Source organism: Coturnix japonica, unplaced genomic scaffold, assembly GCF_054131305.1.
Source record: "Coturnix japonica strain WE unplaced genomic scaffold, WE-NBRP24 Scf049, whole genome shotgun sequence".
Classification (NCBI taxonomy): Eukaryota; Metazoa; Chordata; class Aves; order Galliformes; family Phasianidae; genus Coturnix; species Coturnix japonica.
The window spans coordinates 746,224-996,123 of record NW_028188952.1 but is presented as its reverse complement, the minus strand read 5'-3'; the positions used below and the strand labels follow the sequence as shown (position 1 = coordinate 996,123).

The window sequence follows — 249,900 nt, the reverse complement described above, 5'->3', positions numbered from 1 at the left end:
AGGGTTTGATCCCAGCACTGAGCTGGGCAAAGCAAATAGATAGAGCTCCGTGCTCTGCTTCCACGCCAGCATTGCTCTGCAGCAGGCACAGATCAACCGAGTGGAAAACGATCCTCTGCTTTCCGCTGTCAGCGGCCGTGGCAGGGCGATTAGGTTCTCTATCTGCACTGCTCTAACCTCACTGCTTAAAATAGCGCTTCTCCCAGCGTGGCTGTGGCTGGCAGCGTAAATTGAGGTTCGTGTTCCTGTGTTAACATGGAAAGCAAAGGGAGAGGGGATTGCTCGGCCCCATCCCGACACCCAGGTTGGGGTTGGAGGCCCTGGGTTGCATCCCTGCAACCCCCACCTCCTCCTCCTGTACACACACACACACACACGGGGTTGAGCTGTTTGTTTTCTTTTCGTCCAAATTAACTTCCAACCTGATGCTAAAAACCTTCATTTGCACTTCAAAGCACTTTGCAGCAATCTGGGAGCATGAGCAGAGCCACAGCTGATGCTTGGGATTATCTCCAGGCCCCACTGATGGCGCAGCCCCCCTCCCTGCCCCCATTGCTCTGTGCCCACCCTTTTCTTTTGGCCTCCAAGCAGCTCCTGGACCCCTCAGAAGCTCAGAAGCCCCCAGCACCGTGCTCAGCTCAGCCTTTAGCCATGGGTCTGCTGCTCTATCAACCCCCCCCACCCACAAAGGACCCTCTGATGGATGGTGGGGGTCCGTCCATGTGCCAGCAGCCAAACTCCAAGTGACGTCTGCTGAATCACCACCATCCCAGCCATGATGCAGCTGCTCTATGCATAGCTCAGGGGGGGTCTGCATTGGGGTGTATGGCCGGACCTGCAGCATTGCCTGTATCAATTGCTCCTTATGGGGCAATGATGGGGGCATGGGATGGAGCCTCGATGGGGCTGCACGTGTCTATAGGGGCATCGCTTTGGCTAATGGAGAGGACCCCACTCCGTTACCCCGAGGGGCTGCCCCGGTTCCGCTCCCACCCGTTCAAAGGGGGGGGGGCGGTCGGGTTCGGATCGGAGCCGGATGGACGGACGGACTGGGCCGGGTCGGGGCGGTACCGGCTCGGCCCGGGGGGAGGGCGCTGGCTGCCGCCCGGTGCCCACGTGGTTTCTCGGTGTCTCCGGAACGGAAGAAACGGGCGGTCGGGGCCGGGACTGCGGCGGGGGCGGCGGGGAACCGGGGCGGGACCGACATCGGGACCGGGGGGGGGAAGGGAAAGGAAGGGAAGGAAGAGAAGGAGCCGCAGCCCGGCGGGCGCCGCAGCGCAGCGCATCCATCCCGGTACAGCGCATCATCCCGGTACAGCGCATCATCCCGGTACAGCGCCGGTGAGTGCGGGGCCCTGGGCCGGGGGCGGGCGATGCGGGATGGAACCGGGCTCCCCCCGCTGTTCCCGGCCTCCTCCGGCCCGTTCCTGCCGCCTTGTTCCCGTTCCTATTGCCGTTCCCGTTGCCGTTGCCGTCCCTCCCCCTGCCCGGCCCCCTCCCGTTCCATCCCCTTTTCCATCCCCGCCGCCATCCTCGCCCGCCTCCCCACCCCCGGCCCCGCTTTGTCCCCAGCTGCTCATCCCCGTCTCCATCCCCATATCCCCATCCCGGGCCCCGTTCCATCCCCCCCCCCACCCCTGCCCCGGTGCCGGGGGTCTCTGGGGGTCTCCTGGCCTCCATTGGCCTCGTGTGCACACACGTGTGCCCCGCAGCCTCGTGCCCCGCCCGCTGGAGCAGGGGGCAGCTCGCTGTGTGCATTGCACGCCCATTTGCACGTTGCTTTGTATCGCCGTGCCCGTTCACAACCCCCCCCCTTTGCACACCCACCCCCCTCGTGTTCACTTGGGGCCGTAGAACCTGCAACCCCCAGTGCAGTGGGCAGAGCTGAGCACTGGGCCCAGCACTGTCCCATCCCCATAACCACCCCCACTCCCCTGTTTCCCCTATTCCCATCCCCATCCCCATTCCCCCATCCTTATTCCCATCCCCATCCCAATACCCTCATTCCCCCCCCCAGCCCCATTTCCCATCTCTTTCCAGGAAGCTCTGACCGCTGGCAATAAGGAGGGAGCAACAACAGCAACGTGGAACCCCACAAACTCCCCCTGTGGCCCCCAGCCCCCAATGCCCGCTGTGCTGCCCCTATTGCCCCCCAGCCTCACTTGAGCCCCGGTGCTGTGCCGCAGCCCTGCCCAGCCTGCATCACCTCGCCCCGCTCACGGGGCCCACTGCAAGGCAAGTGATGGTCTGGGGGGGGGGGGTCCTGATGGGGGGGTCTGGGGGGAACAAGGGGCTCAGCATCCCATTGGGATCTTGACATAGGATGCCCCCATCCGGCCCTCCTGGGGTCTGGCTTTGAGGGAGCCCCATTTCTGTGCATGCCCCATGGGGAAGCGATGATGCCTGAGCTGGTATAGGGGGGGAGGGGGCTCTATCCCCTCCATCACTGTTTGAAGGGTCATTTAAAGCCCTGATGGTGATGTGGGACTGCAGTGCCGGGGCTCTGTCTGCATTTCATGCCCTTCATCCCATCAGAGGCTGCACAATCCCCCCCTGCGACCCCAGGAGCTGCGGTGTGGGATCATTCAATGTCCCCCCCTTGGTTCTGGGGGGGCTGAATGGCCGGGTTTGGCCTCAGTCTGTCCCCGCCGCACCCTGCAGCTCCGGCTTCTTGTTCCTTCCTGCTGCCATGAATTATTTGTGTGGCCACAGCTCCCGGATGAGGCCGGGACGGGCCGAGCTGCTGGCACACATCCTCCATCCCCGTGCTGGTTTATATAGGGCAGCACTGCTCCGTGTGTGTGGGAGGGTGGGAAGCAGCTCTCGTGCGTCGCAGGGTGAGAGTCGGCAGCACCAGCCTCTATTTCTGGCACTCAGCTCCTTGGGGGGCTTTGGGAAAGTCACCCCCCCCCTCTTGGGGATGCTCATTGCTGCCCCAGCTCCATGATAGCAGTGCTCTGCAGGCTGCTGGGACCCCTCTGCTCCCATTCATTGTGGCTGCTGCCCCCTCCCCGCTGCTTGGTGGCCCTGGGGGCATCATAGGGTCCATACCCCCCCCAATCTCACCGTGTCCCCCCAGACAGAACTTGCACTGCGCCATGGATTCCATGTTTGAGGACGACATCAGCATCCTGACACCGGAGGCTTTGGGGCCGGATGAAGACTGGCTGGACAGCCCCAACACCGACCTGTCGGGTGAGATGTGCTCAGCATCCCATTTTGCCCTTATCACCGCGTACGATGACATCAAGAACCGCCTGAGTGGGCTGGAGAGGGAGAACTCCACCCTCAAACGGCGCCTGAAGATGTATGAGGTCAAGGTGAGAGCTTTGGGGTGGGTATAAAGGGTGGGGGGGGGGTCTCAGGGCTGGGGTCCCACTGATGCTCTGTGCAGTGCCCGCTGCTCAGTGAGTTCGGTGAGGAGCACATCTTCTCCATCTATGAGGCCAAGGAGACGTCGCTGCTTAAGAGCGAGAAGGCGTCGCTGCAACAACAGCTCAACCAGTTCCAGCACGAGGTACGTGGTGGGGTTTGTAGGTATTGGGAGCTTTGGGGGTTACTTGGGTGGGTGTTGAGCCCCCCCTGCCATGTCCTATAGCTGGAGAAGAGCAAAGAGCGCGAGGAGCAGCTGGATGAGATGATCCAGGCCTATGAGAAGCTGTGCGTGGAGAAGGCAGACCTGGAGTCGGAGCTGGGAGAGATGGTGGGCACCATGGGGATGGCACTATGGGGGTGTCACTATGGGGGTGGCACTATGGGGATGGCACTATGGGGATGGCACTATGGGGCTGGCACTATGGGGGTGGCACTGTGGGGGTGGCACTATGGGGGTGGCACTATGGGGATGGCACTATGGGGATGACACTGTGGGGATGGCACTATGGGGATGGCACTATGGGGGTGGCACTGTGGGGGTGGCACTATGGGGGTGGCACTGTGGGGGTGGCACTGTGGGGATGGCACTATGGGATGGGGTACGGCACTATGGGGATGGCACTATGGGGGTGGCACTATGGGGATGGCACTATGGGGATGGCACTATGGGGGTGGCACTATGGGGGTGGCACTTCAGGGTCCCCATCCCCAGCTGGACAAATCCATTCCCATCCCAGTGAGCTGTGGCTATTGGTGTCACTGCTGTGGCTTATGGGGGCTGCATTGATACAGGGCTGGGAGCTGATGGGGTGCCCGTGTGGTTGTGGGGCTGTGTTGGGGTTTGCAGCCGTGCTTTGGGTTCTTATCCCTGCCATGCCCAGCAGTGCTCCCAGTTGCATGTCCACATCATAGCTTGGGTTCAGTGCATGCAATGCTCCACAAACCCCCACAGTGCTGCCCTGCCCTGGGGGCAGCATCCCACCTCCATCTGACGTGGGTCAGGATGAGGCAGGGGGGTCAATGGGGCTCATCTTTGTCTTGTCCCCCCCCCTCTGACAGCGGGCGCTGGTGGAGACTCACCTGAGCCGCATCCGCAGCCTGGAGCAGCAGCTGCGGCAGCGCGAGGCCAACGCATTCCCTGCACTCAGTGCTCCAATGCCCGGCCAGGAGGTGCCTTTCCTCTCCCTGCATCCCAACCCCGGCCTCAGCCACGGTGAGACACCCCCCTTATACTCTCCTTTAGCATCACTCCATGCTTTCAAGGCTGAGAAATGCTCTGTGCCCGCAGTGCTGGAGCGCCCGGGGGGGTGGCAGAGCAGAGGGTTGGAAGCTGAGCTGGAAGCAGCACGGCAGGACGCTCAGCGTGCACAGCACCGTGAGGAGCATCTGAAGGCTGAGTGTGAACGGCTGCAGCTGGAGCTGAAGCACCTGCAGGACAGCAGGCAGCAGGTAGGGACGTGTGGGCTGCGGCCCCATGGGGGGGAGTGGGGGGCAATGGGAGCTCACAGTGCACCCCCATCACATCCCCAGGAGCAGTCAGAGCGGGACATGGCCTGGGTGAAGAAAATGGGAGATGACCAGTAAGTGACTGAAGGGGGATGGGGAGGGATGGGATGGGATGGGATGGGATGGGGATGGGATGGGATGGGATGGGGATGGGATGGGATGGGATGGGATGGGATGGGATGGGATGGGATGGGATGGGATGGGGATGGGATGGGATGGGATGGGATGGGATGGGATGGGGTGGGATGGGATGGGGATGGGGTGGGATGGGATGGGATGGGATGGGATGGGATGGGATGGGATGGGATGGGATGGGATGGGATGGGATGGGATGGGATGGGATTGAATGGCATGGGATGGTATGGGATGAGGTGAGGTGATGGGGTGTAATGGGATGGGATGGGATGGGATGGGGATGGGATGGGATGGGATGGGATGGGATGGGATGGGATGGGATGGGATGGGATGGGATGGGATGGGATGGGATGGGATGGGATGGGATGGGATGGGATGGGGTGAGGTGATGGGGTGTAATGGGATGCATTAAGGTGGAATGGGATGGGATAGGATGGGATGGGATGGATTGGGATGGGATGAGGTGATAGGGTATAAAGGGATGGGATGGAATATAGTGGGATGAGGGGATGGGATGTAATGGGATGGGATGAAGTGATGGGGATGTAATGGGATGGGATGGAATATAATGGGATGAGATGATGGGATGGGATGAGGTGATGGGGTGTAATGGGATGGGATGAGGTGATGGGGTGTAATGGGATGGGATGGACTGTAATGGGATGAGATGATGGGATGCTAAGATGGGCTGCACTGTGATGGGGTAAATGGGGTGGGGTGGGATGAGATGGGGCACAACGATGATGGGATGGGATGCAATGCAATGGGATGGGATGGGTCGGGGCACTGCCCGCAGAGGGCGCTGCTACCGCACGTCAGCCCCATCAGCTCCATCCCTGTGCCATCTCGGGGCGCTGGGATGCGGGTGGGAGGGGGTCGGGGGGGGGGGGTCGGCTTTATTCCTGCTCCCCCTCCCCATCACCCCGGGTTGTGACGGATTCAGCCTCAGCACACATTGCATCTCCCCGGGCGCGTGGGGAGCTGTGGACAGATGAGAGCTGACGTTTGGGATGCGGGGTGGGAAGGTGCCGTATTTCCCCCCCCCATCACCCCCCATCCTTTTTCTCACCCCAATGGACGCCTTGCTTTCTCTCTGCTCTCTCTGATCCGCTCTGAGTTCCCCCCCCGAGCAGCCCCAGGCCTTCCCCATTCATTCACTTCAGGTTTGCAAAGCTCAGCCCCACCGTGCCCGCAGACCCCCCCCCCCATTTAAACCCCAACCCCCCCCCATACACCGCTCCATCTATCAGCCATTCTCTACTCAGGAAGGGGAAACTGAGGCACAACACCCTCCCATGGGCTGAGCCCCTTCCCCATCTCTGTGCTTTTGTCCTCCCCAGAGCTTTCTTTTCTTGTAAATAAGGCCCTTTTTGGTAACTGGCCCTTGCCCCTTTACAGCACTCAGGGCTCTCAGTGCCTTCCATCCCCGGGGGTGACTTCTCTTTCTTTCCTTCTCCAGATGACTCACCCTCCCTCTGTATAATGCAGCCACAAGGGCAGCAGGGTTGGGCTTTGACTCACCCCCACCCCCCCTTTCTCCACCTATTGTTGTGGGGGCTGCCCCCACCTGCTCCTTTTTTTGGGGCTGAAAAGCTCTTTTGGGCCAATTCCCAACGCAGCCCCTCACCTGCAGGGTCCCAATGGCACGTTATGATGTGGTTGGCATCTCCTTGCATGTCAACTGTGCTGTGGGGAGATACAACACAGGTGCCCCCCTCTGCAGCCCCCACCCCATTGATTGGGGTGCATCAATCCCTGCCCACCCCCATCTCAACACAGTCACCCCATTCCATCCCACCATGCCCCCCCTGCTGCTCCCAGCCCCCCCCCCATGCTGTGCCATTGCTCTGGGCTCACAAAGGACCCAGAGATGACCACAATGGGGTGGTCCTTTTTGGGTCCCTTTGGTGCTGCCAGGAGCCCTGTAGGATCGTGGCCCAGCAGCGGGTGCTCCCCGGTGCTTTCGGGGCTGTGGGCGGCTGTTTTGTTCTCACACCTTATCTGCAGTTACGTATCGAGTGCCACAATTTTATCCTGAAACAGCAATTTCTTTTTGGGGCTGGGTAGTGCAGGATGGGGTAAAGGTGGTGGTGGGGGGGGGGGTGAGATTGTACCAACCCTCTCCATAAACTCTTGGTTCCCAGATGGACCCACTGTGCTGCCCCACATCCCATTGCATTGCCCGCTGTGGGGTCGGTGTGGGGCTGGGGGCTGCTCCTCACCCCGCTCCCCCCCAGCCCTGCTCTGTGCTCCTCCACCCCAACGCTGTGGTTTTCACACTTCCTCCCTGCAATGCAGCGACTCTGGGGTGGCCCCGGGGTGCAGGGTGCTCCACTGGGCCAAAATCCAGCAGTGGGGGTTCAGCTCTCATCCTCCCCCCACTCCAACCCCGCTATGGGGTGCGGTGCCGTGAGGGGCTCTGTGGGTCACAGCTTTTGGTGCTGGCACTGATGGGTTGCAGTGTGTCAAACTGAGGCATGGGCTGACCCTGAGAAGATCGAGTGGGGATCTTCTCCCCCATCCATGGGGAGCTTTTCCTTTTCTTCTTCTTACCCTTTTCTTTCCTCTTTTTCCTCTCTCTTACCCTTTTTCCTTCCCCTTCCCTTTTCCCTTTCCTTTCTCCTTTTCTTTCCCCTTTCCTCTTCCTTTCCCCTTTTAACTCACTTCCCCTTTTCTTTCCCCTTTTCTTCTCTCCTTTTCCCTTTCCTTTCTCCTTCTCTTTCCTTTCCCCTTCCAGTTCACTTCCCTTCCCTTTTTCCTCTTACCTTTTCTCTTCCCCTCCCCTTCCTTTCCCCTTCCAACTTACTTCCCTTCCCCTTCCCTTTTCCCCTTCCTTTTCCCTTTCCTTTCCCCTTTTCCCTTTCCTTTTCCTTTTACCTTTCCCTTTCTCCTCTCCTTTTCCCTTTCCTTTCTCCTTCTATTTCCCCTTTCCTTTCCTCTTCTTTTCCTTTCCTCTTCCAATTCACTTCCCCTTTTCTCTTCCTCTCCCCTTCCCTTCCCTTTCCCCTTCCAACTCACTTCCCTTCCCCTTTCCTTTTCCTTTTCCCTTTTCCTTTCTCCTTTCCTTTTCCCTCTCCTTTCCCCTTTCCTTTCTCCTTCTATTTCCCCTTTCCTTTCCTCTTCCTTTCCCAATTCACTTCCCCTTTCCTTTCCCTTTTCTCTTCCTCTCCCCTTCCCTTCCCTTTCCCCTTCCAACTCACTTCCTTTCCCCTTCCCTTTTCTCTCCCCTTCTCCTTTCCCTTCTCCTTCCCTCCACATTCCCCCTTCTCTCCCTCTTTCCCTTCTCTCTTCCCCCCACCCCAACCTCACAGCCCAGCCATACGGGGCAGCCCTGTCGCCTGCAGTTACCCACAGCAGCTCCCATTCCCTGCGGTGTCACAGCAGCTCACGTCACCTTTGCTGGGCTCAGGGAGGCTGCCAGCCCCGCGGGTAGCACAGGAGATGGGTTCTCCATTCACATCACCACAAAGAATCTGGTTTTTATTTCACAGCGACACCCAAACTCGGCAGAGATCTGCTGACTTTAGCTGGGCCTTTGGAAAGCAGCCACGCGTTGCTCACAACTTCTCCTTCCCTATCACTTTTGGGAGGAGTTTGGGCTTGTTTAGTGCCATGCATTGACCCCCATAAGGTGACACTCCATCCTTAACACAGGGTGAACCTGGCACTGGCCTACACGGAGCTGACGGAGGAGCTGTGTCGCCTGCGGAACCTCAGCTCCCTGCAGAGCCAGATCCTGCGTGCGCTGCTGCAGGAGAAGAGCCTCAATGGTGGTAAGGAGGGACAAGGGGTTCATGGGGCTGGAAGAAACAGAGCTGGCTGCCCTCATCCTTGTGTTGGTGCAGAGCTGCATGCATCCATCCCATGAGCATCCCTGTAAGCATCCACCCTATGGGCCCCACTCTTTTGGGCTGCCATCCTATGGCTGTCTATCCCAGCAGCATCCCTCCTGCTTGGGTTCTATGAGCATCCATCCTTGAGAATAACATCCTATGGGCCCCCATCCTGTGGCCATCCCATAACCATCTAACCCATATGTATCCCCCATGGAGGTGCCATCCTATGGGCCCCCATCCCATAACCATCCATAACCATCTAACCCATATGTGTCCCTCCTTGAGAACACCATCCTATGGCCCCCATCCTATGGCCATCCCATAACCATCCCCCATATGTGTCCCCCCTGGAGGTGCCATCCTATGGGCCCCCATCCTATGGCCATCCCATAACCATCTAACCCATATAAGTCCCTCCTGGAGGTGCCATCCTATGGGTCCCCATCCCATAACCATCCATAACCATCTAACCCATATGTGTCCTGTGGCCATCCCATAACCATCTAACCCATATAAGTCCCTCCTGGAGGTGCCATCCTATGGGTCCCCATCCCATAACCATCCATAACCATCTAACCCATATGTGTCCTGTGGCCATCCCATAACCATCTAACCCATATGTGTCCCCCCTGGAGGTGCCATCCCACAGTCCCCCCTCTTACCACATCCCCCCCATGCCACCCAACACACACAGTACAATCACATCCCACCTAACCCAGCTATTTCCTATCCCCCCCCCCTATTCTCCCCGCAGGTCAGCGCCACTCTCCTCTCTCCCATTGCCATTCCCCAGCCCAGCAGCGTCGCTCTCCAGCCCCTCAATGCCCCTCACCCGCTCCTGGCCGCCCCCCAGCCCCTCAATGTCAATCCCCAGCCCTACAACGTCGCTCCCCAGCCCCTCAATGCCAATCTCCAGCCCAACAACGCCGTTCCCCCGCCCCAGGACCCTGCCAATCTCCAGCCCAACAACGCCGCTCCCCCGCTCCCCCCTCCAGCCCCACACCCGCCCCACAGCGCCGTTCCCCGGCCCCACCTCCGTGCCCATCCCCGGCATCGGCATCCCCTCATCGTCTGCCCGGCGAGAGGATGGAGCTGGGTTATTCCAAACCCTCCAGCCGTCACATCAAAGCCGGCTTCCAGGGTCGCCGCAGTTACTCGGAGGTGACCAACGTTGCCCCCTACCAACAGAGCCGTGCTCTCTGGCTTCAACCCGAAGCTTCCACCCTCCCCAAACACCGGCCTTATGGTGAGGTGTATCTGGGGGGGGCTGGGGCACCGCTGAGCTCCCGGGAACCGTTCGAGGAGCATTTGAGATTCGAGAAACAATCGTCGGATGAGGAGGATTGGGCGGATCCTGGACCCCCCAGCCCCGAGGCGGGGGCTGTTCGATGTGCGTCCTTTTGTGCTGGGTTCCCCATCCCCGACCGAACGGCTGCTGCATACAGCAGGGCTGAGCACGCCCAGTCCTGGCCCTCTATCAATGTGAGACCCCCAGGGTGCTGGGTGATGGGTGGGAGGTGGGGTGGGGGGGTCAGGGACCCCCTAAAAATGCAGCGTGACTCAGTTTATCCCATGGGTCCCCAGCCTGTTCCAAGCAAGGGAGAGGGAATGGGGGGGTGATGGGGACAAGGGGTGATGGGGGTGAGGGGGGTAAGGGGTGATGGGGGTGAGGGGTGATGGGGATAATGGGACGAGGGATGATGGGGGTGATGGGGTGATGGGGGTGAGGGGTGATGGGGTGATGGGGATGCAGGATGATGGGGGCGATAGGGGTGAGGGGGACAAGGGGTGATGGGGGCGATGGGGGTGATGGGGGCGATGGGGGTGATGGGGTGATGGGGGTGAGGGATGATGGGGATGCAGGATGATGGGGGTAAGGGGTGATGGAGACGAAGGGTGATGGGGTGATGGGGTTGAGGGGTGATAGGGTTGAGGGATGATGGGGGTGATGGGGATGCAGGATGGTGGGGGTGATGGGGTGATGGGGATAATGGGACGAGGGGTGATGGGGTGATGGGGGTGATGGGGATGCAGGATGATGGGGTTGAGGGATGATGGGGGTGGGCCTTGGCCCTGCAAGGTGGGCTCAGAGCATCCCCTGTGCCCACAGCTGCTGTTGGAGACGGTGGACTCGGAGATCCGGAGCTGCCCTCTGTGCCAGCTGGCCTTCCCCATCGGATACCCGGACGATGCTTTGATAAAACACATCGATTCACACCTGGAGAACAGCAAGATCTGAGGCTGATCCCCCCCCTACACACACACACACACACCCCCAAGCCAAGGGCTGCCCCCTGCTGCCTGGACTTTGGATGCTGCATGAGAACTGGTGGAGCAGCACAGCTCCCAGTTACCTCCGGGTGTGCAGCAGCTGTGGAAGGACCGAGCCCAGGGGGGGGCCTCAAACCCCCCTTGTGTAGGTGGGTTTCCCCTTGTGCCCCCCTTCTGCATCCCAAGCACAGCTGGATGCTTCACCCGGGATGCTCAGGGCTGGGGCCGGGACCCCCCCCCCTGCACCGTTGGGTTTCTCTGCTTGATCTCAGGGAGGATTTGAAGGGCTGGATCCTGGATCCGGCCCACAGGCAGCAGTGAGGAGGGGGCTGCCCTCCCTGGGCTCTGGGCTCACAGTTGGTTAAAGGGGGGGGGGGTTGGGCTGGTTGGAGGGGCAGCTGCTTGTTCTCGCTCCCCCCACCTCTTTCCCACTGATTCAAGCACCTTTCTGGTCTTTTACATGACAAACAACCCCCCCCCCCCAAAAATCCTCCCCATAACGATGCTGCTGAGAAACCAGACCCCATATGGCTGTGGCGCAGCATGGCCGTCCCACTCCGCTGCACCGAGCCCCGCAGCCATCACCCCACAACCCCCACAACCCCACAGCCCCACGTTTGAACTACCTCAAGGCCTCCGCACGGCCCCCAACAACGGGAGGGGGCACATGGCACCGTCGTCCCCCCCCATATCCCCCCTCCCAGCCCCATTGCTGCATGTCCCCCTGTGCCACACGCACCAACCCAGGGCACCCGGAGGGGCCGACCCCAATAAAACCCACACGCTGCTGGGTGCCAACTGCTGTCCCCTTTCTTCTAGGGGGGGGGGGTGGGATGCAATGTCCCTTTTGGAGGGTCTCAGTGCAGGGATTGGGGTTGTGGGGGGGCTTGTCCCACATCTGAGGGCTATGGGTGTGTTGTGAAGCCCCCCCCCCCAACCCTGAGCTGCTCACTGTGCTGAGCGTCAATGAGGTTTTTGGGGGTTGGGGGGGGTATCCAGCAGGACCCCAGAGTGAGCTGTGCCCCATTGCTGGGGGGTGGGGTGGGCGGAGGGGTGAGGAAACGGCCTGTACCCACTGATGGGAGCTCTATGGGGTGGGGGCAGAGCAGTGAGGTGTGAGGTGGGGGCACAGAGGAGGGGGATCCCTATGGCACAGCATTGGGGTGATGGATGGGTTCTCACCTCCTTGGCATCGCCAGCACTGAAGCTTCTCCCTCTATGTGTTTCTATAGGGCCTACAATAACCCCATATACACAGAGGGTAAAGGAGAGCCCTGGGGTGAGGGGGGGGAGGGGTCTTTAGGTCTTCACTGGGTGCCCCTCAGAGGAGCCAAACCACCCCAAATGTGTCTTATTTAGGGGCAAACCCTGCCCAGCATTAGAACTGCATTGAGTTCCTCATCCCCTCCCCGGGCGGTGCAGCGTACAGCTCTGGGGTTATGGGGTTATGGGGTGGGGGGGGGGGGAAAGGAGGAGGGTAAGGGGGGGGGACCCGCTCTGCTCCCCACCGCCCGGGGCCGCGGTGATGGTGTGAAGCAGATACGGCTGTGGGAGCGCAGCAGCTGAGCGCTGTTATCGCAGCCGATCTCTGCTCTGCTGCTGTTTGCTGGGGGGGGGGGGGGAGGGAAATATGGGGGGGAGAGGGGGGGGCAGAGACCTGGGATGGGGTTAAGGGAGCGGGATGGGATGTGGGGGGGGGGTCTTCATGCAGGGGTGGAGGGCTGAGCTCTTCATCTCTGAGCTGAACATCCCACACAGCGGCAGTGCCCAAAGCTCCATCAAAGCTTAGTGCTATGGGGGGGGGGATATGGGAGCAGAGGGGATGCCCCCCCCAAACAAACACCCCCCTCCCCCCAAACACCCCCCCATGTTCTCTCTTTTTGTGAAATCACGTGATAAATCTCCAGCCATTGCCGTTACTCATCCCATGGCTGCTGATTCAGCTGGGGGGGGGTTGGGGTGTTAAGGGTTGGGGACCCCCCACCCCATGGCGATGCTGCACCACATCCCCAAGCACCCACAGCTCCAATTAACCTGGAGTGTGCCATGAGACCCCCCCCCATCCCATCCACACCATAGGGTCCCATTCCTCAGCATCACCCTTCAGCCCCCCCCTCACCCACACACAACCCCCAGCACTACACCACCCCCCTTTGGACACCCCACATCTATTCATGGCCCTATACCATACCCTGTACCCCCCACCCTATGCCTCCCCCCCCCCACAATGGGTCACAGCTCTGCTTTTCCTATGAAACAACCTTTATTTTCCCATCAAAAACCCCCTCTTATTTTGGGCTGCCTGAAAGGTTTCTTTTTCCAACGGGCTTTTTGGGTTGTTTATGCTTTTTTGCTCAGCGTTTCTATTGCTAAGGGGAAAAAAATGAAGCAGCATTTCTCACTGCTTTGCTTTCCAACCCCTACAACCAGGGGCTGTGGCACATGGGTTCCCCATAGCCATAAAGGGTCACTGGGACCATTGGGAACCATTGGGACCATTGGGATCATTGGGACTCATAGGGGCCATTGGGAACCATAGGGACCCATAGGGGCAGTTGGGGTTATTGGGATTGTTGGGGCCATAGGGGACCATTGGGACCATAGGGTTGGCTGAGGCCATTGGGGCCATTTGGGATCATAGGGGTAGTTGGGGTTATTGGGATCATTGAGGCCATTGGGGACCATTCAGGTCATGGGGGCATTGGGACTATAGGGATGGTTGTGGCCATTGGAACCATCGGGAACCATTGGGACCATAGGGGCAGTTGGGGCTATTGGGATCAATGGGGCCATCGGGGACCATTGGGACCATAGGGATGGTTGAGGTCATTGGGACCATTGGGGACCATAGGGGCAGTTGGGGTTATTGGGATCATTGGGACCATAGGGGCAGTTGGGGTTATTGGGATCATTGGGACCATTGGGGACCATAGGGGCAGTTGGGGTTATTGGGATCACTGGGACCATATGGGGCCATGGGGGCCTGGCTCCATGCAGTCACAGCCCCACAGGGGATTCTCTCCCATCTACCAAAGTCTGAGCTGTCACTTTGCCACCTCCATTCAACCCTCCTGGTCTAACTGATCCCCTAAATGAATGGCTCCATGCACCCATGGGGTCCATATAACTCCATGGGGTCTGTACCCACACCGGTCCCCAAAACACCCTGAGCTCCCCTTACTCACCACAAGGGGCTGCAGCAGCAGCAGCCGGTACCGGGACCTCACTCCCCTCCTTTGGGTTTATAGGAAACGACTCTGCGAGGAAGCGCCCGGTTCTCCCTCGTGCTGAGCGTTTCTTTCCAGCCGTGGGCGCCGAAAGGGCCCCTCCGTGCTGCGGATCCGGTGTGAGTCAAAGCCGGAGCCCTGGGGTTTAACCACAAGCCCCAGAGCTGCTGTGTCACCGGGGAGCACCACCAGAGGCGTTTATAAGAAATGGGGGGGCTGCCCGGCCAGGGGGATGGGGACATGGGATGGGACAGTGGCTGCTGTGGGATCTCTGCCCACATCCTTCATCCCACTGCTATAGGAAACCTTTGGCCCCATAGGGCACAGCTCCCCACCCCCTGTAAAGCAATGGGGCTGCCAGGTATCTCAGTTCCTTTTGGGTGCCCACATCCCCCTGTGTGGGATCGGTGCTCACCCCCCCATACATTGTGTGGGTCCCCAGCTGTGTGTTCCCCTGCAGCTGCTGCCCACTGTCAGCTCTCTGCACCCTCCAGATGTGCCAACATCTGCCTGACCCACAGGTGTTCCTCCCACACACCCTCCCATCCCCATAGCCTTGAAATTGGGGGGGGTCTCCATTGCTTACCCCTGTGATCTCCATCCTGCACACTTGGCACAGGGACGAGGTGACACCCCCATAGCACAGAGCCAGCTCAGACCCCTTCCTCACCCCACACCCCCCTTTCACCACCACCCCACTCTTGGGATCCCCCTCTCCTCCCATCTCCCACCCCAGTGACCTCAGATAACGGTCTATGGGGTCCAAAGGGGGGGATATGGGAGATAAGAGGGCTGTTATGGTGTCTGTGGGGTGATTTGGGGGGTCTAAGTTGGGATATGGGGGGGGTTTATGGGGTCTAAAGGGTGGATATGGGGGGTCTGTGGGGTGATATGGGGATGTAAGCAGGGGAATGGGGGATATGGGGGAGATATGGGGTCTATAGGATGGTTTATAGGGGATATGGGGTGATATGGGGGGTCTGTGGGGTGATATGGGGTGGTTTATAGGGTCTAAGAGTTGATTAAGGGGGGTTTATGGGGGATTTGGGGGGGTTTATGGGGTCTATAGGGAGATATGGCGGGATATGGGGTCTAAAGTGGGTCTATGAGGGGATGTGGGGGGTCTATGGGGGGATATGGTGTCTAAAGGGGGGATATGGGGTGGTTTATAGGGGATATGGATGGGTTTGTGGGGTCTATGGTGTGATTTGGGGGGTCTAAGGAGCAGGGGGGGGGGACATCTCGGCTGCCATGTGCCCAGCGCCGTCATCGATGCTACGGAGAGACAAAGTGCCACCGGGTCCCCGGGGGGGGTCGGCAGCCGCCCGGCCCAACACAGGGCAGTGACGGCGCTGTGGGGCAGTGACGGCGCTGTGGGGCAGTGATGGAGCCAACACACCATGACAAGGCCTCGCACCCCCCCCCCACCAAGTCCAGCGCCTTTCCAAAGGCCGCCGGGGGGCAATTCACGGCTGTCACAGCTGATCTGTGTCCGGGGCAGCGTCTGCCTTTCGCTGTAAGTGGGGTTAAATTCGGGGTCACCCAGATTGAGCATTGAAAGGGGAGGGGTCTTTGAAGGCATCCCCCCCCCCCAACATCATCACTGTGTCCCCACTGTGTCCGGGCACCATAGTGGGAGGTGGGGGTGATGGAGGGGGATGGCATCCCCAGCTCCTTATAGGGACAGAGCAGGGATGGCCCCGTGGGGTCTCTCTATCCTCGAGGGGACACAGAGGACGTGGTGGCTGCCACATCATCGGCCTCCAGCCCCAAACCCATCACTGGGGGGGCACCATCAACACCACCAGCATCATCAACTCGCTGTGACCCTACAGGGTGGGTGCTGCCACCATCACCACGCAGCCACCCCGGGCAGGGCTCCATGCACTGCAGCAGGGCTCATTGATGCTCAGCATCCCCAAAATTCGGCCTTTTGGGGCCGAGAAAAGTGTCGTTCAGGGCTGAACCCACAGCAGAAACATCCAATATCGGGGCTGGGGGGGGGTTTGGGGTGTCCCCCCCTTCATCCCATTGCAGCAGATGCTGTTCTACCGGCAGCTGAAATGAAGCCGGCTGCTCTCCTTCCCCCTGACCTATTTTTAACATTTGATTGGATTCTCTTCCAGCTTTTCGGCCCCCGGTGAGGCCGCGGTGTCAGCCCAGCGTCACATCAGTGCAGCCGACACGGGCGTCATTTGTCACTTTACATTTCCCAAAGGCTTCAATAAACGGGTGCAGAGCTGGGCCGTGCCGGGCCGTGATAACGCTCAGCTGTCGGTGCCGCCATCCCGGCCCTTTCCTGTGCTCCGGGTATTGCGAGGGAGGGTCCCCGCGGGGGCCGGGACACCCGAGCACGGTCCCCATCCCCGAACTGCCGGCGTTGACTCCTCCACTTCCGACCCTCGTGGCCCTGATGGGTATTTTTAACGCCCGGCTTCTAGGTTAGGAACGTGGAGAGCCCCCTCCAGCCCCTCCCCAAATCCCCTTCTGTATCAGCTGGATGGGGTGGGTGGGAAGGGAGATGGGGGGTGGGAGGATGGGACCCTCATTGGGGGGGGAAGAGCTTGAGGTGGGGTTGAGATGGGATGGGATGGGATGGGATGGGATGGAATGGAATGGAATGGAATGGGATGGGATGGGATGGGATGGGATGGGATGGGATGGGATGGGATGGGATGGGATGGGATGGGATGGGATGGAATGGAATGGGATGGGATGGGATGGGATGGGATGGGATGGGATGGGATGGGATGGAATGGAATGGGATGGGATGGGATGGGATGGGATGGGATGGCATGGCATGGCATGGAATGGAATGGAATGGAATGGAATGGAATGGAATGGAATGGAATGGAATGGGATGGGATGGAATGGGATGGGATGGGATGGAATGGAATGGGATGGGATGGGATGGGATGGGATGGGATGGGATGGAATGGAATGGGATGGGATGGGATGGGATGGGATGGGATGGCATGGCATGGCATGGCATGGCATGGCATGGCATGGCATGGCATGGAGTGGGACAGCATGGGATGGCACAAGAGCCAATGAGACCCCATAGGATGGGGTGGGACCCAAAAGGAAAGGCTGGGATCCAATGGGATGGGATGGGATGAGAGCCAATAGGGCAGGATGGGAGCTCATAGGTTGGGATGGAATGAGGTGGGATGGGATATGACCCATTAGGGTAGAACAGACCCTGCAGGACGGCACATGAAGGAGCATCTCTGTCCCTTTGGGGTCCACCATTCCCATCCCTTCTCCAGGTCTCCATCAACCACAGCCCCACTCCGGAGGGGTCCAAACCTCCGTGTCCCGGTGTCACCCCCGCTACCAACCCCTCAGGACCCCGCAGCCATCAGCTCCTCCTCCGGCTCCATCACCGCTCTCAGCCCGGTCCCTCCTCACCGTGGAAGCGAACGATCTCAGCCCCCGCTCCCCTCCACATCCCCGGGCTGCCCCCCTTCCATCTTCCATCCCCTCGCTGTCAGGAGCCGCACGATGTTTCCCCCCCCCGCCCCGTGCGGTCAGCGCTCATCACGCCCCGACGAAGACGAAGGGCCGGGGGCTGCGCCCCGAGACCCCCAACATCACCGTCACGTTAAGCCGGACGGACAAGGGCTGCGGCCCCCGAGCGATCCGGAGGGAACCGAGGCTTTTCAGGGCTGATCTGAGTCCTGTGAAGTAAATCGGGTCCTACAGGAATCGGGCGAGGGGTCAGGGGGAGGAAGGGGGGGATGAAACGGACTCCCCCGGCCCAGCGGGGGGATGGCAATGCTGGGGGGGGGGGCAGAGCCTGCACACACCCGTCCTCGTGTGCACACACACACACACACACACACACACAGCAGCACCTGTGAGTGCCCATATACACACACAGCCCTGTGCACACCCATGCCAATACTCCACTCTTTGCACACGCAAACCTCTTGCACACCCAGCACACTCAGCCGTGCACACTCGATACCCTTTGCTCTTTGCACACCCGTGCACATGCTGACCTCTTGCACACCCAACAAGCACCCTGCCCCTTTGCACACTCACACTCACATACAGCCCTCTGCATGCCCAGAGCTGCTTGCACACCTTGCACACAGCCCAGCCCTGTGCTCCCCCTGCATGGGGCAGAGAGGAGGAAGAGGAGGAGGAGGAAGAAGAAGCAGATCTGGGTTGGGCTCCCAGGGGACATCAGGCCCCGTGTGGGTGCAGTGTGAGCCCCACAGCCACAAGCTGGGACTGTGCAGGGGTTAAAGGAGCGGGGTGAGCACCAGGAGGGTTTAGGATGGCACCAAGCAATGTTAATGACTTTTCTTCCTGTTCCTCTCCTTTTACACCGAGGGCAGCTCGGTAACCAGAGCCTGCTTCCTTCCCTGAGATTAAGGAGCCGTCTGTTTGTGTGTCCCCCCCCCTCCCAGCCCCCTTCCCACCCCCACAGCGGCTGCTGACTGCTCACACAGCACCCATGGGTGCTCAGCATCCCCCCCTCGCAGCCAGGATCCATCCAGAATGACCCCCCCCCCCCAAAGGGGCGCTCAGGAGAAGCCCTACAGTGCCATGTTGTCCCCATATCACCCCACCCCAGACTTTAGGGCTGACAAAGGGGGCACACAGCCATGACCAGGATGTGCCATAGTGGGGCTGAGACCCCCTAATCACCCCCCAGCCATATATCATCCCCATAGGGGGGAACACCCCCCAGCCGTGCCTTATGGGCATGGTTCACCCCTTATGGGGTGGTTATGGGGTGAGCCAGCACTGGGGGGAGGTTGGCATCTGGGGGGTGTGTGGGGTGGGGGTCCAGCAACTCTACTCTGCCCCCCAGGGCCTGGTATTGAGGTGACCATCCCAGCCTCACCTCGCTGCAGTTTGCATGGAGCCCTGAGCATCGCTTTGCCTTCGAGCAGCAGCAAGATGCAAATCCCTTTGGGGTTTGAAGGGGGGGGGGGACTATTTGTGTTTTTCCCTCTGACCAAATTTAGCCCCCCCCTAAAAGGGCGCCTGGTAAGTTTGCTTTCATTTTAATAATGAAAAGAGGAACAATGAGATGGGCTGAAAAATAACCCCCAAGTTTCCCCCCTGTGAGCAAATTCCTGGAGGATAAGTAAACCAAAACCCCAACAGAGGAGTGAGATGGGGTCTGGTCTATGGGGTTTGGGGGGGGCAGAGTGAGATGGGGTCTGGTCTATGGGGTTTGGGGGGGGACAGAGGGATAGAATGGCATGGAGACAGTGGGATGTGGGGACATGGAGATGGTCCCAGCTTGACACCGGGACATGGAGGGAGCTGGGTGTGGGGTACGAAGACAGCAGGGCATGGGGATAATGGGACATGGGGATGGTTGGGCATAGGGCAGTGGGATATGGGGACACTGGGACATGGAGATAGCATGGCATGGGGATAGTAGGACATGGGGACAGTGAGATATAGGGACAAGTGCCCTTCCAGTGCCTGCTGCCTGCAGGGGAAACTGAAGCTCAATGGTGGTAAGGGGGGATTTGTCCCCACAGGGCCCCTCCTCTCATGGGGACCCAAATCCTCCCACCCCACACAGCAAAGGGCCTCAGGCTGAGGACACCTTGAACATCCCCTGTCCCCAACCATCACAGGTGACAGCTCCCAGCTCTGCTCTCCTTCCTGACCCCATATGTGTCCCCATATGTGTCCCCCCCCCCCGTGCAGGGACACCGCTGGCACCGTCACCCTGCTGTGTGTCCCAGGGAGGGCAGCTCCCACCCGGTGTCACTTTACCATCAAGGGGGGGGGACTGAAGGACGGGACACAGAGCCATGTCCCCAAGGCCGTGCTCCTTCACCCCGCTGTGACCCCATAGCAGTGACATGGCCGCTCCATGGGGCTGATCCCACAGCGGGGGGTGCTGAGGATTTATCCTCTCCAGCCATGCTGCAATGGGAATGAATTAGCACATGGTGACGTCAGGGGACACATGTGTTGCAGCACTTTGTGGCCCCCCCTCACTAATGAGACCCCCCCAACCCCACACACTCCATCCATGCCCCTCGGCCTTTCTTATTTTCCTTCCTATAAACGCTTTCTGGAATTTTCCTCTTCTTATTCTCAATGGGGAACCCATTGCTCCGGGTGGGGGGCAGCTGTGACCCCACAGTTGGGGGTGCTCATGGTGGGGTGTGTGTATGTGGGGGGGGGTTGGGGGGCTGCTGCTGTGCTCTGCATGCACACAAAGCAGTGCCCCCCCACCCCATCCTGCTCCCCCCTATGGGTTAGGAGCCAGAAATATGTGGGGAGGGGGCAGGGGGAGGGAAGAGTAATGGGGGGGGTTTAGCATAGAGATGTGAGCTCGGGGACCCCACTGGGCACTGAAAGCCATCCCCAATGGCTGCTAAGCTGCCTGATGGGCAATACACAACCCCTCAATGAGACCCCCCCAGGTCCTCCATCAGAAGTGGCAGTGCTGGGACAGGGGGTCCCCTCCAGCCATGGCCCCCCACCCTACACATCCTTATGTCTCCATTCCCTCCTGCCTATAGCTGAGGCCTTTCATGGGGGAACCAAAGCCATCCCCATCCCATCCCCATCCCATCCCATCCCATCCCATCCCATCCCATCCCATCCCATCCCATCCCATCCCATCCCATCCCATCCCATCCCCATCCCATCCCATCCCATCCCTATCCCCATCCCATCCCCATCCCATCCCATCCCATCCCATCCCATCCCATCCCATCCCACCCCATCCCATCCCATCCCCATCCCAATCCTTGGGCTGTTTGGAGCCGGTTTGGATGTTTTAGAGGCAGGTGATGCAGTGTCCATCCCTCCCTGTGTCCTCCCACCCCCCACCTCCCCCTCCCCACCACTATGGGACCCCAGACCCTAAACTGGAGACATCCAGGCCAATGCTGGGGTCACTCTTCCCCCCTTGTGTGGGTCAGGAGTGGTGCATGTGGGGCGTCCCCACCCTCCTGCGGCGCTGCCCCACAGGGAATGGAAAGTATTGACTAGTGCTGAGCTGGGGAGCGGCCAAGGGAAGTGGCCCCCCCGGGGCAGTGATGCCTCCGTGATGGCTGCGGGGACACGGGGACTTCTCCAGGCCGGGTCAAGGGCGGGCAGTGGGGAGACCTAGATGTGGGGTGGGCACGGGAAGGGGCAGAGAATGGGCAGGACATGGGGTGGGACATGGGGTGCCCCTGTGGGGGGGGTAGGGGGTGGGTGGGAACCACAGGGGCTCGGTGCTGGGGGGGGGAGGGTTGTGTGTTGGGTTGTGTGTTGGGTTTTCCCTCTGCCCAGCACAGTCCGAGGGATGGAGATGGGGCTGATGGAGGTGGGAGAGCTGAGGGGGCACAAAGCAAACAAGGTGGGGGGGGGGGGCGGGCCCTGAGCCACCCCCAGGCCGTGCCCGTGGTGACAGCGGGGAAAGCCCGGCTAATTAAGGCTTAATTAATGGTGCAGGAAGGGAGGGCTGAGGGCGCGGTGCCCGCTCGCTCCTGCTCAACATCCCCATCCCCTCCCACGGCCTCGCGTGTCCCGGTCCCACATCAGCCCCTCCCCAAGTGTGTCCCCCCCCCCTTTCATTAACCCCCCCCTCGGTGGGGGCTGCGGGGCGGGGCGGGACTCGGTGCGGGCGGAGCTCCCGGAGCGGAGCCGCTCGGTTGGATAAAGCGGAGCGGGGCGGCGGGGATGGGGCAGGTGCGCTGAGTGCGGCGGTACCGGCAGCAACGGGGCAGGACGGGCAGCCCCCCACCCACCCCCACGAGCCGCCAACACCCCCCACCCCGTTCCCACCATCCGACGGCACTTTCAAGGGGTTTTCCGGCTGTTCGGGGTTTTCTTTTTGTTTTCTCTCCTCTCGGAGGGGGCTCGCTGCCCGCTATGGAGGGGGCGGTGGGCTCGGAGCACGGTGGGCGCCGTTAGACCGGACTCGGTCTCGGTGCACCGGAGCCCAATGAGCGGCTAAAGGGGGCCGGGCGCCCACCGCCCGTCCATGGGCGCGTTGGAGCCCCCCCGCTCCTCCCTCCCCATGCTGAGCGGCGCAGCCAAAGAACCTCCCCGGGACCCCCCCGGTTATTATAACGAAGCGGGGGCTCCGGAGCTCGCTTCACCCCCGTTGCCTTACGGAGCTCCAGCCGTAACGGGCGGCCGTTTCCTGGGGCCGTGCCCGACTTATCGGCCCCCTCCGCCCGCTCCGACCGCGGGGGGCACTTATGGGGCGGTGGGAGATGGTTACGTTGGAGCGGAGTTATACGAGGGGTCGTACGGTCCAGGAGGAGCCTCAACGTTGTGTCCCCGAGCCGGGCCGCTGTGTGCGCTGCCCGGGTACCGAGCGGCCGGGAAGGTGCAGGTGATGCTCAACAATTTCCCTCTATGGGCCAAATTCCACAAGCATCAGACCGAGATGATCATCACCAAGCAGGGAAGGTGAGCTTTGCGATGGGGGGTCGGGCAGGGAGTGAGGGGCACCCCATGAAGGGTGGGGGTGTGAAAACAGCTGTGTGTAAATGGGAGATAGAGAAATGGGGGGTGGGGGGGGGTTGATCAGGCTGAGCCCCCTCCTCTGTGTGCACACACCGTGTCACTTTAGGGGTGAGCAGATTGTTATAAAGAGAAATGGGATGAGTGTGCCCCACAGAGGTGGGGTTGGGGGGGGGGTGTTATTGGGGTGGGTCTGGAGCCCCCTCCCATTCCACCTGCGTGGTGCACAGAGGCTCAATGCTGTTGTTCCTATGCTGGTGGTGTTTGTTCTGCTCTGACCCACGGGCTCAGTGCTGCAACAAGTTGTGACAGTGAGGCCCCTGTGGGGCTGGGGGCTGCCAATGCCCCCCCCCTGCCCTATATGAGCACAGTGGGCGGGTGGCAGCCCCCTGCATAGGAAATACTTGCTCCCTTTGCAGAGGAGGCACAAACTTGCTGCCTCCACGTGCTGTTGGTGCGGGTGCATTTCAGTCCAAGGCTTCTGTCCCCTGTGTGTCCCACCTTGTTGCCCCCCACCCAGCACAGCTGCATCCCCCCCCACTGCAGCTGCTGTCGTGTCCCCCCCCCCAAGGGCTCGTTTTGCCCCCAGCCCCTTTTCCTTGCTGATCTCTGGGGCCGCTGGCAGCTCCTTTCTGCCACCCCCCCCCCAACTCTCCCTTCCCTCGGCCGAGACAGACGGTGTCACTTTGATGCTGAGCCCAACCTGCTTAATGTGTTGGAAGTCTAAACGCGTTAGGGCCGCTTGGTTTGCCACGCTCGTTCCCAGGCCTTTTATCCCCCCCCCCCCCCAACCAACCCCCCACTGGCTCGGGGCCGTTCAGCAGCCGACTGTCACTGCTGACAATGGGGGGGACGCATCCAACCCCTCTGGGCAGGGCATTGCTGGCCCCTTTGGGCTGCATTTATCACCCATGTCCTGGAGGGACCCGCTGAGCTTTAGGCTCTCCCCCCCTGTGCCCCCCATTGGGGTGGTGGGGCAGAGCCCCATCCCTGCTGTGTTGGAGCAGCTGCCGACCTGGTGCTGGGGGGTCCGACGCTCGTCTTGGCTTTACCACCAGATCCCAGCCTGGAACTGTGAGCTCTTATTCCATCTCCATCCCTTCTGTTTGCCCTGCAGAGGAGCTGGGGGGGGTCTGGGGGATGTTTGTTCTGTGCTGGGGGGGCAAACCCAGCCCTGGGGTGATGTTAAACCCAAAGGCAGCACACATCCGTTTCCCCAGACCCTGAGCTGCTTTTTGCAGAGATCTCAGTGCAAGGCCTGGCTGCAGGGCTGCTCAAACAGGAAAAACCCCAAAGCGGGGGCACAGAGGGGAGAGGTGTGAACTGGGGGTCCTCCCTTGTGGGGGCTGTGGTCCATAATAGGGGATTTAGGGGGAGAATTCAGCCCATCTCCTCACTGCCACCCATGGGTGCAACCACCTGCATCCCCATGGGTCGCTTTTGGAGGGGTGAGATCGGCTCTGTGTGCTGCAAGGACCTGTTTGTGCTTGGGAACATGATGGCGATGAAGGCAAAGCGCTGCTTTGGGGTGGGACGTGCTTTGGTTTTAGGGGAACACAGGGTTGGATCCCCTTCCTAAAGGGGTTTTAGGTGGGTTTGTCCGAGCTCCAGTTGATGCTGCCGTGCAGGTGGGGTGCAGGGTGAGCTGGGTTGGCTGTGCCATGGTATAAACACATTATGGGGGCTGGGATGGGGGTTATGGGGGCTGGGATGGGGGTTATGGGGGCTGGGATGGGGGTTATGGGGCTGTGGGGGCTGTGGGGCCTGTGCTTCTCCCCCACCCCAATGTGGTTCTTGTGGCCGCTCGCTGGGGCGCATTGGGTGGCTGTGGGGCGGTGAATGGGGCGGCTCAGGAAGCCGGCAGCCCCCACACATTGGGTTCAGCACAAAGGGGGCACGAGGTGCATTTCCCTTCTACCTGGAATCACCCCACAGCCCCCATCACCCCCTATATATCTCCATCCCATGCAGTCCGTGTATCCCCCTTACATCTATCCCCATCCCCTAGACGTGCAAAGCCGCTCCTGACCCCAACACCAGCGGGGCTGCTTGAGTTGAGGGCTCCATACAGGGACCCTTATGGGGTACCTGGGGACCGTGACCCCCCTCTGGAGCTCCAGCTCTGCAGCCTCAGGTCAGGCTGTTCCCCTCTATGGCACCTCCCAACCCGCAGCCTTTAGACCTGGGGGGAGCCGAGTTTTGCAGCCCCCAAAGCTCAGAGCCCCAAAAATAACCCCGTGCTGTGCGTGGTTTCGGGTCCTGCCGCCGCCCTCTGGTGCCTCGACCAAACCCTGCGGTTTTGCAGCGTTTGAAATCTCAAATCTCTCTTTGCTCCTCTCCCACCAGCGAGCAGGGAAAAAAAAAAAGGGCAGAAACCAGAAAAATGCTCTTTTTCTTGTCTTCCTTCCCCGCTCTTTGCAGCAACTTTAGGGGGGAGGGTTTGGTTTGACAGCCGCTGCTGCAGCACACATGGGCTGTAGGGGGGGGGGTGGTTCTCCAATGCAGGGCTGTGTATTGCGGGGGGTTTGGGGTGTGGGGGTGTTGGGCAGCGCAGCCCCCCCCGCTGCCTTTTGATGCGGTTGGGACTTTTATCGGGGCGGCCGCTGCTCAATGTGAGCAATGAAACCCCAAAGTGTGTGTGTGTGTGTGTGTGTGTGTGTGTGTGCGGTGGATGGGGCCGGGGCCACCCCATAGGGATTAAGTGGGGGCTCAGACCCTCTTCCCCCCCCCCTCCCCCGGCTCGGGGCCTCCCCGTGCTCTCGGGGGCAGCTGATGTGCGGCCCCGCGCTTCGAGCTGCTTTCTTTATCTTTTTCTTTTTCTTTTCTTCTTTTTCTCTTTCTTTTTCTTTTCCTCTCTCTCTCGCAAAGGCAATTTTGAGTCAGCAGCGCCCGGTGCGCGCTATTTCCATTGCTCCTCTCCGCTGCCCGAGCGGCGCTTCCTGCCGGGGCCGCCTTGAGCCCCGACGTGCATCGCTGCCAGCACCGGAGAACCCCCCCCTCCCCTTGAAGAGTGAAACCTCCCCCCGCTCTTGTGCTATGGGGCAGGATTGGGGTCCCGTAATGATTTGGGGGGGGGTCCCCGTGTCCATTTCCCCTCTTGCAGCGCTGGGCTTTGCGGATCCTTTCGGAGAAGAGCCGGGTTTTGCTTTATGAGAAACGCCGGCACCTCGAGGAAACTGGGGGTGGGAGGGGGGCAAACCCGGCTCTGCACACCCCCCCCGTGCCCCCTCCTGCATCGGCTGAGCCCAAGGATCGGCAATGAGAGGGCAAAATGCGAAGTGATACGACCCCCCCCTCAGCCCCCATTGAGCCTCGTGTTTGTCATCGGGGTCTCCGGAGCGGTGTGGGGTTATTGGGTGCTGTCTATGTAGCCTCCTTTGGGGGGGGGTCGGCCCTGCCCCACACAATGGTGATGCTGCTTGGGGCGGTGGGGCTGGCACAGGGGCCGCCTTCCAGCTCCATCCTCTGAACGCTGAAACTGCAGCGGGTGCCAAAATGTCCCTTTGAAGAGCCGAGCTCTGGGCGGGGGGGGGGACGGAAACCCAGTGCCCCCAGTGAGGGATAGAGCTGCCACTGAGACCCCAACCCCACAGCGAGGGGGAGCGGGGGGGCTGAGCTCCCACCTGGGACAGAGCTCCCACCTGGGGGCGTTGAGGTGTGTATATGGAGCGTTGCCTTTGGGGGGGGGTCGGGCAGGTGCAGCCCCACTCACAGGGTCCCCCCCGTCCGTCCCATCCCGTCCCCTTCCTGCCCTTGGCTCAGCCCGGAGTCCGGCCCGAAATAGAAGCGGTGTTGGTTTCCCGAACCGGAAGGTGCCCGGGGAGGGGGAGGAAGATGCCGAGGTTGGAGGGGGGGGGGGATATTCTGCCCCATAGAGCAGCCCCCAGCTGCCGGGGTCACTCACCCACCGGGCACTGCAGGGGGGGGGAAGGTGGCAGAGCCGGACCCTGCAGCCACACACTGGGGTGGGGGTAACTCTGTGTGTGTGTGTGTTCCCCCCCCCCATCCCATTCCAGGCGCATGTTCCCGTTCCTCAGCTTCAACCTGTCCGGACTCAACCCCGTGGCCCATTACAGTGTCTGCGTGGACGTGGTTCTGGTGGACCAGCACCATTGGCGTTACCAGGGCGGCAAGTGGGTGCAGTGTGGTAAAGCTGAGGGCAGCATGCCAGGTACAGGCCTGACCCCCCCCCATAGACCCCCACCCCAAATCCCCATAGGGAAGAACTTGGGCTCACCCCTTTGTGCTGACCCTCCTGCAGGGAACCGCCTCTACCTTCACCCCGACTCACCCAACACCGGCGCCCATTGGATGCGCCAGGAGGTTTCCTTTGGGAAGCTGAAGCTCACCAACAACAAGGGCGCATCCAACAACGTGGGGCAGGTAAAGACACCCCAGACCCCCTTTATCCCCCCCCCTCTGACCCCATAGTGTTGTGTTACACCTTAAACCCCCCCCATACCCACAGATGATCGTGCTGCAGTCGTTGCACAAGTACCAACCGCGGCTGCATGTGACGGAGGTGAAGGAGGGTGAGGGTGAAGCGGCGCAGCCCTCCCCGCACACACACACCTTCGCCTTCCCTGAGACTCAATTCATTGCTGTCACTGCTTACCAGAACGCTGATGTGAGTATGGGACCCCCCCCCAGCACCCTGGGACCCCATTAGGACCCCATTGATGTATCCTCGCATTACCCCAGAGGTCACAGCATCATGGACCCCCCCCCCGTGGCAGCCCCCTCCCCCTTCTAACACCCCTATTAGCAGCCCACTGTGTGCCCCCCCCCCAGCACCACATCCATCCCCAGCTCTCCCCCCCCCCCATATCCAAACCCCATGGGACCTGGGGGGCCCATTCATGGTGTAAGGGGTGAGGACAAGGGTGGGGGGCTGATGCTGGGAGCACAACACAGCAGCAGCTTCAGCCCCCCAATATCCCCCCCCTCATCCCTCCCTGTAGATCACTCAGCTCAAGATCGACCACAACCCCTTTGCCAAAGGCTTCAGGGACAACTTTGACTCGTGAGTACCCCAAAACCCCCCTACACCCCCATCCCCAGCCTTGGGGTGGAGCCCCCCATACACCCACCCACCTTATCCCCCCCCCAGGATGTACGGAGCCTCAGAGGGCGACCGCCTGACCCCCTCCCCACCGGATGGTCCCGGCTGCCCCCAGCTGCTGCCGAGCTCCCGTTTCCAGCCCTTCCTGCAGGATCAATACCCGCTGCCCCCAGGGCGTTTCTACAATGGGGAGCGGGGCCCCCCGCTGCCCCTGCCCCCCAAGGACCCCCCCCGATGGTACTTTGCCCCCCAGCAGCCGCCAACCACAGCGATGGATTACAGCAGCTACGAGGGGGGGTACGGAGGGGGCAAGCTGGTGCCCTATGGGGTGAAGCCCTTCGCCCTGCCCCCCACCGCCCACCCACCCCTGCCCTATTACCCTGAGGGGCCGGGGGCGTTTGGGGGGCCGGGGGGGGGCTGGGGGGGTGCAGGGCAGTACGCAACCAAGGGCAGCCCCGGGGGCCTGGGCTGGTACCGGGAGCCCCGTGAGGAGAAAGGCAAGGAGGAGGGCTGGCCCCCCGAGCCCCCCCCCATCAAACCGGGTGATGCTGCCGAGTCAGGGCTGTATGAGGGGGGGTGCAAGCGGCGTCGTGTGTCCCCCTACCCCTCCAGCACTGAGAGCTCACCCCCTGCCCGCAATGGGGACCTCTACGACAAGGAGCCGGGCACCGACAGCAGCTACTATGGCTTCTATGGGAACTGAGCTGTTGGGGGGGGGGCTTGGACCCCAGACCACCCCCTGGGGCTGGAGCTGAGCCCAGTGCAGGGCATCCCTGCCCTTCCTTCCTCTATTGAACATCCATATCCTGGGCAGGGAGGTGAGGGGGGGGGGTGTCTATAGCCAGACAATCAGCCCCTGGAGCCCCCCCAGTGGGGCCATGGGGGTGAGAGGGACGGGGCTTAAGAAGGGAAGGGAGGGAGTGGGGTTTTTTGTTCTCGGTGGTTATGGGGGGGGATCATGCTGAAGTATTTATTGAGCCCCACATGCCCGGTGCGGGGTGGGGGGGCAGCAGCATATCTTGCAATAAAGGGGACGCTGTGGGTGAGGCCTCTTTTCTGTTCTCTGTGGGTGGGTGGGGGGAAACTGAGGCATGGAAGGGGGGGGGACACAGGCACAGCAGGCTGGGGGTGGGTCCTGAACCCAGCAGGAAGGAAGAGCACCACAGCCCCCAGTGTCTCTGCAGCCTTTATTAGAGCAGGGCTGCTTGTGCAGCTGGGGGGGGGGGGGGGCTGCCCGCCTGCGGGCACCTCGGGACCCCCACCCCACCCAGGGGGAGGGGGGGCTTTCCCTGCTTCTTTTGGAATCACAGTTTTGTGCTGGGAGCTGCTGGGGCCGGGCACTGCCTGCCCACAGACAGCTGTGGAGGTGGGTGTGCTGGGGGGGGGGTCCTGCACCTCAGTACTTGGGGGGCAGGGGGGGGCTCAGCCCATGGGGGGGGCTGCTACCAGAGCACAGCACTGTCCAGGTGGGCAAAACCAGGGTCCAGACGCAGCTTCCAGTAGGTGTTATTGGTCACCCACGACTCCTTGCCACTGGCATCCATCATTCTCCTGTGGATGGGGAGGGGGTGAGGTGGGGGGTGTCACACCTCAGCTGTGCCCCCATTGCCCCCTCCCCACCCCGTTCCCTACCTGAAGAATCGTGCCTGGTGGGTGATGTTGTTCTCCTCCATCACGCGGCGTCTGTCCCGCTGCAGCTGCTCAATCTGCCGCTTCTGAGCCTCAGCGGCCGCCACGTTTCCCTCCTCCAGGTACCTGCAGGGGGGGGGGGGTGAGAGCTGTAAGGAGCCACCCCCCCCCCCCAATGTGGGCACACACCCCCCATCCATCCCCATCACTGCTCACCGCTGGTCCGGCCGCAGACGCGTGTCGGTGGAGGGCAGCACCCTGCGTAACTCAGGCGTCAGCTCGTTCAGCTCCAACGCGAACTGCGTGAAGCCGTAATTCCTCTCGTGCTCGGGGGGCATCGGGTCTGATATGGGAATTAGGGGGGGGGGTTATGTGCTCAGCACCCCCATAGCACTCTAAGCATCCCCCCCCCATACACACAGGGTGCTGCCCCGCTCCTTACTGGCTCTCCAGACGCATTGTCCTGGGGGTGGCCCTCGGAACAGCCCTTCGTGCCATTTCCCTGCCAGCCGCTCCACTACGGCCCCGCTGCGGCTCAGCACCGCGCCCTGAACCTCGTTGGCACCAGCGCCCCAATACCGAGCCTAGGGATGAATAGGGGAGGGGGAGATAGGGGGAGTTAGGGGGAGATAGAGGGAGATAGGGGGAGTTAGGGGGAGATAGAGGGAGATAGGGCGAGTTAGGGGGAGATAGAGGGAGATAGGGGGAGATAGGGGGTGATAGGGGGAGATAGGGGGGAGATAAGGGGGAGATAGGGGGAGATAGGGGGAGATAGAGGGAGATAGGGGGGAGATAAGGGGGAGATAAGGGGGAGATAGGGGGACATAGAGGGAGATAGGGGGAGATAGGGGAGGTGGGGAGGGGGTAAGGATGGGGTCGGAAGGGGTGGGGTTATGGGGCAGGGTCATTCATAAAGGGTCAGAAAGGGAGGGGTCAGTGAGAAGGAGCGGCGCCATTCAGAAAGGGCGTGGTCATTCATAAAGGGCGGGGCCATTCAAAAAAGGGTGTGGCACGCGTGGGAAAGGAGTGAAGCAAACGAGGGCCGCTGATTGGCTGGGAGGATCGGTGAGGGGGCGGGGCCAGAGAATTAATACAACGAAGGGACAATGCGGAGTGGGCGTGGCCTGAGTGAATGAATGGGGGCGTGATTTGAGTGAATGGGGCCGTGTCTCCGCCGTGTGCGTGGGTTACCTTGCAGAAGGTGATCTTGCAGTGGTAGGAGGGGTCACGCGTGTTCCGGATCAGCACCTCCCCGTAGTGTTCGATCCAACGAGGGCCGCTGAGAACGTTGTGGATGCAGGTGGTCACCTTGTTCCATTCAAAGTGGTCCCCGGACCTGAACATAGATGGCTCGGGTTAAAGGGGGGGGGGGTCGAGAGCAGAGGGCTGGAGGGGGCTGAGAGGTGTGGGGGGGGTTGGAGGTCCGGGGATGGGGCTGGAGTTACGGGGGGGTTGGAGGTTGGGGAGGGGCTGGAGGTGGGAAGGAGGGGGCTGGGGGGGGGGGGGGTTGGAGGTCGGGGGGGGTCGGAGGATGGAGGGGAAGGGGGCTGGAAGGGGGTGAGGGGCTGAAGGTGGGGGGGGGTTGGAGGTAGGAGGGGGGTTAGAGGTAGGGGGGGGGCTGAAGGTTTGGGGGGGGTGATGCTCACCTGGGCAGGTGGACGTTGACGGTGCCCACCGGGACGATCTCTAAGGATTTGCCCCAGAATTTGTTCTTCCATCTCATATCTGAGGGATGGCGGCAGCAGCAGGTGAGGATCCAGCCCGTTTGATGACCCCCATAAGTGCCCCCCCCGCCACCATCCCCACACTCACCTTGCCAGAAGATGAAGTTGTCAGACTCGGCATGGCAGGCGGAGATGGGGGGGTGATGGCTGACCTGGGGGAGGATGAAGGAGTCGCTGTTCCTCCACTCTCCCCCCCCTCTATGTCTCTCCCCCCCCTCTATGTCCCTCCCCTTCCCCCAGCCCCTCAGTACCTGCTCGCTGATGAAGCGGAACCCACGGTCGGGCCGCACGCACTCGTAGGTCTCACCCAGCACTGGGTTGAAGGGTTTGCTGCCCGCACGGTAGAAGGTGGAGGCGTAGGCAGACACAGCAAAAGCAGCCACATAGACCTGCACAGCCACACCTGGGTCACTGTGGTGGGGTGGGGGGGGGGCAGGCTCCCATTGGGGGCATCCCCTGACCCCACTGATACCCCTCTGTGTCCTCCCTTCTATATCCCCCCCAACCACCTCACATCTTCCCAACTCATGCTCCCCACATCCATGTCCTTCCATGCCACATCCCTCCATATCCCCTCAACCAATGTTCCCACACACAAATCTCCCCCAGACCCATGTCCCCCTATGTCCCCCCACCCTATATCCCTCTGTCCCCCCCTCCATCCCTCACCAGGCGCTGCCGGGGGTCCCGTGCTCGTGCAGCGCGGTCCAGCAGTGTGCTGTACTCCAGCTCCTCACACAGTCGTTGCAGGGTGTTCAGGGGCTCATTCAGCTGCACAGGCAGAGCCACACGGGACAGATCCTTGCCCACGCTGCTCCTTAGCAGCCCCCACAGACTCACATCCCCTGCTGGTGCAGGGGGGGCAGGCAGACGGCTCCGACGCTGCAATCCTGGCCCTGGCAGCTCCAGTTGGGGCAGCTCCACCAGCCCCCCCAGACTATCCATTCCTATGGGGGATGAGGATGTGAACTGGAGTGCCCCTGCCCCAGCACCCTGTCCCCACATCTATCTGTCCTATATACCTGTTTGTGGACGTCCAGGCCCCCCGGGCTCAGTCAGGTCCTCATCAATACTGTTGGTGGCCTCACTGATGCAGGACTCATCGTCTGACGCCTGGGGACGGGCACAGTCGGGTGGGCTGCGGGGGGGGGTGGGGGTCACCCAGCGGGGGGTTGGTGGGAAGGGCACCCCTGGAGGAGGTTGGTTGTGTGGGACAGGATTGGGGGATCCAACATGGGAATAGAATGGGGATGCGGGGATTGCAGGATGGGAGGGAAGGAGCCTGGTCCCACCACTATGCTCAGAGAGTGAGGAGCCCCCAAACACCTTGTTTTGGGGGACTGTGGGTAGCTGGAAGGGACGTAGGAACCAGGGGGGACATGGAAGCCTGGGCTGGCTGATGGAGAGGGATGGGGTGAGAGAACAGAGAGATGAACCAACGGGAGCAGCACCAGCTTGGGGGTCCCATTCAGCTCCGCAGAGCCCTCCCTGCCCACCCCCACCCCAAGATCCCCCACCTCATTCTCAGAGGAGCTGGCAGAGAGGAACACCTCACAGGCATCGAAGAACTCGGTGTGTGAGTCGGCCAGAGAAGCGATGCTGCGCTGCGAGCGCTGCTGCTCCCGGCCCTTGGCAGGCAGCACGTCGGGCTGTAGGGACAGCAGGGCTCAGCACCCACCCCATTACCCCCCCCAGCCCCATCCCCTGCCCCACATCACCTCATCAGGGAGTATTGAGGCAAAGGAGTCCATGGTGGTGTCAGAGGAAACTGAGAGCGAATGGAAGCGCTGCAGCCCGTCCCGTGACTCCAGGCCTGGCAGGGGGGTCTGCGGAGGGGAGGAGCTGAGCCAAATACCCCACAACATCCCCCCAGTCCCATGGAGGGGCTCAGGTATACACAGGGTCACTCAGACCCCCAGTATTTGGATGAAGCCACAATGACTTGCAGCATCCCCCCAGGACAGGGGACCTGTGCCCCCTGACACCAGCACAGCCCCCCCCCAGACCCACAGCCCCCCTCACCCCAGTGGGGCCGGCACTGCCTGGCCGTGGGGCTGAGCGCCGACGGTCCAATGCCCGCTGCATGTCCTCCAGGCGAGCCCTCTCAGCCGTCAGTGCTGTCACCACGCTGCTGAGCGAGCCATGCACTGCAGGGACAGGGGCGGGCAATGAGGTTGTGACCACCCCACGCTCCCCCCTGCTGGGGTTACCCCATTGTGTCCCACCTTTCTGTGCCAGCACCCAGAAGCTGCGCTGCAGCTGGCTGTACTCAGGAGGCAGAGTGAAGGGCAGCTGGCCCTGGTTGGGCTCCAGGTAGCGTGAGAGGTTGGGGACGGAGCCGTGCAGCCGCCCCACCTGGAGGGGACAGGGGGCTCAGCAAGAGATCCAGCCCTGGGTTTAGCACACACACAGCCTGCAGCCTCCTCACCCGTCCGATGGTGTCATCCTTGGCGAAGCTCTGAGTGCACCACATCCTGGTGGTCCTCCGACCCTTCTTGGGCCTCTCTGTGGCAGCTGAGGGCTGTGGGAGGAGGGATGGGTGGTGAGAGCGGGGCTGGGGGATGCGAGGATCGGCCCCACACTCTGGTTCTCACCTGGGTGTTGGAGATGAGGGGCGCAGAGGGGATACGGTGCAGGGACTCGAGGCTCTGCAGCATCTCCGTCAGCTCCCGCAGCTGAGCCTGGCAAGCTGACAGCTCTGAGTGGGAGCAGAGGTGCTTCAGTCAGGGATGGGGATGGAGATGATGGAGATGGGATGATGGGGATGATGGGGATGATGGAGCTCCTCCCTTTCCTGCTCACCGGCAGAGCAGCGCTCCAGCCCCTCGCTGTCCTTCAGCCACGCATCCACCTTGTCCCTGGAGCTGGAGAGGGTGGACAGGGCAGGGGCACTGCCCGAGGGCATGATCCGTGTCCATGGACCCTGAAGACAGACAGGACACCATCAGGAGCCCCATACCCAGACACGGTCCCACACGTCCACCCCGAGGTGCCACCGACCTGTGCTGTATTGGGGGTCCTCCTGGCTGGAGCGAGTGGGTCTGGTCTCTCCCCTTGATGATGGGAGCAGAGGCTGCTCACCCAGCTGGCAAAGAGCTCTGCAGATTTGATCTGTGGGACAGATGGTGGGTATGGGGGGGGCAGAAAGCCCAATCCCCCCCCAATCCCCCTCTAAGCCCCATTGGGTGCCCCCAGACCTTGAGGTGGTAGATGTTCTCCTCTGTATCCAGGTCCACCCTCTGCGCCTTCTTGTTGACAGACATGACAGACTGACGGACATCGATGGCACCGTGCAGCTTCCCCTTGAGGACCTGGGGAGCCCAGGGACCCCCGTCAAGGGGAAGACCCCCTTCTTCATGGGGAAATGGGGTCTCCCCCAAGCTGACCCCATGGGCAGCCCAGCCCCATACTCACATCCTGTCGCGTGGTGGCATATTTCAGGATGCCATTTTCCAGCACAAAGTACCTCTGGGGACAGACAGAGACAGAGGTGAAACCCCCTCAGCCCCCATTGCAGGGCTCCAAACCTGCCCCCAACACCCCGTTACCTTGTGCCAGCCCTTCAGGGGCCATTTCCTCTTCTTGAGCAGGTAGCCCTCCTGTCTCTCTGGCTCCCGACCTGGGCTGCCCCGTGTTCGTGGCTCCTCCACCACCTCCCAGCTCTCTGAGCCCTATAGGGACCAAGGTCAGACAGATAGCAGGGCATCTCCGTATCCCCCTGAGACCCCACAACACCCCCAAGTGAGGCTGGATCCAGTTAGGATCCCATTGACCCCCCCTGACCTGCTGGATGCTGCTGTGCTTGGAAGACACGGTGCTGTTGGAGCGTGACAGCGCCTTCCTGGGAGATGATGGATCCTTCTCGTGGCTGCCCATGGCCGGCAGGTCCACACTGAAGGGCCTGAGCTCAACTATCACGGGCCAGGAGGTGGGACACACTGTGGGGAGGAGGAGCCTGGTCAGGAACCCACTGTGGGGGCATCTCCATCCTTACCCAGCTGGGGACCCTTCTACCCATAGACTGAATGGCCCAAGGATGGGGGCAAAGCAGAACCCCCGCCCCGTGGGTGCCCATATCAGGGTGCCCACATCAGGGTGTCCATATCAGGGTGTCCATATCAGGGTGCCCATATCAGGGTGCCCATATTAAGGTGCCCATATCAGGGTGCCCATATTAGGGTGCCCATATCAGGGTGCCCACATCAGGGTGCCCACATCAGGGTGTCCATATCAGGGTGTCCATATCAGGGTGCCCATATCAGGGTGCCCATATCAGGGTGCCCATATTAGGGTGCCCATATCAGGGTGTCCATATCAGGGTGTCCATATCAGGGTGCCCATATTAGGGTGCCCACATCAGGGTGCCCACATCAGGGTGCCCATATCAGGGTGCCCATATCAGGGTGCCCATATCAGTGTGCCCACATCAGTGTGCCCACATCAGGGTGTCCATATTAGGGTTTCCATATCAGGGTGCCCATATTAGGGTGTCCATATTAGGGTGCCCATATCAGGGTGCCCATATCAGGGTGTCCATATCAGGGTGCCCATATCAGGGTGTCCATATCAGGGTGTCCATATCAGGGTGCCCATATCAGGGTGCCCATATCAGGGTGCCCACATCAGGGTGTCCATATCAGGGTGTCCATATCAGGGCGCCCATATCAGGGCGTCCATATCAGGGTGTCCATATCAGGGTGTCCATATCAGGGTGCCCATATTAGGGTGCCCATATCAGGGTGCCCACATCAGGGTGCCCATATTAGGGTGCCCATATCAGGGTGTCCATATCAGGGTGCCCATATTAGGGTGCCCATATCAGGGTGCCCACATCAGGGTGTCCATATCAGGGTGCCCATATGAGGGTGCCCATATGAGGGTGCCCATATCAGGGTGCCCACATCAGGGTGCCCATATCAGGGTGCCCATATCAAGGTGCCCATATCAGGGTGCCCATATCAAGGTGCCCATATCAGGGTGTCCATATCAGGGTGCCCACATCAGGGTGTCCATATCAGGGTGCCCATATCAGGGTGCCCATATCAAGGTGCCCTTATCAGGGTGCCCATATTAGGGTGCCCACATCAGGGTGCCCATATCAGGGTGCCCATATCAGGGTGCCCATATCAGGGTGCCTATATCAGGGTGTCCATATCAGGGTGTCCATATCAGGGTGCCCATATCAGGGTGCCTATATCAGGGTGTCCATATCAGGGTGTCCACATCAGGGTGCCCATATCAGGGTGTCCATATCAGGGTGCCCATATCAGGGTGTCGATATCAGGGTGCCCATATCAGGGTGCCCACATCAGGGTGCCCATATCAGGGTGCCCACATCAGGGTGCCCATATCAGGGTGCCCATATCAGGGTGCCCATATCAGGGTGCCCACATCAGGGCGTCCCCTGCCTCAGTTTCCCCCGGTGGGACGGAGGCTCCTCCCCTCCCTGCCCCGCCTTCACCTCTCCCATAACGTCGGGTCCATAGTCCGCTCCGCACCCCACGGGCTCGGTGCCACGGGGCAGCCCGGCGGGTCCCCCCCGTTCTCAACCCACCCCTCGCCCAGCCGACACCGAAAGCGGAGGGGATACTGGCTGACCGGGGGTCCTGGAGACCCCCCCCAACCCGTCCGCCCGTTTCCCATTGCCGGTGTCCCGGTTGTTCACCTGTACGGACGGAGGAGCCACGGCCGGGACCGGTCGCATCCCGCCCGGCGGCTGCAGGAAGCGGAACACGGAAGGAGGCGGAGGCACCGGGTCGCAGCCGCTCGGTTCTGCCCCCTGCACCGTGGAGGACCGACCGGAGCCGACAACGCCGCGATGCTGCGGCTCCAGCCCCCATAAAGGCTCCGTGTATCGGGAGCTCAGCCCTTCCCCTATAGGGAAAACGGGCTCAATAGAGAACGCGGCTGAGCCCCCCCCTGCTCCACCCCATACCCCGAGCTGCCCATTGCAGCGCCCCATAGAGCAGGGAAACCCAGCCGTGGCTTTGGGGTCTCCTTCCCACCCCAGTGCAGCTCTGCTTGGCTGAGCCTCAGCTGCAATGGAGAGTTGTATGGAGGAACCCCCCCCACACCCCAAATGATGAGCCAGGCTTTTGGGATCGCTACCACCACGCAACCAGCTTTAATGGGACAGCCAGCAGCTCAGCTCTATGCCTGCCATTAGGGAGAGCTGCAGCCCAGCCCTACACAGCACTGAGCATTGCATGTCCTCCATGCCAGCACTGCTGTGGGGTTCTGACCCCTCATCAGAACCAGAGCTTCCCTGAGCACATCCCATATGGGGTCACAGCTGGGCCGACCCCATATGCCACTGGTGCAGGGAGCAGAGCAAAGGGCTGAGCAAAGGGAACCTTTAAACCCTGCAGGTGACAGAGCCCAACTGGGGGCTGGGGATGAGCATCACTGTGTCCCTGTGCTCTGTGTAGGTTCTGTCCCTGCTGGGCTCCCTGTCTGACCCTGCAGCTGGTGGATGTGCCCAGCCAGCAGCGCTGAGAGGTGTGAGGCCGCGTGCTGCAGCATGGAGCACGTCTGGGAGGGCAGCAGTGCCAGGGTGCCCAATGTCTGCCCATGGGAGGCCTCCAGTGAAGGCAGCTTGGCAAAGTTCTCCACTCCCTGCCTGCTCAGGATGGTGTCGTCAATGCAGGCGCCTGGAATGGAAGAGAGAGGCAGGAACAGCTGAGGAGAAGCATCGAGCTGCGAGGATCAAAGTGTTTGTGCTGGAGCTCGAGGTGTTGAAGGATGCTGAGATGTCCACACAGAGCAGGGGGCAGCTCCAACCCCAGCAGCAGCAATCCCTGCTCCTCCACCCCCATCCATCCTCTCCTCACCCTTAGGGAACCAGCCCAGAATATCCCAGCATGTAGAAGGATCCCATAAGGATCCACACAGGAGCAGCCCAAAATCAAAGCACGTGGCTAATGGTGTCATCCAGCTGCTTCCTGAGCTCCATACCATGACTTGGGCAGCTCAGTCTGTGCCCATCACCCTCTATTGAAGATCATCACCCTGATATCCAACCTCTCCCCCCCCCCAGCTTCATGCAGGAGCCCTGTGCTGTCTCACCCAACAGGTTGATCTGTGGAACTCCCTTCAGGACCCTCAGCATCTCCTTGACTTTGGTTTCTGGGCTCACCAGGAGGATATTCCGGGTCACAAAGAGAGGGAGGAGGTTCTTATAGCGGGATTGGGACAACACAGGCCGGATGATCTATGAGAGGCAGCACTCAGTGATGGGGGAGGAGACATGGGGGCTGCAGCAGCCTGAGCCCTATGGCTCCCTTACACCCCCATACCTCATTCAGGACGAATTTGACCTCAATGTTATGCTTCCTCAGGTAGTGTCTCATCAGCACCATGTCCTCCCCGGGTAAATAGTTGTATTGACACACAGCGATCATCCTGTTATCTCGGAACGCCGCCTCCACCTGCCGCCTCAGCAGCCGGGCGTAACCGTATTCCTATAGGGAGGGAGGGGAGATGGGAGGGGGCAATGGGAGCACCAGGGCCCTGCTGCGGGGGGATGATGCTGGGCCTGCTCCGGGCCTCAGGCCTACACGGGGCCTACATAGGGCCTATGTGGGGCCTACATAGGGCCTATGTGGGGCCTACATAGGGCCTATATAGGGCCTATATGGGGCCTACACAGGGCCTATGTGAGGCCTACATAGGGCCTACACAGGGCCTATATAGGGCCTATGTGAGGCCTACATGGGGCCTACGCAGGGCCTATGTGGGGCCTGCATAGGGCCTATGTGAGGCCTACACAGGGCCTACGTGGGCCTATATAGGGCCTATGTGTGGCCTGCATAGGGCCTATATAGGGCCTGCACAGGGCCTATGTGTGGCCTGCACAGGGCCTATATAGGGCCTGTATGGGGCTTCTGTGAGGCCTGCATAGGGCCTATATAGGGCCTATGTGGGGCCTACATAAGGCCTACATGGGGCCTACACAGAGCCTATGTGGGGCCTATATAGGGCCTATGTGGGGCCTACACAGGGCCTATGTAGGGCCTGCATAGGGCTTATATAAGGCCTATATGGGACCTATGTGGGTCCTACATAGGGCCTATATGGGGCCTGCATAGGGCCTACACAGGGCCTATGTAGGACCTGCATAGAACCTATATAGGGCCTATATGGGGCCCACATTGGGCCTATGTGAGGCCTGCATAGGGCCTACACAGGGCCTATATAGAGCCTACACAGGGCCTATATAAGGCCTATATGGGGCCTATATGGGCCCGTCAGCCCCATGGCGGCCCAGCGTTACCTCCTCCTCCTCCTCCTCCTTCCCTTTAGGCGCCACACAGCGCTCAGGGACAACAGGCCGCGGTGCGATGTACTCGGTGACGGCCATCAGCTTCTGCCGCTGGAAATGCATGGCCTTCCAGTGCCGGGTGACCGCTTTGGAGCCGCACCGGATGAACTGAACGGAGGGCAGCCAACCTGTGGGGATAGAGCAGCTCTAAGAGGGATGGCGGACACGGAACCGAACCGAACCCGGCCCGGCTTCACACTCACCCCGCCGCCATGTTGCCGGGCTGCTCAGCGCCGCCATCTTTGCCGCGCAAGGCTTTGTGGGTAGGCCGAAGCACCGTCCCTTCCGGTGCGTCCCGTCTCCTAGCAACCAGAAGGCTGCGGCCTAGTCGTAGTGCTTTAGGCCTGGGCCTACTGCCCCCCAACCCGGTGTATCCACCCCACACCGGGCCCTGCCCACCCCGAGGCCCCTGTTCATTCTATTCCTGCTCCCCACCTCTTTCTGCCCCACATTTATATCCCTCTTATTGTTCCCTCTCTGTCTGGTACCCTTACCCTTCACAATATGTCCACCCCAGCCCTCCCCCATATCCCCCTACCCACACACAAGGACCCAAGGAAGGGGCAGGGGTCCTGTTCACCATCACCCACCACGGCTGGGGATGAGGAGGCTTTACATGGGGGTGAGTGCGCCATTGCGATGCCTGCTCCATAGGATACAATGGGTCGGATCCATCGCTGAGCCCATTTTCCATCAGGTTGTAAGGAAATATCCCTAGGGGTGACCCTCACTGATCGCTTTATGGCTGCACGGAACCTTCGTGGGCTGGGAGAGTCCATAAACCCAATGAGCTGGTGAGAAACCATAGGGAACCCAGCATGTTTTGGGGTGGGTGGGGACAACAGGCTCCAATATAATGTTTATAATGTTCCTTTAAGCAGCTCTGAGGAGTTTCCAGCCCTTCAAACCATCCACTTGGACCGGGAGGAGATCTGCACCATTGGGAGGCTTGGGATGCTGCCAGGGATTCACAGCCTCTATCTACAGCGGGTAAGAGCCTGGTTCTATAGGGAACAGCCTCCTTAGGGAGGGGGGGGGCATAAACACCCCCAGTTCTGCCCCCCAACACTATCAGAGAGACCTCGTTCCAGTGCTGCCTTCCTATGGCATAATATGAGTGAGGTTCTGGCTTTTCTAAACCCAACTGAGGAGCCTGGGCTCCCATTCAGCCCTCACACCTTCACCATAGAGCTCCTTGGTGGTGGTAACACTGCAGCACTCATGATTTTTCCATACAGTGTTTCGTTGTGTTTTGTGTCTTTTTTTCCCCCCCCAACAGAACCGAATTGAGAAGATAGAGAACCTGGATTGCTTTCCCAACCTGCAGTAAGTGCTATTAAAGGGATGCATGTGATCCAGGGAGCATTACAAGGCAACTTTGCATTGGTTTATCACAAGGGTTTGCCATCCCCAGACCAACAATGCTGCATGGCTGTCACCCTGCAGACCCCAGACCCTCCTAAGGGGGTCACAGCTCCTCCTGCCCTCCCTGTGCTCCCCCAGGTTCCTCTCACTGGCTGGAAACTGCATCCACAAGGTGGAGAACCTGCTGCCCCTGCAACACCTGCGTTTCTTGGACCTGTCTCAGAACCAGATCCAGACTCTGGATACAGGTGGGGTGATACCAGCAGAGCCTTGGCCCAGCAAAGCTCCAGCACAGCCATCCTGGGGCTGGGTGATGTGTCCCATAGCAGGGTGATGGGAGCCCCATAGATGGCTTTGAGACAGCCCTTCCCCTATCAGACCCCATGTATCTGCTTCAACAGAGCATGGAAGCAGCTCCTGGCAGCATTAGGGATCTCTTAGGATCTCTCCAACCCAGAAGCTGTTTCCTGCCCTTGCCAAGCAATGTTCACATAGGCTCACTCTGCTTTTAGGGACAGTCCTTTCCTAGGTGGATTTTGGCACAAAGAGAAGGGATGGAAGGGTATCTCCCTCTGCTCTTCTTAGTGTTTCTAGTGTTGAAAGGGAACAGTGACACGCTGGGAAGGGAAGAAGCCTCTTTTCTCACTATCAGATCGTACAGAATCCCGTGTCCCCTCCCTCCCTGCCTCAGTTTCCCCAGCTGTGAGCTGAGAAGCAGCTTCCCACGGCAGGGCTGTGGCCTCAGGGATGCATGGAAAGCATTGAGGTGGTGGCAGCACAGCAGGGTTTCAGCCCCTCTCATTGCCTTTCTTCCTTCCTTTCCTCTGTGCAGATGAGCTGCCCCGCAGCCTCCGCTTCCTGGACCTGACAGGAAACGAATGCACCCATCAACCCGGCTACAGGTGGGTTGGGGAACCCCATAATGGTGAGCAGAGGGGGGAGAGTGAGCCCCCAATACCCTGTGAGCTCAACTATTGCATTCAGCTCCTCAATAAGAGCCAGGAAATCTGAGTCTGCCGCCCCCTGGGTGGGTTTGAAGGGGGTTGAACTGATGCTGTTTAGTTTGTTTGCTGTTTGTTTGCTGCTTGCAGGGAGCTGGTGCTTGGAGCCCTGCCCCATCTCCTGCAGCTGGATGCCCAGCCCATCCATGGCTGCACGGATCCTGCCCCGGATGAGAAAGAGGAGGAGAAACATTGCTCTGGCAGTGAGGATAGTGATGATGAGTTGTTTGCTGAGCTGACAGCCCCATTCACCACAGGCAAAGGTGCCCAAACCAAACCAGGACACAATGCATGATTAAGGGGGGGGGTCTCCCTGTCCCCAAGCAGTGAGGAGCTCGGGTGGCTGTGCCAGGCTCTAATTCTTCCCCTTCTCCTTCCCACCATCCCTGGCAGATTTCTTCACAGACCTGCAGCAGGAATTGGCTGGGCACTCTCGGAGGAGGCAGGGGAAGGCCCTGGAGGAGCACCAGGCCCGTCTGCAGGAGCTGCAGGAGCACAGGGGTCTGCTGCTGCCCCCCATATCACTGGGCACAGAGAGCTGCCCACCCCCCAGCCCAGAAACCAACACAGCCCCCAACCCTGGGCGGTCTCAGCTCCATCCCCACGCAAAACCAAAGCGAAACCAGCAGCCAAAACCAGCTGCCAAACAGAGGCAGCCCCGACCCACAGCCCTGCAAAAGGAGCCTCGTAGCAAAGGGGCAGGGAAATAGGGGGCACCTCGGGGATGTGGCAGCAGCACAGTGTTGCACAGTTGGAATTAAAGCCTCTTTATTCTTACATCGATCTCTGTCTGCCACCCCCATGAGCACCAATTGATTGCTCAGGGCTGGAGGTGCTGGTGGAGCCGTTCCCTTCCACAGCTCCAGAATGAGAGGAGGAGAGGAACCACGGCAGGGCACTGGGAAGGGTTTCTGACCCATAGGTGGGAGCAGTGCTGTGGGGGCTGAGCTGGAGCCTGAGCTCAGCTCCTCCCCAATCCCAACATGGGGTTTATTTGTAAAACTTCATCTCTGCATCCACGCAGTCAAAGAAAAGCTCAGCCAACTCCTCCAGCCTTGGGGCCACGTTCCCTTCCAGCAGAGCATTCACTGCATCCAGGCCCTGCTTCTCCAGCTCCCGCAGGGTCTGAAGGAGCTTCTTGCCCTGCTCCTGTTGGGGTTGGGGACACAAAGGCTGAGGATGGGCACCTTTAGGACACCCCACTGCCACCCCATATTGCCATGGGACAGCACCAGGGCCATCAGGAAGGGCTGGGTGCTACCTGATCCTTCTCCATCAGCTCCAGCGCTGCCTGGTGCCGGCGATAGAGCTCGTGCCTCCGATCAACCGTGCTCTGGAATCGTGGCACCTTCTTAGCAGGGTCATTGCTGAAGGTGGGAGAGCAAACCTGCGGCGCAGGCTTAAGGCCGGGCACGAAGATGAAGGGCTTGAAGACAGACCTGGTGGAGAACAAGAGAGCTCAGCCCAGGGCAAGGCTCCATTCTGTGCCCATCAAACTCAGGTGCTCACCTGAGCTGCTTCCTCACCTGGAAGGGTCCGGAGTGGCCGTGAAGAAATGGATGCAGGGCAAGGCAGGGTCCTGGGGCAGTATGGACACCATGCTGCCTGCTGTGCGGAAACCCTCCGAGTCCACACAGATACCACTGGCCTTATCCCTCAGGATGGCCATGAACGTCTCTGCTGTGATGCGACCTGGTGGGCAAAGCAGATCCACGTCACCATGGAACAAGACGGGGGTCCCCATCCCCATCCATGTCCCCATCCCCATCCATGTCCCCATCCCCATCCATGTCCCCCCATCCCTGACCCCATCCCCATCCATGTCCCTCCATCCCCATCCATGTCCCCCCATCCCCATCCATGTCCCCCCATCCCCATCCATGTCCCCCCATCCCCATCCATGTCCCCATCCCCATCCATGTCCCTCTATCCCCATCCCTGTCCCCATCCCTGTCCCCATCCCCATCCATGTCCCCCCATCCCCATCCATGTCCCCCCATCCCCATCCATGTCCCCCCATCCCCATCCCTGACCCCATCCCTGTCCCCATCCCCATCCATGTCCCTCTATCCCCATCCCCATCCCCATCCATGTCCCCCCATCCCCATCCATGTCCCCATCCCCATCCATGTCCCCCCATCCCCATCCCTGACCCCATCCCTGTCCCCATCCCCATCCATGTCCCTCTATCCCCATCCCCATCCCCATCCCTGACCCCATCCCTGTCCCCATCCCCATCCATGTCCCCATCCCCATCCATGTCCCCATCCCCATCCCTGTCCCCATCCCCATCCATGTCCCCATCCCCATCCCTGTCCCCATCCCCATCCATGTCCCCATCCCCATCCCTGTCCCCATCCATGTCCCTCTATCCCCATCCCTGTCCCCATCCCCATCCATGTCCCCCCATCCCCATCCCCATCCCCACCTGCATGCAGTTGCAGCAGCTCCTTCCCAGCCCGATAGCGTGTTTTAGCAGCCTCCATTCGCGGTGGCTGCTTCTCCAAGGAGAAAACCTCAGCAAAGCTGAACTGTCCATCCCCATTCCACCAGCCCTGACTCCGTGCTCGCTGTCGCAGCTCTGGGTGCTCAGCTGTGATATCCGTCCCGATGCTGAGCTGGTTGGAGATATTACGGCTGCCCTCTGTGGAGCTCAGGGCACGTCAGACCCAAATGGGGAGTGGATGTGGGTCTCCATATTAACCTGTGAGCTCATAGGATCCCACCGCTGCCCCCCTCACCTCGGATCCGCTGTGCAGCCCAATAGCGGCCGGCTGTCTCCAGCACCCAGGCTTCGTGCCGGTCAGCCAGCAGGAAGGTGTTGTGATACACAAAGGGAATGGGCTCCTCCTTGCAGCTCCCCCCCTGCCCGTGCTGCTCCAGCAGTGCTGTCATCACCTCCAATGCTTCCTTAGCAGAGCCGCCCCTCTCCAAGCCCAACCTGCAGCACGGCAGCACCCGCTCGGCCCTATACACCCTATAGGATCTATGGGGTGACCTCAGGGATGCTCCTCACCTCACTAAGTCCATCCCCAGCAGCGCCTCGTCCTCCCCTATGGGCTCACGGGTCCACACGCCCTCATTGCCCACGCAGACCCCGTGCTCGTTGGCTCCCATCTCAGCACCCCACAGCCACGCGGGACGGCTCAGCACCACGGCGTGGGTCCGTTCCACTTGTTGTATCTCAATGTAGGTGCACTGCAATGGGGATGGGGGGGGTTAAGGGACCCGGTACGTTCATCACATCACACAGGGACATTGAGAACCGCCTCGATCACGTTCTCACCTGCACTTTGTCCCCGGGGCGGTGGATACCGGACGGGATATGGACGATTTCTTGCACTTCGTGCCGCGGCCGGTCGGCGTTTTTGCCGAATATCACGAACGGAGCCGCCGTGTGAGGGGGCAGCGCCACGAAACAGTCACACGATGAGGGGCCGGGGTCCTGCCCTGCCATCCTAAATAGGGGGGGGGGGCACCTTCCAACACCTCCTGCCTGGGAACCACAGCACTACACAGACCGGGACCCCCGCAGCGATAAGGAGCGGACCCCAATATTAACCCTGATACCGACCCCCAGACCCACTCGATCCCCGTTACCGGACTCTCCACCCCCCGGTTCTGCCGCTGTTTCCTCTTCGTCTCCTCCCCTCACCTCCCGGTTCCGCCCCCCTCATCCCCGCCCCGTCCCATCCCGTTCTGCCGACGGCGGCGCCCGGTGGCCGGAGGTCGCAGGGCGGTGGTACCGGTCCCCCCCCCCCATTACCCCCCATTACCCCTCGTTACCCCTCGTTCCCCCCCGTTCCCTCCCGTTCCGAGGTCGCCCAACGGATCGCGGTGCAGGATGAGACCCCGCCTAACGACCCCGTCAAATAAAGGATCCGGAGAACCGGGCCGTGGAAAAACGCTCTTTATTCCGGTACAAAACGAGCCCCAGCCCCGCAGCCTCCCCCAGCACGGAGCCCCCCATCGCTCCCCCCCCACCCCTCACCCCGCAGCTTCTCGGCCGCCCCCGGCCCCGGGCGGGGTTGGGCGGGGATCCCGGGGCCGGAGCTGCCGGTTCCTCCCCGCCCCGGGGCGGTGCTCGGAGGGGGGACGCGTTGCGGGGGCAGCTCGGGGCCGGCACCCCACGCCGCAGCCGGCCCGACAGGTTTCGACGGGCGGGGGCCGAGCTCCGGCCTCCCCACCCGGTGCCGCCGCCTCCCGTTGCCCCATCGCGGTGGGTTGGGGCCCATTTGATCCATTAAGATCCCCCCCCTCCTCCCACCGCAGTGGGGTAGAGTCGGGTTGGGGACCCCCAAATGGGGCCGGGGGGGGCACGGAGCCCAGCGAGACTTCACCTCGGGGAGGGCTCCAAAGGAAGGATGGGGGGGGGGGGGATACACAGCATAGGGAAGGGGTCGCCCCCTCCCCAGCATAAAAGGCTTCGGCTACATCTTCACCCGGAGCCGTCCACCCCGATAGGGTGGCAAAGCCTGGCTTCACCTTAATAAAATAATAATAATTAATAATATTAATTAATAATTAATAATAATAATTAATAATAAAACACTCGAAACCCGAAGATTCGCGGGGCGCCCTTTGGGCACGGACCCCGTTCGACTTCACCTCCACACCTTATTAATCCCCCCCCCACCCCCCCCCATCCCTCCCCCAGGACCCCCGGGGGTCTTTGAGCTCCATCCTCGCCCCCCACGGGACCCCAATCCACCCCTCCCCACATCCCAGACGGCTGAGACCCAGCGCTGTCTATGGGGCAGAGCCGGGGGTCCATGAGCCCACCTCACCCCCATTGCTGCCTTCCCTCCCCCATGTTCAGTGTCTCCTTCTTTATCCATGGGGCTCAGCCACAATATGAGGGGTGGGGGGGGGGGGAGGAAGGGGATAAGACCCAAAAGATTCACCCACGGGGTGGGCTACCGGGGGTGGGGGGTGGGGTGAAGGACGGACTAGGACAGCCCCGTGGGGAGGGGGGGACAGGTTGTTGGGGGGGGGGTCCCTGCTGAGAGATGCGGGGACTTGGGACGGCTATGGGGTCCCCGGGGGGTACAGGCAGCATGCATAGGGGGGACGGGCAGGAGGGGTCCCGAGGGGGGGGGCAGCATGCATAGGGGGGGAGCCCTGCAATAACAGGGTCCACGCCTTGGGACAGCCCAGGGACGGGCAGCATGCACGGGTTGGGGGGGGGTCGCGGGGTCCCCGGGGGTGGATCGGCCGCAAGAACCGGGATAAAGGGGGGGGGGGATGGGGTTGGATGGGGGGGGGGGGGGACGGGACCGTCGGGCGGAGGAATGCGGCCATCCCGGCTCCCCGGCGGTGGGTGTGGGAAAGCTGCAGGCGGGCGCTTGGGCAACCGGCAACCGAGAACCGCCCGACATCAAACCCCCCCCCTATATCCACCCCCCACATCTGAACTCACATTCAAGCAGGATTATTATTGCTTCCCCCCCCCCCTTTTTCTTCTTCTTTAGGGTTTTTTTGTTGGCTTCAATTTGGGGTCCCCCCCCCACAACCACCCCATTCATTTGGGCCAAATCGAAGCCAAAAAAAAAGGAAAAAGGAAAAAGAAAGAAAAGGAGGGATTTGCAGACCCCCCACCCCACCCCGAACCCCCAACAGGGTGGGCTATGAGACCCCCCAGCCCCACACAGCGCCATGAGTGGGGGGGAATTGAGGGGGGGGGGCTGAAACACAGCGGGGTCGTGGGGACCCCGGAGCTTTTTAGGGTGGGGGGTGCACGGGAGGGGCTGCAGCCCCGCTCCAGGTCGGAGGGTTCGGGGTTTTCTCTCTCTTTTCTCCTTCCGCCCCTTTCGGCCGGACGTGTTTGGGCAGCTCCGGCTTTTCGGTTCTCATTGATGTTCCTCCCGAGCCGCCTGCCAGCAGCTCCCAAAATACCATTGGGGAAACCGGAGTTATTATAGGGGGGGGGGGGGGGGCGAACGAAACCGCCCTCGGGCATCGCCGCTCCCATAGGGACACCGAGCGGCACCGAGCGGCACCGAACAGCAGCACCCAACCCCGGAGACCAGCCCCGAGGGTCGCCCCCCCCCCACAACCCTCGTCCCCCATCCTCACCCCCCGCTCAGTTTGTGGGGTTGGCCGTGCCCCCCTCGGGCTCCCGTTTGCCCCCTTTGCCCCCCGGCGGCTCGTTGTTCCCTTTGCCGTCGGTTTCTCCGCTCTCTTTGTTGCCGTCGTGGGTCTTCATGTGTTTCCCCAGGTGGTCGCTGCGCATAAAGACGCGGCCGCAGACGGGGCAGGTGAATTTCTTGGTGCCCGTGTGGGTCTGGAGGTGCCGTTGGAGCTCGTCGGATCGGGTGAATCTCTTCCCGCAGAACAACCAGTTGCAGACGAACGGCCGGTCCCCGCTGTGCCAACGCAGATGAGCTTTGAGGTGCGACGTCTTGGCATAAGCTTTGCCGCAGCCCGGGATGTGGCAGTTGTGAAGGTGTTTGCGCTTCGATCCCTCTGGGCACGGCCCCCCCCTCTCCGCTTCCTGGCAGTTGGGACATCGACACGCCGCCTGACCCCCCCCCCGAGGCACAGCCCGGCGACCCCCCCCCTTGGCCCGGCCGCCTCCCTCCGCTTCGGGTTGGGGGGGTCCCTCCAACGCCTTGGCTCCCTCTGGCCCCAATAGGTGCTGGGTGGGGGGCAGCAGGTGGGGGGGGGGAGCGCAGAGCTGCGCTTCGTTCCCTCCGTACCCCCCTAAAGGAGGTTGGAGGCCGGGGGGGGCGGGTACTTGGAGCCCCCCCTGAGTGTGGGGCAGCTCCATCCAACTGGCCCCGGCGTGGAGGTCCCACCAATTGACCCCCCCCTCATCTCCGGACGGAGCGGGGTGGGGGGGGCGAAACCAGGGCTCGTAGGGATGCGCCATGTCCGGGGGGGTCGCCTGCAGCAGTTTGGCGTAAGAACCGGGTGCGGCGGGGCCGTCGGGGGGCAGCTCTATCCGCGGGGGGCCATGGGGGTCGTAAGAGCCGGGAGCGGCGAAGGAGACGTCGGGACCCGGCAGCGGCAGCTCTGGGGGGGGAAGCGGAGAGGAGAAGTCGGAGCCCGGTGGGGGGGGTTGGAAGGGCTGCAAGGGCTGCAGGTCCAGGGGGGTCGGCGAGGAGCGGGGAGCGTCGGAGGATTGGTTCCCAAGAGAGCCGCAAACAGCCGTGAGCATTGCCGGGCGGCGGAGCGGGCGGGGGCGCAGACAGACCTGTAGGGCCGGGGGAAGGGGGGGCGGTGAGGGAGAGAAGAGCGGTGAGAAGAGAAGGAGACCCTGCCCCCATACACAGCCCGGCCCCGTGTGGGGCTGAATCCGATGGCCACCCCGATTCCCGTCCTTACACAGAGGGAAACTGAGGCAGGCGGTAGATCCCATGTGTTATGGCTGCCAGCCCCACTGATGCGGCGTCCCCGTCACCCCACTGAGGGCATTTCCCCACCGCGACCCCCGGTGTGACACCGGAAGGTACCGGGTACCAGCCCCCCCCCCTCGCCCCCCATGGACCCCACAGACCTGGTCCCAAAGCCGAGGAAACAACGGGGCTTTGCCTCCCGTCCCTGCGTCCCCCACACACAGCACTGCGGGTGCGTGCCCCAAATCCTGCCCCACCGCCTCCCCCTATAGCACATGGACACGGCACCATGCGCTGCTGTGGGGGCGGAACGCAGCCGGGGGGGTCACACAGCTCCGGATGGCAGCGGGACGGGGCAGGGAGCCCCGGGGCTCGGCCACCGGCAGAGCTTTGAAGCCGGGCTCGGAGCTGCTTTCGCCCCCGGCCACGCACCCGCAGCCCCCGGGCACCCACCGCTCCCCGCAGCGGGGCCGTGACTCACCGGAGCCGCACGGAACCCACGGGGGCCCGGCCCCACCCCGGTGTTGAAATCCACCTGCCGCCGCCACCGGCTCCCCTCCCCCTCACCCCACACCGGCACGGTGTCCTACCGGTGCCCAACACCCCCCTCAGCCCCTTCCCAACACCCCCAGGGCGATGGGAGCGGAGCCGCGGTGCCTCCCACCACCCCACTGCGGGATGGGGCCAACCCCCCAGCGATGCGCTGATGCTTTGGGGCCGTATTCCACAGCCTCCATCCTATGGGGCTCCGGCACCGGAGATCCCCGGCAGCCCCCAGCCCCATAGAGAAGCCGCTTCTCCCGGTTCTGGGGTGGGGACCCCACGGAGCGGGGCAGGAGCTGCCAGTGTCAAAGCCTCCCCATGCAATGGAGCCCATCTCCACCTGCTATAGGAGCCCAGAGCCCCCCAAGGGCTGGGGGTGCTGCTCCCCACCTCGGTTCTGCTCCATCCCATGGGGGAGGGTCGGTACCGATCGCCCCCAACACTCCTAGAACCGTCCCCACAACTTGGGGGGCGACAGGAGGGACTGAGAGCACAGCACAAAACCCCACGGCGCATCGCAATGTATGGGGCAGCCGCCCTACGCTGAGTGGGGCCACACGGAGCTGGGAACGGGGGGGGGGTCCGACAGCATGACCTCGGCCCCCCCCCCAGTGTCCAGAACCGAAGGGAGGGGTCGGGGGGCAGAAGGGAAGAAGGGTCCGTAACCGCAGAGCCCCCAGCCCCATCCCCAGCCCCGTCCCACCTCGCCCGGTCCCGGTGGCGTTTTTCCATGCTCAGATGACGGCAGAAGCCCCGGGGCCACCCGGGCGAGGTTCGGCGGCGACGCGGCGGCCGCTTCACCGCAGGGAAACTGAGGCAGCGGCGGATGATGCGCTGTGAGTCACGGGCCGGGCTGGGCACAACGACTCTGCCCGACTCTCAGCCGGTGCCGCGCCCCGACCCGAACCCGGCCGGGCTCCACGCGTGACGGTACCGCGGGTTCGGGGGATGCCGCGGGTTTGGAACCGATCCCGGGGTTGCGGGGGCGATGCCGCGGGTTGAGGCTCCGTGGAACGCAACGAAACTCCCCCGGGGAAGCGGCGGAGCGGGGCGGGGTGGAGCGGAGGGGGAACCCGGTTGGACCGAGAGATTCAGCCCCATGAATGGAAGCGGGTTGTAAATGGACCGCAATGGGAACGGAGGGAGGATCGGGAAGGGGGTCGGGTTAGAGAGCGGTCCCGTTCGCAAAGCGCTGTTACCGGGACCACCGGTGCCGTCGGGGCGCAATACGGTACGTACGGGTCTAAGGGCAGCAACGAGCTCCCGGCGGCTCCGTCCTCATCGGCGGGGGCGGGTGGGCGGCTCTGGCTCCCGAGGGACCCCCGAGGGACCCGCACGGTTCCCCAGGGACCGGGCACCCACTGGGCCGGGTGAGCAGGAATGGTGGGTCCCGGCCGAGCGCCGGCTCTTCCCTCCCTCCCTTCCCACCTTCCCAGCTCCACCCCTATACCTGGCCCAGGTGATTTTAACCCTTGGAGGCAGAGCCCGGCCCCGGTTGACAGAAGCCTCGTCCCCCAGTTTGGGATCAGGCTCATGAAAGAGGAGGGAGGGGACGGGAAGTTCGCAGCAGACACCGCAAAACAGGGGGGTAATTAAAAGAAGAAAGCAACAACCACCTCCTCCCTCCTGCGCCTGTGGCCTCCATCCTCCTTCCTCTGATGGCTCAGCCTGGACAGCCCCCACCCGTCACCCCTGCAGCCCCCCCCGGTGTATTAACGAGCCCCCCCCCCACGGGTGTCATCAGTGGGGTCGCAGTGCCCCCCGTTCATCCCTGTGCCGTGGGGTGGATGGGACGTGGCAGGTCAGAGTGGGGTCCTGATACCCCCCCGTGCCCTATATGCAGCCTAAAGAGGGGAGTGGGAGCCCATCCATACTCAAACTGAGGGGTCCGACCCTCCTGACCCCATAACAGTCCCTGATGGAGGCTGTGAGCCCGGGGACCCCGAGGGAGGGGGGGGGTTCCAGGTGGCATCATTACAATGGAGCTGCTCTATTGCTTGGGTGCCACGACCCCATTTCTACAGCCAACGACCCCATTATGGAGCAGGGCTGGCTGCTGGAGACCCTACATGGTTAGGTAGGTTTATCCCTATATGGATAACCCTCAGAGCCCCCCCCCCAGCCCTGCTGCCCATCACGGTGCGTGGGATCCCCGCAGCTCCCCCCGGTTGGGGCGGCGGATTCGGGAACTCCTTTGCCCTGGGGGAAACTCTCCTGGTTTTCATCATCGCGTGGGTCCCGGCGGAGCTTGTAGGGATGGGACGGAGCTGCCTCCACCGCTGAGGGTGGGGGGGGAGCGGGATGACCCCCCCCGGCATGGAGGGGATGGGCAGCAATGGGCAGCCCCCATATAGGACCCCCCATATAGGTCCCGATCCCAGCCCTGATCCTGGCTGCAGCATCCCAATGTGTGTGTGTGTGTGGGGGGGTGATGGGGATGCGGCCCCCCCCAACCTCCCCATTCCTTTGGGATCGGTGGAATGGGAACAGATCAGCCCCGATGAGGGGCTCCGGTCCCATTGATTGCTGTAGGGTTGCAACTCCTCACCCCATTCCCATGGATTCCCTATGGGACAGCAAGACAAGGGTGTGCTGCAGGGCAAGGCTCAGGTATGGTGTGACCCCCCCCCAGCTTGGGGGGCTGGGGAGGAATGGGGCTGGGGGCAGCAGCTGAGCAGGGCAGGGGTTGATGGAGTTTAGTTGGGACCCCCATTTAGTTGGGACCACCCATGGAAGGAATGAGTCTGCTGCAGGATGCGGGAAGTGAGGGGGGGGGGGGGTTCATCTCCTTGCCATGGAACGTCTGAAACCCCGAGCAGTGCCTTGAAATTACGGCTAATTACAGAGCCCATTTGCATAAATTACAAGGCAAGAGGAAAATGCCTCGAATCCCTCCATGGAGCTGCTCCAGCTGATGGGTGCTGTGACCCACACCCCCATAAAGGGCTCAGAAGGGGTTTGTGACCCCTAAATAACAGCTGGGGGGTGAGGGGTGGGTGGGTGATGAGGTGCAGCCCCATAAGGAGCGGGGGCAGCCCTGTGTGCAGCTGGAAATGGAAGGGTATGGAGGGATGGGGGAGGAGGAGATGTGTCCCCCAGCTCAGGGATGGGGGGTCATTTGGGGGGGGGGGTGGGAGATAGAGGAGGAGGGGGAGGCCCCTCCCAGCCCCAGGGCAGAGCACTTCAAAGGGCTCCCGGCTGTGGGGAACTGAGGGCAATTTCCTCTGCTGTCATAAAACAAATTGGGATCTGAGAGGGGAGCGGGGCTGGCGGGTGCTGTGTGTGTGTGTGTGTGTGTGTGCTCACAGCCATGTGTGCACGGTGATGTGGTGCACCCCTGTGTGCCTATGGCAGCGGGTGCTGAGCCAGCAGGTTATGGGGGATGGGGGGGGGTCGGGTAAGGGGGTGCCTTGGGGTGATTGGTCCCATCCCAGCCCATGGGGCTGCGCCGTCTGCATCGCCCCGGCCTCAGGGGAGTCCCCTGGGGGGGCTGTGGGGCCTCAGACGGGCGCCTGGATCGGCAGCCAGACGGGCCTGGGGGGGGCTGAGCTGTGGGGGATGGCAGAGCTCCAGGCATGAAGCTCTATGGACCTGTGGGGTGCTGGGTGAGCACAACACTATGGGTTGGCCTTGGTTCTGTGCACCCACAAACCCAGAGCTAAAGGGTCTGTCTGGGGGGACAACCCCACGGGACCCCCCAGCATCCCCATGCTGTCCCTATCCCCATACCTGGCACAGCCTCTAATAGACAGCACAGAGCCCATCCTTCCCCCACCCCACACATCTCCATGTGCCACCCTATGGGTCCCCATTTGGGCCCTATACAAAGCTATCTTTGGGATTATCACGATGTTCTCCTGCCATCCCTCTCCCCATGCTTGGCACAGCCTCTAATAGACAGCACAGACCCCATCCTCCCCCCACCCCACACATCTCCATGTGCTGCCCTATGGGTCCCCATTTGGGCCCTATGGGTCCCCATTTGGGCCCTACAACCCCACAGGACCCCTCAGCATCCCCATACCGTCCCTATCCCCATGCCGCCCCTATCCCCATACCTGGCACAGCCTCTAATAGACAGCACAGACCCCATCCTCCCCCCACCCCACACATCTCCATGTGCTGCCCTATGGGTCCCCATTTGGGCCCTATACAAAGCTATCTCTGGGATTATCACCACGTTCTCTTGTGCCAGGTCGCATCGTGCCCCGGGGCTGCATTTCTCACCTGAGCAGGAACTGCTGTCGGGATTCAACCTTTGCAGCACGATTCGGCCTCCCCTGCCCTGCCATGAGCTGACAGCCCGGGATGATGATTCAAACCTGGATTTTAATGAGCTTCATTTAATCTCTCTATAGATCTCTGCCCGCCCCGACCGTCACCACGCGAGGAAACCCTGCTGGCATCGAGATGGGGACACACACAGCCACAAAGTGGGGCTGATTATGGGGGTGGGGGGACACAACATCACACTGGGGATGTGGCTGCTCCTATTGGGTATGGATGCATTGGGGATCCAATGGTTCCATATGGAGATCCAATGGTTCCATATGGAGATCCAATGGTTCCATATGGGGACATGTGGATGTGCTGGAGACACACCATGTCCAGAGCCCCCCCCCCAGGACATGGGGAAGGGTTGGAGGGGAGGCAGGGCTGGCCCAGCCATGTAGGAACAGGTTTGGTTCATGGTGTGGATCAAAGGCAGCACAACAGGGCTGACGTCAGGGCCCCCAGGCAGCGGTGACGGCACCGTCCCTGTCCCCCAGGTTGGCTTTGCCACCCCCCCCCCCCCATTTCTGTAGGGGCTCTGCAAACTACCTGCTAATACTTCGAAGAAATCATTAAGGATGGTTTAATGATCTCAGCACAGATGGGCTGGCGGGCTGCTGGAGGTGCCCTAATTGCTTTAATTGCGTGTGGGCTCTGAGCAGCTGCCAGCAGCCCCAGGGGTGGGGATGGCTAGAGGGGCTGTGGAGCTGTGGGGCTATGGGGCTGTGGGGCTGGGGAGCTGTGGGGTTGTGGAGCTGTGGGGCTATGGAGCTGTGGGGCTGTGGAGCTGTGGGGCTATAGGGCTGTGGGGTTATGGAGCTGTGGGGCTGTGGAGCTGTGGGGTTGTGGAGCTGTGGGGCTGTGGAGCTGTGGGGTTATGGAGCTATGGGGTTGTGGAGCTGTGGGGCTGTGGAGCTGTGGGGCTGTGGAGCTGTGGGGCTGTGGAGCTGTGGGGCTGTGGAGCTGTGGGGTTGTGGAGCTGTGGGGTTGTGGAGCTGTGGGGTTATAGAGCTCTGGGGTTATGGAGCTGTGGAGCTGTGGGGCTGTGAGGCTGTGGGGCTATGGAGCTGTGGGGCTGTGGGATTATGGGGCTGTGGGGCTATGGGGCTGTGGGGCTAAGGAGCTGTGGGGCTATGGGGCTATGGGGCTGTGGGGCTGTGGGGCTGTGGGATGGGCTAAGAGCTGAGGGATCCCAGGAAACCTTCTCCCTTTACCATGCAAAATCCGCCCCCGTTTGCAGCCCACAGCGAGGACATCCCCAGCCCCGTGTCCCTGCTCGTATCCGGGCTGGGACTGGAGCCCAACGTTGGCGTCAGGGATTGAATGGGGAAACTGAGGCAGGGAGCAGCAGGATGGGACTTGTATGGGCAGGAGGGAGGGTGGGCAGCGGGGGCTGGGGTGGGCAATGGAGGGTGGGCTATGAAGGGTGGGCTATACAGGGTGGGCTATGAAGAGTGGGCTATACAGGGTGGGTAATGGAGGGTGGGCTATGGAGGGTGGGCAACACAGGGTGGGCTATACAGGGTGGGCTATGAAAGGTGGGCAATACAGTGTGGGCAATACAGTGTGGGCAATATAGGGTGGGCAATGCAGGGTGGGCTATTCAGGGTGGGCTATACAGGGTGGGCAATGCAGGATGGGCAATGCAGGGTAGGCTATACAGGGTGGGTAATACAGGGTGGGCTATGCAGGGTGGGTAGTGCAGGTTGGGCAGTGCAGGGTGGGCAATGGAGGGTGGGCTTTGAAAGGTTGGCAATACAGGGTGGGCTATGCAGGGTGGGCAATAGAGGGGGGGTAGTGCAGGGTGGTCAATGCAGGGTGGGCTATACAGGGTGGGCAATGGAGGGTGGGCTATGCAGGGTGGGTTATACAGGGGTGGGCAATGCAGGGTGGGCAATGCAAGGTGGGCTATGCAGGGTGGGCAATGCATTGTGAGCAATGCAGGCAGCTGCCCCTATTCCCCCCCGTCCCCATTGGTGTTAATGGAGCCATGGCAGCACTGGGGTCTCCTCCCTTATTGGGATGGGGCAGCTGTGTGTTCTGCTATGGGATCATATGGGATCAATGCTCTGCAATGGGGCTGATATGGGATGTGCCCCATTCGGATCCTCACCTCATTGTGTCTATGGGCCGCGCTGCTCCCAGGACCCCCAGGCTGGGTCGGTACCGGTACCGTGTGTGTGTGGGGGGGGTTCGGTGCCGGTGTGTGTAATTAACACGGGCCGCTAATTAGAAGGGAGGCGAGTTCCCACTAATGGAGGCCCCGCGGCCATAGACACCGCACTACAAAGCGCCGGGCAATTATATGGCTCCAGTTGTGGGGTGGGCCGGGCCTATGGGGGCAGAAGGGATCGGTTGGGACCCCCCCCACCCCATTATGGCCTATAGGGGAACCGGGACCCCCAACAACCGGGATTAACCCGGTAAGGCCTACACCGGACCACTAGGCCTACACCGGGCAGCCCCGCTCCTCCTGTTGGTCCATCGCCCTGTCAATCATACTGATGATAGCCAATCGTAAGGTCGCTTTCTAGCAGCTCCCGCCCAGAGGGAAGTCCGCCTCCTTGCCTCAAAGCTTGTCAATCAATCAGGGGATGGAGAGGAGTTACGCGCGCTCTCATTGGTCAGCTGAGATGGCAATCAGGAATCAGCCCTCCCATTGGATCTCGCCTTCCGTCCGTCATATTGTTAACCCGCTCCCATTGGTGGAGCGCTCACTCCATCATCGCTTCATCATTGCCAATCAAGATCCTCAACGCGGATTGGCCACGATGTTTACAAAGCAATCAGCGATTGGACAAGATGACATCGAGAGGGCGGGTCAAGCAGGGCGGTGCCCGGGCAGCTCTACCGGAGCAAGATGGCGCCGTGAGGGGGTCGGAGCCGCCGCCGCCGCCGCCCCGGCCGGTCTGTGCGGGTCAGGGGGGGGCTGGGAGCGATGGGGGCGGGGTTATGGGGGTTATGGGAGGGATGGAACCGGTACAGCCGGGATGGGAATGGGAGTGAGGCCTAGTCGGAACGGAACAGCCTGGAGAGGAGCGGGAGGGCGGCGCTTCCGGGGACTGAGTGAGGGGCGGGACTGGAACATCGTCCCGCCTCCATGGGGAGAACAGGCGATATATGGGGGGGGGTGTAGGGATAGATATGGAGATATAGGGATATATAGGGGTATATAGGGGTATATATGGAGATATAGGGAGATATAGGGATATATAGGGGGATATATGGGTATATATGGATATATATGGATATATATATGGATAGATATGGAGATATATGGAGATATAGGGATATATATGGAGATATATGGGTATATATGGATATATATATGGATAGATATGGATAGATATGGAGATATATGGATACATAGGGATAGATATGGATATATAGGGATAGATATGGATAGATATGGAGATATATGGGTATATATGGATATATATATGGGTATATATGGATAGATATGGATATATAGGGTTATATATGGGTAGATAGGGGTATATATGGATAGATATGGGTATATATGGGTATATATGGAGATATATGGAGATATATGGAGATATATGGAGATATATGGATATACATGGGTATATATGGAGATATATGGGTATATATGGATATATATGGGTATATATGGGTATATATGGGTATATATGGGTATATATGGGTATATATGGATATATATGGGTATATATGGATATATATGGGTTTATATGGGTTTATATGGGTATATATGGATATATATGGGTATACAGGGATATATAGGGATATATATGGATATATATATGGATATATATATGGATATACATATGGATTTATATGGAGATATATGGATTTATATAGATTTATATGGATATATATGGATATATATGGATTTATATGGATATATATGGATATATATGGATACATATGGAGGGGAGGGGGGTGTTAATGCGTGATGTGGGTTGGCCAGGCTGGGAACGTTGGGCTACAGGCCTTTATTAAAGCCAAACCCTGGCAGTGCTGCTCCATTTTGCTGCTGTTCAACATGGATTCTCGATGCTTCAGATCCACCCTCAGTGTCTGCATTGAGGGGCTGTGTGTGCTGAAGGGGCTGGGGTCGTTTATCCCCCTTTGGCTGGGCTTCCATTGGTGTCTATGAGTTCTGATGGCCCAGAAGGGCTGCAATGAGTCCATCCCATCTATAAACCCAGCATTGCATCCATCAGGAGGACAGGAGGAGGCAGATTGTGTGCCCTGCGTGCCTGCAAAGCGGAGCAAGCCCTTCCTCTATCAGAGCAGGGCTGTTACAGCGGCTAATTAAAGATAAGGCTGTCGCGATAAGGCTTGAAATCGTTATCTTCAACCACACGCAGCGTCCCCAGAGGGTGCAGGAGATGCTGGGTGACTGTACAGGTGCCAATGCAGACATGGCTGGGCTGTGTGTTGCTCAGTGTCCTGTTTGAGGCTTTGATGGGGATGTCAGGGTAGCAAACAGGGCCTGAAGTTCTCTATGGGATGTGAATATTGACTCTGAGCAAACAGCTTTATGATGCAGGTTGGTAAGGAGGAACACGTGGGCTGTGTGCTGTCAGTGGGTTGTATAAGGAAGAAACTTCTCCCCCCCCTCATCATCATCACCGGTGTTTATTTGTACAGACTAATGGCATCTCTCTGATGTCTCTCTCCGGCCAGCTCAGCTTGCTCTTATTTGTATTTAGGGCTGCTAATCCTCAGCAGTGCCCTAGTTCTGCAGGAAGGCGACGTGCAGCCCTTAGGGTGAGCTCTGGCTTTCCAGGAAGAAAGAACGAATCCATCTCTCTGCTTGTGAGCACCCAATGCCTCCCACCTTCATTGCAAACAGGGGCTGGAGTGTTGGGTTTCTCCCCCTTCTGTGTCTCTGCAATGGCTGATGTTCCTTGCAAGGTGCTCACTGTGCCATCCATTCAATCCCACTCGGCCCCACATCTCACTTGCAGGGGGTCCACCAGTACAGAGATGCCCTACATAAACCCCAAGCATTCCTATTCAGGTGGCCATAATTCCCTGCTCAAGTCAGGCCATCGTCAGCAATGGTAATAAAGGAAATTCAAGCTTGGACAAGTTTTCCCTGGCACCTTCTTTAAGCAAATAGTGTTGAGCTGTTGAATCAATTCAGTGGTTGTTGGATGGGGGCGAGTGGGAGATTTGCCAAAGGATGTTTTGTGGATGAAACCTTATTAACCTAGAAGAAAAGATGGAACAAATGGGGAGGATTTAGGTGTCTGTGCCCTCCTGGTTCTCCTATGGCTTTTTCTCCTGCTGCCAGCAGCTCTGCCGTTCCCCCAAACGACCTTTTAATTACATAATGACTTGCAAACATTCAGCACCAACAACATACCAAAATAATTAAAACAGTGTTTTTTATTCCAGCCTGGAATAAAATAAAAACATGAGCCTGGACCAAAACTTCATCCTTGGTCATTCCCAAAGGGAAAGCAAGTGGTGGGGAGACGGTGTGGGGTGGGGAGATGGTGTGGGGTGGGGGCTGGAAGCTGCCACCCCTATTGTGGGGTCTCATGTGGGGCTCTGCAGGGCAGTGGTGGACTCTGCTGTACAGCAGGACCATTGAGCTGTGTGTTATCAGCCCCTCAATGCAACCTCAATGCTCAGCAAAGGTCTATAGAAGGTGTGGGGAGAAAGCAGTGAGAGGGTGAGGCTTCTGCAGCCCCTTATCCAGCTCTGGCTGAAGTCACACGAGGTTCCACATCTTGAGTGATGCTGGGAGAGCCCCGAATATTAGTGCTCTCAGCTCTCACTGCTCACCTCACTCCTGTCTTTCTGCTTCCTCCCTGCAGATCGAGCGACAGCATGGCTGCGACTGCTGCCGTCAGCCCCAGTGAATACCTGCAACCGGCTGCCTCCACTGCCCAGGTGAGTGTGGGTGGTGTGAGCTGGACCAGGGGCTGTGCCCCAGGTGTGGGCCTGCAGGCAGCGTGCCCCATAGGAGGAGCTCTGCTTGCAAGACAGGCTGGGGAGCTGCATCCTGGACACGTTCCCAGCTCTGGCTCTCGCTCCTGGCAGTGCTGTCGCTCGTGGCTGTGCTGTGTTTTCCTTAAGGAGCTCTTGGGTCATGGTAGCAGCTGATTTCACAAGGTGGTCTTGGGATTAAGACCGCGTGAAACACTGCGGGGTGTGTGTAATGGGTGTGAGTAGCAGCAGACTCGAAGGGCGTCTGCTGCTTTATGGAGCTTGTAAGAGCATAGACATGGGATTAAAAGGCAGCCGGCATCCTGATGGCTAAAAGTAGTGCGACTGGGGTGAGCTAAAGGCACACGTGACACGGCTAATGAAGCAGCTCACTTAATAAGCAGTGTTTAATTGGCATGGGCTGAGTTACTTTCGATAGCATGTCCCCTTTCCCTGTCTGACTCAATCTCGATCCTGTTTGGCTTTAGACCCTGTCTCTTAACATACCTGTCTCCTTCCTGGTTCCCAGGACTCCCAGCCTTCTCCGCTCGCCCTCCTCGCAGCAACATGTAGCAAAATTGGTCCCCCAGCAGTGGAAGCCGCCGTGACTCCTCCTGCCCCTCCTCAGCCAACGCCTCGCAAACTTGTCCCCATCAAACCTGCTCCTCTCCCTCTGGGCTCTGGTAAGAACAGCTTTGGGATCCTGTCGTCGAAAGGGAATCTCTTCCAGATCCAAGGCTCCCAGGTTGGCACCTCCTACCCCGGGGGGCAGCTGGTTTTTGCCATTCAGAACCCAACTGTCGTCAGCAAAGGGACTCGTTCATCTGCAAACATTCAGTACCAGGCGGTGCCCCAGATCCAGGCTGCAGGGGGACAGGCCATCCAAGTCCAACCCAACCTCACCAACCAGATCCAAATTATTCCGGGCACAAATCAGGCCATCCTCACCCCATCTTCATCCTCTCACAAACCCGTGCCCATCAAACCAGCACCGGCACAAAAAAGTGGAGCTTCACCAGTGCAGGGCTCAAGCAACGTGGTCAAGTTAACCGGTGGCAGCAACGTGACTCTTACCCTGCCCATGAACAACCTGGTGAACACCACAGAGTCGAGCACGCAGGCTCAGGTCATTGCAGAAAGCCCCTCAAAACCTGGTAAAAAGACTCGAAAGAAAGCCATGTCACCCAGCCAACCCTCCACTGTGGCCGTGACCGAGCAGGTTGAGACCGTGTTGATAGAGACGACGGCAGAGAACATCATCCAGGCAGGGAACAACCTGCTGATCGTGCAGAGCCCGGGCTCTGGGCAGCCTGCCGTGGTGCAGCAGGTCCAGGTGGTGCAGCCCAAGCAGGAGTCTCAGGTGGTGCAGATCCCACAGCAGGCCCTACGTGTGGTCCAGGCCGCCTCAGCCACGCTCCCCACCGTCCCCCAGAAGTCCTCCCAGAACATCCAGATCCAGACGACAGAATCCACTCCTACGCAGGTACATCATCTGCTGTGACGTCCCTCTACCCTGGTTCTACTCCAAGCCCTTCCTTGGGCTTTAAAAAGCTGAAGAGTTTGGTCAGACACATCCCCAGATTGGCATCAGGTTCAGGCGTGGATTCTCTGATGCCCAAGTCAGGTTGGGAGTGCGGCCTCTCCCTCACTGGGGCTTTAATAAGCCTCTCCCTGGCTGCCTGCTTTCACAGGGCTATTAGGAGCAAAGCTCTGCTGTGCTTCCAGCTCAGGCTGGTGTCAAGGCCTGTCAGCAGCTTGGGGAGGCACAGGCTCACAGGGCTGTTGCTGGTGTTACCTTTGGAAGCCAGGCAAAGCCAAAGCAGCCCCCTGCTATTGTGCGAGACCAGGACCGGTCTGCAGGAGGCCCAGTGTGTCTTTAAGAGGCGTGGGCAGCTTTTCTATGTCCTCCTGCAGTCCCACATTTCATGATTCCCGAGCATCTCTCGCAGTGGACATTGCCCTTCAACCACTCTCATTCTTCTTCTCTCCCTCCCATCAGGTTTACTTCAAAACCCCATCGGGTGAACTGCAAACAGTGCTGCTCCAGGAAGCCCCGGCCGTGACGGTGGCTCCATCCAGCACCTCCTGCAGCAGCCCCGTGTCTCGTAACTCCAGCACAGTGACCAGCAGCAAGAAACCAACAACACGCAAGGAACGTCCGCTGCCAAAGATCGCACCCGCCGGAGGCGTCATCAGTTTGAGTGCAGCCCAGCTGGCGGCTGCAGCACAGGCCATGCAGACCATCAACATCAACGGGGTGCAGGTGCAGGGGGTGCCTGTCACCATCACCAATGCTGGAGGTGGGCTGCGTGCTGCGCCGCGCTGGGCAGGAGGGGGCAGATATGGAGGGCAGGCGGCCCCTTTAGCATTGCTCTTTGCAGCTGGGATGTGGCAGCTTTGTGAACAGAACCCTTGTATATCCCAGGTTGCTTGGTGTTAGATGTCAGCAGCTTCTCGAGCTCTCTTTGCTGCTCTGTGTGTTTCGTAGTTGTGGCTCTTTGGCTGCTCTGCTGGCTGCCTGTGTCATGGACAGCACTTAGCACAGCCCCGCAGTGTTGTTGCTGAGCTGCAGGACGTGGAATCACAGCACAGCTTGGGTTGAAGGGAACCTTAAAGATAATCAGTTCCAACTCCCCTGCTGTGGGTTGGTTGCCTCCCACCAGCTCAGGCTGCCTGGGCTTCTATCCAGCTTAGCTGCTCCCTCAGAGCCAACCCAGCTCATGTGGAACAAGCGTCTGTCTTAAACCAAAAAGAACCAGACACAGCCCCAGGCTTGTGAGCCACAGTGCACTTCAGTCTCCCATCTCTTCATGTCCCCATGGCAGCTCTGCCTTCCCTGTGCTGGCAAATCATCCCCAGCCCAGAGCTGGGAGCTGCAGGGAGCTGATGGGAGTCAGTTCTGAGGGAGGTTTATCTGCTTTGTGATCCAGAAAGACCTGCTGCCGTTCGGTGGTTTCTCTCCCAGCAAGAACCAGCAGCAGTCCAGGCTGGGTTTTGCACTCAGAAGCTGTTCTTTCTTGCATGATTAAACGATGTCAGCATAAAACATGGTCCCGGTGTGGTTTAGAACCTTGCAGTGGACAGCTGTCGTCACTGGGGTAGCTTTTAAGGGGGTTTTTAATTGCTGCTTTGTGATGAGTGTCAGGAGATGACACAGATATTGCTGCTGTCTGTGCTGTGCCACAATATCGGCCGGGCCGTAGGGGACCGGTAGGACCTGCCGGCTCCACAAAGCAAAGCCTGGTTTTCTTAAGGACGAGAAGGACCTGTGTGTATCTCCATGCTGTCAGAGAGCTGCCCTCACCTTTGGCTTAGCACTTCCCCTCCCATTGTTGCACTGCCACCTTCTCTCTGCCCACATCCCCTCTATGCAACGACCTGTTTGCTCATCCATCAGATCCCACTCATCCATCAGATCCTCCTCCTCCTCCTCCTCCTCCTCCTCCTCCTCTCTCCCTGCTGCCCCCAGTGCTTGCTGACGCTGACCCCATCTTCTTCTTTCCAGCCCCCCCATCCCGGCCACATCCCTGAGTTCCTGAGCGTGGATCAGCCTTTATAGGGTCTGGGGTAAGTCCCATATATTTTTTTTTTTTTTTTTTTTTTTTGGTCAATATATTGCACGTTTTTTCAAAGTTTCTTTTTTTGTTTCCCCCCCCTTTTTTTGCTCATTTCCTCCCCCCCCCCTCGAATTTACACCAAAAAAAAACTTTGAAAAACCGCACAGTATATTCAGAAAAAAAAAAAAAAAAAAAAAAAAAAAGGGACTTACTTACCAGCTCCATTTGGGGTCAGCATGGACAGTGGGATAGTGGATAGTGGATAGTGGATAGTGGGATAGTGGATAGTGGGATAGTGATGGGGCCGTGCTGCATGTGGGGTTGGGGTGCTGAGACATGGGGGGCCTGACTGGGGTCTGTCCCACCCCTCAGTGTGGTCAGCTGCCTCTGCAGGGCTTCATTGCACGCAGCATAGAGGCACATTCAGCCCCTTGGCTTTGCAGGGTATAACCTGACTCCCTATTTCCCCCCTCCAGGCCAACAGCAGCTGACGGTACAGAACGTCTCTGGTAATAATCTGACCATCAGCGGCCTGAGCCCGACTCAGATCCAGCTCCAGATGGAACAAGCTCTGTCTGGGGAGATGCAACCAGGTGAAAAGCGACGTCGGATGGCGTGTACCTGCCCCAACTGCAAGGATGGGGAAAAGAGGTGAGCAATGGGGCCAGCTCATGGCTGGACTCGGGGTATCGGTGCCTATTACGGGGCTGACACCTGCCCCATTGCATTCCCCCACCAGGCCGGGGGATCAGGGGAAGAAGAAGCACATCTGCCACATCCCCGAATGCGGACGGACCTTCCGCAAGACGTCCCTGCTTCGTGCCCACGTGCGCTTGCACACGGGTGAACGGCCTTTCGTCTGCAACTGGGTCTTTTGTGGGAAGCGTTTCACACGCAGCGACGAGCTGCAGCGACACGCACGCACACACACGGGTCTGTGGGCCGTCATGCATCCCCCTTTATCTCCCAGGGCTGTGGGGTGGGGATATGGGGTGTGGGGTGGGGATATGGGGTGTGGGGTGGGGATATGGGCTATGGGGTGGGGATATGGAGCTATGGGGTGGGGATATGGAGCTATGGGGTGGGGATATGGAGCTATGGGGTGGGGTTATGGGGCTATGGGGTGGGAAATATGGGGTGGGAAATATGGGGCTATGGGGTGGGGCTATGGGGTATGGGGTGGGGATATGGGGCTATGGGGTGGGGATATGGGGCTATGGGGTGGGGATATGGAGCTATGGGGTGGGGATATGGAGCTATGGGGTGGGGATATGGGGCTATGGGGTGGGGATATGGGGCTATGGGGCTATGGGGTGGGGATATGGGGCTATAGGGTGGGGATATGGGCTATGGAGTGGGGTTATGGGCTATGGGGTGGGGTTATGGGCTATGGGGTGGGGCTATGGGGCTATGGGGTGGGGATATGGGGCTATAGGGTGGGGATATGGGCTATAGGGTGGGAATATGGGCTGTGGGGTGGGAATATGGGCTGTGGGGTGGGGATATGGGGCTATAGGGTGGGGATATGGGGCTATAGCGTGGGAATATGGGGCTATAGGGTGGGAATATGGGCTATGGGGTGGGGCTATGGGCTATAGGGTGGGGATATGGGCTATGGGGTCGGGATATGGGCTATAGGGTGGGGATATGGGGCTATGGGGTGGGGCTATGGGGTGTGGGGTGGGAAATATGGGGCTCAATTCATAGTCCATACCCTATGATGCCACCCCTCAATTCATAGCCCTACAATGCCCCACCAAGGGCTGGGGTGGTCTCAGTCCACCTCCGGTTGCCCTTAGGATGGGGTATAGATATGGGGACTGCAATGCTGACAGGCTTTTTGCTGCCTTTGCTGAGCACAGGGCTGCAATATGGAGCTGGTTTGGGCATCACTAACATCCTTATGGTGTCCCTATGGCCGTGGCTGGGTGCTATAGGGACACAGCAGGTCTGTGGGTGTTATGGTGTCCCCCAGCTCAACCCAACCCTAATGGCTTTAGGGTTTAATGTTCCCCTTTACAGGCGACAAGAGATTCGAGTGCGCCCAGTGCCAGAAGCGCTTCATGCGGAGCGACCACCTGACAAAGCACTATAAAACCCACCTGATCACCAAGAACTTGTAGGGTTGGGATCCACGTCGTGATGAACAAACCCCTATAGGGGGGGTCACGGTGAGGGATCGCCAGGCACCGACCTGTCCCAGCACTCCAGTCTCCCCAGTCTGTCCTATGAGGGCAGCCAACCCTTTGGGGACGTCCTCTGCCACCGTGTGGGCTTCACATAGAGCAGCAGCCCTTGCAGAGGGGCCGACCCCATAGTGGAGCTGTGGGGCAGAGCACCCAGCGTAGCCCCCAGCACAGCGAGACACGCAGGGCTTGGCACAGCCAACAGCAGGGGCTGCACCCTCCGGTGCGAGGCGAACCGAAAACGCCTCCACAGCACATTCCTACTTTATATTTAAAAGCTATAAATAGTTATAAATATCTATATCAACCCCTTTGGAAGGTCCCTTGTTTTCTATGGAGATCCGTTGCCTTACGCTCCCAATGACGAACACTGTGTATGGCGAGTGCTTTTCTCCCCATCTTTATTTAATTACCCCCATCCTCAGGCCCTGCCCTCACCCTCTCCTATTTCTTTCCCCCCTTCTCTTCCCTTTTAGCCCCTTTTTCCCCCCATCTCTTCCCTTTCCCCCCCCTTTTCCCTCTTTATTTCCCTTCTCTCCCCTCTTTTCCTCCTTCTCTTCCATTTTCTCCCCTTTTCCCCCCCATTTTCTTCCATTTTCTCCCCCATTTTCTTCCATTTTCTCCCCATTTTCCTTCTTCTTTTCCCTTTTCTACCCCTTTTTCCCCCCTTCTGTTCCCTTCTCTCCTCCTTTTCCCCCTTCTCTTCCCTTTTCTCTCTCTTTTTTTGCCCTTTTCTTCCCTTTTCTCCCCCATTTCCCCCTTTCTCTTCCATTCTCTCCCCCTTTTCTCCCCTTTCTTCCCTCTTATCCCCCTTTTCCTCCATTTTCTTCCCTTTTCTCCCCTTATTTCTCCCCTTTAATTCCCTTTTCTCCCTCATTTTCCTTCTTCTCTTCCCTTTTCTCCCCCCTTTCCCCCATTTTCTTCCATTCTCTCCCCCCCTTTCCCCCTTTATTTCCCTTTTCTCCCCCATTTTCTGCCTTCTCTTCCCTTCTCTCCCTCTATTTTTGCTCTTTTCTCCCCCTTTTCCCTCTTTATTTCCCTTCTCTCCCCCTATTACCCCCTTTTCTTCCATTCTCTCCCCCTTTTCCCCCTTCTTTTCCCTTTTATCCCCGTTTTCCCCCCTTCTCTTCCCTTCTCTCCCCTCTTTTCCTCCTTCTATTCCATCTTTTCCCCCTTTCTCCCTCTTTTCTTCCCTTTTATCCCAATTTTCCCTCATTTTCTTCCCTTTTCTCCCTCTTTTTTACCCTTTTCTTCCCTTTTCTCCCATTTCCCCCCTTCTCTTCCATTCTCTCCCCCTTTTCCCCCTTTTTTTCCCTTTTATCCCCATTTCCCCCCCTTTCTTCCCTTTTCTCCCCTCTTTTCCTCCTTCTCTTCCATTTTCTCCCCCCTTTTCCCCCTTTACTTCCCTTCTCTCCCCCATTTCCCCCCTTCTCTTCGTTTTTATCCCTCTATTTCCGCATTTTCTTCCCTTTTCTCCCCCTTTTTCCCCTTTCTCTTCCCTCTTCAACCCTATTTCCCCCCTTTACTTCCCTTCTCTCCTCTTTTCCCCCCCTCTCTTCCCTTTTCTCCCCCCTTTTCCCCCTTTATTTCCCTTCTCTCCCCCATTTCCCCCTTTCTCTTCCCTTTGATCCCTCTATTTCCCCATTTTCTTCCATTTTCTCCCCCTTTTTCCCCCTTCTTTTCCCTTTTATCCCCATTTTCTCCCCCTCTCTTCCATTTTCTCCCCCTATTTCCCCCTTTTCTTCCCTTTTTTCCCCCTATTTCCCCATTTTCCCCCCTTTCCCCCCCTTTTCTCCCCATTTCTCCCCCCTCCATCCTCCCATTCCCATCAATGCAGTTTCCCATTCCTCCCTCCATCCTATTCCCCATTAACGCTCCGTTTCCCTTCCAATCCCAATCCCAATCCCAATCCTTTCCCCCATTCCCACATACATTGTACATTGTACCATACATTATATCGCTTTTTTGTGTTTAACGTGTTGAAAAAGAAGGATAAAAAAACCCAAAAAACCACACGGCGTGTTATTTTATCCCTATTCAATTCAAACAGACCCTCTTCATTTCCTACCTATCACCTCCCATATTGATTTACTCCCCCCCCAATTACCCCAATTACCCCCAGCCCCAATTAACCCCCCTTGTCCCTCAGTCCTCCCACCGCATGGGGGCGCTGTGAGCTGCCTGCCCCTTATAAAGGCTGCACGGTGGGCGGAGCCTCCCTCATCTCCTCATCCTATTGGCTGTCAGATGGAGCGTGTGGGCGGTGCTTTGGAAGCAAGCCTTCCTATTGGCTCACACCTCCATGTGGGCGGGGCGAGAGGGGTGGCGCGAAAGGTGGGGCGAGGTGGGCGGAGCCTGCTGCAGCACTGCTTCCTATTGGCTCACTGGTGGGCGTGCCCCCCATTGCGGCTTTCTATTGGCTGATCGGATAGATGGGCGGGGACATGCGCTGGTGGGCGGAGCCTGCTGCATGTCTACTTCCTATTGGTTCGCTGGTGGGCGTTGTCTCTCATCACGGCCTTCTATTGGCTGATTTTATAGATGGGCGGGGATATAGCGGACCGCGTGGTTCAGCGGCGCTATGGACCTGGGCCCGCTGCGGACGGGATACCGGGGGGACCAAGAGGTACCGGGGGTTATAACGGGATATAACGGGGTTATAACGGGGGTCTGGGCCTTGCTGACCCCCCCCGGTTCCTTCAGGCCTTCGAGGAGCGGCACCTGGTGTCACATCACCCCATAGAGCAATTCTCGGCCTGGTTCAAGGAGGCGGCTCAATGCCCGGCTATAGGGGAAGCCAACGCCGTGTGTTTGGCTACGTGTAGTAGGTCGGTACCGGGACCGGGACCGGGACCGAACCGGGTCGTACAGCCGGACATTGAGCCCCATGGTCCCGTTATAGGGATGGGAAGCCGTCGTGTCGCATGGTGCTGCTAAAGGGATTCGGACCCGACGGGTTTCGGTTCTTTACCAACCACCAGAGCCGCAAAGGGAAGGAGCTGGTGAGGAATGGGATTAAGGGGGGGGTCCCACAGGGTCCCATAGGGTCCATTAGGGTTCTATAGGGTCCCATTGGGTCCCACAGTGTCCTATAGGGTCCCATTGGGTCCCACAGGGTCCTATAGGGTCCCATTGGGTCCATTAGGGTTCTATAGGGTCCCATTGGGTCCCACAGGGTCCTATAGGGTCCTATAGGGTCCCATAGGGTCCTATAGGGTCCCATAGGGTCCCATTGGGTCCCATTGGGTCCCTTAGGGTCCTGTAGGGTCCCACAGGGTCCCATTGGGTCCCACAGGGTCCCATTGGGTTCCATTGGGTCCCTTAGGGTCCTGTAGGGTCCCATAGGATCCCACAGGGTCCTATAGGGTCCTATAGGGTCCCATTGGGTCCCACAGGGTCCCGTTGGGTCCCATAGGGTCCCTTAGGGCCGATCCCGGCTGCTGATGGATAATGGGGGGGGTCCCTTGGGGTCCCGGCTGCTCATGGACCCCCTTTAATCCCCCCCCCCAATTCGTTTATCCCCGGTTCAGGACTCCAACCCATTCGCTTCTATGGTGTTCTATTGGGAGCCGCTCCACCGGCAGGTGTGTGTGTGTGTGTGGGGGAACGAGAACACCCCCCCCCCCCCGTCCCCATAACTGGGCTCTATGGGGTTTGGGGGGCTGGGGGGGTTTCCTATGGGGTTTTTGGGGGGGTTCCTATGGGCTCTATGGGGTTTGAGGGGGTAACAAAAACCCCCTCCCCCCCATTCATAATTGGGCTCTATGGGGTTTGGGAGGGTTCCTTTAGGCTCTATGGGGTCTGGGGGTCTGGGGGGGTTCCTATGGGGTTTATGGGGGGTTTCCTATGGGCTCTATGGGGTTTGGGGTGGGGGGTTCTTCGGGTCTATGGGGTTTGGGGGGGTTCATATGGGGTTTGGGGAGGGTTCCTTTGGGCTCTATAGGGTTTCTTTGGGCTCTATGGGGGGGGGGGGGGGATTCCTATGGGGTTTGGAGGGGGTTCCTTTGGGCTCTATGGGGTTTGAGGGGGTAACAACAACCCCCCCCCCTATTCATAACTGGGCTCCTTTGGGCTCTATGGGGTTTGGGGGGGGGTTCCTTTGGACTCTATTGGGGGGGGGGGGGAAGGATTCCTATGGGGTCTGGGGGGTTTTCTATGGGCTCTATGGGGTTGGTGGGGGTTCCATATGGGGTTTGGGGGGAGGGGGGGGGGGGGTTGGGCTCTATGGGGTTCCTTTGGGCTCTATGGGGTGTGGAGGGGGTAACAACAACCCCCCCCCCCCCCGCCCACTAACTGGGCTCTATGGGGTCTATGTTTGTTATTAGATGACATTGAAAAGTCCTTTATAACCCACGAATCTGAACAGCACAGAGCCCACATTAACTATAGGATCTGTGTATTAAGGGCTTTGGGGGCTGCTGGGCCCCTGTTCCCCCTATTCCTACACAGGTGAGGATCGAGGGCTCAGTGACGCGGTTGTCAGAGGAGGAATCAGAGCGTTACTTCCATTCTCGCCCTAAAGGCAGCCAGATCGGGGCTGTCGTGAGCCAGCAGAGCACCGTGATCCCAGATAGAGACGTGAGCGGGAGCAGCACAGCCTCGCTATGATCCCACATTGATTTCAACACCTTGCCCCGCCCCATAGCCCCATATATCCACCCCATAGCCCCATATATCCACCCCATAGCCCGTATATCCACCCCATAGCCCCATATATCCACCCCATAGCCCCATATATCCACCCCATAGCCCCATATATCCACCCCATAGCCTGTATATCCACCCCATAGCCCCATATATCCACCCCATAGCCCCATATATCCACCCCATAGCCCGTATATCCCTGCCCCATAGCCCGTATATCCCCATCCCATAGCCCATATATCCACCCCATAGCCCCATATATCCACCCCATAGCCCCATATATCCACCCCATAGCCCATATATCCACCCCATAGCCTGTATATCCGCCCCGTAGCCCCACATCCCCCGCCCCATAGCCCCACATCCCCCACCCAATAGCCCGTATATCCACCCAATAGCCCGTATATCCACCCCATAGCCCATATATCCACCCCATAGCCCATATATCCACCCCATAGCCCGTATATCCACCCCATAGCCCCACATCCCCCCGCCCCCATAGCCCCACATCCCCTCCCCGTAGCCCCCTATCCCCGCCCCGTAGCCCCACATCCCCCGCCCCGTAGCCCCACATCCCCCGCCCCGTAGCCCCACATCCCCCACCCCATAGCCCTATTTCCCACCCCGTGGCCCCATAGCCCCCCAGCCCCACATCCCCTCCCCCCTACAGTGTCACTATGGGGCACATCCAGCTGATGTCCCCATAAGCTGCGTCCATATATCCCCCCCAAACCCCCCTATAAGTCCCTGCCATGTCCCCATAGCCCCATATCCCCACCCCATAGCCCGTATATCCACCCCATAGCCCCATATCCCCACCCCATAGCCCGTATATCCACCCCATAGCCCCACAGTCCCACAGCCCCACATCCCCATTTTCCCCTGCAGTATCTAAGGAGGAAGAACGCGGAGCTGGAGGAGAAATACAGGGACACAACGGTGCCAAAACCACCTTATTGGTGAGCCCCACTGATAAAGGAACCCCCACCCCATAAATCCCCCATAATAACCCCATAAATCCCCCATAATAACCCCATAAATCCCCCATAATAACCCCATAAATCCCCCATAATAACCCCTCTCACACCCCCTGCGTTGCTTTATAGGGGGGGTTACATCCTAAAGCCGGAGCTGATGGAGTTCTGGCAGGGTCAAACCAATCGCCTCCACGACCGCATCGTCTTTAGGCTCCTAAAGGACAACGCGGCCCCATTGGGACCAATGACGCATCGGGGTGAGGACGGGTGGGTGTTTGAACGTCTGGCCCCATAAAGCTCTAAAAACCCTAAAGCAGCTTTTCCTTGTCCCAACCCCCCCCTATGTGTCCCCTGTTGTGTCACCCCATCCCTAATGCTGCTTGGGGGGCTCGAATTCAACCCTAAAGGACCCACATCGTGTTGTGCTGGTCCTATAGAGCCCTTAGCACTGTGTGGGTCTGTAACCTTTGGGGCTGGTGTTAATGAATCCCATAAAGTGATTGTGGAAGCATTGAACCCCCTGCCCTATTGCTGAACCCCCCACCCTCATCCTGCCCTATAGCTGGGATCAATCGTGCTTTGTGTTTGAGCTGGAATGATTCAATAAGTCCTTTAATTGTGGCTCCATCCTTATGGGGTTATAGCACCCCAACCCCATATATACCAGCACCACTCCCTGTGTTCCTATACATGGAAGCAATAAAGTCATTGCAGAGCTGGGCTGTGCTTTGGGGTTAATATTTACCCAGCAGAGGGAGCTGCTGGTTCAGCTTTAGGGCCAAATCCCATTAAAACCAGGCCCTATAACCTTCACCCTTTAATGCTCCACTGGCTGTTGGGGCAGCAGGGGGGGTCTCCATATGGACCCCGTATGGTTCAGGTCTGTCTGAATCCTAATGCTGTGGGGCCAGAGCCTGGAACCCCATGGGGCTGAGCACAGATATGGGGTGTGGGGTGGGAAATATGGGGCTATGGGGTGGGTATAGGGGCTATGGGGTGGGGATATGGGGTGTGGGGTGGGGATATGGGGCTATGGGGTGGGTATAGGGGCTATGGGGTGGGGATACGGGGTGTGGGGTGGGGATATGGGCTATGGGGTGGGGATATGGGGTGTGGGGTGGGGATATGGGCTATGGGGTGGGGCTATGGGGTGTAGGTTGGGGATATGGGCTATAGGGTGGGGCTATGGGGCTATGGGGAGGGGATACAGAGCTATGGGGTGGGGATATGGGGTGTGGGGTGGGAAATATGGGGCTATGGGGTGGTTATAGGTGACAATTATGGCTGCTTCTACTCCCCACCCCATGTTTCTACCCTCCACCCCATAGATCCCCATAGATCTGGACCCCATACACTGCTATGATGGGTTTCTACCCCCATATCCCATATATCCCCATAGATCTGGACCCCATACACTGCTATGATGGGTTTCTACCCCCATATCCCATATATCCCCATAGATCTGGACCCCATACACTGCTATGATGGGTTTCTACCCCCACACCCCATATATCCCCATAGATCTGGACCCCATACACTGCTATGATGGGTTTCTACCCCCCACCCCATAGATCCCCATAGATCTGGACCCCATACAGAGCTGTAATGGGTGCCACCCCTTTCCCCCCCCTCCCTCCTTTGCCTTTAGGGCTGGATCCCTTTAGTGCTGCCAGCACAGGACAAAGGGCACCTTGTGATCCTACAAGTGCAAACAACGAGGGCGGGGGCTGTTATAGGAAACGTGGGACAAAGGTTTTGTGTTATGGGATCAGGGTTTGGGTCCCAATTCAGCTTTTATAGTGAGTTCCTGGTGAGTTCAGGTGTTCCCTATAGGGTGGGTGAGCTCCCACTGCAGCCATCATATGGGGGCTCCTCTTAGGGTCTGTCTGTCCTCATATCCCATATCCTCATATCCCATATCCCATATCCCATATCCCATATCCCATATCCCATATCCCATATCCTCATATCCTCATATCCCATATCCCATATCCCCATATCCCCATATCCCATATCCTCATATCCCATATCCCCATATCCCACATCCCATATCCCATATCCCATATCCTCATATCCCACATCCCATATCCTCATATCCCATATCCCATATCCCCATATCCCATATCCCGTATCCTCATATCCCATATCCCATATCCCACATCCCATATCCCATATCCCATATCCTCATATCCCATATCCCATATCCCCATATCCTCATATCCCATATCCTCATATCCCCACATCCCATATCCCACATCCCATATCCCACATCCCATATCCCATATCCCATATCCCCATATCCCATATCCCATATCCCCATATCCCATATCCCATATCCCACATCCCATATCCCCATATCCCATATCCCCATATCCCATATCCCCATATCCCATATCCCACATCCCATATCCCACATCCCATATCCCACATCCCATATCCCACATCCCATATCCCATATCCCATATCCCATATCCTCATATCCCCATATCCCATATCCTCATATCCCCATATCCCATATCCTCATATCCTCATATCCCATATCCCATATCCCACATCCCACATCCCATATCCCATATCCCATATCCCACATCCCATATCCCATATCCTCATATCCCATACCCCATACCCCCCATGGGATAACAGCCCATATTTAACCCTATATTTAATCCAGCAGTGCAAACATCAGCAGATCCTATTACAATTCTTCAGGCTTTTAGGGTTGAGCGGAGCTTTGTGCTGCTGTCGACCCTATAACACAAAGTATAGGGGATCCCATGGTCCCCATTGAGTCCTATTATAATTCTTCAGGCTTTTGGGGTTGAGCAGAGCTTTGTCTTGGTGTCGGCCCTATAACACAAAGTGAAGGGTCCCCATTGAGTCCTGGGCCGCCCCATAGCACAGCAAAGGGATGAGCCCTATTGGGGTTATACCCTGACCCCATTAATTCCCCTTTGGTCACCGAGTGCCCCTATTAGGGCTGAGTTAAATAGGAATCTTGCTTTGTCCTTAAATAAAGTCCTATATGAGGCCGGTTCCTTAACAAAGTGCCATCAGTTGTGGGGTTGGGGGGGGGGTGCAGCTCCTTCATATCAATGGGGCAGCACTTATGGGGCCAAATAGGGGCAGGACGGACCCAAATCACCCCATATCCCAACCTCATTTCTCATCCCTCCCGCTGTCCCCACACAACGCGGGGTTGTCAGCCAAAGTCGCTCTGATTTTCTTCTTCTCTTTAAACCTTCCGGAATTGGAAACTTTGACGTGTTTCCCTTTAGGGTTTTTCTCCATCATTTTCTCCAATCGAGCTGGAAAATCCTTTGTTCCTTTTGGGGTCGGATCTTCGGGGCCGTCGCTCGCGTGGATATCGGGGCTGTCGTACAGAACCTTGGGTGTGGATTGACGCTTCCTTAGGAAGGTCAGCTTCCACCAGCTGTGGGGCTCAGCCATCGCTATGGGGCAGGGAACAGGGAAATCCTATAAGGGGATGTGATGCCATAAACACAGTTTGATGGTGCCCCTCCCTGTTGTATTGCTATGGGGAGCCCCAAGGGGGAGGGGATCCCAACCTCACCCTTATATGGTGCCACCATTGACCCCATAGATTCAATACCCCCATAGATCCAATACCCCATAGATCCAATACCCCATAGACCCAATACCCCATAGATCTAATACCCCCATAGATCCAATACCCCATAGATCCAATACCCCCATAGACCCAATACCCCCATAGACCCAATACCCCCATAGATCCAATACCCCACAGATCCAATACCCCACAGATCCAATACCCCACAGATCCAATACCCCATAGATCCAATACCCCATAGATCCAATACCCCATAGATCCAATTCCCCACCCCACAACCATAGAGTTCCCCTCTCTATGGAGAGCCCCAATGGGGAGGGGGTTCCCAACCCCACCCTTGTATGGTGCCTCCATTGACCCCATAGATCCAATACCCCATAAATCCAATACCCCCATAGACCCAATACCCCATAGATCCAATACCCCATAGATCCAATACCCCATAGATCCTATACCCCATAGATCCTATACCCCATAGATCCAATACCCCATAGATCCTATACCCCATAGATCCAATACCCCATAGATCCAATACCCCACCCCACAACACAGCTCTGCCCCATAACACACCTCCACTCTCTCTATCAGCATAAAGGGAAAGGCCACCACATCCCATAGACCCCAGAAATAGGGGGGTCTATATCTTCCCCCATAGGAAGCCCCCCCCCAGCTTGGCTTGGATGTGACCACATTGGGGTCTGCAGCCACCCCACACCCCATATCCCCACCCCATAGCCCATATATCCACCCCATAGCCCATATATCCAACCCATAGCCCATATATCCACCCCATAGCCCATATTCCCACCCCATAGCCCATATCCCCACCCCATAGCCCCATATCCCCACCCCACACCCCATATCCTCACCCCACACCCCATATGATGCCCTACCTGAGTCTCCTGCCCCACACTGTGGCCTATGGGATAATATGGGATAATATGGGGCCTGGCCACCCGCTGCTGCCCCACTGATCCGAGTCAAGGTGAACCCGAGAGCAAAACCTGCTTGAGCAAATATGGGGCCGGGCCAAGAGCCAACATGAATATTCATAACAGGGAAGTGGTGGCTGAGGCCGGGGGGGGGGGGAATGGGGAGGATCCCCCCAACCCTATAACAGGTGGGGAGATACCCCATATAATAACCTATAACAGGTGGGGAGGTGACCCCATAATATCCCAATGGGGTCATGGTGGGATATGGGAGTGAAGTGAGGGGGGAAGGAGGAAGAATGGAGTGAGGTGAACAGAATGGGGATATATGAGCTATAGGGTGGGGCTATGGGGTGGATATACGGGCTATGGGGTGGGGATATGGGGTGTGAGGTGGGGATATGGGGCTGTGGGGTGGGGATATGGGCTATGGGATAGGGATATATGGTGTGGGGTGGGAAATATGAGGTTATGGGGTGGATATATGGGCTATGGGGTGGAGATATGGGGCTGTGGGGTGGGGATATGGGAATATGGGGTGGATATACGGGCTATGGGGTGGGGACATGGGGTGTAGGGTGGGAAATATGGGGCTAAAGGGTGGATATATGGGCTATGGGGTGGGGATATGGGGCTATGGGGTGGATATATGGGCTATGGGGTGGGGATATGGGGCTATGGGGTGGATATATGGGCTGTGGGGTGGGGATATGGGGCTGTGGGGTGGGGATATGGGCTATAGGGTGGGGATATGGGGTGTGGGGTGGATATATGGGCTATGGGGTAGGAATATGGGGTGTGGGGTGGGAAATATGGGGCTATAGAGTGGAGATATGGGGCTATGGGGTGGGGATATGGGGTTTGGGGTGGGGATATGGGCTATAGGGTGGGGATATGGGAATATGGGGTGGATATATGGGCTATGGGGTGGGGATATGGGCTATGGGGTGGGGATATGGGGTTTGGGGTGGATATACGGGCTATGGGGACATGGCAGGGCCTTATAGGGTGGTTGTGGGGGGGATATATGGCCGCAGCTCATGGGTTCATCAGCTGCCCGTGCCCCATAGGGGCGCTGTAGGGTCGCCATGTTGGCAATGGGGCGCTATGGGGCTGCGTTCAATGGGGTCAGCTCTAACGGGGACCCCAATGGGAAGCGGCTCAGCCCTCGCATTGCGCATGCGCAGCCCCCCCTTGTTTATCTGCTATGTTCCGCCCCCCTCCAGCTCTCTGCTCCCATTGGTTGAGCGCTGTCTCCTCTCCACCAATCGAAGGAGCGGCGCGTGGCATAGCCCTCCGTATGCGTCTTTCTGATTGGAAGCGGGGCGGGACTTACGAAGCACGGCTCATCTGGATTGGCTGCGCCGTAGCGTGCTCGGCGAGGATTGGCTGAGACAGGGGGCGGGGCTTGAAAAGCGGAAGCGGCGGCGAACGGCGCCCGGCGGGCGGGATGCAGGTGGGTAACGGGACCGGAGGTCAAAGGTCAGAGGTTAAATCCGGTCACACCGTTCCCTCTCCGTTTCCTTTAGGCCTCAACGGGGGATTATCGCCATGTGCCCATCGATATCCAGACCGGCAAACTGCTCGGTGAGCGGCCTACGCGGCCTACGCGGCCTACGCGGCCTACGCGGCCTACGCGGCCTACGCGGCCTACGCGGCCTACGCGGCCTACGCGGCCTACGCGGCCTACGCGGCCTACGCGGCCTACGCGGCCTACGCGGCCTACGCGGCCTACGCGGCCTACGCGGCCTACGCGGCCTACGCGGCCTACGCGGCCTACGCGGCCTACGCGGCCTACGCGGCCTACGCGGCCTACGCGGCCTACGCGGCCTACGCGGCCTACGCGGCCTACGCGGCCTACGCGGCCTACGCGGCCTACGCGGCCTACGCGGCCTACGCGGCCTACGCGGCCTACGCGGCCTACGCGGCCTACGCGGCCTACGCGGCCTACGCGGCCTACGCCTTCCCGTTATATCGCACCTATTCATCCCCCTCTCCTCCTCTCCCCCTATATTAGATTGGCTGGTGGACCGGCGCCATTGCGGCCTACGTTGGCAGGCTCAGCTGAGCACCGTCAGGAATAAGATAGAGGCTGCGTTGAGGGATATGCCCGAACATGAGGAGATCACACGGTTATTGGAGGGCACCGGTAAGGGAAACATGGACGACAGACCCCCCCCATACCCCTTATAACCCCCCCCCAACCCCATATAGCCCCCCATAACCCCCCTTACCCCATATAACCCCCCCTACCCTTTATAACCCCCCCATAACCCCTTACAACCCCCCCCCCATAATCCCTTATAACCCCCCCCTATAACCCTTTATAACCCCCCTATAACCCCATATAACCCCCCCATAATCCCATATAACCCCCCCTCTATAACCCCTTATAACCCCCCCCATAACCTCTTATAGCCCCGCTATAACCCCTTATAACCCCCCTTACCCCATATAACCCCCCCCATACCCCATATAACCCCCCCTGAACCCCCTTATAACCCCCCCTATAGCCCCCCGTATTACCCCTTATAGCCCCCCCTACCCCTTATAACCCCCCCACCTTGGCCATCAATCCAGCCCTATAACACCCCCGTCCCCCCTTTATTCCATGCGCAGCCATCCATTACTCTCATTGCCTTCGCATTGTGGACATCCTTAAGAGCACTGAGGCCTCCACTAAGAATCTCTTTGGGCGTTATTCATCCCAGCGCATGAAGGTGAGTTATATGGGTTATATGGGTTATATGGGTTATATGGGTTATATGGGTACCTGCATGTCTGTGTCACCCTGTTATGGGTTATATGGGTACCCAATGTCTGTGTTATCCTATATATATCTATATCCGTGTCTTCTCTTTGCTTCCCCATCTTCAGGACTGGCAGGAGATTGTGGCCCTCTATGAGAAGGACAACACCTATCTGGGTATGGCTGTAGGGTTTGCAGTACCCCATGGGGGTCCATAGGGGATCATTGCAGCTCCCCCATATCCTCACCCCATAGCCCTTATATCCCCCCCCCCATAGCCCTTATATCCCCCCCCCATAGCCCTTATATCCCCCCCCCATAGCCCTTATATCCCCCCCCCCCATAGCCCTTATATCCCCCCCCCATAGCCCTTATATCCACCCCGTAGCCCCATATCCCCACCCTGTAGCCCCATATCCCCACCCTGTAGCCCCATATCCCCACCCCGTAGCCCCATATCCCCACCCCGCAGCCCCATATCCCCACCCCGCAGCCCCATATCCCCACCCCCATAGCCCCATATCCCCACCCCGTAGCCCCATATCCCCACCCCGTAGCCCCATATCCCCACCCCGTAGCCCCATATCCCCACCCCGTAGCCCCATATCCCCACCCCGTAGCCCCATATCCCCACCCCGTAGCCCCATATCCCCACCCCGTAGCCCCATATCCCCACCCCCACAGCCCCATATCCCCACCCCACAGCCCCATATCCCCCCACCCCATAGTTTCCAGTGCCCCAGGGGGCCCATAATGAGCTGTGATGGTCCTTATGGCCCCCCATACCCCATAGCTGAGCTCGCTGCCCTCCTGGTAAGGAACGTGACGTATGAGATCCCTGCCCTACGGAAGCAGATCAGTCGTTGCCAACAGGCCCAGCAGGATCTGGCTCGACGTGAGGACGAATGTCAGCTGGCAGCTGCTGAGCTAAGGGAGCGTTTCTATGCCTCGTGCAAGCAATATGGCATCACTGTGAGTCCTCTGCTTGCTGTTATGGGACCCCCCAGCCCCCTATAACCTATATAACCCTATAACCCTATAACTGGCTGTGTGTTTCCCTGTTCTAATGTCTCCTTTCTTGCTCTGCAGGGTAATAACGTGCGCCAGGAGCTGCTGGCTTTGGTTCAGGACCTGCCCTCGCTGCTCTCTAAGGTTGGGGCAGGAGCTGGTGTCCTTTCTGAAGCCATTGAGCTCTATCAGGCCTGCGTGGAGTTTGTTTGCCACAGGTGGGTGTGTTGATGGCCATGGGGGTCTCCCAACAGCACCCTAATGGGGAGGGGGATATCACAGCACACAGAGAGGCTGTTGGTGTCCCTATGGCAGCTCGGAAGGGCCCGTGGTGCCCATGTTGAGGTACATGGGGAGCAAAGGCAACACAACAGTGTATGAATGGAGGACGGGCTTTGAACCAGCAAAGGTGGAACGGCCGGAGGTTCAGGTGGTGCCAGAGGAGCCAAAGGAGGACACGGTACGGAGCTGCAATGCTCGGGGCTGGGGGTGTTTGATGCAGGTGGAAGGGAACCCACGGCCTTTAGGTTTTAAAGATCCCATTTTGCCCCTTTTTTTGGTGCAGATCGACTGGGGAGACTTCACACTGGAGCCCATTGGTGATGCTGCAGGTGGGGAAGCTCAGGACAATGAGATCGACTGGGGCATCGTGGTGGAGCCCAGCCCTCAGGTGAGCACTGTCTGCCTGGCCTCACACCTGGGTTGGGGTCTTGAGGGTCTTGTCGGTTCCCTGCCATCAGCAGCCACCCTGTGTTTGACTGCAGGACGATGCCATTGACTGGGGTGACGGTGAAGGTGATGGGGCACAGATCACAGTGTTGGAGGATGGCTCTGAGGGTGAGCACAGTCACAAGGGGACACACCACACAGCTCCCTTCCCTGCTGACCCCACTGATCCCCCCACAGACCCCACAGCAGCTGCTCGTGGTTCTGATGCCCTGACACTGCTGGAGAATGCTGCCACACGGAACCAGTTCATCGATGAGCTCATGGAGGTGAGCAGCACCAGGATGGTTTGGGCACTCTCCCTATATAGGGTGGGTTCTGGCTGCCCCTACCCCACAGCATCCCTATCCCCACAGCATCCTCAGCCCCACAGCAACCTTATCCTCAGCCCCACAGCAACCTTATCCTTAGCCCCACAGCATCCTTATCCTTAGCCCCACAGCATCCTTATCCTTAGCCCCACAGCATCCTTATCCCTATCCCCACAGCATCCTTATCCCTATCCCCACAGCATCCTTATCCCTATCCCCACAGCATCCTTATCCTTGTCCCACAGCATCCTTATCCCTATCACCACAGCATCCTTATCCTTAGTCCCACAGCATCCTTATCTTCAGCCCCACAGCATCCTTATCTTCAGCCCCACAGCATCCTTATCCTTAGCCCCACAGCATCCTTATCCCTATCCCAACAGCATCCCTATCCCCACAGCATCCTCATCCCGACAGCATCCTCATCCCGACAGCATCCTCATCCCGACAGCATCCTCATCCCGACAGCATCCCTATCCCCACAGCATCCCTATCCCCACAGCATCCCTATCCCCACAGCATCCCTATCCCCACAGCATCCCTATCCCCACAGCATCCCTATCCCCACAGCATCCCTATCCCCACAGCATCCCTATCCCCACAGCATCCCTATCCCCACAGCATCCCTATCCCCACAGCATCCCTATCCCCACAGCATCCCTATCCCCACAGCATCCCCATCCCCACAGCATCCTTGTCCCCACAGCTGGAGCTGTTCCTGGCCCAACGCCTGGTGGAGATGGAGGAGGAGGCCGACGTTTTATCTGCCAGTCAATTCCAACTGGCCCCTGCCATCCTGCAGGGCCAGACCAGCAGCCGTGTGAGCACGATGCTGGCCAACACCAGGGAGCTGCTGGACCAGCTGAGCACCCGGCACATGCAGCATCTCTTCATCATCCTGGCCTCCCCCAGGTTCATTTATTTCACTGGGCAAACATGGGGGAGCTGGGGGGGCTGTTGGAGATGGGGATGAGCCTGGAGGTGAAGCAGGGGCTGCTCTCCCTTCTTGCAGGTACGTGGATCGTGTGAGCGAGATGCTGCAGCAGAAACTGAACCAAGCGGAGCTGCTGCTGGCCAAGAGGGAAACGCTGAGACAGAAACAACACGATGCTCTGACAGAGCAGGGGCTGCTGGAACCTAAATTGGACCAGCTGCAAGAGCGGACCCGGGAGCTGCAGCAGCTGGTGAGGGTCCATACAGGGCTGCCCCCTCCTCTCACTGTTTCTCCCCCTCCCCTTCACTTATTTCTCTTACAGATCGAAGCTGACATCTCCAAGCGTTACAACGGGCGCCCTGTGCACCTGATGGGGGTCTCACTATGAGCTGCAGCACCCACTGGGGGGGGTCCTGCCGCCCCCTCCCCAAATATATACGTGGTTTCCCATATAATAACGTGGTTTCAGCCTGGGGCTGGGCGCTGCTGAATAAAGCTGCAGCTGTTCCCCATACATCTGTTGTGTGCTGCATCCACACAGGGGCTCAGTGATGGGAGGAGCCCCCAGCGCCATGGCTGACCCCCCCCCCCCCACTTTTTCTACCCCCCCTTTTAGAGCTGGGGGTTGAGGGTGGGCAATTCGATTTTAATTTCATAGCAGAGCGGGTGATTCATGACTCGTTGTCGCCAGCGGTGACTCCTGTAATGACTTTCCATCACAATGAAAAGTGGACTGACACCGCTCATTATTCCTCCAGCTCGTTATGGCTGGGTGGGGGCTGGGGGGGGGGGGGGGCAACTCACCCCTATGGACAGTGAGCGATAGACCCCATTAATCACCACCACGACCCTCTGCCCTCAACCCCCCTCCGGCAGATGGGGATGGGGGGAAGGCAGAGCTTCGTCCCTTATCCCCATTGGGTTGCATAGGGCAGGGGGTGGCCGACCCCCCCCCCCAACACCTTGGGGACGGTCCTCCACACCCCATAACCACTCCCCCCCCCCATCTCATAGCAGCCTATTGGTCCCCGAGCCCTTTTTGGGTGGGGATCAATGGGGAGGGGGGGAGGTGACATGTAGAGCTCAAGGCTCCAGCTGGGGGGGGGGGGCTTTAATTCCCAATTCACCATCTGCTGAGCCCCCCCCCCCCCCAATTTGTGGCTCAGCTGTTGAAGGAGAGAATTAAAGCTCCCTTAGAACAATGTCCCCATCAGGGACGGATGTGACACCGCCATCGCTTTGTCCCCATGTCCCCCCACCCTAAAAGGGGGGAGGTGTTGTTCGGAGACCCCCCACCCCAAAAGGAGGGGGGGGGTTGTTCATAGACCCCCTGCAATACGCCGTGCTGCCGGCAGGGGGCGCTGCAGGACCGCGGATGGAGCCGGGGCTAAATGAGAAGGGGGCGTGGCCACTTACCATATAAGGAACGTATATAATGAGGGGGAGGAGATATGCAAAAATATGCAAAATTATGCAAATCACCCCAATTCACGGAGCAGCTATAGGGAGTCAGCGGTGAACCCCTATAGCCCCAATAGCTGTGGGCACCCATGGGTGGGGGGTCCAGGGTTCACAGAGCTCTAAGAGCCCACCCCAATGGGCTCAGCCTCTTTTGGGGCCCTTTAGGGGTCCTACGATGTCCCAGCTGCCTTGTGATATGATGATATGGGGGTCACGACCCTCTTATGCCTATATAGGGTGTTACAATGCTCTATATAGGGTGATATGATGGTGTGGGATGGTGACCTGTGAGCCCCAGCTGGAGGCACCTGGAGATGAACCTGAGCTGGTGCACAGGATTTAATTGGCACCGAGGCTTTAATTGATATAGGAGCTTTAATTAGGACGGAGCAGAGGGGGTTTGGGGGAGGCCCAGGGGCTCACAGTGAAGGACTGATGGATCCATTCGCCTCCATTAGTGCTTAAGGGCTCCCTGGATGTTATTAATGTTGGGTTGGAGCTGGTGAGGGGCTGCTGGGGGGGTGTGGGGGGGTATATCCCCATTGGGAGCCTTTGGCAGCTATAGGGTTTGCTGTAGGGCTGTGCCCTCCCTACCTGCCCCTATTACCTCATCACTTGTAGGTTGCAGCACAACGTGGGCTGGGGCCGCACCCCAATATCTGGAGGTGTTTGTTTGTAGGTTGTTTTGCAGATCAGTTTGGCTGGGACACAGTGAGTTTGTGCCATTGAAGCTGCTGGGATCCAGCATTACCTGGGCTCCATCCTGTGCTTTATGCTCCCAGGTAGGGGGTGCTCAGTAAATGGGGCCGGTCTTGGTGTGGGAGGGCTGGGCTGGTTTCTATTGACCCCCAGCTCTATTTGAGGGAACAGTGAGCTGTGAATGAGGGTCTTAGAAGGGCTTTAATACCAGCTCCATATTGACTTATTGATATAGGCTGGGGACCCTCCCTATGGCAGCAGGGCTTTGATACCAGCTCCCTATTAACTATATAGACTATATTACCTATATAGACTGGATATAGGCTATGGACCCCACCTATGACAGCAGGGCTTCAATACCAGTTCCCTATTGACTAATTGATGGATATAGACTGGGATTGATATAGGCTGGATATAGACTATGGACTCTCCCTATGGCAGCAGGGCCTTAATACCAGCTCCCTATTAACTATATAGACTATATTACCTATATAGACTGGATACAGGCTATGGACCCTCCCTATGGCAGCAGGGCTTTAATACCAGCCTCCTATTGACTTAATGATATAGGCTGGATATAGACTGGGATTGATATAGACTGGATATAGACTGGGGACCCTCCCTATGGCAGCAGGGCTTTAATACCAGCTCCATATTAACTATATAGACTACATTACCTATATAGACTGGATACAGGCTGGGGACCCTTCTTATGGCAGTGGGGCTTTAATATCAGCTCCATATTGACTTATTGATGGATATAGACTGGATATAGACCTTCCCTATGGCAGCAGGGCTTTAACACCAGCTCCCTATTGATGGCTATAGACTAGCGAGGCGCTAGGCCCGGCTCCGGCCTTCCGCCGGGATTGGTGCGCGCTGCTGTCAGTCAACATTCCCGACGGTTTTATTGGTAGTTGGAGCTGTCGTTCGGCTAGAGCCTCGCTCTCTATTGGATGATTAGCCCGTCATTCATCGACTCGGTGGGCGGGGGCGTTGTGCTGTTTCTCCTCACCTATTGGCTCTCCATGCTCATCTCTGCCTCCGATTGGCTCCCCCACCTGCCCATCCACCCGGCGACATAGGCGGGATCACCTCCACTATTCCACCTCCCATTGGCTCACCACTTCATCCCTCCTCCTAAAGTCGGCTGGCGATTGGCTGAGCCTCGGGGGGGGGCGGGATTAGTTGTGAGGGAAAGGAGGCGGCGGCGGCGGCGGCGGAGAGCGGGTAGAGGCGGGCGGGGCGGACAGGGCCGCGTCACTGGGCCTTAAGGATCCATAGGGCCTTAAAGGGCCATAAGGGGCCATAAAGGGCCATAAAGGGCCTTAAAGGGCCATAAAGGCCTTAAAGGGCCCCGGGGTGGGGTGGAGGGGGAGGCCTTAAGGCCCGGTGTGGCCTAAACCGGGGGGAGCCCCCACGGTGAGGCCTGAGGGCGGCGGGGAGTTGACGCAACGGCCTAAGAATAACGAGGGGTGGGACGGGGCCGGGCCCACAACGGGCGGGGCCTGAACATGGGGCCTTAAGGGAACAACACGGGGCGGTTTGAGCTGCGGTAAAAGGAACCGAGTCACAGCGGGACAAATTGGGATCGGAACCGGGATCGGAACCGGGAGAGACCGAGACGGACCGGAGCTGAATGTGGGAACAGCGGGCAGTAAGTGGGGGGGGGCGGTAATGGGATGGGGGGGGGATGTGTGTGTCTATGGGGGTATTGGATTGGGGTCATCCCATGTGTCTATAGGGATATTGGGATCAAAGCTGGGATCGTCCCATGTGTTATATGGGATATTGTATTGGGGTTGGAGCTGGGATTATCCCATGTGTCTATGGGATATTGTATTGGGATTGAAGCTGGGATCGTCCCATGTGTTATATGGGAATATTGTATTGGGATTGGAGCTGGGATCATCCTGTGTGTCTATGGGGATATTGGGATCAGAGCTGGAATCATCCCATGTGTTATATGGGAATATTGTATTGGGATCAGAGCTGGGATTGTCCCACGTATCTATGGGATTATTGTATTGGGATCATCCCATGTGTCTATGGGGATATTGTATTGGGATCTGGAGGGTTTAGAGCTGGAAAGGGAAGCTGGGATCGTCCCATGTGTCTATGGGGATATTGGGATCAAAGCTGGGATCGTCCCATGTGTTATATGGGAATATTGTATTGGGGTTGGAGCTGGGATCGTCCAATGTATCTATGGGATTATTGTATTGGGATCGGAGCTGGGATCATCCCATGTGTCTATAGGGATATTGTATTGGGATCTGGAGGGTTTGGAGCTGGAAAGGGAAGCTGGGATCGTCCCATGTGTTATATGGGATTATTGTATTGGGGTTGAAGCTGGGATTGTCCCATGTATCTATGGGATTATTGTATTGGGATCAGAGCTGGGATCATCCTGTGTGTCTATGGGATATTGTATTGGGATCTGGAGGGTTCGGAGCTGGAAAGGGAAGCTGGGATTGTCCCATGTATCTATGGGATTATTGTATTGGGATTGTCCCATGTGTCTATGGGATTATTGTATTGGGATTGTCCCATATGTCTATAGGGATATTGTATTGGGATCAGAGCTGGGATCGTCCCAGAGTTTGAAGCACTTTATTGCTTTGGACTCTTGAAACTTGTTGTGTTTTGCTTGTGATAAAGTCGGGCAGGGGGGAGGAAGGAAGCAGCCAAGAATACTCCCATTCTATAGGGAGCAGAATCCACCTGCTGCCTTTATATTCTCCTTTATTCCTTTATTCCTCACCTCCCACCTGTTTCCTCTCTCTTTCCCCCTCCAGAAATGCTTTCTCTGAAGAAATACTTCACCGAAGGCCTCATCCAACTCACCATCCTGCTCAGCCTCGTCGGTGTCCGTGTGGACGTGGACACGTACCTCAACTCCCAGCTCCCCCAGCTCCGTGAAATCATCCTCGGTCAAAGCTCTGCCTACACACAAACCCAATTTCACAACCTAAGAAACACTTTAGACGGGTACGGCATCCACCCAAAGAGCGTCGATTTGGACTATTACTTCACAACTCGAAGGCTGCTCAACCAGGTCAGGGCTCTGGACAGGTTTCAAGTACCTACAACTGAAGTCAACGCTTGGTTGGTTCATCGGGATCCTGAAGGTTCAGTATCAGGCTCCCAACCCAATGCTGGGATCACGCTCGATAACGGTGCTGGGCTGCAGGATGGAGCCGGGTCTGATGGTGCCGTGAGGGACAACGGGGCTGAGCAGGGATATGGGGAGGAGCTGGAGGATCTGGGAGCTGTGGCTGCCCCGGTGAATGGGGACCTGACTAAAGAGGTAAGTGGCTCCTTGTGTCTTGTGTTGGATTCTATGCTATCTATCAAATGGAGTGGTGTTTAATGTGAGCTGTGTGATATGGGCATGGCATGGGGTCGAAGCTTCTGAGCTCCTCATGGTGCTGCTTTTATTGCTGCTCTGCTATGGACCCCATAGATCCAATACCCCATAGATCCAATACCCCATAGATCCAATACCCCCACAGATCCAATACCCCCATAGATCCAATACCCCATAGATCCAATACCCCATAGATCCAATACCCCCATAGATCCAATACCCCATAGATCCAATACCCCCATAGATCCAATACCCCCATAGATCCAATACCCCCATAGATCCAATACCCCCATAGATCCAATACCCCATAGACCCAATACCCCACCCCACAACCATAGAGTTCCCATCTCTATGGTGAGCCCCAATGGGGAGGGGGTTCCCAACCTCACCCTAATATGGTGCCTCCATTGACCCCACAGATCCAATACCCCATAGATCCAATACCCCCATAGATCCAATACCCCATAGATCCAATACCCCCATAGATCCAATACCCCCATAGATCCAATACCCCATAGATCCAATACCCCCATAGATCCAATACCCCCATAGATCCAATACCCCATAGATCCAATACCCCCATAGATCCAATACCCCCATAGATCCAATACCCCATAGATCCAATACCCCATAGATCCTATACCCCATAGATCCTATACCCCATTTATTTGCTGTTTTCAGCCTAGAAAGTGATACTGAAAGCTGGGCCATGGGCTGGGGGTGGGCGTTACACACTGTGCCCATAACTTTGTGTTGTGAAATAGATCAAATAACGCTGGGATATAAACACATGCGTTGGGTAACAGCTTCATCCCATGTAGCAGGAGGGAGGTTGGGTTACTGGGCTCTGGAGCTGATCCAGCTTGAGACGTTTCTAGCTTGGTTTTCATCACACAGGGGCAGGGAGGAGGTGAAATAGAATGGGGTTTATTTATGTCTGTGTGTGTGGAACCTTTTAGATGCTGTGATGCCATCCAGCTCCTTGCCCTGCTGGGAGCTCCTCATTTTGGCTCTGCTTTGTGTTCAGCCTCAATATCTCCCCAGCCATGTGTGGGTTGGTTCTGTTGTGAGCAGTGGGGCTTGGATTCAGCTCATTGCTCCCATCTGTGGGTGCATCCAGCTTTGTCACATGGAAACCAATGGAGGAGAGCAGCTGAATGCATGCAAGGGGGGATGTGATGGTGGTGGGGTGTCTATTGGGCTCTATGGTGTTCTGTGGGTGGCTATGGGTTCTCTATGGGGTGCCTATGGAGCTCTATGGAGCTCTGTGGGGCGCTATGGGGTGCCTATGGAGCTCTATGGGGTGCCTATGGAGCTCTATGGAGCTCTGTGGGGCGCTATGGGGTGCCTATGGAGCTCTATGGGGTCTCCATGGGGCGCTATGGGGTGCCTATGGAGCTCTATGGGGTTCTATGGGGTGCCTATGGAGCTCTATTGACATTGACAAGTCTGGCTCTTGGCCTGAGAGTTAATTCCTCTGTGTGGAAGGAGGGAGGACTTTGACTCGCTTCCTGGAAGGCCACGTGTGGGGCTGCTCCCTTCCAGCCTCCCTATGGCCCTTGGGCTCTGCCCCATATCCGAGCCTGCTGCCCCATATACCAGCATGGTGGGCAGGAAACCCCATAGATCTGAAACCCCACTGATCTGAAACCCCATGGATCTGAAACCCCCATAGATCTGAACCCCCATAGATCTGAAACCCCCATGGATCTGAAACCCCATAGATCTATAGGGCTGCTGCTGCCCCACATCAGCTTCTTCATGGTGTCTTTGCCTTTGGACCCTTCACTTCCTGCTCATTACTGGGGCAGAATGGGGCACTATGGGGTGGCTATGGGGCACTATGGGGTGTCTGTGGTGTACTATGTGGTGCCTATTGGGCTCTATGGTGTTCTGTGGGTTCCTATGGGTTCTCTATGGGGCGCTATGGGGTCCCTATGGGGCACTATGGGTTGTCTATGAAGATCTATGGGTTGTCTATGGGGCTCTATGGGGTTCAGTGGCTCTCTATGGGGCACTATGTGCTGTCTATGCAGAACAGCTGTTTTCCTCCTTTAGGGGCCGCACACTCGGCTTTATATGGTTTTTTATATGGTTTTTATATGGTTTTTTCGCTCGATCCCACTGTTGTTTTCACACCCTTCAGGTTCTGCTGGGGCAGGACACGACCTTGTTGTGCTGCATATAGGGCTGCATATAGGGCTGCATATAGGGCTGTATATACGGTATATAGGGCTGTATATAGGGCTGCATATAGGGCTGTATATACGGTATATAGGGCTGTATATAGGGCTGTATATAGGGCTGTATATAGGGTCGCATATAGGGTCGCATATAGGGCTGTATATAGGGCTGTATATAGGGTGTGTATATAGGGTATATAGGGCTGTATATAGGACTGTATATAGGGTATATAGGGCTGTATATAGGGCTGTATATAGGGCTGTATATAGGGCTGTATATAGGGGCTGTATATAGGGTTGTATATAGGGCTGTATATAGGGTATATAGGGCTGTATATAGGGTATATAGGGCTGTATATAGGGCTGTATGTAGGGCTGTATGTAGGGCTGTATGTAGGGCTGTATGTAGGGCTGTATATAGGGCTGCATATAGGGCTGCATATAGGGTTGTATATAGGGCTGTATATAGGGTATATAGGGCTGTATATAGGGTATATAGGGCTGTATATAGGGCTGTATATAGGGCTGTATATAGGGTATATAGGGCTGTATATAGGGCTGTATATGGGGTATATAGGGCTGTACATAGGGCTGTACATAGGGCTGTATACAGGGTATATAGGGCTGTATATAGGGTATATAGGGCTGTATATAGGGCTATATATAGGGTTGTATATAGGGCTGTATATAGGGCTGTATATAGGGTTGCATATAGGGCTATATATAGGGCTGTATATAGGGCTGTATATGGGGTATATAGGGCTGTATATAGGGCTGTATATAGGGCTATATATAGGGCTGTATATAGGGCTGTATATGGGGTATATAGGGCTGTATATAGGGCTGTATATAGGGCTGTATACAGGGTATATAGGGTGTCTATATAGGGTGGGCTCCGTGCTGTTCCGCTCCGGTTCGGCCCAAGGTGACCGCAGGTCCCGCCCTTGAGGCCGATGCGATGGGAGGCGGATCGGAGGCGGCGGGGCCTCGTGTCTGCGGCAGGTCCTTGGGCTTTATAGGGGCGGCCCCAGGCGGTGCCGCAGCCGGGGGTGGTACCGGTGGGGCGGTACCGGTGGGCTGGTATCGATGGGGTGGTGCCGGTACCCGGTACCGGGGCGGCGGCGCTGCGCCACGGCGGGGGCGCGGCCCTGCGGGGATGGCGCGGAACTGTGTGTTCCTCGCACTCTGATTGGCGGAGAGATCAAGCGAGCGGCTAAGCTGATTGGTTGAAAACTCCGCGCGGGTAAAGGGAGGAGCGCGCGGTTAGGCGCGATCGCTGATTGGTCGGGAGAGGCGGAGAAGGCGGGATTTGGTGGCGCCGCATCCCGGTAGGGCGGGGTGGGGGGGCGGGAACCGGCGGCGCCGCAGCCAAAGGAACGGAGGGGGAGGGGAGGGGAGGGGGGACCGGGGCGGGGGCTGCAGCGGGGCCGGGGGCACCTGTGGCCGCTGAGGGAGGAGAAGCGGCGATGTGTGCTCGGCTCCGCTGCCCGGCCGGGCCCCCCCGCCAACACCGGCACCGCCACCCGCGGGGAACATGAGCGCGGAGCCGCGGCCCGGCCGGCAGCGGGGGCCATGAGAAAGGTACCGGGATTAAAGGGGGGGGGCGGTGCTGCAACGGGGCGGGGGAGGTTGGGATTGAAGGAGAAACACCGCGGGGTCCTATAGGGTCCTATAGGGCGGGGACCCCCCCCCCCCCCCGGGCACGATGGGGCTGGGCGGTGTCGAGCCGGTTCGTGTTGCATCAGGTGGGCGCCGATGCGGGGATTTGGGGTTTAATTCCTTTTTTTTTTCCCCCCATTTTAATTATAATTTATTTATTTATATCCCCCCCCCCACCCAACCCGGTGCACTCCTCCCCTTTATGCAAATAACCGGGATGGCACCACGGGCTGATGCAAGCTGCCCACGGCGCAAACCAGCACCGCGACATTGGCCCCATCCCCTCCTTACCCCCCCCCCCCCGCCATGGGGCGCCCGTCTGCACGGCCCTCCTGCAGAGCCGCCCCCCCCCAACGGGATGCGATCCACACCCCGCAGGAACAGAAGGAATGGTGGGGGGGGGGGGGATGAGGAGGGGGGTGGGAGGTTGGGCCCGAGGGGTCCGGAGCTGAATCTATTCTGTTTGTGTCTTTCAGGACATCGATTTGATTGACATCCTGTGGAGACAGGACATCGATCTGGGAGCCGGGAGAGAGATTTTTGACTACAGCCACCGACAGAAAGAAAACGAAGTGGACAAAGAACTGAACGATGGGAGGGAGAGAGGGGACGGCTGGAGGAACGCGGGGGGACAGGTCAGCAATAGGAACCTGCTAGTGGATGGAGAGACCGGGGAGAGCTTCCCTGCACAGGTAATGGAATAACATTGGCATTATATTGGTACCCAGCTCTCCTATAGCCAACACAAGGGTCCCCCCCCACCCTCCATCCCCATCCCCGATGCTGGGAGCACCTTGCAAAGCGTTGGGTGGGGCCTGCGGCTCTTTTGGATGCGCCGTAATGAAGCTGTGCTGATGGAGCTTGGTTTCATCGCCACCTCCCTAATCCCGAGGCTGCGGTCCTTGCCTTTCCCATCAGGTGCCTGGAGTGGAGGATCAGACGGCCCTGTCCCTGGAGGAGTGCCTTAGGCTGCTGGAGGCCACCTTCCCTTTTGGGGAGAGCTCGGAGGTGGGTGAGGATGGGGGTTGGTGCCCCTCGTACCCCTCATGGACAGCGCAGGGCTGGCAGTGAATCGGGTTAAGCTGTTTAAGGAGGATCCAGGCATCGTGCCTGCGAAAGTAGCGGCGGGGGGAGGGGGGAGGGTGTGGGGTGGTCACAATTAATTAAAGACTTCTGGCTCGGCTTCTAATTAGTTCCTAGCGAACTGCGGAGGAATAACTGCAACCGCTTTGCTCCGAACAAAGGAGAAGCGATTGCCGGCGTGGAGGTGGAAGGGCATCGGGGCTGGCTGCCTCCCTCCATCAGCTGGGGACTGACTGTGCCTCACGTGGTTCAGTTTCCAGCTGCAGATGTCTCCACCCTAAGCGAAGCTGTGCCCAGCGAGAGCCGGCCCGCGGGCATCCAGAGCAGCCTGCTGTCTCCTCTCCTCCCAGAGACCGAGTCGCCCTTCGATCTGGAGCAGCAGTGGCAGGATCTCATGTCTATCATGGAAATGCAGGTCAGGGCACCCTCGGGTGGCGGCTGCTGGTGCTGGAAGGGTGGGCAGTGGGAAGGGGGTTTTGCCATTCTAGGCACACGTTATCACTCAGCTGAGTTTAGAGGAGATCCAGTGGTCGATTCAAGCACCCAGATCCTGGAGAACGGCACTTGGAGGTTCGTAACAGCTTTGGTTTTATCGTAGTGTGGGGTGACATTGAGGGCCCGCGTGGATGTTGCTGGCAGCGTCTTCAACCTCCTCCAGCTGGTGGATGGTGCTGGGCTGGATGGAGATGAAGCTCCTTCCACAAGAGCTGGGAACGCCTTTGGTGTATCCTGGTGGTGAAGGGCAGGGCCTGAACGTGGGTGGATTTGCTGAGCTGCTTCGTGTCTCTTCCAGGCTATGGAAGTGAACAACACGACCGCTGAAACCCTTTACAACGGCACGAGCGGAGACCTGCTGACTTCTAACTACAACCTCGCCCCAAACACTCCCATCAATCAGAATGTCAGCCTGCATCAGGCCTCTCTGGGCAGCTGCTCACAGGACTTCTCCCTCTTCAGCTCTGAAATTGAAAGCCCTTCCATGGGTGGCAGCTCAACGCTGCTGCAGCTGGCGCCGGACAACTCCACCGGCCTCAACAGCACCTTCAGCTCCACCAACTTCAGTGGGATCTTCTTCCCCCCGCAGCTGAACAATACGGTCAATGAGACGACGGGCCCCGAGCTGCCGGACCCGCTGGGCGGCCTTCTTGACGAAGCCATGCTTGATGAGATCAGCTTGATGGATTTGGCCATCGAAGAAGGTTTCAACCCAGTGCAGGCCTCGCAGCTGGAAGAGGAGTTTGATTCTGACTCAGGTCTTTCTCTGGATTCTGGCCACAGTCCTGCTTCCCTTAGCAGCTCAGAAGCCTCTTCCTCTTCTTCCTCCTCTTCCTCTTCCTCCTCCTCCTCCTCTTCCTCTTCATTTTCCGAGGAAGGAGCTGTCGGTTACAGCTCAGACTCTGAGAACGTGGACTTTGAAGAAGCCGAAGGGGCTGTCGGGTACCAGCCTGAATACAGCAAGTTCTGCCGCATGAGCTACCAGGACCCGTCGCAGCTCCACTACTTGCCTTACCTGGAGCACGTGGGCCACAACCACACTTACAACATGGCACCGGGGACCCTGGATCCAGAGGAGCCCAAGCTGCCCAACGTGGGGAAGAAGAGCAACAAGGAGAAACCGTCTGAGTTCCTGGATAAGCAGATGAGCAGGGATGAACATCGAGCCAGAGCCATGAAAATCCCATTCACCAACGACAAGATCATCAACCTGCCCGTGGAGGAGTTCAATGAACTGCTCTCCAAGTACCAGCTCAGCGAGGCGCAGCTCAGCCTCATCCGAGACATCAGGAGACGAGGCAAGAACAAGATGGCTGCCCAGAACTGCCGCAAGAGGAAGCTGGACACCATCCTGAACCTGGAACGAGACGTGGAGGACTTACAGAGGGACAAGTCCAAACTGCTCAGGGAGAAGGTGGAGTTCCTCAAATCCATCCGCCAAATGAAGCAGAAGGTGCAGAACCTTTATCAGGAGGTTTTCGGCCGCCTGCGGGATGAGAACGGCCAACCCTACTCCCCCAGTCAATACGCCCTGCAGTACGCCAGCGACGGCAGCGTCATCTTGATACCTCGCACCTTGGCTGACCAACAGGCCAGGAGGCAGGAGAGGAAACAGAAAGACCGTAGGAAGTGAGGGGGAGGCGAGCGGGAGGAGTGGGAGAATCGCTCAAGGTAGAACTGGAGAAGGGCTGAGCCTGGAAGCGCTTAGAGGAACTTTGACGCCTTCTTATCCGATATATCTTCTGTAACGTGACTGCTGCCGGTCAGTGTACGGGACAGACTGCGGCCGAGCGCTCCCTATGGGGAGGGATGGGGAGGAGCAGACAGTGCATTGACGAGCCCAGCACCTTCCACAGCCTGGAATCCTTTGAGCGCAGGAAATGAGCTGGAATCACTGGTGGGGAGATGATGGAGGTGGAAAAAAAAACACAAAACTACTGTTAGGAACTGGCTTTAAATAAGAAAAAAGAGATTGAAGCGAATGAACTTTTAAAAACCGAGCGATAGGAGAGACGTTGTTCTGAACTTCCAAAGTTCTGTGATTTCAGGTAGTTGGTTTTTTTTTTGGGTTTATTTTTTCCTTTTTTTTTTAATTATTATTATTATTATTTTCTTTTTCCCCCTGAACCCCGTTTTGCCATCGGTGTGTGTGATTCAACCCCACTTAATTCCAGATTAACCATAGATCAGCCCAATGCACACATGGCAACACAAACCATGCAGCTCCCATTAACCCTTCCTGGTCTAAAGAAGCTTAAAGAGAAGGGGCTGTGCTGCCTCAATACATGGAGCTGAGCCCTGGGGAAGGGGAATAAAGGGGGATAAAGGGGGATTAAAGGGGGAGATCATAACTAGGAAGGGTTAATAGGAGCTTCCAGTGCTGTGCATCCCCACCACGCTCACAGAGCACACTGTCAAGGAGGGCACCCAGCATCCTGCACGCAGCCGCTGTCTTCTCCTACTGACTGGCTTTGGGGTGGGTGTGCAGCAGCAGGGACACTTCTAGAGCTAGAGACATCTGGTAGGATTCCTGTTAATAACCGTGCTTTGATTTCATTTCTTTTTAGGGTTTCAGCCCTTGTTTTTCCCTATTTTATAGGGTCTAGAGTGCTTGTGTTGAGTAAAAAGGGAGAAGCCCAAACGTTTCGAAGCTGCTAATTGTTCTCTTTGCCATAAAGATTCAGTGTAACCGTGTGATCACATTATAGGATTCTCTTCTGTCCCTAGGTGTTGGTCTGACTTCCTTTGTTTTAAGGAGGGGGGTGGGGGTAGTGCCTTGATCACTGTTGGTCTCCTCCATGGAGACGATCCTAGAAGCTGTATTTACAATATAGCACAGCTGGGAGTGACTTTACCAGCAACCCAATAGCTTAAAATGGCTTTCCAAGCCAGTCCTGTGCATGTGATACGGGCTGAGGGCGTAGCACTGAGGGGGGAAGGCACTGGGGTTCTGCATGGAACCCAGTGATACCAGGGATGGGGTGGGAGGGGGGGGGATGATGCTGCTGGGGGCTGCCAAGGAGGAGGTGATGGTGTGGGCACGTGAACAGGCTGGGGGGGGGGAAAGGAGCTGAACCTCGAGGTGTGGGGTGGGGAGAGCTGCCTTTGTGGGCTGCAAGGCAGCAGGGCTCTCCCTTAACCCCTCTACTGAGATCCAACAGCTTTACTTACACGTGAGACGAAGCACAAGTGATGGAGATGTGGGTGTCGGGGGGAGGTTGGAACGGAGCCCCGTGTGGATGGTTTAAATTATTTTCCTCTTAGAAACTTTTTTTTTTTATTATTATTATTTTTAAAATGATCTGTGACCTGTCAGGGAAAGAAGAGAGATTGTGTGAGCACAGGACAAAATAAAAAATAAAACAGCTTATTCACTGTACAAAGCCTTGGTTTCAATGATTTGCTTTTCATTTGCTGGTTTTAAGCTGAAAAGCTTCAATGTGGGGGCCCTTATCCACAGTGGTCCCAGCCTATGGGGGCCACACAAGGTGTTCCTTAAAGCATCAGTACTCACCCCATCATTGCCAGTAGCCATTTTTCCTCCCCCTTGGCCTCTAGTGGGGGCAGAGTTAATACAGAGCTGATCTTGTCTTCCCAAATCAATTATGAGGCAGCAATGGAGCCCAGCAATAAGAGGAGGCTTGGGCAGCAAGGTGCTGTGGGTCTCATCCTTATGGCCCAGCAGCAACACACCCATCAGTGCATTGTACCCATAAGGGAGGGGAGGCCCTGCATCCATTGGGGACTTCATGGCTGGGGGTGGGAGGGGGGAGCAGTATTATCATCCCTAAACCGACCCCTTATAACAGGAGGGGATGGGTTTGTCTCCCTTCTGCTGGGCACTAAGGGCCAGCACAGCTCAGGTGCTGAGCAGACCTTTCATTTCCCAAGGCAGGAAGCACTTACCCACCAACAGAGCCTCCTCCCTCTGATCTCAGCCTGAGCCCCAGCTTTGAGCACTGAACCCACCACCACAACCCCCCCCAGCTCCCAGCACATAGAGCTGAGCTCAGTATGATGCTCTGCCCCATCAGGAGCCCCACATCCCTCCAAGCTCCAGCAGCTTCCAGCCCCCCATGGCCATCAATCGGCCCAGAGCCTCTCCAAGGAGCTTCATCCTCCTTATGTCCAATTAAGTGGACGTTCCTCCTTCCAATTGCAGTGATTAACACTGGTTTAATTGCTGCTGCTGCTGCTGGCTACCGGCTCATGGAAGACATTTCAGCACGCTGCCAGTGCTGCGAATAGCCTGGATTTCAATGGGCTGCATAGTTTTACAGGCACTGGCAGAACAGCTGAACACCACCCAAAACCTCAGTGCTGCTCCCTGCTCCATCTCACACCCTGTGGGTGCTGGAAATTCTATGCCAGAAAACCCCAGTCAAACCTCAGCCCCTGCCAAGGGCTGCGCTATGGCACTGAGAGCCAGGGGGCCAAGCAGAGGGGGCACAGCTTTGCCTTCCTCTATGCTAAAGGCTGTGAGCTCTCATGTAAGGCCAAAGCAATAAAGCAACGCCATTCCCATCTCCAGCCACCAGAACGAGCGGCAGAGCTTTAAGAACAACATAAAAAACCCATTTGGAAACACAAAGCGACAACTCCTGGTTCACTTTCCCAATGAGAAGGGCAGGAAAAGCCACTTACCCACACACTGCAGGGTCCTGGCCAGGAACAGCATCAATCTCCATCCATCAAACAGGTCCCACATCACAGCTACGCCTCTCAGCCCCAAGGAGCATCCTCGACTCAGGCCTTTACCTTCAATCCTTCAGCTTCACTCCTTCAGCTTCAATCCTTCAGCTTCACTCCTTCAGCTTCAATCCTTCAGCTTCGATCCTCCTCCGCCGCGTCTCTCCTGCAGTCACAATGAATAAGACGCAGCCATCAGCTCCAGTCGCCACCTCGATGAGAGCTGGAGGCCACATCTAACCTGGTTACAGCACCACCAAGGGCTGGTTTTTTCCCCCTTCCTCACTGCTCTACACTGAGCTCACGCACAGAGAGATGGAGGAAGGGGGGAAAAGGGTTGAAAAAGAGAAAAAAAAAGAAAAAAAATCAAGATTATAAATCTAAAATTTTATTGAGAGACCCAAAAATAATAAACCAAACCAAAGCGGACAGAGCTTGGGATGAAGTTAAAATCCAAACACGTACTTTACATTTCAACAATGGTTTTTTTTCTTTCACAGGAACCTAAACACATGCTTTTTTTAAACAAAAAAATAAAGAACAACAAAGGTTTGTACAATGCAAATCTAAATACATACCGACCTACAAGGAAGTGCCAGGAGTCTGGCTGGGCTCATAATTCCAGACATTAAATAAGTCATTGTTTGTAATGAAATTGGGTTTGTAAGAATAAAAAGGTTCTGGGTTACTCATCTGACTCCGGCACCAATGTCTGACCCTCCTAAAGAAGAAAACAAAACCCAATTGCTTGTTATGGGAGAATATGGAATTCATTCTCTTTTTTGATTTTCTTTGTGCTGTTCGTTGTTTCCTCTCTCTCCCATGTGTGAAATGTGAAGGTTGCCCAGTGCTGCTGGCTGGACAGTCAAGTTAAGGTAGGAAAAGGAATCAATAGTCACAAGTCTTTTCCCCCCATCCCTATTTCCCTCCCCTCCATTTTGACAAATAGCACCTTGTGATGGAGAAGTAAAACAGAACAGGTACAAAGGCTTTCAAAGGGTTCAGATGCGTCCCCAGCCCACCCTCCCACATACAATGCGTGTGTCAGTAAGTGGCAGTTCTGCTTCAGGACAATACGAATCACAAGTTTGAATGTTCACAAGTCTCCCCCCCCCCCCCAACATCCCACCCCCCCCTCAATACAAACTGCTCTGAGGGTTTGGAGGAGCTCAGCTCCAAAGCTGCGGACATTCACAGCCTCATGTCAGCATCCCTGTCTGTCTCCTTAATTCTGGTCATCAATACTGGGCTCTTATTTTTGTCTGTTTGGTGAATTCAGGTTCTTAAAAAACAAATGACCTGTAAATGATCTGGAAACATCATCATCAGACCTCACCTCCCTCCCTCCCCTCAATAAAACAACAGACCAATTTCATCCCTCCCTTCCCCCCCCCCACCCCCCCCAAAGACCGATACACCAGTAACAGCAAAAGAAAAACAGAACAGAAATAAAACCAACAACAGAAAATAAAACAACCCCCCCCCCCCCCTCAAAAAACAAACAAACAAACAAACCTACACACATGCTACGCAGTAAAAATGCAGAGTTAACACTATTGGGAAGAAGGCTGTGGGTTGTTGAGATGGTCTTTGAAGAATGAGCAGTATCCATCTGCACTCCTTTACCCCAGCCCACCCATCACCAGTGACAGTCCTTCATGGAAGGGGTTTGGTTTCCTCTCCCACAAGCTGCCAAATGGACAGCCTGGAAATCCCATGGCCTCCCCCCCTACACCCCCATATCCCTCACCCTTCCCTCCCTCCCCCCACCCCTTCCCCAATGAGTGGGGCTGGTTTGAATCTGTACACAGCATGAAGCTGCATAAAGCAGTGGAGCAGCTGTAGGGCACAGAAACCATACTGGTCTCTTCAAAGGGCATCTTCTCCAGCCATCTCTACGCTCCCCATAGAGCAGAGCTGCGTTCTCCCCCCTCTTGCTCAAACCCACAGTTCAGATCTTTATACAAAGGCTGGCCAAGGTGGGTGCCAGGGTTTAGTTCTTGTCCTCTTTCTTGTCATCGTCCTCTGAGGGGTAGGAATGCCATGTCAACCTCTCCTCATAGAACGAGATGACCACCTGGGGGCACTTGATGTTGGCTTCCTTGGCGGGGACCAGGTCGGCCTCATCAGAGTTCTTCCTACAGGCCAGAGCAGAGGAGCAAATTAGGGGGGCTGCAGAGGGGAAGGCAGAAGAACTGGAGAGAATCGAGCAGTTGGAAAACCGAGGAGCCCTCAGGCCACTCAAAGAATCCAAAGCAAACCCTTCCTGAGTGGCTCTGGTGCAGAGAAGCAGCACGTGAGCCCTCAAAAGCAGACACAAATTCAGCTCCGTGTTGTCAGGCACGGGGACAGCAGCCAAATCAAAGCTGCAGCCCTTCCCCAGCTACTCCATACTTCAGACAGAGCAAGTGGCTCCTGCACCTTCATCACCTGCTTGGTTTGGCTCCCAGCTGCACCAGCGACAAGCCCTGCTCCACTACAGCTGAAAGGGACGTGGTCACAGCTCTCCTTGGGCTGCGGGCTTCTGAAGCTATGACTCAATGCCACAACGTCACACCCCTCTTTCTCCCCAAGCTCGCGCCTGCTGCAGGGGGGGCATCTTAAGAGCCACGCAATCCCAAGGGCCCTACCTGCTTCTTTCACATCCACGTTAGTCTCAGCGCAGAGAGGGTCACCTCAGGCAGCAGCGCCATCGTGAGAGATTTCGTGCCAGGTAGCAGGGACTCCCCAGGCGCAGGTCCTTCCCTCTCTGGCACAGAATAAGTGAAGAAATGACAGACACAAAGACACACTCACCACTTCATCAGGAACATGAGCTCCCCGCTGGAATCTGTGGCACCGATGATCCGCTCTGGTTCAAAGCCCCGGGCAAAACCTCGTGGTTTCTCCGACTGTAAGAGACAAGTTTCCACTTGTAGCATCAAATGATGATGCTCACAGCCCTGCTGCAGGACACACAGATACACTGAGGGCTGCTCAAAAAAGCCTCCATCCATCAGATGCTTGGACTGCAATGACAGCCCAGCAGGCTTGGGTGTGTACCCATGGCACAGAGGGGACCTGGAGCCCCAGGGCAGCCCAAAGCCACAAGCAGAGGATCCAATTCCCAAGGCACAGCTGCTCAAACTTTTGTGCTGGCTGAGATTCAGCAGCTCCCAGGATACAAACCAGGCTGCAGAGCCCTTTTTCCTTGTCCTTCTTCATCCTGAGACGGAGGATCTCTGCTCTGCCCTGCTCCCTCTCTTGGAGGCAGCAGGTGATCCCTGCAGCCCATTTTACCCCTTGCGGCCGCTAAAGAGAAGCTGTGGCTCCACACGTTTAGGTTCAAAGACTGACCTTTCAGTTTAGTGCTAAAACCGGCTCTAGATTCTCACAGAGGCCTGGCTCAGAGGAGCAGCTCGTGCCTCTTTCTGTAAAGCTGCAGCTTTTCTAAAGCATCCAGCTGTGCCTCACTGATCTGGAATGGTCTCCCCTCTGTGCAGAACCATTTGACCGAGGTTTCAGAGCACGGCTACTCCAGTTGCTGGACACTGTGCCAAATGCAGAGCTAGGGAGGTGAGTACACAAAGCCCACGCTGCCTCACCTCCTCCTTCTTCTTCTTTGGTTTGCTCTCCTCCCCTTTGTCCTCCGTGTCAGACTCTGCTTTGCGTTTGCTTCCCTCAGACTTCTCACTCTCATGTGCAGTTTTCTGGGATTGAAGGAACTCTGCAATGAGGTCTGGGCAGTCGAGGTTCTCCTCTGGCTCCCATGTGTTATCTTCACTGGAATCAAAACCAGCAGTTTAATTTACAGACAGGGACAGACACAAAGTCCTGACATCAGATCAAGTGGAGATTGCTGAGAGAAGCAGCACCATTCTGTGCCCTCACCCCACAAAACAGATAAGGGCAGCGATACCAGGACAAAGTTATTTCTCTTTCCAGGAAAGAAATGCATTTCATTTCGTCTACCTGCTTGCTGCATGCTCTGTTAAAGGGAAGGCAGCCTCAAATCTGACCTAAGTCTCCCCTCTTTTAGATTAAAGCCATTCCCCCTCAACCCATCACTATCAGAATGTGTAAAAACTCAGTTTCCCTCTTGCTTACTTACTCGGAGAAGCCTTTCCATTTCAGCAGATATTCCACTTTGCCCTTCACCACTCGTCGATCCAGGACCTTCTCCACCACATACTCCTCCTCCTCTTCCTCTAAGACCTCTTCTACTTTCTTCTTGTTCTGTTTTTTTCCCATTGTGCTGGCCAGTTTTTCAGCTTACGGGCGACGCTGCTGAAATGGGAAAGATCACACGTGTGTGTTAAGGTCAGGTTTGCCTTTGCCAGGCAGCAAAAGTAGATCCAGTACCCAGCTTTGCATCTGAGTACCCAGCACAGAAGGCTGTTGTAGAGGAAAGGCAGTTTTAAAGCAGGAAACACACAAATCCCTTCCACTCATCCCAGTCCTGAGCTGTGGAAACCATTTGCAAACCCACACAGCAGCGGGAGGGAGAAAGCAAAGTTAATAAACAGTTAATTCACACTAAACACAAGTGACAATCCCTGATCCTGAGCTCCCTATTTCCTTCTCTTTGGTGTTTTTACATACGTGTGCTCTAGGATATTCATCCTCCTTATCTCCAGGGCATACAAACAGCCTCAGAGCCACAAGCCCAGAGCACTGTAGGGTTTACAGGATGCTCAGACCCTGAAGAAAGGAATATGGGAGCGTTGTCCTCAGGTTCTAAGGCTGCCCTGATTCAGGCTGCCCAAAGGGCTGGGAGGTGCTGAGCTTTCCTACCTCACGTCACCAACACTGAGTCACTGGTTTTGTTACCAGGACCAAACCTCCTGGTCCTGGCTCTGTATCCTGAGAGCAGTGATTGCCACCCACCCACCCACCCACCCAGCTGAACAGCTGCCCAGAGCCTTGTTGGCTTCACTGCTTTGGTTCCAGTAAGAAATGTGTTTGCTGCCAAGCAAGATGAGCTGGTCAAACATTACCAGCCCAAAGGTTTCGTTTTTGCTGCTCAGGTGATTTCGAACGTTTCAGCTGACAAAAATCTACTTAGTTTATACAGCAAAACAAGAATCCCACAGATTTACACGAATGGGAGATGTCAGAGTTAGGAACAATCTCAGCTCTCAGCTGAGCAAGCTCCCTTTGCACAAGATGTTGCCGAGTTGATCAGCTGCCATTAAAGCTCTATTCAAAGGATAAGGCTCAAAAATGAGGCCCACAAAGCCCATAATATGAACGACTAGTTCACACCAGAAGCCCCAACTGAGAAGACAGGAGGGACACAGCTGAGGCCACACGCTCCAGACCACCCTGTCTGTGCTGCTGTCTCACAGACAGGCCCTAAGGGCAGCCAAGGAGCATGGAAAGTACAGAGAGAGAAAGCAGCACTTCTCTGTTTGGCACACACAGAGCTCCAATGTTTGGATTTTGGACCTTGCTGCTGCTCGGAGCACACACTGTGCTGGGCCAGGCGTGACAACAGCCCTCCTTCAGCACAGGGCTGTGTTGCTTTGAGTTTACCTGGTGGCTTTGGAAGAAGAGGGGTCAGCAGCAGAGCAGGCTGGAGATGGAGACAGGAAAAGAGCTGGTTGTGTTAGAGCTGCAGCATCCATCAGAGGAGACGAAGCCTCCTCTGAGAGCTGTGTGAAGCCATGAGGAGCTGCCCAGGCTGTAAAGCCCAACAGCTGGAGTGATGACAGGGATATTGGCACTGCAGGGGCACAGCTACCACAGGGCTCCTTTATTAAATATCACAGCACACCCAACCTCGAGAGGATACAGATTTCCTGCCCCATTCCTGTGTGTGTAGGGGGGGAAGTAAAAGCTGGAAACAGCTTGTTGAAACAACATCATGGAGCAGAAAGGCTTTTCCCTGCCCTGCTCCCAGGCTAAGGCACAGTCAGATATTCACTGGGTATTGACTGGATGCTGGGTGGAGGCGAGCCCAAGGCTGTGCAATGCAACAAGGCCGAGCTGCCAGCGCCTGCAGGAAGCCAGGCTCCAGTTTCACTCTGGAATTCCTTTGGCAGCTCCTTCCTCCCCTTCGCCCCCGCGGGGGAGGAGGATCCTCCACGCACTGAGGCACAACCTGGATGTGGAATAAAGGGCCCGTAGGGGTGAGATCTTGAGGTTCCCTGCTCCCAGATGGGATTTGTGCTCAGCTGCAGCCAAAGGGATCTCAGTCACATACACTGCAGTTGTTGCCTTGGATCCGGGGTTGCGGTGGTTCCCTGGATCAAAGTCTGGGGAGGAACCAGAGCTGGGAATGAGATGGGCAGCAATGGAAGAAGGATTAAAGCCACAGAGCAGTGCAAGCAATGCTATGCCACAGCTCCATCACTGTATTACAGGAAGGGCAGAGAAGATACAGATGCAAAGCAACTTGAAGAAAGCAGGCCAGGAACAGAACCCAGGGGGCCTGGTGGTGCTGGGGCTCAATGCAGCACAGAACATCTGCAGCCCCAGCACAGCAGCTGCTGCAGAGCCCGGCGTTGCAGAGGCTGGAGCTGCTGTGCAGGCCTTTCTCTGCACTGCAGTCAGGGAGGCTGGAGCACGACAAAGGGATTCGGGAGAGATCGAAGCCTTTGCAACGAGGGGATTTCAAACCCTGATAGAAAACAAACCACGCAGAGCACTGTTGGTTTGTGGTTGGAACACAGCAGAGGCAATGGACAACAGATCTGCTCACATCTATAGGATGTGATGCTGGATTATCCTGCCCTATGAGAGGTCTCATTAAGTAGCACGCGTTTCCTATGTTCGACTTCAATTTTCCTTCGCTTAACGGGTGAAAAAAGTTTGGTTTACACTGAAAAAAACCCATCCTGAGTCTAGAAACCCTGCCCTAAGTCCTTCTGTTTTCCATTAGCTGCTTCCTACCTAACGCTCAAGGCAAGGCTGAAATCCTTTGTGAAAAGGAAAGCAGAGCAGTGAGAGATTGAAAGAACGACTCCTTGGTCTGAAGCTAATAGGGAAAAGCATCTGACACACCTAAGGCACTTGAAAAGAATTCAAAGCCCAGTAAAAGGGCAGGGGGAAAAATAAAGAGAGGCCCAGCATGAAGGTGTGCACAAAAGGCTGCTTTATAGGGCCAGGAATAGCAGGCGGAGGAGCAACAGAGCTTGGGTTGATGGCATGGAGCAGCACAAAGCTCGGCTCACTGTGCTTCCTGGGGCAGTGGGGAATGGAATGGATGCTGCTGAGGGACAACTGCTGCCTTTCCAACGTGCCTCGTGTTCATCTCTTCAGTAGGAAGCTTAACAAAGGGAGAGCCAAGGAATAAAACGTGGACAGCCAGAGCTTGGGGCTGAATACAGCCCGGTTCCATGAGCTGCACCTTAAAGGCTGAACAGTTCAGCTTTGCTTTAATGAGTTCCAAACTTGAAACGTTTCCTCCCTTCTGCCTTGGCCCAGAGCTCTGCAAGGAACTTAAACACTCCAAGTTTATTCTGCACGTGTCGGGGGGAGGCAGAAGGCACCGATATGTTAAAGTGGGAAACAGAACATAAAACCTTTCAAGCTCCAGAACCTGAACGTGGCATAAAACACCCCATAGAAAGTACGAGTGAAAGCTTAAAGCTTCGAGAAGGGATGAAACTAAAGGAAAACCACAAGCTTTGAGCTCAGCCACACCAGTTAATTCACAATCAAGGAGACAACCTCTGGATTTAAAGATAAATACACACAGCTGGGGTGTTACAGAGCTTGAGCTCCAAACCCCATCCCATAGACAGGGGTTGTATGGCTTGGATGGCAAAGAGCTCGAGCTCCAAACCCCATCCTACAGACAGGGGTTGTATGGTAAGGCAGACAGACCTGAACTCCTTTAAACCAGCCAAAAGCTGATGGTGAGAACAGAGGGCTGCGTTCCTCCTTTGTGTAAATGGAGGAAAGCAAAGCATTACCACGATAGCCTCAGTTTTAGGGTGGGAGGTGAAGGCTTCAAGTGTCGGGTACCAGGAACAACTTCATCTCAGTAAGAGAAAGAGGGAGGTGGGAGTGTCACCAGCAGGGGAGGGATGTGGCACTGAGAGTCATTGGGACCTGAGGGGCTCATTTCCAACCTTAACCACTTTATGACCAGCTCACAGCTCCTCAATTCCATCCTCCCCTCCCCTATAATACACGGGGGATCCTCGCATTGCCTGAAGGCTCATAGAGACTCTTTGCCCTCTCAGCTTCATACCAACACCGAGTATAAAAGCTCAACTCCCACCCCAACCACAGCGGGGGGGGGGGGGGGGCACCACACCACCCCCCCCACAACACAGATCCTCCCCCCCCATATATATATATATATACACATATCCCCCCCCACACACAACATAGATCCTCCCCCCATATATATATATATACCCCCCCACAACATAGATTCCCCCCCCACACACACACAAACATAGACCCCCCCCACACACAACATAGCCCCCCCCCCACACATACAACATAGAACTCCCCCCCCCACAAAACATACATCCCCCCCCACAACACAGACCCCCATCCTCACCCCCCCCATATATATATATACATCCCCCTCCTCCGGGGGTCCGAACCCCCCCGTGCCCTTCAAGCCCCCCCCCCCATCCATCCCCCCCCAGTTTAAAGGCACGACCCCCCCCCCCATTAACCCCCTTTTAACCCCCCCCCCCATTTAAGCGCGGCCTACCCCGCTCCGTTCACTCTCCAGGCCCGGCTTTGTCCCCTCACGGCCCCGCCTCAGCCCTAACCCCCCCCCATCACCTCATACACACACACAACCGGTAACCGCGGCCTACACCGTCACACCGACCTTACACAGCCCCGCCAATGGATCCCAATAGAAGCGGCCTACAAGGGGCCGAGGCCTCGGGCCTGGCGCTCTCCGTCTGCCTCCGTCGAACAAAAGAGCCCGGCCAGCCTCAATACCCGCCGCTCTTCACCACGCATGCGCCGCGACCCGCACCCACCGCGGTGCACTGTGGGAGATGAAGTCCGTCTCTTCTTCATAAATACGCTGCCACGGGGTATGATGGGAGGTGTAGGCTGCCGGTACGAACTACAGTTCCCAGCGTGCCCCCGCGCGAGGCGGAAGAGGAAGTGCAGCCCGCGCTACTAGGCCGCCGCGCCGCCGTGCGGTTTAAAGGGGCCGCGTTCGGAGTGAGGAGGTGAGGGGGGTCTTAAAGGGGAGGGGGTGGGTTTGGTCCTAAATACGGGTTGTAATGCTGAGATCTGTATGGGGAGCAGGTAGGGGGGAGGGTGTATGGCTTCCTATGGGGGTATAGAGAGGGGGAGGCCTTCGGTTTGGTGTTGGAAGGCGGAATCCTACAGCAAGTCGAGACCCCTATGGGGAAATGAATGGGGGAATGGGGAGGGGGGGGAATATAGGGAGCCCCCATTGAGGGCCCTTAATTCGGATCTGAAGTTAAAGACCCCAAAAAGGATCTGTTATAAGTGCTTAGAGCCGCCCCAAAGCTGCTTTCTGCCTGTGGTTTATGGAGTGAAGGGCAATTAGCCCTAAATCAAGCTTAAATGGGATGGTTTGATGCTCGTTGTGAATGTGTGGCTGTGGGATATGTGTGCTTTCCAATGCTGAGCCAGGCCTGGGGCTGTGCTCCGTCCTGCTCTGCTCATTGGGGCAGCACTGGGATCTGTGGGGCTGTGGGACCCCTCCCAGGGCAGCCCCTTCCCCCCCCATCCTCATCCATCCCCCCATCTCCATCTATTCCACCCCATCCTCATCCATCCCCCCCCCATCCTCATCCATCCCCCCCCCATCCCCATCCATTCCCCCCCATCCCCATCTATTCCCCCCCATCCCCATCTATTCCCCCCCATCCTCATCTATTCCCCCCCATCCTCATCTATTCCCCCCCATCCCCATCCGTTCCCCCCCATCCCCATCTGTTCCCCCCCATCCCCATCTATTCCCCCCCATCCCCATCTATTCCCCCCCATCCTCATCCATCCCCCCCCATCCTCATCCATCCCCCCCCATCCCCATCCATCCCACCCCATCCCCATCCATTCCCCCCCATCCTCATCCATCCCACCCCATAGAGCAGCAGCCCCCCAGTCCTTTGTAATCAACCTCCCATAGCTGAGCAACCCAACCCCTCTGCTATCCTATGAGGGCTGTTTTCTCTCATCTCTGTTGTGTTTTTGCTGCCTGGGATTGCTGAGCACCCATTGCTCAGCCCTGCATGGTGACTGGTGGCACATTTGGCTCCTTTTCCTGCCCTCGGTCCCCAAAGGGGAGGATCACATGAGCTGAAATATGGTGGGGTTTTTTTGGTCTGTTCCCCTCACCCACTCGCTTACAGCTCAAATTGGAAACAGCAGCAGCAGCAGCAGCCTGACCCAGCCCCACTGAGAGCTGTCACTGTGAGATACCCCAGAGCTGCCTGCACTGGGCCTGGGGCTCTTTGCTTTGTGCCCTCAGCTTTTCTCTGCCGTCCATTTCCACCTCCTGTGCATTGGATCAGACCAGTGAGATCTTACAAACCGGTGGAGCCGGATTTTTTTCTGTAGCGTGGATGGTGCTTCACTCCTCCCCTTGTCCCAGCTAAAATTAGCTCAGCCTTCAGAAGAGCTTTGCTTCACAACCCAGCGGATAAATAAAGGCTGAGCTCGCAATGTTACCCAGCACTTGGCAGCTCCCATGGCCTAAAAGGCAAAGCTCCAGGAATAGGGAACAGGTGAAGGGTTGTTGTGCCTCTCTGCTCTGTGTCCCTCAGGAGCTGGGGCTGTGTCCTGAACCTCAGGTTCATCCCAGGGGCTCTAAATGCTTTGCACAATAAAACAGAGGTGAAACCAGGACACTTTGTCTGCCAGCTTTGCTATTCTGTGTGGTCCAGACCAGGGAGGGGACACTGAGATGGGTTGGTCTGTGCTGCTGTGGGGTGTGGGGACTGTGTGTCCTGTCTCTTCCTCGCAGTGCTGGCACCGTGTCTGTGCTATCGTTGCACAACAGGGATTAATGCAGGAGAATGCAATGGGGCAGCAAATCAGCTGGGGGCCCAGCAGAGCCTGAGGGATGTGGTGGAGATAGAGACAGGCAGCTCATGGCAGAACAAAATGGGAGAGCTGAGGGTATCATGGAGTGCTGGGGAGGGAGGGTGGTTGCAAGTGGTTGCAATGAAGGCACGACATCTAAACCAGAGGGGGAAATCGTGGTCTGGAGTTTGTTGCTTGTTCAGTTGAATTGTGAAAGAGCCCAAGAGGAGCGGCCTGGTTTGGGTCTGCTGCTAATGGGAGACGTGCTGGGGCAGCAGCAGGAGCTGGGCTGGTCTAAGGGAGGGGAGCAGGCTGCTCTAACAGTGGGAGGATGCTGGCTGGGGGGGGGGGTGGCTGCTTTGCTTGTGCTGGGCAGACAGGAGGGGGAGGCTGGTGAGAGGAGGAAGCTGTGATCAAAGCTGAGTTATCTCCTCACCACCTGAACTGGCTGCGCTGATGTTTCAGTGCAGAACTGCCCATGCGGCTTGGAGAGGGGCTGGGCTCTTCCATCCTTTTCTCTCCTATGGAGGTACAAGGAGAAGTCCCAGTTCTGGTCATGGAGCAGCCTCCAGCAGGAGCCTGATGGGGCTGTGTGGCCTATGGAGCATATGGGAGGTTAATGCTGCTTTGCTCTGTGCCCTGGGGACTGCTGGACTTGGTTGCATCCTCTTTATTTCATGGTGGCTAATGGATAGGATCAGCTGTGCCAGGACTTGGGGGTGTGATGAGGACGGGGGGGGGGGGATCCTGATTATCTCTTCCTACTGAATCCTTTTTCCTCTATGCAGATGTTTCCTTCTGGGCTCTGGCTCTAGGATGTTGGAGAGCCGAGAGGAGGTAAGGAGCCTATTGATGTGGTTTTATCTGTTCCTGGTTGGAGTGTGGCAATGCTGGAGCCCTGAGTGATGCATTGAGGGGTGAGAGGTGCTGAACACCAAACAGGGGGCAGAGCTGGGGGGTGGATGGGGATGAGGCTGGTTGTTCTGCACTGTGCTCAGGGCAATGTTTGTGCTCCAGGAGTTGACCACGGTGCGTGTTCAGGACCCTCGAGTGCAGAACGAAGGCTCCTGGAACTCCTATGTGGATTATAAGATCTTCCTCCACGTAAGTTGTGGTTGCTGGAAAGTGGGGAAACCACAAAGCTCACATCCCTCTTTGCCCCTCAGATGAGAGGGTTATATCTGTGTTCTCGTTTTCCTTATGCAGACCAACAGCAAGGCCTTCACAGCCAAGACCTCATGCGTGCGGCGCCGCTACCGTGAGTTCGTGTGGCTGAGGAAGCAGCTGCAGAAGAATGCTGGCTTGGTGTAAGCATGCCCTGAGCTCCTTGCTTTACCCCAGCAGCCAGACACCACAGCTCCATTGATTGCTCTGGGTGTCTTATGTGCTCACAGAGAAGGGTGGCTTCCTCCAGATGTGGATGGCACTGATGGGATCCAGCTGCTGCCAGATGTGGTGCCCCCAAACCTTCTTGCTCCATTGCTGGGGTGATTTGACCCTGAGCTGCTCCCTCTGCTCTTTTCTTTCAGGCCTGTCCCAGATCTGCCTGGGAAATCCACCTTCTTTGTGGGGAGCACGGATGAATTCATTGAGAAGAGGAGACAAGGGTTGCAGCAGTTCTTGGAAAAGTGAGTGAAGCTCCTTTGGATGCAGCACTTAGGAGATGCTGTTTGTGAGATGGATCTGCTGCTGGGCAGTGTGAGCTGTCTGGGCAGGGCTCAGAGTTCTCTGTGCTCCTGCACAACCTGCCTCAGCCCTTTCTCTTCATACACAGGGTTGTGCAGAACGTTGTCCTCCTCTCCGACAGCCGGCTGCACCTCTTCCTGCAGAGCCAGCTCTCTGTGCCCGACATAGAGGCATGTGTGCAAGGCCAAGGCTCGCAGACAGTGACAGAAGCCATCCTGCACTACGCCATGTCCAACTGTGGCTGGGTGCAGGAGGAGGAGAGTCGCCCTACGCTGCTGCCAGGAGGAGCTGTGCATGGCAGGTAATGCAGGCAGGGAAAGACCAACCACAGGGCACTGCAATGGGGTAGATCCCAGCTCTTTTGCTGTGCATAGAGCTGGTTGGAGCAGACCTGCTGCTGGCAGCACCCTGAGCCAGTTGGTGCCCTGCATTCCATTCAATGAATGGGAAGAAAGAAGCATCCAGAGTCCAGCAGTGTTTAAGATAGGGCTCTTTTTGCTTGAAGGAGAGGGTTTGTGGCAGCAACCAGAGCTAACAGGGCAGGTATGCAGGTTGTAGCTGTGTTTTCCTCGCTGCTACCAGCACCATCTGCCTCTTTAACTGGTGGTGCTGCCCTTGTGTACAACCACAAGCAGCCGCTGCAGTGGATGCCAAAGCTCTGACTGCTTTCTCTCTTTTCAGCTGTGCCAGCCTGGGGGCCACACAGGGGCTGAGCTGCCTGGAGAGCATCCCACACTGGACTGACTTTGGCATGGATGACACGCACTCGGACAGCCCGGATGAACCATCAGAGCCTTTGGGTGGACAGCAAGAGACTCAGTAAATGGTTACAGTGACCTCGCCTGCCTTGCCCAGGACCTGCAGCTCTGTCTGGAGCTGCTGCTGGTTGAGCCAGAGGGAAGCCAGGCTGGCAAGGCAGGGAATGGGGCTGTGCTGGGATCACAGCTTTCCCCTTAGCTCTGTGGTGTCCGGGGCTCGTGTGTTCTCTTCCTTGATGACTTTCAGCTGTCCTTGATGTCCCAGGCAGTGTGTTTTGTAGCTCTTCTCTTTGCAGAAGAGATCTAGTGGTTAGTGAAACCTGTGTTTGTTATCCCCGTGGCCTTTGCTCTCCAATTGGAGTAGTAGCAGGGCTTGGTTAGGTCACGATGCCAGCAAGGCCCCCATGTTCTCAGTGCATTCCCTGGGCACGGTGGGATGTGCTGGCTGTATTGTGTGCAGCCTCACACTTGGAATGGGAGCTGGTTGATGCCCATCAGATCCCTTTGGGTCAGCCCTTGTGCTTCCCCCTTTACATGGAGGCTGTGCTGGGACAAATAGAGATGGACCCCCCCCAACCTATTTATGCAGCCACCCCTTCCAGATGGGATCCTGCAGGAGAACAAACCTTTCTGCCCCTCAATAGCACAATGGGAGGAGAATGGGGGGCTCACAGCCAGGAGGGAGCTTGCTCAGATCAATGCAGCATTCAACTGCCTTGCAGTGGGTGCCTGGCAGTGCTTGGGGCCCTGGTTACTTTTGCTGCTGCTCCTGCACCTTTTCCTACACCCTGAGCACTGGTAGAGGCAGAGCTGACGTGCTCTGACTTGAAATAAAACCCAAGTAGAAGAGGTTTGTTTGCTGTTTGCTGCTGTCTGTCCTTGGCTGCGTGGGTGGAAGGAGCCAAACCAGAACCCAGGCCAAACTAATAGGAGATGGATGGCTGTAGGGAACGGAGCAGCTGATTGCAGCTCTCCCTGTAGGGCTGAACCTGCTGGGACGGCTCACCTAGAGGGAGAGGTGAGTTGGGGGGTGAGATCCATAGGGCTGGTTGTTTGCACACAGAGGGTTTGGGGTTTGCAGAGGTTGGAAAGCAGCAATGTCAATAGGAGTTCATGGTGAAGGCTGGCAGCTGCTGGTGCCATTGGCTGCATCTCTCCCCCCCCTTTTCTTTCATACATATTCATGTCTGCTCATAGCTCCGAATGGCTCAGCTGTGAGGCCAGCTGTGGCCATAGGCTGCACAGCATCCTGCAGCCATCGCTCCTTCAACCAGGGCTGAGAGCAGCTCTCAACCTACAACTACAGCCCTGCTCTGAGCATCCCTCACTCCACACCCTACCAGGATCTCACCCAGCCCTATGGTTTCCCTTTGGAGCTGATGGGGATTCAGCAGCTTTGCAAGCAGAGCTCCATTCCTCCCCCCTACCCCCCACCCCCCATAGGGTGCCCATCTTTCCCCCATGGGGGGGGGGTGCAGCTGCTGCCCCGGTGTTGGCAGCGTGTCAGAGGCAGGAGGGAATTATTTTTAGTGGTGTTGATCGACTGTGAAGCTGAATGGAAAACAGTGACTCATTCAGAGGCAGAACCATATTGGGGGGGGGGGGGTAGGGCAGGGGGGGGGCTGAGCCACCCCAGTGCTGCATGCACCCCCATTAGAACCCCATCCCATTGGTCTCCCCCATGCCCAGCTGAGCTTTAGGCATCCCAAACCCATCCCAAACCCATCCCAATAGCCCCAGGTCTGCACTATGAGCCCCCCCCCTTAATTCTGTGTCCCCCCCCCACCAACACAACGGTCTGTGCGCAAACCCAGAGCGCCACCTGGCGGCCCCGCGGCGCATTGCAGCTCGGAGGGGATAAATTGTGGGGGGTGGGTTTATTGCGGGTTGCCCACCCAAGATGGGGATGGAGCTGGTGGTACCCGAGGGTTGTGCAGGGTCCTGGGTAGAGGGTGGTGGCACACAGGGCTCTTCTTGTAACGGGTTCTCAAGGCTGGGAACGAGTCCTTTGTGGCATCGCAGGGTGGGAAAGGCGAGAGGCGACCTGGATTTGGGGGGGGGGGAGACACAAGGTGAGGGTGGGGGACTCAGCATAGGGCTGTGGGTTACAGGGAGGACACGAAGGTCTCCGTGCCCACAGGGTGGGCAGGTGGCTGCTGACCCCCTGCTGGCCCAGCCCCACTAGTGGGCTTTATTTCTCTGCCAAATGCCCCCGTATGGGCTGTGGGAGAACAGCCCGGTGCTGCTGTCAGCTCTGCTTGCAGCTGTCACATCCAGCTCTCGGGGTCTGACAGAGGCAGCTTTGGGTTTGGCACAGCTTTCCACCATAGAACTGAATGGAGCTGAAACCCAGACAGGGACACTGCACTGCACCCCATCTCTTGGGTCATCACATCAACCCCAGCCCTACAGATGGATCCTTAACCACAGCTGTGCTGGGCACGGTGCCATTTTCCCTTTACCCATCCCTATTTCCCAGCCCTACCACCTCCCTTCCATGTAAAACAGAAACCAGAAGATGGAGCCAAACTGTCCTAGGAGAGAAAAGAGGAGCAGCTCTGCTTTCCCAGCACAGACAACCCATGAAGGTTCCACCTCTCACCTGGGCACCACCATCCTCACAGCTCCTCCAGGTCATAGGCAGCAGCCAGGTAATCCTTAGGGACGATCCCGACGGTGCTATTGAGCTCCCCAACCCACCAGCCGTACATGTTGTACTCCTGGGGGGGGGGCACAGCATAAGGATTAATGCCAAGGCAGCGGGGCACAGCTCTGCTCCTTTCCTTTGGGTTCACATAGACCCAAATGGGGTCTTTCAACTCTTGAGTCCCATTTGGAGGCACTGCTGCCCTCCCACCCTTTGCTCCCTATGGGATGTGGGTCAGCACAGAGCGAGTACATCCCCTATTCCAACGCATCCCCTTCTCACTCTTTGCCACCTCCCTTTGCTCCCTATGGGATGTGGGTGAGCACAGAGTACATCCCTTATTCCAACGCATCCCCTTCTCACTCTTTGCCACCTCCCTTTGCTCCCTATGGGATGTGGGTGAGCACAGAGTACATCCCCTATTTCAACACATCCCCTTCTCACTCTTTGCCACCTCCCTTTGCTCCCTATGGGATGTGGGTCAGCACAAAGTGAGTACATCCCCTATTCCAACGCATCCCCTTCTCACTCTTTGCCACCTCCCTTTGCTCCCTATGGGATGTGGGTCAGCACAGAGTACATCCCCTATTCAAACACATCCAGGCAAGCAAGAAAAAACCCCCATCTCAAAACCAGAAGCAGAACCCCAGGCAGAGCAGCCCTAAAGCAAGCAGGAGATGCACCCTACAAGCAAAGGAGACCCCCTAAGCCCCCTCCCCAACCCTTATCTCTGCTACAGCCCAAACTATGAGGTATCCTAAAGCCTTCCCTGCTTTGATGAATTGCTGGCTTAGCCCACGATTGCTCACAATCAAAAAGGGAGGAAAAAAAAAAGAGAATGCAAATGAAAGGCAGCCGAGAACTCGCGGCACCGAGCGTTTTTATTTCACCGCTCGGTGCCAAAAAGAATTAAAACAACATTAAACTCCCAGCAATAACGTTTAAGTCCTCGTTTCCGAGTGCCAAATTGCACCGCTCTGGATCATACAGATGTTCGTTAATTATGCTAATTTTTATTAAACTATTAAAACGAGGAGTGCACTGGCACAGAGAGGCAGAGCCCAGTGCAGGGTGAACTCTGCCTCTCGTGCTTTTTGGATGGAGGGGGGGTGTTGAGTTTTGAGGGTGTTTGTACCTAATTACTCACTAATGGGGCCTCTGTGCTCAATACCTGCATGGAGTGGGTCGGGGGGGGGGGAGGGAAAAGTAATTGAGATGAGACTTTAAAGAAGGGACCTAAGCTGGAGGGTAATTGGTCTGGAGGGGTCAGTTGTGGGGTGGGGGAGTGGGGTGCTCTGTCCCATTGTGAGCTGGGAGTTGCACCTATGGGGCCCCAGCAGCACCTATGGGCCCCCCAGCAGCACCTATGGGCCCCCCAGCGGCACCTATGGGCCCCCAGCGGCACCTATGGGCCCCCCAGCGGCACCTATGGGCCCCCCAGCGGCACCTATGGGGCACCCAGCGGCACCTATGGGACCCCAGCGGCACCTATGGGGCACCCAGCGGCACCTATGGGGCACCCAGCGGCACCTATGGGGCTCCCAGCGGCACCTATGGGGCACCCAGCGGCACCTATGGGGCACCCAGTGGCACCTATGGGGCACCCAGCGGCACCTATGGGGCTCCCAGCGGCACCTATGGGGCACCCAGCGGCACCTATGGGGCACCCAGTGGCACCTATGGGGCACCCAGCGGCACCTATGGGCCCCCCTGCGGCACCTATGGGGCACCCAGCGGCACCTATGGGACCCCAGTGGCACCTATGGGGACCCCCAGCGGCACCTATGGGGACCCCCAGCGGCACCTATGGGCCCCCCAGCGGCACCTATGGGGCACCCAGCGGCATCTATGGGGACCCCCAGCGGCACCTATGGCTGCTAAGCTAAGGGCAAAAGAGGACAGAGGGGAATAGAAACAAGACAACCACCACAATTAAAACCCCAAACCAAACCCCAACCACAAACCCATTCACGAAGCCAGTTGAGCTGCTCCATTCTCTTTGGGGAGCTCAGTGTCCCATCCCACACCTCTCATCCTCCTTGCGGACACACTATGGGCTCTCAATGGGGATGAAACCCCATAGCAGCACTCCCAAGCCCTCCTTACCATTGCATTCCATTGCCAGCCCTCATAAACAACCCCTCTGAGCACCGGGAACGTCATTCATCACCTGGCTTTGCACAGAAGATCAATGATGCTTTGATGGATGCCGAAGGAAAAGCCAATCAGTCAGGGACTTATCGGTTTATGATTGCTCAGCCCCATTATTAGTGCTTGTGTGTCATACATTATTGTTAGGAAAATGGAGGAATCTAATTCATCGATGAGGTATGGCAGGAACTCGAGGGGTCGGCTGACAACAGGGAGTTTTATACCGGGTCAGTTCTACATCCATCCACCTTGAAAAGCAGCTCAGGGTTGTGACAAGCTCTGAAATTCAAGCTCTACCCACCCATAAGGTCCTACCTGTCCCCATGGAGCTGGTGGCAGTGAGGGATGCAGCTTGGAGCTCCTTTCTCCCTCCATGCAGAGCAGATTTCTCTATGGGGAGCAGCTCAGGTGCTGCTCATCACAACCTGGCACTGCCCCCTTTAACACATCGCTCTTTTTTTGCTCCTTTAAACCACTAATGATTCCCACTTGCTCCCAATGACTCAGCTCTCAGCTGTGGTATTAATGCAGCTGAGGCATTGCTCCTATCTCATCCCATGTGCTGTGCCTGTTCCATATCACCAGAGGGTGGATGTGGTGCCTGATCCCACTGGGGTCCTCGTGTCCACCCCATTGGGGTCCCTATATCTGTGGGGTTCCACGTGCCCTCCCCACTGGTGTTCCCATGTCCATCCCATCAGGGTCCGCACATTCATCCTATTGGGGTCCCCATGCCATTACACTGGGGTCAGTATACCCATCCCATCTGGGTCCCCATGTCATCCCATTGGGGTCCCCTTGTTACCCCATTGGAGTTCCCATGTCCATCCCATTGGGGTCCCCATATCTATCCCATTGGAGTCCCATGTCATCACACTGGGGTTTGCATATCCATCCCATTGAAGCCCCCATATCCATCCCATTGAAACCCCCATATCCATCCCATTGAAGCCCCCATATCCATCCCATTGAAACCCCCATATCCATCCCATCAGGGTCCCCATGGATGTCCATCCCATTGGGTTCCCCACATCCATCCCATTGGGGTCTGCATATCCATCCCATTGGAGCCCCCGTGTCCATCCCACGGGGGTCCCCATGTTATCTCCATCCCACTGGGGTCTGCATATCCATCCCATTGGGGTCCCCATACCATTCCATTGGGGGTTCTCCTTATCCATCCCATTCAGGTCTGCATATCCATCCCATTGGGGACCCCATGTCTATCCCATTGGAGCCCCCATATCCATCCTGTCGGGGTCCCCATGTCCATCCCATTGGGGTCCCCATGTCTATCCCATTGGAGCCCCCATATCCATCCTGTTGGGGTCCCCATGTCCATTCCATTGGAGCCCCCATATCTATCCCATTGGAGCCCCCATATCCATCCTGTTGGGGTCCCCATGTCCATCCCATTGGGGTCCCTATGTCTATCCCATTGGAGCCCCCATATCCATCCTGTTAGGGTCCCCATGTCCATCCCATTGGGGTCCCCATATCCATCCCATTGGAGCCCCCATATCCATCCTGTCGGGGTCCCCATGTCCATCCCATTGGGGTCCCCATGTCTATCCCATTGGAGCCCCCATATCCATCCTGTTGGGGTCCCCATGTCCATCCCATTGTCCATCCACCCCATCATGGTCCCAATACCATTCCACTGGGGGTTCTCCTTATCCATCCCATTGGGTAATCTACATATCCACCCCATCAACACCCCCACATCCACCCCATTATCCTCCCCATACCCCCCAACCCATGGGGGAAGCCTGAGTTGCCTGGAGAGCTGCTGGGGGGGGGATGGAGATGGAGATGTGAAGACTCCGTATTAATATTTATCCCATCAAGCAGCTCCGCCGTGCTCTGACCGCAGCACCAACCCTCAGGCACCGCAAACACAATCTGAAAACAATGTGACGGAAATGTTTAATCTGCTCAGCCCATCTGTGCTGCGTATTTTCTCCAGATCTCCCTGAGAGAGGCGCCTTCGAATCTCCACATTGCCTTTAATATTCTCCTAAATCACCTCCCCACCGCACTTCAAGGGCCATTGCTACAATATCACAGGTTCACCCAGAGTGCAAGGGAGGAAGGGAGGGGGTTGTAGGGGTTGTTGTAGGGATGGGGGGGTGTTGTGGGGAGGGGGGTGTTCCTTGGACAGGCATAGGGAGAGGAGAAAAGGAATAGGGGGTGAGGAATAGTGGGGGGGGGGATTGAAGTTATTGTGCTGTTGCTGGGGGGCGACCAATGTGGCTGTTCTAGAAGCAAAGCAGCTGGAATGGAGCTGAAATCTTTCCCGAGGAATTGTTTTGATGCATCTCTTTCCTCGTGCTGCCCGTGGTTGGAGATGGTACAGCTCCCCTGCAGGGCGCCATCCTGCTCTGAGCAGACATAAGGAGCTGAAAGGGGGGGGGGGGTTAAAGCAGCGTGGGGAGGGTCTGGGGCAGGGGTACAGCTGGTCCTGGGGGCTCCTGGCCCTGCTCCTTCCCCATCCCTATCCCTGTCCTTGTCTCTGTCCCCATTGCAGAGGACTCAACGCCCACAGCTGCCTTCGTCCCTATCCCTGTCACTGTTCCTTGTCCTCATCCTCATCCCTGTACCGTCCTCATCTTTGTCCTTGTCCCTGTTCTCATTCCAGTCTCCGTCCCCATCCCCATCCCTATTTCTATCCCTATCTGTATCCATATCCCTATTCCTACCCTTACCCCTACCTCTATCCCCTATCCCCGCCCCTATCCCTATCCCTACCCCATCCCTATCCCTATCCCTATCCCTATCCCTATCCCTATCCCTATCCCTACCCCTATCCCTACCCCATCCCTATCCCTATCCCTATCCCTATCCCTATCCCTATCCCTATCCCTATCCCTACCCCTATCCCTACCCCATCCCTATCCCTATCTCCTGTCCCCATCCCTGTCCTTATTCCTGCCTATCTCCACCCCTCTCCCCATCCCTATCCCTACCTCTATCCCTACCCCTATCTCCTGTCCCCATCCCTGTCCTTGTCTCCAGCCTTCTCCCCATCCCCATCCCCATCCCTCTCCCCATCCCCATCCCTCTACCTCTCCCATGTCCCCATCCCCATCCACCTCCATCCCCCTCCCCATCCCCATCCCACCCCCCCTTATTGCCATGGCAGCAGCATCGTTTCCTGCCCCCCGGGGCCGCAGCCGGATCCACCTGCTCCTCCCGACCCTCGCGGGGTCATCGTCAGGTCGCCAGAATAAATGAACGCGAGCACTAATGATGTGTTTGCTGGCTGTTTATGCTCTCTGTGTGTCAGGGGCACTCACATTTAGAGAGCTCATTATGGCTGCAATTAGACTGCACCACCGCTAGATATTTAACTCCTTTTTCTTTTAAATTAGCATTTTAATAACGTGCTTTGAGCAAGTGGGAGGGGGGGGGGGGGGGGAACAAAAAATGACCATTTTTCACGGACAAACTTCCCCAAGCTGGAGGTGGAAACTCTAATGGGGAAGTTAAACGGGAGCTACAACCGAACCCGGATCGCTCCCATCCCCGGTGCTGTGCAGGGAAGGGGAGGTTAAAGCAGGGGGGGGGGGATGGATGAAGCCCTTTTTATTTGCTTTCTCGCACACTCCATTGCCTACATTTGTTCTGCAGCCAATTATTTTCGCCTTTAAAGCCCGATGGAAGGGAAGCAGCCGGCTTCGCTTTCGGTTCTGCCCCTGACCTGTTAAAGAGGGGCTGGTGGTAATTGTGCACATGTGTGTATAGAGCCGAGCTGCGAGCAAAGGGATGGGGGGGTGAGCAAAGAGATGGGGGGGGGGATGCAGCCAAGCATGACCCCCACCCCCTCCCCACCCCCAAACCCCCACAGGGTCATGGTACAAATCCCCACTCCCCCCCAGCATTGAGATTTGGGGTTTATAGGGGAAAGATCATTGAGAGAGAATAGGGATGGGGAAAGGAAAGAACGGATCTGCCCGGGGTCTGAAGTGTGAACGTTATGTGCTGCATTCACTCAAGCTGCACCAGCTCATAAATACGGCACGGAGAGAGCTGTAATTTGGTGATAGCTACCCCAGGACATATCTAGATCCACTTCTGTTATTTTAATTAAATACTGCATTATGCTTTGTGACAACTCCAGCGCTATCGCCTAAATGAATTTGGAATGCAAGTCTTACTTAGCCATACCACTACTCCCCCCTATATCCCCATCAACACCCCCCTCCTCCCCTCCACCCCTCGGTGGTGCAAAGCAAAGGGCCATAAAAGCGACATGTTTGTTTGTTTGGAGCAGCTCGGAGGAGGGGAGGGAGATTTTGGTGCTTTGCTGGCTTTGAATTGCCCCATTTCTTTCCTTTTTGAACCATTCATTTGCTGCTGGCCCATTGAGGAGCACCAGGAGGTTCCTCCCTTTGGGATAGACACAGAGTTGGGTTCCTAAAGGGAGACTTATGGCAAAGGGAAACTTCCTCTTGGTACCCAGGATATAGGGATGTTAGAGGTGCCCAGTTCAGTTCCATCCACACCAAATCACCTCTAAATAAAAGCAGCCCCGTTTTGCAATAGAACTGCTTTCAATGCTACCACATCCATTGCTTTCAACGCTACCCACACCTCGTGCTTTGATCATTAGCATCATCTCTCCCTAATGAACAAAGCTCTGCCTGCTGCTCATCCACCTTAGCAAAGGCAATAGGGGTTGGTGGGGATGGTGGGGATGGCCATTGCCAAATCCATGCCAAATCCAGACCTTATTCTGCCTATATGCCAACACTTGGCCCTCATTTCCCCCCCGTCTCATCACTCCTTCCATTGCTGCTCCATCCCAAAGCATAGCACCCATCCACCCCACACAACAGGCACTGCCCATAGGGTACACTATAAGAAAAGCTTATGGCCACCCATTCCAAATGGGGCACTGTTATACAACCCCCCCTCCATCCCTATCACTAAATCTCTGCCTGATAACAGCACGGCTGACTCCAAAGGAACCTCTGCCTACAACGGTGGCTCCGGAAAATGGAAGCATTGTCACACTTAAAGACACAAATTTCCCCCGTAATATATTCGAATGGAAACCTCTGAATCCAATACTACATGGGCATATCTAATAAATTCACAATATTTCAGCCTCAACAGCCTACAACGGTTAGTTTTAAAGATTTATGCGGTAAAAAATTACTCGGTGATGAATATAGTTTATTCTGTGCGGTATTGGAGGGTATAAGGAATTAAAGTACTGTCTTTAACAGTGAATTTATTATTACCTCTGTCAAAGACGAAGTCTTTAACAGCGTTTATTATAAATTTCTGGGTATAATAAATGGTTGGAGTGAGGCTCGGAGCCCCACGGAGGGACCAGGTGCTGGGAGGGGGGTGTGATGTGTGCCCTATGCTGGGCATGGGGGGTGATGGGGGGCTTCTTGGGGGTCTCTGAGGGATGGGAACCCACTGTTAGTGTGGCCTCAGTGCCCAGGGGTTGGAGGGTATTAACAGCAGTGGGTGATAAGAGTGAGGGGTGGGTGACAACCTTAGTCAGTGGGTACCAGAAGCCATGAGTGGGGGGGATAACAGTGGTGGGTGGGTGACAGCAGCCATGGGTGGGGGGCAAAAGCCATTGGAGGATGATGATAGCGGTATGGGGGGGGCCAGCCTTGGTTTGTGGGTACCAGCCTTGGTCTATGGGTGCCAGCCTTGGTTTGTGGGTGCCAGCCTTGGTCTATGGGTGCCAGCCTTGGTGTGTGGGTGCCAGCCTTGGTCTGTGGGTGCCAGCCTTGGTTTGTGGGTGCCAGCCTTGGTCTGTGGGTGCCAGCCTTGGTCTATGGGTGCCAGCCTTGGTCTGTGGGTACCAGCCTTGGTTTGTGGGTACCAGCCTTGGTCTATGGGTGCCAGCCTTGGTTTGTGGGTACCAGCCTTGGTCTATGGGTGCCAGCCTTGGTTTGTGGGTGCCAGCCTTGGTCTGTGGGTGCCAGCCTTGGTTTGTGGGTGCCAGCCTTGGTTTGTGGGTGCCAGCCTTGGTCTATGGGTGCCAGCCTTGGTTTGTGGGTACCAGCCTTGGTCTATGGGTTCCATCACTGTACTGGGATATGAATCCCGACCAGCTCATCTCTCCAGCATCTCCACCACCCTTTGTCCTCACCCGTTCTGGGTGTCCCTCATTTATACAAATTACCTGGGAGGAATGAAGCTGCCAGGGGCTCGTTCTGGACGATTGGCTCCCGCCGGGGGCTCGGGGCCGGAGGGGAAGGGAGAGAGAGGGGGGGAATAAAGAGGGGGTGGGCAGCTTGGATGTGACCGACGTGTGACCGTTGCCTCCCGGCTGACCCCAGCCCGTCGCCCGCCGCCCCCCGTGCTGTGTCCCGGTCGCCCCCGCTAGGTGTCACCGCCATCCTTCGCTCGGGGCCCCGACCCTCCTTTCTACCCCCCTCTTCCTCCCTCCCCTTCCTCGCCTTCATTGAAAGCAATTGAGAGAATTAACTTATCCGCTTTTATGGCCCGCTTGTCACATCCAACTAAGCCCACTTAAAATAGGAAGTCTCGCTGCATTCGGATAATTATCATCACGTACAAATCATTCAGCCGAGGGATCCGGGTATCGGGGCTGTAGGAAGGGACACGGTGTTCTGCCCCCCCCTCAAACAACAAATGGGTGGAAGCATTTTGGGGTCTCAATGCAATGGGGTGATGGACTGCAGGGTGGGCTCTGAACCCCCAGTGCTGCAATAAACCTGAGCCTGATGGCACCAAGGGGGGTGAATGGGGAGGAGACCCACATCCCTGGGGTGCCAGCTGCATTGAAAGCAGTGTCTGATTGATGCTGCTGTGCCCACAGCCCAGTGCCCTGCACCCATGGGGTTATAGCTCAGCATAAGGACCTGGACATGATAGCAATGAGAGTCCCCCACAGCCATAAGCCCTACACTCCCTTCACCATACTCTCACCCAGCAAAGGGGTAAAGAAACAAACCCATCCCTGCCCAGCATAACGCAGCCCCCCCTGCTCACCCCACACCCTGCTGCTGTATCCCTGCCAGCTACTGATGTCCACTAACCCCCAAATCACTTCTTGTTTCTTTTTCCTCCCCCTCTGTTGCTGCTGGAAATGTCAGACAGGACCCGAGCAGCAGCCGGCGTGTGTTTCAAACACACCAGATGGATTTTTTATATGAGCTACTATTTCATGTTCGAGACAAGAGCGACCGGGCGCCGCTTGAAAACCAAAAAAAAACCTGCAGCCTTCCACGCTGCCGACTTTGCTTCTGTGAGATTAATTCTGCGAAATTAATTGGGACAAGATTGAAAAGGAAATTAAAATGCAGCTGAGTGAACAGCCTTTTCAAACACCTTATCCCCCCCCTCCTTCCTTCCTTGCTTGCCTGTTCCCCCCCCCCCCCAATATCACTTTGGTTCTGCTGCGGCCGCGAGCATCCGTCGCACACAAAGTAATTTACGGGGGGAAAGCTCTCAGGACCCATCGGTTCCGTGTGAGGAAGCCAGCACAAGAGTGGCAATCTGGAGGCACTGAAGAGAGAGAGAACCCTGCTGAGCATCCAAGCTGTGTCCCTATGATGGTAGGGCAGCATTGTGCCCCAATCCGGGCACTGGATGGGGATATGGGATGTTGGCCAGCTGCTGCAAGCCTAGAGATGGAGGGATGAGCCTGAGATGTGGGTTCAGGCCTGGAGCATGGCAGCCTCATCTTGCTGTTATAAAGCAGCAGGGGGGGGGAGGCAGAGGCAGTAAATGCTGCTGTAGGAAGAGCTTTGAGATCTACAGATGGGAAATTCTCAGCCTTCCAGAAACAGGCAGAAACACCAAGAATAAAAGCCAAAGAGTAAGAATAAAAGCTAAAGATGCAGCTGCCTTCATAGGGCTGAGACCAGGAGATGGCATCAGATCCACCAGCCCAACCAGTGCCATGTGGGTGCATGGAGGTGGGTGAGTGAACCCCAACCCTGGTTCATTGCCACTCACACAATGCAGCCATCCCAGCCTGGGCTGGTTGGGAGCAGCTGGGAGCCCTGCAGGGATATATGGGGCTGGAAGGGTCACAGCACAGCACAGCTCCCTGCCCTGCTCGTGCAAGAACTTGATGTATTCACCTGCGCGTGTCTGCAGGAGAGAGCTCAGCTCACACCCGGCTGAGCAACTCAATTACCCCTGTAATACCCGAGCAACAGCACGCACAGGCTCCATTACCATGAAGAAAATCTTGCTTTGGGGCATTTCAGATGCCACGTGTGAATGTAGGAGGCGGTGAGAGCTGCAAGCAAGAAGGGGTGACAGCGGGGACACGAGTTGGCTGTGGGGAGGGGGGAACTCATGGGGTTGGAGACCCATTTCTATGTGTATATGGGAACTGGACCCCAAAATCCCACTGTTAATGAGGATGGATCCCTGTGCTTTGAGTTTCCCTGCCCTCCCAGCTCCCCAGCAGCTCCCTTTGGGTTATAGGGCCCTACCTTGCTCAGGATGTATATTAGGTCTCCACGATGGAAGGAAAGCTCATTGGGGTGCTCACTGCTGCAGTCCCATATGCCCTGGTAGTAATTGCCATAATCCCTCCGGGAGCTTCCTGTAGAACAAAGGAGAGGTTCAGGGGGGTGGGGGATACCTGGGGTCACAGTGTGGGGCTGGAACCAGTCAGTATATGGGGGGAAGACAAGGAGGTGTTGGTGCCATTCTGCACAGTGGCCTCAGTCTTTGCCATCAGCTGGAAGGGACATCATGAACCAGCAGAGTCTTGTTTTCTCCTTTCTAAGGGGGGAGGTAAAAGGATTTCTGTGCTGGGAGCTGTGGGTTTGTGTTGGTGAAACTGCCAGCAAACTGCATGCCAAGGCTGGGGCTGCCCTTGGATAAATGCTGGATGGAAAATGGAGCAGCAGCATTTCCAATAGGAAACATTTCCATCTTTGCCATTTCAGAATGGCATTTCCCATCCAACACAGGCCACAGAGACCACAACCACTGTGAGAAGTGGGTCCTTGGAAAGGGGACAGAGAGCATCTCATCTGTGCAATGGGACCAGACCAGCCAACACTGTGCACCTGGAGATGCTGCCCTACTTTGCAGGCTGGGAAAGGGATTGATCCCAACACAGATCAATAAACACACCCCAAAATCACACTCCTGGTTTTCCAAGCACACCAAATGACCATTCAAACATGCAGGACATGTCCTGGTGGTGCAGCACCGATGTTAGGGTGGGAGATAGGGGGAAAGAGGGTGGAAATCCAGATGTCACAACACGGGCACCTCTGTAATGAGACCCCTGTGAATAATTAAACCCAATAAAACCACATTGTGAAGGGGTTGATTTGAGCACCGGGGTTGCACCAACTCACTGCTCTGCTCTGCCACGAGGCTGAGCTTGAGCCCAGAAAGCATAAATAGCAAATATCGAGCACATGGTGGAGGAAATGTTTCTAATATGGTATAAGGGAGAGAGTGATAAGGGTGCATCTGGAGTGCTGTGCCCGGATTTGATCACCTAAATATGAAAAAGGACATTACAGAGATGGATAATGGTGCAGCAGGGAGCAAGTGGAATGACTCAGGGACTTGGGGAACTTAAATAGAAAGGCATCCTTTGGAAAGTATTAAAGGGGGAGCACACAGTGGTGAGGAAAAGATTGGGAAGGGAATAGAAGGAGAAGGAGCTACTGAGTTATTTAAGCTTGTGCAAAGAGCAGGAAGCAGAGGTTATGAAGTGGAGGCAGAGGAAGTGATGGGGCACTGAGCAGGACAAAGCAGGCAGCAGCTCTGCAGCAGGCAGAGCATCATGTAAGTGCCACCAAAGGTCAGTGCAGCAGCGTGATGCAGAGAGCATCATACGGGATGGTGCTGCTGTGAGCGGTCCCGTGTTAAGCAGGAGTGATTATTTTCTCCACTGATGCCCAGTGGTCCAGCAAAAGGTCTCAGCCTTCGCTCCAGAACTGCTTTCCAAAGGTCAGCGCTGATTGCAATGCATGAAGATGCCTTTGTGATGAGAGCACAGTGAGCCACGGTGTTAAAAGTGAGATGTCTGTGCGAGCTGTTGAGCATCTCGTGTTCAAATTAAGATGGTTTGCAGAGTGGGGGGGTCCTGATCCATCCCAGCACTCTGAGATAAGGCCAGGAAAGGGAAGATGTCACTGCAGTGTCCCCATGGGACGGCAGCCATCCCAGGTGCCCTGCCTGCACATCTGAACCTGCGTTCAGGCCAGAGACACGATATGAGCGTGACTGATTTGCACTGATGTAAATGGGACGAGTTCCTCCTCCCACGTTTATGGGCCTCGGGGTCATGAAGGAAATCAGCCAAATGTGACAACTGCGTCACTGCCTTCCGCAGCCCGAGCAGCTCCAGGCAGGGCTGGGGGAGAAGCTGCTGCCCCAACCCCTCTGCTTTGGGCTCATGGCTTTGGCAGCCTGTTGATGCTGAAGCCTGATGACAACTGTCTGCAGCTCGGTGGCTTTCCCTGCTAGGTGAAACCTCCTGCCATGCTCAGTGCAGGAGACAGGCTTCAGGGCTCTGCTGTTTTTTACCGAGGGTAGAAGTTCTGCTCTCTCTGTATTTGATGGGTCAGGCTGCATGACAGGCACAGAAGGGACTGAGAAGCCCGAGCTTCTCATCTTGGTTGGAGCAACTCCTGGCTGGATTTGCTGGGCTGGTTTGGTTTTGTGGCATCTTTGCTGTTCTTAGATATGTGAAACAACAGCTTTCTATTCACCAAATGGGCATTTGGCTGCATGCTGCCAAGCCAGCTCTGTGCTCTGTGCTCTGTGCTGGATCACAGCACAGACATCCCACATTGAAGGCACTGGGGTTGGGGGCTCCTGGTGCTGTGAGACCATTTCCCACTTGAAATGGAGCCCAGCATTTCAGAGGCAGGAGCCTCACGTATTATTTAGCACAGAAACAGACACAGGACTTAAAGCAATTGCGAGCACACTGATAATGAAACCAGCCGTGATGCTGAGCAAAAATCCCAGCTGTCAGGAGGATGCTAACGAGTACAAATAGGGCATTAAAAAGGGTGCAGGGCTGGGATAGGGGTGAGCCAGCACCATCAGTGTGTGCCCTTGGGTCACCCTTAGCCCTCCAGCAATAGACACACTGCTCCTGCAAGGGAACCAAGGCAGCTCCTGTCCGAGATGCTGGGAGAGATGCAGAAGGTGAAGACAAATGTGTGTTTGCAGTGCATGTCCCTGGCTCCTTCTGCTTTCCTCAGCCCCGTGCCCAGGAGTCCCCAGGGATGCAGGTGTGACGATGGTGATGCAGTTTATAAAGATGAGGAGGTCGTTTTTCCAAGCTGGGGGTGCTGCTGTCATTGCCCACATGCTCCAGTGGTTGAATAAGTCACTGTGCTGGGGGTGGGGGTAGGTGGGAAACATGCAATGTGAGGACACAAGGCTTGCTGCTTTGCTCTGGTCCCTGCAGATAGAGAGGACTCAACCCTGCATTGAGCTGGGTATGTTGGGAAGCATGGGCTGTCTGATGAGCCCCTCCAACAGCTCTGAGTGTCTGAGCACCTCCAGGTTATCCACATCCCTTCCAGCCCCTTCCAGGCTGGGCCAGCAATATACAAGGCAGGAAGGTCCCAGCCCAGACACGAGCACTGCTTTCCTGTGCCGGGACAGAAGCGGTGATGGAAAGTGAAGCAGGTGGGACTGGGGAGGAAACAGACCTTCCGCTCCCATCCCATAGCGTAGATCCCAAAGGAAAAAGCAGGGGGGGGGATTTGTGAGCACATGGAGGTTCTTTGGGCTGCCCGCTATGGGCGGTGTTGGTTCCTGCAGTGGTGCTTTACATCCGTCCAGCTTCCCTTGCTTCCTCTGAGCCCTGACTCACGTCCTGCCTCATCTCCTGCCACGTCTGCCCCACCTCCTCTCAATGTGAGCTCCTCCATCAGCATCTCCAGATCCACTGACTGCTGCCTATATAGGGTTGGCCAATGTAGGGTGGGCTCTTACCGTGGTGCCATCCTCTGCCATCATCCTCACTGTCCTCGGGAGCATCAGGGTCCTTCTCTACAAGGGGAAAACAGAGAAGTCAGAGGGAGGGCTGTGAGTGCTATAGAACAGTGCCAGGCCATTGCTAGCACTGCACCAAACCCTCAGGCTCAGGCTATGAGAGCATCCGACTGTCAGCATAATAAATTCCTGGCTTAATTGTGAAGAGTGGAAGGGAGGAAGTGGCGGATAATATTTTAAACCGCGTTGCATCCGAATATGAATTGTTGTTAACTCTGGTTAAAAAAAAAAAAACAATAACAAAAAACAAATCACTTGTTATAGCCTCATAAATTTAAGCAGCACTTTGCCAAGTGCCCGATAGGAAGCAATGCTTTCCTGAGCAGAGCTCACAGCCTGGGGAAAACGAGATGGAGAGGAGAAATGCCAGGGTAGAAACACATGGGAGGATGGTGAACAGGAGCAGAAAGAAGAGAGGAAAGGAACCCACGCAGCAAAGGGCAGCCAGAGGCACAGCTGTACAGCATGGGGAAAGGAGGGAGAAATAAGGAGAATGATGCTGTTGGAAAGGTTAAGTGTGAGCTGGGGGGGAATGGGGACTATCAGAAACACGGCTCCACGTGTAAATAGGTTTAAATAAGACATAAGCCAACACAGGGTGCTCTGCTGATCCCACGTGGCCCAGCTGTAGGGCAGACATAGCACTGCTGTGTGGCACCTGGTGGGGATGTGGCCCCTCCATCTCCCCCCTGTTCAGCTCTGATCAATGTAAACCGGGTCAGAGCTGCGCTCTGAGTTACAAATTGGATCCCACGTTGGAGGGTCACCGCCGCTGCTCCCCCATTAGACGGGAAACGGCACCGAAGATCTTTTCTAAATAAATCAGACTTTATTGTAAAACTCGGCCACTGACGAGACGGAACCTCGTTAGCATTGATTTTGAAATAAATTATTGAAAGTGGCTTTTGCCTGCTCTTTGCATTTGTAAAGGAGGATGTAAATGCATCCACGTGCACCGCAACCCTCACATCTGGATTCCTTTATGCTTTAACCTACAGCCTCGAGGCTCCTGATCCACTCTTAGCATGGAGCCCCATTGAGCTCCCTGCCACTAAAAGCCCCATCCATCCCCCAGTGTTGGTGCTGCTGCATCCCTATGGGATGGGGCTGTGTTGTAGGGAGCTGATGTTACAGCTCTATTGGGTTCCCCCCACCTCCCATCCCCACTTCCAGCTCTGGAAACCCCTTCCTAGAGCCCTCTGTGCATCCAACCCATACAAACACTCTCCTTGGGAAGCAGGAAAAGGCACAGAGTGGAGGAAATACCTCTGTATTTCCATGAGCAAAACCACACTAAGTCTGCCAATACTGTGGCAGTGGCACCATGTCTTGCAGAGGTCCTGGGATGCCATTTTTCCCCCCCATATTTTAAAGGATGGGCCATGTTTCAATCAGAAATAAAGCCACAGAGCTCTTGCTGTTTGCATCACCCTCCTGGCTGAATGCTCTGCAGCTCACAGAGGGGTCAGTGGTGCTCTCAGACCTCTGTGCCTCAGTTTCCCCTTGTTTGGGAAGCCCCCTGCCTTGGTGATAACTGCTCTGTGCCATCTGCAAATGGGGCTTAGAGGAAGCTCCCAGGCTGTGCTCAGCCCCATGGTGGGTGATGGGCTGCAAAGCAGTGATGGATGGAGGCTTGGAGGGAGGAAGGCAGGAAATTGGTGTGGGATTTCTCAGCTAAACATAGCAAGGATGGCCCTGGTGAAGGCACTGAGCCTGGCATGCTGCTGAGCTGCATCTGCATGGATCTATATCTGTGCTCCAGCCCCAGTCCATGCAGACCCTGCTCTGTGCATGCAGTGAAGGTGGCTGTGGGGATGCAACAAGTTCCCCTTCATGTAGCAGCCCTTCGGCCTCCCCTGCAAGCTAAACTCTGCTTTATCAACTGGATGTTTGACTTTGGTCCAGATCTCGATTTTATCATGGCAAATCAGAAGGAAATGCAATAAAATACATCTCCTGGGGTCATGCATCTCTCTATGCCACCTCCTTGTTCAGAGCATCACAGCCCCAACCACACCATCCCTGGGGAATGCCTTTATACCATCCCTATGGGGCAGCCACCCTGGACTCTGCCCCCCTTCTCCCATCCACTGCAGACCCCATCCCATCCCTATGTATGGCCATTGCACCTCATGCCCCACCGCTGTGCCGGAGCAGCCCAGGCATTGGGCACATTCCTCAGAGGAGCTGTGTTTTAATGTAGCAATTTGATTCAATTTTCCACTCTATAAAATTACCCATCACTGCTCGTTGCTTCCTAACAGACACCTTCACTCTTAATTTAACAATCCTATCGAATTCTGCCAGGGAAATTGGAAAAATTTATCACCTGTGAAATTTTATTTTTCCTTGGTTGTATCTGTTTTTGTAAAACTTCATTAACGACGATGACTTGCTGAGGAAATTATCTCTTCATTTCCCCCCCCCCTCTTTCCCTTTCCCCCCCCCCCTTTATCTCTATCTCTCGATTGCACTCGGGACATGAAGGAGGGGGTTGAGCCCAGAGGAGCCCCCAGTTTGGATGGGGGGTGAGAGTTGCTCTGACTCTATTCACTCTGTGCCTGGTTCCTCACTGCTTCATTCCTGCCCCTGCTCATCATCTCTGTCCTTACACCCTAAAGGAGCTGAGCATTGGGAATAGGGCAAAAATACCCCCCCTCCCTGCATTGCCAATGCCTTAGGCCAAGCAGAAGGCTGCAAGAGGGATGGGAAATGACCATGGGATGTAGGCACTGCAGCCTCGAGCCTCTGCTCCATGTCCTAACAGCTTGAGCCTCCAAAGCCCTGCAGTGCAGGTGGGTATTTAACCATATTCAAAGGGTACAAATGACTCCAGTGGCAAATCTGCAGCTCTTGATGCACTCTGCATCTCAGAGCAGGGGTAATAGAAGGGGCCGTATCAAGGTCAGCACAATGCAGGCTCATGCCAGGGTCACCATCAGCCCCTATGGAACAAATCTCACATCTGATATCAGCTCTGTAGCTGCTGCTGGCAGCCATAGGGCAGTGAGGTGACACCCGGAGGAAGAGAGAGCTGCAGCCCAAAGAGCTGATGATATAAGCAGGGAAGGAGAAGGTCAGGAAGGAAAGATGAAGGTAGACAGGAGCTGAGGCTGCTCGGGGTTGGCAGCTCTGCTCCCAGCAGCTGGCTGGATATCACTTGCCAAGCAGCAATAGCACAGCAAGGACCTTGGGCACCAGCATCCTTTCTCATGCACTTATATATATATATTTAATCACTACAAATACAAAGCTCTGAAATAAACAAGAAATAAAGACCTATTTTGCACCTCTGAATGCAGACAGAGAGCAGCTTAACCCCGGGGGGGATGTGGTGCAGTGTTGGGCAGTGCCAACCTCAGCATAGAACAGTGTGTGTTTCAATCAGGTTCAGGTGACCCCCATGACCAAACCCTGGGGCACATCACGTTGTGATTTCTGCTTTAACAGTGAGAAATGTTGCAGATCACGTCAACCTCTCAGGCTGTTTCTGTGCCAAGAAGATTTGCTCCTGGCTCCTCTCACAGCATCCACAGCCCTGCTGCCTCCAGGCCTCCTGCTCTGCTACTGAGCGAGCTCTGGTCTTTAATGCAGTTATTTTATCATCTCTTGGAAGCCCAGTAATCATGTTACAGCCACGACTGCATGCCCAGAAGGGAGCGTTTTCATCATCTAACTCTGATTTCACAGGTAACGCAGCCCAGTCTGAGCTGCCTCACTTGAATTTACAAAACCCCCATCTCTCCACAGCAGAAGGGATTTGCTCTTGTAGTCCATCAGGTCTGAACAAAGAAACTGAGCTGCTCCTTTGAGTTATAGGCCTATTAAACTCAGCAGAGCCTGAGATGTTCATTCCCATCACAATGTGTTCCTTGGCCAAGGTCTCCTGCCATGTTTGCAGGGTTAAAGTTAGGGCACGGCTTGGGTTTGAACCTCCTTATTTTGTCGCTTACCTGGAAAAACCTCGTAGATGTCGTCTTCTTCCATCCCATCATCTTGATTCAGGGTAGTGTTATGAGATGCCGTGGTCATGGAGTCAGAACTGCCCACGTCATTGTAGAGCTCTTCCTCCTCTTCATCGTATGGGATAGTGAGGGAACTCAGATCTGCTGGGAGAGAGCAAAGGGTGATGGAGAGAGGGCTCTGTCCCTGTATGGTTTAGCAGCAGAGGAGGAGGAAGGAGGGCTCCTAATTCCCCTCTGAGCTCTGCTGTGACCCCAGTGGGGTCCTGGGGAGGAGCACAGACCCACAGGGAAAGGCTGCATTGACCCAATGAACACAACAGGTTGGTTTGGGCCAAGCTGCCAGACTCACCCTTCAGGAGGAACTGGATCTGATCCACCCAATCTTCGGCCTCTGCTGGACTCGGGGCTGTGAACTGGAGAGAGGTTCATCTGTTACCATCCTGTTTCTTGAATGCATGAAGAGGATGAAGATTTGGAACTAAAACAAGGGATGGAGTGAACTGCCATCATCTGTCCTGTGGGCTTTGGGGAAGCCATTTCACTTCTTTATCTCCCCATTCCAAACAGGGAAGCAGAAGCGGAACAAAGCCAGACTATCCCAAAGGAAGGCTGTCAAGCCTAATTCATTAAAAGAATTCAGATGTAAACCACAATCCCTACTGAATAGACAACACTTGACTGTGAACCAAGGCTCTAGATCCAAAGCCTCCCTTAATCTCTGCAAGGCTCTCACACACACTTTGTGGATCGGATCAGGTTTTCAGAACCCAATGTTCTCATTGAACCCTTCTGCCCTTCGAGCACAAGGAGAGCCCAGGGGTCACCCCTGTACCAAGGGAAGGTACATGTGAAGGTAGATGGGTGAGATGGAGAAGCACCAGCACCTCCTGCAGAGCTTGTTATTATTATTATTATTATTATTATGGTCCTTTTCAACCCAGGCCATTCTATGATTCTTGTTTTATTGATCTGGAGGTTTTGGAGACTCACAGCCTCCCCAAGCCTGCAGGTCCACCCTGTGCCTTGCATAAGGCATCATTGAGCTCCTGTGCTGAGGTCAAACAGCACAAAGGCTCCTCTTCTTCCCCCAGCTCCTACCTCGTAGGTGCGTTTCCCAGGGCAGACTAATTCAAAACAGCATCTTCTACGTGAGTCTTTGCGGAGATGGAAAGCCAGCCGGGCACTATAGTGCTCAATGGAGAAGGTGCCTTTAGGCTGCTTGCCTGGGAGAAGAGAAATGAAGAAACCTGGAGTTTATAGCTTCTACCAGACCCTCGTGGGTGGGGGCAGATGTCTGCTGTCTACATAGGGAAATAGAGCTCTATGGTGTATGACTGGGAGATAATCTGAGCATCCTTTCCCCCCCACCCTGGAAATCTAAAGAGAACATTATAAAATCTTCATAAAGACACAGTAAAGAGGATGCAATTTTAAGCCTCCAGAGACTGCAAACAGCCACTGAAAGGTTGCCGGGGTCATGGGGTTGTATGAGATGAGCTGCTTGTAATGAAGCAGAGACCACAGTGTGCTTGGGGAAATATGATAGCAACGACTCTTCTGCTGGTAAGGAATTAGTGGGCTGGTGTACAGGAAGAAATGCTTAGTGGGACCTGGGAGGATTGGCCTATGGATGCTGTAGATGCACACACACGGCCCCAACAGCCAGGCTGGAGAGAGAGAACATCACTGCCATCGTTTGAGGGCACGTTTATTTACCCCAGCTGGATACCCAGCTCATTATTTCCTTATGAATCTTCTTGAGTAAGTGTGGGAGTGTGATTCAGGCAGCTGCTCTTAACTTCTTTTATTTGGATGAAGCCAAGCCCCATGAAATACATTCAGTCCATCAGGAACAGGTTTGCTTTACCCCGTTGCCTTCTGGAGACCATTTGGAAGCTGACAGCTGCCCACCTCCCACCAAAACAAGGGAGCATCAGCTCTTGTATTCGAGCTCATGTGCAAACCTTTGCAAACAGCACCTCCAAAAGAAAAGGAAAAAAGGAGAAGAAAAAAGATTCAGCTCCATCCCCACAGGCTGCTGGAGTTTGATGCAGAGCAGTCACTGCAATGATTCTGGATGGGCAGAACGGAGTAAGGAAGGCCATATATCTCATCGTGCTGGACCCTGCTGGAGATATTAGCTGTCTGTTTGTATGTACCTGATGGAGCACGACTGCAAAATATTTATATACGCTGACATGTGGATTATATACAGCCACTTAGGGGGGCTGAAACCCAGCTGATGGCTAATGGAAAACTTGGTGCGTCATTTCATTTACATGCAGCTCTGTCCCTGCCTTTCTCTTCTATTGCTCCCTACCTACAAAGACGTTGGGGGACTGGAAATGAAACAAAAGCAAGCTGAGATACACCTTCATCTGTGTAAGATCCAAAAGCTGCATGTTTTTCCTTGATAGGGAGTTACAGCCATCCTCTCATTTATCTCATGCCTAAGAAAAGACAGTGGGGGTGCAGCAGGACCCCTTCAGTGCTTCTGGAAAATACAGCCCACGTCTTGGTTTTATCAGAGATGAAGGTGTATTGCCTCCTATTTACACTCATTGCCTCATTTGCCTTTGGGATGGAGCATCCCAGGGGGCTCTTGGGGACCATATACCCTTAAAGGCCATCCCTTTCCAAAGGAGGACATTTCCAGTGCTCTTCAGCCAAAATCAATTCCTAAAACTCCATCAGGGAACAAAATGGACCATGGTCTATGCTTTTTTCTTGCCAGTTATCTATGGCCAGAGCTCTCATCACCTCTTTCCCAGCCCTATCTGCACCCTCAGCCACTTGCCCATTGTTTGGGCAATGGAGTTGGATGCCTCACCACTTACTTTTCTCATTGGCATAGTAGTAAAAGGTCTTTCTGTTGAGGACACACCACCTCTTCTGCCACTCCGACCCAAAAAAGCTGTGGTCTAGAAAGAGAAAACACAACACAGGAATAAACACATCCATTCAGATTTAATCTTAGTGCAGTCAGATGATCTACAGAGGAGAATAAAGAAGGGCTGTGCTCTCCCTTTACAGATGGTACATTAAGAAAGGTCTGAATGTCTGCATGTGGTTCCCGAAACCACTGCAAATAAGGAGATATTTTCCTGCTTGTTCTTCATCTGGCATTTTTCATTCTTGGTGCTGCTTCAATGATGACCTGAGTGTGCTGAGCTCTTCAGGATGGCTGTGAATCCCAGCAGCTTGTCCATCCAAAGCCTTCCCCCATCATCTCACTCACCACCTTCCTTCACCTCGTCAGATAGGATAAAAGCCAGCCCAAATGGAGCCTCCCAGCTACAACACACTCAAGCCTCACCTCTGGATCTCTTCTCCAGATATCCTTGCTTCAGAATGTTCCCTGTATCTTCAACAGGCCTCAATGTGATGTCCTCCATTCCTGCAGGCATCAAAGCAAAGTCTGGTCATTCCCAATCTATGCAGTGCAACCCATGTACACACACACACATAGATAGAGAGGAAGAGATCCCTCCAAGACCTTCCAAGATCCCTCCAAGACCTTCCAAGATCCCTCCAAGACCTTCCAAGCTGTTCAGCACCCTTGGGTAGATACCACACTGCCTAGAGGGGTCCTCCAAATGTTCATCCCAGTGCTGCCTGCAAGCTCCATCCCTTCTCCCTCCAAAGGACTCACATTGAATGCACATATTATAACCAGTGGGTTTGGGGTTCAGCCCTCTGCCCAGGGCACTAGTGGTCAGGGAGCAGAGAGCAGGAGGGAAATCCAGACCTTCATACAAATACTCTTATGTTTCTTACGAGAGAAACAAACACGGGTATCAAACAGGACCTAAATTCACTCTCAGGGTTCAGGCTGGGCTGCATTAAGAACCAGGAGGTTGTTCCTAAGGTGACAGGGCAGATTAACAGCACTTGCCACGTCCCCAAGCTCTGTGTTGGAGCTTGGTGACCAACCCCAAAGGGGGGTCACCTGTCCCCATGTGCTGGTATCCCTCAACTAAGGTGGGTGAATGCACCCATGCAGGGAGCAAACCTGCTCAGCCTTCTCCCTATAGCAGCACTGGCAGATAAAGCACATTTCCTTCTCCAAGCCGAGCCTCGACCCCTTCAGCTAATGCAAATCTGAATGTCATTTTATGGGACGTTTATAATGATGAAAACGGGACGGTGCTGCCGGATGCACAGGGAGACCCTGCGAGTATGAATATTACATTAATGTGCCCAACTCCAGCTCGCCGATCCCGCTGGCAGGAGCATAAAAAATGCTTGAGTGAAACTTTTATTTAGACGTTAAGATTCCAGGCCCCAGCGGGGTGACAGAGGCAGCCCTGGCGAGATCCCATCAGCGCCAGCGTTCGAATTGAATTACCCAAGGGGGGAGGGAAGGAAGGCAGGAGCTGCGAGTGCTGCTTCGCTTATTTAATTTCATTTACTTTCACTACATTATCAGCATGAGGTTTCCCTCTGCCCCCGCTCCCCAAGACTGAAAGGAATCGCCGGCTGCTCGTCGTGCTGCAGCCCCACAGCCCTATTTTGCTTGGGCAGATCCCCTGTGCCATGTATTGGGGATCCAGTTTGGAACCCCAATGCAAAGTGCAGCTTGGCTTTGCTCAGCATCACAGCAGCATCACCCCAAAACACTGCCCAGGATCCAGCAAAAGACGCAGCTCTGCAGCTTTCCCAACGGGAGAATCAGAGCAAATGGAGGCACACACTCCTTCTTTAAATACTCAGTGGCTACTCAGACAAGCAAATACAATTAGGGAGGGTTTGGAAGGGTTGATTCAATTGCACAAAGCTCTGGAAATGTGAAGTTGTGCAGAACATGACACGATCAGCACAGCCTCCCTGATGCAGCCCTGGCAGTGCAGAGCCAGGAGGATTAAATCTGAGGGGAGCTGGGAGCCATAGGGGTGTCCCTTTCCCTCCCTGGACCCCCCCAGCTGGCCCATAACAGCAATCCAGATGGCTTCTGCTAGCAACAAATGGCTGAATTAACTCGCAAAGAGCATCTCTGGGGTTTTAGTTCTTTAAAGTGTCCTAATGGACACCTGGAAAACCAGGGGGGGGGGGGGCAGGTGAAACCACAGCCCCAGGGAGATCTCAGGCAGAGGGGCCATTTGCTTGGGTGGCCTCATTAGATCCTCCACCTCAGGGCACACAGCTTGCAGGTAAACCCAAGCTCCCATCCCCATCTCTTCCATCCTCAAACAGCCATCCACCATTTATAAAGACAAAAAGCCTTAAATCCATCACAGAGATCCAGCTGTGCCCTCCCAGACACACAGCCCCTCTTGCATTTACATGGATCCCTTCCATCTCTACCCCTGCCTCAGCCCACCCAGCCCAGCAGAAGGAGCAAAGGAACCCTGGGACGCCCGCTGAGCACCGTGGCCATTCCAACCCATCCTCACCATGTCCTCAAAGCCCTCTGTGTTCCAACACTCAGCCCTCTGCTCTCTGAGTCATGCACACCAGCTGCACCAAATGTCACAGCAGCTGCAGCCAAAGCAGCCCGGGGGCTGCGCTCGTGCCCACACTGTCACATTAACTGAGTGTTCAAAGGGATGGAGCACGGTGGCTTCCAGCTAATTCTCAACCCTTCAGCTTATTCACTAAGCTCAAATGTGCCAAGAGCAGATTCTCCTCCCGGGGACTTCATTGGGAACACCCAAATACATTGCAAACCCGGAGTGTGATTTCCCTAAGCTCTCAGCGGTGGCTGCGCTCTTTTTTTTTGTTTTTCCATTGAAGCTAATGAGGATAAAAACAAGCAGAAACAGACAAACAACCCCTCCTGTCGCCTTCAAAGAGAGCTGAAGGGTTTTGCAAGTCCCACTGGTCACTGAGGCCACAACCAATGGGTCCACGATGGCCAGGGCTGAGTGGTGGCATGCAAGGCTTTGGTCCAAGGGGAATTACAACCCTACAGAAGCGAGCATCATTTGTAAGGATGGGAATGAGATGAGTGACTGCATCCAAGAAAATGGGGGATTAAATGATTGCCAGCATGGACGGCATGAAGTAGACCCTGTGCCAGATGGGTTTTATTGTGTTGAGCAGGAAAATAAGCAAGCAGATGAAGAAAAGGTGGGGGAGAAGGTCTAGTTGGGCTTCAGCTTGACTTCTCAGAAGGCAAAACTCAGTGTAGGCATCCACCTTGGGATGACTGCCAAGACTGAAAGGTAGTCAGCAAGCAGGAGGCAGTCAGAAATCAATAGAAATCATTGAGAGGAAACGATGAGCTGATGAAATGATGGTGTCAGAAGGGCTTCCCGGGCTCAGCAGCCCAACGTTGCCCCAAGGAATCCCAGGGATGCCCAAAGAGCCCCTTGGAGAGCTGAAATCCCAGTGCTTCCTTTGGACAGACCCCCACGGGGCACTACTCAATGTCCTCTTGTAGCAGCCAGCACAGAGCAGTATTGAAGGCAAGAAGCAACATTAAGCAGCCCCCAGCAGCTACGGGGGGGGGGGCTTTGACAAGTGCTGACAGCCAGGAATGAACACAAAATCCATGGAGGTCACTCAAGAAAACAGCACTTCTCACCTGAGGTTGAATGGTGCCCAATCAACTACGCACTTATTGGATCTCATCTAACGACCAAACAGAAAGAAATAGAGGTGTACAGATGGACCGTTGTGAGGTGCCAAGTGAAATGTTGGGTACGTTGCTGTTTTGCCAAGGGGAGTCCATGAATGTGGTTTGTATGATTGATAAGCAACCGAGAGGAGAGACAGGAGATGGCAAAGAGCTGAATGCAGGTTGGGCCCAGGAGGGTGGAAAAAAAACCTTCCAACTTCAGAGGTGTTTTTAATATGGTCTGGAAAATTCAACGCGGGGTTTGAAGTTGAACCAACTTTGCCAAGGGAATAGGAAAACAAAAGAGGGAATTCAAAGAGGAGGCAGAGCCTTTGGCCCCAAAAGTTTCCATCCAAATGGCGAAGTCTCTAATTGCAAAATAAAACCCACTGAATCTCCATATCTATTTGCACAGCTCATTAGCCAAGGGCTTGCACTCAGCAAAGAGGGAGGGAAAAAGAAAAGAAACAACCCTTCAGCACCAAGAGCATTTGGGGAGCTGCCATGGAAACCATCCCTTCACTAAGGGATGACTTGCAGACTTGCTCTCAGTTGGGTCTGTCCATCCATCCATCCATGGATGCAAGTTCTGAAAGCCCTTCAACCCCCCCCCAAAACCCCCTTAATCCCCCCCAAAAACAAGCAGCGTGTTAGATACATAAATATATAACCTATGTAACTCATTCCCCTGTTATTTCTCTCCCCCAAACATAACATTATGTCAGACATTCGACCTGCTGTGCTACCGGGACAACATGATTTACAACGTGAAAAGGGAAAACCTAAATCATCACGTAATGAAAACATTAAAGTTAATGCATCACAAGTGAGGAATTTATTACCATTAACTCCAATAAACAGTTATAAACCACCCGTCCTTTCCTGTCCACGCACGGGGACGCGGGCGAAGGGACTTCATTAAGCTCAACTTTCTTTTCTTCTTCACCAGACCGCTCATGTGTGCCCCCAATTGGCCACCATTTATTGTTAACTGGACTGCCTCATTTTCCGGGCACTGGAGAAGGTTTGAAGGCCTCATCCATTTCTTTCCACGGGTGGCTCGGCTCAGACAGATGGAATAGGAAAGTTCACGAGACGTGCAGCTCGATGAGTTTATTTAAACGTTGCTGAAATATATGCTTGACAAAAGCCAACTTCTAGCCCCGGCCCTGTACGTCGTTACTCAAAGAGGCTGATGGATAAGTAATAACATATGGGCACGCTGTGTGGTTACACCGGATCCCAGCTTACCCTCAGGGTGCATTTGGCCAAATATTTGCTTCTCACTGATGTTACCCCACCACCTTAGAAACCTAAACCCGTTATCCGAGGCCGTCCCAGGGCAATGGGGTTGGCTTTGCTCTGCATGCGACCGTCTGGTTCGGTTCTGTGCCTTTCAAGAGGGCTGCGGGGCTGCTGGGATGGGAGCAATAGGGATGCAATAACACGCCGCCTGCTCGCTGCATCCCACCTCCATCCTGACTGCACTGCTGACATCAAAACGCCACTGGGTTCAACGGGAGCTGTGGGGATGATCCATGGAGAGAGCCCGTGCACAGGGCTGCCAATGAGAGAATCATAGACTGGCTTGGCTTGGAAAGGACCTTACAACCCATCCAGTTCCAGCCCCTGCTATGGGCTTTGTGCCCCCCATGGTCCCACTCAGCCTGGCCTTGGGCACCTTTAGGGATGGAGCATCCACAGCTTTCTTGGATCATTTATTACAGTGGTTCACCACCCTAAGTACAATATGAGAACAGTAGAGAAGTGGTAAAAGAAGACTTCTCTAGACAGGACATGGTGCTCCTGCAGTGCACAAAATCCTGATCCCATGTGGGACAGGGGGCACCAGGACCCCTCTGTGGGATGGGATGTGCTGGTTGAGCACAGAGCTGCACCCTATAGGTGACCACACACACCTTGGGAGGGTTTGGAGTCATTTCTCCTCTCTTTGGCCATGCACTGAGTTAAAATCAAAGCAATGGAGCCCTATGGGTTGGGTCCAAGCCCAGATATCCCTCTCACCTGGTGTCCCCAGCATGCAAGTTCTGCTATAAACCAATATAGGACAATTCCATGCAGGCAAATGGGATTTTAATGTCTACAGCCTCGTCGAGGCAGCACAATGAGCAGACACCTGTTGGCTACAGCCCATCTCGTAGCTCCAGCCTTTTACTCCTATAACAATTCCGTCCCACATCATCGTCAGCCTTGACACAAACGGTCCCTATAGATCATGGTGGCAAATGGAGAGGATTTAAGGAGAGGGGAGGGTTGGGACCAAAAATATAAGAGGTAAAACAAACGACATGCAATTCTTCAAGCGGAAACAATGGCAATATGAAGATATATAGGTGTCAGCCATTCTGTAGGAGGCAGGAGGCTGTGCTCCTTTACCTCTTACCGTGTCACTCTCGTGACCTCTACCATTTGAAATGCTTTGATTCTACCTTGCCCAGGGGATCTCTGAGCGCTGGGGAAGAGATGAGGAATGCCCGTGCCTGACCTCACCTCCACATCGTCCAACGACTGATGGCATCAATCAGTTTTTCCCCTCCGCAGACCCGAGTGTCAAAAAGCCACGTGAGAAGGCTGGAAATATTAAATGATTTCCCTGCGGGTTTTCATTGTTCTTTGCTTTCTCTCCTGTAACTGCAGGGCTGTGTTTCACACCAAGAACAACTTCTCCCCTGAGACCCCACTGTGTGTGCACAGAGAGGGGTGGGATGAATGGGGAAGGGGGGGGTCTGCTTTGCCTGCTCCAAACACACAGCCTCAATCTCCCCCTTCCATCCCATCTTTAGCCCATATTTATTCCCCCCCCCCCCCCACCTCCATTTCCTACTTCAGAGTAATTGTTTGAAAAGTCAAATCAACAGGTCGTCAAATGATAAAAGCCCATTCCCTGGTAAATCCCCCCCTTGGGTTCACTTCTCCACTCGTTTTACACTGATAAAATACCCCTGCCTTCCCTGGAGCCCCGTTGATTTACATCACATACCTTGGATTAGGAAAGAAACGTTGATTTTCTGATATCAACACAACATGAATCTAGACACACCCAGCCCAGCTCTGCTAGGAAAATAAATCAGGAGCAGAGCCAGGAACAGCTTATATACGAGTAATAGAGCTTCAACTACACCATACTGATACGGTAAGAGCGATCCAACCTCCTTAATGCAGATAGTTATATCCAAATAAAGGTGCTTTATGTCGGTATAAATTATTCCCTTCCCATTTAGGGATGCCTTTCTACAAAATGAATGTGCTGGAGCAGCTGCCAATCTGGAAGCAGCGGTGTTGCTCAGGAGGAACAAACTCAGGCAAAGCTCACATCATCACAGCTCCTCGTCCATGGCTCAGTGGGGTCCCATCCTCACCCTCATCCTCATCCTCATCCTCATCCTCATCCTCATCCTCATCCTCATCCTCATCCTCATCCTCATCCTCATCCTCACTCCTTCATTCTCACTCTTGCCCTCATCCTCACCATCTTCATCCCCATCCTCACCTTCATCCTCACTCTCACTCTCATCCTCATCCTCCTCATCCTCACCCCTTCACCCTCACTCTTACCCTCATCCTCACCATCCTCACCCTTATCCTCATCCCCACCTTCATCTTCACCCTAATCCCCATCCTCACCTTCATCCTCACCCTCATCTTCATCCTAACCCTCATCCTCACCCTCTCATCCTCACCATCCTCATCCTCACCCTCACCCTCACCCTCACCCTCACCCTCACCCTCACCCTCACCCTCATCCTCACCCTCATCCTCATCATCCTCACCCTCACCCCCATCCTCACCTTCATCCTCACTCTCACTCTCATCCTCATCCTCCTCATCCTCACTCTTACCCTCATCCTCACCATCCTCACCCTTATCCTCATCTCTACCTTCATCTTCACCCCCATCCTCATCCTAATCCTCACCATCCTCACCCTCATCCCCATCCTCACCTTCATCCTCATCCTCACCCTGATCCTCATCCTCACCTTCATCCCCATCCTCACCTTCATCCTCACTCTCACTCTCATCCTCATCCTCACCCCTTCACCCTCACTCTTACCCTCATCCTCACCATCCTCACCCTTATCCTCATCTTCACCTTCATCTTCACCCTCATCCTCATCCTAATCCTCACCATCCTCACCCTCATCCCCATCCTCACCTTCATCCTCATCCTCACCCTCATCTTCATCCTAACCCTCATCCTCAACCTCTCATCCTCACCATCCTCATCCTCACCCTCATCCTCACCCTCACCTTCATCCTCACCATCCTCACCTTCATCCTCACTCTCACTCCCACCCTCATCCTCCTCATCCTCACCCCTTCATCCTCACTCTTACCCTCATCCTCACCATCCTCACCCTCATCTCCATCCTCACCTTCATCCTCACCCTCACCCCCATCCTCACCCTTACTCTCATCCTCACCCTCATCATCCTCATCCTCACCCTCCTGTTGCCCACTGTCCCATAGGAACAGAGCTGAGAGACAGGGATGGGGGCACAGGGAGCGGCCACCAACGAAGGGAGAGAAAAACAGCAGAGCTGCCAAACGCATTTCAGATCGTACTTAACCTCAGGATGATTTCTGCACAAATATGACTCAGCAAAGGCAATTTATACTGACAGAAGCCTTTGTACCACATGCTTTTTTGCAGCCCTGAGTGCCTTACGCTGGCTGTTAATATCTTGTCTATCTGCAGCCACAATTGGCTCCATGTGTGGCTGAGGGACGGGATGGAAAGTGGAGCTTGGAGGTGTGAGGCTGAGGTCTATGGGGAAGGGCTTGGTGGCACTGAAGCTCCCCTCCTAGTTGATGCTTTGGGGCTCTTTATAAGAGGCAAACCCTGCGAACATAGGAGTGATTCCTATAGGATAGGAAAATAGGAGGGATAACCCAACAAATACAGGCATCACATCTACCAGCCCCAATTCTCCTCTTCCAAATGGGGACAGAAACAGGCACCCCAACCCTCATCCTCCAGCCTACAGCCCCAGGCACAGCTCAGCCCTTCATGGGCAGCGTCTGGAGCTCATTAAGAGGATCTGCATTGGGACAAAGATGTTTCCTTTTACAGCTTCAAGCTCCTGTGGTTGGGAACCCGAGTGATGAAAGCTACATTCAGGGTGGTGGCAGTTCCAGAACCAGATCCCTGAGTGGGTTGGTTAAACTCCAAGTGATTTAAATGGCCAATTTTAATGACGATCTAAATCATCGAGCGAGACGTCTTGATTGAAATCATCCATTTTAATGTTGTTTTGCATTCATACTTTCTTATTCCCTTTCCTAAGGAGAGCTGGTAACCATTAAAGCGTGTTGATAAAAGTTAGCTTTTATGGTAAATTTAACATTTCTTTTAGCTAACCAGCAGAAATATGTCGGCCATTATGGAGCTTAACAAACATTTATTTGGGTACTTACATTTGGTATTATGGCACCAAACGGTGATGGATGTGGGTTTTTAAGACGTGATTTTGATCTTTTACTCACAGCTTAATGCCAATTGGGGTGAAACTGACACAAAAAAGGTATAAAATTGATATTTCTATGGGTCAAATAAACTTACTCTCGAATTGATGGGTTCCTAAGGGCAGATATGTAAATCCCTGTATTAAAATGTTCTCAGTGTTGTCAGACCTGGTTTAGGACTATGGGGACTCTCCTTGGTTTGGGGTTTTGGCTTTAAAAGCTTTCATTTATGGGGAATGTAGTTTGATTGCAGCCACAGCCACTCGTGTTTGTTCTTCAGTAGCCTTGGCAGGGATGCTGCAGTGCTGGTATGGGCCAGGGCAGCTTGGTTGGGATGGGATGATGGGTTAATGGGACTGTGGGATGATGATGGGTTGATGAGACTATAGGACAATGGGATGATGGGTTAATGGGACTGTGGGATGAGGATGGGTTGATGGGTTGATGGGACCATGGGACAATGGGATGATGAGAGGATGGGAGGATGGGACATTGGGTTGATGGAACCATGGGAAGATGGGATGATGGGACAGTGGGATGATGAGAGGATGGGACTGTGGGATGATGATGGGTTGATGGGACATTGGGTTGATGGGACCATGGGACAATGGGATGATGATGGGAGGGTGGGAGGATGGGACAATGCAATGATGAGGCGATGGGACAATGGGATAATAAGAGGATGGGATGATGAAAGAATGGGCTAACAGGACAATGGGTTGATGGGATAGAGCTGGGATAGGACTGGGTTCCAAGGGGGATACATCTATGGCAATGATCCAGCAGTTGGGATAGTAGAAGACCCCAGAACAGCCCTGGAAGTAACAGAGCCCTTCCTCCATCCTCCCCAAAGAAGGAGAGCACAAACCCTGCAGGACTTGGGGCCAAGAAGCAGCTCATCACAGTGATTGTAACCCAGGATTTCACACCTCCTTTTTCTCAATCCCAATGACCAGCACTGCTATTACATCAACCCACCAGTCTCCCTTCACCTCCCCTTTGTGCTTCTCCCCCTTCCAGCTCCTTTCCGGGGCCTGGCACCCAGAAGTGAGGCTGACACACACACAGTCTATTCCTGTGAGTCCTCCCTGTGCCCTCGACCCTCATCTTGCTTGTGTCTGGGCATGGAGCCATGTGGGATTGGGAAACAAGGAAGCATCCCTGCTAACAGCGGCTGGTCAGGGATGTGGGAGGAGGCTCCGGTGTTGGGTGATAGGGGGCAATTAGATGAAAGTATCTTCCATTAGTGAAGAGTGAGAGTTTGCTAAGCGTGGTATCTGTTAGCCTGGAGTCATAACAAACCCATAGATAAATGAAGTGCCGGTTACCTCCTTCAGACAAGAAAGAAAAGGAAGGGGAAAAAAGGAGCAAGCTGCTTCCTTTTGGAAAGGCTCTGGGCTCCTGAGACCCCTGCCTTAAAACACAGCTGGGATTCAAGCCTCAGGAAAGCAGCCCTATGGACCAAGCTCTAACAAACAGGAATATTTAACCCCCTAAAAATTAAGGATGTGTGCATGGAGAGCATCATCATCATCATCACAGCCTTCCCATTGGGAGGCCATAGCAAGTCTGTGGCCTTCAGCTTCATTTCCCCACCTTAAATTGCACACAGTTCCTATAAGCCACGGTCCCATAGTGGGAACACTGCTGGGGTTTGCTGTGCTGCTGTGGGGATGCTGAAGATGTGGGGCCAATTCTCTGCAGTGGGGCAAAGCAGGGAGGAAACTCAATGCTTCCCAAGCACCAGAGAGCTGGAGAACAGGAGGATGGCTCCGTGCTGAGCCAGTTCTGTGCTCCCTTAATGCTCTGCAGCCCCTGGGTAGAGCTGAGAGCAAGCAACACCAACTCTGCTCCTCTGCTACCCCAATGGGAAGCGGAGATGAAACTTGGCCACTGCTTTCCTTGTTCCAGATAAGAAAATCATTTGTCACCATGGGATGGGGGGTGGGTTAGGGTGTAGGGGGGGGGTTGGGGGTGGGTTTTTATCAGGGAAGTGTCAGTCTGTCCACACGACCTGGAGAACAAATGTGTGTTTTATCACCCTCCCCACTCAAACCCATTGAACACCTGCAGCAGGCGTTGAGCCCCGGCTGCTCTTACCCAGCCACCCGACGGAGGGAGAAAAGTCAGAGTGATGGATTTGCCCATCTTAATTAATGTAAACAAACAAAAGAGGAACATCAAATAATGCCCTTGACAGCCTGAAAACGGAGCCGGGAGTGCAGAGAGAGCTTTATAAAAGAAGGTCTTTTGATGTGCGGGGCCGAGGGATCAAGGTTTGTAAATAGCAGCAGCTCCGTATCAGAGCTTATCCAAATATTTTCACTTCCCATCACAAGTTGAGAGCCAAGGGTTGATGTTTTGGACTCTTCAACTTTCAGCTTTCACCCCGGAATGAGAGAGAAGAGGAGGGGGGTCACCCCCTCATGTGCTGCCCAGTGGGGATATGGGGATCCTCAGGGCAATGGGGGAACATTGGGGATGCTGAGCTGCCTGCTGTGCCCTCGTTGGCCTTGTCCTCCTGCCAGACATGAGCGGAGGGTTCAAGAGCTGGAAGGGGGGGAGATGAGGCATCACATAGAGATGTATAAACAGGATTAGCACGGCTGTGATGTGGGAAGTGATCCTCCCACTTCGTATTGGGAGGGCTCCTGCAGCCCAACCACGCGTCCCCACTGGGCTAAGTGTGGGGCAGCCCCACTGTGGGGTCCCAGCTGTTGGGGGGCAGAGAGGAGCATCCCTACATAGGGAAAGTGGGGAGGGGGACAGGAGGAAACCCTTCTTTAATTCCAAGCAGGAAAATGAGGGAGAAAAGGAAGAGGAAAGAACGCTCTGTGCCATAAATATCCCGTGGATTCCCATCTTGACATCCAGGGTTACAATTTGGGTCTTTAAAAACACATAGGATGAAAATCAAGTGCTTCCATCACCTTCTCTGGCATATTTACGGTCTCCGGGAAGGGCTTCCAGACGGAAACCCAGCTTTAAATTATAAAGACCCCGGCAAAGGTCAGCGGGGGGGGGGGGGGGGGGAAGAACCTCATTGCTGTAATGCAGGGGGGCACAGAGCCGACCCCGACCCCAGGGCACTGCCCGGCAATGGGCTGGGGTGGGCAGGGGGGTGTCATTGAGAGGTTCGGCCACAAGGCAGCAGCAGAAGCCCAGGATTGGAGCTCAGTGTTATTCAGTCCCTGCGTAGTGAGCAGCTGGGATTTAAGATGGGCCGGTCTGCAGCTCTTGGGGTTAATCATCACCGGAGATGATGCCCACCATACAGCACTGCACCCAGCAGGCTGCAATGAACCCAATCTTTGCCCTATTGGTGCCACCAGAGCCACCCTCACACCCTGCATGCAGTGCCCATGCAGTGCTCAGCATCTCCATCCCTTCCTCTATTTCTCCCTCATTCACTTTTCTTCTCCAAAGTGCTGAGCGAGGCACTGCCTGGCTGACATTATTTATCCAAAAGGTGGGAGATGAGAGAGAGAAGATGCTCTGATTATAAATATTATTGGTAAAAGGAAGGGAAAAATCAAATATCGATCGCCTCGGTTGGGTCCCACAACTGGAAAGTGACAGGGCTGCATAAAGAATGCCAGCTCCAAAAGTGAAGCTGCTTCTTATTACAGCTCGGATGCCCACCAAGTGATAAATCCAGGCTGCTGTGGATCAGGGGTTTGTTATAAAAGGCATCAAATGCTGTTAATCTGATACGGCCTTGCTACAAATCCAGGCTGGCTCAGGAGCTCAGAGCCCATGGGTGACATTCAGACCTCTAGGTAAAGGGGTCTGATGAGAGATTGAAATCCAAGCTATGAGAATGGGGAGGAAAAGGCAAATTCAGAGCAGGTTCTGATCTCCTTTAATACACAGCTCGAAACTCAGAGGGGAATATCAGGGCTGGGTTCTTCAATCCCAATTCCCAGCATAGAAACAAGGCTGCAAATGTTTAGGCAAAGGTGAAAGAGACGTTGAGACCCTGGAAACGTCTCACATCAAATCAAAACACTGAGCTTAATGGTTCCCGGTTACCTCAGAGACCAATAAAAGCCCCAAAACCGGTTATGAGGCTGTGATCTGAGGTTAGAGGAAAAGCTGGCAGAGTGCTGACTGATTGGAGACTTATTGGAAATAAATAAAAAGGTTGCATTAAAACCTAACAGAAGGTCACAGCGTGAGTGTATCTCATGCGAGGTGACTGCCCTCATTTACCCATACCAGGGTACCCCCCCCTCCCTGCCCCATAGGGATGGGGCTGCTGCTTTCAGGTCTCATTTGTGCAAGGGAGGTTTATATCAAAGCAATTCTTGTTGTTTTTACACTGCAAATATTGCTCTGCATCCCCTCCCCTGCTTTAGGTCACTTCACTTTGGGTGCAAAAAGGGCTTATGTAACCTTATGTGCCATCACCCTGTGCTTCTCCCTTCACATCCCTGTGTGTTCTCAGCTTTCCTTTTACCCCTCTGCACAAAGAATAACCATCCAAAGCAGCACTGCAGCCCAACTGGGAGCTCCTGCCAACACTGCAGCTCCCAACCAGTTGGGTCACATAAAGCCTTCATCATCTGCCCCATCGTCTAATAAATCTGAAAGCAAGATCTATTAACTCCGTAACCTCAGCCCTTCTGAACCCAGGAGAGCTGCCCTATGGGGACGCAGCATCTTTTTTATCATCCCAGCACAGAAAGTTTGCAGCGTTATTGAAACCATCCCATTAAACCCATCCCAGTTCTGTGCTGGGATGGCTTCAGCAACGCTGCAAACTTTCTATTCCAGGATGGGAAGCATCGCTGTGTCTCTAAAGCCCCTCGTATGGTATCGAGGGGAAGGAAAGGAACATCGTGAAGAATTTGTAACCGTGCATGTAGAGATGACATTTATAGGGCTTCTCAAATTGGAAACTGTGCGTTTTATTGCACTCTCTGTCAAAAAAAATGCAGTTCCATCAGAGGTTGGAACGACAAGGGAAACAACCAATCAATATCTGGGCCTCTAATATCTGGGCTGAAGGAAAAAAAAAATAAAATCATTATCCTGTTCCTTTTATTATGGCGTTACGTTTGAAATATGATAGTTAAAGGTTGTTTCCATTACCTAGCCAATTTTTAAGGGGTGTTTCCCTTCCCCTCCACCATTCAGCTCCCTTTGGGCTGAAGATCCTAACAAGTCTCTTGAGAGGGGGGGATATGGAACCCAGCTGCCCCCAGCCATGCAGTGAGGAGCCTCACAGCCTGCCTGGGATCTCAGCTGCTTCTAAAGGCACTATAAGGGTGGAGGGAACCTGGAGCCAAGTGATGCCAGGTGAGGCAGATCTCTGCCAGCACTGAACCAAATCAGCTGCTTCCTTCATCTATCCCAGCTGTAGGAGCAAAGGAAAGACCTTGCCCATCAACTGGGGGCTTCAACCCAAAGAGTTTACCTGCCCATACCCTGCAGTGCTCTTAGGGATGTACCTGGGTAAAACTCAGCCTCAAACTCAGCAGCTCACAGGGAGATGCCCTGCTTTAAACCTACAGTTAAGGTTTAAGGCAGGGTTAAAGACAGGTTAAACCTGTGTTGATATTGTGGTTTTTTTTCTCTCTTTGGGGTTAATTTGGAGAGATAGACAGAGGGTTGTACTGGAGTTCTGGGTTTGTGTTTGGAGGATTATTGATGAAGTTTTGTATTACCCAAGCTAAAAGCCCCGTGCTGCTGCTTCTCTCTTCCAGACTGTCTCCCTTCAGTCCCACAGAGCACTAAGTGGGGCCTTAATGAACCAGAGAAAGGTTATCAGGACCTGCGTGAGGCTCAACCGTCTGCTGCAGTGAAAACCAGGAGACGCCGCAGATAAGAGTTCAAAGCAAAGCAGCCACGGGGCAGAGCTGGATGGTGTTGGTTGCCGCCAGCCCTGCTGTGCCCAGGGAGCTGCTTCCCAGCAATAGGAAGGAGGAGGAGGAGGATGGCAGCCTTCTTCCTCCAACCATTGATGTGCCAAGGCTGGGTACTGGTAGCCAAAGGGGTTTCCAGCTATGGGATGCTGCTGTTTATAAAGCATGCAAGTATTTCTTGCCATCACACCACAGCAAGGTTGGCCACAGGGGCTGCCCTGTGATGAGACCCTGGGAGCAGCACTATCAGATGGAGGGACACAGATTCCTCCAGTCTTATTGTGCATCACTTACAGTGTTTTGTTTCAGGCTTTAGCAACTGAAGTGGGGGAAGAGAGCTTGCCAGAGCATCAGCACCAGGAAACAACTCTGAGTGAGCACAAAAGGCATTGGAAGCCATGCACCCCCAGTGAGGCCATGCAGGATGTACGTAGCACCAAACTCATGGAGCTCAGCAAAAACTGAAGCCAAAAGCTCACAGAATGGAACCAGAAACGCCACCGAGTCTCTGTCTGCTCTGCTACAGGCAGCTTCCTCTTTCAGAGGTCCAAAGCACGCTGCTGTGAGACTCATCCATCAGAGGGACGTTTAAGAGACTCTGCTGGCTCTATATACACTGCTGATAGGGGCACAGGGGTAGTGTCTTTGTGACAAGGCATCTAGCTGCACAAGGAGCAAATCCTGGGAGGGTCTGCATGCTGCTGGGGGATCCTGGGCCATCACAGGCTCCTGACAAGCAATGAGCAGACATCTAACCATTACCGAAAGCTGCAAGGAATAATTACTGCTAAGCAGGGAGGAGGGGAAAGGTTCCCAGAAAGCATCTTGTGTTTTAGCCTCCCTGGGCTGCAATAACCACCAGGGTTAGCTGACACCTGCTTGTTTCTTGCCTCCTTCTGAAGCAGCCATGCAACGTGGATCATCAAGATAGTGATGCTGTGACAGAGCCATCCCCACAGCTGTCACTTCTCCCCTATGGGCAGCTCAGAGATACATGTCCCCCCCTTCAATCCCAGCTCAGCCTCTCAGAGGAATGGGATCACAGCACACGGGTCCCTCGGTGCCACGGTTCTGACACACTGGAGTTGTTTCAATGGGACACCCTGGAAGGTGGTGCTAACCTTTATAGGATTTGTGGTTGAAGAGCGAGGAGAGTTGGGAGAGACGGGGCAGGGAGCGAACGTGAAGAAAAGACAGATCAATCCCAACGATTCATCATGCCAAGAGCTGTCTAAATAATCAAAGGCATCAGCCAGGTTGATGTATAGCTGATGTCACCGAGAGAGACCCTTAACAAGGCAGCCAGTACAACAGCTGCTGGTCAGGGAGTGTCTTAGCACACGCCAGGCTGGGGCATGAGAACACAGCCCATCCATCACTGACCCACCTTAATGGCCAACCTTATTAGTAACCATTCGCTGGGGCTGACAGCTCGTGGCAGCACAGGAGCCACCCTCATGCTCCCCAAAACATGCAGCCCCCCCCCTTACCCCCAGCAGGAGAGGAGGACAGAGTAGGCACCACAAGGGATGGTTCCAGTGCACCCAAAAGCTCTGGGTCCATCCTTAATACTCTTGGCTTGCAGTGCCAGCCCCAATGTGTGCTGTGTCTCCCTGCACACCCAGCACTGCCCAGCTCTTGCATTGGGTTTGCAGTTAAAACCTCAACACCAGAAGGGCTTCCTCCAGGCTCTGCCCTCCCGCTGGCCCACTGAGGGCTGAGGCATAGTGACATTCACATGCTGGAGTCCCCAGATCCTGCTACAAACCCTATGCTGAGCAATCAGTGATGCCATGGAATTGAGCTGAATGGGGATGGGGGTCACAGTGTGGGTGGGATCAGACCCAACAGCCCCAGGTCAGTGGTACCATGCTCTGCTGAAGCTGATTTACCAGCAGATGGCACTGCCCTATTCCACCTTGCAGGACTCCAGCATCCAGGAGTGGATGCATCTCAGGGTGGATATTGGTCACTTTGTGCACACACACGTGCAAAAATCAGGCAAAACTCCCCCATTTTTCCTCTTCTGAGGCAACAAGAAGCATTGATACCTGTATGCATGAATGCAAGTGGCACTCATGGAACTCCAGCACCTAAAAGCTGCTGCCAACAGAGGGGACGTTGCTCCTGTGACCCATAGCAGCAGCACAGCAGGCAGATGGGTGCAGCCCAAACTCCCTTCATCCTGCCAGGCCCCAAATCCAGATCCCATTGGATTAACTGGAGTCCAGTTGATTGCTGCTGTTTCAATAGCTTGTTCAGCCATCGATTGCCGTCATGTCACCGGGAGAAAAGGATTAATAATCGGGTGCTCAGGTTGGCTCAATACTGCTGATAGAGCCTGACAAAACACCGTTAGGAGCACTCCCACTGGAACACTATCTATGTACAAAAGCTGCAAGAAACATCATTCAGGGTTTCACGGAATAATGATTAACTCCAGATCTTCAGCCTGGAAAATCCAACAAATAGTTTCTATTATTTCCAGATAAATTCTCACTCTTTTTCTCTTTACTTTGGTGCTGTTGCAAGCACACAAACCTTTCCATTGAAACCCACTAGGGGAGATGTATCTTTTCCCATCTCTGCCCCTTTTTAGCCCCCCTCTAATCCATCCCAGAGGAAGCAGAGTCCTTTCTAAGCCTCATGTATCTCCTGACCCTCAGCTGAGAGCTCTCCTATGGCAGCACCCAGCAGTGCAGGGCACCTTGAGCACATCCCTTCAACCACATCACCCATAGCAATGCCAGGGAGCAGCATCCCATTTACTACCCAGGGAGGAGAGGGTACCCCTGCCTCAACTCCAAACCCGCTGCCATCTCATGGTTGTTGGCCATCAGGATGGATATAGAATGGGTGACAGCAGAGATGGTTCCTCAGCTGGGAGGGCAGGAGATGCCAAGCACAGATCTGGTCACCTCCCTCCAAATAAAAGGAGGAAGGGATTGGGGCAGTAAATCCCATCCCGGTGCACATCAGCCTGGCAGTAAATCGGAATCCTCTCCGTGCCCTCTTTATTATCACATTCACAGCATGAAGTTATGAGCTTCTTCACAGCTCCTGCTATAAAAATGTGATGGATGGCGGGGGAACCTCAGGGAGTTAATCTATTCTCCCATTAAATTTTACTTTAATTGGTCTTTGAGTCAATCAGAAACTCACTAGACAGTGAATTAAGAAAAGGGGGGAAAAAAAGAAGAATGAAACGGGGTGGGGGAAGTAAAAGGAGGTGGTTTTTTTGTGTTACTATATTATAAGGCTGGATTAGCCTTCCATTGGAAAGCAAAATATTGGCAGGTCATACAGGGAGTTCTGCATAGAGAACTACAGAGGGAAAGAGAGAGAAGTAATGCAAACGTATCCCAAATGGCAGAGGGACACTATATTGATATATTTATATCTCACTATAGTGAGAGCTGGTCAGTAGCAACAGGGAAGGAGCAGCCAGCCCTGTGCCAATGGCAGGGATATGAAAGGGGAGGATGGAAAGCAGAGCAAAATAGAAGGTGGAACACAAGGCTGCCATGCTCAGAAAGCACCGTGCTGGGGCTGACATCCCAAGTTTATGCCCTGGAATATATGATAATAAGGTTTTATGGGAGTGAGCCCTGGGGACAGGCATCGTGTCCGTAAACAACAGACTTGAGGGAAAAGCTGAGGTTTGAGTAATGTGTTCAACCTTCACTTATGGTAATATACACATCCATGAGTCTACATGCATATAGAGAGATGCACGTGAATATATATGCATACACAGGTATATGCACGTATGTATACACACACAATGGGCAGCAAAGTGTAGGAAATGGGCAGGGTTTGCAATGGGGTTGGATACTTCTGCCTCTGTGAGCCCAGTGGAGGGAGCAGAGAAAGGGAAAGAGCAGGTAAGGCTGGCTGGGACTCTTGCAATGCTCAGAGCTGACACTTTAGCATCAGACTCAGGGTAAGAGCAGCCCCATCCAGGCTGTTTGGGGAGCCCTGCATGTAGTGCAGAGCTCAGTGCCTGGCTTCAGACTTGGCTTCTGCAGGGGGAATCCCTGGATGAACGTGCCAACGGCCAGGAGAATTTGGCCCTGTGGAGGCAATTAGTTTCCCTAACGGCCCAGCCACCCATTCATCACCTTCACTTTGCACTTCATGCAGTTTATAATAAATCAATGGGCGAAGCCAAACTCAGTGCTTGGAAGCGCTTGGGTTCCCCGTTCCAGGTTTCCAGGGCAGTCTCAGCAAAGGCACCCATTTACAATGAAGGCAATTTGTAGTGCAAAACATTGAGAGGATGAACTCAAAGATGTGATGGCCAATGGGGGATGATTCATGTCCAGCACTGGGTTTACCTATCCATGTAGTGACCCTCCAAGGCACACCCAGCATCTGTCCCTATACCCAGGATGTCCTTATGCGGCCCTATTGCCTGGTGTTCCAATGACCCCAAAGCACAGCTCTGAGCCCATTCAGATCTCCCTGCTTGGATATCTTCTCATCCCTTGCAAAAGTTAAAGGCTGAACACAAGCAGAGCTGCTTGGTGCTGCCCCATCTCCTGCCCTGGGCATCAGCAGAGCTGAGGAGCTCACACCGTCAATCAGTGCCGGAGTAGAAATGTTTGGAGAGTGTAATTCTGCTGGAGGAGAATGGACTTCCTGAGCACATGGGCCTAAACTGCAGAGAAACAGAGCCCTAAATCTCTGGCTGTAGATTTACTGCCTCCATTCTCTTTCTTTACTGCAAATACAATCCGGCAGTAATGGTCTAACACAGGAACACCATCACCAACTGGCTGATGGCTCACATAAAAGCAATGTCAACCAAAAACTATGAGTTTATAAAAGGGAACAAACCCTCAACAGTGACAAGAACATGAAACCCATTAACAATTTAAACACTCTCCATTTTTTATTCCCCCACCTTGAAGCTATTACGGCTGATAGAAGGCTTCACAGCTGAGTTAACCACTTCAAGGGAGGGCTGTGCATGCACACACACACACACACCAGGGGGGGGTTTGCTGGGGCTGTAAGGTGGAGTTGGTACAGAGGGATAGAGACACAATCTACTCCCATTGCTTGTTTTAGAAGAGCCCCAATGTTTGGGGTGCAGTGTGAAACACCAACCAATGCCATGCAGCACCCCAGTGTCCCTACATAGAGCTCCCAGCAATGCACTGCAAAGCTCCCAGCTCTCTGCTGACCCTGCAAACACCATTTTACTGCTCTAACTATCAATTTTCACCAGCTGCAAAGCAGGGATAACACCAGTTAACCTCTACTGCAAAGTGCTTGATATTCTTCAATGGAAGTTGCTCTCTCCTAACGGGAAAGCGCCGTAATTTTTCCTTGTTATTAAGGAATCTAACATAGGGGCAGATCAGCACGCAGCTTCATTTAGACCCTTGCATGCCTAAAGAGCAGCAGCCCCAAGCAAGGTGCAGTGCTGGCTGTGCAGAGGATGGTGTTGATCACTCAACCAATGGATGGGGGATGAAGTGAGCAGTGCTCAGCCTTACCATGGCCACCAAACCCCATAGAAAATCAGTCCAAACACCAACTGCTGCCGCATCAGCCAGAAGCCAAGTTTTTCTGACCCAACACCTACAGAATGACATTGTTCTGCTCCTGGTTTATCTGTGATATCAGTGCTAATGAGTCTGGGCCATGCCTTGTGCTAATCAACCCAACAGGGGAACAGAAGGTTCAACCCTTCATGCCACCATCCAGGGCTGTGGGTGTGGGTCATACCCAGGACCCCCCCATACCCTGGAGCCCTCCCATCCTTCCAGGACCACCAGGGAGAACCTGAAACCAGACCCTGCTCCCCAGATGGAAGGAAGTGATACTGGAGGCTCCTGCCATAAAGCCGGTCCCGTCGTGCTGAAACACCGGCAGATGGGGCCATAAACGCTTCCTCCTCCCCTCTCTAACAGCCACCAAGGCTTCAGATTCATCTTTATCTCACTGTCAGGCTGTAAATGCCTCTCGCTCCGTCTCTCGCAGCTGAGGTTCACTTCATGCTGAGGTTCACTTTACCCAACAGCAGAGGTGAAAGGAGAGGGGAAGGATGGAATTCAAATGGGATCTGCCTGCAAAGAGGAGGGGAAGCTCGGCTGTCTCATACACACCAAGTCCCCCCACATGGTGCCTATGGGATGGAGGTAGCACCAGGATGACCCCCAGCATCTCCAATGGGATCAGAACCTCCACAGATCCGTGCACCCCCAGCTCTATTAGCATATGTAAATCAACGTGGCAAGGATTAATGCAGCCTCTTGTTTACCTGAGCCGGTACGGGTTAGATATTTACACGAATAGAGGGAACATCTGCAGCTTCATTAGGCAAGATAAAAGTTAAGGACTATAAACCTTTATGCCTCCAGTCGTAAAGCAGGAAAGGGTCAGGAGGGATTTTCTAAAGGCAGCCACGTTATTCCATCACTGCCCATCATGGGGTCTTCCTGTCACTCTCCAAAGCAGCTGCTGCCAGATGAGGTGGGTTGGTGGAGCCCACCCTTCCATGGGCTTTAACTTACAATGCAATGGCACTCGAGGACCTTAAGCAAGATTGGGCTTTGCTGTACTGCTGACCATAGAGACAGAGAGCCCCTGTTTTGATGCCCTGCTACCCCGCAGCTTTGCACTGGAAATGCTCTGTAATCCAGGCTCCCTTGAGAAGAATGGGGAGAACCTTTTTGACCTCATTTTTTTCCACTTCTTTGAAGACCTTGGCATTACTGGGAGCACACCAAGCACTTTCTGCCTTGCAGTGTTCAACACTGGACCAGAAATGACACAATAAAAGGAAAGGAACCTGAGCAGCACAGGGATACGTTCAGCCTCCCCCATCCCCATAGTAAGAGAGGACTGCTGTCCCTTGCCATGCTTGTTGCAGGGAGGCAATCCTGCTGCAATTGGATGTAAGACACCATGCCACAGAGCAAAGAAAGCAGTGAGAACTCCCTAACTAATAATAACAGAGACAGGCTGATGTTAATTAGGACAAGCAGACTCCTGCTCCACCAGCTCACTAAAAGTGGCTTCAGAATGGATGCCCTGGGCTGATTTATTCCATGCATCCCAACCTTTGGCTTTAGGAACACTGTATTGGAGGTATCCTGGTTAAACTCTATAGGATCCCCCCCCCAAGTCCTAACATGGGATGCTCAGCACCAGCACAGCATCACGGCTTTAACCAATGCTGCCCATTCTATGCTGCCATTTCCCCATGGTTCTGAGCATCCCTTCCCAGTGTGAGCTGCAAACACAGCACACACACACACACAGAGCCAGGCCTTGTTCCCCTTGAATGTTTAATAAAGATGTTTTTTAAAGGAACAATGCCCGTACGGAGGAATTTATTCTCATCTTTTTAATTGTGGGAGCCTGTTCTACGTTTCTCTTTTCCAGGATTAACAGCTAGAGCCCAAGCTCTCCATTTTCCAAGCCTTCTAATTCTACTAAACATCCGCTACCCTGAAAGGACTCCACAGAATCCCATAAAACATTATTTATCTGTGTGCGTTAGCTGCACGATACTGTAATTTCCAGAATAAATGCTGGGTGTAAATTGTTGTTTATGTTGGAGTCTGACTGTCTTTACGAGAAACAAAGTGAAAACTGAATCTTCACAGCTTTATTTCTTCCGCTGAAACCTCTTCTGCAGAAGGAGGAATGCCTGGTGGAGCGCCTTAATGGATGGCTGTAAAGATTGTTGGGTTAAAACAAAGTACAGGGAATCACCTCCATCCCCCCCCCCCCCCTTTTTTTTACTGCCAAATCCTCAGCTGGTGTAAATTGGTGTAGCTCCAGTGACTTTGGTTCATCTGGCCCACGAGTGTCATTTAAATCAAGCTAAATTAAAGTGAAAGCAGCGCCGTTCGCGTGGTTCTAATTAAAGGCTCATCAATGCTTCTATATGGAGCGCTGTTGGTTCCAGGCATGGCAGCACAAAGTGCTTCCCATCCTGGCCAGCATAGACCCCCATGAGTCCCTTCTCAAACATCCCCAGCTCTCCCCTCCATGTGGGCTCCTTGGGCTGAGCCCAAAGGCCATAGAACAGCCATGGGAATGTCTCCATGGTGGGACTCAACCCCACTGTTGATGAGACCATCCTGGTTGGAACCAAGGCCTGGAATCACCCCATGGCACCTCAGGATGCCCAGCAGGGTCCCCATGAGCACCAACCCCCCCATGAGCACCAACCCCCCCATGAACACCAAACCCCCCCCACTCTGCTCTGGGGCTGCTCTGGGACTTGGGGTCTTGGCCCAGGCTCTGTTAGAGGGCTGATGCTGGGAGCTGACAATGAGCCACGTAAGGAGACCCTGGGGGGGTCCCACTCTAATGGCTGCTTTACTCAACCCCTCTGAATGGGATGTGCTTGCCCAGTGGACACAGCAAACCCAAGTGGGATGTGGTTTGGATGGGGTGGGAGAGGTGACCCCTCTGTGTGTTGGGATGCAGCCAGTGGTGGTCCTGCCCACATCTCCCCCTTGGCACCAACCCCTCGTGCTCACAGCAGGAGCATCTCCTCCAGGCATCATTAACCCGAGAAAAACCATAGAACCATAAAACCATCCAGGCTGTAAAAAGCCTCCAAGACCCCCAAGACTGAGCCCAACCCACCCCACTCTGCCCACTAACCACATCCCTCAGTGCAACATATCCAAGGATGGGGCTTCCCCTGCTTCCCTGCTCCAAATGCAGCCCATATCTCCACCCCAGAGGGACAGAGGGACAGTGACCCCAAGGCCACCATCCTTTGCCATGCTTGGATGCCACCAAACGCTGCCATCATCCCAATGGGAGCAGCAGAGAGGAGTTGAGGGAAACTTTTGATGGAGAGCTCTGGCAGTCCCATCGTCGGGAAGCAAGAAAGGTCAGAGAGTGGAAAAAATAATAAGAAAATATAACTGCTTTCTTATGAGGAAAATATTATGAGTTCTTCCCCTTTTTCAGCTTTTATGGAAGGAGATTCTGCCAGTTCCCTCAGAAAAAAAGAAGAAAAAGTAGTTTTAAAATGAGATTATGCACCTTCAGGGTGCCATTAGGAAGTTTTACTGTACTGAGATGACATGAAAGCTCTGGAATTAATATCCCTGAGATGCTTCAAACCTGCAATAGCAATTATTGTACTACGTGTCCCTGGATAAATAATAGGGCCATTCAGCTAATTAGCTTCAATGATTTCAGCTCCCTGTAAATTCTCTCTCACTCGGCTATAAAAATAACACGAGGCAAACTTTTGGTAACAGAAACTTCTTTCGGGGTAAAATATATATAAATATATATATATATATATAAAATAAAGTGAATCGAGGGGGTTCCCCCAGCTCTTAATTCATTGCTGTTGCTGTGGCAGCGCTGCGATTCCAAGGGCTGGAAATATTAATAGGCTGTAATAGCAAATAGAAAAGGAGAGCCGTTATTAATTGCCATTTACTGGTAATAAACCTATCGCACCAATTTCTGCCCGTGCACACGTGCAACCCCATTAATTTCGCTGGGGCTGCACGTGTTAATTGAGAGCAGAATTTGGTCCGTTGGTTGTAATTAATTAATGGAGTTTTCAGTATGGTTTGCTTGCTTTAGATCTTTATTGTTATTATTATTCTTTACTTTATGCTTTCCCGTTTCTCTCTGTTGGACTCATGCAACAGGCAGCCCCAATCTGCTTTATCCTACAGCAATGCAGGGCATTGCCATTGAGGCTCTGTCCCCAAATGCTTTGGGGTGACCCACGGCTCCCAATGGGCAGCCCCAATATGCCAAGTGCTGACAAATCCCCATTGATTGTGATAACAAAGCAAACCTATAAGGCCAAACCTTCACGCAGATTGCCATAGCCCAGGTTCATATGAAGGAAGGTGACCGTGGCCACCCGCTGCCTTCAACACGAAGGTCCTTGGTGGTAAAATTCACACCATTCACAGCCACCAAACCCCACATTATCCCTTACAGAACCACCCCACTGTTATCCCAGAGCTCACCCATCCCTTTCTATTAGCTCCCCATCCCTGTGCTGCCTTCCAATGCGCTCCCACTTCCCACAGGAGCCACACATGCAGCTGATGAGAAACCCAGGCACCTCACTGCCAAGGATGGGAAATCATAACCTTTGCTTTGGGAAATTTATTTCAGCCCATATTTCTCCATATAACCGACTGTATAAATGAAATGGGGGCTGACACTGCTATATTTCCTAACTAGCTGCCATCTCCCTGCAGCACTCAGGGACTGTCAGAGTTGTTTTGTTTTTTTTTCCCCTGAGGTTTTCCCTGTTTGTTTTATGTATTTTGGGGGGAAGCAGAGGGGTGGGTGATGGTTTCATATGGTACAGAATGGCTGCAGGAGAAAGTATGAGATAGAAGTGGGACTATGTTGTTCCTTTTCCCTTCCTTTCCTTTCTCTTTCTTTCTCTTTCTTCCCTTTTCCTTCCCTTCCCTTCCCTTCCCTTCCCTTCCCTTCCCTTCCCTTCCCTTCCCTTCCCTTCCCTTCCCTTCCCTTCCCTTCCCTTCCCTTCCCTTCCCTTCCCTTCCCTTCCCTTCCCTTCCCTTCCCTTCCCTTCCCTTCCCTTCCCTTCCCTTCCCTTCCCTTCTTCCCTTCCGCCTTCCCTTTTCCCTTCCCCTTCCCCTTCCCCTTCCCCTTCCCCTTCCCCTTCCCCTTCCCCTTCCCCTTTCCCTTCCCCTTCCCCTTCCCCTTCCCCTTCCCCTTCCCCTTCCCCTTCCCCTTTCCCCTTTCCCCTTCCCTTTCCCTACCCCTACCCCTACCCCTACCCCTACCCCTACCCCTACCCCTACCCCTACCCCTACCCCTACCCCTACCCCTACCTCTATCCCTATCCCTATCCCTATCCCTATCCCTATCCCTATCCCTATCCCTATCCCTATCCCTATCCCTATCCCTATCCCTATCCCTATCCCCTTCCCTATCCCTTCCCTTTCCCCTTCCATCCCCTCCCCTCCTCACAGACAAGCAAACACAAACCCCACAAGGCTGAAGCCACACACTGAGTTTCTCCCCTCTGGGCACCATATAATACCACAGATCAGGAATGATCCCAAAGACTATGAGCACAGCAGAGCTGCTCTGTTCCCCTCCAATTCAGTTCCAAAGGGATCACTCAGCTGCTGTGCTCTCCCTGTGCTCATAGACCGACCCATAGGGATGCAGCTGAAGGCACAGCCGTGGGGCAGAGCTCCCTGTGCATTGGGAGCGTGAGAAAGGAGCTGGCTGTGCACCGAGAGGCAAAGAGCTGCAGAACGTGACAGATTTCACCCCTAATTCCTCAAGGGTTTAAGTTTGTCACTCTCGGGGTTAAACTGCTCTCAGGATCTGTTATGTTATATGGATACAGCTCTGAAAAAGCAGGACGGGCTGAAACGCCTCGTGTTGACCCATCCCTGTACCCGTGGCCTTAATCTAAACTTCCCTGCATCTCATTCTATGAGTAATTATACACACAGGAGGGCAGCACATCAGCTGGTGTAAACTGGCTGCTCTCCATCCAAGTGAATGGGGAATGGGCCAGGATGCAGCTCCCACACACAGCACGGTGCCATGTGGGCACACGGATCCCACAGCACAAGGGTGGGTTTTAACAAGATAACACCACTGTCACCTCGTAAAAAACCAGCTGAAAATACAACTGCAAACCCAACAATCTGAGCGTTGCTTTGCACTTCTGCTCATTGCTTTCTTTGAGATACATATGGGCAGCTCTGGTCCCAAGCAACCTCCTCCTTGTTTCCCCATATCCCCTTTCAGCCTCAATTTCTCACTCCATTCTGATGCACAAATGGATCAGACAACCCCTCTGCCCCCCAAACTGTGCTGTGATCCCCAGCATCTTCCCCCATATCAAACTGTTTTCCCCCATACCAAACTGTTGGGCCCTCTCCTCTCCTCTCCTCTCCTCTCCTCTCCTCTCCTCTCCTCTCCTCTCCTCTCCTCTCCTCTCCTCTCCTCTCCTCTCCTCTCCTCTCCTCTCCTCTCCTCTCCTCTCCTCTCCTCTCCTCTCCTCTCCTCTCCTCTCCTCTCCTCTCCTCTCCTCTCCTCTCCTCTCCTCTCCTCTCCTCTCCTCTCCTCTCCTCTCCTCTCCTCTCCTCTCCTCTCCTCTCCTCTCCTCTCCTCTCCTCCAGCATCACTCTGGATCCCCACAGTGCAAAGGGGACCCAGTTGTGGGGTGAGCAAAGGGGAAGAGCTTCTGCATCCCTCTCTGCTCCACCTGCAGTCTGGCTGCCAGGCTCAGAGCACCGCACACAGCTCATCTCACCAATCAATTTTTACAGCTGGAGAGGATAATAATGGTAATATCGGTATCAAAAAAACCCCGCAATGACCCATAACAGTAACATATTACAGCTCCCTTTAAATAACCCTGCTGGCTGCAGGTTCTTTGTCTCTCTGGCAGCAGACAAACGGAGGGGCTGGCATCATCCCCATGTCCCTAAGATGGGTAATGCACAGGGATGGGGCACAGGGAGCATCCCATAGCAGCTCCATCTCCACCTGGGATCAGTAGGGCTGAGCTTCACTTCTGCTCCCATACAGCGAGCAGTGGAGATGCACCCGGCCCCAGCTGGAAGGCAATGAAGCACAGCACACATCTCCATTTCCAGCACCCCCCCCCCAACCATATGCTGCAGCAGGAGAACCTGAAGATGGAGAGCTTTACGGGAACACTGAGCACCAAAACACAGCGCTTTCCCCCCAGAGCCAACAGCCATTCGCTGTGTTTTATTGTTACCATAGGAAGCAAAGTTCTCACTTGCCATCTGCAAGGCAAAAAGTTAAGGCACAGAACCCCCCCCTACACACACACACTCCCCAGAGCTGTGGGTGGGATGTGGGGCTCGTTTAGTAGGAGGATCTAATACCCCCATGGATGGAGCAATGAGATGGAGCATCTTTCAGGTGTTTGGTACCATGAAGAGCTATGTAAGACTTAGGTTCCTTGGGTTTAGGGAAGAAAACTGAAGTCCCTGCTGCCTTCTTTGCACAGCATTAATTCAAAGCCCTCATCTGCTCCTATCTCCAGCAAAAAGAGCTCCTCAAACTTGTATTCCAAGCACAACAAAGCACCTTTATGCCATAAGGAGCATCTCATAAGGATAAGCAGGACCTTGTGGCATCCCCAAGCACATCATTACCCACCTCCAAGTCCCCCCATTGTGTTCCAACCCCTCCCAAAGCACTTTTGCCTTCCATACCAACACCTCCATTCCATCCCAAAGAGCCTTTCTTTTAATCAAAGCCAAAAGATTTAACCCCAAAAACAGGTTCTATTTTTCACATTAAAAAAGGGTCATTTTGCAAATGCCCCCCCCAGAACCAGCACAAAAGATCCATCCCTGAATGCCACCATCACAAAAGAGCTTATTTAGCTTCCATATAAACCCTGGGATGGAACGACAAACACTTCTGTCACTGTTGCACGGCTCTGATTACCGCATTACGCTGCCTAACGGCCTTCCCCAGCATCATCACTAATGGCTTTTATAACATGCTTTATAACAGGTTATTAAGGAATATGGCTATAGCTGGTAATCGCTGGATAATATGAATAAAGCATTTAAGCAACGGCCCCTTCATTTAAGCTGTTAACTGGGGGAACTGCCGCAGTATAAATAACAGAGCCAGGGGGGCTCCCATTGGGGGCACGTTTCTGCTTTTCTCCCTTTATTTTATGAGGGTAAAACCCCTTTATCCACCATGAATCCCCTTTACCCATCATTATACCCCTTTACCCATCACTATATCCCTATACTCATCATTATAGCCCTTTACCCATCATTATAGCCCTTTACCCATCACTATATCCCTATACCCATCATTATACCCCTTTATCCACCACTATATCCCTATACTCATCATTATAGCCCTTTACCCATCAGTACAGCCCTATACTCATCATTATATCCCTATACTCATCATTATACCCCTTTAAACATCACTATATCCCTATACTCATCATTATAGCCCTTTACCCATCACTATATCCCTTTACCCATCACTATATCCCTATACTCATCATTATAGCCCTTTACCCATCACTATATCCCTTTACCCATCACTATATCCCTATACTCATCATTATACCCCTTTTACCCATCATTATAGCCCTTTACCCATCGTTATACCCCGTTACCCATCATTATACCCCTTTACCCATCATTATACCCCTTTACCCATCACTATATCCCTATACTCATCATTAGAGCCCTTTACCCATCACTATATCCCTACACTCATCATTATACCCCTTTACCCATCATTATACCCCATTACCCATCATTATATGCCTTTACCCATCACTATACCCCATTATCACCGACCCCCCCCCAGGACCATCTTCCTTCCATTTCTTCTATACAACATGCCCTAAGTTTAGAACCTAAAAGCGATGCCAACCATTTCTCCCCCTCTGCCACCTCCCCCGTTCAACCCAACGGCAACATCCCCATTGACGTCAATGGGAGTGACTGCAGGGTGCAATGCGGCTTCCGGCCACCAGGGGGCAGTAGCGGCTTTTTCCTCGCGTCAATTCGCTTATGGGCGCGGTGGGGGCGTGACCTTAATAATGTGGGCGGGACTAATCGGAAAGTGGGCGTGGCTTAGAGCAAGGGGGCGTGGCTTAGAGCTGCCCATTCATTGCCATGTATTGATGCATGGGAAGCAAAATAGACTTGGGGAGGGGGGGTTTATGGGGTGGGGGTGTAATATGGGATGTGCTTTGAGCCTGTTTGGCTGCTGGGTGCTCAACTCTCTTCCCTTTGGGTAATATTTGCGAAAGGGCCCACGATGGTTCAATGTGAAATGATTCATGGGTGGCTAAATGGATAAATAAATAAATGTAAAGCATTACAGCCCTGCTCTTTGTAATTAATATCAATTGAATTAATCACCCCGAGCTCAATGAAACCTTAGTTAACAAACATTGTGCCATCCCCCTATTCCCACCCCCTTTTCCAGACCAAAACGTAACGTTCCCAATATTGGCCATGCAGCTGACAACAATAAATCCTCTTAAATTTGCCTTCCAAGGTCAGCCAGTGCGGGAGATGCATGTATATGATTTTCTAGTTTACCTGCTAAGGAGAAGAGGGGTCAGTAAATTATCCTCCCGCTTCAGCCTAATTGAATAGACCAGTGGACGTGGGGCTGGAACGCAGAGGGAGCGTGAGGACACACTTGACAACATCTATCTGTCACCGAGGACGAGGGGAGACAGGTAAATGGACTGAGAGAGGGGAAGATATAGCACGCGGATAATAACCGCCATGTGACTGGGAAGAACAAGTGTTCAAGGAAGAATAACAGAGCCACCTCCATTATCTGCAAAGCGACTCCGCTCGTTTGTTTAATTAGTGGAACCCGCAGCTGACAAGGGAGGGGAAGATTGAAGGCTGGCTGGGAGACTCGTTATGGATTCTCATTGTGAAATGGGTGGCGAGAGTTTGGAAGCAAAGCCAAGGGTGTTGCTTTGGCTTTGTCAAATGGGCCAAGAGTGACAGGTTGATGTTTAGGAGACAAATGGATCCCCACTGTAAATCCATGACTGCAGCCAAAAGCAGCAACCCAGGGATTACACAGTGTTTGCTCCTGTATGGGGCTTTCATGCATAGGTTGTGAGGTTCTTTATATGAGAAGGTTTAATGGCGTTCATCCTGTTTCCCGGATAGAGAAAGCAAAGCAAAGTCATTTGCTCAAAATTACTCAGTTGAGACTGAGAACCAATTGCTGCACCTTCTGCTCATGAGCCTGAACCAGAGGATGAGCAGCAGTGGGGAATGGAGGGGGGATGAGGGCTGGGAGCTGCCTCTGATGCTACCATTCCAATACATGCTATGCCAGAGCTTAGTTGTGCAGTTGGGCTGCAGGGATGGAGGAGAAGGATGAAATTGATGGAGCACTAAGATGGTTTTCTGCAACAGATGCCCTCGGGTTGGGAGTTTTCCCTTCTGTTTAGTGGCTCCTGTCAGAGAACATCAAAACACCTTAAAGTTCCATATGGGAAAAGGATGAGGAATGCTGAAGGATCAATCAATGAGAGAATCAAGAGGAGACCAAGTTTTCCATTCTCAAACTCAACAGCAGAATTCAAACAGAAAGCAGCAATCTTTGTAATCCAGCCATAGAAAACACATCTACCCGTGGTACAACACTGCAATGGAGCCCATAACCTTCCCATCTTTTGCCCTGTCATTAAGAGCAGGGTGGAAAATAAGGCATTCAACAACGTTTTGAGGAACAGCTGCTTATGTATCTTCTATTGCCCAGCACCTTTGTGCCCTTCCCAAAAGGGCACGGAGCCATCAGAGAGAACTGAAGACAAAGTGCAGCCTTGAATGGACGGCGACGTTCTGCAGTCATTGTCATTTTAAACACCAGGATGAGAAAATTGCTGATGGGAGAACAGGACGTTCTGGCATTTATAAAGTGATGGAGATGGCAGAATTCAGCCTGGAAGTTTAACAGTATTCTTTAAATGAGAGGAAAGGTCTTATCATGGAGCTGGGTGGAGGACACCCCAGCATCAGCCCTTTAAGCACCCACAAAGGGACATATGTAATGCACCAGAAGAGACAAAGCATCACTATTGGGACTTTCTTGTATGTAATCTCAGTGTAGTCAGTCATTCCGTTTTAATCATAATGCGATGCCTTTTACAAGAGGGGGTCGTGCTGGATTCTAATCCATTCTGTAATTAAGCATAAATTGTAGAGAATTGATTGAACGCGGTGATGAACTCACAGTTTACTCAGTCCTTTCCCTGCCAAAGGGTGTCCCTGTGCAATGAACAGGCTTAGGGGGGCTGCCCAAAGGATGGAGCACACCCAACCTCTGGCACGTGGTCTTATCTGGGAAGCAATGGAAGGACTGAAACAGCAACGCCACAGAGATAAGCTGAAGATGGAGGAGGGCTTTCGGAGGAAATATTTAAGAGCAGAGAGAAATAATGATCTGATTTAGAAGTGAGCAGGAAAGGGAGGCTTTGACCCCTAAGAGGAAGACCTTGTGAGGTGCCTGGAAGAGACTGTCGGAACCTGAGTGTTATCTTTAGCTTTGATTTGGGGCATATTCCAACTCCTACGGTTCTATCTCATCCAGCACCTGGAAATAGGGCAGAGCAGAGCCCTGTTTCTCCCCCATTTGACAATGGAGCATTTTCACTCTCCTTTACCCAGAGCAGAGCAGGGGGGAAGTCTCTCTTCCCATACAAATACTTGCTTTGCAGCAGACAGACACTCGCTGCAGCCTTTCCCATGCTCACCAATCCAGCCCAGCATCCATTCATCAGCGTGAGCTCCGGGGAGATTTCATTTTCTTCCTTTCTTTCTAAAGCAAAGATGAACACTTCATGTGCTTCAGACACCCCAACGGCAGACTCCACTCAAACACAGTTGCTAAGGAGAAAAACCTCCTTCTTCCCATTCCCCCCCCTCCTAAAAACAACCATTAAAACCAATGGCAGGTATTGCCACGTCGAGAGGCAGTGAACTCAACACAGCCAACCCTCGGCCCTGCAGCCCAGGGAACAGGCTGGGATTCTTTGCTTTTGACCGCCCGATGACCTCGAGGGATGCCGGCCTGATGGACATTGGGACCATTAGCCTTTTTAACACACATTCTTTTCCTGTAATGCAGACATTGCTCTGCTGGTTCGCACCCTCTCAACCAGCCATGACCCTGCCCGCTGGGTTATAGGCTTAGGGCCAGGGGGATGGGGTCCATTCGGGGCAGCATTTGCCTTTCACAAAGCCCCAGGACCCACAGCATTCCCCATAGCCTGAGAACAGCATTGCCTGCCCTATGAGGACCACGCAGGGCTCTGTGCTCTCATCCCTTATGGTTCTGATTGGGAATGGCTGTGCTGCTCTGGGCTCTTTGCTCAGACCACATGAAATCCCCATTCCTTTTATTTGCCCTCCCTTTCTTTTGCTGAGGCATAATTTTTGGTCTTATTATTGCAAGCAAAATGAGGCAAGAGCGAACGAGCCCTGCTGCTAATAGACCAGAACAACCTATTAATCCAGAGCAAAATTAAGCAGCGCAAAGGTTAGGGAAACGAGAGCCTCGATGTTTTTTAACCTCATACTCAAGGCCTGATCTGATGGCGATGGCTTTTCTACTGACTTTAATGAGCCCCAGGCCAGGAGGTGCAGTGCAGCTGAAGGTCTGGCTTTGCCCACAGGCTATCTGCCTCCCCAGAAGCCAAATTCCATTGATATCTCTGTTTCTCTTGCACCCATGCATAGGTTTTGCTATAAGACTGAGCACCCAGTTTGGCCAACCGAAGAATGTGGATAATAATTAATCCCTCTCCCGCTGAGTTTATCACAAAAACCATCTATGAAGTGATCCGGGACAACCAGATGGAAGAGAGCAAACCCCACCAATGGCTACAAATGCACTATTCTTACAGACATCCCCTCTACCTGAACCAATGGCTTAAAACGTTCTGCTGGCAAAATCATTGCAACCCAACAAAGTCTGCTTTGAGGTTGAAGGGACAGATTGGGGTGGGAGAGGGAATTCCTGCCCCAAACAGAGGATTCGTTCCAGCTAAAAATAACACAAATAAATAAATACAGATGCCAAACCCACAACAGGGTGGTGATGGTGGTGGTGGGGTGTTAAAACAAAGCTTTTCATCCCTCTTTTTTTCAGCAGCTCCATCACTGAGCCCCAGCACGTTTTAATTCCCCTCTTGGGATGGTCGATGAGCTGCATTGAGCTGAGCAAGGAAACATCTGTTGGGCTTCCCATAAGTTGGCAATGGGTGCAGCCACTTCCAGCCCTGCAGCCCCTTAGCAAGCAGCAGTGTGGGGTCACAGCCCCCATCAGTGCTGCAGCTCTGAGCCCAGAGCATGGGATGTATCTGCAATGCAAACACTCAACCTCGAGGAATGGAAAGGTGAGAAGCAACAGTGGCTGTAAATGAGCATGTATTGTGTCCAATGCTCCTCCAAGGTAACCTTCCCACTGCTGGTTTCTTGGGTGATCCCAGAGTCCCATCTGCCCATAGACAAAGTCCTACGGCATGCGGAAAATGCATCTGGCCTGGCTCCAGGATGCCTCCTGCAAGACCCGGCCCATCTGCATCTTCTCTTCTTTATCCAAGCTTGCTCTGTGGCATATTTCCCCCCTTTTCCCTCTGTACGAGCTCAAAACATTAACCCTTTCTGCCCAGGCATGGGAATAAATGTAGGCAAAATGAAGGCGGCACGAAAGCAAGTTTAGAGATTGACTGACTTCAGCCTACACAAATCCACAACAGCTCCAACGACTTAAACTAAATGATCCCCTGAATTTACTTGGCAGCGGGTAAGAAAATAACCCAGCATTTCTGCTTTGGTGGAAGCTCCAGTTGCTTCGATTCCTTTGGGGAACCTTCTTGACAATGAATTGGTGTCTGCAGGGCTGTGGAGCACAACCACGAGTCAAACACGTGCAGATGTGGAAGGGAAAATGCTCCATCTTGGGAACAGCTGAGGGCACGGGACCTCAGGGTGCAGGAAAGCTCTTATTGGTGTTAATAGGGCCAGGATGAAGGAACCCAAGCTGCCTGGGAATGAGGATCCACAGCCCATGGGCACCTTAGGGAAATCCAAGCTATCATTAACAAATTAAACCCGAGCTTCAGGCTAGAACACATAATAACCTGTGAATTAACTCCATTGCATTCAGAGGATTAACGTTGTGCCAAGAGCTGATAATTAAAAGAGTCCCGATAAAAGCTCTGCCAAAAATTAATTAATATAGAGAAAAACAACAACTCGACATCAGATCTGGAGCTCTGATACATCCGCTCACACAGCCCAACCAACACCTCTTCTATGGGCATCACCAACTACAGGAGTATTGGTTGGCTTCCAAAATCAAAGCATCTCTACCCCATGCTGTAAACCTGGAGCTGCTCTTCTCACCCTCTGCCCTTTGCTAACAACGTGTTGCTCCCATCCAGTTGCTTTATCTCTTGCAATCAGGAGGGAAGAAGAAGCAAGAAGAAAAAAGGCAGCCATTAGAAAGACTCGTTAGGGACCTGGTCTAAAATCAATTTTAATTAGAAACACACCGCTCTCATGTTGAACGTGGTTGGTTTGAGCGCTGCTGCTGGCCAGACGCTCTGACCACCATTTCCATACAGGGGAACAAGCTCTGCCCCCCATGGATCCAAACTATGGGGCTGGGACCCACCACCAGTGGTTATAAATGACCATAGGGTTCAAATGATCCCACTGCCCAGCAATGGGATTTGTTTGCTTTGGATGAGGGGGTATATGGGGTGAGAAGGTGCAGATGTAGGGGGGAAGAAATAAACCATACAGAACGATGTGGTTTTATGAGCACTGCTGTGACCCAGAGTCAGTTGGTCACATGCAGCCGGTGCCCATTACCAAATCAATAAGCATTAAATCAACCTCATTTTCTACTATTTAAATTAACTATAACTGTTTTAATTGCAGATTCATAGCCTGCAAACTGCTTATTACGCTTTACATTATGGCTGAGATTTGCTTGCACGTTACAGACCATTGAGAGCACTCTGCAAAGCCGTCGCCTCCCCCCCACCCCTATTAAAGCAGAGGGAAGAGAGAAACAGAGGGAAGGGATGGGAATGGGATAAAGGAGCTTAGCACTATAGGGGTGCCCTGGGAGAGGAGGGGGGGACAGCATTAGGACTGGGTCCTGTGAGTCCAGCATGGCTCCAGGTTCTGGTAATGCCCTTGTTGAGGTCTTTCTTATGTCACTCCCTGGTTTCCACATTGCTTTGCAGCAAAGCATAGACTTGCTTGGTTTAAGAAATAAACCCCATCCTGCAGTTAAAGTGGGGGAGGAAGGGGAGCTTTTAAAGTGATCTTTGATAGTTTGCATCTTTCCTAGAGAGATCTCACAGTTCTTTTTGGTGCAGGACGTCACTGTGGCATTTTGGCCTCCTGTTGTTTTTGCCTTCTTCCCATGTGGTTCCTGAGACAAGGAATAGCCTGTAGGTAAACGGGAGTCTGCTAATTTTTTATGGATGTCAGTCTCTTGACATCAGTGTGAGACAGACTGGTCCCTGGGTCAGTGGCAGTGACCCCAGCAGCACTAAAACATGCACAGAGTAAACACTCGAGGGTGGGCAGTGAGGGGTCTCCCCGCAGCGGGTCTGCCCTGCTCTGGCTCCTCCCATGCTCCCCAGCACAGAGTGGGTCCCTCTGTCCCTATGTAGGAGTGGGGACACTCTTATGGGCCACCCTACAGCTCTGGGAGCTCCAAGCTCAGCCTGATGGACCTGGCGATGCAGCAGAATGTGATGCGTGCTTTTCTACCCCAGCAATCCAAGGGGAAACTTTGCCATCTGACTTCTCACCTGCTCATTTCTATATGTCAGCAAAGTGAGCAGATAACGACACATCCACCATCTCTACAACAGCCCCGTCCCTGTCTCACACCAACCCCAGGCTCTGCAGCTCCTGGCTTAGGGCTGCACCCAGCCACAGGCTCCCTAATAAGGTTTTATCAGCATTGCCAGACCTCTTTTTTTCTTTCCCTTTCTCTTTTAGCCAGGCAAGGGCACCCAGGGCAAGATCAAACGCTCAGTATTTACATGCAGGCTGCCCTGTGCAGTGAGGGCTGTTTACAGGATCTTGCTTCAATCTCTTGGGTCTGAACAAGAAATTGAATTCTGGGCTCCCAGATTTTCTATCTGCACAGCTGGCTCCGTAACAGGAATTCTGCATGCACGCTGGGTATAAGCCGGGACTACTTTAACATCTAATTTCAGCACAGCAAGAATTAGCTCATCCATAAATGACAGCAGGCCTGCAGCTCCTCTGTCCTCTCAAATGCCCAAAGCACAGATTAGCGATAAAAATATCTGATTTTCTAGATGCTGTACTTGATAATAAGCTACTGAATTCCCCTGGATGGATTCCTTAAACGCTCCCTTTCACTCCACAACCTGTGCTCCGAGCAAATCCTGGTTTCTAAGGCTATGCCAATAGACACCCCACGCTGTGCCTCCCCCTGACCCCAAGACTGGGCTCCATTGGGATGGTCAAGAGGGATCAAGGAGCAAACCAACATCAGCATTCTCAGCCATGGCTCAATGTTACTGCTTTGAGCACTGCAGCCATTGGTGTCTCTTCCTTCTGGCCCCCAGTCAGTGCCTGGTGCTGTCACCCCATTGCTGTCACCCCCATGACCCCCAGAATTTGGGTGAGATTTGCCCTTGGCCTCCTTCCCCCGAGCTGAGGGACTCCTCCAGAGCAAAAGGAATGAGAAAGACTGAGTAAGTAAATAATCATTGTGGGGTTTGGAGGGCAAGGGGACACATAAACATGCTGATATTTCTACATGAGGTGTTCCTGTCCTACTATCTAAGTAGGTGAGGAGCATGGAGATGACACCATGGCTACAAACAACCCTTCTCTCCCACCACCCAGCTTTGCTCCATGATTGTCCTTATACTCAGGTCCAATAGAGGGGCTCCACCAGCTGGGCTGCCCCATGGGCTCAATAGGAGACATCCCAGTGTGTGCAAGGAGGGAATGCTCATCTCCCATGCTCCCAGCCATGATGAGTAACACACGAGACCCCAGAGGGAGGAGAGAAAAATGAGGGGATGCTCAGAGCATTAATAGAGAGCCAAAGGTCCCCGCCCAGGTAGGAGAAAATGTGCAATAAAATCAGCCGATTTGGCTTAACAGGTAATTACAGAGTTAATAAAACCAGGCTCCTTGACACCGTAGGTCCTAACGACGCAGCCCATGTCATGGGCAGTAAGTGACTTTTTACTTTGCTGATCATTGATCCAGCAGACAGTAACAGCCCCGAATTGGATCGATGCAGCTGTCGCACGCCGGCATTGGGGCCGTGCTGGCAAAGGGCGTGAAATTTCACATGAAGAAGTTTCCTGCTCTTGCACTGTGACCTGGTTGGAAATGAAACATCTGGCCATTTGCCTCTCCTGCTTTTAATACAGAGATTAATCCGTGCTAGGAGCTGTTTGCCTGAAAACTCCGTTTTATTTAAAGGAAAAAAAGCAGCATTGAGTCTTATTGTAAAGGGGGAGGGGGGCTTTTTGTGTTTGTAAAGCTTGATTTTCATAAAGCAAAGCTCTGGAGTTTAGGAGAAAAGGAATGTAATGTGTAAGTCAATTTGAGGGCTACAGCCAGAGATATTTGCTACCCGTCCTTCTGACTCCCAACCAACACTTACTAGTTTTCCACTTGGAAACAAAACCTGAACGTTTTGGCCAGAAAGGAGCGTTATTATGGTGATGGAAGGAGGGTTTTTATGGTGTTTGTTGCACAGTGACCCCTCAACCCCATCCCCAACCCAAACCCAAACCCCAGCCCCAACCCCATCACCATCCCCAACCCCCATCCCCATGCAGCTCTAACCCCATCCTTTAGAACCCCTTCAGAACAACTTCTGTTCCATTTGGCTGAAATCAGCTTCCAGACCCAGAGAAAAACAAATATTCCAATGGCAGCTCGCTGGCATTTTGAAGCAGGGAAAGGGGTGCAGCTGCCATTGCCTAGGTTTGATCTCTCCAGGTACAAACACCTGCAGGGCAGTGACCCCAAAGCCCTGGTGTCCCCCCCCAGCTGTGGGCACAATGGGGACAGGAATGTCACCCTGTGCTGCCCCAGGTTCCACCTGCCCCAAGCACAGCACACCTGTGGCTCTCAGCCCTTGCAGTTGGTATGAGCTGCAGGAACAAAGAAAGAAGCTGGTTTAATATTTAACAGTGCCAGCGGGGCATCTTTAAACATTACACCATTTATTACAGGTTGCTTTTTAGATTTACTCCAGCTCCGAGAAAGTTTCCACTAAACCACTCACCCATGCTCTGCCCGAGCGTGTGTTTTGTGTTGCTGGGAGGAAAGCAATCCATCAGGAGCTGGAATTTGGCACGGCCCCATATGAGCAGCTCAGAGCTGAAGGGTGGGAGTGCAGACTGCAGGGCCTGGGGTGGGGGGAGTGAGGCTGAGCCCCCCACTCTGACACTGAGACCCCCAAACCTTGCACGCATCACTGGTACAAAGAGAAAGGCTTGTAAGGTATATAGGCAAAAATGGGGGAGGAAATAGCCCTGACTTTTGGGGTGTCAGCCCCACACAGGACATTGAGAGATGGAGTTTAACACACGTGCCATCGTGCCCATCCTCAAGGATGGGATGTACAAGGAGTTGTTAACTGGGACCCAAACCCAGCATTGATGCACCACGGTCTAAATGCAAAACTGCAGCCTGGAACTTTCTTGGACTGTAAGAAAATTATCACAGCAGCCTTTGCAGAAGGAGAGCACGTCTGCTTAATAAACATACCTGGAGCAGACACATCTACGTGGCATCCCAGCCAACTATTCCTATGCCTGGCTGGGCACTGCAGCCCTGCAAGAAGCAGATATACCCAGATACCCACACACACACTGCAGGAGGCAAGAGGAACTTCAAACCATCCAGTTGCTTCTTTACAAGCATCCCCACTTTAACTAAATATTTGCCCTGTGTTTATACAGAGTGAGCTCCATGGCCTTTTATAGAGCTGAACCAGCAGCAGCCCTCACTGTTCACCTACAGATCCCTGGGATCCACAGCAGAAATGCAGTAATGATCCTGCCCTCATTTTACTGATGAGGGGAAGGCAATGAGTGCTTGTTCAAAAACAATGCAGAAGATCCATCTCAATCCTCTTTTTCTTCCTTCTTCCCCCCCCAAAAAGGATATAAAGGGATGATAAAGCACAACTCGAATACCAAAAAGCAATCGAAGCCAAACTGTTATCTGTTGGTGCTGCAGATTCCAGCCAGACCTGGGCACGCTGCAGTCTGACACTGAGGGCTGTGCAATGCAGGCATCCACTCCTGGCTACAACAGACCTGGAGGATTTATTCCCTTTAGCACTGAGCCCCTTTTGGAGCCAAGGAACACCTGCAGTCTGTACTCACACAACCCGTGCTTCGTAAGAACTAAAAGAGTGACAACAAATGCAATATCGGGCACTGCACAAAAGGATGCTTCATCTCCAGAGCCCTTCAAATGCCTTCTACAAACTCCCATCTATAAATAATACCCGCACTGAAGTGGAGGTCCCTGCAGAGCAGGTCCCCATCCCGCAGTGTGCTTTATGCAAGACGCTGTCGGCGTTGGGAGGAGATTGTATTTTAAAGCAAGAGATAATGAACCTCATTTTGCAGGTGGGAGGATGAGGAGGGGGGTGGGTGGAGATCATTGGTGCTATGCAGAACTCAGAGCATCCTCGGGGTTTTGTCTGCTTCTAAACCTCCTTGGTGCATTGAGGTGCTGCCAGGACCCTGCAGAGACCCCCGGAGCTCTGAAGGGTTGAGCAGCATTTCTGCACCCAGCAGCGTTGTTGCTGCAGCCCCACTCAATGCAGCTGAGCACAGCAAGGCCCTGGGGCATCTCCGAGAATAATTGGAGGTGAGGAAGGAATAAAAACAGCGGAGCTTTTAAAAGTATACATGAAATATTTAAAAAAAAAGAAAGGCAAAAAAAAAAAGGAGATAAATTATAGATGGGTATACAATGCCCAGAGATGCCTCGATTTATACGGTGCCGTATCCTGAGAGCAGCACAGCTCCAGGCAACAGAAACGAGGAGTCGAAGTGAACAGCGGTGCTCAAAGTGACATCTTTGAATGGGGGGGAATGGAGACGCCCCTGGGGCACCGTGTAGAAATGATTGCCGAGCGGCAAAACAACAATGTAAGTTAATTTCGATGAAATTAACAGTAGTTTCCTTCCCTTTGAGCACAAGGAGAGGTGTAATCAGAGAGAGGAGTGGGGGGGGGGAGAGAGGCTACAGAGAGGTGGAATAGCACAGATGCTTCGGAGGGTCTGAAAACCACAGCAAACTATTCCAGCATCGTGGGATGCTGGTTTCTTTATACAAAACAGAAGCAAAAAGGCTGCCTGGGTGAAGGCTCTGCATCTCCTCTGCAAGCTTTAGAAGTGAAGTTTGCTTCTTATTTGAGTGTTTTTCTCTTCCTCGGGGCCCAAAGGTGCTCTGCATGGAGTGGGGTCTCGTGCATCAAACCCATCTTTGGTCCAGAAAGGGATTTTTTGCAAGCAGCATCTCCTGCTGTGATTTATTGGACTGGGATGACAGCAATTAGTACACACTCCTAAAGGGAACCCAGTTCAGATCTGCTTTGGGATGGCACAGCTCTGTGCTGCTCAGGGTTACACAGCCCACAGTCCCCATCCCTACAGCAGCAAAGGACCTTTGTGGAGGGGGTGACTGCAAGCCTTGAAATAGAAAACCCCTGTTCAGAAAGTGCTTACACACACGGTTAAGCCCCGCTGACATAATTTGTTAAGTGAAAGCTGTTTTAAGCATATGCTTAAATGTTGTGCTGCAATTGAGGGCACGGAGCTCAGAGCCGGCGTTGGTTGGCCGCAGTGGCTCAGCAGAGCTATTTAAGTAGGGGAAAGTGGGAAAGTGCCTGAGAATGAAAACACTGCACTGATACAAACCGTTTTCTGCTGTAAACTTTAGGAGGAACTCAATCCTGCAGTGGAAATCTCCCAGAGAGATGACCATGGAGATCCGAGGTCTCATTCCCTAAAGCCAAGACCCTCCTGCTTGTTTCGCAGCACCCAGCCCCTCTCAGCTGCCCCACTGAAGCCCACCTCATTCCTATGCTTTGTGCTTTCAGGTGGGTCCCAGCACTCTGCCTCAGTTTCCCCCCACCCCAAAAGGAAGCACAGGTGGAAGTGAGAACCCCAACCCTGCAGCTAAGAATGGCGCTGCTGCAAACCCTCCTTTAAAGGCAAGGAGAGATGAAATATCCCCTAGAGATAACAAAACAAAAGGGGAAACACTTAGAAATCCAAAACGAAGACCCAAAGCCTCGTCCTCCTGCCCAAATTCAGTTATACAAGAGGTGGATGAGGTAACAGGCATCCCAAGCATTGGTAATGCCATGCATAGAACTGTGCCTGCTCCCTCTGGGCACAACAGCTCCCAAGCCCATTTCAGCTGGTGTAAATTGCCCAAACCCCATAATGAAGTTATGACAATTTGCAACAGCTGACGATCTGTTGGTCTAATGAAGAGAAACACTGGGAGGAGGGAAGGAATTAGTTTTAAGTAAGAGCTCGTTGCAGAGCACACGCAAACAGCTTTAAGAGATCCCTAAGAAGCGTTACATAAGGATAAAGGAAGAAGCCCGACCACATCCCATCCTCAGCAGTGGGATTTTTCTTCTCCCTTTAGCTGAAGGATGGGATTCAATAAAAGCTTCTCATGCACACGGTGTGGGGGTAGGGGGGTTCGGGGGGGGGGAGGAATGATCCGCAAGTAAGCAGAGATGTAAACAATATTCCAAAAGGGGTTTTGCTATTCTGCTGGGCTGTTTTTTTTCCTGTTTCCCTCCAACAGGAAAGCCAGCCCTGCTGGGCCATATGTCACTGCTGACAGTCCCTTCCATCAGCAAACAATGGCCCTCGCACTGACCAGGGTCAGCGGCACGCGGGCGCGCTCCCAGCGCTGCGATATCGGCACAAAACATTCGTCTCCAGCTCCGATTTTCTTCCTGTGATTCTCTCCCTCCTCTCAAACGCTGCAGGGCTGAGGAACGAGGGCGAGAAGTGACCTCACTGCCATGGCCCAAACAAAGGGTGCGGGTGTGGAGTTGCCATTGGGATCCAACCCCGCTCTCGTTCCCTGTTGACCCATGGAGAAGCTGTTGGGAAAGCGGCTCCGTCCCTGTAAGCTGGGATATGGGAATAAAACACACCGCCTCCGTATGCTGTCTGTCCCATGTGGCAGCCCCATCCCTGCCACAAGTGTCCCAAGGATGGTTGGGATGGATGGATAGAGCAGTGTGGGGTTATGGATGCAGGAGAGATGGGGCACAGCAGAGCAGCTCAGCGCTGCAACGCTGCACCAGGAGGTGCAGAGCTGTGAGCAGTCCGATGTCAGAGACCCGAACAAAACCTTCTGGGGGGCACAGATAACAGCCAGGAGAAGGAGAAAATAAAGGATGAAGGGAAATAAAAAGGAACTGCTTTGCAATCCTTGGGAAGTGCTGCCCGTCTTAAAATGCCAGGGAAGAAAAGATAATGAGCAATGCTGAAATGTATTGTAGGATGCAGAAGGCGGAAAGAATGTAGGATACAGAACATGGAGTGCTGAATACTGAATGTAAAATGCAGAGTATAGAATGTGGAAAACAATATATGGAATACAGAATGTAGAATATAGAGAATATAGAATATATGGAATGTGGAATGTAGAATATATAGAATATATACTCTATATAGAATATATGGAATGTAGAATGTAGGATATAGACTATATTGAATATACAAAATAGAATATATAGGATATAGAATATGGAGGATATAGAATGTAGAATGTATAGAATATATAACAGAATATAGAATATATGTAGAGTATAGAATATGTAACATAGAATATAGAATATATAGAATATAGAATATATAGAACATGGAATATATAGAATATAGAATATGGAATATATAGAATATAGAATACAGAATACAGAATATATACAATATGGAATATAGGATATAGGGTATAGGATATAGGATATAGAATATAGAAGCCCTGCAATGCAAAGTCCAACTTGACCACTTCAATCCTATTCAATGCTAATGTTAACAGAACCTCCTGATTTGAAGTCCCCATTTCATTTTTGGCTTATTAAGTTTCATTAATGTTCGTTTCTTGGTATGTGTGCATTTATTTATTAATTTATTTTGGAATGGAAGGAAGGGGGGGGGGAAAAAAGAAGAAATGAAGCCAAAATGGCTTTTGAAATATCTGTCACTGTAGATGTGTGCAACAAAACCAGGCAGCACTGAATCCTGCCTGGAAGTTTTGCTATGGACCCTTTGCAGCAGAGAGATATGAAAAAATATATTAAAAAACAACACAGAAAAAGGAAAATGCCCCTATTTAGGTGACTCTTGATGTTTTTACCCCCCCAAAATAAAGGGGGGGATGTGAGGGCTGCAGAGCCAACACCTGAGTGCTGCTAAGAGCGACGGTGCCGGAGGTGGCTCCGTGGCTGTTTACTCCGAGTGCCATCTGGCTGTATAGATATAATAACAATTATTCCATCGAGGTATGCAGCTCTCTAAATCATATTAATACACAATGATTCCGCCGGTCTTATAGGACGAGCTGTTTCTGCGTGCTCCCATTTAACCCGGGTAATGCGCTAAAAACAAGCCTGCCTCATCATTAAGAATTGATTTTTTATTTATGGCAGCGTCGCTTGCAATCCCATGATATCCCTTTGTAATTTGGGAGAACGGGGGGCTGCATCCCGGCGTTCATCTCGTTTTATGGCACATCTTATATAAAACACAACAAAAAAAAACCAAAAAAAAACCAAGGCATCTTGCTGCATTTGGATATTTACGCTGTGATTTGTGCCCTCGCGCCGCGGATGCCGCTTCGCCGCGCTGCCGCGGAGGGTCTAATATACTTCATTAGCTGTATTACATCAGATAAGGGTTTTATTCCTTTAAATTATTTAACCTTGGTAGAGCCCGCTGGGACCGCATAAATTACAGCCCCGCTAATGAAAATCATTCGTTAGGCGATTCAAAAAGACAACGGGAAAAGGATTAAATACCTCCCGACATCAACTGCTTTCCGTGCTGGAAATCAAAGGTACCCCCCTCATTCAGAGCGATCAACAGCTTCCTCACATCAGCACCAAAACACCTGGGGCAGCAAAGCCACATTTTTACCTTATTTCCTCCCTCCCCTCCCAATTTCTGCTGCCTTTGGAAGGGGCTCAGCCGATTAAACACCATTTTATCATCGTCGGCATGGGCAGAATTGAGCTCCTAATTACACCAATAGACCTCAAACGCTTTCACCTGGCCCTCCCTAAAGTCAAAACACGCAGAGCAGCGATGGGAAGGAGCAAAGTGGGGCTCACCCCAGGGACCCCATTGCCCCCCCAGCACAGCACTGGGGCTGCGTGGACCGACCCAAACCCATCCCCTTCCCATCGAGCTGTTATCTGAGCGTTAAGTAATCAACCCAGCACATTTAATTTAGATTCTCCCCCACTAAGTATCTCACGGGGGACATCTTTAATAACACCTTCCGCCATCCATATCACTATTATGGTAAATGTTGCTGCATTAATTTCATGTTGCTTGCTTTTTTTTCTCTTTTGCCCAGCTTTTGCATGTGGAACCCATTGCTGAGGGGGTGGGTTGGGTCAGGCCCCCATATCATGAGGTTTTGGGTTAGCTGTGCCATGGCACCCTGCTTTTTGGGCACAGTGATCCCCAAAGGAGCCTTGACCATCCTCCTCCCCACTTCCCAAGCTTCAGAAAGCCCAGCAAAACCAACCCAAGGGGATGGTGAAATGAACCACATCTTGAAGCAAAACCACATCACCAAAACAGGGATGGATGGACACAGCTTTGGGGCTCCAGAATGGTTTGGTGCCACTGTATAGCACCCACTCAGCTCTACCCAAAGAACAGTCAGGGCTGTGGGCTGCTCTCCTGAGCTTTGCTCCAATGCAGAGTAACTCAACCAGAATAAATCAGAACCCGTGGATACTTTTGGCTGCAGAAGCAGCTGAAACCCCCCCAACCTGTGTCTACAGTCATCCTCTCACCATCCATAGGATCGCACACAGTGACCCCGATAAAACCCCACCTTTAAAGCAGTGATTTAAGAACGGCAGTTCCATTTCCCAGCTCCTGCAGATATAAAATCAGAACCCAACTGAAGCCGAATGCGTTTTCCCTGCTTTAATTACTGCGCCTTAGTTTGTCTCAAAGCTCTCTTCTTTTATTTTTGCCTTTAAACCTGTAAAATATACCCAGCGTGGAGTTAGTTTTACCGTTCAGCTGATAAACCATGAAAAACATGGGGTTTGCAATGAAACTGCTGACAGCAACAGTAAAGACAGAGCGCTGCCATTGGGCGCTGCTGCAATTTGCCTTCTATGGCCGTCTCTGAAACAAAAAAAAAGCTCCACATGCAGCATGCAAAGAAGTTACAAGTGTGTGTGTGTGTTAAGGGCTCGGGGAGGGGGGGGGGGCTGAGCACATACGAGACGAGGAGGGCGGGTGGTCGTGGCAATGGGAGTGGGGAGAGCTGCAGATCAATCATTTATAATTAACAAAAATCCGATTGGTGCTTTAAATAGAGATCAATGTGTTGCAGGCTGAGTGGATTGCGAGGATGTATTCACCTTCTCGTAACTCTCCTAGCAAGCTGTCACACCTACAGAATCACCATTTGTTTTGTTAACAAAGCTTCAGGGGGCGCCAGGCTCTCATTGAAATTTCATTAATCTAATGGAGTAAAGTCCTATAGAAAAAAATCAAATTCTCGTTGGGCGAGATGGTACCTGGGAAAGATAACCTCTGTTTGAACTCCCCGACTCTGATCGCTCTGCTATTAGTCTGAGGAAATAGACAGCAACTAGGATGATTACAGCCACCGGCCTCAACATTTTTCCCCCCCCCCTCCCTCCCTTTCTCTAACCATCACCACCATCCCCTTTCCCAAGGAGCAATTTCAAATGCCAGCACCGGAGTGGCTACATGCAGTGCAGAGGGGCTGGGGCAATATGAAGCTGGGAGGGTGGGGGGCACAGGGCACAGCATGACAAGCACATGCAGGGTGGGCTCCTTCCTGAAGGCATCCAGAGCCACAGCAGTATGGGGAGGATGCTGTTGAGTCCTGGAGCTGCACAGTGTGCTGCCCAGTATGTTCTACCCATCCCACAGTGCCTTGATTGAGTAATAGAATGGCTTAAGGTTGGAAGGAACCCTAAAGTTCCAATCCCCATCATTGCTATGGAAAAAAAAAACCCACACAGCAAACAAAGCCCCAACACACAGTTCTCTCTATGGAAACCCATTCCTCAACACTTCAGACCTTGCTAGATGTTTTCAAGGAAAAGCCTTGGGAAATATCTACCTTTGCCAGACGTTTCCCAGGGCAAACATTTCCGCTGCTGCCGGACACATGACCTTTAGGGACAGGGCAAGTAGCTCTTGCTAATGTTTTGAAGATGTTGCATTTGGAATATTCCAGGAATCCCAACAACTGGAGTAACACAATCGCAGGAGAATCTCAACTTTCAGTTCACACTCCTCCCAAATTCCTCGTCCTCTTGTTTGTGGGAAAGGACAGGAAACTTGAATCCAAGAGAGGAAAGGAGCATTACAAAAATACTCCCACGGTTTTCTGAATGCTTGGGATTGCTGCTGGAGCCAGGTCTGCAGAACTAGACACTGCTTGGAAACGGATGGCTGCAGAGGTGCTACCGAGCACAGACACACATATAATGTTAAATCCCGCTAAGCAAACAGCAGTCGGGTTCACAAATTCTCTTCAGTGCACTCAAAAAGTGAACCAGCCGTTCCTCTTTTCTCACATCACTCATCCAGGTGGCTTATAAAGTCCAGCTGCAGTTTTTATTCTGGAGGGCTCCCATAATCCAACCACGCCACTCGACGTGCCATCTGTGGCACGCGGTGCTGAGCCCTTGGCCAACTGTCAACATGCAAATAATACAGTAAAAATCAGGCCATTCTTTCAAATTAAAGCACTCCGGTGATAAATACAACTTGAAACGGATCGGATACGGAAACGGATACCTGAAAAATCTCATCTGTATGAGCATAAATTTAACTGCATCGGATAAAGCGGTCGTGTCACTTTACCCACCCATCAGTAGACGCAGCCATTAAATAAATAAATAAACAAATAATTGTGTATTTCCTTTCTGTTTACAATCTAAATATATGGCGCACTCCATCTGAAACTGTTGTCAGTCCTTACGGGAAGCTGAGCGAGCCCCACTCTTCTGGGAAGGGCTCCTGTTCCCTCTCGTCAAGGGTTGTCTTCCCAACTCCCATTGCATCCAAATGCCTTGAAGCAATCACCTTCAGCCCCCATAGCAGGCTGGAAACCCACCCACAACCCGAGGGAAAACTTTGGGTTCTTTGTGGCTCCTTCAGAAACATGTGGGCTTTGAGAGCTGAGTGCCAGGTTTGGGTTGGAGCATCCTGAGAAGATCTCTGGTGCCATGGAAGCATCCATCTTTGGATGAGATATGATGGCCTCAAGTTGCACCAGGGGAGGTTCAGGTTAGATATTAGGAAACCCTTCTTGTTATGGAGGCACTGGCACAGGCTGCACAGGGAGGTGGGAGAGTCACCATCCCTTGGGGGGTGTTCAAGGAACACTGAGGGACATGGCCAGTGGGCACAGTGGGGGTGGGCTGGGGTTGGACTTGGGGGTCTCAGAGGTCTTCTCCAGCCTTAATGATTCTATGATTCTACCATCTCCTACAACCAACCTCGCTGAGCCCACCCCACCTTTGGATGGTTGAGCTGCAGCTCATGGTGGGCACCCAATGCCCTCCTGCTCTTGGTAGGTAGGAGCAAAGCACACCAAGTCCCCAGCCCACGGTGCTGTGACAGCACAAGGGGACAACATGAAAAAGTGAATGGGAAATATTGATGGGGAGAGCTGGGGGGGGGGAGGCAGCAGGGGGGCTGAACTGGGGGCACCGTGGGAACAGCAGATGTGGGATGGGGGTGATGGGACACCATGGGAGGGGGAAGGCGAGGTGAGCTGAGCCAGCAGAAAATGATGCTGCAACCGGAGCCGGTGTCTGCTGGGGAACAGAAGGAGCCTGACGGAGATGGGAGGCAGGCAGGGATTCAAGGAGAGGGCAACATTGAAGGAAGACAAGAGGCGATTATGGCTTTGGCAACACACGCGTTCCTCTCTCCCTGATGTCCCCACCTGGCACAGCTCTGTGCGCTGATGGATATTTTTCCTGTGTGTGCCCTGCATGCCCAAAGTGCTTCCCTTTCCCAGGAGCCTCAGTTTCCTCCATGCTGGGGATCCACCTGTGGCATCAGCTGCCTGTCCTCCATCTCTTATCTCTGTTAATTCGCTTCAAGATACGCACTGGAAGTGATTTTACCTTTCGGAGCCAAAAGGGATGAAGGACAAGCAGCAGTGGGAGAGAAGCTAAGCACAGCACCAAGACTCTTCAAAAAGGAATATATATATATAAAGTTAAATAAAGAAAAAGAAACCTTTGTTTAAAGCACAACACCTTTCTGGGCATCTGTCTCCTAGCAGAGAGAGAGCAAGACTGTGAGTGAGAGAGATGTGCACACACACACACACACACACACACCCAATTGCAAACACACACACACACACACGCAGATGAGCCTTCAGGGAATTGTATGAACTTTTGAACCAGAGATGCAGAGACAGAGCCTACCCTGTTCCCACTTTAATAAACAATTTTTTTTTTTTCCTTCAATTAATTAAGGTTTGGAAAGAGAAAAAAAAAAATGGCAGAAGAGAAGTAATTTAGCATGCAGCGCGTACTTTACAGATGGATCCTACCTTTGGATGCTTATTAAATCTATGCATGATTGCGCTAGAGAAAATTAATCGCATTGTTTTTCACTATTCAGAGGGGTTTGCAAACAGCAAAGAAAATGATGCAGAGCTCTGGTTCCCCCACCCCCTCCCCACTCCCCCCATTCACACAGTAACAATAAGGACAGAAACCTAATTCACGTCGCTCCCTCACCCGCATGGTGCCAGGATGAGCGCTCTGTGCTGGGGATGGCAGAGCTTCTATTCGAGTAGGACTCACTGCATAAACCCACCAGCATGTCAATGTTTATTTCCAACACTCAAAAAGACCTCAACCTGAATTTCTCACTTTAGGACCTCTGAAGTATTCAGCTAAAGAGTGTGGGGTTTTGTTCGGATGCTGACAGGGAGAGAGAGTGGATGGGCTGCGATAGAACTACTGTATTTTGGCTTGTTGAGTAATCCTCAAATCCCCAGTCCTTTGGTGATAAAATATATTCAAAAGTATGCAAGATATTGACAGAACTACCCATGGAGACACGAGAGATCTGCATATCAGCAGCCTTAATAAAAGATGCTCACATTCTGTCCTTTCCTCCCTCTGTAATGGCACTCAGTTGGCAACCCAACTCAAACCAACCAAGCCAAACCAAATCTAACCCAAATAAACCCAACCAAAGCCAACCCAACCCATCCAACCTTACCAAACCCAACCCAACTCAACCCAACCCAACTCAACCCAACTCAACTCAACCCAACCAAGCCAAACCAACCAAGCCAAACCAAACCCAAATCAATCAAGACTCAACTTGCAAAGACCAAAGCAACCAAACACAACCCAGCCACACCAAACCAAACCCAACTCAACCAAGCCTTACACTCAGCCTGCAAGGACAACACGTTTCTAAAGGAGCCAAAAGAATCACTGTGTTTTTCCTCAGGGTTCCTTGCTAAACCCTTCCACACATATGGGTTGCATAAGAAAATGAACCCAGATCATCCCTTGGGCTGGGCTAAAATTGAGGAGAATTATAGAAACTAATCACTTAGAAATCTGACATTAGGAACAATCGCATGGAGAAGAGCTCCTTAACCAATGCAACAAAGGAGCATCAGAAAACACCCCAGTCTTAACATTCCCACCACCACCTGTAATTTCATGCTGTAGTTTGCAAAGAAGAAACCTTGCCTCTCATTGCTCAAACAGGATGAAGAAAGAGATGGAAGCTAAGATTCACAGGGCATTATTGCCTACTCGCAACAGCATTGCTAACAGCGTGTTCCAGACATGTGTGCAGCTAAGATGAAAGCAGAAAAAAGGATTATTTTTTGGTATGAAGGATCTGCAAAGGGAGTTTTTTGCACAAAACACTCCCGACGTTTTACAACCCACATCTCAGCCCGCTTTACAATAGCATCCTGAAATAGTTATGCCCTTATTACGGCATTTCAGTGCATTAAAAATACATTGGGCAAAGCAAATAACTTTAAAAAACAAATTTCCACCAATGTGGAGCTATAACATTAATTGCAGGGCTGTTTACATGTCTGCTGCTTCCCTCTCAGCTATTGCTATCGCATCTCCAGCTGTAAAGGTAAAGGACAAAACAAACATCCATGGGTTCTGGCTTCCTCCTGCCAGCAGCTCACGCAGCTCTCAGAGCTCTCACATCGCTACCCATTTTCTTGCATTGCATTTCCCTTACAGAAACCCTGATGTCCTTCAGTGTGTGCCTTCCTGTGCACATTTGTGCTTTCCTGAGTGCCAGCTTGGTTTATCACCGATGTAACAGGACAGAGCACTGCAGATCTGCGAGTGTTTCCACTTCGTTATACTCAAAGCTTCATCTCCTTTTGCAGAGATGCAAACCCCGACTCGACCAACCCCATGCAGCAATGGACATCAGCACAGAACCATCATCTCCCCCTGTGCTCGCTGCATAAAAACAGCCTTAGTCACACAGATTGCAGCTGATTTGCCAAAGTTCTGTTACATTACGGTTACAGCTCTCTGCCCATTAACTCATAATAATAGGGCTATAACAACAATTTTTAAGAACAAGACAATGAAGTCATACTGATAAAATAGGCCATAAACAGGGATCTATCGCCTGCTTATTGCTTTGTAACGATGAAATACAACTTACCCTCAGTTACACGGAAACCGGAATTATTTTAAGTCGCATCTATTAAATAAATTATCTCTTAAGTTCTGTTGTCTGGGAGACACCACACATCAGCAAACCCTCATCGTTTGGCCCAGGTGGGGAATGGGAGTAATAAAGAACCACACACGCTGCAGATGCACACTCTGCTCCTTACTTCCCAGTCTGGAACCTCCTGAACCTGTTGGTCCTATTCCCTCCATCATGGACACAGATCCCACACATGGAGTCTTGTAGGATCGGGCCACATCTTTGGGGCCAGCAGCAGCCACAGAAGCACAACTTCTGCAAGCTCAGCTCTCTGCAGCTGGGATGGGATGGACATACACCCTAAGGCCTTTGGCCAAAGAGATAATACTGCTCCCATTCCTATTTCCATTGTTTAGAGCAAGTGAGTATTTTCACAGCTGTTCTGGGGTCTCTGGAACTCGCAGTCAGGCCCTTTGGACACTGAAAGTCAGGAAAGCAATTAAGCACATGCTTATGTGTGGTGCTGATGACAAATCATTTTCTGTTCTGGAGCTTAGAGAGAGACTGCCTGATTGTTTGCAAGAGAACTTCCAACAGCAAACGCTGCACTTCTGAAGTAGAGAAAAGCTTCTGGGATGAAAGCTGAGCAGGGGCTCACCAGAAGGGAGGATGGAAATGGATGAGCTCTCAGGAACTGGTCTCCAACCCCACTGCACAAGACCCAGTTCTGGCTTTGCAGATGCCCTTCACCCACATTTGGCCTCATGGAGCAGGAAGACTTTCCCTTTCCTACAGAGCATGAAGCAGAGAAGTGGCACGAAGGTGAATTACCCAAAGGGACCCATGGGGAGGATGAGCAGAGCCCTGTGCCCGCTGCCACCCCATTTAACCTGGAGCAGCTGGCCATGCCTGCACGCTGCCATGTGCTTTCCTGCACACAACCTGCATTATTACATGCACCCATATTGCAATAAATCCATTGTGCAGAGTGCAAGTGCACAACACCAGCTCGAGTGCACGAGCAGCAGTGGGAGTTATTCTTGTGTGCAGAACACGTGCAACAGAGCAAGCTGCTCGGCAGCTGCACGCGTTGCTAGTTGCCCCTTCCTATGGGAAGGAGCTGTGCAGCACCATGGAGATGCTAGGAAATTTTTACGAGATGAATTTGGTGTTTGTTAGGCATAAAGCTCAGGATGTGCTGTGGGAGGTGGGTGGCACCAAGGGGAGGTGGGGGGGACAGCCCTGGGCCTTTGCTGCAGAGCTCAGGATGCCAATGAAGAGGTAGAATTCTCTTTGCCCTTCTGGTTGAGCTCTGAGGAAGGCTGTAACAAAGCTTGCTGCCATCGAGACTATATGGAGTCTGTATTTTGGCATAAGCCAGGTACAGCAGACATAACCATCCCCACTTTGTATCAAAATACAGCTTGGATTAAGAGGGACCTCAAGCATCACTTACCATATGCCACAAAGCACTTCTGCTACACGACCCACGGGGAAACTGAGGCACCAGCAGGAAGAGAGAAGGACACCCAGCCCCATTCTCACAGTCCTTGCTCAGAAGTTCAAGCAGAGAGCTGAGAATTGGGGGGCAAAACTTCCCTTCTGTGCCAGACGATGCCCAGGATGCGCTGCCCAACACTCCCCAATTTATCTGAGGTTTTTCGGGGCTGGGGGAAAAGGAGGGGGGGGATGCAGGAGGCCTGGACTGTCTTTCGGGGTTGCCATGGCTGCAAGGTCATCCCTCCAGACTTGGCTCTACCAGCAGAGTTCAGACGGGTCAGCGTGTGACCGGCTCAAACCTTGAGGTTAAAAGTTCAAGCGGTGACGGAAAAACCAATATGTCCACGCAGAGTATGCCGTACAATTTATTTCAATTTACATCAAGCCATGCATATAAAATTTAGATAAATTCTATTCAGATCTGATGTTGCCTGACACACAATGTATGCAAACAGATGTCTTTGGGGCTTTCGCTCAGCTTTGGGGAGGAGACGGGGTGCTAAGTTAATACGTATTAATAGCAAATATAAACTTGGGGGGGGGGGGGGGGGGAGGCTTTTGTTTTACATAAAAACAGGATGGAGATTTTAGGTTTCTAAATGCCCGATTCCCTTCGCCAGCTCTTAATTTTGATCCTCCCTTTGTCATTTGCCGAGCTCTCTCGATCCACGCGGTGTCATATTAGGAAAGATAATGAGTATTTACAACTGCAGCCCTGCTTGTCACCGCACTTATAGCCTCTATTTATACCCCGTGCCACTTTCTCCAGATTCCTGGTGACTGATGGCTTTGATTTATATTTGAACACGGTCGCCCCCCCCCCCCTTCCTTTGCTCTCCTCTCCTCTGGTCCCCACCTCCGGGTGGCTGCGGAGCAGCCCCATGGCCACGAGATGGCTCCTGGAGCCCTTCTGCAGCCGGGCTGGAGCTGGGGGGGTCCAACCCACCCCATCCCACCACCACCACCCCCCTCTCACTTTAAGGGCTTGCCAGCTGCTGCTCTGGGGTCGGGAATGAGGGTGGGAGGAAGAAAAAGATGGAAGAGAATTCAAATATATATATATTATAGATGCGCGTAGATAGATATTGATTGCATATGGAGAAAGATAGATAAAGACATTATACATAAATATATGCATATTTATATATACATACATATATATATATACACACACATACATATATATACCTATATGTAAAACCAGGGCATGCAAAATGCTGGAGAAAACAAGGGTTTCCCATCTCTCCATGGCAGAAACCCATCCCTGTGCCGTCCAGCTCACCTGGGTGGATTTTGGGGACCAGCAACAAAAAGAGATGCCCATCCCCACAGGCTGCAGCTTTTAGTGCGGGCAGCCACGGGGTGAGGCTGAAATAATAACAGTGTTCTGAAGATGCACTGCAGGCTATTAGAGAAAATTAGCCAGACCGGTTCTCTAAGTCACTTAACGAGATACAGTCGCACTTGAAGGGGTGCTGCAGAAGCTGGCAATAAGGAGCTGCATGCAGTGCTTCTTCCAAAGGGCACTCGGCTTCAACGGGCACTCCTGCAATGAGCAGAGCCTTCCAGCTTCGCAAACACTGATATAACAAAATAAAACAGCCCTGGAAAAGCTCCTTTATTCCAGGAAAAGGCAGCAATGATAGAAATCAACTCGCTTGCAAAAGTTGCCTTGTTTTGTTGGGTTTCTTTTAAACAGATTTGCTCTCGTGGTGGGGGTAAAAAATGAGCAATGATTTTCTAACAGCCACCTTTTACCTCCCTCAGCTTTTCTTCCCCCAAAAAATAATGGGGAGAGGGGGATGAAATAAAATCATTTACAAATTCTTTCGTTCCTCCCATAAATTTGATGGCGCCGCGTTCTGCTTAACGCAAACCGAGCAGAATTTCATACATCAGAATATAAATCCAATTCTCTTTACCTGCCAGGATCTCCTCAAGAGAGCAATTTCAAGGTCACAAAAAATGGGCCAAATCCTGAAGCCTTTTATTTGGTTTGATTTTAGTAATTATTCGGACTTAAGGGAGAGTTCTGCCCGTGACCGTGGCCCATCCAAGTAAGACCTAAGTGATGGTTTAATAAAGATTTGGTGTATTAAGGTGTGGATTTCGGGTCAGGTGGCAATCGCCGATCCGAGAGCACATGGGGATGTTTGTGTTACAAATAGACCTGCAAAACCTTCCGCCCGTTCCCAGCAGTTCCTTATTCCGGGATGGGAAATTAATGGCCTCCCCACTTTTCAATGAGTAAAAACGAGGGAATAAAACCATTTCAGAAGCCCTCAATTTCTCGATACGTACAAAGTGCCTTATTTTCATCATCCCTGTCACTTATGACAAGTGCCGACTGGACAAATACCAGCTCCAGCTCCGGCCATTCATTTCTATCCGCGATGATTTGAGCACGGAGGCTCAACTGCCTAATAATATATATGAGCTCCACTGTTGTTTTGTTGGTTTTTGTGGTTTATTTTTTGCCTACGGAAGGACCAATAAACTACAAAAACAAGGCAGGAAGATTTCACGACGCTTTGCAGCGCTTACAGCTATCGCGTCGCCGGCTCCAGATCTGCAAATAATGGACTTTTCAGCCTTTAGAAGGCACAAAAAAAAACCCAAAACAAGCAAAAAAAAAAAAAAGAGTGGGGAAAAAGCCTCTGGCCGCTCAGCCTACCTCCCCTGGATGCGTGGCCACTTGCTGCAAGCAATAAGATTTACAGCAGCAAGCCACCTTTGCTGTAGTTGCGGTGACCGTTTCTTTTCTATCAGTTCCAGCCCGCAGCTCCCAGCACCCCTCCAAAGAACAGATGTCCCGGAGAAGTGCAACCATTCATCCTAACAGCAGTTTGGGGGGCCAGTCCCGCAGGAGAAAGCTCTGCCATTGCCATGAGAAATCGACTTTTGTGATGAGCAGGAGAATAATATAGGAGCGGAGCGTTGCTGGGAGCAAAAGGCGCTAATTTGCTGCACCGCTGTACGGGGATGGGGAGAGGGAGGTGGGAGGAAGAAGGGATGGGATGGAGGGCTAAAATCCCACCGTTGCAGGAGCAGTGCTCAGAACCTGCTGCCCGTTCTTCATCAGCATGAAAAATGACAACTGTAACCAGATTTTTTCCTCCGTCGCCGGCGTAAATGTGCGATTACAGCTGTTCATATTTTCACTCTAATGAAGGGTTGTACATTTAAATGGTTAAGATTTATTGTATATTGTGCACTGCCTCCGTACGTGCAAAATTGTTAGCCGATGCTTAAAATGCCGCTTGTTTATTCCGGCATCAATTATCATTTCTCTCAATCATAAATCAAACCCATTCGGGCACTGACGGGTCTCTGGTTCTCCCAGAAAAAAAAAAAAAAGAAAAAAAAAAAAAAGCAGCAAAACCTCAAAAACACAAAAGTGAGGGGAGGGGATGCGGAGGAAAACATCACAACGAGGACAAGCAGGAGAAAATGAGAGAACACCCATTGGGAACGGCACCCATCATCCCACAGCAGCCCGGAGCCGACCTCGCTGGGTTTTTTGCCGTGAGTCTGGGTTCATAAACAGGTGAAATGATGGAGCTCATTGCAACGAACATCAACACTGAAACTAAATAACCGCGTTGCCAGCGCGGTCCCCGCTGTAAGACGGATGGTAAACTTGACCTGCCGCTGGTACTATCCGAGTGCCATTTTTTATCGCCCTTGGCCGCCCCCCCGGCTGGGCGCATGGTGTAAATGCCTCTGCGTGGTCAGGTCAGGCCCGGGCCCGGGTGAAACTCCGTTCACATTTGCATACAGGCGGGCTTGCACAATGAAGGCCCATCTGTTCCCGTCACCGAGTACAAATCGAGTGTCACCCAACTCGCTGCAAACGACAGCCGCGCGGCCATTAGATGGAGGAACGCTTAGCTCAGGTTACGGATATGGAACTGCTGATTTGGGTTTAAATACCTGATAACTGAAGACTTTTTATTACACACGAACAAAGAGTGAACCTTGAACCCATCCCCACAGCACCCTGCTCACAGCGGACCCCCAACCCGACACCCCGCGCCCTCCGTCAGCCGCACAAAGCCGCTGTGCATTTATCCAGGCCAAAAATAAAAAGACCTAAACCGAGATTTAAAATGCCATGAAACAGATTCGTAACCACAACCCACAGTACAGAATCTATACGGCAGATAGGATGGGTGCAACCGGAACGGGGTGGGGGGGAGAGGAACCGTGGTGTAAACAGGAGGCGAACTCTGAACTCTGCGTACCCTCAGAGGTCATTAATATTGTCGCAGTGTTGTTTCTTGAATCCCCACTAAATTTGGCTGGGGTAGAAATATTTGCAGCTTGGGTTCAGCGGAGGTGAGGCTGCACCCTTGCTCACCCCTTTGGATGGCACTGAGTAGGACCCCATATCACCATATGCAGGGCCATCCCCAGGTCAGCATCAGCCCCAAGAAGAACCCAAGGCCATGGGCAATGCAGCCCAATGTCAGTGTCATGAAACACTTTGGGGTTACCTCCTATATCTACTCAATTTATAGCGGGCTCATGAGGTTTGCTTTGGTGCTTTCTCCTTTCCAGTAGGGCAGCACTAAACCCTACAGGTGACTTTTAAATGAAGTCAGAAGACCCAGGGCTGTGCTCAGAACAAGGCTCCAGCCCCATGATAAGAGAATGAGGAAGAAAAGCAGCCAGTCTCAATGCCTGCACAGGATCAGCACAGTCATTACCAGCAACACTGCCTCCCTTGCTTGATAGACAAGGGGTCAAACACCCCACACCCCTCTGAAGAGCCACCTCTGAGCATCAGTTGCAAACTCTGGACCCAAATCTCAGAGCTAAGCAATGGGACCCCCCAACTGCAACCAATACAGCAGTGCAAGAAATGGGGCCAACCCCCCCAGAGCCAACATAGTCAGATCTGGTGGCACAGTCACAACTTCCAAGGTCACACAGTGATGCTGCACGACCTCACATGTGTATCACCCAGCTCTCCTTTCTACACTCACGTGCACAGCTTCAGAGCAGCCCCTCGCAGGGGGAGCACCAGCTGTGTTTTCTTATGCCCTCTTCTACCAGGTCCAAGACCATCCAAGCTCTCCCTCGTGCTATGGGATCCACTCTCCAGCCAACTCAGCTGTTCATTTACTGGGATGAAAACACACTTTGCAGCAGTACGAGCAGGAAAAAAAGCTTTTCTTCCACCACAGACCTTTACGGGAAGCTGAAATCCCATCAATTGAAGCCCCCCAACACTGGGAAGCTTTCCCCACCCTTCCAGACTTGCCCTGGCAGCTGCTTTTCCCTCTCTTGTAAAAGTTCCCTTAAACAAAGTGGGGATTTGCATATCACAGCAGAACCCCTTCTTGGGATGTCCCCAATTTGCATTCGAGGTGGCTGCGTGCAGCAGGGACAAATAAACCAAGGAGAAAAAGAAAAGAAAACATTACACAAGGTTTTACCCTTCTGTTGGCTCCTAAAGAAAGAAAGCCCCATTAAAGAGCTGTCACTTGTTTTAATTCCAGTTTTCCTACAGGGATATGATCCCATTCCCTTCTCCAAAAGATAAAGCAACTCGTCTGATAGAAATATTGGCTGCTTGGTGTGCGTGGGTCTTTTTTTTTTCCCCCCCCTCTTTCTTTTTTTTTTTCCTCTTTTTTTCTTGTTAGGAGTGAACAGGAACTGAACCTTGAACTTCATTTACCCTTTGAACTCGTTACCTTTAAACAAAATTCCCCATGCTTTCCCTCTTCAAACAAATTTCATCACAATTACAGTCCCTTCCACTTCGCTTAAAGATATATAATCATTGACTTGACCTAATTACCTGGTGCAGGCCTTTCTCTACAAGGTGAAAGCCATATTGGTGTGAACAGAAGCTGACCCCTGTATTCTCGATACCCCAATTTTATTCTAATTATTGTATAGAAGGTTTTCCATCTTCCTCTGTCCTCCTATTCCCTCCCCCCAGATGCTATTTTGTCGCTGGTGTGTTCAGCGATGCCCTTTGGGTTTCGAGCTGCCTGGAGACAGGCTGCAAAATCCATCTCGTGAAAAGAACAGGGGGTTTTCAAGCCTCCCCGGTTCAATAGGGATCCAAGAGACTGAGGTCTACAAAAGAAGGGTGAACAGCATCTCACATGCAGCCCTGACCCCCACGCAGGCTGCACCCCACACTGCAGCCCCATCCAAGGAGTCTGGGATGTTTGAATTAAAAGCTTTACCACAGCAGGGAACCCAAATTCTGACATGGAGATTGAAGCCAATGCCTCCTGGAACTCCGGCGTGGAAGACAAAAGCACTGAGCATTGGGCACTGGGTTGTCCCACTGTCCCTTGTCCCCATCAAGGAGCAAGTCAAGGTCATCCAGCTGCCAAAAATGGTGGTCCTCAGACAGATGATAGCTCAGATTCAGTAGAGCCCATATGGCAAATCCGGGTCTCATGTGCACATCACGGCTGTTTTCTCAACCCTCAGTTCAGCCTCTCAAACTGTGTTTCCTCCAGCATTGGGTACGTTGGAGGCAAATCACTCCACACTGTAACCACATCTCCATTATCCCATCCTGCCTCTTTGCCTATTTGAACTGCGAGCTCTTCAAAGCTATAAATTGGTGCTAAAGAGCTTTGACACTGTGGTAGTACCACAAAACACCATTGGAACAATTAAATTATCTTGCAGGAGAGTAGGACAAGGCTGTTGTGTCTTCTTCTATAATGCTGAGGTTTGCTGCGGTTCTCCACCTTATTCTCCACCTTATCTAAGATGCCTTTCATCCCATTAAGAATAAAACTAAGTTGCAATGAGAGGAACTTCCCACCTCTATCCTGATAATTTCTGATAGCATTCACAGACAAATAGAGGCTTGAATTGACCTTGCAATTCAAGATGCTTTCTCTTATTCTTTAAAACCAACAAGAAAAATCTAACAAACCCAGCTCCGACATTAATAAAGAGTCGCCGCGATTGACAAGCGGGGTCACTGAGAAATGGCACCTCCCTAACCTTTGCATTTGTCTTGGGTAATTGAAAAATAATTAGCAATTGCAAAAGGGTTCAATACCTAAGAGTAAACAAAGGGAAAAGGGTTACCCTAAGTCACGGTCCCATGGCCCGGGGCAGAGTGGTTTCTCATCCGCAAGGTGAGCATCCCCCCCTGACAAATGAGCCAAGGGCAGACAGGAAGCCAGGGGGAGGGCAGGTGCCTGGGGTCACCCGGAGCTGCTCTGTGCATTCACATCCCTTCCTGCTCTCTCCAGTTTGATCAGCATCCTAACACAAAAGGAGAAGCGGAGACAGAAGGAGCCAACGCCAAAGAGCGCAGATAGGTGGTGCGCAAAGCCCGGCTCTGTGTCAGAGGTAGTGCAGCCATTTGTTATGGTCTCTTGGCGAGAAAGGCCATGCTCAGATGCCCTGGAGCTCCACTGTAATAAATAGACAGTGAAGATTAAAGGAGCAAATCCTACCACCTGCCCCAAGCCTGAACCCACAGATTTAGCATACTGGGGTACCCAAGAGGGATGGAGGCTTTGTAGGCGACAGAGCTATAGCCATTTTATGGCATTTCTACAACCTCGGGGCTTGTGCGTGTGCCCCTCGCTCCCCTGCTGCTACATGAACCCGGGGCTGAGCAGGAGGACCAGGGGGAGGGGAGCACAGCACCGTCCCGATCCTGGTCATGGGATCAAACCCAGGAGCCAGAACCCAGCCGCCATGCTCTGCACTATTGTCCGCCTCTTCCCAGAGTTCTTTGATCAGCAGCAAGTTTGCATATCAAAGCAAAGAAGCAAAAGCGAATATTCAAATACTGATACTGTCTGGCCTTCCTTTCCCTTGGCAGGGCTGGCGAGGGATCATTCAAATTGCATTTGAAAAGGTACCAAAAACATCCTCAATTCCAAATAAGATGCATTTCCCCCCCCTCCAAAATTAATTGATGCATCCAGTCAAGCAGAGCTAGCAGACCCAGAAAGGCACTCAAAGCAGATGTAGAATTTCCACTTAACAGTTGGAAATAAAGCACCTTTAAATCAACCTTGACAGAAAGCAAACTGGAAACCCATCTTAAGAGGAGTGTCACCACCCCGATGTCCACTAGATGACTAATGTGGCAAAATGTTGGCAGCAAAGAATTCTCACCCACTTGGGAGATGCCATTACAACTCAAGGGAGCAGAAGTCATGCACTTCTCCAATAGAGATTGCTCAGGTAAGCAGCAGCTTTCCTACATCAGCAGTAGGACGTGGGTGCGAGCACAGAACAGGATGGAAAGATATACCCTATGTGAGGGTTTTATACTTTATACTTCCTTCCCACCAATCTCCATCTGCATGAAGTCTTTGAGGAATGACAGCAAGAGTTCCTGAGCATAACAAAACCGTCGGCCACCCCTTTTAATCACAGCAGATAGATAAGAGGAGAGGGCAATAATCCCAGGTAGCCCCCAAGTTTAAAAGCAAACCACCAAGGTGAAGCTGAAAAACGCTCTCACAAATCTCACATCACGCTCATAAAATAACAGGCCGGATTAAAAACCAAACAGGGAGTCAATTACTTTATGAGCACCTAAGGCAATAATTGCCTTCGTGGCAACAAGCAACCTTTGGGTCTGCAAAGAGGGAATGACCTCAGGCACATACGGTCAGCCTTCCTGATCGAGACATGAAATTAGCAGACGAAGGGTGATGTGGAAGATGCAATATATCTGGAGACTTTACTGAGCGTTTGATGCTGTGCCACAGCAAATCTCACTGAGAAAAAAAAAACCACAACCAAAGAAATTAATTTCCCCTCCGCTCGGATAGAAGCAATCGTCACAGGCTGAAAATTGGCCCAAGGGCCACAGACAAAAGCTGCTGATAAATGGCTTTGTGTCACGTGGGGGAGAAGCGTCTGTGTTGGGGTACTGCAGGGTATCGGTCCCCATTTTATCTAAGGCAAGTAAACAGTCCATTAATTCAATGAGCAGGAAGATACTAAATTAGGTGGTAATGCAAATATCAAGTGAAAGCAGAGGAAATAATAGTAGGGGACATTGAGAGGTTAGGAATACAGATAGAACAATAAAACAAGGTTCCAGCCACTACAGAATAAACCAGGGTAACAAAAAAAGAAGGTAATTCACCACACATTCAGCACTGGAGAAGGTTCTGTTTTACCACTGGGGGCATCAGGCTCTGTCCTTGGCTGTGCATCCCCCCAAAAGAGGTGAGAAAATGGGTCTGAGTTGAGGTTAGCAGCCAGCACACCTTGGGCCAGAGGTATATTAAAATCCAAATCTCAAAGCTCGTGGCACATCAGTTTTGTAACCCCCTCCCCACCAAGAAACACGCACGGCACTGATATTTAAGGGTGGATATACCCAGAGAGCAATTCTTAGTTAAGGCTTATGGAGGCAAGAGTTAGGGTAGACGTGAAAGCTTCACTGACCCAAAGATCGCTCCTTCAGATGCCCACAACAGAGTTCTGTCCTTTTGGGTAACTAAGAGTAGGTAAAGCAGAGGGATGAGCAATGAGAGGTGGACAGCACAACCCTATATCCCAACATTGACCCCACCAACCTGAACGCTCCAAATCTTCAAGGAAACATCACCCCTATCACGCACGTCTCCCCACACACCCCATGAATCAGGTGGTTATCAGGGGAGGGAGAGAGCACTCCCAGGATCTGGAAGGAGTTCAGAGAGCATTGGGAGCTTCACTCCACTAAATTTAGTCCTCCCCTGGATGTTGGGACTTCTCTGCCCATCTACCAGTCTTCCCTAGGCATCTCCTATGGGAGCATTAGGTCGCTTCGGCACTGAATGCCTTTGCCCCAGGTACTATCTATTTAAAATGAAAATAAACTTCTCATTTCTTCCCCCAGATTCCATTATTTTATCATGCTTTGATCCTTTGCAGAGCATTGGCAGACCATCTATACGTACAGCAGATGGCCAAGCTTCATTACTATATACAAAACAGCTCTTTGGCCAGAGAATCCACACAAGGTGCTGGGTGCTCCCAGGAACAAAGATGCCATTCCTAACCTGGGTCAAGTGGGCTGTGCACAAGGGAATTGTGCCCTTCCACTCTGATGGCTGAATCTCACTGCAAAACCACTTGAATGCTCATTGGGAGAGCATTGGGTCACCTTTGGGTTTGTCTGGGTGAGGAAGTCAAGGTTTCTTTCTCCAAAGGCCACCCCAAGTGCTATGGAAGTGCCACACTGAGGGTAACTTGGTTAAACACAAAGCCCCGGGCAATGGGAGGAATTGATCCATCTGCCTGAATGTTGGTGCAAGCACATAGTGAGGGTGGAGAGAGGAACAGCAGCAATTCACCCATTTCCAACAGCGGCTCCCACTTAAACCTTACGAGCGCGGGGAGAAAAAATAGTGGCGAAGCTTTGTAACCAAATAAAGAGAGCTGCGAGCTCAATAACAGGCATTATCCCATGGCCAAGATTTTGTTATTGTTGAGTACTGATTCCTTTATCTCTCGGAGACAATCAACCTTCAGCCAGAGGAGTCTAACCTTAAAACCCCATAACTCAATTTTACATAGCGTTAAAGTTTGGGGGGACATTTGTCAGTGCCGGAGCTGATACAATCAGTCTGGAAGACCCTTGAACAAAGAGCAGTGGGTGAAGAGCGTGTCACCTCAGCACACATTCGTTTCCTTGATGAACAAGGAGCTATTAGTTGGCGAGAAGGCATTATCAGGTTGAAGGATGGCGCTGATTGTTTCGGCTGCTCTTCCCACGGCGCTGGCTTAGAGCTGCTGGTCTCAGTGTCTGCTCGGCACCCTATAGTGCCCCAATGCATGCAGGTTGATACCCATCAGCACAGCCTAAGAATCATCATGGACACAACGTCCCTTTCAGCTCGCTCAGAGGATTCAGCTTGGTTCAAGAAGCTCTTCAACGCTGGATGCCTTCAACAGAGCTACTCTAAATGATGCATGTGCATCAACACAGCAATGCCCTCCTGCAAAATGATAGTGCCAACCACCAGCAGAGCCACTCTGCTAATGGAACCCCAACATCAGGTCCGGCTGCTCCAAGGAAAAGCCAGTTGGGTGAAGCTTTGCTTCATCCCTTATACTGCAAAGAGAAATGAAAGAAATAAAGGAAAAGGGAAAGAAAACAAAAAGGCTTTTTCCTCCTTTGCCACCCTCCACCCGGCCCTTAAAATGTTCTGCTTTGGGATTTATTATAAGCAGACTTTAATTTAAATTCTCCAGGACGGTGGCTTTATTTTTTGCACGCAGTGATGTTCAGCACTACATCACCTGAGTCATAATTTAATGCGTTCCCTGTGGCTCGCATTGAACCAAATATTCACGTCCGTGTTTAAGTCACAATGAAGTCAGCAGTAGCTGAGCGGGTGTTAATGTGTGGATATAAAGCAAGGGCTTTTATTGCTGTCCAGACCATTTCTCTCAGCTGGGAATTTCGTACTTCAGGACTCGTTAGTGAGCTGAGATTGATCCTGCAATGTACCATCATAGCTCCCACGAGCAGTTCCACCCAGGTGAGCACGCAATACCTAACCTTATCTATGGGATGAGGCTGTTTTATCCCATCCATGTAGCAGGAAAGCCCACGTTCTGCTGGCCTATGAGTCTACTTGTCCCATGCACAAAGGGAAGTTCACCCTGGTTTCAAACAAACCAACTTGCCATTAGGAAGAGCCCTGTTCGCTCCCCCTTATAACTATGTCATCAGCTCAAAACTCCAGCAAGCAAAGTATCAAAACCAACATAACCTGAAACCCACTCATAATTATCTCAACTTGAGCATCTCTGACCCTTTTTCCTTTTGTAGTACATGGGCTCACAGTGGGATGCTCTGCCCCCAAAGCAATGCAGGAAGCCAAAATAGCTTTCTTTAAGAATAAACAGGGCAGGAGATGTGATGAAGTTCCACCCTGACACTTTGTTAATGTTACATTTCTTGCCTATCGATCCCTTCGCTGGGGAGAATATAGAGCCACAAAACGCCTCAGATTTACATCCTCATGAATAAAAAAAGGGCCTTTAGGAGGCGGGTGTGCGACCCACACCTCCATAATTCACATGGGTCTGACACAGGGATGCTCAGTTTGCTATAAGAGAAGGCTAAGACCACTCCAGGACCTCACTGAACCCCATAGAAATAACCCATAGGTGGAGGACTCAATGCTCACCTATGCTCTATTAAGCATCTTACCAAAAGAAATCCCCTTAAGACCTCATTGTTAAGGGCTGTCCCTCCAGGTATGCAAAGCACATCTATCCATTCGACCCCATGCTTATGAAACGAGCAGAAAAAACAACCAACTTTAATTATGCTTTCTCCTGTTGGCAAAGAGTGGAGAAGTAAGAAGTGAGGGTTTCTGCTTTGGTGAGGCTGCATTAATAAGTTATTAGTGCTGAGGTCTGCGTAACTTGAGTTATAACTCTGGTCTGAGGTGCCACAGACCCACACGGCTGAGATTTTACACCACATTTCATAACATTTTTGGGTAGTTTAAGAGCTCTCACAGTAAGGAATCACTGCAGAATCTCAGCTTAGAAACCAAACAAACATCACAGTGGTTAAGGCAAAAACCCCTTCCAAGCCACAAACCAAGGCATGGAACACCCGATGGTAAAGACAATAACAGACATCTTGTATTGCATAAAAGCAGCTCTGAGGTTTACAGCCCTCAGCTGCGAATAGCCACCAGGCCCTCACATCCCATTCAGCAGCAGCAGCCCCCCCTTTTAACCTCCAGACCCCCTGAGCACAAACTCCCATCCAGACCTGCAGGCAGCCCTGGTACAGAATTGATGTCCTGCTAAACAGTGACCCAGATGTGCTTTAAGCCCCAGCTCTATGGGATGATGCCCAAGGAATAGAGCCACAAGGGACGTCCGTCAGACCATTCCCAAAGCATTTCTTGTGCTGTTTCATCAAGTACATCAACAGCAAGTTTAGAACAACGCAAGAAAGGACATGTCTGGACATTGGGGAGACAGAGATAATTGCTTCTAATGGGATTTTAAAAGAACACAAGAAAATATAATGCTTTCAACCTGTAAAAGGCACTCGACATTCCGGGTTTGATCTCTTATTGAGGCTGCAGACACTCAGGTTCTTAGTCTGCATTTTATTTCATGCACTTTCAAAAGGAAATCAGACCCAAACTTCAGCAGCTTTGGGACCGGCAGCTCACAGGGCTGCAGCCTGCACCCTGAACCTGCTGCCCACACACACAGCCACTCCGTGCCTCCCCAACACCGCAGTTTGGGGAAGAATAAACCATAATTCCCACTTTGGCTCTAGCAAAAAGCAAAACTCTGCTGTTATTGAGCCAACCCAAGGGTGTCGCTCAGCCCACGCCGTGCTGCCAAAGCCCCGCTGCTCTCACACCCGCTGCCAGCAAGAAGAAATACGCACAACAACCTGTTTTATTTGCTCTTTTTCTTTCTTTCAGCCGCTTATTTCATGGTCAAGGTTCAAATGAAAACCCAAAGAACAGCATCGCGATCGGCTCCCGAACGGGCTGCACTTCCCCTCCGCGCCACCAGGGGGCGCTGCGGAACTCCGCCAGACGGCAGCGAGCGCTATGCATATGGGGTGGGTGGCAGACCCCCATGGTTGGGATCGCTGTCCCAATAGAGCCCCCAATAGAAGCACGTAGGAAAAACGAGGGGGAATTAAAAGCAGAAGGTGTAGCTTCACGCTCACAGATTGTCTGGAAGCCGGGGAGCACGCACGGTTCAGAGCCAATGCTTGGGGAGAGAATGGTTCGATGCTCCGCATCAAGGGAATATGGGATGCCCGAAGGTAAACGCTTGGGTTGTGCAGGGGATTTGCTTGGAGGCCAATAGGGACAAGGCAGCAGCTTCCCAAAGAGCTTTACAACCTCATCCCATGAGCTTCCATGCTGGCTTGCCAAGCCCTTCTTGCAGAGAGCACACAAAACTCACCGCAGGATTTTCCCCTACCCTGTCATGTCCAAACAGGAGCAAATTGAGGCTCTCCAAGATGCAAGCAGGTTTAAGAAGTAAATCAGAGTCTCATCACCTCCTAATCCCAACCTTCAGTATCACACTTCCATTTTTCCTTGTCTCCATCCCCCCCCAAGCCACTGGGGCGCAGTGATGGACCATCTCACCCTGCACAGCTATTAAGACAGAAGCCATTTTTAGCAGGTCTTTATGAAGCAAAGGGGCGTCTTTGCCAAATTGATTTGATCTTCAGAGCTTCGGCATTGAAATAACACACGGGAAAAGTGGATGAGCTGCATGTCTGCCCACAGACACGATGGAAAAACCTTGCAAGTCAGAGCTGAGATTTCTTACCATGGAGACTATGCCTAACAGAACCCGTACAGCACACTCCTGTCACTGTGAGTTATGCTCCCTTCCTAACATATACCTCTGTTACACCAATATATGGTTGCTCCTCTCGTGGTGACACCAGCAATACAGCCACCAGGCATGGGGCTGCAGTGACCACAACCCCCAGCTCCATGTGATGCTCTGACATGGGGGTGAATCATTTGGCTGCTGCCTCGGTGTCCCTCCAGTAAGACATCACTGGCTTTGTTATGATAGGAGCAGTGCTGCTAAAGAGCCAAGGGGAAGAAAAAGAACAAACAAACAAACCAAACCCTATAAAGCAATATCTAAAAGTGCTCAATGTTAAAGCTGCAGCCTCTCCAGCCCTTTAGGAAGTGATACCTTCCGCACAGGAAAACTAAATCACACAACACTGGCAACACTTAGCAATCTATCCATTTAAAAGAAAGTCTTTTCTGCAAAGTCTTTCGCGGTCTGAGCAGAGTACATTACGTGGGAAGTGTCTCATCAGAAATACTGATCATTATGGCAGTACTTTGTGCTTCTACAGAGCTTTGCAGCCTCCCAGCACTGTACAAACATTAGCTTCTTAATCACTCATTAGGGACAATCCTACAGAGCAGGGCCATGCCTCATTGAGTAAAGTCATCCCCAACTCACACAGCCCCTCTTGCTCCCTCCAGAGACAACTTGAAAGGATCTCTGATTCCCAACACGAGTTCAGAGCAGGGAAGGAGAAGTCTGTGCGGAATGAAAGTGAACAGTGTTGGCTTCACCATCCCCAAACTCCCCTGCAAAAGCAGCAAAGAGCATCAGCCCAGCCAGAGGGATCCGTTTCCACTGAAGCCTTGGATTAATAACATTGGGGACTTCATAGAATAGCTTGGGTTGGAATGGGCCATAAAGATCATCTAGAATTCAGCTTTTCTTTTCCTTCAGCTCTCCCGTTCCAGACTGCCAACAGTCTGAATCCAATCAGCCAAAACTGTCCGACTTCCATCCACAATGAACACACTCAAAGCCCATCATTTGCAGACATCCAATGCTCTTATCAATTCCCAAGAGCCAACACCTCATTACAATATAACCACTCTCAAATCCAGCTTCTTCCCCCCTTTCTTTTTTATTGCATGCCGTTTTTTTCTTTCCCTGTGTTATCCATCTCCCGGCCATTCACCCCCAACTTGGGCAGCCTTCCATTGAGCCTGGCATTTCATCTGTGTCTGAACATCTCCAGTGGTGCCAAGTGTTTGCATATCTCACAAGTGTTATGTCAAACTCTGCCCCTTCGGGCTGCCAAAAACCACTGCTCAAAGTTAGCAAAGCAAATACCTTCTCAGACAAGCTTAATAAACATGCCAGGAGAAAGCCTAGGCTTCATGAAGACGATGCTCACCTGATGAGGCCAAACTCGAGGTCCTCAGCACCCTTTCATGTCCCAATTAACCCAACGTTCATTATCCCTATCGCACACTCTCCATCTGCACGTTGCATTGACTCATCGTTTCTGATGCCTTCAAAGAGCTGAACCCAAATTCCACACCTCTTTTCCCAACTATCAGACCAACCTTATCTCTAATCAGTCTCAATGAAGCCATTTTTAATAGCATGAATCAATACCTGTGACAGATAAGCCTGGTGCTCTTTACAGCGCAAGGAAACTAAATTTGGTGCCCATCAGCTCTTATGGCCTCATCCCAAATAAATCCTCATTGCTTTGTGCTCTTGACTGATGACTACCAGCCCACTAATGAGAGTGGGAGTGGATGTGAGAGAATACATCGAGCAGGAAGAGGTGGAGAAGAATAGGGAAAGAAGCAGAGAAAATGAAAGGGCAAAAGGATGAGGAGTGGGGAGTAAGAAAGCATTGGGGAAAGTGCACAGGAAGTGAAAAGAGGAGGAGGAAACAAGATCTGTGGGAAGGAGGAGATTGAGAACCTGAGACTGAAGCAGTCGAGCCTTCACTAGGGCCCACAGATAACCCCAGAGGAGATAGAACTGTCTCCACAATGAAGGCTCCAATTTCAATAGCACAGCGCAAATCCATCACCCCTAAACCAGTGCTCATAAGCTCAAACATGGCAGCAACTCTTTGCCCCAGGAAAACTCTGTCTGGCATTGAATGCTCTTTAATATACCCTTGGCCTCAGAGTACAAGCTCACCTCCCTTGCTCGGCTGGGTGCAATTCTTTGCTATTGGGAGGACAGAGCTCCAAACAAGAAGGTCCCCAAAAAGGCTTTCCAACCAGATCATTTAGATTAGCCTAATTTTCATAACACAGAAGGAGAGAAGCTATGGGAAGACAACGTGACCCCTCTGAAGCATAAGGATGAGCACCAAGCACTCAACCCCTCCAGCGTTATGAGATGAGATACGAGCCACACCATTCCCATCTTCTATACATGACTTTGAAAGGCCAGCGGTGACTTACCATCATCCTGCAGGTCCGATGGCAGCGGGACATCAGATGTCACAGAAGGGGCCAGACTCCAGCTCTGATTGTCATCTGAACTGTCCTGCCCAAAGCCAGCATCGTGCTGAGTCTCTCCTAGAAAGAGAGCAGAGCTTCATTTTAATGAAGACATTGCCATATCTAAAGCTTATCTCCCACACTGAGAAGGTGTTTCTTCCCTTTTCCAACCTTCCACTGAGGTTCTCTACAAAACCCAAACTGGCTTTGGTGGGTCATAAGGTTGGATGAATCATTTAGGGTCAAGGCAGTGTATTTCTACTGCAACGGCACCCATGTTATGTATATACAGAGGGCTCACAAGGAGGAGGCTGGAAGTCTGAGCTCTGACACTTTGGCCCCAAGGCCTGTTCCATTCAATGCTCTTGCACTCAGCATCCATCTGTAAGAAGGAGATCATAGAATCCTATGGCCTTCTCCTCTAGAACAAGGAATCCTATATTGCTTCCGACACTGGGTTTTATGCAGAAAGCACAATAGGAAAAGATGTTAACATAAAACTTTAATGCAAGCGGAGCACACGTAGGCTGCATGGAGGAGAAAAGGCTGCTTGGCTCAAACAAAGCAAAAAAGCCATCTTTCAACCTTCTTTTTTTTCTCTTCCTGAATACACACAGCCCAGACTGCTGATAACGGAGGTAAAGACAGCTGGCTCCTCATTCAGCACACAACAAACAGCACCAAAGGTGGGTTTGCAGCTGATGTTAATTGCGTTCAAACAGGAACGAATCTAAGTTCCAAACAAGGTTTATCTTTGCAAACACAGAAACTGTGCCCCGTGGTTTGAATCGAGCACTGATGAAAGGGTAACGAAGAGCTGGAATGGGAGGTTCTCCTCCTCCCACCACCAAGAAATGCATTGAGGAAGCAGCACTCTTTCCAACTCTTATTTACTTCCATCAGCCATCCCAGCTGCTTTTGGAAAGTGCATCATTCAGCATCTGCATTACCAACCTCTTCTCATGCCATGAAGAAAGCTGCAGGTCCCCCAACCCTGCAATTCCTGCTGCACCATCACACCAAAGTGGAAGACATTCTGCAGTGATCTTCCATCCTTGCATTCGAATGAGCATCCTTCCTATGTGCCATGCTGTAGTGTTGTATGCTTGATTATTTGCAGCATGTGAGCCCATTCAGCCTTAATATCTTAAAAAGAACCAATGCAAACTGCCAGGCTCCTCAAGCCAGCACCGAGGTAACAGGTGTTCCCCTATAACGAGATACAGGTGCAGCATTATTGTGATAATGAGCAAACTGTTTATGGTTGCTGAATAGCAGCCCATCTCACTGGGGAGGAGCAGCTCATGCATTGAAGTGTGGCTGCAGCACATTGCTTGGTGCAAGGATCCAGGCAGCAAAGTTACTTGCAAGAATAAGCTGCATCTGCTCTTCCTTGCAGCAGGTTCACACATTGGGCTTCCACACATTGCATTAACCCATTCAAGAATGCAGAGGCTGCAGAATATACAGACAAAGCCGTGCCAGGCCCAGCAGGGCTCCAGCCCATGAGCTACTGCAACAACAAAGGCATATTCTGTTTGGTTTAGCTTTAGGAATATTTTTAAACTGCTTTAGAGCTGCAACACCAAAGATCAACAAATGCTCTGCAGGCAGCGAGTTGCAAAGGAAAGGAAAGAGGGTTGGTTTTACAAACTCCTGTGCTTTCATCTCCCTTTTCCATTAAGTTTATGGAGCAGCAACAGCTACTTGAGTCCAAGCAGAAAGCAAAGAACCAACCACTTGTCAGGGGCCAAGCTATTGTTTTAAACAGAGGAAAAACTCATTAGCTTTTAATGAAAACGTGGGGAATAAAAACCAAATAGCACACAACTCCAGCAAATAATTACCCTGCACCTGACGCAGAGCTGCTCTATCTTCCTACTCAGGTCCTCAGTAACTCCACTCAACTCATCGTGCTTTGGAGCATGAACAACTGCAAGACTGACTTCAAGGGGGAAGAGTGAGAGGTTCCTTGGGCTTATGCTTCATCTTGGGGTCTCTTGGCACTGCTTGGCTACACCTGAGTGTGCTCAGTGCCTTCTCTTGTGTTGTGATTGTCGTGGCATAGGGAAGATAGGAAAGGTGGGAAGAGGAAAGGGGGAAAGGAAAGAAAGCCATCTTTCAGCTGCCTGATGTACTCTGTGGCAACAGGTTCTTGCACAGCAGCAGAAAGAGAGGCTTGAAGGCACTGTGTGTAATTAACACAGACCCACTGCTTCATGTGGATGGGCAAAGTGCAGGGGGGCATATCATGTCCCCAGGGTTGGGGTACCAGGCCTAGGAATCCACACTAAGCAGGGCATGGTGGTTGGTGACCCCACACATAGCATGGAGGTTGAAACTGGATGGTCATCATGGTTCTTTTCAACCCAGACCATTCTATGATCCTTTAAGCTGTACTTTGTCCATCGTATATGTTCAAACAGTGAATGAAAGCATGGCAACAGACAGAAAGAATGAGGACTTCAATAGGCAGAAGGGGCTGCTGTGTAGAAAGGGGAGCATCTCCAGGAGCTTGTTAAGGGAACTGCAATTAAACTCACTTGGCACGTAGCAAAGGCCTTCAGGTACCCAGAGTTTCATTAAGCATCTTTTTAGAGCACGAGGAAAATCAATACAGAGCGGGTTCCATTTACACTTTATGATAAGGCATTTCGTGCCAAAGCGGAAGGAAAATCCCCAACTCCACTTAATATTCGAGGAAACAAAGTTCCTGCTTTAAAGTAACGACTCTTCGGCATCACCCTACAAAATAAAGGCCTCTGATCCAACTCCCATCTCGACGCTGTTAATATCTCCACGTTTTCAGGGACTCATTTAGCAGGGCTGTATTATCAATACTATGGTTTCATAGTGCTGAAATTACAGAGGATCACATGGAAACACATCAGCAGCGATGCACCCACACAGTAAGTACTGCTCACACGCAGCTCTATTACAGTTTAGCTTTTGCAGCGTAGTTAAAGCTCCGTCAACGTTGCTATTATAAATTACGCACCTTTTAAAACACATTTATGTGCCAGGAAACGTACGAGGTTTGCTTTTTTTTGAATGCCTTCAAGGCTTCATCAGCTCCTAAGCACCCATATGGATTTGTGTGATTTGTCCCTGTGATTAATACACCAACAGCTGAGGGGTTTGGGGAAGCACTGAGTTTCTGCACTCGGATCCTAAGTTCCTTTTAGTAACACTGCATACATCTGAGTGTTCAACAGGGCTTGTTGCCCATTGAGATGCACACACACGTCCTTCCTTTCCTCCCCATCCATCCCAACAACAGCAGTCGTCACAAACCACATAGGAAAGAACCCTTATGGACAGATCTCAAAGTGTTTATCCCACTTCAATGCTATCTTAGGGGCAGGGATATAAACTATGTGCAGGAAAAACTCGCTGTTTATGCTGTGTTCTCTGAGCAGGACAGGTTGACTTCATTGCAATAGGGTCAAAAGCAAAGCATAGGACCTCCATTCAACCACAAGGAGCCCATTTATCCTTAGTTTCCTAACGTTGACCCAAATGGGTCTTGGCCAGCTGACACACGAATCCAACCCAAGGCTAATTTCTCACCCTCGATATCCACTTTTATTTTGCCTTGTTATTAATTGCATGTAGTAAAGCAAATTAATGGGCCACTAAAACTGCCAAAACCAACAAGGGGAAGGAGCTCTCGCACTCATCTCTCCTGCCTGCAGTAACGCGGTTCGGCCAGCAGGGGGGGCTGCAGCGCGCAGCATCGCTCTGGGTGAGCAAACCCAGCCGTGCAGCTTTAAGGTCCTTAAAGGGAGATAAACAGGCAGCTTTGCAGCTGGGGAGCAAAACCTGCTCCTATCAAAGCCCTACAAAGAGCCTGAGGCTTTTATAGTGCTGAAACCTGTGTAAGTTTCGGCTTACTTCGGTTACTCTGAGAGAATAAGCCTGAAGAAGGCTGGAAAGCTCGGGGTTAAACTGTTTTCTCTCCCTGTTATGTAGCAAAGAAGCCTCGTGATGATATGAGATAGAAGATAATCGGGATGTCATTGAGTCACATGCAAATACTAAAGGCTCTCCCATCACTGATTATGGATCTACTTCTATAATAACCCCAAAAAACACCTACTCTCATACCAAAAACTCCCCTATGCATGTGATATTCAAGAAGCCTGCAGCTTGCAAGCCTTGCCTAGAAGAACACTTCAGCAGGGCTGCCCTATGAGAGCACAAAGCTCTTACTTAGCAAACTTCAGCTTGTGGTAAACTTGGAGTCCCACAGAACCCCCCCAAACCCAGGGAGATGCAAAATCTGCTGAGCTCACACTGTAACTTTGCCATGACTCCTCATTGAGTCACATGCAAATCCTAAAAGCTCTCCCATCGCTGATTATGGATCTACTTCTATAATAACCCCAAAAAACACACCTACCCCCATACCAAAAAACACCCCCAGCCAGCCCCTCTTCAGCTGAGCTCTCCTCTTTGCTTTTCCCTTCCCCTCCTTTTCTCAACATGCATTTGCTCTCTCCCTCCCCCTCTGACTTCCTCCCTCTCTTGCAGCCCTTGGCACCCTTTCAGTTAAGGCGCTGTATATTCCACCTCTTAAGTGGGCAGCAGCTACACAGAACAGCTGCTGACAGGGGAAGCACAGCACATCTCAGCCTGGTTAGGAACAAGCCTGAAACCCAGAGCAGCAGCAGATTCCCATGGGATGTAAACAAATAAACAAGATTTAGTCTTTCTTTGATGACCTGGTAACACACCAGCAAAATATAAAGCCTATCCAATGGGGGCAAAACCAGCTAAAAGCTCCCTGTAATGTCTGGGCATAAATAAATTTGTGCTTGTGAGGCTCTTTGAAGAGGCAAAGCTGTCACTTAATGGGGATGCTGAGGAACAGGAAGATCACAAAGCTGCGCTTTGGTTCATCTCCTGAGTTAGCAGCTCTGCTAAGGATGCAGCAAAACAGCAGCTGAGAAGCTGGGCCATGCACTTGTGCACTGCAATAATTCATAGAGCAGCTCTGCAAACACAGTTTGGTACCTACAAAGGTGCCTCAATGGTAGCAGAGAGGAGTAGCTTTGAGTAATGCCTGTTGCAGCTTCTGGAGGGTCAGCCTGTGTTTGTTTCCGAGCAAACAGGGAAGAAGTGGAATAAACCCATGAGGGAGCTGGAGTTTAGCAAACATATTCCAATGGCAAGACACAAGGAGGCTGTCTTGCCCGTATCTGCAGCAATTTTGGGCTGTTGGGAAAATAGGAGTATGAACAGAGAGTGCAAAGACAAGAGCTGGGAGCACACAGTGGGTGATGGGCACTCCAGGGAATGGGGGAGATGCTCATTTGTAATAGGGCAGAGGGTGATTTTCCAGTTGTGCTTCAGGATGGAGTCTCACTAAAGGGCAGAATTACTGCTCTATAAAGCAACGCAGCACTGGAAACATGGTAGGGAAGGTGCTTCAAAACTCTGGCTTTGGACAGGCTGGAGGGTCAGTAGATCAGACACAAAAAGCAGAGGTACCAAAGCTACACATCTCTTGGCTTTTTCTACCCATGGACATCAATAGGAGCACCCATGTGCCCAAGTTTGCTCCTAGACTCATTGCTCACCTCCAAAATACATTCATAAGGTAACAGCATCATTTATAAGCCCATATAAAAGCAACACCATGCAACTGCTTAGAGTCTATAGGACTATGAAATGAGAGACTCGGATGCTAGAAGCACTCTCTTTATAGACTAGTTTACCCAGGTTATAATGCCCATAGAGAGGAGAACCCCATGCTTGGAGCTGCAGGAAGCAAAGCTCAGTTGCTGACAAAGGGAGCTGTCAGAAGTGTTGATGTTAAAGCTTTTCTTTTTTTAACTCCAAGAACATGTGCCTTTGTGTATATTCTATTTGCCATTAATTAACTCTGTCCCACACACCACCCAAACACATCCAGGACTTCAGAAGGCATTCGAACCCAAGTTTTGTGTTTTCTTTTTGTCTCTCCGTGTTATGACATCTCGAGGATTGGAGCTGGCACTCGTGTTTATAAAGCAGGGGAATTCCACGCATGGTGATAGGATGGATATTTTAACAATATGGTACAAATATTGTCAATTTGCTATTTTTTCCCCTTGCCTTTTCCAACACATCATCAATCTAGAGCGGGTTTCTGTGCTTGAACCCTGCTTACCACTGAGCTGGAGACTCTTGGCGTGGATGCAAAGAGGCTTTTTTATAAATAAAACTTAAGAAAATCACCATGCACTCCATTAATTCAGGAACACTCCGCCTCGGCTTCAAAGGGGGATCTTTACAGTAAAGATGGTGTTTTTGCTGCTTTAATGATTTGCTACTTGTACTTGTCATAACTACACGAACCAAGTATGCAATAGCAGGGAGCAGCGGTTCCGTCTCCCATCCAGCTCTGCTTCAGTTTGATTCAATACATTTGAGGTTGCCTAGAGGAAAGCTACTTCATAAATCTGATACTTAAGGCCATTGTAAAATGCCAGTTAAGAAAGGAAACTGCATGCGTGCCTCGGCTCTCCTTATCTCATGCACTGCTGTGGCATCCAGCTCTTCTAACAGCGAGTGACCCATGAAGCTCTGTGCATCTGAGCCAAGGCAAGCAAGGCCAACAGAGGTAAAACAATACATACTCCATCTAAATATATATATATACACACCATGAGAGAAGGGACCTAGGGCTTTCCACAGATACTTAAGCCTGTTGCAGAACATGAAGGCTCCTGATTTTTAAGGAGCAATTCAATGCTAAGCTCCATTCCAGCAAAGCCAAACTTCAGCCCCATTGCAGAGCTCTCTTATTTAGCCACAAGAACCTCTCTCCTTTCCTAACCCTTCTTTTGCAGTGCTCCCCACTTCTCCTCAATGAACCATCTCCTCTTGCCTGTAGTTTCCCCCTCCCTCCATGAATCCCAATGCATTGCAGTACCCCGGAATGGCCTGGTGCTGCTCCCTCACACCGCTCCTTTCTGCTCAAAGCTGATGCAGAACGTTTCCCCTGCACTCAATTCTGAATTGAGAAGCACAACCTGAAGGAGAAGCAAAGCAGATCCAGGCCCCGAGTTGACTTTCTTGGCCATTACCAGAACCTAACACAGTGGGAAAGCTGCAACCATTGAGGTTTTGCTCTTAAGATGAGCATCCCAAACCTTCTAAGCATCAGCCCTTCCTTCCCCCCCAGCCTCCACTGACCTGTTATCTTTGTCACCTGCTTTGCCTTTTAAAAGGCACAAGCCTCACAGTCAATCTCCAGCTCTCCCCCACCCAGCACACACACACTAAGTCCCATCACCACCTCTCCTCCTCCCACAGCTTCATTCCCTGCAGCCAAGGCAACATCCCTGCCCACGTTTTGCTCTATACAAGGATATATACAGGATAGCTTTGGATCTCCAAAATGGCACTGGGATGAGTTCAGTTTGCAACGCACCTCAAGACCCAAATGCTCACACAGCATAACTCCATACAGCCCTGCCATGAGCTGCATTTACAAATCAACTCTCCAGCTCCACCAACCAACCCTCCTAACATTATTTAGGCTTCCAGCTCCATAAAGGAACACGATATTTCAAACAGAACAAAAGCAGATCCCTCCCTCCACCTTCTGAATCGAACTTTCCAAATTAAGAAAGAAAAATCAACCCACACGACTAATTTTGAGCCCTTTTATGTGTTCTAATCCTTCCTCACTTTTTTTCCCCCCCTTTAATTTTGAGCACAGCTGTCTGTTGTACTTTCTCAAATGATGCCAGATGCTGGGTTCATCAACCGAACGCATGAAAACAATGGTTTGAAAGCAATTAGAAGCACCGAGGCTGCACTGAGGCTCATATTAAAATGTGATAACACTGTTCTAAAGGGAATTGCAGCGCTGCTGCATTTCTGACATTTCTGTGTTGCCAGATAGGCAGGATGTGCTGGAAGTGGGCCCTGATCAAGGAGGTAACGTACTGGAATTTATTCCTGGAGTAAATGAAGGATTAACCAATTCAGAAATGCTCACAGGGGTTTTTATTACAGCCCCAGCTCCCATCTCATTTGAGAGCTGGCAGATCCTTGTTTGTGCTCACCTACTGCACTCATTGCTTGCAGCGAGCCCACCAAACCACATGCCTTTGCCATAGCTTGGCTGTACCCTAATGTCCCCAATTGGGAATTACAGCTCAACTACACCAATCCCATACAGAGTCAAAGGAGCTCAAAGTCAACCCTGAGGAAATATATATCCATCAGCTGCCCTGGATGCGCAGAAGTACTCATTGACACTGCTGGTGACCTGCAGGTACCCTACAAAGCCTAAATTTCCTGGCAAAAGCCATTTCCTGGGCTTGTCCAAGATATTCACATCCCATAGAGTGGTTGGGTTGGAAGCGACCATAACCCCACACCATTGGCAGGGCAACCTTCCATTGGATCCATCACTCAAAGCCCCATCCATTTACTCACTCTTCTACCCAAAAGGAATACCAACTCTGGCTGCTGCCATAGCCCTTAACACAGCTTTGCACCCCTCCATCCCTAAGAGCTGCCCCACACACAGCTCTAAGTTCATTTTAAGCTCCTCATCAGCTCTGCAAAGAAATCAGCACACAACCAGCCCTCCCCTGCTCCCCAACAGTGAGAATCCCCCCTCCTTCCCACCAGCTTGTACTCACCTCGGGGCAGAAACTCCAAGTGGTACCTACAAGACAAAAAATACATCAATAAATGAAAGAAACGAGCATAAGCATATATGATTTTTGCAATGACTTTTGTTTTTTCCAGCCTGATGAATAAGTGACAGATGGGAGAATCATACCAGACGTGCTGCCAGTGAATGGTCTAAATGTATTTTGTGCAAGAAACAAACAGAGGTAACAAGTCCTACTGATGCTAGATGGACTTGGGACATCCCTGATACTTAAAAACCCCCTTTTGCTAACCAGATCCCCTCCAATGCAAGAGCTTCGAAGGCTCTCAACTTCTTCCTCTTATTTCAGGTCTCTTTCTCAATACAGACTGGTTTATGTGTCCATTCCCTTCACAGCCTCGACTGTAAAGAGCTGCTGTCCTGCAGCTCTTCTGAGAGCAGGTCACGTTAAGAACTCAACAACATGCTTGAACATACTGAGATGGCCCTGATCAGCCTTTGCATCTCTGTGCCTTCCAGTTTCGTTCTCATTTTCCTCCCATCCCAGCTCTCTGCTTCTTTGGCCACCTCCATCTAGCAAAGGCACCATCCTCATTTAGAAGCATAGGAAGATCACTGACCCAGAACTGCAAGAACCTCCCTGCAGAGCCATGAATACGAAAACCCACATTACCAAATCCATGCTTCCCAATTCTCCTGCACTAATATCTCAAAGCCTGGAGTTTCTAGTTCAGAAGGCCAGGACAAACATCCACTATAGGGATGGCCATGATGGAAAGAAATCCTCCATGATTTCTCTCTCACAACACTTCTGAGAATGCCTTTGGTTATAGCATGAATCATTTTAATATGGAAACAGCATAGGCATAGTTTGGAAACTGATCAAGGAGTTGGGAAAAACCACAAAGTGACCCATTCACAAGCAAAATGCATAACAAAGGGTTGGTCTATAGGCATCAGTGGCAAGAATCCAGTCTGTAAAAATCCAATCAATTTGTTTACTCATTAAAAGCTTTCATGAAGAAAATGATTTAATACAAACATTCGAGCTACTGACACAGATTAATTAGAAAACAACAACAGAATTCTGATTAAGGGCATAATATTTATTTGTCTCGTTTTCTTTTGGACAAGAAGGAAAAGAAAATACATGCAGCCAAGGGATTTTTCTGGGAGAACAGGCTCCTGTGGTGATAAATAACAGCTAAATACATTGGAAGGAGCCATAGCAGCAGTTAGAAAGGGCTGCACATATCCCTTGATCCTTGGGTGCTCTTGACAGCAGTCCCCTATTAATACCAACTCTTTCCTATGCATCCTATGGCAGCTGCACCTCCTCTTTCCATCCCATAACACACCTAAGGTCAGAGGAACAGTCAAAGCAGCTCCATGCCTTTATTCCCCTACTCTACAACATGCAGAGCTCCAAAGTCCTCATCCTTCCTCCTCACCCCAACCCCATCCATCCCCAAACCTGAACAGATTCTGATCCCGAGACAAGGACAGAGAAATCACTTCTCGTTTGGTGAACTTTTGTCTCCTGTGCTTGAGAGACTGTCCTAATCTCCCCTGAACATGTTTTAGTGATAACATTTACTGCACTAGGACCAAAATGATTTTCTGTCACTTCTCATTCCAGTTCAATAAAAGTATAAGAGCTTTGTTTCTAACCTCTGTCATTTTTAATACAGTAAAATGGTTTAAAAAAATGTTAAATTGAGTTCCATTTCCTACCGGGCCAGCAAGCCCACGTTAGTTTCACTCTGATCAAATCAAAGAGGGGGGGGGGGGGGACAAAAATATACCAAAAAAGATGCATTGCTTTTGGTTATTTATTTTACTGAGGCATAAGGAAACGGTCAAAATTCTTATCTCATCGGATCAGGATGAGTCTTTCATCTCCTGCTTTGATCATTTTCGCTCTGGAAAGGCTGAAGAAGAGAATGAAAGAGTTTTAAGATTGAATCAGGAGCGAGGAGAAGATGTTCTTATGGAAGATGAAAGTGAGGATTGAATTCCTTCACCTGCCACATGAAGACCTGGAGCCTGCAGGGCACCCACTGAGGGTGGCACAGCGTTTCCAGTTTGCTCACTGAAGTTACTTAAATACAAACATTCTTCCCCTCAGACCCTCTGTGTGTATTGAAGGTTGCATCAGAGGGAAGGTTGAGCTTTGGTATGTGCTCTTCCCACTCTCTTTCTCCATCCAACAGCTACAAGAGGAATCCCTTAAGAAGGGCAGCACTCAAAGCATAGGAAATAGCACAAAAAAGACAAAAGTTTGCGCTCAGACCTTGAAGAAGTGGAGAGGGAGGGAACACCTCCTGCCATATGATTAACCTCCAGCAAAACCAACTCAAAGGAAACCCATGGAGAATTTTGATGCGATAAGTAGAGCAAGGAGCTAACCCAGAGATATCCAGTTTCCATCACGAAGCCAAAGAATGAGCTCTGTGCTGCCAGGACTTGAACAACAGCCATCCTACAAGCATTTCCCCCCACATAGTTTGCAGTGAACCACCCACCTCTCTCACCTCATCGGTGCATATTTTGGGGCCAGACAGGAATTGGTTCCATTGGAAACACGAAACGTTGCTCATGCAAGAAAACATGAGTATGAGAAAGTGTCACTTGTCTGGAAGGGTTTATGTGCTTTGCTCCCAAAAAACATGCACATCCAGGCCCTAATTCATCAGTCTCGGAGCAGCTGTGTCTCCAATGGGCCCCAGTCAAACTCAACTGTATAAACAGACCTCAGAGGGTGAACGGTGACAATGAAAAGAAAGTGGTTTTGTCACATTGCAGAGGGAAACTGAGTCACAGAGTTAGGCAGAATGCCTCCTTCCAAAGGAGAACCTTCCACTGCCTCCCATAGAGAGGGGATAAGGCTTTACCTTCAGGAAAGCAGCCGTGCTGAGCTCTTGCACTCACAAACCATTGCCTGGATACAGTGATGCTGCTGGGACCGACTGATCTGGGATCAGCAGGAGCCAAACTCCAGGCAGGAAAGTCACCGAGTCCATCAGTGGCACAGAAATGCAATTAAGACACACGACAACACCCAGCCTTCATCCCACAGGGTGAGCTGGCTGATCAATGTGCACCCCTTTGCCACATCCCAATGCTGATGGATTCAAAGCAGACCCATTTGGGGTTGGAAGCAAAATGGTTTTCTGAGATCTTACGGTCTGTATTACGCCAGGGGTCAAAATTGATGGATATAATGGTCTCCTTGCAGCTTTAGCATCTATAGAGCCTAAACCCCACTTTCCTCTCAGGCTCCATTTCAGCAGGAACCACGCAATATAGTCAGGTTTCAATCAAATTTCCGGCATTTTCTTGTCCAATTAAGAACACTCACATCACCACAGCTGTTAAATTAGATATACCAAGACAGTCTAATTCGTTTGGTGCACAATTTTCGCTGCTTTTTAAATGTTTGCAAGAAAAGAATAGAAAAAAAAAACAAATGAAAAAGTAATCAATGCTGTACGAGATTTCAAGAACAGGAAAATAAAGAGGGTTGGGGAGCTCACCATTAGCACAGCCTTGTTACAAACCAGTTCAATGCATTTCCTAGCTAAATGCTCCAGAAGCAGCAGCAGATAGGCAGAGAATCTGGTTACACAGTCTCAATCATTTACAGTCCTCGGGTTTCAGATTAACAATGCATTCACCAGGAAATGGACGGTGAAATAAGGGGTAATTTTATCAGCTGATATGGAAGTGATGGGAATTACTGAAAGGAGCCAAAGCCAAACGGCACCAAACTGCATTACTGGCTGAGTGAGGGGCTGCGTTCACCCCAGGTATAAAAGCAGGTAGAATGTGATAACAGCTGAATTGAATTTGGCCAAGTGAATGCAAAGAATTCCTTCCTCATCACTCTCCAAAGGAAGGAGGGGGGGAAAAATCTCCTACTGAGATTACAGAATAAATTCAGAACATCTTAACTCCACTGGACCTTAATAAGAAGTCACTACTCCATTGGAGTGCTGGTAACAGAAGGAATGCCTCTCTGCTCACACCCTTGGCCTAATGAAGGACAACATGGTGGGACTGCAGACCAGCCCCAGCGTTAATGTGTTCAATTATCCACCCTATAAGGTCACATTCTTAAGCTCTTTTCATCTTGGTATTGCACATTATTCAGCATAATGAGCTACAGGCAGTGAATTTACACTAATGAAGCAAAACTACCCCCCAAAATCAGTTTTTCTTTAATTTCCAATCTCCAAACTTCTACAGTAGAGTTGAAAACGAAGCAATAGATGGCAGTTAATACACTCGAGATGACTACAACAGGCCAATTACTCTGCTTGATGCAAAGTTTTGGATGCATTTCCATTTGTGAACCATTTACGGCCCCATAGCAGCATCTGATGTATAATGCAGTATTGCAGCATCAAGTTCAACCCCAGGATCCGTGTCAAGCAGCAACAGTTCATCTGCACTTGTAAACCAGTATAACCAGCAGCTCACTGATGCAACAGCACACATACCATACATTGGTATGTGAGATTCACAGCACAACCCAAGGATCCTCACACCACACTGGGTTTATCCTTATGCTTCCACTTGCAGACAGAGCTTCAGGGCCTACTCTGGATTTCCCAGTGGGTCTATATGAGAAACAGCATTAATTAAGCCCTTTTTATCTCTGCTTTGGCATAGGACAGGTCTGCCTTGAAGGAGCCAGGCTTGATGATCCTTATGGGTCCCTCCCAACTTGGGATTCTCCTTTTAGCACTACTACAAGGGGGGAAAAAATACTAACAGTTTGTATCCATCAGTGCAAATTGGCCTTCCAAGAGGGAGTTTAAACAACTCTCTGCCTCCACAGAGATGGAGGAAGTATTTATCTCCATATCCATATGTCAATCCCATTCTCCCCATCTCACCCCCTGCCATCCTAGCTGCTCTAGAAGGGCCTAAATGCTGAGGTGAGGTCATTTAACAGCAAGATGACATCTTTTTTGCTTGCTGCTCTTGCCAAAGGACAAGAACAGGTCTGTGATCCCGAGCAGAGCCATGTATCTGATTCATTCCAGGTGTTGGACATCTGCTGCTCGCTCTGCAGCTGCCTTTGCTAAGACATAAGAAACAGCAGCAATCTTCCTAAGGAACAGCTTGAAACAAACCCTCAGCACCAACCGACCTAAAACAGAAGCAACTGACAAGCTCTGGGGTTTCTGGAAGGTGAGTACAACCCCAGCCTGGCACACAGCATCCTCCCCCTGCCCTCCCTTAAACCAAAGCTGCTTTATCAGCAAGTTCTATGCATCACACTTTGCTTTTCCATGCAGCACCAGAGCAGCATCTTCAGCTGTTGGTCAAGGTGTTGATGTTGCTGTCACCGTCCTGTTGGGGACCACACCTCCAGCTTCTCTCTATGGCTTGTCTAATGGATGCAGTTGGGGAAAGCAATAAAGAGACTATCAACACCCAAAAGGGGGGAAAAAGGATGTATATACCGCCAGGTTTTGTATATGAAATCAGAAAACAGAACAGGGTCCAAGTTTGCAAAGAGAGGGGGAAACCAAAAGAAAACACCACATTTTTTCAATGCGGTGACACACTTTAAATAACCAAATGGTTTCTGAAAGTAAAACAGCACAGGGACTCGTAACTCAGCTGCATGGTGACAGCCTTCCCACAAGCACTATGGCAGTGCCTCTAACACAGCTCCTTGAGCAGAAATACCCTTGACTGCCTCAATATATATACATATATAAGCTGCAAATATAATCCAGCCCCTACCTACCGCACTCCTCCTGGCAAGAGGGGAACAATATATCCTCCCAGGTAGTGTGTGGAGACAGAGCTCCAGCACTTGTTCCTATTACAGCCATCAGGGCCCTCCTGGCGGGGGCTCTTATGAGGCCATGGGGAGAGCTGCCATACAAAGACCTGAAGTTACAGGAACACTTATGAGAGTGGCTCAGGATAATCAGCTGAGATGAAGCTCTTCCCTTTCAGAGACCGTGTGTCTCTCCCTGGTAGTTCAGCAGTTTACTTATGTCCATGATGAACCCAAACAATGAAACCCTATACTGTGTTATACAGCGCTTCCTGAGCATGACTGCTGCTGATTTCCTGAGCAGAAGCCACGAAGCCACAGGAAGCCCCAAAGGGACAGACCTGTGCACCCCACCAGGAGCAGAGCTTGCTCAGAACCTTTCAGATAAAAAGAGAGTCATCATTACAGTCATCTCCCACCACAAACCATTGCGTTAATGGCTCAGGGCAGCATTTGTACACTGCTCTTCTCACCATTTCCAAATGCCACCAAGCAATAAAACACAAGGAGGAAATCAGCAGTGCCCTGTGCTCTTTGCTATGGGTCTCACTTCCACCTCCACATTTACTGGCAATCTGTTTCAATAAGCAGCAGGGCTGGGGCCCATATCTTAACCTGAACATCCAGGACTTCACACATTGATCAGGTTCCATGGTACTGGTTGTAAAATTCATTCAAGACAGACCTAGTGCTGGATCATACAAGGATATATCACTCCTAAGCTCTCAAGACCATTGGGAATAAATATAAGCTTGACTTAATGTCTGAATACTTCAGGTTCATAGTCCTGTTTACTTCACTCCTTCCAACCCAAAGTTGCTACCTGGCAATGTCTCAGAAGCCACATCAGCCCTCTGCACCCACCCACACCAAAAGGTTCCTCCCCAGCTCTACAAGACACTGCCAGATGCACCTTTCCTCCCTTAGATACATCACAGCCCCATTTCCAAAGGCTTCCATCTTCTGCATCCCGTTTGTTTCAATTATTCAGGGCAACCCAGGCTGATAATTACACAGTCCCGTGTTGCTGAGTAAAACTGATGCATAATTAGCCAGCAGGAAAGATCGATTAAGATACAGCAGGGCATCTTGCAAAGTTCTTCAGTGGGACTGCAGGGAATAGGATCTGGCTGTGCCCTTCCAAAGGATAAAACTCTCTACATCTCAGGGACTTGACAGCAGTTTTATTTCAATGGGATGCTTCCATCACTCAGCCACCCTGAGTTTTATTGTCAGGTCTTAACTTCAAATGACACAACTCATATCTTTTAACTAGAACACTAACAACAAGCTATACATCACATTTCCAGCCAGAAATATAATGCAGCTGAGGCTCCAAGTTGCATTTAAGCCTCCAGCAACATGCTTTCTGTTTTATGTTCCTTGATTCTCCCCTAGCACCGCAACACAACCTTTGTCTGCTTTGCTCTTGAATCCAAGTGACGCAGCTCCCATCCTCATTCAAGACCTGAACAAGGCTGAGGTCAGCAGATTTGGGAACACAGTTCAGAGGTTTAACATAGGAAGTCATCTTCTCTCCTTTTTCTTGTGCCAGATTACATGCAATGTGTGTTTGGGCTCAGGAGCCACACGTGGAATGGATACTTTCAGCAGCAAGCCAGCAGTGTGAGCCTTTGTATACTGTACTGATTTATCCACATATCTCAGCATCAAGTAATGGATTTTCCCCCCTATACACAAAACCCCCAATAGCACCGTGGCGAAGGAAGAAGAGCATCAGATTCGTATGCAAAGAGCTGTACAGATGCTGCCCAAATCATGTTTCCTGCTTTAAGAAGCATCATTGCCTACCTTTGGAGTCTGTTAACTCCACAGACAACCAAATAGAACCAGCTGATGTAAACAGGACACAGCATACTCTCAATTATAGCAGCTCCTGAATGCTCATCATCTTTCAAAGCACGGGCCAGTTGTCCCATTGCCTGAATACAGCATGCAGTATCCAAAGTTATGGCACTGTTCATTAGGAGACACATACAGAGACAACACATACCTGGCTTTGGCTTGCTGGAAGCCAAAGAGAATTGTGTTCCTCTGCTCCCTTGCTTTAGGACTCAAGTTTTCATTCTGCAGTCCATCCACCAGGAAGCACTCAGCATCTGAGTAAAGGGAAAGAAACAAGTTAAAGCTAATGGGAAGCTAATGCTACCCATCCTTGGCTGAGAACGGCATCAGCATCTCAAGGATCAGAAAGCCCTGGTGCAGATATGAGGAAGACAGACTGTCAGCCCACCATGAGACACCAGGATTCACAGCTTCCAGTGGGTCTGTCCCCCACTGACACCCAGCAATTAGAGTTAGCTCAGGTCAGATGCCTTGCTTGAACACCACTCTTCCACCACATGCATTTACTTCTCTCATTAACCACTGCCTTACTCTGTTGTGTGCAGCCCCCAACACCTCCTATATACCTCCCTACATCCCCAAACCCTAAAAATCCACTGCTATGAAAGGCTGCCATTCACAGAAGTAGCAAAAACACTTCTAATACAGCGGACACCTTACACCCATCACTTAAAGGAAATCCCAGCTTGTGGTTTTCACTGAAATAACCCTCCTAAGGAGCAGGCATTGAACACTAGGTTGGTTGTGCACTCACTCACATACAGATATATCACACCACGTTCTCTGCTAATGCTCAGATACATTGTGCTTGCCCAACAGGACAGCTTGGCAGAAGTAAATGTGATACACTCTCACTTGAAAAGCACAGCTAGGTGTAGAAATCTAACCTGAACTGAAAGACAAAGAGACTACAGGTAGATTAAGTGCCTTCTATTTGGATGAATATTTATACTCCTAACAGAAGCCTCTTAGAAAAACAGAACATTTCCAACCACACCTGCTCTGTAAATGAAAGCATCATCATCCCTGTCCTCCGGCAGCTTTACTGCTGCTTTCCTCTAGCAAAGCTTGGCTTCAAAGCTGTGATGCTGTACACCCACAGCCCTCTCCAACCTTTAATTCACGCCCCATACTGTGACACTAATGTCAGTTTAATATCCTGCTTGCAAGACTTGCAGCTCCTTATGCTTCAGCTGCCGGTACAGCAGCCAGCACTGCTCAGCATGCCCCAGGAACCTTTATAGCTCCTTAACAAAACAGTTCCTCTACCTGCGAGCACAGAAGATCAAAGTGCCACAGGAGAAATGAATAACTCCCCCTGCTAAAGTCACGAGCTCTTATTTTCATCACCTATTTATGGCAAACATAAGAAAGGCTGAGAGCTGGAGGGGAAATAGAGAAACGCATCTCTCTGAAGCAAAGGACAGAAGCAAGGACAGAGCAAGCTGTGTGCTCAGGGAGTGGGGCAGATGTGCACCCCCACAAACAGGGATCCCTTCCCACTTTGTCTTTACAGTGATGAAGAGGAGCAGAGAGATGCAGCCTGAAGAAGGAGGAGAGAACACCCTCACCCCTGCATGGTATCCCACTGAGGCTCTGCTGGATCTTTTGCTTTGGTTAAGTTTCATTTTTAGCACATCTCTACACTGTTTTAATTCCCCCTCCAAGATACAGCACTGACTTAGGACAAACAAAACAGTGCTGGACTTGCACTGCTTACAAATAACATAAATAACAACCACATACACATATCTAGGCACCAAGAACATAACCTTGCCCTGAGAAACTTAATGTAAGAAGAGATGGAGGCTGAAGGGACAGTTTATTATGTACAAATCAGCTTTAAGACAACACTGTAGAGATCAGCCAGCGAGAGAAACCCTTGCAGGCTGCAATGAGAACAAACAAGAACCACAAACTGGGCCGACATCAGCTGCTCTTGTGCCCTTATTAAGCACAGATCAGCTCCGTGAGCATGCCATCAGCTGCAATATGGTATTTACTTGCTGCCATGTCAGCACAGATCAGCTGCTGGATAAGTTATAACAGAACTATGGTCCCTCCTGCAAAGCAGGCAGAGCCCTTTTCAGAGCCAGCCACAATGTTTATAGCACCAGGAAATGAAAAAGAAAGCCTGACCATAAACTCTCCAAGTGGATCAGGAAGAGCAATATGTAAGCAGCTCCGGAGTAAATCACCCCAATGTTAGTTTTACTGCTTGTCAGTAACGTTATATTCTTGATGTTTATAGATTGCTCTCTGTGATCCACTCCGAAAGTTTACAGGACTCTCCCTTTCATTTCCTGCAGCTACCAAAGGTAAGAGAAGGGGGGAAGGAATAAAAAGGAAAACAGTTGAGATTTCATCAAGTGCTTCAGGAGGGTTTCTAGAGGCAATTGCAGTCATCCACTTTAATCCCACACGCAGAGCACGGCATTGTAAGAATTATGTCACAGCCGCCCCAGTCCGGTGAGTAAATAACCTTTTAATGGCAGCACTAAATCTCTGAGTTAATCATCACTCAGAGAGCAGAGCTGAAAGGTATTTAGAGGCTGTGTGCATCTCTCCTGTGCCCACACCCCAACCAACACTTGTTCTTTTTTACCCATCTGCCAGCAGAAAACCAACTCAGGTCACATTAAGAACCACTGTTTCAGCCTTTAGAGGAAAACTGCAAAACACCCTCTTGGACTGAACCAAAACTGAAACCCCATACAATTAACGACAACTTGGGCTGCTTATTTGTGATGTGATCAGAGTAATATAACTGTCCCAACCACATCTATTCATAAACATAAGGCTATCAGCATTCAGAAGCACTGCAGCATCACAGCGTAGAGAAGATAGCCATGATATATCAGCTTTCAACCACTGCAACCTCAGAGATGTCTTCTGTGATAACAGTGAGGCTGATGGAAGCTAGCAGTTGGCTACTGGCCCTTTGGGCACCTTGCATACAGCCCTGCACTATGGAACAAAGCTTAATGTAGGGAAGCAGACATTATGGCCCATACACCAATACACGTTGGCTCTTTGAGTTGTAACACTTTAATTAAATACAAGAATTCTTATTATAACGCAGTTTGAAAACCTGATGAGCTTAAGCTCCTCTGATTCCTGCATAGCAAGAAACCTCCTCAGCCCCTGGAAGGCCTCGAGTCTGTATAGATTGTTAAGACACAGCAAGTTTGATACAGAGGTATGTGACATGCAATTAATCTCCATTCATAGCCTGCTCTACTTGTCAGCAAACAAAGGCTGTGCTTTAGAAGGAGATCTGAAGCCTTCAATTAAAAACAGTCAGCTAACAAGAAAATAATCTAAGTTAAAGGAAGGTGGCAGGTGCAGAAATGAGTTGTTTACAGAAACGTCAGCAGCAAACAATAAAGAGCTGCACATCAAAAATGGGAAAGGGTGAACTCCACCAAAGCCTCCACGATTAAAAAGCAGAGGGGAGAATTCACACCTACATCTGGGAGAAGACACAATGCATTTGGGAGGGAGCTTTGATGGGCTGGGAGGCTCAGTGTGTGTGCTCTGGGTGTTGGAACCAGGACTGGAAGGAACTCAGTGTTGGGGTGACTTCAGGGAGACCTCATTGTGGCCTTGCAATACTTGAAGGAAGCATATAGACAGGAGGGGGAATGGCTGTTTATAAGGCTGGATAACAATAGGATAATGGGAAATGAGATAATGGGGAATGGTTTTAAACTGAGACAGGGGAGGTTTAGGTTGGATATTAGGAGGAAGTTTTTCACCCAGAGGGTGGTGATGCACTGGAACAGGTTGCCCAAGGAGGCTGTGGATGCCCCATCCCTGCAGGCATTCAAGGCCAGGCTGGATGTGGCTCAGGGCAGCCTGGGCTGGTGGTTGGTCACCCTGCACATAGCAGGGGGTTGGAACTGGATGAACATTATGGGCCTTTGCAACCCAGGCCGTTCTGTGATATGACTGGGGCTGGTGCTGTCAGGAGATGAGCAACAGGAAACCAAAGGTCATGAAACCTCGAGGCAGAGCAGGTCAGGCTCAAACAACAGCTCAGAGCATCAAGCAGCAGAATGCAAACAGCTCCTTCCCACCACCTGCCTGCACCTACAGCAGCAGGATGTGCCGGCAACATGCAGCAATGGGCTAAGGCTGCTGCTTCAGCCTGCAGTGCTGCTGCTCAGGCTTTATATATAGGAAGGTCAATGAGAGTCAGCAGGGTAGGGGGAAGCCAGCGTGTGAGTAGAGGTGACTGCAGAAGGCAAGGAAATACTGGAGAGGAAAAAAACCCACAAACCGTGAGTATAGGTCCCCCTGTTTGCATAAATACACCCCAAAGGACGACACTAAAGAAACAGCAGTTACTTGCACTACCACAGCTGTAGCAAAAGCCGGGGGAGGGGGGGGGGGGGGGGTCTCATTGCAACACACAAGTTTATTCTACCCTGTGTGCCTGCTCTTTGGCTCACCCAGTGATGCTGGGTGCCAGCACAGCCCACACAATGCTTTAATAGAAAGCACGTGGTAGGGAGAAAACACCCCTTAACTTTATATACTCTCTCTTCCTCTACAAGCACAGCCCCCGAGACCACTAAAGAGTTGCCCCTCTCCTAATAGAGGCACAGACCCACCTACCAACTCCTGGCACTCGTACATAATACTGAGAGCACTGGGACAAGCAGCCACATCCCCTATGCTTCTCTCATCAGGATTAGGGATGCATAAGCCACACACACAACATGAGGACCACAAAGCCACCCATCAGCTATAGAAGAACAGTAACTCTTATAAACCTCCCATTCCCCTCCCTGGATCAGCTCAATGAGATGCTTAAGGCCTTTCAGACTCTTCCCCTGCAATAACTGCAAGCCTTTCCTGCTAAACAGGAGAGCAGCAAGGAGGAATTGGGGGTTACCTTCAAGGAGTCTCTGAATGTCCTCTGGGATCATGGCCCTGCCACCTCCTTTCCACCAGTCAAACCTGATGCTCTGGTCCCTCAGCTGCAGGGACAGAACGAGGAAAGGAAGCAGAGGGGGTGGGGACACCCCGAAGAAAGTGGAAGGAACTGCAGAGCTCTGCTCAAATGATGCCTCCTCCTCTTTCAGCCTCACAAGAGGCAGTCAAGGTGCTGAGCTCTGCCCAACTAACTACAAAAAAGCCCAACCCTCCCCCCCTTCCTTCCCCAGCAACAACACAGCTGATAGCGAACTCCCCGCATTAGCATTTTAATCAGGTGGCAGTTAGGCGAGCATCTCCTTCATTAGCGCACAATTCAGCGCACCTGCTGGTACAGCAGACCCGGAGCTGTATGGCTATTGCTTTAACCCCCCCCTGTGCCGACCCCCAGCACAACAGGAGATGGGTTGGGTCTGTTCCAAACAGAGCCAAACCCCCCTCCCCTAATGCTTAGGAAGAGAAGCAGTTCTTGGCTGCTCTGCAATTAAACATCCCCACTTCCTACATCCTGTATAGGAAGGGGATAGAGCATAATAGCTGCTCATATTTCTATCTTGCCCGGAGAAATAGGACGGTTGTGCACTTTAACTTGCCTTTGACAGTCAATAAGTGCAAACTGCACTCTACAAAACAAAAGTGGCATTGCATTAGATTAACCTACAGTCCCACATCCGCTCCTCTGCTATACAAATGAATTAATGCAGGCTGGCTATGGGGATATACTGCTAATATTTTCCATCCTTGTATTCCCAAATTTTGAACCCAGACTCCTTAATCTGAAAGAAAACACCTCTAATGACTGCACAGTTATTTTAGGTTGGGACAGCAACTCTATATGTAAGAACAGTGAGAATGGAGGGCTCTGATGAAGGCACTGTGTCTAAATGCATGTTTGGTGCCTTTGGAGCACACAAGTTTCCTATTCTGAATCTAAAATTCACTTGATTTCCATCTTTTCCCTTTTACTTTGCATGTTACTATGTGAGTTTGCACACTCTGCCAGTAGTTTTGCAGCACGTTCTTGCTTTTGGGATGCTGTGTGAGGAATTGCTTTGCAGCAGCACTGGATGCAGCATGGAAAACATTGCTGCCATTCAGAAGGCCTTGCACAGCAGACTGACTTGCTGGAATGCATCTCTGTCACAGACAGGAGTCTTTGCCATTACATCTGCTAGTCAGGTAGGGTTTCATGAAGCAGGATTGGGAAAAGCGAGTCTCCTATGGGAGCAAAATGTGAACTTCTGTGAGCTGCCCACGGCTCCTGGCAGATGGGAGCTGCTGTTATTGTATGCAAGGAATGGTAATGCATGCAGGTGGGTGTACAGTAGATGGATCTGTATGCTTGTTCTCACCTGGAGGTGTTTAGGGATAAATATTTAAATGCTTCTCCATAGAAATCCTCCTCAGTTCATTACAGACTGCAAATAAAAAGCAGCTGCTTGCTGAGAGTGCCTAACATTAAAAGCTGAGCATATAAAGGGATGAACTGGGTCATGTAGATGGAAGAAACTGCCTTCAGACGTGCCAGAGAGATCAATGAAACCTGATCAATGCAAATCTCAGAAGGAAAAAACACTCTTACAACTGCAAAGAGAAGGATCATCTCATGGGTTTTCTGCATATCTGTAGCTCTGAAAGCGTGGTGCAAAGAGTGAATTAGAAGCCAGTCAGCGAGCCTTGCCCAAGAGACAAACCACTTTATCATATTTAGGGGATGGGGGAAGTTTTGCTTCGTGTCAAACGAGCAGCGAGTTGATTTGCAGGTGTTGTGGTGGGGCTTCACCTTCCTTTGCTGCCTGGGTTGTGCTCGCTGCATGTGTGGGGATTTCACCCAGCACGTTTCCTGTTGCAGTGTTTACCTCGTTGGTTTAGCTTTAGATCTGGGCTGCTGAAACACATTGTGATTTCTGGTCTTTTGCTGCAGATCTTGAGGTTATCGTAGTAGCTTTGAGTGTAGTGTAATGTGTGGAGGTGTGCTGGGTGGTCTTGGATTGTACATCCATCCCACAGCCTGGAGGCAGAGCTCAGCACCTTGGATGTCCCCCTCAGGCCCTATCTGAAGATATTAAGACAATACTGACCATACAGCAGATGTTGCTAAAATGGAATCCATTTTGCCATAGAGTCTCAGCTGCCATGCAGATGTACGTGCTGTTACACACAGCCTTCACACCATGCACGAGCAAAGCCAACCCTTCTGTTCAACCTCACCCCTCTGCAGACAGAGCCAGGCAGGCTGAGTCCCCAGCAAATGACCTTTTCCTTGCCACTTTTGTTTTTGAGAGCGTGAATAGGCAACACACTTAGTTCAGTGGTCAGCTGGGAAGGAGATGAGGGGGTCTGGCAGTGGCTGGCAGCTACCCCTGCATCACTGCTCTGTAGCATCACACTTTGTGGGCTGTAGGTGTAAAGCTGCCTCATGATAAAAGCCCCACCTTCATCATTTTAATCCTGAAGTCGTGCAGTTGGACTCTCCCCTAATGCTGTTCTTTTAAATGGACAAATTCCTTTGAAGGCTCCGTCTTGCTTTGAAATCCAATTTCTCAGGAAGAAGCCAGATGTGGTTGCGTGTAGCTATGGAAACAAAGCAGGGCAGCCTGCGAAGAGCTGAGCAATGCAAGGTAAAAAGGGAGAGTGGGAAATATCCAAGGATCTGGAGGGGTTGGCAGGAGCTGTGTCCCTGCAATGGGCTGCTTGGTGTGGCTGGGTGCAGTGCCTGTCAATGCAGGTGAGCAGCCAGCTGGTGTGTCATACGGCCAGGAGAGGAGCTAGATGCACACAGCCTGGGCTCCTCGCTTCCCATCTGCCCCCTTTTCCTGCTCTTCCAGCACATCACGATCTCTCAAGCCTTCCCCTCTGCCATTCAGAAAGGTTAACGACAAAAGGGTAACAAGGTTAAACCGCAAAGCCTCGCCTGATAACAGCCCTTTCAAGCAGCTGCGCCGAAATTAATCTGAAACTTTTAGTAATTAGATAAGATAAGGATGTGTGCATGCTCACGCAGGCACACGCTGACCCTGGGACGCCCGTTCTGCAGAGGGGGGGGGTGGAGGATCACAGGCTTCATTAAACGGGATCAGGTCATTTGTTCACCTAGTCTGGCACTGCAGCACTGGAGATACATTTCCAGCCTCTTTATTCATCCTTCTTGCTCTCTTTGGTAATACACTCACTTGCCCTTTTGTCCTCCCTTTCCGGTGTTGTGGCTCCTGCCAATTCAGAGCAGACTTTCATTCTTGCTCTTTCAGAACAGATGCCAGTCCATCTATTTCTGTATCACAGCTCCTGCCATTCCAGGTCAAATTGTTGGACCACTGGGTGTCATTTGCTGCCTCTGACAGTGACCAACAACTCAGTAAAGAAAAAAAGGCCTCTTTCCAATCTGGTCTTGCACCTGACTGCTTGAATAATTTCTCCTGGTTTACTAATCAGCTGTGCCATGCTAATGCTCTGCTGTAATCCCAGAGTTTACATGCTTACGTCGGTTCCATTGCCCAACAGCTCATGTATCTTCCTTCTCATGCGACCAAGTCATTCAGTTAAAGGTTGGTTACAACCCTCATAAATCATCTTTCCCCTTTTTTAAGGCTAAGTGGTCTTCCCATGTCCGCACTATTTGGCCCTGCACCTCTGCTTCACCAGGTGACCGTTCATCAATTCCTGAAGCCAATGAGAAACAAAAATGTGTCAGCAGCTGCAGCTCTGACTTATGGCAAACAGATCTGATTCCAGTGCAAATCTAAATTAGCAGACCTTGCTGCTGGCATAAACTGCCAGATTCTGGATTCACTTACCTCCCAGACATGTTGCATTTTCTCTGTCGTGAAGGCTCCTTGGAAGCAAGCAGATGTGTTGAGGTGTATATATTAGAATGTATAGAGTGTAATTGTTTCTGGTAACAGCAGGGCATTTCAGTAGGACCCCATTGATGTGATTCTCTTGTGCTTCTGTGGTGGAGATGGCACATGGTAAGGATGTGCTGGGACTCCTTTCCTGGGTGTGCCCATGAAGGTTGGAGGTGGTCTAAGAGAGGAGGCATCTCCCAACATCTTTGTTGTGATGCTACAGCCAGATGTGGGGAATGGGTTACACTGCTTAAATCCCAAGTGGCCTTTTGTGGCCTCCTGGAAAAGCTCATCAGCATCAGGAAAAGGACGGTCTGTAAATGAGAGGATGGGAAAGATAGGAAGGGAGAGAAGAGCACTGAGCTGAGCTCTCGGGGAGGCTGCTGCTCCTCAGGCTGACGGATGGGTTTCAGTTTAATGCAAAGGTGATATTGATCCCTTGCTGTTTGGTTACAATGTGTGATGGAGCTGCCCTCTGCCCTGTAGATGTGTTGCAGCACCTTTTCTCTTTCTCCCAACCCTCATCAAACTACTTTAATGACTCTTTTATTGACAACACCAAGTCTTAATGAGGAGGACTGCCACACACTTCATTAAGGCTGCAGAGGGGATGCGTCCTACAAGCAGCCAACACCAAGGGTTGCCAGCAGGGCTGAGGGAGAGGGATGGAGTTAAGGGAGGGCATCAAATACTCCAGAGGAGGGGGAGTTCCCTGTCTGCTCCAGAGAGAAAGCAAAGATTTAGGACAAAAACCCACATTACCTGACAAGCAGTGAGTTGAGGAAGGAGAGATCTGTCCTGGAGAAGGGTCCAGGTGGACATAGGGGTTGTAACATTAGAGTTCCGTGAGCATTTCCAGCTCAGAGAAGCCAGTTCAGAAATATCTGTGTAAGCATCAGCCTCACCATTATATCCCACTGTCTTGGAATGTACTGTGAGGCTTCAGATTTAAACTGGTCCATCTGTTCTGTGAGTTTTCCTTCATTCTGGAAAGAAAAAAGAATAGAATCTTTTGCCTTAAAGCAGCACAAAAGGCAGACTTGGAGTTGAGGCTCTGGCTTGAAAATAGGCTTAGATATGATGTTCGAATGTAGTCGCGCTTCTGCATTAGCATCCATAAATCTCCATCCATCACACAGTTCTATTTCAATTATTGAGCCAATTTCCAGACACTTTTATGATGTATTGTTTGATTTTATTAACTGGAGTGAAGGCTTAAACTCACTGAATTCCCACAGTAATCTTGCCCTGTAACCCTACCCACCTTATCAAATCTTGCTTAATGAAATGCAGGCATCTGTCTTAATGGCTTTCAAACTACGCTATGTAGACTGACCCAGATGTTAGTTCATAAATAGGAATATTTAGAGGTGTTAAACAGTGTAGCTGGAGACAGAGGTAGGTCCCTGAAGTGATCTTTTCTCTTATGAAGAAATCAGTGGTATGGGAGAAGTTCCTATAAATCTTGGTGAGGTAAAATGAGAGCCAGGCGCCTGGGGAATGGAAGCTCGTAGTGCAAACAGCGCAGCAATAGGTTTGGTCCAGAAATAATCTCTCGAAGAAAACGACTATTTGGGTGGAAATTTACAAATCAAACTCGTTTGACTTATGACAAAAACATTCACTTGTGCTGTTTTGCCTGGGGACGGAGGTGGTTCTGCTCGGTGGATGCTGTGATTTGTGCCTTCCAGGCCCTATGGATCCTATGGATGTCCTTAGGAGTCTTGGGAGACAGCCTAGAGAGGGGAGAGGTGTCCAAAGCCCATTTAAGTGATGACACGGAGTGCTGGGTTCTATGCCATTTGTAATATGTCGTGATAATCATAGGTTATAATAGATAAGAAGAGCATTTTCCAACTTGCATTCCACTCTGGGCAACTGAGACTATCTCATTGATGATGTATTTAAAAGCAAACATGCAAACAAACAAAAAAAAACCCCTACATTTATATTGAAACAATCAAGCAAACAACATCCCTTCTTGCTCTCGAAACAAATAGCAGCTAAAAAAGCCAGGCAGCCTTGGAAGCTGCAATGTGCCATCACAGCACCAGGGGCTGCCTGCCAGCATTCACTGCCTTGCTGTTCCCTCCAAGCCCTGGTGGTGAACAAGCCATGATTTGGTCCCTTAGGGGCTTTCTACTGCCACACCGCATCATCTCAGCCCTTCAGCTTCTCCTTCCCTGCAGCTGCTCTTGTTTCATTCTCATGAGAAAGAAAGAAAGAAAAACTGACAAGGCTGCACGCCAGTCTGATATTTAGTGTGACAGTTAAACTTAATGATATGGGAGGCATGTTAGGCTGTATTACAAGCCCATTATCTGCGAGCTTGGATACTGGATGCAATGCATTATTAATTAAATGCAAAAATGACTGCCGTTAGTTGGCGATCTTCTCTGCTATAAGATCTGGAAGGCAGAAGTCATCCCTAAATTCGGGAGCTTGTTTCACTCCTGTCATTTTGTAAAACACTTACTCTTCCGTTTCATGCTTGTCAAGCAATCAATGAATGTTTGTAAACCTCTTTGAGCTCTTCCAACCAGAGGCGCTGCCGTTTGTGAATGCAAAGTGTTACTATAGTTCATCCTGTAGGAAATTAAAGAATAAAACTTGAGGATGCAAAAGAGTTCAGCTGGCAAAAAAAACCCACCACAGCTAAAGCATTTGTGCAGCTGTTATTACATTGCCCCCTTCTGCCAGCTGCTTTAAATGCTTTCATGGCAGAGTCACACGCCGCAGAGCTGCTCTCCAGTTGAAGCCCTAGAGATGTTCTTGCATTAACTGCACTGACACTTCTCACAGGCTTTATGTGAAGGACGTTCCGAGAGCTAAAATGCCATCCCTGTTTCATGACACTGAAGCTGAAGGAGGAGCGACCCTTGAACTGGTGAAAGGATGAGGGTGAGAGCCTGAATCAGCTCAGCTTGATTCAACTTCAGGTTTAAAATGGATGTCCACTCCTAGAGATTTCTCCTTGCAATGTGCATCCATCCTCCAAGGGCTCCTCTCTGCAAAAACACTGAGCCCTGTGGCCTTGTTCCAAGCCAGCACTTCAGTATATGCAGTTAACTCCAAGCTTATGAGTTGTCTAATTGGAAACAGAGGAATCAGTGCTTTAAACAGAAAAGAGCTGGTTTTTTTTCCCCTAATTAGCACTTCCCACCTCAAGAAGAGGCTGGCAGCCTTGACCACCCTGTGCTCTGTCTGCAGGCAATGGAGCATTTTGCTTCTCCCAGCTGTAAGGTTATGGCTATGCAGGGCAGCAGTGAGCACAGCCCTCCTGCACACACACACAGTGGGCACAGCATGGGCACTGTGTGGGTGATGTCAAAGTGGCCCTATCAGGCAAGGAAATCCAGCCCAGATCTGAAGCTGGATCATCAGCCTTGCTGCCATCTCAATTCTGGGTGGTCTGCTATGTTAGTAGGTAAGGAAGGTGCTTCTGACATTGTCACCTATAGCTCTGACTGCTTTCTGCTCTGACAAACAGCTTGGCTGGGCTGTTTTTGCAGCTGTGAAGGAGCACCTGGCTGTCCTGCAGCTCTGTCCTACCTCCTTCTACCTGCTGAATGCAATGGGTGACACAAAGCAGCAGATCTCAGTGTAGTTAACCAAGTTCCCCATTCCCCAGAGTATAAAAAACAGGCTGAAGCGTCAGCCTCCATGCAGCAGGAAAGCCCAGATAAATATTACCATTCACTGTCTGGATCCACCTTACTCCAGTGATTTGGTGAGAGGAGCCTGGAATCAAACCCAGGTCTCCTAAATACAGCTTCAGTGCATCACTCCTGCAGCAGCATTTTCTCTTTCATTCCTATATTAACCTCCAAACAGGGGCACAGTTACTGCCTGTACTGCCTCAATTTCAAACAGAAAAGGGATTAAGTTGGCAAGTTGAGTAGAAAGTTTGGCCTTTCCTTTGAGTCATTGATCAGTACAGACAGTGCTGTGTGCCTTTGGAGTGATAGCTGCAGTCATTTAGCCAGGTAAGTGTCTGTTTGGACCTCAAGGTCTTAAAACCTCTTCTTCTCTACTTTTATCTCCTCTAATGTAATTATCTGCTGCTTTGTATGGCACTTCTCTAAACTTCTGCAATCCCCTACTTGTAACCCCACTCTCTGTTTCTCCCCGAGGGGAATGGACATTATTCAAGGTGAAAGAGAGGGCAGTGGAGAAGTACTCTTTATCCAGCAGGGATGTCTGTGCTGTGCCATTCTCCCTCTCCCTGCATTTGCATGGCTTTGGGGGATGCACACATTAAAGGGTATGGAGATGTAATCCACCAGGATTACAAGGGTTTACAATTTCAAATCAAAGCATTACAAAGGTCAGATATCCAACCCAGAGCAAGCTGATCTGGGATTCCAGCTGATGCCTTTTCTTTCTCACCTCCTCCTAAACCAACTGATCTCTTAGTCATGGCTCTGTGTCCTCTGTCCATGTGCACTCACAGCAATCACTCTTGTGGCACCTAAACAATGGATCTCTTACACTGAGCTGGGCTCCAGGGGCTCCTGAGCTGGTATGCAAACTTTTACTCTTTGTACCATTGTTGAATCCTTTCATGGTGCTGATTTCTGCCTGGGATAGGCTAAGAGATGCCCCAGATAACTTACAGTCAAAGACAAGAGAGGGGAGAAACAAGGTAGGACCTTCAGGGTTGAGAGCCTAGTGGAAAATCCAGCTGTATTCACACAGACTGATCAGATCCCCACAAGTAATTTTCTCCTGCAGTTTATCTCCTTTCACCCATCTCCCCTGTATCTTCCACCAAACCATCAGAGAATCGCATCTTCTACAGGGGCAGAGAGAGAGCAGCGCCTGGGTCCTGTGTCACTTTTATTTACCTTCATTGCTCTGCCTTCCATTGCTTAACAGAATAGTTTTATACCAGGGAAAATTGGAAGCTAAGTAGTTGCCTGTCAGGTAGTGTCTGTCTCCTGTGTGAGAAGCTGACATCGTAGTCAGCTGCACTGTCAGCCATCTCTGTGCTGAGCAGCTCTCCTGGCTCCATGCTCATCCTGCTTGTGCTCCTTCTCTATTCTGATATTTGCAACTAGTGCCGCCGGGGACTCCACTGGTACAGAATCACAGTGCAGTTTCCACTTACATCCATGTGCACAGCACACATGGCAAGTTAGTTGACAAGAAGATGAAACTGCTGAGATGCAAGACCCGGAGCTGGAGGAGTTCTGGTTTCAGGCACTCAGGGACCAAAGAGCCCATCCATCTCCAGTGCTATGCCTCTGATTTCAGGAAGTGTCAGGGAATTAAACCATGGGTACCTTTCATTCCAGATATATAGAAGACAGGGCTGTAGAAGAAAACTAGAAGACTGTTTAGCACTGAAGTAAAGACGGAGGACAGATGTGGAGTGGATATGAATCCTGATTTAGAGAGCAGGAATGGAAGGGGAAGGTTATTTTGGTGGACCCACAAAAGTGCTCTGTTTAATAATGAATCTACTACACAAATTCCCTTCCCTAGGCAGCAGAATTGCTTGAGAAAGACCTATGACTTCTCTTTCTATCCCCCCTTTCTCTGTTTCCTTTTCTCTCCTTCTCTTCTCCTTTCTTTGCCACCTTCTTGCTGTCTCTTGGCATTGCCAGTCAAGATTACGAGATGTCAAAGGGAACGAAATGAATTTTGCCACTCGGCTGCTCGTCAACTTGGTGCCCTGGCTTTTACTGTTCCAGCACCATAGCCTCTACCTTTAAATATCAGCCACCCACAGAAACAACCTGACTGCATGCTGGCAAGCAGGAGAGGTTTCTATGGTGACTGGATGCAGGTCGCAACCTCTGTAAATGTAATCAGAGCACTGGGACTGGTGTGTGGAGACAGGTTTAATTTCTCCGTTAGTGGGAGCTCTGTGGTCCAACATGTACATAAGCTCCTCACGTTGACAGACAACCTGTTATCTCCAGGATGGCTTTGCCTATTGCCAGTCCTCTCGTGCACCTGCCACCTCACCCTAATTCTGAAGCACCAGCAGAGCATTTCCACCCAGGACCAGCACAGCCCAATCTTTTGCTGTTCTGGGCTTTGCTAAAGCCTGTTTGCTTCATTTTATCTGCCTGCTGCCTTTTCTGGTTTCTGCTCCCTATCCCACGCTGGCTGCCTGCATGTAAGGAAGGCTGGAGATATAGCTTAGTCCCCTCCACTTAGCCCTCTCCACTCCACATCTATCAGGGCTCTCATTCCTCCCTGTCTCGATACACAGGTATTGCATTGTAATGTGCCTGTCTCCACAAGTGCCCAAATGCCAAGTACAATACAGCAGAACAGCACACCTTGGTGCTGTCTGAGAGCCAAACAACTCAGCAGGGAAGGAGCATTTCATATGGAACGTGCTGGGGAGGTTTATGGGAACATACCCAAGGGCTTTGACTTCGTATACTGAAATGCTGGGTGTTCATAAGGTCTGAGCTGAGGTTACACTGCATGGAGCACAAATCTCCTAAGTATTTATAATACAAAGAAGCTGAATATTTATTTACTGGCCATCTCATATATTGAGTCTTCCCAATAGTTTTATATTCATATTTTGTTTCATCCTTTTGTTTTCTGCCTATTGATCTGCCTTCCATTATATCTGCTTCTAAAGTTCCTTTATGCATAAGGGATGAATTGTCCCCATCTTGAAGGACAAAAGCAGTTGCGTGTGCAGAACATTTTTAGTGATTAATAAGGTGCAATGACTAACTTCTCTTATTAAGACAGGAATACTTTGAGCCAGTATTGCAATAATACCAGAGATATCTGTTTTCTGTGTCAAAAGTTTGCACAGGTGAGTTTGGAAGTCACATATACCTCCTCTCTTGTGTATCTATGCGTTTGCAATGAGGAGATGCTAAAATCCCCCCTTCTCTAATAGGAGCCACATTGGTCATTGCATGCTGTCAGATCCACAGGGCTGGTAGCAAGATTGACAGACATGCAGGAAAACAGAACTAAGGACTTGTTCATTTCAAGTTCATCCAGAATTGCCATTCCACTTTAGTTTTATGGCCCTTAATTTCAGATAAGCTTTCACACGTCGTCAAACTTGTGTCTGACTGGGCAGCTAATGTGGCATGCACGGATCCCCTTGAAATAACGTCTTTGGATCTTTGACTGAGAGAATGCTTTGAAAGATAACACTCGAGATTTTCAGCACGTTGAAGAAGTGTCCCTAAGCACTGGTTTGTGCTTCCCTTACACTGCAGCAGGTCCTTTCACAGTGCCATCACTGTGATGGGGGGAATTTACCAAGTACATTCCTGCAAGTGCTCTTTGAGAGGAACTAATCGATTGCTAAAGACAAAGCTCAGGAGCAGAAATCTCTCCGCCTGTCATCTCTATTATCTTTCTTCTCTGCTTCGTCTGCCTCCACGCTGTGTATGGACAGAGAATGGAAACTCTGCCAAGATCCTGCAACGTCGCAGAGATCCCTGTCACCTGAAGAATTATCCTGTCTAACTGCGTGCAGCAGATTTAGGATTTCAAAGCAGACTGGCCCGAGTCATCAGCCTGTCATGCGGATTGCTCTGTGCACGCTTAGGTTGTAAGAGATGGTAAGAGGCAGACATGCATGCTTGGGATGAATGTGAACCCAAAAGACCGAGCCAAAACCAACGGAAGGAATAGGGCTTTCCTTAGCTATTGGTATCTAGCTTGCAAAATCCTTTTGATAGCAAGGAGGGAGAAATAGAAGCAGATAGGGTTGGGCTAGGGGAGATTTTTTCCACCTTTGATCCTCAGATTGTCCTGTTCAGCTGAGTGGAATACAAAGCAAGGGTGTCTCAGAGCTCACGCTTCACCTCAGCAGTGCAATCGACGGGAGAAGCAGTGAGCGAGACCGACAGACTGTCACTGGCAAAATGAACTGTCACCTCCCATTTTTCAGAGGCGCAGTGGGATGAATTGCAGCTTTGAACCATGTGGCCCGTTGCTGATTGAGTTCCGCTGTCTTAGAACCCCACTGAACAAGGCAAGTTCATTTCAGGCTGACGTACCGCTGCTTATCAATTTTGGAGCAAGTAAAATTAACCGCTTCAGAGCTGATTTCCCCCCTTTTCCTCACCTCCTACCGCTGCCTTCCTACTTTTGTATCTGGAAAGGTCAGGGAATAAATCTCACCGAGCATCACATAAGATCCCTGTGACCCAGAGAAGGCTTAACAGAGGTGCTGTTCTTAAACTGGCTCTAAATGGCAGCTGTTCCAGTCTCTAATCTCTGGAAGACATTTGTCCACGCCATAAAAATAAACAAAGCAGAACTTGCTGTACCGTTCAGCTCCATGCACAGGAGTCAAGGGGAACCCAAGTCCTGCAGTGACAGCTGTGTTGGAAATCAACACTGAGATGAATTGGAATGGCTGCGTGGGAATTGCTGGTAACGGAGAGACAGTGGATGTTCAGGGTCAGAAACAGAGAGCTCCCGCAGAGCTGCATGAAACCAACAGTGCTAAAACACCAAAGACACTGCGAGGCAAATTGCCTCCCTAGAGCTGTGCAGAGAAAGGGGGGGTGTGTGTGTGTCCCACCTGTGTGATCCAAACAGCGTTCTCAGCCTCTTGCCAGCCCGTGCTGTTCATTCCAGCCATCTTTATTTTCCTACATCCCTCCTTTCCTTTCTGATCTCCTTCCTCTCCCCATCTATAATCACACATCTGCCTCGAAGCTGACATTTTTGCCCTGTGAGCCAACAGCGCTTCTGTCTTCAGCCTCCCACTTGAATTCCACTTTTCTATTTCACCTCAAATGCTGGTCCTCATCAATTGCATGTCAATGTATTTTTTTGCTGATTTCTGGTTGCCTTCTATCATATATTACCTCAACCTAAAGCCCCGAGGTTCAGAATTATTAATATAGAAATGAAAGTTGGGTTAGGATGGAAGAAACCCTGAGGGATCAGCCCTTCCAGTGCAAGATGGTCAGGTACAACACATTTCTGATTAAATTAACCTCTGTTTTAATTCTATCGGTGCCTGGAGAAAAAGGTATTTTGCCAAGCATCGTCCATTGCCTTGTTCCTATGTACAGTAGCAAATCTGACCCAGTATTTCATCAGGGACTTCCTAAGCTGTTCTCAGCTTGGTACCAGCCTTGAACACATTCAGTATTTCTCCTCTGAGTATTTCGTAAGTGTGCAGAGCTGCACTGAGAGATGGATGGGCCACTGACAAAAGGGGCAGGAGAATTAGTTCCAATGGAAATAATTTAAGAAAAGCTTTATTCAAGATGTCCGTGAGTAGCAAGCTCTGGGCCTGTGTCTCACCTTCCTACACACTGAACAATTGGATGAAATATTAGCACTGTCCACATGTTAACACTACAGGATATCATTCATCTTCCCCACCGGTGGGAAGCATTAGCTAGCACAGGCCTTTATGAAGCTTATTTCTATATTCCCATATGCCAATCACAGCTAAGAAACTGTCTGAGTTTGCACTTTAGGAAAAGGGACTGTGAATGTGTGGCAGTAACCCTGAGGCTAATGGCTACCTCCCAGGCTTTCTTTAAAAGACATAGTTGTGCATTACCTCAACTGTCATGAGAAACTGCAGCACGAGATTCCCTAAATCTTCAGTGGATGAGCTGCAGTGGCAGAGCAGCTGAAAAAACTTGCTATGGTGAGCCTGAGCTTTATAGGAGACTTACAACAAAGGCCACTGCAGCTGAGAATGTGCTGAATGAATGGGCTGGGGAGCTGGTTTGTTCATTAGGAAAGCCACCACGACCATCTCTCAGTGGGATGTTGGCTGCAGGAGCTGATCCACTTTAGTACATGTGGGTGAATACAGAGAGAACTGCTGATGGTAACTACCTGATAGTAGTGTGTTGTGATGCAACCCTTATGTTACTAGAAAGGATTGTCGGAAATTCCTCCTTCGAGCAGGAGACAGAACTCTGTTTATAGGGGAAAAGGAAGAGAATCTTTCCACTATTACTCAGAATCTAAGACTTGGGAAAATCCTATTGCACAGTACTGTGACTTCAGCAAGATGTTTTCCCTTTTCCCATACAAATAAACCAATCCTTTGGCAAGGCCAAGTGGAATGGTTGATAGTTCCAGTGCTCACCAAACACCAGGCAGCCCAGCCCTGCAGGCCCTATCAGTTCCTTGTAAGCTATGGGAACATTAACCAGCAATTCCTGGGCCACACTAAGTCAGCTTCCTCAGAAGCAGCACTTAAAGTATTGAAAAGAGTGTAGGTTAAGAGGTATGGGCTGCCTGTCCTTGCCCTTATGCAACCTTCCTTAGAGATAAGAGTTGGCTCCTCTGAGTTTCTAATGCTTTAACCAGTTCCTGAAAGGAATGCTGTCTGAGCACATGCAAACACACATACACACAGCATAATATAATTGATAGTTCCATAAAGGCAGAAGCATCTCTTGGATTGCAGCAGGAGTAAAACAGCAGTCAGTAAACTGAGTCAGAACACAAAACAGCCTTTGGAGCAGCAGCTCTTCATTGCTACAGCTGGCTGGATGTTGTAAATATGCAGACTCCCTCCATCAATCTGTCCTCAAGTAACCAAGTCCTCGGGTTTCAGCTGAAGCTGCCTGCTCATGAGGGACAGTTTGACTAATTCAGCAATGGATAAAAGGTTTTTTACATGGTTTAAGTATTTATCCTTAATGCTGCCAGAGAGTGCTTTTTTAAAGGCCAGCCCTGGGAGGCAAGCTTCTTTTATATGAATCTTCTCTATCCAAGGAGAGCCTGCAGGATCAATGCTTGTAATACCCTTTCACTGAAATTAATGCCACTCTGTAAGGGCTTGTCTATGTATGAGTTATCCCAGCGAGGTTCTGTGCTTTGAATCTGCTCCTTGTATCATTGCAGCATAAGTTTCACATATAGACAAGAGCTCTGCTTGTAAGAGCATCATATAATTAGGGGTACAATTACCTAAGCTTTAAAAGCTCGTGGGTATTTTCTGACCATGTTCTGGTGCCCACTGGAGTCTACAGGAGGATTACATGAGCTTTAGTGGTCATGGGTCAGGGCTGTGGGAACTGATGAAGGATAGAAGAAAGTGGAAAAGTCATTTCCCATAGTAAAATTAGAGCTTGATTCATATTGTGAGCCTTGGAGTGTAAGCAGTGCCTGGTCTAAGTGTTGCCATGGGTAGAGATGTGTGTGTTTGTCCCTATATACAAAGGGAAGGAGAGCAGAGCAGAGAGGAAAATGAGGCATTTTTGGGACATTTTAGCTTCCCACAGCCTCATAATTTCAGCAGAATGAATAAACACACGGCAAAGAGAACAGAGAGATTGTCATCCTTCACTGAAGCACAAAGAACGTTTGAGGCTCAGTGTGTAAAAGAATGAACTTGGCTGTTGTTTTGATTAAGCTCCCATCAAAGCCTGATCCGTACGCAGATTATAGAACACGTAACTGAGAGGACTGCTATTTTACTGATGGAAATTACCATAAAATGATGATCAGTGTGAATACAGGAGTGAAATGGAAACCTAACCTAGCTCTGAACTCCCCCAAGATGTGTGAGATTGTTTAGGTTTTAGTAAATTAAATTACCCCCATTTATTTACCAGAGATGGAGGGGGGGGAGGAATGATGTTCAACATAGAATCGGGTCAGATTTGGCCATGCGAGCTGTGGCAACGATCACATGGAGTGCAGAGGGTGTGATGTCATCAATCTGCATGGCAGATGTCACAGGCAGGAGCATCATTAGTCTCTGCAGGGCTGTGTGATGCACGGTGACACCACGGCTGAGAGGGGCGTGATTGATACCTGGTGCATGCAGCCATATGAACAAATCTGGTGTGCAAATCACAGTTTTATAAATGCCTTTCTCATTCTACATGCAGACAGGATGCTGGAAGGAATCTAGGAGATTGAATTAAGCTTTTAACCCTCTAGGCTCTCCTGTCGTTTATTGTTAGGGAATTAATAGGAACGCAAGAATGCAGATGGCCTGCCTGTCAATTCCAAGAGGTGATTTTTCTGATCTTCATGGACATTTCCAGCATCTTTCATTAAACACTCATGTACCAATTTGTCATTTTAACTGGTCAGGAAAGAAACTCCCATTGAACTCCTTACCTCAGGTGCTGCAAGTTAAATTCAGAAGCAGAAAGCCTTGCTCGGTTACATCTGCCAGACAGGCTTAGGGTTGATGAACAGCTTTCACTATCTGTTTAGGTGGGTAGAGGGATTCCAGTGGGATTAGAAGAGATTATTTAATAGGAATGAGAGAAGCACTGTATATATACTTTCTGGGATCTGTTGAGATCCTAGAGCAAGCAAACACTTGGAAACAGCAATGGCATTTTAATAGAGAGATGGGAACAAATAAGAGAGAGGCAGGGCCTAACTCAGACCCTGCTTACTTCAGTTCTCATGTAAATAGATTTTCAGTTGGTGTTCGTTGTAATAAATATGAATAGAACTGAGACCCTGTCATACTCAAAGAGCAGACAGCATTTCTAAACAGCCCTTTAACGGAACAGTCCATGCAGAATGGATGTGAAAATATCTCAACCGAGTAATCTGACAACTTCTCAATCCACTAAGGCATGTTTAAATAGCTTTAAATACACACAGAACAGATTTAGTGCCCACTATTTTAACCCTAGGCCACCAAGGGTTGAGAGAACCTTCTCGCTGATGGGGCTGGGCAGGTGTGTTGCTGCCAGCTGAGCTGGTGGGATTGAATTCAAAATCCAAGCAAAATTGGGTGAAAACTTATTGAATGAAGAAGGATGAGGGCTCCCAAGCTGGGGAAACCTCCATGTCTGCCACTGAGGCCACGTAGTTTTATCCTTTTATCCTCCCCATAGGTTTCTAGGATCCACTGTGGAGGCCACAGCAGAACAGAGCAGGATTATTCCTACCAACTGTCTGAAAACGCCATCACCCATCAGGAAGCTGCATATTAAAACCCTTTGGGGGACCATTTCCCAGTGTAATCACAAGGCTGAAAGCAAGCTGTCAGGTCTCTGGTGCTGTGGCATTCAGGTCTGAGGTCGGAGATGGAGCACAGCACGGAGTGATGCTGCAGAGGGCAGTGGGGATGGGCAGGAGCAGGGAGGGAGTTGGGATGCAGGCTGCAAGGTGAGGAACTGTGTCTTGAAGCATTGCCATGCTGAGATTTCATCCTTTAGATTGAGGAAGCAATGAGGAACTTTGCAATTCAAGCAGCACGGGGTGCCCAAACAGGGAGCAGAGCTGCTTGTTAAGCTCTGCCTGTGCTTCCTGAGGTGTTTAATCAGCCATAGGGTTCCCTTTCTCATGAGCCTGGGCCAAAAGTGTCAAAATTCATCCTGACAGTTTATTTGGGAGCTGTCTGTGTGAAAGTGTGAGAGCTTTATGTTTGGATCCCTGCTTATGGTGTTTTGTCCCTGACACCAACACGCTCCTGGCACTGAGCTGGTAGAGCAAGAAGGTGGAAATGATCAGCTAAGCTGGAAAAAAGAAGAAGAAAAAAAAAAGAAATGAAGCAGGTTGACTTCATTATGTGCTCATTAAGAAATCTGTAGCTGTAGTTTGTTGCTGTGTGTGTGAGCTCTGGCTGTCATAAACCCTGACAGATGGACAGACAGACTGAATTATAGTGGTAGAGTATAGACTGGGCAGGATCGCCCATTAATGCTTATTGGAAATTGTCATCACTTCAAGCTGAATGGGCTCCAGATGTTGAAATCCTTGTAGGGAAATCTTGAAGGTGAAGGTTAGAGGCTTGTGATTGTGCCGGTGTTGTATGAGCTGCAGCCGTTCCCTGTGATTTATTGTTGTTTAAGTCAAGATTTGGTAGTAGGAGAAAAAACTGAAGGGAACAACACATGGGTGAGGGTGCCTGGCTCTGAGCTGCTGAAGGAATTGCTCTGCTTTATTACCTGGGTGTGAGAGAAACGTTAAGTAAATGGCTGTTGAAAGTTTCAATGACGAATTCAGCGTCTCCTTGTTGTGTGCTGTTACTACAGGTGGAGCTGAGTTCGGTGAGAACTCAATGAGAACAATCCCTTTAGCCAGACATTGAACTTGTGTTCAAAAACCACCCAGTGATGGGGATCTCACATCCCTCTTTGGCAGGACATGGCGTTTCATCATCCTTTCTGTTAGGAAGTTTTCCCTCATGCCTAATCTCAATCTCACATCCTACAGTTTGAACTCATTACCCCTTGTCCAATCCTCGGTGAATGCAGGGAATGGTTTATTCCCTTCCTTTTTGGGGCAGCATTTAGCATTGTTTAAGACTGATAAATCTCTCCCCAGGTCCCCTCCCTTGGTCTCTCCATGTAGGTCATGTTTTCTAGCCCTGAAGTTGTTACTCTCCCTTTAGATTATTGTCTTGTTCTGTCCAAAACTGGACCAGCTGAGGCCCTTGTTAAGGCTGAGGAGGATGAGGAGGTTTCTTTGTGTTTCTCAAGCCTGACATAAATTGATTCATGCCTCTCCCATTTCAGATCAATGGTGATGCTACACCTTTTCCTGCAAAGCTGTTTTCACGCTCACATAGTGAGTTATATTGTATCTGCCTTTATTGCCTTATTCCTTTCTGGTCAAAGACTTTTCTGATTCCAGACCCTGCTCTCTAAATGGCCTGCATCTCAGTCCCCCTTCTCCACCTTGAAATCCTATGCTCTATTCCATTGCCTGAGTTATTAAGAAAAGTATCATATAGAGTTGAATTCAGGAGTGAGGAGGTCAGAGCATCACTGAGGACAAGCAGCACTTTGCAGGACGAAGCCTTCTGTTCTGCTCACATCACAGATAGCACAACTGAACATAAACCTTGTTCTTGAAGGTCACGTCTTGTTGTGTGCAATGCACATTTGCCTTCCTCCAATGGAGCCGCTGGGAATGGCTTCTCCCTGCACTACAAATGGGCTTTTTTTTCTCTCTTTTTTTTGGCTTATCATGGTTCGTGAACTGCTCCCTGGGCTCGACCCACAATGGGGCCTGAGCCAGAGGAAGGGGCTGGAGCAGAGGCCTTAAAGAATGGCCCTTACTCATCAATAACTGCTCCCTGACAGGGCTGAAGGATACACAAAGTTGCTTGTCCGTTGAGCTGTCACTCCAGCTGAGGCACAATCCACAGTGGGGCCCTTGCTCGCTGGACTTTGCTGTCCAAAGAAATCCTTTCATTCACCTTTTGAATGTTTAAACCCTTATATTTCTCAAGGCTTGCATGTGAGTGGGATAAGACTTTGCTATTCACCTCTTGGGTCTTTATCAAGCTGATTTGTGCTGCTGGAACATTGTCTCAGTTATGCAGGGGACTCAGAACAGGTACAGCTTGAAGATCCTTAGCTCAGATGATGGACCGAAGCTGTTTCAGTTAGCAAAGCAATGCTGATTTACACCAGCTGTAGAGCTGACCACCAGGAATTCCAACCATCAGTTGTACCTGGAGTCATACTTGGGTTATGCAAATAGGAGATGCCAAATTCCATCCCTTTCTTCCTTTGAGCAGATCTTTTATTACTTAATAGACCTTCTATTTTATGCATTGTGGTGCGTGGTCAAATAACTGCCAAGACTGTAATTGCCTCTTATGTTCTTCACCACACCAAACAGAGGATGACAGAATCCCTTTGGAGCCTCGTTCCTTGGGGCTGGATGGCTGGAGCCTGTGATCTGTTCGTTGGTGCACACAGGGAGCATATCTATTGAGTCCCTGCACTTCTGCCATAATGACACATGGGCCAGGTCTTTGTCTGCCAGGATTAATACGGAGAGGTTAAAGGTCCTCAGAACCAGTGGTGTTTCAAACTTCTCCATAAAGAGTTCCTTTCTTGGGTGTTTCTTGCCAGTAAATAAGGCTTGTGCTGTCTCTATAGAAAGAGCTCTACTTTTTCTGTTTCTTGTCCTTTTTATTTTAAAGAAAGTTTTTGAGTATATTGTATAAAACAGCAACTCCAGCTCAAAATAAGGCTTAAGGCAAGCAATGTTTGGTAACAGGAATCAAACCAACCTGTGTCTCCTCAAAGGGAGGGATCCAGAGGAGGTTTGGCTCATGTAACCCCTTCACCTCTGAATTATTCCCTGACACATACACACGATATCACATCTGTAACTCCAAGGGGCTGAGGGGTTAAGTATCTTGTCACTCCAGCATACACACCTCACTTGCAAATCCCAGACTTTCTACCAAACATCCCCAGCAGGAGAAGGGGATCCCTGCTGGCAAGCTGAAGTGAAAGCTGAGGGCTCTCTCAGCACCCCAGAACAGTCTCTGAATGCCAGCTGGTGTCGTCTATGGGGACAGAGGAGCAGGAAAGCACTGAGCAGAAGGGTCCAAGGAGCTTGAATCTACTCCACATCTTCTGTCACACACGCAGAAGTGATGAGTAATGGCTGAGTTGCAGAGCTGTGTGATAAATGTTCAGCATTGTGCACATTTGACCACCTCACCTGCACACTCTGCGTGTTCATTTGACAACGTCAAGGCAGCAAGTGCACTGACAGCGTGGCCTTACCCTGCAGACCAGTGCTGTCACATCATTTTCATCAGGGTCTCAATGCTGGGAACACCCTTCCCACCCATTTCTGCTCTTTATGTTACTGACCTCCTAGCTGGGATGTGCAATCTGTGGCAGGTTTGCTGAGTTGAATGCAGGTAGGCTTTGACCCTCATGTTTCCCATGCTCTTCTATGTAGACCTGGTGACCCTTTAGGATCCCTTCCAACTCGGGTTATTCTATGATCTCTACTTTCTCACAGCCAACTTTTCCATTGTCTTCACCCAAGTATACCTGTAATTTTTCATATTAACCTAAACAAAATGGTACCCAGACCAATAAGCAGATGCTCATTAGCATTGACTGCTTGGGACCAGCCCCTAAAATAAAGGTTTTCCACTGCTGTCTTGCTGTACTAACATTAACTACTTCATTTCCACAAAGCTTGCAGGCAGATGAGCTGAGAGGCAGGGGAGACCCTCAGTCCATGCCCAGGAGCATTGTAATAAGGAGAAGGAGACCTTCTGTTTGCAGATCTGTTACTCCTCCCCACAACCCCTTTTCCTTCTGCCCCAGACACAGCAGCCTTGGCTGCTTTGCAGTTGTTCATAAACACCATCTACATCTGTCCTGAGCCACAAGATGTATTAATCAATTTGATGAGGATGTTAAAGCCTTCTCTTTACACCTAATTATGGACTGATTTATAGTACTGGCCTTGTGTTTGATGGAGCTCTCCCCTTGGCAGTGATTTACATGGCATTGGCACCAACCTCTCCATCTCTCCAATACTCCATCATATTCTCTGCCCCTCTTTCTCTCTCTGTCTCTTCCCCTTCGGCATCTCCCCCCTCCTCCCCACACCTCTCTGCTCTATGTTCCCTCATGAGAGCTTAATGACATGTTGACAGACTGGTGAAACATTGCTCCCTCTTCACCGCATCTGTCTCTGGCTCAGTGGATCCCCAGTGCTCTCTGACACGTCCAGATGGAAGGCCTGGCAGGCAAGGCAGAGACTCTGGCCATTGCCCCAATATATAAGCTCTGCAGCTCCACAGATTTCCTTCTGGAAGCAGTTGTTGCAGAGCTCTGGATTCCCTTGAGGACATCTCTGCACTGACAGGGATCTGTGGATCTCTCATACCGGTTCTCCTGGCTCCAATGAAAACTTCTGATAAAGTCATGAAACATCTGTAATTCAGTCTTCCATGCCAGAATTCCCTGACAAGGGACAGGTTTTTGTTTCCTTCCAGTGCAAACGAGAAAACTGAATGATGCACTGAGGGGTTCCATTTCGGAAGGGTGGAACTGATCTTTTTGTCCTGCACTAGATACTAACTAAAGATTCCACTCTTGAAGCTAGTTGTGAAAGTGGAAGTCTCTTCCCTTCCCTTCCCTTCCCTTCCCTTCCCTTCCCTTCCCTTCCCTTCCCTTCCCTTCCCTTCCCTTCCCTTCCCTTCCCTTCCCTTCCCTTCCCTTCCCTTCCCTTCCCTTCCCTTCCCTTCCCTTCCTTTCCCTTCCCTTCCCTTCCCCCTACCCCTACCCCTACCCCTACCCCTCCCCTTCCCCCTTCCCCTTCCCCTTCCTTTTCCCCTTCCCTTCCCCTTCCACACTCAAGGCTACTGGTATTGATGAAACTCCAGCCTCATCCCCCACTTTCTTTGTGCCTTGAAATTGCAAAATTCACTGGAAATTCCTGGAAATGACACCAGGATGCCTATCTGAGCTAAAGAGATGTAAAATCTCCAGAAAATAAGATGCTGAGATGCTGGATGACACAGCCCGTATCCATATCCTCTGCTTTACATCTGCCCTCACCCCTTCCTGACTTGCACATTCCCTTTCCCTTCATGTAGCTGGCACCTTTGCACAGCAGGTGGTTTGCTCCTCCAGCTGCCAGATGTGCTGAGGAAATGAGATGTTTTGTGTGTGCAAAATCAGCTGCAACGTTCACAGTGCACAGATGTGTTCAGTAGTGTGTGCTGAAATGAGCACAGCTGTATAGAAGGTGAAAACTGCCCTCGTATTATTGCATTACTAATCACGTAATGACAATAGAACTTCCAGTCCCTTCTTATGGGAGAAGTTCCTGGTGGGAAGTTGTAGGCATGGAGTTTTTTTGCTTTGCCAAGACAAAACTGGAGCCCATTTATGCTTTCCAGGGTTGAGTCATCAAAATTCAACTCACATCCAGACTAAAGACTATTAAAATCCTAACTTTGGAGCTACGCCAAAGATCAACTTCTCTTCTTGTAATACCAAAGCAGTCCAAATGCAGGTAATGGGATGTAATACTATGTATACAGTATTCACTGCAGTTCCTGAATCCACATCTGCCTTGTGGATACCAAAGCTTGAGAAGATGCTCTTTGCATGCAGGTGTGCATATGTGCCAAACTATGCGGATGCTTCAGCCCGCAGATTGTGCACGTGTTCACTCCACAAAATGCATATTAATGCTGCTGAAGCTGGAGCCCTGTCCAGAGAAGCAGATGCTTATCGATGGTGAAGCTGGCCGCGCTGAACAGATGAAAAGACATCTCTGCTGCTGAGTGAATTCCATCAGACCAGGAGCAGCTGCTCGAAAGCTTCTGAAAGCAAAAATCCTCATGAATAAATATTAGGAGGGAAAAAATGAGGCTTCTGGAGAACAAAAGGAAGCAGAGGAAGTTACTGAGAGATGCTGAGACCTTTCATCTCGGCAAAATATGCAATTAACAGAACACACACATCTCCCCCCAGAAAGGCCTTGCATTTGTTCAGGGTAACTGTAGGATCACAGATAAGGTTTCTTTTGGTGAACAAGGAGGACCATAATCTGCTATTCCTCTGTCTGTCAACACAGGAGAGCGTGGCATTTGTGATTTCACAAAGTTACTGAGTCAGCCCCCTGGAAACACTCAGCAAATCATTTGATCTAAAGGGAGGCTGCTGCGATTTCAGGTTCAGAAATGTTTGGCATTCCCTTGAAAGAAGTGCATGGGTTTGAGGATGGCCATACCTTGGAGGAGCATTGCATTCCTTTGTATGTATCATATATCAAGGTACTGTAGCAAAACTGGAGGATCTGATCTCCAGTAGCTCCAGCTTATACCTGTGTGATGCAGATGTCAAGTGCTGCCCGATCAGCATCCTGAACAAAGGGCTGTGACACTGTAAGGTGAGATGCAATGGAGGAGCTGCAGCCTCAGCATCTTTACGAGGTAGCTGATGATCAGGTGAAGCAGAAGTGGCTTCATCTCTTCAGGGACACAAAGGGTGGGCTTAAAAGCAGATGTGACTCACACGCTTTCTGTCCACACGGCCATCTGTTAGGCCAGCTTTCACTCAGACTCCGAGATCTGCAGAGTATTTAGAAAGAGCTGACCTTAGACTATCTGCTAATGGATTGAGCTGTGGGACAGTTGGCCTCATCTGTATCCAATTCCTTTGCATTGCATGAACAAGAGAGTGGATGCATGCAAAGCTGAGGTTTTTCCCTTCCCATGAGCTTCAGAGCCCAGGTTTAGGCTGTCTCCCAGCATGACCCTGAGGATTTAAGCTACATCCAGCAGGCACAAAGCTGTGCTGAGCTGTGAAACATAGGATCTACTTTGTGCCTAAAAGCTAAGATCACTTCATCCAATAACTTTCAAACCCATTGCACACTTATTAATTCTTACATTCACACCAGTGCAAATTCTTCATTTCCACCTGCTCTGCCTGTTACTGTCCATAGCCAAGAAACAGCCCACAAAGACCCCGTGTGAAGGCTGAAATACCGACGTGTCAAGGCTGAATTTGATCCCATTTGTTTCAGGACCCAGAATGAGACGCCTTAAAGAACACATAAAACCCACCAGCAGGCAGATGTTTCTCCTGCAGCCCCATCTTCACAACCTGAATGTAACAGAGTCTCTTGGCTCCAAACCTGCAGAAAGTGCTTTCAAATGTCTCTTTTCCTGTCCCCCTCCCTATAGCTCATATTGCTACCAGGAGGTGACGTGTCACTGCCTTGCTGCTTGTTACATCGGCTGTGAGGAGTAGCCAGCTTCCTCCTTCATCATTTGATCCATTTGAAACACTTCTTGGTGGCAACCTGGAAATCTGTTTCTCTGCCTTGCACTGTTCTCACCCATCGGAGCTCTCAATTTATTACGGGGAAGAGAAGGGGGGGGAGAAGAAGAAGAAAAAAAGAAAGATAAGTACAGATGGCTCACAGCTGGAGGAAAAAACAGACACAAATTTCTGCTGGCTGCACTTTCAATTGAGCCCAGGATAATTCCCTCCTTCTGTTTCTTCTGGGTGAAGAGATGCAGTTCCTGCTTTTCCTATATGCAGTAATAGCCAGGC

The 249,900-nt window shown here is 52.6% G+C and overlaps 15 protein-coding genes and 1 long non-coding RNA gene across 41 annotated transcripts; 9 read left to right on the top strand and 7 right to left on the bottom strand.

The window, feature by feature from the left end:
- The first annotated feature begins 1,161 nt into the window (after nucleotides 1-1,161).
- Nucleotides 1,162-11,921, top strand: TBKBP1 (TBK1 binding protein 1). 7 transcript variants are annotated; one of them, XM_085532297.1, is made up of 11 exons: nucleotides 1,162-1,341; nucleotides 2,041-2,235; nucleotides 3,080-3,320; nucleotides 3,395-3,517; nucleotides 3,599-3,703; nucleotides 4,435-4,588; nucleotides 4,664-4,824; nucleotides 4,906-4,955; nucleotides 8,671-8,789; nucleotides 9,607-10,334; nucleotides 10,963-11,921. In XM_085532297.1, the coding sequence occupies exons 3-11, from the start codon at nucleotides 3,099-3,101 to the stop codon at nucleotides 11,089-11,091; spliced, it is 1,791 nt and encodes a 596-aa protein (XP_085388423.1). In that variant the 5' UTR covers nucleotides 1,162-1,341; nucleotides 2,041-2,235; nucleotides 3,080-3,098; the 3' UTR covers nucleotides 11,092-11,921. The 7 variants fall into 7 exon arrangements, 6 of the variants coding, with proteins under 6 accessions (XP_085388423.1, XP_085388428.1, XP_085388427.1 ...); XR_014940763.1 differs by lacking the exon at nucleotides 4,906-4,955; XM_085532302.1 differs by lacking the exon at nucleotides 10,963-11,921 and having other exon boundaries at nucleotides 8,671-8,892; nucleotides 9,607-9,740.
- Nucleotides 11,922-22,171: 10,250 nt separating this feature from the next.
- TBX21 (T-box transcription factor 21) lies at nucleotides 22,172-28,909 on the top strand. Its single transcript, XM_015885556.3, has 6 exons — nucleotides 22,172-22,747; nucleotides 26,818-26,972; nucleotides 27,063-27,184; nucleotides 27,270-27,428; nucleotides 27,763-27,824; nucleotides 27,912-28,909. Exons 1-6 carry the CDS (start codon nucleotides 22,314-22,316, stop codon nucleotides 28,564-28,566), a joined length of 1,587 nt encoding a protein of 528 aa, XP_015741042.2. The 5' UTR covers nucleotides 22,172-22,313; the 3' UTR covers nucleotides 28,567-28,909.
- A 127-nt stretch (nucleotides 28,910-29,036) lies between these two features.
- OSBPL7 (oxysterol binding protein like 7) lies at nucleotides 29,037-37,150 on the bottom strand. 2 transcript variants are annotated; one of them, XM_085532283.1, is made up of 23 exons: nucleotides 36,882-37,150; nucleotides 35,000-35,154; nucleotides 34,765-34,887; nucleotides 34,631-34,684; nucleotides 34,414-34,527; nucleotides 34,217-34,327; nucleotides 34,019-34,139; nucleotides 33,811-33,914; nucleotides 33,645-33,737; nucleotides 33,442-33,571; nucleotides 33,239-33,363; nucleotides 32,935-33,042; nucleotides 32,734-32,865; nucleotides 32,239-32,329; nucleotides 31,886-32,163; nucleotides 31,468-31,605; nucleotides 31,305-31,368; nucleotides 31,139-31,217; nucleotides 30,684-30,828; nucleotides 29,935-30,076; nucleotides 29,709-29,835; nucleotides 29,496-29,618; nucleotides 29,037-29,414 (listed from the first exon to the last, which is right to left on the bottom strand). In XM_085532283.1, exons 1-23 carry the CDS (start codon nucleotides 37,054-37,056, stop codon nucleotides 29,306-29,308), a joined length of 2,841 nt encoding a protein of 946 aa, XP_085388409.1. In that variant the 5' UTR covers nucleotides 37,057-37,150; the 3' UTR covers nucleotides 29,037-29,305. The 2 variants fall into 2 exon arrangements, with proteins under 2 accessions (XP_085388409.1, XP_085388410.1); XM_085532284.1 differs by lacking the exons at nucleotides 33,442-33,571; nucleotides 33,645-33,737; nucleotides 33,811-33,914; ... (5 more) ...; nucleotides 35,000-35,154; nucleotides 36,882-37,150 and having other exon boundaries at nucleotides 32,239-32,354; nucleotides 33,239-33,376.
- Nucleotides 37,151-37,309: 159 nt separating this feature from the next.
- On the bottom strand, nucleotides 37,310-39,787 carry MRPL10 (mitochondrial ribosomal protein L10). The gene is made up of 5 exons (XM_015885874.3): nucleotides 39,740-39,787; nucleotides 39,489-39,664; nucleotides 38,512-38,676; nucleotides 38,282-38,426; nucleotides 37,310-37,866 (listed from the first exon to the last, which is right to left on the bottom strand). Exons 1-5 carry the CDS (start codon nucleotides 39,774-39,776, stop codon nucleotides 37,619-37,621), a joined length of 771 nt encoding a protein of 256 aa, XP_015741360.2. The 5' UTR covers nucleotides 39,777-39,787; the 3' UTR covers nucleotides 37,310-37,618.
- Nucleotides 39,788-39,811: 24 nt separating this feature from the next.
- LRRC46 (leucine rich repeat containing 46) lies at nucleotides 39,812-42,679 on the top strand. Of its 2 annotated transcripts, none has more exons than XM_015885873.3 (8): nucleotides 39,812-40,158; nucleotides 40,234-40,330; nucleotides 40,418-40,526; nucleotides 40,816-40,862; nucleotides 41,040-41,149; nucleotides 41,734-41,803; nucleotides 41,993-42,165; nucleotides 42,296-42,679. In XM_015885873.3, exons 1-8 carry the CDS (start codon nucleotides 40,041-40,043, stop codon nucleotides 42,610-42,612), a joined length of 1,041 nt encoding a protein of 346 aa, XP_015741359.2. In that variant the 5' UTR covers nucleotides 39,812-40,040; the 3' UTR covers nucleotides 42,613-42,679. The 2 variants fall into 2 exon arrangements, with proteins under 2 accessions (XP_015741359.2, XP_032296777.2); XM_032440886.2 differs by having other exon boundaries at nucleotides 39,848-40,158; nucleotides 40,415-40,526.
- SCRN2 (secernin 2) lies at nucleotides 42,654-45,550 on the bottom strand. Of its 3 annotated transcripts, none has more exons than XM_015885869.3 (8): nucleotides 45,477-45,550; nucleotides 45,189-45,360; nucleotides 44,919-45,100; nucleotides 44,644-44,843; nucleotides 44,331-44,546; nucleotides 43,429-43,594; nucleotides 43,164-43,341; nucleotides 42,654-43,051 (listed from the first exon to the last, which is right to left on the bottom strand). In XM_015885869.3, exons 2-8 carry the CDS (start codon nucleotides 45,357-45,359, stop codon nucleotides 42,893-42,895), a joined length of 1,272 nt encoding a protein of 423 aa, XP_015741355.2. In that variant the 5' UTR covers nucleotide 45,360; nucleotides 45,477-45,550; the 3' UTR covers nucleotides 42,654-42,892. The 3 variants fall into 3 exon arrangements, with proteins under 3 accessions (XP_015741355.2, XP_015741356.2, XP_015741357.2); XM_015885870.2 differs by having other exon boundaries at nucleotides 45,489-45,550; XM_015885871.2 differs by having other exon boundaries at nucleotides 45,503-45,550.
- Nucleotides 45,551-47,865: 2,315 nt separating this feature from the next.
- On the bottom strand, nucleotides 47,866-56,306 carry SP6 (Sp6 transcription factor). 3 transcript variants are annotated; one of them, XM_032440899.2, is made up of 3 exons: nucleotides 56,168-56,306; nucleotides 54,010-54,104; nucleotides 47,867-49,097 (listed from the first exon to the last, which is right to left on the bottom strand). In XM_032440899.2, exon 3 carries the CDS (start codon nucleotides 49,059-49,061, stop codon nucleotides 47,985-47,987), a length of 1,077 nt encoding a protein of 358 aa, XP_032296790.2. In that variant the 5' UTR covers nucleotides 49,062-49,097; nucleotides 54,010-54,104; nucleotides 56,168-56,306; the 3' UTR covers nucleotides 47,867-47,984. The 3 variants fall into 3 exon arrangements, with proteins under 3 accessions (XP_032296792.2, XP_032296790.2, XP_032296791.2); XM_032440901.2 differs by lacking the exons at nucleotides 54,010-54,104; nucleotides 56,168-56,306 and adding an exon at nucleotides 51,022-51,160 and having other exon boundaries at nucleotides 47,866-49,097; XM_032440900.2 differs by lacking the exons at nucleotides 54,010-54,104; nucleotides 56,168-56,306 and adding an exon at nucleotides 50,486-50,617.
- A 271-nt stretch (nucleotides 56,307-56,577) lies between these two features.
- Nucleotides 56,578-67,735, top strand: SP2 (Sp2 transcription factor). Of its 3 annotated transcripts, XR_014940759.1 has the most exons (8): nucleotides 56,578-56,971; nucleotides 59,868-59,943; nucleotides 60,509-61,462; nucleotides 61,979-62,279; nucleotides 63,486-63,546; nucleotides 64,013-64,187; nucleotides 64,276-64,469; nucleotides 65,559-66,029. XR_014940759.1 is itself a non-coding variant. In XM_085532285.1 (7 exons), the coding sequence occupies exons 1-7, from the start codon at nucleotides 56,649-56,651 to the stop codon at nucleotides 65,657-65,659; spliced, it is 2,124 nt and encodes a 707-aa protein (XP_085388411.1). In that variant the 5' UTR covers nucleotides 56,578-56,648; the 3' UTR covers nucleotides 65,660-66,029. The 3 variants fall into 3 exon arrangements, 2 of the variants coding, with proteins under 2 accessions (XP_085388411.1, XP_085388412.1); XM_085532285.1 differs by lacking the exon at nucleotides 63,486-63,546; XM_085532286.1 differs by lacking the exon at nucleotides 63,486-63,546 and having other exon boundaries at nucleotides 56,820-56,961; nucleotides 65,559-67,735.
- Nucleotides 67,736-68,139: 404 nt separating this feature from the next.
- On the top strand, nucleotides 68,140-72,063 carry PNPO (pyridoxamine 5'-phosphate oxidase). Of its 4 annotated transcripts, XM_085532291.1 has the most exons (7): nucleotides 68,276-68,348; nucleotides 68,426-68,550; nucleotides 68,625-68,724; nucleotides 69,253-69,306; nucleotides 70,172-70,300; nucleotides 71,255-71,325; nucleotides 71,473-72,063. In XM_085532291.1, the coding sequence occupies exons 1-7, from the start codon at nucleotides 68,304-68,306 to the stop codon at nucleotides 71,636-71,638; spliced, it is 690 nt and encodes a 229-aa protein (XP_085388417.1). In that variant the 5' UTR covers nucleotides 68,276-68,303; the 3' UTR covers nucleotides 71,639-72,063. The 4 variants fall into 4 exon arrangements, with proteins under 4 accessions (XP_085388416.1, XP_085388417.1, XP_085388418.1 ...); XM_085532290.1 differs by lacking the exon at nucleotides 68,426-68,550 and having other exon boundaries at nucleotides 68,140-68,348; XM_085532292.1 differs by lacking the exons at nucleotides 68,426-68,550; nucleotides 68,625-68,724.
- Nucleotides 72,064-72,102: 39 nt separating this feature from the next.
- On the top strand, nucleotides 72,103-74,857 carry LOC146752244 (uncharacterized). The gene is made up of 2 exons (XR_014940762.1): nucleotides 72,103-72,223; nucleotides 74,619-74,857. It is a non-coding gene; the product is annotated as an uncharacterized LOC146752244 (long non-coding RNA).
- On the bottom strand, nucleotides 73,991-75,904 carry PRR15L (proline rich 15 like). 2 transcript variants are annotated; one of them, XM_015885623.3, is made up of 2 exons: nucleotides 75,826-75,904; nucleotides 73,991-74,817 (listed from the first exon to the last, which is right to left on the bottom strand). In XM_015885623.3, the coding sequence occupies exon 2, from the start codon at nucleotides 74,788-74,790 to the stop codon at nucleotides 74,500-74,502; it is 291 nt and encodes a 96-aa protein (XP_015741109.2). In that variant the 5' UTR covers nucleotides 74,791-74,817; nucleotides 75,826-75,904; the 3' UTR covers nucleotides 73,991-74,499. The 2 variants fall into 2 exon arrangements, with proteins under 2 accessions (XP_015741109.2, XP_015741108.2); XM_015885622.3 differs by having other exon boundaries at nucleotides 73,991-74,792.
- A 1,351-nt stretch (nucleotides 75,905-77,255) lies between these two features.
- On the top strand, nucleotides 77,256-82,106 carry CDK5RAP3 (CDK5 regulatory subunit associated protein 3). 3 transcript variants are annotated; one of them, XR_014940760.1, is made up of 14 exons: nucleotides 77,256-77,320; nucleotides 77,394-77,451; nucleotides 77,882-78,013; nucleotides 78,484-78,584; nucleotides 78,742-78,790; nucleotides 79,407-79,585; nucleotides 79,703-79,839; nucleotides 79,937-80,081; nucleotides 80,187-80,291; nucleotides 80,386-80,458; nucleotides 80,528-80,616; nucleotides 81,348-81,570; nucleotides 81,671-81,842; nucleotides 81,915-82,106. XR_014940760.1 is itself a non-coding variant. In XM_015885581.3 (14 exons), exons 1-14 carry the CDS (start codon nucleotides 77,315-77,317, stop codon nucleotides 81,978-81,980), a joined length of 1,518 nt encoding a protein of 505 aa, XP_015741067.2. In that variant the 5' UTR covers nucleotides 77,256-77,314; the 3' UTR covers nucleotides 81,981-82,106. The 3 variants fall into 3 exon arrangements, 1 of the variants encoding a protein (XP_015741067.2); XM_015885581.3 differs by having other exon boundaries at nucleotides 81,365-81,570; XR_014940761.1 differs by lacking the exon at nucleotides 80,386-80,458 and having other exon boundaries at nucleotides 81,365-81,570.
- Nucleotides 82,107-84,922: 2,816 nt separating this feature from the next.
- Nucleotides 84,923-95,925, top strand: NFE2L1 (NFE2 like bZIP transcription factor 1). Of its 2 annotated transcripts, none has more exons than XM_015885575.3 (6): nucleotides 84,923-85,409; nucleotides 86,551-87,062; nucleotides 91,441-91,656; nucleotides 91,883-91,972; nucleotides 92,301-92,462; nucleotides 92,841-95,925. In XM_015885575.3, the coding sequence occupies exons 2-6, from the start codon at nucleotides 86,553-86,555 to the stop codon at nucleotides 94,173-94,175; spliced, it is 2,313 nt and encodes a 770-aa protein (XP_015741061.2). In that variant the 5' UTR covers nucleotides 84,923-85,409; nucleotides 86,551-86,552; the 3' UTR covers nucleotides 94,176-95,925. The 2 variants fall into 2 exon arrangements, with proteins under 2 accessions (XP_015741061.2, XP_085388405.1); XM_085532279.1 differs by having other exon boundaries at nucleotides 84,995-85,409; nucleotides 92,301-92,617.
- Nucleotides 95,926-97,603: 1,678 nt separating this feature from the next.
- Nucleotides 97,604-106,143, bottom strand: CBX1 (chromobox 1). 3 transcript variants are annotated; one of them, XM_015885618.3, is made up of 5 exons: nucleotides 106,011-106,143; nucleotides 101,322-101,497; nucleotides 100,816-100,993; nucleotides 100,028-100,122; nucleotides 97,604-99,369 (listed from the first exon to the last, which is right to left on the bottom strand). In XM_015885618.3, exons 2-5 carry the CDS (start codon nucleotides 101,459-101,461, stop codon nucleotides 99,225-99,227), a joined length of 558 nt encoding a protein of 185 aa, XP_015741104.1. In that variant the 5' UTR covers nucleotides 101,462-101,497; nucleotides 106,011-106,143; the 3' UTR covers nucleotides 97,604-99,224. The 3 variants fall into 3 exon arrangements, 2 of the variants coding, with proteins under 2 accessions (XP_015741104.1, XP_015741105.1); XM_015885619.3 differs by having other exon boundaries at nucleotides 101,322-101,494; XR_014940758.1 differs by having other exon boundaries at nucleotides 99,063-99,369; nucleotides 99,862-100,122.
- Nucleotides 106,144-106,299: 156 nt separating this feature from the next.
- SNX11 (sorting nexin 11) lies at nucleotides 106,300-111,486 on the top strand. Of its 2 annotated transcripts, none has more exons than XM_015885615.3 (7): nucleotides 106,300-106,365; nucleotides 108,982-109,030; nucleotides 109,211-109,297; nucleotides 109,400-109,500; nucleotides 109,723-109,821; nucleotides 109,968-110,180; nucleotides 110,561-111,486. In XM_015885615.3, exons 2-7 carry the CDS (start codon nucleotides 109,010-109,012, stop codon nucleotides 110,700-110,702), a joined length of 663 nt encoding a protein of 220 aa, XP_015741101.2. In that variant the 5' UTR covers nucleotides 106,300-106,365; nucleotides 108,982-109,009; the 3' UTR covers nucleotides 110,703-111,486. The 2 variants fall into 2 exon arrangements, with proteins under 2 accessions (XP_015741101.2, XP_085388408.1); XM_085532282.1 differs by lacking the exon at nucleotides 106,300-106,365 and adding an exon at nucleotides 108,649-108,873.
- A 1,009-nt stretch (nucleotides 111,487-112,495) lies between these two features.
- On the bottom strand, nucleotides 112,496-225,544 carry SKAP1 (src kinase associated phosphoprotein 1). 2 transcript variants are annotated; one of them, XM_015885596.3, is made up of 13 exons: nucleotides 225,265-225,544; nucleotides 220,513-220,618; nucleotides 212,724-212,749; nucleotides 204,040-204,156; nucleotides 134,711-134,791; nucleotides 134,232-134,315; nucleotides 132,493-132,617; nucleotides 131,744-131,807; nucleotides 131,383-131,535; nucleotides 127,370-127,426; nucleotides 123,877-123,989; nucleotides 113,240-113,357; nucleotides 112,496-112,681 (listed from the first exon to the last, which is right to left on the bottom strand). In XM_015885596.3, the coding sequence occupies exons 1-12, from the start codon at nucleotides 225,296-225,298 to the stop codon at nucleotides 113,256-113,258; spliced, it is 1,062 nt and encodes a 353-aa protein (XP_015741082.2). In that variant the 5' UTR covers nucleotides 225,299-225,544; the 3' UTR covers nucleotides 112,496-112,681; nucleotides 113,240-113,255. The 2 variants fall into 2 exon arrangements, with proteins under 2 accessions (XP_015741082.2, XP_085388406.1); XM_085532280.1 differs by lacking the exons at nucleotides 204,040-204,156; nucleotides 212,724-212,749; nucleotides 220,513-220,618; nucleotides 225,265-225,544 and adding an exon at nucleotides 181,248-181,424.
- Between the last annotated feature and the right edge of the window lie 24,356 nt (nucleotides 225,545-249,900).

Coding starts and splice junctions, on each gene's coding strand:
- TBKBP1 (XM_085532297.1), top strand. CDS start 3,099: ATGGATTCCATGTTTGAGGACGACATCAGCATCCTGACACCGGAGGCT. Junction 4,956..8,670: donor AAGAAAATGGGAGATGACCA/GTAAGTGACTGA, acceptor TCCTTAACACAG/GGTGAACCTGGCACTGGCCT. Junction 10,335..10,962: donor AGTCCTGGCCCTCTATCAAT/GTGAGACCCCCA, acceptor CTGTGCCCACAG/CTGCTGTTGGAGACGGTGGA.
- TBX21 (XM_015885556.3), top strand. CDS start 22,314: ATGGGCGCGTTGGAGCCCCCCCGCTCCTCCCTCCCCATGCTGAGCGGC. Junction 26,973..27,062: donor AGCTGAGGGCAGCATGCCAG/GTACAGGCCTGA, acceptor ACCCTCCTGCAG/GGAACCGCCTCTACCTTCAC. Junction 27,185..27,269: donor CATCCAACAACGTGGGGCAG/GTAAAGACACCC, acceptor CCATACCCACAG/ATGATCGTGCTGCAGTCGTT.
- OSBPL7 (XM_085532283.1), bottom strand. CDS start 37,056: ATGGGGGCTGGAGCCGCAGCATCGCGGCGTTGTCGGCTCCGGTCGGTC. Junction 33,572..33,644: donor AGGATGACACCATCGGACGG/GTGAGGAGGCTG, acceptor TGTCCCCTCCAG/GTGGGGCGGCTGCACGGCTC. Junction 32,164..32,238: donor GCCTGGACGTCCACAAACAG/GTATATAGGACA, acceptor CATCCCCCATAG/GAATGGATAGTCTGGGGGGG.
- MRPL10 (XM_015885874.3), bottom strand. CDS start 39,776: ATGGCGGCGCTGAGCAGCCCGGCAACATGGCGGCGGG. Junction 39,665..39,739: donor CCCGGCAACATGGCGGCGGG/GTGAGTGTGAAG, acceptor CTATCCCCACAG/GTTGGCTGCCCTCCGTTCAG. Junction 38,677..39,488: donor AGGAGGAGGAGGAGGAGGAG/GTAACGCTGGGC, acceptor CCCTCCCTATAG/GAATACGGTTACGCCCGGCT.
- LRRC46 (XM_032440886.2), top strand. CDS start 40,041: ATGTCCACCCCAGCCCTCCCCCATATCCCCCTACCCACACACAAGGAC. Junction 41,150..41,733: donor GATCCAGACTCTGGATACAG/GTGGGGTGATAC, acceptor TCCTCTGTGCAG/ATGAGCTGCCCCGCAGCCTC. Junction 42,166..42,295: donor CCCATTCACCACAGGCAAAG/GTGCCCAAACCA, acceptor CATCCCTGGCAG/ATTTCTTCACAGACCTGCAG.
- SCRN2 (XM_015885869.3), bottom strand. CDS start 45,359: ATGGCAGGGCAGGACCCCGGCCCCTCATCGTGTGACTGTTTCGTGGCG. Junction 45,101..45,188: donor GCCCCGGGGACAAAGTGCAG/GTGAGAACGTGA, acceptor TCCCCATTGCAG/TGCACCTACATTGAGATACA. Junction 43,342..43,428: donor GCCACTCCGGACCCTTCCAG/GTGAGGAAGCAG, acceptor GTTCTCCACCAG/GTCTGTCTTCAAGCCCTTCA.
- SP6 (XM_032440899.2), bottom strand. CDS start 49,061: ATGCTCACGGCTGTTTGCGGCTCTCTTGGGAACCAATCCTCCGACGCT.
- SP2 (XM_085532285.1), top strand. CDS start 56,649: ATGGAGAGGAGTTACGCGCGCTCTCATTGGTCAGCTGAGATGGCAATC. Junction 56,972..59,867: donor GCCCCGGCCGGTCTGTGCGG/GTCAGGGGGGGG, acceptor TCCTCCCTGCAG/ATCGAGCGACAGCATGGCTG. Junction 59,944..60,508: donor CGGCTGCCTCCACTGCCCAG/GTGAGTGTGGGT, acceptor CCTGGTTCCCAG/GACTCCCAGCCTTCTCCGCT.
- PNPO (XM_085532290.1), top strand. CDS start 68,155: ATGGGCGGGGACATGCGCTGGTGGGCGGAGCCTGCTGCATGTCTACTT. Junction 68,349..68,624: donor GATACCGGGGGGACCAAGAG/GTACCGGGGGTT, acceptor GTCCCGTTATAG/GGATGGGAAGCCGTCGTGTC. Junction 69,307..70,171: donor GGGAGCCGCTCCACCGGCAG/GTGTGTGTGTGT, acceptor ATTCCTACACAG/GTGAGGATCGAGGGCTCAGT.
- PRR15L (XM_015885623.3), bottom strand. CDS start 74,790: ATGGCTGAGCCCCACAGCTGGTGGAAGCTGACCTTCCTAAGGAAGCGT.
- CDK5RAP3 (XM_015885581.3), top strand. Junction 78,585..78,741: donor ATTCATCCCAGCGCATGAAG/GTGAGTTATATG, acceptor CCCCATCTTCAG/GACTGGCAGGAGATTGTGGC. Junction 81,571..81,670: donor ATCATCCTGGCCTCCCCCAG/GTTCATTTATTT, acceptor CCCTTCTTGCAG/GTACGTGGATCGTGTGAGCG.
- NFE2L1 (XM_015885575.3), top strand. CDS start 86,553: ATGCTTTCTCTGAAGAAATACTTCACCGAAGGCCTCATCCAACTCACC. Junction 87,063..91,440: donor ATGGGGACCTGACTAAAGAG/GTAAGTGGCTCC, acceptor TGTGTCTTTCAG/GACATCGATTTGATTGACAT. Junction 91,973..92,300: donor CTTTTGGGGAGAGCTCGGAG/GTGGGTGAGGAT, acceptor CACGTGGTTCAG/TTTCCAGCTGCAGATGTCTC.
- CBX1 (XM_015885618.3), bottom strand. CDS start 101,461: ATGGGAAAAAAACAGAACAAGAAGAAAGTAGAAGAGGTCTTAGAGGAA. Junction 100,123..100,815: donor CAAAGAAGAAGAAGGAGGAG/GTGAGGCAGCGT, acceptor TGTCTCTTACAG/TCGGAGAAACCACGAGGTTT. Junction 99,370..100,027: donor CTCATGTTCCTGATGAAGTG/GTGAGTGTGTCT, acceptor TCTGGCCTGTAG/GAAGAACTCTGATGAGGCCG.
- SNX11 (XM_015885615.3), top strand. CDS start 109,010: ATGTTGGAGAGCCGAGAGGAG. Junction 109,031..109,210: donor TGTTGGAGAGCCGAGAGGAG/GTAAGGAGCCTA, acceptor TTTGTGCTCCAG/GAGTTGACCACGGTGCGTGT. Junction 110,181..110,560: donor GGAGGAGCTGTGCATGGCAG/GTAATGCAGGCA, acceptor CTCTCTTTTCAG/CTGTGCCAGCCTGGGGGCCA.
- SKAP1 (XM_015885596.3), bottom strand. CDS start 225,298: ATGATCCCAGAGGACATTCAGAGACTCCTTGAAG. Junction 212,750..220,512: donor TTCCAGCAAGCCAAAGCCAG/GTATGTGTTGTC, acceptor TTTGTCTTGTAG/GTACCACTTGGAGTTTCTGC. Junction 132,618..134,231: donor CTACTATGCCAATGAGAAAA/GTAAGTGGTGAG, acceptor CTCTTCTCCCAG/GCAAGCAGCCTAAAGGCACC.